At 43.7% G+C, this 288358-nt stretch overlaps 3 protein-coding genes across 4 annotated transcripts; 2 read left to right on the top strand and 1 right to left on the bottom strand.

Moving 5' to 3' along the window:
- Window positions 1–15428: 15428 nt before the first annotated feature.
- Window positions 15429–29125, top strand: TXN (thioredoxin). The gene is made up of 5 exons (XM_047067453.1): window positions 15429–15575; window positions 19923–20027; window positions 20478–20537; window positions 28372–28437; window positions 28910–29125. Exons 1-5 carry the CDS (start codon window positions 15552–15554, stop codon window positions 28970–28972), a joined length of 318 nt encoding a protein of 105 aa, XP_046923409.1. The 5' UTR covers window positions 15429–15551; the 3' UTR covers window positions 28973–29125.
- A 47519-nt stretch (window positions 29126–76644) lies between these two features.
- Window positions 76645–80056, top strand: CUNH9orf152 (chromosome unknown C9orf152 homolog). The gene is made up of 2 exons (XM_047100401.1): window positions 76645–76837; window positions 79530–80056. Exons 1-2 carry the CDS (start codon window positions 76645–76647, stop codon window positions 80054–80056), a joined length of 720 nt encoding a protein of 239 aa, XP_046956357.1.
- An 18332-nt stretch (window positions 80057–98388) lies between these two features.
- LOC124502799 (A-kinase anchor protein 2) lies at window positions 98389–205415 on the bottom strand. Of its 2 annotated transcripts, XM_047067452.1 has the most exons (4): window positions 205328–205415; window positions 131362–133765; window positions 113189–113367; window positions 98389–102373 (listed from the first exon to the last, which is right to left on the bottom strand). In XM_047067452.1, exons 2-4 carry the CDS (start codon window positions 133652–133654, stop codon window positions 102275–102277), a joined length of 2571 nt encoding a protein of 856 aa, XP_046923408.1. In that variant the 5' UTR covers window positions 133655–133765; window positions 205328–205415; the 3' UTR covers window positions 98389–102274. The 2 variants fall into 2 exon arrangements, with proteins under 2 accessions (XP_046923408.1, XP_046923407.1); XM_047067451.1 differs by lacking the exons at window positions 113189–113367; window positions 205328–205415 and having other exon boundaries at window positions 102280–102373; window positions 131362–133746.
- Window positions 205416–288358: the final 82943 nt, after the last annotated feature.

The following is a 288358-nucleotide window of genomic DNA, read 5'->3' as shown; positions in this document are numbered from 1 at the left end:
GATGTGAAGATAGGTGCATTGGCAAATTGTTTGTTCATCACGTTCCGTGTTGCTTTTCTTTGATGCAAAAGCTCATTTCAAATCTACATGCAACCAAACTGAATACAAAGTCTTGGTGAAGGAGCCTGGTGGTCTCCTTTACAAAAACATACGGCCACTGTCCTTTGGTCTTAGCCAAAGCCAGCATCGTCTGCATTGATAGTTCTTGTCACCACATGTGGTATGTAAAGCTCGACAAACCTGGATCTATCCATCAGCAATGTGACCTTTATACCCAGTTTCATCCTCAAGCTCCTGAAAAGCAGCTGCTTCTGGGCTTCCGTCGTCATTGACGACACCTGCCGGGATTTCTAGACATTAGCCTCCCAGTCGGTGGCTGGAACTGCTCCATCAGATACACTCATCACGAAGAGTTAGTGCTTCGCAGCCCTGGAACCACGGCCACACCATCAGCTGATTGTCCTTTCCTGGTTTGTGTTTCACAGAGTCCCAAGTTCTTGCTGTACCAGTAGGATCCATGTGAGTTTTTTTTTTTTAATTTTTAAAGTTTATTTGTTTTTGAGAGAGAGAAAGAGAGAGAGGGAGAGAATGAGCATGGGAGGGGCAGAAAGAGAGGGAGAGAGAGAATTCCTACCAGACCCTGCACTGTCAGCACAGAGCCCAATGTGGGGCTTGAACCCACGAACCTGGTCACGAACCATGATCATGACCTGAGTGGAAACCAAGAGCGGGACGCTTAACTGACTGAACCACCCAGGTGGTGCCATGTGCGTTGTTTTTTTAAGCTTGACCCATTTTCCTTCTGAGATTAACTCCCCTGAAATAAAGGCTGTTGGCTATTTTGAGACGAAGGTGTCCGTTCTTGGTTTTTCATTTTCAAACTAGTTAGTTTTTACCATCTTCAGGCAAGAAGTTCATGTCCAAGGTGTGGGTGAAGGGAAGGGGGTATGCCTTTGGGAACGGCTACAAAAGGAGAAAGGACGAGGCCAAGGCGGCAATCTGAGGGGGTGCGGTGAGTGCTACTGCTTTTGGATGTTAGGTTGAGAACAAGGTGTGTTCGAATATATGAAGGGCACGGTGTATTCATATGAAATTCCAGGCACACAATGACAAATCCTCGTTATCTTCCAGCAGATACCATGGCCTCTGCCAGGCAGTCTGTAGCCACAGTGTCCTTCTCTTGGGCATTTCTGGAAGTAGCAGGCCAGCTAACCCTGCACAGACTCCCAGACTCAGCACAGCCCTCAGGCAACCCCATTCTTCCATTCATGATTGCAATGGAAACGATCCAGAGCCGGGAGAAATTCAGGCTTTTTCAATTTTGTGGCCGTGGAATAGCAACCCCACACAAGAACTATAAGGGCCGTGAAGGCAGCGCCACAAGGGCAAGGATTTTCGTCTGCTCATTCACTGTCTTAATCCCAGGGTCTAGGACAGTGCTTGGCACTTAGCACGTACTCCGTACATTTAGCTGAATGAATAGGCGAATAACTCCATAGATATTTACTAGAGTTAACAATCGTGATATGAGAGAATTCGCACTGGAGGATATGACTCACAGCTGAGTCAAATGTAAAAGAGGCTTAAGTCCTCTGGTCTCCCCTTTTCTATGGCAGCCTTTAAAATATCCCAGTTTATGGGGCAATTTTAATGGAAATAAACTTAATAAGTTGAAGTTATATAATTAATTATATTCCGCTGCCATTATAATTACTTCCTCATCCAAGCCTGCTCGCAGAACACCTGGCAACAGTGAAAGGAAGACAGCAGCAGGTGTTTGGACTTAGTTCATGCTTGCTAACTAATTAGATGAGGATTTTTCCCCTGGAAATCCTAAGGCGTTTTCATTTGGTTCGGAACCCTGAGGCCTCAGCCAACTCTGTTGATCTTTCTTGCTTCTGGACTAGAAGACGTTCCGTCACGAAGTTGCTTTTACACAGAACTAATCTTTTGCCATAGAAGTCAATTTTATAGTTTGTCTCAGGCTTCTGAGGATGCCAGCTCTTACACGGTGCGTAGGAGTCAGCCTGGAGTCAGACTGTCCTGGGTCAAGTTGTAGCTCTACCACTTACTAGCTGTGTGATGTTGAGCATGTTACTTAACCTTTCTCTGCTTTGGTTTCAAAAATCTGTAAGATGAGGATAATGATAGTATTTACGCCCCTAGAGTATAATGAGGATTAAGCAAATAAACAACGCCTTGGACACAGTAAGTGTTATATCAATGTTTTAAAAATAAATCCTTAAAATTAACTTTCATTTCCAAGACTTTAGTTCCCGATAAAATTGTTGTCAATAATTGATTATATGATAATTTAGGCACATGATGGAAAATGTTATAAAAGGGTTTATATATACACCTAGTAAAAATTAAGAATGTAGTTCCTAGGGGCACCTGGGTGGCTCAGTCGGTTAAGCATCTGACTTGATTTCAGCTCAAGTCACGATCTTGCGGTTCGTGGGTTCGAGCCCCGCGTTGGGCTCTGTGCTGACAGTGCAGAGTCTGTTTTGGATGTTCTCTCTTTCTCTCTCTCTCTCTCTCTCTGAAAAGAAATAAACTTAAAAAAAAAAAGAATGTATCTCTAAATATAGGCGTGGTGTGTTCAAGGATTGCTTTGGTGAAGTGTATCAGCTAAGGATTTTGACAGCATGCAAGAGAACTTCACTCTGGCTACCCGATACAAAGCCACTGGGGAGGCCTCTGGAATCGAGCGTCAGAAATCAAGAATCAGGCATTTCCAGGGGTGTCAAGAGCAGAGACCCATGAAGAATCCCTGTAGGGATGACCCCAGTGAGTTTCCCTCTTGCATCACTCCTTAGAAAGCTACGTTCTTTGAAGGAGTTTGGTCTGAAGTCACGTGCTCACCCTCCGGCCTCGTGGTGGGAGCGGGTGTGCCTGGATGGCTGGGCTCGGCGGGACTACTAGAAATGAAGGAGAGAGAGTCTCCCAAGGAAAAGCAGGGTGTTATCGCCCAAAGAACTGGGGAGGGTTGCTAGGCAGGCCAAAGAAGCAGCTGTCCGCCTCATGAAGAAAGAAAGAGGGTGGGAAGTGTTTTCTGAAATATTGTGTATGTTTGTACTGCAGGCCTTTCCAGGAATTTAAATGTTTCTCTCCTCAGAGGGTACTCCCTGAGAGGCTGGCTCATCCGCGGGGCATAAAAGCAAAAAAAGCAAGAATCTGGCAATAATCATAAAGGGCTTCTCTCCCAGGCTTAGCGAGGCTGCTCTCTAGTTGTTTGTGTTGCATTAATTTAAATACTAATCTTGGCCTCACAAGTTCATAACAGCAATCATTTCTAGTTCAATCAAAACATATTATGCTAAACTTTCAGAATCCAACAAATGACAAGCTTACAAAAGTGGCTCACATATTCACAAAGCCTTTTTCCAGTGGGTTGTTCTTGGCTATAAGTACCAGAACACCCAACATGGTGCTGCTTCAGCCAAACAAAAATGTATTGGTGCACAGAACTGAGTGTCCAGATGTAGGACAGGCGTCAGGGGACTTAATCCAGCAGTTCCAGCTCTACTTCTCTGCAATTACCCCGATGTTTTCTGCCTTTGTTTCCTCTCTGTGTTCTTTATCTCAGGCTGGAAGCAAGAGGGAGCAGAATTTTCAGGCGCCACGAGTACCCAACACAACAACTGCAGGAAGATGAACTCATTTATTTTAAATAATTTTTTGAAGTTTATTTATTTTGAGAGAGAGAGAGAGAGAATAAGTGGGGAAGGGGCAGAGAGAGAGGGAGAGAGAGAATCCCAGGCAGGCTCCTCTCTGTCAGCACAGATCCTGACACGAGGCTCAATCTCACGAAACATGAGATCATGACCTGAGCTGAAACCAAGAGTCAGACGCTTAATCCACCGCCCAGGCATTTCACAATCATTTTTCAATGTAAGTCTCCGGAATAAGGTAACTTTCCCTAGAATCTTCGGGTGGACTTCACTCTCATCTTTGGCCCAGATTGGATCACATGTCCAATCCTGCAACAATCCTTGTGGCCAAGAGGATGCCTTATGCTAACTGGCTTAGATCTGGGTTCTTGAACCAGTCACTGGCAAAGAGAATTATTTTCTCATTCCTGGCTCCCAACTCACTGGTCACTACACAATGAGAAAAAGGAGGAATTTATGTCAAAGGAAAATGAGGTAGGCATTGATTTTATTTTCCCCCCAGTATCTGAACCTGACTACTGCTCCAACCCTGTGTCTGAGAAATTTAAGATTTAGTGGAAGACACAGGCCATTTACCACTAACAATGGAGACACCATCAGCTTTCCCAACTTTTCTCGCGTTTGGAAGAGGGGCATGTAACAGAGGCGCCACCAATCAAACATAACTGTTTCAGTGAGGTTCCTTTTGGAACCCATGATGCAAAGAGCCTCCTGAAAGATCCGTTTGAGTGGTTGTGGCAGCTGGTTTCCAGGGACAGCAGTGGCAATAGCAACAATACATCCGGTATAGAGTTGCCAGACTCAGCAAATGAGAGTACGATTAAATCAGAATTTCAGGTAAAAACCTAATGTTTAGTATAATTTTTTCCGTATATCTCAAATATTGGATGGGGCATAGTAATACTTCTGAAATCTCACGCACTGTGTACTTAAAACTCAAATTTAACTAGGCATCCTGTTTTATTTAACTATAATCCAGGGGCATCTGGTTCCCAAGGGTGGCGGAGTATTCGGTGGCAGTGGCAGTTCTCTCCAAACCCCAGACTGGGTCTGTGACTTTTATTTGGTTGTGGTCCACGCAGCTAGCTCCCTCCCTCGCTCCTGCTCAGTTTCCAAGCCCAGTTCTGCATCATTACCAGAAAGTCCGTGAGAAGAAATCCTGCAGCACAAGCTTCCATTGCTTGCTTGCAACTGTAAATTCTTACCACACAAACCTCAACATCCATTACCAAAACTTGAACCCTTCCTTGAGCAGTGATATCAGGATGGGATACAAAGGCAGCAAGGAACATTTTTAAAGCAGAGGCAGTGTGGTACTGCCTTCTGAAGTCTGGGCCCCGGGAGACTAGGGTTTGTTTGAGAGAGATATATATATAGATATATATATATATAGATAGATATAGATAGATATAGATATATATATATGTATGTAAAGTTTCTGCTTTATCAGTGGCTTAAGGAATTTCACACAATGTCTCCCGCTTCAACTGACCTAAGTGTGAAATGGCAACAGTTCTGGAATGTTAGATGAATTCAAAATTAAGGATTACAAAATTCTGGCATGGACCGAATCTTTCCCTTATTAGGACTCTTCCTTTCCTTTAGCCTCTCGTGACTGATAAAAGTAACCTCTTCTCATATAATCACCCTATTATTAAGTTTCATAGTATGAATACATTGAAAACCTGTAACATGAAAAGGATTAGTAATAATTTTTGGCTCCTAAATTATATCGTATTTCTATTAACCTTCTTACTTTCCCAGAATAATATGTTTCCTCTTGGGGAGCAGGGGCTGATGTCAACTTAGTGGTTGTCATTGGGCCAAATAATGAAGCAGTTTAATTAAACTAATGGTTGTAGCCTGGAAACGCTGCCCTTCTTTCTTCTCTAGATATGAAAGAAGCATCTTGGTTCTAGATCATGAAATTTGTATCTTGGACACATACCAGGGGATATTGGGTGTCATGGACTATTGGCTAAGTGATTATAAAGGTTGTTGTACTTGGTGCTTATATGCCGGACACATCCTCTCTGACCCTTTCTAGTTTATTCTTTCTTAGCTGGAGCTGCTGGCATGGCTCTAGAAGCCAAATATGAAGCAAAGATTCTCTTAACAACAGGCAGTTTTGGACATGCACAGGCTACTAAAACATAGAGATGGCGGGGGTGGGGGGGTGGTACCCAGCATCTATCCCTCCTTTCTGCATAGGGAAGTATGGCCCCCTCATGATGTGAACTCTAAGAGGGACAGCAAAGTCAAAGCCTGCCATCCTAAATAAGCTGAGGGGTCCCTGAAGGTTCCTCTACAGGATCCTGTTTCTCATTGCCCCAGCCTAGCCCAAGTGGTAGAGCATGTGACCTTGGCTTGGTCCAATATGTGACCCCAGTGACTGACTGGTCCTCTCAACCACAACCAATGGGACACAATAAAACCTGGACTGTGGCTCCTGAGGAAAATTTTTGTTGTTGTTGTTCTTTTTCACTGGATTCGAAGCGATAGGAATTTAGGTTTGGAACTGCAGCAACCAGGATTGCTACCACAGAGAAGAAGAGAAGGCTTGTCTGAAAACAGGGTGAATCAAAGGTTGTAGAACCAAAAGATGAAATAGAAACTCGGTCCCGGTGATGTCACTTGATTTCTTTCCTCAAGTTTCAAGGCCAGACCTAGCACCAGAATTGCCAAATTCCTTTTTCTGGGTCAATTTTGGTTCCTGTTCCTTGGAACAGACAAGAGTTCTAACTGATACAATGAGGCCCATCCACTCACTGGACAGTGTGAGACTGTCCAGAATGAACAACAGTCACAGCCAGGCCTGCGACCAAGTCCTGGGACTTTCAGGTCCCCATCAGGCAGAGTCCTCTCCAGGATATCCTGCTGTTATGCCATGTAACTTCAGGCAAACCACCTCTCTTGGGTGTCTCTGTCTCCTCCCTATCAAAAGAATATTCCTACCTGCTCTAGAGAGTCACATGGTCATTGTGAGGATAGCAATATGGAAGGAACTGATATGGCAAAGCACTTGCTACAGTGTTGTTCTGTTATGACATAGTGGTATTCCACTTGCTTTCCAAGCAGTCTGCGGAGCTTAACCAAAAGAAGCAACTCTGGGGGTGGCTCAGTCAGTTGAGTGACTCTTGATTTTGGCTCAGGTCATGATCCCAGGGTCAAGGGATCGAGCCCAGCGTCAGGCTCTGTGCTGATCATGGAGCCTGCTTGGGATTTTCTCTCCCTCCCTCTGCTCCTCTCCCCTGTGTGCACGCTCTCTCGCTCTCGCTCTCTCTCTCTCTCAAGAAAGAAATGAGCAACTCTGGAACTACATGTTTGGTTTCTGTTTCTCCTGAAGGGTATGATGTGTTCCAAACCCAGAGAGTTTACCTGATATATTACCTTCTAATTCAACCAGTTCATGTTTTGCTTCACATTTCAGTGTTTAGTGATCAAGCCACATTTTCCACTAAGAGCTCATGGCCTGTGGGAATAGTTAAAAGTTAAAATATCTGTTTGAGGTCTATGAATAATTTTTATAATAATGTGCAAGAAGTACTATTTCATAAAACCCTGCCTGCAACTCAGGATTAAATGAAATTGACCTACTGGTTTGTTCGGTTTGTTTGTTTGGTTTGTTTGGGCAGAGGTGGGACAGTGCTAGGTTACACACTTCAGTTATCAAATTTCTAATAGTTCTCTAAATGTGTTCCTGAGAAAATGACTAAGTGTGAGTAACACTACAATGAATTTCCTGTAAATTATAAAAGTGATAAAGAAGAGAAAAAGCTCAGTGTCTCTCCAGTTGTTTTAAGAACTGTGCTAACATGGTAATGGCACCATAAACATGCCATTTTAGACAAAGTGTTTACTGGTTTCTGCAATTATCAAGAAATAAAACAGGAAGGGCCCTGAAGTAAGTAGAGATGAAACCCCTATACCTCAGCCCTTGTATTTCTACAGGGAAATTTTGGCTCCTAAAGTCTGGTTATAGCTACACATCTGTATTCCAATCCAGCATTTTAATTATTAATTTTTTTATTTTTTTAATGTTCATTTGCTTTTGAGAGAGAAAGAGAGAGAGAAAGCATGCGCAAGTGAGTGGGGAGGGGCAGAGAGAGAGGGAGACACGGAATCTGAAGCAAGACTCACACCCACAAACCATGAGATCATGACCTGGGCCAAAGTCAGATGCTCAACCCACTAAGCCACCCAGGTGCCCCAATCCAGCATTTTTAGGAATAAAGCTGATGTTTTGTGGTTCTGACTCCTGTGTCTTCTTCCATGAGTTAGGAGTTGATCCCAAAGTGGGAACATCTTGAAGAGAGGAAATGAGGGAAGCATCATCTTATTCAGGGAACGATGAAAAGATGATTGGAGGGTTTCAAGCAGAGTGACGTGTTCAGATTTACATATTGTTGTGTGAAGAATGGAGTATAGGGAGGAAGTATGGAAGAAGGGAGATAGGTTCCCAGTGGATGGCCGTGGTCTAGTTAAGAGATGAAGTGGTCTGAACTGGGGCAGTAGCAATGGATGGAGAAATAGAGAAATTCCAAATGCTTTATTAGAGTAAAGATATCCTTTATGAGCAAAATGAAGATCACCTCACATCTGGTATACATTACATACAATGATACATTTTAAAGTTTTGTTGTCTCTTTAATTCACCTTTATTTCTGATAAAGACTCTAATTTAAGGACTTAGCCCTATTGCCCTGGGAAAGAGAGTCATGATAGAACATGCCTCACAAACATGTGCTGAGTTACAATGATGAACAAAAAGTAAAGGCCAATATAACAAAGTAATCTGACTGATAATGTGTTTTATATCTTGGGTTGTGACACCTTGACCATACCCTCAAAGTTGCCACATCAAAATAATCTTGAATGTGCTTGTTGGACCATTTAATTACTTCTTTGTAGTCAAGTGATATCTAAATGGTTCCAGGATTTGATGTCCTGGACAACTATGTATCTCATTTCATTTGAACACTTCTTTTAGGTCTTAAGGATCCAAGCATGTAAAACCCTTTTCTGGGATCAGTTTCCTTCCCTTCAAGTTTAACTGTTTGTAAGAATAATCATTCATAGTTGGGTCATTGATAGAGTACCACTGAATGATTTGGCATACCAGCACCCTCTAGGTAAGGAGTAGATAATAAAAAATATGTGCTTCCTGGTTGATTGATGGTTATAGATCAGCAAGTTGTCCTTCCCACAGGAGTCAAGGTTACCCTTGGCTCTAGACCAGTGGCTAAAGGCATTGGACAAAGATATTCTACTCACATTAACTCACACCTTTTGGAGAGAGAAGGTTTCCAAAGTACAATTACAAGAACTGGATTCATCTGGCTTTAGTTGAAAGGGTTTTCTTTTTTCTTTTTCTTTTCTTTCTTTCTTTTTTTTTTTTTTTAGAATTTGAAGAACATATTTATTGACATGAGATAATTTTGTGAAGGCAGATAGATTATCCTTATCTCAGTTTTGTTTTATAGTTCAGTGGCTTTTAGTATTTTCACAAAGTTGTATAATCATCACCACTATCTAATTCCAGAACATATTTAAGACCTCAAAAAAACACTTCCATATCCATTGGTAGTCTCCATTCCCCTCTTCCCAGAGCTCCTGGAAACCACTCATTTACTGATGCTATGTATTCACCTATTCTGGGCATTTCAGACAAATGGAACCATTCAATATGTGGCCTTTTCTGGCTGGCTTCTTTCATTGAACATGTTTTTAAGGTTCATCTATATTGTGGCATGTATCATAACTTTGTTCCATTTTATGGCCAAATAAATAGTGTAGTGGATATACTACATTTTGTTATCCATTCATCAGTTGATGGATATTTGGGTTGTTTCTACATTTTAGCTCTTAAGAATAATGCTGCTATGAATATTTGTGTGCAAGTTTTTGTGTACACATATATTGTCAACCTTCTTGGGTATACATCTAGGAGTGGAATTGCTAGATCATTTGGTAACTCTGTGTTTAACTTATGAGGAATTGCCAAACTGTTTTTCATAGCAGCTGTGCCATTTTTCATACCCACAAGTGATGGGTGAGCATTCCAATATCTTCACATCCGCACCAACACCTGTAATTGTCTTTTATTTTTATTTTTGTTATTTTTTAGAGAGAGAGTATGTAAGTGTGGGAGAGGGTCAGAGGGAGGGAGAGAGAGAATCTCAAGCAGGCTCAGTGCTCAGCATGCCCAACACAGGGCTCTATCCTATGACTCTGGGATCATGACCTGAGCCGAAATCAAGAGTCTGATGCTCAACTCAGGTGCACTGTTGTCTGTCTTTTATATAGCAATCTTAGTGTGTATAAAGTAGTATCTCATAGTAGTTTTAATTGTGTTTCTCCAATGTTTAATTACGTTGAATGTATCTTCGTGTGTTTATCGGTCATTTGTATATATTCTTTAGAGAAACACTTTGCCAATTTTTTTAATGAGCTGTCTTTTTACTGTTGAGTTGTAAGAATTCTCTATGTATTCTAAAATCAAGTCCCTTTGCAAATACATGATTTACAAATACATTTCTCCCATTCTGTAGGTTGTCTTTTTGCTTTCTTGGACGTCCTTTGAAGCGCAAATTTTTATAGTTTTGAAGTCCAATTTATCTCATTTTTTTGGTTCCTTGTTCTTTGTTATCCTATCTAAGAAATCATTGCTTAATCCAAGGTCACAGAAATTTATACGTATGTTTCCTTCTAATAGCTTTATAGTTTTAGCTCTTACATTTAGATCTTTGATCCATTTTGAGTTAATTTTTATAAATGGTATAAGGTATAAGTCCAACCTTATCCTTATCCTTTCTGCATGTGGGTTGATATTCAACTGTCCCGGCACCACTTATTGAAGATACTATCTTTTCTCCTTTGAATGGTCTTGCACTCATGAACTGAACATAAATTTATTGGTTTATTTCTGGACTTTCAGTTCTATCCTGTTGGTTGATATGAGTATCCTTTTGCCAGTACCACACTGTTTTGAATATTGTAACTTTGTAGTAAGTCTTAAAATTAGAAAGTGTAAGTCTTCCAACTTTGTTCTTTTTCAAGATTCCCTTGGCTATTCTGTGTCCCTTGCATTTCCACTAAATTTTAGGAACAGCTTGTCAATCTCAGCAAAAAAAGCACCTGGGATTTTGACAGGGATTGTATTGAATCCATAGATCAATTGGGGAAGCATTAACACCTTGATAATATTGTCTTCCAACCCATAAACATGGGCTGTCTTTCCATTTACTTAACTCTTTCATTCCTTTTAATGAGATTTTGCAATTTTCACTGTACAAGTCTTATACTTCTTTTATTAAATTTATATACAAGTAATTCATTGTTTTTGAATTTTGTAGATTGAGACAAATCTTACATTCTTGCTAATCTTGCTTATTCTAATAGTTTTTAGGATCTTCAGGATTTTCTATATGCAAGATCATGTCATCTGCAAAGAGAGTTTTGCTTCTTCCTTTCCAATTCAGATGCCTTTTATTTCTTTTTCTTACCTAATTGCTCTGGCTGGGAACCTGAAGTACAATGTTAAAAAGAATCAGTGTGCATTTGATATGACCAGATAAACTTTTTGAACCTTGATTTTCTTCTCTGTACAATGGAAAGAAAAATATCTACTTCCAAGGGCAGTGTTGAGAAGAATGATACAATACAGCCAGCTCTAGGCTTGGCACTTAATGAGATCGTTCCACATGTGTGTTCCTTTTCCTTCAGTCATCTTCTCTACTATGGTATTTTGAGCTCCCAATTTTGATATCATTTATCATGTTCTCAAATCAACTCTTGCTAAACAATCTTCAAGCCCCACCCCCCACACCCCAAGGACTGGTTGTATGTATGCATGTATGTATGTATTTAATTTCAGTATAGTTGACACACAATGTTATATTAGTTTCAGGTGTACAGCATATTGATTCCACAACTCTATACATTATGCTGTGCACACCACAAATGTAGCTACCATCTGTCACCATGCGATGTCATTACAAAATTATTGACTCTATTCCCTATGTGTACCTTTTATCCTCATGACTTATTCATTCCATAACTGGAAGCCTGTATCTGCCATCCCCCTTTACCCATTTTGCCTATCCCCTCCAAACCTCCCCCCCTCCCCCCACCCACCCCCCCCCCCCCCTGCCGCCACGCTACTCTCTGGCAACCAAAGTTTTGTTCTCTGTATGTATAGGTCTGATCCTGCTTTTTGTTTATTCATTTGTTGTGTTTTTTAGATTCCACATAGATAAAGGAAATCATACGGTATGTTCGACAGTCTCTGTCTGATTTATTTCACTTAGCATAATACCCTCTAGGTCCATCTGTGTTATTGCAAATGGCAAGATCTCATCCTTTATTATGGCTGAGTAATATTACATTGTGTGTGTATACATTTTTTTATTAACTCATCTATCCATGGACACTTGGGCTGCTTCCATATCTTGGCTATTAGAAATAATCCTGCAATAAGCATAGAAGGGCATACATCTTTTCAAATTAGTGTTTCCATTTTCTTTGGGTGAATACCTACTGGTGGAATTACGGGATCATATGGTATTTCTATTATTAAAGTTTTGAGGAACCTCCAAATTGTTTTCCATAGTGGATATTTCCAAAGGATATTTCTTTGAAATGCAGATCCCATGGATCTACCTCAAAAAATTGTTATTCCATGCATGTGTCTGGGTGTGGTCCAGTGTCATCAAGTACCCCCAGCTATGCTGAATGAGATGGTCAAGGGCCACACTTAGGGAAATCTATGATCTGAGAAAAAGCTTGCTTTAGAAACCCTAGAGCTGCATTTTCTTCACATTCAGACCTATACAAAGACCACAAACCTAGTTTTCCAGTCCCCCATGGAGCCTCAGGCTGAGCTGACCCAGAAACCTGAAGCAAGTCCATCACCCATGCTACTTGTTCCTGTTCTGCTTGATGACATGGAAGTGCCATTTTTGCCTGTCCCGCATCCATTTCCCTTTTCTCTGCTAACCCTCTGGATTTCCTCACTTCCGGTTAAAATGGTTCAAGCAAGGTGGCTGCCCTCCCTCCCCACCCCCCAACTCAAGTTAATGAAGGTCAGCCTCCAGAACATTTTCTAGAACAAAGGAAAGGAAAGCTTTTCTTTCAGGACTATGGGGCTGGTAGGAACCTAAGCCTAGAGTAGCCGGGGCTAGTCTCACATAAGGTGGAGAGCCTACTGAGAAAGAAACCGTAGAGAAGGCGGCCCTGTGACATCTTTAGACCTCTGGAGCTCTTGGTAATATGAGTTACTAATTCTCTTTTTGGTGTGAGTCAGTTTGAGTTGGAATTTCTTCTGATAGCTGGGAGTTCTAAGACACAGAACTGACCCCTCAAATGGAGGCCTTTACATCACCCTGTCTCTCCTCTTCTTAACCTCTACTTCTCTACCCAAACAAATCCTCACTGGGCTGTCTCAAACAATTCCCCTGCACCTCACTTGCCTCCCAGGATGTCACCTCCTTGCCACAATGGGACACAAGTTTCCCATGTCCCTCCAGGTCGGGGACTTGTTCTTTAGGGGCAGGTTTAGTTCATTTTTCTTCCACTCTTGGGGACAAAAATCCTTTTCCTTTGAGAGGCATGTTATAGAGCTCACTGTTCATTACTGATTCCTGATCACTTAATTCACTTAGGATTCTGACACCTGTTTTATAGTCTCCACTTCCACCTCTGCCATCATTCCAGAGGGATTTCACCATTCCACTTAATAGCCTGTAATCATAGCTCATGTAGCATTTACTGTGTACCAGGCATACTTCTAAGCAGCTTACATATATTTTAGCTCACTCGGCTCTTGTAATAGCATGAAGTATTATTATCCCCATTTTATAGATGAGGAAACTGAGGCACAGAAAGGCTATTTAGACTCTTCTAGAGTTACCCAGCTCCTAAGTGGTAGAGTGGGAATGTGAACACAGAGTCTAAGTGCAGAGTCTGGGCTCTTAACATACATGCTAGCCTCCTAGTTCGTGTTCTCTAAAATTGTAGCATCCCCCATATCCACTCTATATTGGTCCTGTGAAGGTGGCGGGCAGTCAGTACCTCTTCCAACTGAGTCATTGCATATCTGGAAGGTCTTTGGAAAAGAGGAGATATCAGCTGAGGGTGATCTGGATGGTCACAGAAGGTCTGTACCTCCCCCTTTGTACAGCACATGATTTATTGCCATTGCCCATGTAAATGTACCAACTAATGGAAAGGCCCCAAAACTGGGATTTAAGTTGGGCCAAAGACACAGCAACAGAAAAGCAGTTATATATTCTGTCCTGGTACCCCATAAAACGTCTTCTGCCCCACTAGTCCTTATTCTCCTGGGAAAGTTTCTGCAATCAGGCCACTCCTCAGAACGTGTGTCTTGTCTATAGCCTTACTCGTGGCCATGTGCTCCTCAACCCTGTAGAAGGTTTGCAGAATAGGTTCAAAACCTCTGGTTTTCTTCCTTCCTCTGTTTGCAAGAGCAGGGAGAAGGAAGGCAGGGGACCGTTTCACCATCCCAGCCAATCACACCTACATGTAGCTTCATCCAGAGTTGTTCCACCCTGAAAATTCCTGCCCAGACCCCCACCCGACATCATCCCACGTCAATGCCTTCATTCCTCTCTCCAGCTCAGCAAGTTCTCCACCTTCACTTCCCGCTGCTGATGGGCCCTCGGCTTTACAATGCCTGCTAACACAACTCCACTGCTGCCAGACCCAACCTGCAAATACATCCCTGGATCAACACAAACGACCCACTTCTCTCTTCCAGGTTCTACCACGGGTAGAAAAAAACTCAAACGTGTGTACTGGCGCCATTATAAATATAAGATCGCCAAGATCAGCATGCCCCACTCCACGACACCAAGCAAGCCTAATTAGTACTCACAACGGCTTTAATTACAACTATTTATTGAGTGCCTACTCCGTGCCAAGCACTTGTCTTAATCACTTTCCAAGCACTTTATTTAATTCTCAAAACACCACCACTCTGAGTTAGAGATTATTCATGGTTCCCATTTCACATAAAGTAACACTGGGGCTCGGGTAGGTCGGGAGGAGCTCGTGGTCACACCTGCATCCCTCTAGCCGCCAAGAACACCGCCTGCAGCTGTCTGCTCGTCAAGAGCCCGGCCCGTTCCCGGCAGTCTTTACCACCCCAAACTGCAGTGTCACGCTGGAGCAGCGTTTTCAAGGGTGAAAGTAAAAGAACAAGAAGAAAGGAAGAGAAGAAAACCATCGCGATAAGCTCCAGAAAGGAGGGCGCAGAGATACTTCCTGGTCAGCGTTACTCAGCACTTTGTGGGGTTTGCGGGGCCGGAGGGCGGGAGCATAGCGGGCCTTTTCGAGGAATCCACCCCTGCCTAAGCGGCCCCTTCACAAACCCAGGGGCGTTTGGTTAAGACCGGTTGACCCCTTCCCAGGTGGCCCTGTGGCTCTGGGGGTGGCCGTCCGCGTCCCCGCCTGCCCACCCCCTCGTGCACAGTGTGCGCGTCCCGTAAGCCGCTCGGCCGCCCGGACAGATCCCGGGTCCCAGCTGGGACGGGGACTGGCGGGCGGGGCCCCCGGCTTTGAGTCCAGGGCACTCCCTGGGGCCCCGCCCAGCGCCCGCGCCGGCCCCGCCCCCGGGGAGGCCCCGCCCCTAGCGGACGTCCCGACGGTTCCGGGAGGCGGGGCCTGGCCTGGGCGCCTAGGCGGGCGCGGGAGGCCCGAGCGGGCGCGCCCCCGCAACACGCACGCCGCGCGCGCCCGACCGCCCCGCCCCAGTTGCTATAAAGGGAAGGCGGGCTGAGCCCTCTGCGAGCTCTGTCCGGCGTTTACGATCCGCCTTCATCGGTCTGTACAGTCGCTTGTCAGACCCCAGCCGCCAAGATGGTGAAGCAGATCGAGAGCAAGGTACGCGCTTCCCGGGGAAGGCCAGGACGCGACGCGCAGCCTCCGTAGCCAGGGAGGGCGAGGGCGGGAGGTGGGCAGGCGCCCCTCCGCAGCCTGGGGGAAGGGGACGCGACGGTCCGGCCTGAGACTGCGGGAAGCCCGGGCCTGGGCGCGCCCGAGGCGGCCGAGCACGCCCCGGAGGAAGGGAGGAGAGGGGCGAGGTAGCTCTGGATGGCGTGCTCCGGGTGCCCCCCCCGCTGCCTGTGTCCGGTGCGCCAGGCGTCCCCCCACGGCGCCTCCTGCACCCCCGTGGTCAGAAAGCCCCTGTTGGTTGAGGGGATGAAGTCTGCCCTTGGCCCCGGTCCGTCTCTGGATACGGGCCGGGCAAAGAGATGGAGGGCCCCTTGAAGGAGGCGCGGGGTTGCGGGCCGCCACTCCCTCCCCGGTGGGCGGTGTGATCACCCACGTTGGGCGGGCAGCGTGAGCTCCCCTGGGAGCGTATCCGGGCCGAAGACCCCGGGCGCCTCCGTCGCTGCCCGGCCCCAGATTTGGCGAGTGCTGTCTCCACGCCAGGGGGCGGCTCCGGTCTGGAGCCCCCCTCGCAAGTACGAGTCCGGCCTCTAGGCCGGAGGGGCCCAGGTGGCCGCAAGGAAGTGAGGCCGGGGCCGCGCCCTCGGGACTCCTCCTCTTGCGGCGCTGGGCGTGTTTCCGGCAGCCCTGGCTTTGGAATGACTCAGTCCCCAAGACTGGGCCCAGGGGCCTCCTCTGCCCTGCCCATCCGTGATTCACCCACGGTCGGGGGTTTTCGCTGCAGCCAGGAGTGCCCCCGAGGCGGGCGCGCCAGGTGGTGGTTCTACCCTATTAGGAATGTCCAGCAGTGTTCCATCATCGAGAGTTATTGCGAGCCTAATGCCCTGCTGCTCAGGAAACTGAGCCTGAGATAGCGTCTGGTTGGTATGCCGTAGCCACTCAAGAAGTGTTTGTTAAATGCAGTCAAAAAAGTGAGTGGGAGAACATTGATGTTGCTCGAACAGTGGAAAACCCCTCCAAAGCGTTTACCCTGCGGTACCTCCCATCCCAAGCCCTCGCCCGCCTTGAATGTCTGGACCTCAGAGGTGCTGGGGTGGCTTCGAAAATGGAAGTTTCTCTGTAATGGTCCCTTTTTGTTACTTTTATAATCAGGAAACGTATATGGTCCTTGTAGAAATTTTGGCGAGAGACAGATCTCCTGTTTCCTAGAAACACCTGCAAAGTAGTTGAGATTATTTTATGTATCCTGTTTTGTGAGCCTCTCCCTACCCGTCCCCCCCCCCCCAAGTTTAGCCTGAGCCCTTTTCAGGTAGTTAGAAGCTTTTGTAATCATTTGAGTATCTGAACACATTGCTGGACATTCAGGCAGTTTTTAGGGTCTCCAGTGCCGCGATTGGGTCAAGGGACATGAACCTTTTATTTCAGGTTTGTAAATGCCCAAACCACAGAGGACAGTGCTTTTACTCCACCCCCATCAACAGTGACATTTCCCCCCTAACTTTGACCAAATCACTAATAAGAAAAATGGTCTTGTATCTTATTTTAGTGATGCTGAACTTTTCCCTATATATATGTTGATTGATTATAGTTCATTATCTGCTTGTCCTTAATTTTTTTTTCCTAATGGCATCCTTTTTATTATTATTGTGTGAACTTTTAGATTAAAATTAGCAGCCCTCTCATTTGTTGGGAAGGTCATTGAGTTTTGTTCCTCCTATTTTTATTCAGTACCTTACTGAGTGACAAATACAGTTCACCGGTTGTTCTCCAGGGTCTGGCCAGGTCATCAGTATAACCTAAGAGGTGAGAACCCATTGAAAGAGTAGGACTTTGAGTGGCTTATAGTAGTTGTCTCAGAATCCCCATACACTACAAACAAAATCGATTGATTCCTAGAACACACCTTTCAGTCTTTCCCCATTTTAGCTGTCATAGTTATGGCGCCCTCCTCCCCTCATTAATGGAAGATGTGTACAAAGGTGACTGGAGATTGGTTACACAAGAAAGGACTACAGCTTGGGGCCTAAAGACCCTGATAATCAGTTGACCTTCAAAATTATGACCCAGAGGCATTAATCAAAAGTTAAACTCATTTGAATGTTACTAGTAAATATTGAACACACCTTAGATTTCTATCCTGATGGGCTAAAGTTGGTGCCGTTGGCCATCCAAGACCTCTCTTTCTGAAGTGTGATAGTTTAGAGTCACTGGGATCTATTTTAGATATAAGTGGACTGTAAATGTGTGATGAGAAAGAAATCAACCCAGTTGTGTGTTGTTTAAGAATAGCATCGGCCATTTATTGAACGCCTACCTTCTATACATAAGCGTTCATGCTTGTTAATTAACTTCAGAATGGGTATGTTTAGGAAAAGAAATCCTAGAATCTGTTCTTATCTACCCCAAATATATTGTTTTGTTTTCTGAGTATTTACGTCCGTGATGGGGACCTTTATTTATCCTTATAGTTAATTTCTGGGAGTTAGACCTCATGAGATAATCTTGAATCATTTTCCAATTGATGTCTCTTTAAGACCAACTTAAGTATCAGGAGAAGAGAATTTGTTGTGACCTCTACACATACCTGGCTCTGTAACTCTTCAGTTAAGCCAAAAGTTGTTGCATGGCTTTTTTTTTTTTTTTTTTTTTTTTTCAGAATTTTACGTAGTTTTGCTAGAATTTGATTCAGCAAATCAAAAGGTTTGAGGGAACCTTTGAGAGTGTTTGAATAATATTTTGTGTTGAAAGTAATCTCAGGTATTTACTGGGAGCCAACCATGTTCACAAAACAGTGCATTCATCTGATTGGACGTTATCATTCATTGACTTTTTTCCTGTCTAACCTGGTTCTTGCAGTAGAATGGCTAGTTTGACCTTTTAAAAAATCATGTTAGTGAAGGCTTTGCATTAAATTCATCCGGAAAACATGGTGATGGTTTGGAAAAATGATTTCTATAATTCTAACTTGTTCTCTCTCCCCATTCCCTCACACACACCTAATATCTCCCCACACCCTGAAGGTGGGGTGAGAGTTTGTACCTGAATAACTGAAAAGGTTATAGAAGTCATGACATGGGAATGCCACTTGTGAATTGCTTCACCAAAAAACAGGAGTTGGAAATTAGAAATATAGAAAAGTAACTGTCCTGCAGAGGAATTCACTTTAGATTTTTTTTTTTTTTAAATGGTATTTACTTTCCTTTAGTGGATCAGATCTGATATGATTCTTAGCTTTCAAGGGAGGGGAACGTTAGTTTTTCATTAAACCAATGTGACCAGCATTTTTCCCTTGAAGAAAACCTAGACTTCAGATACAGATGTTTATGTTTTGGTTTCTCTTTGTTGCCCCAGTTTCGGTAAGCACTGATTAAATTGTGATTAAAAAGCAGCCCCTTGTTAACTCCAAGGTTAGGTTCCTAGGGTTACAATATCAAAACCATTGGTAAATGACTCAGGGAGATGGGTGGTAAGGGATTTCTTGATCATGTCTCACTGCTGGAATTTTATTTGACATTTCTAATGCAAAAAAAACATTTAAGGAAACTTCTTTGCGTGAAGAACTAAAACTATTATTTGGTCACCAGTAAGAGCAGAGTTTTGAGATAAAGGGCAGACATCAATCATAAGCAGTATGATCTCATCTCTGGAAACTCCACTAAAGGGAGTATAAGGAAATATGCCTAATGTCAACAGTGACTGCCTGAGTGTAAACGTTTGGAGGAGGTTTATTTTCCTTGATATTTTTTCCTTGATTTTTTTTTAAAGCTTTTGACATGTTCCACTATAGACCATTTTAATTAATAAAGTAATAGCTTTTAAGTTGATTTATCTGAGATAGCACGAGTGGGGAAAGGGCAAGAAGAGAGTGAGAGAGAATCCCAAGCACAGAGCCCAATAACTGTGAAATCATGACCTGAGCTGAGATCAAGAGTCAGACACTTAACTGACCGAAGCACCCAGGGGCCCCAATAAAGTATTAGCTTTTAACATTGCAAAATTCTGTGCCTTTGTGACTTATTCGATTGAAATGACCCTCTATGAGTTGATACCCATTTAGTGAATGTTTACCATTTACCTAGATTTGATGTGGAAATGTAATACAAATGTCTTTATTTTAATTTGCTCAGTTGAATATGGATAAACTATATACATCATACTTGTTTCGTCTTATCAACTCTGTAGGATTTTTTTCAGTTTGTTTGGTTCATTTTAGCTTCTTAGATTTTTAAAAAACAGTACCTTTGAATTGTTCTTTGTATCACATTCTATCAAGTTTGATCAGGGCTTTGGGAAATAAAGGAAGCTGTTTAACCTATGCGTTTCTTTTTTTCTCCTTAGTATGCTTTTCAGGAAGCCTTGAACAGTGCAGGGGAAAAACTTGTAGTAGTTGATTTCTCTGCCACGTGGTGTGGACCTTGCAAAATGATCAAGCCCTTCTTTCATGTGAGTATGAAATCAGTTCTGTTTTATAAGAGATTCTGTTTCGAGTGGGTGGTCACAAAGCCAGGAAAGGACAGTGTTTGTTGTTGTTGTTGAACCTTTGGTGTAGAAGCAATAGTGTAACAACTTCAGTAATTGCCTTTGACACATGTGTAGCCCAGTGAAGACAACTGTCAGAACTGTCTTAAATGGTTTTTGCTTTTCTTGGAGTTGAAACCCAGGCCCTGTTTGAAATTCAGGCCTCAGAGCTTGACATGTCAAATTCTTTTATACTAGGAGGAATCTGATTCAGAGAAACTCTATGTCCTTGGTGCTTACCTGGTCTCTAGTCTGAATCTTTAGATCTTTAATTAGTAGTTTCTACTTTTATCATGGTTTCTATTTAAGAAGCTTGAGTATAGTGACTGCCATTACCCAGTTCTGAATCTTTCTCGATTTTTTTAAATTTTCCAGTCCCTCTCTGAGAAGTATTCCAACGTGGTGTTCCTTGAAGTAGATGTGGATGACTGTCAGGTACGTGACTGGAAATTTGGAATACTACTGAGCTTTTCACATTGGCCTTTTCCTTGGAACTGGAAGGGCTTGTTTTCATACATGTCAAATAATACCGGGACTACAGCCCTTGCTAAAAAAAAGTCATCGTGCCAATTATGAGCTTAATCCTAGCTCTCAGGAGCTTTGTACATCATATCATAAAATAAGCATAAAAACAAATGGTTGAGGCTGCTCTACCTTACTGCTCACCTTTCTAAAAGTTGAGACGCTCATTAAATCGAAATTGAATTTGATTATAACTAAATCCATAGACTGGAAAATTGAGAGACTGCTCTTAAGATTCTTTGTGAACTAGTGACATGAGAAAGTGTAGTCACAATCATCTTGCTTGATTTTAATCAATTAGAAAGCCCAAATGTTTGAAAGAACAGACACCAAGGTGCTTGATAGAGAGCCAAGTGTAATTTAGGGGAAATTACAAATACTTGTTTAGCATTCTGTGTTAGCGTTACATTAGCATTACAAATACTTGTTCAGCCCAGGTCTGTTCCAGATGCCTTTCTGCTATCTGTCCCCATTTTACAGATGAGGATAAACACAGAGGAGTGATCCATGGAGTTACAGTTAGTGGCAGAGTCAGGATTTAAGATGCGGTACTGTAGAGGAGGCTCTGGTGTAGGGTGGGTGCAGATCGAGTTCCTGGCACATGACTTGCCTCTTAACCAGCCCACTGAACTAGGAGTGTGCCTGTTCGTGTTCAAGAACAGCACCTGGGAGTTCTTTACAGATACATGCACATTTTTCCCTTAGCCCCAGTGGGGCGGGAGGGTGTAGGGTATGAGACGGCAGTAAGGGTGCTCACGCGGGTTCCAGGCCTGGCTGCAGGACTTCTCCTTTAGGCCAGCCTCTCTTCTCCCTTCAGCTCTGGTTCTTCTCTGTGCCCGGATCTTGACACCTGCCCCATCAACCTCCAAGTGTGGCTTTTTCATTGAGCAAACCTGGAATGTTTAGTAAAGGTCCTGAAAGGTTTATAAAAACAAGTATGTGGCAGTACTTTCCAAACCTGTAAGCATCTGTCGACACCAAATCGCTTTTTCTAAGCACCTTTTCTCATTCTACACTCATACCTTTACTGGTGAGGTCCTCTCTATCTACCTGGCTCATCCTTCCCTTTCATACCTAACAAACTCCTAGTCATATGCTTCACATCTTCTCCAGGAACCTTTCTCCACTTACCCCCTTTTATACCTGGACTAAGTTAGTTCCCTTTCCTCTGTGTCTGCATGATGTCCTCTGCCCCTCCTTTCCCCTCGCGTTTATGGTAGTGGATTGGGGAGGACCCCATATTTAGGTGGCCTGACTTATTTTCCAGCTCCATCCTTTATCAGCTGTGCCTGTTTGAGCCTCTGTAAAATGGCAGTGCTTATCCAACATCATAAAGTAGTAGCTGTCAGGATTCCATGACATAATACGTAGAAGGTGCCGAGAACAGTGCCTGGCACACGTTCGGTGAATCTTAGCTGGTGGTGTATTCTTTTGTCTGTCCTTTACCATTAGTGCCTATAAGTTTCTTGGGATGAGAGACCCTTATTTACTTGGCTGTGGTAAAGCGTAGTGGGTGTAGAATGCATTTATTAAATGATGACGTTACTGTTCTGATGTGTCGCAGAGTTTTAAGAAAATGACAGTAGATAGCATGTGCTTGGGAAAAAAATTCTAGCTCCCGATCTAAACCTAATTTACAGACTGTTTTTTTTTTTTTTATATGATCACTGTAGGCATGTGAAAATGGCACCTGGAAGGGACTAGAGAAATTTCTGACTGGTACTATGGCCCTATCAGATAGCAAACGACTCTCTAAAGTTTTTATGTGAGGGGAAGAACCTGCTAGGTGCTCTGCCCGAGTTAGGTCACTTAATCCTCATGAGAGCTCTGATGACAGTTGCTTGCATAGAGCGGGTGATGGGGCTACAGCACAAGAGGAGGGCTAGGTCAGTTGAAGCAGAGCCTGCCAGGGTGGACTCTTGCACCTTGCTGGACCGAGGACAGGTGCTCTCCCTGTTTGAGTCCAAAACCTCGGGGAAGGAGATGTGCAAAGCAGTCAAGGACTCTATGTGAGAGAACTCCTCCTGTCTGGTTAGAGTACACACCCTGAACGTTTCTAGACCTTGGAGTGACCCTCTCACAAGTTAGGGACTTTTCACTTTGCCTCCATATTCTAAAGATTGAGCACCGTACAGGATTTTTCTTTGACTACTTTTGTGGTACTATTACTGTTACCATCTAAATAGCCTTCTCGATCTGTTAGGGAGTAAGAACCCGTTGGTCACATACACATAATAACTGCTGTCAGCGCCTACTCACCTCGCCATTCTGAATTACCCTCCTTGCCAGTTCTGTCAAAAAGCAGTTCATTAAACAATCAGCCAGTTTTTCCTCGGGGAATTTCCAAGTCACAGAAGTAGATCCTCCAGTTGCTTTGCAGCTCTAGGTAAAAGCATCCCCTCATTTCGATTGTAAAATCGAGACAAGGGATAAAAAGTACATCAGTCACATTTCTCCGTATTAGATTCTATCATTAATGGGTGAAATTATTAATGACTGAACTAGTTTAAATTTTTGTGCAGATAATTCCTGCTGAATTTCAGACTTAGGGTACTTTGTACTGTCTTTGGCATAGGCAACATATAGTTTTAATAGATAGAAGACTCTGTAAGCACTTGGGCAGGAAGAAGTTAGCTTTTAGGTGTAATAGATTCAAACAGACCATCAGGAGGTGTGGACACACCATGTGGCCCTCAAAATCATTTTGAGGGGTACCAGCCCTTTTGAAAATGCTGGAGTCTACTCCCAACTCTGTACAGGGTAGGATACTTATTTTGTAAATTAAAACAAGAAACAAAGTAATTTAGACCCGATGGTTGTGCAGCCTTTTAGAACTGCCGTATGTTGCCGTTTTGATTAGAACAGCCAGGAAGGACTTCGTAGAAATGACAAAAGCAGGTTTGAAGTTACTTTGGCTGTATGGAATTCTAAGCTGAAAACCAGTGAAACTAAATTTAATAAGAGAAAAAGTAGTCTTATTACACTTACTGATAAAGACGTATACAAATCTGAGATTGGGCAAAACCAGAGGGATGGAGAACAGATTGGGGTAGGGGAGGACTTGAGTATCAAGGAGCTGCTGAGGAGATTGTAGGTGAGCAAGGGAACCGGTCTGTATCTTGGTTTTGATGTTACCTGACTATGCATTTGCCAGAACTCCCAGAACTTAAACACCCCGTAAAAACTGAATTTTGCTTTATGTAATTTTTTTTAAATTCCAGATTGTTTACAAAAAATAGGAGTTGAGGGTGTCATCAGGGGGTGGACTAGTTAAGTGAGGAACGTGATAAACTTAGGATCGAGAATGTTTAAGGCTTCAAATGTTACTAAATTTTTAAGTATGAATACCTTTCAAGTCACTATAGGAATAGGCAAATTAGTCCATAGAACAAGTAGTAGAAAGAAATACTAATTTTAGAGAGTAGAGATCAAATGCTAGTTATGAACTAAAACTTGACTGAAGGCCATAAAAGATATTAATAGATGGGCGTACTATGTTCCTGGATAGTGACTCAGTGTTGTTAAAATGGAGTACTCCCAAGTTGGTCTGATTAGATCTCAGTGTGCCATTCTGAAAAAATACAGTCGGGAAAGTGTTTTTAAAAAACAAACACTAATTGGGAGAGAAGTTGTGGGAAATGAGAAAGGAAAAGCCCTGTAAAAATACAGTGTATTAGCTGCCCTTATTAAAACAATGTAGTCTTGTAATGTAGGTAGGTATACGCATGGAACAGAATAGACAGTTCAAAAAAAAAAAATAGGATCAAGTCTATTTAAACATGTATTAATCATTAACAGTTTGGAGTTAAGATGTTGCATTTCTACCTCCATTAAAATTTGTTTTCTAATGTTTATTTTTGAGAGAGTGCAAGTGGGGGAGGGGCAGAGAGAAGGAGACACAGAATCCGAGGCAGGTTCCGGGCTCTGAGTTGTTGGCACAGTTGTCGAATCCATGAACCGTGAGATCATGACCTGAGCTGAAGCCGGATGCCCAACTGACTGAGCCACCCAGGCGCCCCTAACCTAGAAGACATTCAAACAAAAATCCTAGTAAATACTGAACGTATTTCCAGAAATGATGGCGCTGTTAAACACATTGATGGCCCTGGCTTTCATAATCTCAAGAACAGAACTGTTTTTACTCTTGCCACTGAGGAAATGGGCCTGGAAAAATTCAGTCACAGACCTGAAGTCTGTTTAATGCTCAAGCTCGCACTTTTAATGAATGGGGTAGAGGAGGGCTGATGGATTTGATCAAGTGAAGTCAGACTAGGTGGCAAAAATTATGATAAATACTGAAATTGATATGTACTGAAGTACCTCCCAATATGATTGTGTGTCTAGAGCTTTGAAAAGGAGCATGTTTGGGGTGCCGGGTGGCTCAGTTGGTTAAGTGTCCACCTCTTAATCTCAGCTCAGGTCTTGATCTCAGAGTTATGAGTCCAAGCCCCACATTGGCTCTGCGCTGGGCTTGAAGCCTCTTCAAAAGCATGTTCTTTGTCTTAGCAGTTCTACTTCCAGGGGTGGTGATTGACCCAGGATGTAGATAGTTGTATAGGAAGATGCAAGTGTTTACATTAAGCAAAAATCAAAGCCTTTTACTTACTGACCAGTGGACTAGTTCCAGTGATGATACCTCCATACAGCGACTGCTATTAGGCCATAAAAAATGATTGTGTACTTTTTCACGGGGAAAAGTCCACTGTATGTATATATTATACTGAGTATACAGGTGTGTTACCGTGCACGCAGCATAGGTTTTATAAAGAAAAGCGTTTAGGTACACTAGTGAGATGTTTATGGTGGCTTGTACAGATTAGGACTGGTTTCCTTCTTCCAGTTTTTTGCCTTGAATGTAGGTTATACTTCTATAAAATGAAAATGATCTTCCTAGGCCCATCAGTTTCACTTTAAGGTTTTTGCCCTAAGATGTGTCTGAGGATTTATTCACAAGGATGTGCAGAAATTGGAAATAACAAAGCCTCACTTTTGGGAATCAAGGCGACCTAGGATTCCATACCATAAACAAAGCAAAACAAAACCACCTTCACATCTAATGAAAGCAAATTCTAAATGCTTTACGTGGTAAAGTTTTAGTTAAAGATTTGAGTGCAATTTTTAAAATTTAAAAAATACATCTTGTTCATCTTATTTTGAGAGGAGAGAGAATTCCAAGCAGGCTTGAGCTCATAAACCATGAGATGGTGACCTGAGCCCAAATCAAGCGTCAGACATTTAATGGACTGAGCCATGCAGATGCCCCAGGATTTTTTAAATGCTATCACAGAGCCTTGGCGCCACTTCTGAGTATTCGTCTATTTTCCAGTTTGGGGATTTAGTTTTTTATAAGTCCCTTCTTTAATAAGTCTCTTATTGAGAGAGTCCCAAGCAGGCTCTGCACTGTCAGCACAGAGCCCAACTTGGGGCTTGATCCCATCAACCATGAGATCATGACTTGAGCCAGAATCGAGAATGGAAGCTTGGCCTACTGAGCCACTCAGGTGCCCCAGGATTTATTTTATTGTAAATTCAGCAGTTGTACCAACGCAGGAACGTTGGTCTCTGGCTAGTTGAGGCAGAAGACATCAAGAATCCTGAGAACATCGATTAGGCTGTCACATCCATTGAATGAGACGAGACCCTGTATTTTTTGCTGATAAAGCTTTCTCAGCAGAAAGTTATGACGACTGGCCAGCCCTGTTTTACCTGCCTTTGTGTGTGATGCAGCTCACTCCCCCGGTGAGTTTCTAATTAGAAGTGGAGGGGGTGGGGGGGCAGTGCACCTGGATGGCTCAGTAGGTTGAGCATCCAGCTTTGGCTCAGGCCATGATCTCGTGGTTCCTGAGTTTGAGCCCCACATCAGGCTCACTGTTACCAGTGAAGAGCCTGCTTTGGATCCTCGGTCCCCCTCTCTCTGCCTCCACTTGTGCACCACTTGTGCTCTCTCAAAAGGTAAATAAAACATTAAGAAAGGAAAAATAAGTGGGGAAGAGGGTGGCTTATCCTTTCTAGGCTGCTGCCCTTCTACCATGAATATAACACAAACACCCTTTTACTTTGAGCCTTTTGCCAACTGCCTGGATGAAAGGTAGTGTCCAACCGATGGCTTCCGTGTGTGTAAGAGAGGGAAGGGGCTGTACCAAACAGCTGCTCTCCCCAGTGCTGTGAGGGATGAGCCCAGTGTTCCCAGATACTCCAGTGTGGGAAGGATCTGCTAGTGGGCAGCCAATGCAAAGCTTTGTTCTTAAGCTCTTGCATGAGCCAAGCAGTGTATCTGGATCAGATTCAGCCCCTCAGATGACCAGTTTTCAGTCTTTTGCCTAAGTCAGCCCCCCAGCCTAACTTACCATCTTCTGATTTTCTGAGTACTCCTCCAGAACCTTGACATGGGCAGTTCATAGTCTTCCTGTCAACTCTTCACCATGTTTTCAATCTTGGATGCTCTTGCTACAAGGGAATTAGTGGAATTTTATGTGGTGGTCTTATCGCATGTTCTTAGTAGTTTCCCTAGGCGTTCAGAACCTGTTAGCCATTTTTACTCCAGTCATTACTGTCCTTGTGCCTCTGTGTTAGCCAGCATTTAGAGGAAGAGTCAAGGATATCCAAAAGGAACTCCCAAGAGTATTATCCACTACCCTTCCTGCCCAGACTACCAACAATGCAGATTTATAAAGCTGTAAAACCACACTTTTCTTTCCAGTCTCAGAGGAAGAGGTCAAATTAATAAGCTGGCATACTGCCATTTCCAGTGGCTCAGAGAGATCACTCCATTTTTATAGTCCTGTGCCCTCCCAAATTGTATATTAGAAGTCACCATGATGCCTTTCTTTCCTCTGTAAACTGTTTGGTTTCTGAAATCTGGTTCTCAGAGTTCAGCCTCCTTGGTTGCTGTCCTTCACTGCTTTTTGCTCCTTAGCTGCTGTGTGGTTCTACATTTCTTTCCCAAGCCTCTTGAGGACCATGCTGATATTTTCAATCCCTAATGGATCTTTTCACCTGAATGCTTGTCCAAACCCAACCATTTCCTGAGGCATTTCCCTCCAAACCCTGTGTGAAAAAGGTATGGTGGGGGTAGGGGGGGTGTTAGGGGTTCTCATTTCGTGTTCCTGTAACAGAATTAAGGAACGCTTGATACTCCAGGGACCTCTGTTTCTTGATATGCAGCCAAGTTTGAGAATCTACAAGTCAATGTTTAATTAAAAGCAGAAAAAAACCAGTGTGGAACTTTGCCTTTGGGTTATAGGACTTTGTTCTTGAACAATTCTTGGGCAAGTGAATTGTTGTTCTTCTTGCTAACGCTGGGTTTTAGTCTTTATGACCTTCATGTATGGACTCTATTCCCATAATAAAGATTTGGAAAACTAGGAGCAAAGAAGACAAGTGCTAATTCTGAGGAATAGTTAAGATTAAAATCCTGAGTATACATACGTACAGCAGAATTTGTTACTGCTTCTTTATACTTGAACTAGCTGAGATAGAATTGGATTAAACAACTCACTGGGTCACTGTATATATCTGAGGCCAGTAGCATTCTGCTTATTGGTGGCCCTCAAAGAGGGGAGTACATGTTAATTTTCATTGAGACTATAACCAGTTTGGGTTTTGTGCTGCCATTACATTCATTCTGTCGTTCTCATATGCTTAAATGAGGTGTATAATGGGGGGGCAGGGGGGGGGTACATCTGGGATTACTTATGCCAGAGCTTAATACTCAGTCTTGTTTTCATTCTCTCCCCGCCCCACACAGGATGTTGCTTCAGAGTGTGAAGTCAAATGCATGCCAACCTTCCAGTTTTTTAAAAAGGGACAGAAGGTAGGTACATTTGACCTTAAATCCAGCTGGACAATAGGAAAACACGGTGTAAATTAAGACACTGAAGGGACTTATCCCTTCACACTGGGAATCCTGTCCCCATTGTCTACTTTTAAGACTATTTAAATAGGTTATTCTTCAGTGATTTCAGTACATACTGGGACATCTAATTGAAAATTGATCTTTGAAGATCCACCATGATTCGTGCTTCATTATTTATAAAGTACATTTATGTTTGAGAGACATTTGGGTAAGAAATTGTACCTCAGCCTTCAGGGCTTTTATTCCCCCCTCTTAGTTTGTGTTTGTTTAACTTAAAATGCATGTATCTCTGGATAACGACCAGTCTTTCAAGTAAGATGATACTCCCGCTCCCTCTGCTCTCCCCCTCCTTTCCCCATTCTGTGATAGCTTAGTCACAAAACAAGGTTACGGTGCTACATCTAACTGCAATTCAATATTCTCTTAACAGGTGGGTGAATTTTCTGGAGCTAATAAGGAAAAACTTGAAGCTACCATCAATGAATTAATCTAATTATGTTTTCTGAAAACATAACCAGCCATTGGCTCTTGAAAACTTGTAATTTTTTTTATTTACAAAAAAGGAAAGATCAAGTGTGAAGACTATATACCCAACTGCCATCTGATTATAAGTGACAATAAAATATTAATTCTACCCTTTTTAAAACTGTCTGGTGTCTTTGAATAGCTTTCAAGTAGGTGAAATGTGGCCATTAGGTGATAACTTCTTAGTGACCTTGGTGGCCATTGATTTTGTTTTTTAAGGGACAGCAGAAGAGGCACCTGAAGTTTATTTATTTTGAGAGCAAGTGAGCACAGGCGAGGGGCAGAAAGAGAGGGAGACAGAATCCTAAGCAGGCTCCTCGCTGTCGGCATAGAGCCCGACATGGGGCTCAAACCTGGGAACTGTGAGATCATGACCTGAGCCAAAATCAAGAGTTGCACACTTAACTGAGTCACCCAAGATGCCCTAGGCTATTGATTAAGGTTAAAAATCTTGTTGGGGGCAATGCAGGTAATAGAGTACTATGTTAAAATTGACTCCTATGAACAGAGAAAATCGTATTCTCTTTTCTAGCAGGCAAATCCGCTCTGACTGATCCTCGTGACCAAAACTGAGGTCCATCCAGGAAGGAATTTCTCTGGTTTTGAGATTCCTGTCTCGAAAGTTACAGTGAGCTGCTGTTTTGCCAGTGGTAACTGAGTCATGTTCTATCAGCAGAACTTCGTGGTTGCCTCACAAGGGAGTTCTGCAAACATTTCCATGGGAACTTTGATTCCCTCAAAGTATCTTAAGAGACTGGTTTTATAGGCCTGATAGACATACTTACCTAAGTGGTAAAGAGTGTTGAAGTCATTAGTCTTTAATAAAAGGCAAGAACATTAAGGGTTTCATAGATGAGTGCTACAGAATAGAGAGCCTAGTGGTCAGCCTGTGACAAAAGACACAATAGTATACAATGGAGAGAAGATGGTCTCCGATCGATGGTAGTGGGAAAATTGGGCAGCTACATGCCAGAGATGAAACTGGACCACTTTCTTACACCATACACAAACCTAAGTGGACTAAAGACCCGACTGTGAGAAACTCGAAAGTATAAAATGCCCTAGTACTCTGACATCAGCCCTAGCCACATTTTTCTAATGCATCTCCTCAGGCAGGAAAAAGAAACGCAAAAATGAACTTGGGACTACCCCAAACCGAAAAGCTTTTGCACAGAATAGGAAACCATCAACAAAAAGCAATAACCTGAATGGGGGAAGATAACTGCAAATGACCTACCCGATAGGGGGTTGATATAAAGAACTACAACTCAACACCAAAGTAATAATCTGATTTTAAAAATGGGCAGAGAATCTGAAGAGACACTTTTCCAAAGAAGGCATACAGATGGCCCACAGAAATACAAGAAGATGCTCAACATCATTCATCAGGGAAAAGCAAATCAAAACCACAATGAGATATCACTTCACATGGATCAGAATGGCCAGAATCAAAAAGATAGTAACACGTGTTGACAAGGATGTGGAGAAAAAGGGGCCCTGTGCACTGTGGGTGGGAATGTAAATTGGTGCAGCTACCATGGAAAACTGTGGAGTTTCCTCAAAAAATTTAAAGTAGTGTACAATCCAGTAATTCTACTGGGGGTAAAAAAAAAAAAGAAAAAACTAAAAAGATAAACACACTTGTAGGTTTACTGCAGCATTATTTATAATAGCCAAGACAGGGAAACAACCCAAATATTCAGTGATAGGTGACTGGATAAAGATAATAAGCACACACACACATAAACACCATATGTACATGCACACATATATACACATATATGGACTATTATAAAGAATGCGTTCTTGCCATTTACAACATGAATGGAGCTAGAGAGCCGACTGGGAAGATGGCGGCGTAGGAGGACGCTGGGCTCACCGCGCGTCCTGCTGATCACTTAGATTCCACCTACACCTGCCTAAATAACCCAGAAAACCGCCAGAGGATTAGCAGAAAGGAGTCACCGGACCCAAGTGCAGACGAGAGGCCCACGGAAGAGGGTAGGAAGGGCGGCGAGGCGGTGCGCGCTCCACGGACTGGCGGGAGGGAGCCGGGGCGGAGGGGCGGCTCACCGGCCAAGCAGAGCCCCCGAGTCTGGCTGGCAAAAGCGGAGGGGCCAGAGGGACTGTGTTCCGACAGCAAACGCGACTTAGTGTCTGGGAGGTCATAAGTTAACAGCTCTGCTCGGAAAGCGGGAAGGCTGGAGGACAAAGGGAGGGAGAGCTGCTGAGCCCCCGGACGACAGAGCTCAGTTTGGTGGGGAACAAAGGCGCTCGCCAGCGCCATCTCCCTCGCCCATCCCCCAGCCCAAATCCCAAAGGGAACCAGTTCCTGCCAGGGAACTTGCTGGCTCCACGCAAACACCCAGCTCGGTGCTTCTGCGGAGCCAACCCTCCGGCAGCAGATCTGACTCCCTCCACTGCCACAGGGCCCCTCCTGAAGTGGATCACCTAAGGAGAAGCGAGCTAAGCCTGCCCCTCCTGCCCCCGTGCACCTTGCCTACCCACCCCAGCTAATAGGCCAGATCCCCAGCACCACAAGCCTGGCAGTGTGCAAGTAGCCCAGACGGGCCACGCCACCCCACATTGAATCCCGCCCCTAGGAGAGGGGAAGAGAAGGCACACACCAGTCTGACTGTGGCCCCAGCGGTGGGCTGGGGGCAGACATCAGGTCGGACTGCGGCCCCGCCCACCAACTCCAGTTATACACCACAGCACAGGGGAAGTGCCCTGCAGGTCCTCACCATGCCAGGGACTATCCAAAACGACCAAACGGAAGAATTCCCCTCAGAAGAATCTCCAGGAAATAACAAGAGCTAATGAACTGATCAAAAAGGATTTAAGTAATATAACAGAAAGTGAATTTAGAATAATAGTCATAAAATTAATCGCTGGGCTGGAAAACAGTATAGAGGACAGCAGAGAATCTCTTGCTACAGAGATCAAGGGACTAAGGAACAGTCACGAGGAGCTGAAAAACGCTTTAAACGAAATGCAAAACAAAATGGAAACCACGACGTCTCGGATTGAAGAGGCAGAGGAGAGAATAGGTGAACTAGAAGATAAAGTTATGGAAAAAGAGGAAGCTGAGAAAAAGAGAGATAAAAAAATCCAGGAGTATGAGGGGAAAATTAGAGAACTAAGTGATACACTAAAAAGAAATAATATACGCATAATTGGTATCCCAGAGGAGGAAGAGAGAGGGAAAGGTGCTGAAGGGGTACTTGAAGAAATAATAGCTGAGAACTTCCCTGAACTGGGGAAGGAAAAAGGCATTGAAATCCAAGAGGCACAGAGAACTCCCTTCAGACGTCACTTGAATCGATCTTCTGCACGACATATCATAGTGAAACTGGCAAAATACAAGGATAAAGAGAAAATTCTGAAAGCAGCAAGGGGTAAACGTGCCCTCACATATAAAGGGAGACCTATAAGACTCGTGACGGATCTCTCTTTTGAAACGTGGCAGGCCAGAAAGAATTGGCACGAGATTTTCAGTGTGCTAGACAGAAAAAATATGCAGCCGAGAATCCTTTATCCAGCAAGTCTGTCATTTAGAATAGAAGGAGAGATAAAGGTCTTCCCAAACAAACAAAAACTGAAGGAATTCGTCACCACTAAACCAGCCCTACAAGAGATCCTAAGGGGGATCCTGTGAGACAAAGTACCAGAGACATCGCTACAAGCATAAAACATACAGACATCACAATGACTCTAAACCCGTATCTTTCTATAACAACACTGAATGTAAATGGATTAAATGCGCCAACCAAAAGACATAGGGTATCAGAATGGTTAAAAAAACAAGACCCATCTATTTGCTATCTACAAGAAACTCATTTTCGATCTGAGGACACCTTTAGATTGAGAGTGAGGGGATGGAGAACTATTTATCATGCTACTGGAAGCCAAAAGAAAGCTGGAGTAGCCATACTTATATCAGACAAACTAGACTTTAAATTAAAGGCTGTAACAAGAGATGAAGAAGGGCATTATATAATAATTACAGGGTCTATCCACCAGGAAGAGCTAACAATTATAAATGTCTATGCACCGAATACCGGAGCCCCCAAATATATAAAACAATTACTCATAAACATAAGCAACCTTATTGATAAGAATGTGGTAATTGCAGGGGACTTTAACACTCCACTTACAGAAATGGATAGATCATCTAGACACATGGTCAATAAAGAAACAAGGGCCCTGAATGATACATTGGATCAGATGGACTTGACAGATCTATTTAGAACTCTGCATCCCAAAGCAACAGAATATACTTTCTTCTCGAGTGCACATGGAACATTCTCCAAGATAGATCATACACTGGGTCACAAAACACCCCTTCATAAGTTTACAAGAATTGAAATTATACCATGCATACTTTCAGACCACAATGCTATGAAGCTTGAAATCAACCACAGGAAAAAGTCTGGAAAACCTCCAAAAGCATGGAGGTTAAAGAACACCCTACTAAAGAATGAGTGGGTCAACCAGGCAATTAGAGAAGAAATTAAAAAATACATGGAAACAAACAAAAATGAAAATATAACAATCCAGATGCTTTGGGATGCAGTGAAGGCAGTCCTGAGAGGAAAATACATCGCAATCCAGGCCTATCTCAAGAAACAAGAAAAATCCCAAATACAAAATCTAACAGCACACCTAAAGGAACTAGAAGCAGAACAGCAAAGATACCCCAAACCCAGCAGAAGAAGAGAAATGATAAAGATCAGAGCAGAAATAAACAATATAGAATCTAAAAAAACTGTAGAGCAGATCAACGAAACCAAGAGTTGGTTTTTTGAAAAAATAAACAAAATTGACAAACCTCTAGCCAGGCTTCTCAAAAAGAAAAGGGAGATGACCCAAATAGATAAAATCATGAATGAGAATGGAATTATGACAACCAATCCCTCAGAGATACAAACAATTATCAGGGAATACTATGAAAAATTATATGCCAACAAATTGGACAACCTGGAAGAAATGGACAAATTCCTAAACACCCACACTCTTCCAAAACTCAATCAGGAGGAAAGAGAAAGCTTGAACAGACCCATAACCAGCGAAGAAATTGAATCGGTTATCAAAAATCTCCCAACAAATAAGAGTCCAAGACCAGATGGCTTCCCAGGGGAGTTCTACCAGACATTTAAAGCAGAGATAATACCTATCCTTCTCAAGCTATTCCAAGAAATAGGGAAGGAAAACTTCCAGACTCATTCTAGGAAGCCAGTATTACTTTGATTCCTAAACCAGACAGAGACCCAGTAAAAAAAGAGAACTACAGGCCAATATCCCTGATGAATATGGATGCAAAAATTCTCAATAAGATACTAGCAAATAGAATTCAACAGCATATAAAAAGAATTATTCACCATGATCAAGTGGGATTCATTCCTGGGATGCAGGGCTGGTTCAACGTCCGCAAATCAATCAACGTGATACATCACATTAATAAAAAAAAAGAGAAGAACCATATGATCCTGTCAATCGATGCAGAAAAGGCCTTTGACAAAATCCAGCACCCTTTCTTAATAAAAACCCTTGAGAAAGTCGGGATAGAAGGAACATACTTACACATCATAAAAGCCATTTATGAAAAGCCCACAGCTAACATCATCCTCAATGGGGAAAAACTGAGAGCTTTTTCCCTGAGATCAGGAACACGACAGGGATGTCCACTCTCACCACTGTTGTTTAACATAGTGCTGGAAGTTCTAGCATCAGCAATCAGACAACAAAAGGAAATCAAAGGCATCACAACTGGCAAAGATGAAGTCAAGCTCTCGCTTTTTGCAGATGACATGATATTATACATGGAAAATCCGATAGACTCCACCAAAAGTCTGCTAGAACTGATACATGAATTCAGCAAAGTCGCAGGATACAAAATCAATGTACAGAAATCAGTTGCATTCTTATACACTAACAATGAAGCAACAGAAAGACAAACAAAGAAACTGATCCCATTCACAATTGCACCAAGAAGCATAAAATACCTGGGAATAAATCTAACCAAAGGTGTAAAAGATCTGTATGCTGAAAACTATAGAAAGCTTATGAAGGTAGTTGAAGAAGATATAAAGAAATGGAAAGACATTCCCTGCTCATGGACTGGAAGAATAAATATTGTCAAAATGTCCATACTACCCAAAGCTATCTACACATTCAATGCAATCCCAATCAAAATTGCACCAGCATTCTTCTCGAAACTAGAACAAGCAATCCTAAAATTCATATGGAACCAAAAAAGGCCCCGAATAGCCAAAGTAATTTTGAAGAAGAAGACCAAAGCAGGAGGCATCACAATCCCAGACTTTAGCCTCTACTACAAAGCTGTAATCATCAAGACAGCATGGTATTGGCACAAAAACAGACACATAGACCAATGGAATAGAATAGAAACCCCAGAACTAGACCCACAAACGTATGGCCAACTCATCTTTAACAAAGCAGGAAAGAACATCCAATGGAAAAAAGACAGTCTCTTTAACAAATGGTGCTGGGAGAACTGGACAGCAACATGCAGAAGGTTGAAACTAGACCACTTTCTCACACCATTCACAAAAATAAACTCAAAATGGATAAAGGACCTGAATGTGAGACAGGAAACCATCAAAACCCTAGAGGAGAAAGCAGGAAAAGACCTCTCTGACCTCAGCCGTAGCAATCTCTTACTCGACACATCGCCAAAGGCAAGGGAATTAAAAGCAAAAATGAATTACTGGGACCTTATGAAGATAAAAAGCTTCTGCACAGCAAAGGAAACAACCAACAAAACTAAAAGGCAACCAACGAATGGGAAAAGATATTTGCAATGACATATCGGACAAAGGGCTAGTATCCAAAATCTATAAAGAGCTCACCAAACTCCACACCCGAAAAACAAATAACCCAGTGAAGAAATGGGCAGAAAACATGAATAGACACTTCTTTAAAGAAGACATCCGGATGGCCAACAGGCACATGAAAAGATGTTCAACGTCGCTCCTTATCAGGGAAATACAAATCAAAACCACACTCAGGTATCACCTCACGCCAGTCAGAGTGGCCAAAATGAACAAATCAGGAGACTATAGATGCTGGAGAGGATGTGGAGAAACGGGAACCCTCTTGCACTGTTGGTGGGAATGCAAATTGGTGCAGCCGCTCTGGAAAGCAGTGTGGAGGTTCCTCAGAAAATTAAAAATAGACCTACCCTATGACCCAGCAATAGCACTGCTAGGAATTTACCCAAGGGATACAGGAGTACTGATGCATAGGGGCACTTGTACCCCAATGTTTATAGCAGCACTCTCAACAATAGCCAAATTGTGGAAAGAGCCTAAATGTCTGTCAACTGATGAATGGATAAAGAAATTGTGGTTTATATACCCAATGGAATACTACGTGGCAATGAGAATGCCTTTTGTAGCAACGTGGATGGAACTGGAGAGTGTGATGCTAAGTGAAATAAGCCATACAGAGAAAGAGAGATACCATATGGTTTTACTCTTATGTAGATCTTGAGAAACGTAACAGAAACCCATGGGGGAGGGGAAGGAAAAAAAAAAAAAAAGAGGTTAGAGTGGGAGAGAGCCAAAGCATAAGAGACTGTTAAAAACTGAGAACAAACTGAGGGTTGATGGGGGGTGGGAGGGAGGGGGGGGTGGGTGATGGGTATTGAGGAGGGCACCTTTTGGGATGAGCACTGGGTGTTGTATGGAAACCAATTTGACAATAAATTTCATATATTGAAAAAAAAATAAAAATAAAGATTTAAAAATTTAAATAATTATTCTTTTAAAATTATCATATAAAACTAATACCAGTTTTATTTGAAATATCTTGATTTTCTGTTGAAATACATTATCCATATTTTATGCTTACATATAAATATTCTGAAAATTTAATCAGAAAAAAACTAATTATTTTCTGAGATACATTCTGACATGGGTTATGGGTTGCTTGTTTGTTTGTTTTTTATTAGTAGGGGAGTGCATTTATCTCTTTGTATAACATTTTGGCATAGCTTCCCCCTAAAACTGATGAAACTACATGTCTTTAATTCTAAGTGTTTTCATAACTTGACATCTCTGAAATAAAAATATGTTTCACAATCAAAAGAAAAAAAAAACAAAAAACAACATGAATGGAGCTAGAGTATTAGGCAAAATGGAGTAAGACAGACAATGACATGATTTCACTTATATGTGGAATCTTAAAACCCAAACTGAATAAACAATCAGACCTATAAATGCAGAGAACTGATGGTTGCCAGAGGAGGGGGGTGGGGTGGTGGATGGGCAAAATGGGTGAAGGGAAGTGAGAGAAGTTTCCAGTTACGGAATAAGCTACAAGGATAAGAGGTACAGCATAGGGAAGATAATCAGGGGTATTGTAATGGTTTGCATAGTGACCGTAGGTACATTTACAGGTGAGCATACTATGTATAAATTTGTCAAATCACCATGTTGTACATTAGAAATTAATGTCACGTTGTGTGTCAACTAGATTTCAGTTTAAAAAGAGTTTTTTTAAAAATGGGGGAAAAAAACCCCAGTGTTTATGTTCTAGACACAACAAATAGAGGATTAAGACAGTTTTTAAATTTGTATAATGAAAATCAGAATTAACCATATGCCCTGTGCCATCCTTAATTTTTACAACAATCCTAGGAGACAGGTACTGTAATCCCCATTTCCCCCCCATTTTCCCAGGGAGGAGACAGGCAAAGAGGTTAGTTTTTCCAGTGTCATACTAAACGGTAGAAGATCGGAGATTTGAGCCAAGGGAGTCTGGAACCACTAAAATGCCTCCCAGTCAAAAGGCTGAATAACTAGTAAAACAATGAGCCCTTATCTGGGTTTCTTTCCTCATCTAAAATTAGGATGCTGAAGGGTGGCCAACATGGTGGAGAAGTAGAGGGATCCGTACTTCCTGTGTCTCTCAAACAAAGCCTGGCTGAAGCCTAGGACTTTGACCCTGGAGAGTCTGGGTGGAAAAGAGACGGAGTCTAAAAGGGAGACAACGGGACAACCTTGACGGGCTATAGGTGGGCGATTGTGAACTGGGGGAGATAAAATGGGCCGCACAGGCACGGAAGGGAGGGATCCCCTTCGGGGAGAGACAAAGGAAAGAGAAAGAGTGGCTGGGGAAGCATAGGACTGTGTCTGGACAAGAGAAAAAACCTCGGACTGGGATGGAGAGGGATCCCATCTCTAACTGCGGGCCTGTCTTCAGACTGGGGCCGGCTGCCCTGTTTGCACATCTAGGGAGGAGGGGAGCCACCCCGGGGTTCCGTGGTAGGTCAGGGGCGCAGTCGGAGCGGGAGAAAATGATCCCCTCCCTCGAGTGCTGTGGGACAGGACAAAGGCTGGCTGCCTCCGCCACCCCCAGGCTTGGTGGCTAGTCTGCACTAGGAGAAAGCTGTCCCCTCCCTGCAGTGCTGCGGCACAGGACAAAAGCAGCTGGGACCACACATCACCAGCATAGAGAGGCGCTTCCCCAGTGCTGGAGTGCACAGAGCGGGAGTTTAAATCCCAGCCAGGCAGGGGCAAGGGAGTCCCCAGAGAAAGACCGCCCTGACTGCTTCTGCCGCACAGTGAGGCCAACTCCAACGGAGTCCACCAGGTCCATGGAGAAGAAACTGGGGGTTCACCATTTTTCTCCCCACCATCATCAAGGCGAGGCCTCAGGGATTGGTCAGCAGGGCCCACAGTGGAGGCGGGACCGCCTACACCAAACCACACCCCTCCACTCCGGGTAACTGCTTATCTACTGGAGCAGGATAGACTCTGTGGAACTAGACGGACCACTCCTCCAGGTCAGCTCTGCTGCATTGGCTGGATTAATTCTAGAACGATTCTTGTTATTTAGATATATTCTTCCTTCTTTTCTCCTTCTTATCTCTTCCCTCCTCTAGGATGGTTACTCTGGTTGTTGGTTTGTTTAAGCAGACATATTTAATCCATTCCCTTGATACATGTTCTACACCTCCTTCATTTATTTTCCTTTCTCTCTCTCTCTCTGGAATAATCAAGCTGTATAGCTTCTCTGTCTGGGTAACTTTATCTTCGTTTCTCCCCCGCCCCCTCCCCCCCCTTCTTTATTTCCCTTTCTCTCTCTCTGGATTAAGCCCTTTAGTCTCTCTGCCTGGTCAATGTTTATTTTTTCTTTTTCCCCGCCCCTGTCATTTTTCTCTTTGTATGTGCTCTTTCATCACCATCTCCACCCTCTTCTTTACTCGTAGCTGGTGTTTCTGGTTTTTTGCTTTTGGATTTTGTTTGTTCTTTTGTCGCTGTGTTTGCGTGTTTTTGTTTCCTGTTTGTCTGTATATTTGTTTTCCTTTCCTGGGCTACTTCAAGGAACAAATCAAAGCACACTTGGTGGAGGGTCCAAAACATCATTACGAGTAGAGAAATAAAATAACCAAAGTCACAACAACAGAGAGCAAGTAACACTATCCAAAAAACACCTCCTGAAGGGCCAGGCCTTGAATAGTGTATGACCCCACCCCCTTTAATATAGCAGTGCTCACAGGTACAGAGCACATAACAAGATTTTAAAACTCATGAGGGATAGAAAACTAGCCAAAATGATGAAATGGAAGAATTCTCCTCAAAAGAAATTCCAGGAAGAGGTGACAGCTAAAGAATTGATCAAAACAGATATAAGCAATATAACTGAACAAGAATTTAGAATAATAGTCATAAGATTAATCACTGGGCTTAAAAAAGGCATAGAAGACAGCAGAGAATCTATTGCTGTAGAGATCAAGAAACTAAAACATAGTCATGATGAATTAAAAAATGCTACAAATGAGGTGCAAAATAAAATGGAGGTGGCCACAGAGTGAGTTGAAGAGGCAGAGGGGATGCTAGGTGAATTAGAAGATAAAATTATGGAAAAAGAGGAAGCTGAGAAAAAAAGAGAAAAAAATCCAGGATCACGAGGGGACAATTAGAGAACTAAGTGATTCAATCAAACAGAACAATATCCATATCATAGGAATTCCAGAAGAAGAAGAGAGAGACAAAGGGGCTGCAGGTGTACTTGAACAAATCATAGCTGAGAACATCCCCAGTCTGGGTAAGGAAACAGATTGAAATCCAAGAGGCACAGAGAACTCCCTTCAGACGTAACTTGAATCGATTTCCTGCATGACATACCATAGTGAAACTGGCAAAATACAAGGATAAAGAGAGAATCCTGAAAGCAGCTAGGGATAAATGGGCTTTAACATATAAAAGTAGATACATAAGGGTAGTAGCAGACCTATCTACTGAAACTTGGCAGGCCAGAAAGGAGTGGTAGGAAATCTTCAATGTGATGAACAGGAAAAATATGCAGCCAAGAATCCCTTACCCAGCAAGCTTGTCATTCAGAATAAAAGGGAGAGATAAAGGTTTTCCCAAACAAAAACTGAAGGAATTCATAACCACTAAACCAGCCCTACCAGAGATCCTAAGGGGGACACTGTGAGTGAAATGTTGCAAGGACCACAAAGTACCAGAGACATCACTACAACCATGAAACCTACAGAATTCACAATGACTCTAAACCCATATCTTTCAATAACACGAATGTAAATGGACTAAATGCTCCAATCAAAAGATTAGTGTATCAGAATGGATAAAAAAAACCAAACAAGATCCATCTATGTGCTGTCTATAAGAGACCCATATTAGACCTGAGGACACCTTCAGATTGAAAGTGAGGGGATGGAGAATTATCTATCATGCTACTGGAAGTCAAAAGGAAGCTGGAGTAGCCATACTTATTTCAGACAAACTAGACTTTGAATTAAAGGCTGTAACAAGAGATGAAGAAAGGCATTATATCATAATTACAGGGTCTATCCATCAGGAAGAGCTAACAATTATAAATGTCTATGCATCAAATTCAGAAGCACCCAAATATATAAAACAATTAATCACAAACATAAGCAATCTTATTGGTAAGAATGTGGTAATTGCAGGTAATACTCCACTTACAACAATGGATAGATCATCTAGACAGAAAATCAGTGAAGAAACAATGGCCCTGAATGATACACTGGACCAGATGGACTTGACAGATATATTTAGAACTCTACATCCTGAAGCAGCAGAATATACTTTCTTCTCAAGTGCCCATGGCACATTCTCCAAGATAGATCACATACTGGGTCACAAAACAGCCCTCAATAAATATAAAAAGAATTGAGATCATACCATGCACACTTTCAGATCACAATGCTATGAAACTTGAAATCAACCACAGGAAAAAGTATGGAAAACCTCCAAAAGCATGGAGGTTAAACAACATCCTACTAAAAAATGAATGGGTCAACCAGGCAATTAGAGAAGAAATTTAAAAATATATGGAAACAAATGAAAATGAAAACACAACAATCTGAACCCTTTGGGATGCAACAAAGGCAGTCCTAAGAGGAAAATACATGGCAATCCAGGCCTATCTCAAGAAACAAGAAAAATCCCCAATACAAAATCTAACAGCACACCTAAAGGAACTAGAAGCAGAACAGCAAAGATACCCCAAACCCAGAAGAAGAGAAATAATAAAGATCAGAGCAGAAATAAACAATATAGAATCCAAAAAACAGAACATACCAATGAAACTAAGAGATGGTTCTTTGAAAAAATAAACAAAATTGATAAACCTCTAGCCAGGCTTCTCAAAAAGAAAAGAGAGAGGACCCAAATAGATAAAATTATGAATGAAAATGGAATTGTTACAACCAATTCCTCAGAGATACAAGCAATTATCAGGGAATACTATGAAAAATTATATGCCAGCAAACTGGACAACCTGGAAGAAATGGACAAATTCCTAAGCACCCACATACTTCCAAAACTCAAATGGGAAGAAATAGAAAATTTGAACAGACCCATAACTAGTGAAGAAATTGAATCAGTTATCAAAATCTCCCAACAAATAAGAGTCCTGGACCAGATGGCTTCCCTGGGGAATTCTACCAGAAATTTAAAGCAGAGTTAATACGTATCCTTCTCAAGCTGTTCCAAAAAATAGAAATGGAAGAAAAACTTCTGGACTCATTCTATGAAGCCAGCATGACTTTGATTCCCAAACCAGACAGAGACCCAGCAAAAAAAGAGAACTACAGGCCAATATCCCTGATGAATGTGGATGCAGAAATTCTCAACAAGATACTAGCAAATCTAATTCAATAGCATTTAAAAATTCTTCACCATGATCAAGTGGGATTCATTCCTGGGATGCAGGGCTGGTTCAATATTTGCAAATCAATCAATGTGATACATCACATTAATAAAAGAAAGGATAAGAACCATATGATCCTGTCAACAGATGCAGCAAAAGCATTCGACAAAATACAGCATCCTTTCTTAATAAAAATCCTCAAGAAAGTTGGGATAGAAGAAACACACTTAAACATCAAAAAAGCCATTTATGAAAAGCCCACAGCTAATATCATCCTCAATGGGGAAAGACGGAGAGCTTTCCCCGAGATCAGGAACACAACAAGGATGTCCACTCTCATCACTGTTGTGTAACATAGTGTGGAAGTCCTAGCATCAGCAATCAGACAACAAAATGAAATAAAAGATATCAAAATTGGCAAAAAGAAGTCAAACTTTCACTTTTTTCAGATGACATGATAGTCTACGTGGAAAACCCAACAGACTCCACCAAAAGTCTGCTAAAACTGATACATGAATTCAGCAAAATCTCAGGGTACAAAATCAATCTCAGGTACCAAAATAGGTTGCATTTTTATACACCAATAATGAAGCAACAGAAAGAGAAATAAAGAAATGGATCCCATTCACAATTGCACCAAGAACCATTGAATACCTAGGAATAAACCTAACCAAAGACAGAAAAGATCTGTATGCTGAAAACTATAGAAAGCTTATGAAGGAAATGGAAGAAGACACAAAGAAATGGAAAAACATTCCCTGCTCAAGGACTGGAAGAATAAATATTGTTAAAATGTCAATACTACCCAAAGCAATCTACACATTCAATGCAATCCCAATCAAAATTGCACCAGCATTCTTCTCAAAGCTAGAACAATCCTAAAATTTGCATGGAACCACAAAAGACCCCAATTAGCCAAAGTAATTTTGAAGAAGAAAACCAAAGTAGGAGGCATCACAATCCCAGACTTTAGCCTCTACTACAAAGCTGTAATCATTAAGACTGTATGGTATTGGTTAAAAAAAACAAACAAACAAAAAAAAAAAAAAAACAAAAAAACGAGACACAGAGACCAATGGAATAGAATAGAGAACCCAGAATTGGACCCACAAATGTACAGCCAACTAATCTTTGACAAAGCAGGAAAGAATATCCAATGGAAAAAAGAGTCTCTTTAACAAATGGTGCTGGGAGAACTGGACAGTGGCATGCAGAAGAATGAAACTAGACCACTTTCTTACACCATTCACAAAAATAAACTCAAAATGGATGAAAGACCTGAATGTGAGACAGGAGACCATCAAAATCCTAGAGGAGAAAGCAGGAAAAAACCTCTTTAACCTCAGCTGCAGCAATTTCTTACTCGACACATCTCCAAAGGCAAGGGAATTAAGAGCAAAAATGAACTACTGGGACCTCATCAAGATAAAAATCCTCTGCACTGCAAAGGAAACAATCAACAAAACTAAAAGGCAACTGACAGAATGGGAAAAGATATTTGCAAATGACATATTGGATAAAGGGCTAGTATCTAAAATCTATACAAAACTCACCAAACTACACACCAAAAAACAAATAATCCAGTGAAGAAATGGGCAGAAGACATGAACAGACACTTTTCCAAAGAAGACATCAGATGGCCAGCAGACACACAAAATGGTGCTCAACGTCACTCATCATCAGGGAAATACAAATCAAAACCAACTGAGATACCACCTCACACCGGTCAGAGTGGCTAAAATGAACAAATCAGGAGAATATAGATGCTGGTGATGATGTGGAGAAACGGGAACCCTCTTGCACTGTTGGTGGGAATGCAAACTGGTGCAGCTGCTCTGGAAAACAGTGTGGAGTTTCCTCAAAAAATTAAAAGTAGAGCTACCCTATGACCCAGCAATAGCACTGCTAGGAATTTACCCAAGGGATACAGGAGTGCTGATGCATAGGGGCACATGTACCCCAATGTTCATAGCAGCACTTTCAACAATAGCCAAATTATGGAAAGAGCCTACATGTCCATCAACTGATGAATGGATAAAGAAGATGTGGTTTATATATAGAATGGAATACTACTTGGCAATGAGAAAGAATGAAATCATGCCATTTGCAGCAATGTGGATGGAACTGGGAGGTATTATGCTGAGTGAAATAAGTCAGTCTGAGAAAGACAGATGCCATATGTTTTCACTCATATGTGGATCTTGAGAAACTTAATAGAAGACCATGGGGGGAGGGGAAAGGAGAAAAAAAAGGTTACAAACAGAGAGGGAGGGAGGCAAACCGTAAGAGACTCTTGAATACAGAGAACAAACTGAGGGTTGATGGGGGTATGGGGGAGAGGGGAAAGTGGGTGATGGGCATTGAGGAGGACACTTGTTGGGATGAGCACTGGGTGTTGTATGGAAACCAATCTGACAATAAATTATATTTTAAAACATAAAAATAAATAAAATTTAAAAAATTAGGATTCTGAACTTAGATGATGAGCTCTCAAAGTAAGTGAGTATCTATTATGTGGTAGGTAGCACTACAGCTGTGATTAAGACACCCTTCCCATAGAGGTTATATTCTAGAAAGACATGTAAACTAGCGAATAGTAGCTTACTATATCCTAGGAGTCCAAAACAAATGGACACAGTATTTGAGAATAGGGGGACCTGCTTTGGATGGAATGGTTGAAGGGACTAAGCTGAGACCGGATGAGTAAAAAGGACTCCAACATGCATAGAGCCAAGGAACCCATTTTACAGTAGAAAGAATGGCACAAAGTCCCGGAGCCAAAGAGCTTGGCGCTCTTCAACTATCAGAAACATGAAATAAAGCTGGATAGAGTGGCAGGACCCCATCATCTGTGGCCTCCCCTATAGGTGCAAAGGGAAGCCATTGTAGGGTAAGCCAGAGATAATGTGCTCTGATTGAACCTTGTTTTGGCAACTGTATAGAAAAGTGGGTTGCAGAAGGAGACTTAAGAATTGGAAAACCAGGGGCGCCTGGGTGGCTCAGTCGGTTAAGCATCCGACTTCAGCTCAGGTCATGATCTCACAGTTCATGGGTTCAAGCCCCACGTCAGGCTCTGTGCTGACAGCTCAGAGCCTGGAGCCTGCTTTGGATTCTGTGTCTCCCTCTCTCTCTGTCCCTCCCCCACTCTCACTTTGCCTCACTGTCTCAAAAATAAATAAATGTAAAAAAAAAGAGTTGGAAAACCAGTTTTTACATTTACATAAGCTAGAGATAATGATGGTGATTGGAGGGTGGTGAGGAGGTCATAGGGATGGGACAAAGTGTGTATAGATTCAATAACATTTAGGAGAGAGAATCCAAGGACTTGTGGGAGTAGGATTTCAGAGTAAATCCTCAAACTTTTGGTCTGATCAACCAAAATTTAGGGTACCATGTAACACAGGAGGGTTGGCAGAGGTAGTTCAGGTTCTCTCTAGACATGTTAAAGATACTTCACCAGTGTGCATGCAAATGAAGAGGTCCTACAGGCTATTGGGTACTAGTCTAGAACTCAAAAGGACAGGTCTTGACTGGCATAGGAATTTGAAAGACATGGTTATGTTTCAATGACCTGTGTGTCTAGATGGTTCTTAAAAACAGGAATATAGGAGATAACCCAGGAAGACAATCCAGAATAAAGAGGGCTCAAGACAGCCTGAAGAACTCCGAATATTTAGAGACCAAATAGAGCAGGAGCCAACAAGGGAGACTTAAAGGAGGCCAGAGAAGGAGAAAAAAACCAAAACGTTAAGAGGGTTTTATCCCAAAAGCAAAGAGGAGAACAGTTCTAAAAGAAAGCATTTGATAGCTGACATGCCTAAGAAATGCTGACAGACTAAGAATAGCACAGGAAAACAAAATGGGAGTGGTGATTGTGACAAAATAAATTCTATGGAAAGATAGGGATGGAAGCCATATTGGTGAGAATTGAGGAGTGATCAGAAACAACCCAGAAATCATGCTTTTCAGTGTAAAGAAGAATGTCTGAGGATGATTGTTACAGCATTATTTATAGCAGCTCAAAATTGGATCTGTATCAATAGTGGAATGGTTAAATTCAACATGATAAATCCTTTCAAATTAATATACAGTAAGGAGCTATTAACACTGAAATAGGAAAATCTTGCTGTGTAAAAAAAAAAAAAGAAAGAAAACAAGTTGTAGAACAATATTAAACACAGAACAGAAGGATTCCATCTATATAAAACATAACATGCTAGCTATTCTCTGTAGGTAAATCTGCATGTAAATTAACAGGGAAAGATCTCCAAGGAAATATTTCTAACTACTCACAGTAGTGACTTCTGGAGAAGGAGGGGAGGTAGGGATTGATCGTTTTTAGTTTTACCTATAAATGTTTGAATATATCATAACAAGAATGTTTTATGCATTATTTTAAAAAATTAAGTGAATAGAATGTAAAGAGGGGGAAGCAGAATGTGTAGAACTCCTGAGAAGTTTGTCCTAAAGTAGAGCTGAGAGGTAGGGTTAATAAACATTTTGTGTTTAGGACAGCAGGTTTACTTGCATGCAAATGGAAATGCTACAGAGGTAGAGATTGATTTTGTAGGAAAAAGGATACCTGAAAAAGAAAATCCATTGTGTAGTCAAGAAAAAATGGGATTTGGATCACAACAGAAGAAACTAGTCTTAGATAGGAGGAAAGTCATTTCTTCCACCATAACCAGTGGATTAAAGATGAGTTCACGGAGCACCTAAATATGTAAAGCATGTTTTAATAGACCTAATGAGAGAAAGAAAGAGTAATAAAATAGTAGGAGAATTCAATAACCCACTTCACTTACATCAGTGGATAAATCATCCAGACTAAAAACAAAACAAAACAAAACAAAACAAAACAAAACAAAACAAAACAAAACACTGGCCTCAAAGAACACGTTAGACCAGATGAAACATAACATGTTATATAGCACATTTCACTCAAAAACGACAGAATAAATGTTCAAGTGCACATGGAACATTTTCCAGGATCAATCATGTTAGGCTGCAAAATAAGTCTTAAATTTGAGAAGACTGAAATCATATTAAGCATCCTCTTCCAACCACACTGGTATGAAACCAAAAATCAATTACAGGAGAAAATAAGAAAATTCACAAATATGTGGAGATTAGACAGCATGCTACTGAACAACCAATGGGTCAATGAAGTCAGAAGAGAAAGCACGTTGGGACAAATGAAAATGGACTACAAACCAAAATTTACGGGATGAAGCGAAAGCAGTTCTAAGAGGAAAGTTCACAGTGCTAAAATGCTGACACCTCAAGAAACAAGCAAACAAATCTCAAGTTAACTTCACAGCTCAAGGAACTGGAAAAAGGACAAATGAAACCCAATGCCTAGGAATGAACTTAAAACCTGTATTCTGACAACAATAAAACAATTATTAAAGAAACTGAAGATTGTACAAATGGAAAAATTTTTTTTTAAATTTTTTTAATGTTTATTTATTTTTGAGACAGAGAGAGACAGAGCATGAACAGGGGAGGGTCAGAGAGAGAGGGAGACACAGAATCGGAAACAGGCTCCAGGCTCCGAGCTGCCAGCACAGAGCCCGATGTGGGGCTCGAACTCACAGACCGCGAGATCATGACCTGGGCTGAAGTCGGACGCTCAACCCACTGAGCCACCCAGGCGCCCCCAAATGGGAAAATATTCTATGCTCTTATATTGGAAGCATTAGTATTGTTTGAAATGTCCATACTACCCAAAATCAATCTAGATCCAATGCAATCCCTATCAAAACACCAGTAGCATTTTTCACAGAACCAGAACAAATTAATCCTAAAATTTGGATGGAACCACAAAAGACTCTGTATAGTCAAAGCAATCTTAAAAACAAGAAAGCTGATGGTACCACCATCAGAGATTTCAACACATACTACAGACCTATAATAAAAGAGTATGGAACTAGCACAAAAATAGACTCTTAGATCAGTGGAACAGAATACAGAGCCCAGAAATAAACCCACACTTACATGGTCAGTTAATCTACGACAAAGGGGACATAAATATACAATGAGGAAAAGACAGTCTCTTCAAAAAATAGTGCTGGGAAAACTGGACAGCTATATGCAAAAGAGCAAAACTAAATCACTTTTTGCACTATACAAGAAAATAAACTCAAAATGGATTAAAAACCTAAATGTGAGAGCTGAAAGCATAAAACCAGAACACAAGCAGTAAATTTTTTGACATTGGCCATAGCAGCACAACATTTTTTCTAGATAGGTTTCCTCAAGCAAAGGAAACAAAAGCAAAAATAAGCTATTAGGATTACACCAAATTTGGGATTACACAGCAAAGGTAACCAACAAAATGGAAAGGCAACCTACTAAATGGAAGAAGGCATTTGCAAATGATGTATCTGATAAGGGTTTAATATCTAAAATATAAAGAATTTATACAACACCAAAAATATGATTAAAAAATGGGCAGAGAATCTGAATAGATGTCTTTGGAAGGACGTTTGGCAATATACAGATGCCAACAGATACCTGAAAAGATGCTCAACACCACTCATCATCAGGGAAATACAAGCCAAAGCCACAACGAGATATCACCTCACACCTGTCAGAATGACTAGAATCAAAAAGACAAGAAATAACAAATGATGGCGAGGAGATGGAGAAAAATGAACCCTAATGCACTGTTGGTAGGAATGTAAACTGGTATAGCCACTATGGAAAACAGTATGGAAGTTCCTCAAAAGATTAAAAATAGAAATAGCACACAATCCAGTAAATCTACTACTGAATATTTGCCCCCCCCTCCAAAAAAAAAACCAATAATTTGAAAAGATATATGCACCTGTAAGGTTTATTGAAGATTGACAATAGCTGGGGTGCCTGGGTGGCTCAGTCGGTTAAGTGTCTGACTTTGGCTCCAGTCATGATCTCACAGTTCTTTAGTTCAAGTCCCACATCAGGCTCTGTGCTGATGGTGTAGAGCCTGCTTGGGATTCTCTCTCTCTCCTTCTGTCTCTGCCCCTATGCCCCACTCATGCTCTCTCAAAATAAATTTTTTAAAAAGATTTACATTAGCCAAGATGTGGAAACAACCCAAATGTCCATCAATAGATAAATGGATAAAGGATATATATATATATCTGATATAAATAAATATATATCAGATATAAATAAAATATAAATATATATACAATTATATATGATATATATTATATAATTGTATATATTTATATTTTATTTATATAATACATAAATATATTTAATTATAAATACATATACATACATATATATATATATATATATATATATATATATATATAAATCACACAATAGAATATTACCCAGCCATTAAAAAAGGAGATCTTGCCATTTGCAACATGGATGAGCCTAGAGGGTATTATATGCTAAGTGAAATATGTCTGAGAAAGACAAATACTGTATGATTTCACTTATATGTGAAATCTTTAAAAAAAAAAAAAAAACAGAAACAGATCCATAATGAGAGACAACTGGTGGTTGCCAGAAGGGAGAGAGTTGAGGGGATGCACCAAATGGGTAGAGGGAATGGGAGATACAGTCTTCCTGTTATGAAATGAATAAATAATGGGAATTAAACATACACATAGGGAATATGGTCAATGGTATTATAACAACATTGTATGGTGACACATGGTAGCTACACTTGTGGTGAGTTCAGCATAACATATAGAGTTGTTGAACCACTATGTTGTACATTTGAAATTAATGTAACTGTGTGTCATCTATACTTCAATAAACAAATGCTTTGATGAAAGGAGGAAAAATGAAGCCTAAAGTTAGAAGGAATAACAAATATCAGAGCATAAACAAATGAAATGAAGACTACAAAGACAATAGAAAAGATTGACGAAACTAAGAACTAGTTCTTTGGAAATTGACAAACCTTTAGATGAACTCAAGGAAAAAAAAGAGAGAGAGAGAGAGGACTCACAAAAAGAAATGAAAGACGTTACAACTGATACCACAGAAATACAAAAGATCCTAAGTGGCTACTCTGAATAATTATATGCCAACATGTTAGACAATGTAGAAGAAATGGTTAAGTTCCTATAAACATATAACCTTGCTAGACTGAGTCATGAAGAAACAGAAAATCTGGACAGACTTATTGCTAGCAAGGAGTAATCAAAAATCTCCCAATGACAACAGCAACAACAAAAAACTACATGACTAGATGACTTCACCCGTGAATTTTATCAAACATTTGAAGAATACTAATCTTCTAAAACTCTTCCAAAAACATAGAAGATGAAGAAACACTTCCAAACTCATTTTATGAGGCCAGCATTACCTTGATGCCAAAACCAAGACAAGAACAAAAGAAATTACAGGCCAATATCCCTCACGAATATAGTTGTAGAAATCCTTAAAGTATCACCAAAATGAATTCAACAACACAATAAAAGGATCATATACCATAACCAGGTAGAATTTATTCCAGGGATGCAAGGATGGTTCAGCATCCAGAAAAGTCAATCAACATGATATACTACGTTAACAAAATGAAGGAGAAAAATTTTATGATATCAATAGATGCCAGAAAGCATTTTACAAAATACATATTTATGATAAAAACTCTCAGAGTGGGTATAGAAGGAATATACCGCAACATAGTAAAGGCCATATATGACAAGCCTGTGGCTAACATTATATTCAATGATGAAAAGCTCAAAGCTTTTAGTTTAAGATCAGGAATAAGACAAAGATTGCCCACTGTCACCACTTCTATTCAACATGGTACTGAATGTCTCAGTCAAAGCAATTCGGTAAGAAATAGAAATAAAAGGTGCCCACATTTGAAAGGAAGTAAACTTCTTCCTTTCTATCACTACTTACAGATGACATGACATTATATATAGAAAACCTTAAAGATGCCACCAAAAAAATAAGTGTTAGAACAATTCGGTAAAGTTACAGGATATAAAAAATGATATATAGATATCTTTGTTTCTATACAGTAATGAACTATCAGAAAGAGAAATTAAAAAACAACAACAACAAAAAACAGTCCCATTTACAATTGTATCAAAAAGAACAAAATACTAAGGAATAAATTTAACCAAGGAAGTTAAAGACACACATGCTGAAAACTAGAAGACTTTGATGAAAAAAACTCAAGAGGACATAAATAAGTGGAAAGATAACTCTGTGCCCATGGATTGGAAAAATATTGTTAAAATATCTATACCACCCAAAGCAACCTACAGATTCAATGCAATCCTCATCAAAATTCCAGAGTCCTTTTTCACAGAAATAGAACAATCTTAAAATTTTTATGGACCCACAAACTAGCCAAAGCAATCCTGAGAAAGAAAACCAAAGCTGGAGGCATCATGCTTCCTGATCTCCAACTGTATGACAAACTTATAGTAAACAAAACAGTATGGTATTGACATTGAAAAACAGACACATAGACCAATGGAACAGAATAGTGCACTCAGAAGTAAATCCATGAATAAAGACGCATGCAAATGTAGACAGGATTATGGGTTTAGGGATAGGAAGATAGAAAATCAAAACCATCAGATAGCCCTTCCAAGATGAAAGTAGGAGGAGAACCAGCAGGCAACTTTAAAGGACAAAGTATGAAACAGTCATCTTCAAGATGGGAAAGAACAGCATGACTTCTGGGCAGGGTTGAGTGCCCATGAGAAGCTTGTTAGGACTTCAAAACCCTGTTCTATAGTTTTCCAGCCATGTTCACCTCCTGCAGGGCAGGCAACTGGAGTGCAAGCAGGATAGGGTCTTAGGAGGTGAGTCCGATAGAGGGAGGAAGTAAATGAGTAAACAGCATTTTCAGAGGACTGACTACATTGATGCAGTGTTTTTACAAAAAAGGAAATAATTATGGCTGGATGAGGGACAAGCAAAGCCAGGAAGAACCTGGTGGAGATGGAAAAAGTGATGGATTCTGGGGATCAGAGGTGTTGACAAGGTCGAAAGGTGGCAGTGAGAGTGACTGAGCAAGTAAATGGACACATGGGAGATGGTGGGCAGGGCAGGATTTTCGCAGTAATGCAGATTCCAGGGAAAACAAGGACTAAGTGAACATGAGAGGATACAGAGGTAGAAGAAGATGGTTGCAGCTCTTCAGGTCAAGGATCTGAGACAAGGGGATTAAATAGGTCACTGAGAAAGAAAATGAGAACAGGGATAAGAAGAGTAGGAGGTAAACCATCTTCACGGGATGAGGGAGTTGGGAGACAAGAGAGGGCAGCAATAAAGAGGGTAATAAGAAGTTGGTGTAATGATACGAATGAGTTTCAAAGGAGTGGGAGATTTTGCATCAAGCAGTTTATAAAGGACACTGGAGGGCAAGCACAAAATCCAATCACCTCCTGACTCTGGTATGTGGAATATAAAAGTTAGGGAGGAAGAACGCTTACAAAATTTCAGTTAAAGAAGGATAGTTGAGGATACAGAGAGGGCTTCTGATCTAGACCCCAGAAGGTACTTTGAAAGGGATTGAGAGGGAGGGAGCAAGGGTAGGACAAGATTTGGTCAGATTAAGGGCATGGCTCCTAATCCTGGCAGTACATTAGAAGGTTTTAAAAGAGCTATAAGCAACTAGTTATATACAAGGGAAACCCTATAAGGATATCAGCTGATTCTTCAGCAGAAACTTTGCAGGTCAGAAGGGAGTGGGGCATGATATTTTCAAAGTGCTGAAGAAAAAACCTGCAGGCAAAATACCCTATCCAGCAAGGCTATCATTCAGAATAGGAGAGATGAACTTGTTTGGGAAACTCTTTAAGTAATGCATGACCACTAAACCAGCCCTACGAGAAATGTTGAAGGGAATGCTTTGAGTGGAAGAGAGAAGTAGGAGTAAGGAAAGTAAGAAGCACAGAAACAGTAAAAATAATCATACCTACAAAAATCAGTCAAGGGATTCACAAAAGAAAGGGGTGTAAAATATGACACCATATATCTAAGAACGTGGGGGGGAGGAGGAGGAGAATAAGAAATGGGTTCAAACCTAAGTGACCATCAACTTAATACAGACTGCTATATGCATAAGATGTTGTACACAAACCTACTGGTGACCACAAATCAAAAACAAGTAATAGACAAAAAACAGAGAAAGGAATCCAAGCATATCACTAAAGAAAGCCAGCAAACCATGAAAGAGAGCAAGAAAGAAACAGAGAAGAACTACAAAAACCATAAAGTAACAAAATGGTAATAAGTATATACTTATCAATAATTACTTTTAATGTAAATGTAAATTACTTTGAATGTAAATGCTGCAATCAAAAGAGATGGGGTGACGGAATGGATAAAAAAGAAAACCCATCTATAGGCTGCCTACAGGACACCTAAAGACACATGCAGAGTGAAAGTGAAGGGATGAAAAACACTTATGAAAATGGAAGTAAAAAGAAACCCAGGGTAGCAATACGTATAATTGGACAAAACAGACTTTAAAATGGAGAAGGACACTATAATCACAAAGGGAATGATCCAACAAGAAGACAGAACAACTATAAATATTTATGCATCTAACATGGAAGCACTCAAATATATAAAGCAGCTAACAGTAAACATAAAGGAAATAACCAACAGTAATACAGTAATAGGCGACTTTAACAACCCACTTGCATCAATGGATAGGTTAACCACGCAGAAAAAGAAACAGTGGCTCTGAAGGATACATGGGACCAGATGGATCTAACAGATATTCAGAACATTCCATCCCAAAACAGCAGAATACACATTCTTTTCAAGTGCACATGGGATATTCTCCAGAATAGAATACGTATTAGGCCACCAAAGAAGTCTCAACAAATTTTACAAGATCAAAGTCCAACCACAATGCTATGAAACAAATAAGTCAGAAGAAAAAAATCTGGAAAGAGCACAAATACATGGATGTTAAATAGCATGCTACTAAACAATTAATGGACCAACCAAGAAATGAAAGAGGAAATAAATACATGGGGCAAAGAAAATAAAAACACAATGGTCCAAAAAGCTTTGGGATGCAGCAAAAAGTTCTAAGAGAGTAGTTTATAGCAATACAAGCCTATATCAAGGAGCAAGAAAAATCTCAAACAACCTAACATTATATCTAAAAGGAGCTAGAAAAAGAAGAATTAAAAAACCCAAAATGGACAAAAGAAAGGAAATAATAAAGATCAGAACAGAAATAAATAACATAAAAACATAGATCAAGGAAACCAGGGGTTGGTTCTTTGAAAAGTTCAATGAAATTGATAAACCTTTAGCCAGACTCATAAAAAAGAACTCAGACAAAATCAGCAATGATAACACACTACCAACACCACAGAATACAAAGGATGATAAGAGGATATTGTGAAATATTATATGGCAACATTGGACAACATAGGAGAAGTGGATAAATTCCTAGCAACATATAACCTCCCAAAACTGAATCAAGAAGAAATAGAAAATCTGAACAGATCAATTACCATCAATGAAATTGAGTCAGTCATCAAAAAACTTCCAACAAACAAAAGTCCAGGACCAGACAGCTTCACAGGTGAATTCTACATTCAAATAAGCATTAATACCTATTCTCAAACTGTTCCAAAATAATAATAATAATAATAATAAAATAAATAGAAAAAGAAGGAAAATTTCCAAATTTATTCTATGTGGCCAGTATTACCCTGACACCAAAATATATAGATATAGACACTACAAAAAAGAACTGTAGCCAATCTCTGATTAACATAGAAGCAAAAATCCTCAACAAAATATTAGCAAACACAATCCAATAATACATTTGAAAAAAATCACTCAACATGATCAGGTGAAATTTATTCCTGGGATGCAAGGGTGGTTCAATATTAGCAAATTAATCAATGTGATACATCACATCAACAAGAGAAAGGATAAAAATCATGATTCATAGATGCAGAAAAAGCATTGACAAAGCACAATATCCATTCATGATAAAAACTCTCAACAAAGTAGGTTTAGAGGGAACATTCTTCAACATAATAACATCCCTATATGAAAACCCACAGCTAACATCATACTCAAGGGTGAAAAACTGAGAGCTTTCCCCTAGGTCAGGAACAAGACAAAGATGTCAATTTTCACCACTTCTATTCACCATAGTACCAGAAGTCCTAGCCACAGCAATCAGACAAGAAATAAAAGACATCCAAATTGGTAAGGAAGAAGTAAAACCTTCACTATTTGCAGATGACATGATACGACATACAAAAAACCCTGAAGACTCTACCAAAACCTATTAAAACTGATAAATGAATTCAGTAAGGTCACAGGATACAAAAAACAAAAAAACAACATACAGAAATCCATTGCATTTATATACACTAATAATGAAGTAGGAGAAAGAAAGAAAACAATCCCATTTATAATTGCACTAAAAAGAATAAAAAACCCTAGGAATTAACTTAACCAAGGAGGTGATAGATCTGTACTCCGAACATTACAAAACATTGAAGAAACTGAAGACGATAAAAACAAATGGAAAGACATTCCATGCTCAAGAATTGGAAGACTATTGTTAAAATGTCCACCCTACCCAAAGCAATCTATAGATTTAATGTAATCCCTACCAAAATACCAATGGCATTTTTCACAGAACTGGCATAATCCTAAAATTTGTATGGAACCACAAAAAGACCCCAAATAGCCAAAGCAATCTTTGAAAAGAACAAACTGGAAGTATCACAATCCTAGATTTTAAGATATAGTACAATGCTATAGTAACCCAAACAATATGGTAGTAGAACAAAATAGACACATATATCAATGTAACAGAATAGAGTCCAGTAACAAGCCTATGATTATACAGTCAATCTTTGACAAAGGAGGCAAGAATATGCAATGGGGAAAAGGCCATTTCTTCAACGAATTGTGTTGGGAAAACTGGATGGCTACATGCAAAAGAATGAGATCGGACGACTTTCTTGTATCAAACACAAAAACAAACTCAGAATGGATTAAAGACCTAAATGTGAGACCTGAAAGCATAAAACTCCTAGAAGAGAGCACAGGCAGTAATTTCTCTGATATCGGCTCTAACATTTTTCCAGGTAGGCCTCCTGAGGCAACGGAAACAAAAAGCAAAAAGAAGTGACTGGGATTATATCAAAATAGAAAGTATCTGCACAGCAAAGGAAACAACAAGAAGATAACTTAGTGAATGGGAGACGATATTTGCAGATGATATATCCAATAAAGAGCTAGTACCCAAAATATACAAAGAACTGATACAACTGAATACCAAAATAATCCAATTTAAAAGTGGACAGCAGACATGAACAGACATTTCTCCAAAGAGGACATACAGATGGGCCAACACGTGAAAGGATGTTCAACATCACTCATCATTGGGGAAATGTAAATCAAAACCACAATGGGATACTGTCTCACACCTGTCACAATGGCTAAAAATCAAAAACACAAGAAACAACAAACGTTGGTGAGGATGCGAAGAAAAAGGAACCCTTGTGCACAGTTGATGGGAATGAAAACTGGTACATCCACTCTGGAAAACAGTATGGAGTTTCCTCAAAAATTTTAAAATAGAACTATTCCATGATCCAGCAATCACACTATTGGGTATTTACCCAAAGAACACAAAAACACTAGTTTGAAAAAGATATGTGCACCCCTATGTTTATAGCAGTATTATTTACAATAGCCAAAATATAAACTCAACCCAAGTGTCTACTGATAAATGGATAAAGGTGTGTATAAACACACACACACACACACACATATATATGGCATGTGTGTGTATATATATATATATATATATATATATATATATACATGGCATATATATATGTGGTATATTTATGTGTATATATATACACATACACACAATGAAATATTACTTATACATAAAAAAGAATGAAATCTTACCATTTGCAATAACATGGATGGATCTAGAGAGTATAATGCTAAGTGTAATAAGTCAGAGAAAGACAAATACCATATGATTTCACTCACGTGGAATTTAATAAACAAATAATTTCTTTGTTCAAATAAAAAAAAGACTCTTAACTGGAGAACAAACCGATGGTCACCAGAGGGGAGGTTTTGGGGGGGGGGGTGGATAATGGGTAAAGGGGATTAAGAGTACATCTATCATGATGGGCACTGAACACATAAATTTTGAATCACTATATTGTACATCTGAAATTAATCTAACATTGTATGTTAACTACACTGGAATTTTTAAAAATAAAATCAATGCTTCTTTAAAAAGCTCAGGGCACTCACAAAAAGATGTAAACTATAGCAACATATTATAAAACATGGGAGAGAGGGGAGTAAAAATGAAGTTCTTTTAGAATGTATTTGAATTTCAGTGACCATCAACCTAACATAGACTGCCAATTACATAGGATGTTATATGCGAACCTCATGATAACTGCAAACCAAAGACATAGGATTCACAAAAAATAAAGAAAAAGAAAGCCACACCTAACACTAAAGAGAGTCATCAATCACAAGGAAAGAGAGCAAGAAGGAACAGAGAAGAACTATAGAAACAACCATAAAATATATACCTGTCAACGGTTACTTTAATTGTAAATGGTCTAAATGCTTTAATTAAAAGACAGAGTGATAGGATGGTTTCAAAAAAAGACACCTGTATAAGCTGCCTACAAAAGACTCATTTCAGAACTAAAGACACATACAGACTGAAAGGAAGGAAAGGAAAAAGATGTTCCATGCAAATGAAAGGAAAAAAAAATCTGGGGTAGCAATATTTATACCAGACAAAATAGACTTTAAAATAGAAACTGTAACAAGAAACAAAGAAGGGCATTACATAACGATAAAAGGATCAATCAAACAAGAAGGTAACATTTGTAAGTATCTAGGCACTCAACATTGGAACACCTAAATACATAAAGCAAATATTAGCAGACAAAGGGAGAAACTGACAGTAATACAATAGTTGCGGACTTTAACATCCCCCTTGTATCAATGGATAGGTCATCCAGGCAAGGGAAAAAATAGGGAAACCATGTTTGAATGACATATTAGACCAGATGGACTTAACAGATATATACAAGACATTTTGCCCCACAACAATAGAATCATATTTTTTTTTTAAATTTTTTTTTCTTCCAACGTTTATTTATTTTTAAGACAGAGAGAGACAGAGCATGAACGGGGGAGGGGCAGAGAGAGAGGGAGACACAGAATCGGAAACAGGCTCCAGGCTCTGAGCCATCAGCCCAGAGCCTGACGCGGGGCTCGAACTCCCGGACCGCGAGATCGTGACCTGGCTGAAGTCGGACGCTTAACCGACTGCGCCACCCAGGCGCCCCTAGAATCATATTTTTCAAGGGCACATGGAACACTCTCTAGGATAGCTCACATTAGACTACAAAACAAGTCTCAATAAGTTTACCAAGATTGAAATATCATCAAGCATCTTTTCTGACCACAATGGTGTGAAACTAGAAATCAGTTACAAGAAAAAGAAATGGAAAAAACACAAACGTGTGGAGGCTAAACAAAATGCTACTAAGCAATCAGTGGGGCAATGGAGAAATCAAAGAGGAGATTAACAACAACAACAACAACAACAACATATCTTGAGGCAGATGAAAATGAAAAAACAGTCCAAAAATCTTTGAAGGCATGGCGAAAGTTCTAAGAGTGAAATTTACGCTGATACAGGCCTATCTCAGAAATAAGAAAAATCTTCAAGCGATCTAACCTGACAGGTGGAAGAACGAGAATGAAGCCCAAAGTTAGTAGAAGGATATAGAGATCGAGCAAAAATAGATGACATAGAGACGCCCCTCCAAAAAAGAAGAGAGAAACTAAAAAGGTAAACAAAACTAAGAACTTGGTCTTTGAAAAGGTAAAGAAAATTGATAAGCCTTTAGCCAGACTCATCAAGAGAGAACCCAAAATAATATCAGAAATGAAAGAGGAGCAACAACTGACACCATAGAAACACAAAAGGTTTATAACAGAGCATGAACAAGTATATGCCAACAAATTAGACAACCCAGAAAAAAGGGATAAATTCTTCAAAACATAATCTTTCCAAACTGAATCAGGAAGAAATAGAAAATCTGAACAGACCAATTTGCTAGTAACAAAATTGAATTGGTAATCAAAAAACTCTCAACTGATGAAAGTCTAGGGCCAAATGGATTCACTGGTGAATTCTACTGAACATTTACAGAAGGGTTAATACTTATTCTTCCCAGACTATTAAAAAAAAAAACAAAACAAAACCAGAAGATGAAAGAAAACGCCCAGATACATTCTACGATGCCAGCATTACCCTGATTACAAAACCAAAGACCCTACAAAAAAAAGGAAACTATAGGCCAATATCCCTGATGAACATGGATGCAAAAAATCTTCAACAAAATGTTAGCAAGCTACATTCAACAATACATTAAAAGAATCGTTCACTATTATTAAGTGGGATTTATTCCAGAGATTCAAGGATGGCTCAATACCCACAAATTAATGTGATACACAACATCAACAAAATGAAGGATAAAAATCCTATGATCAAGGTCACCTGAGTGGCTCAGTCAGTTGAGCGTTTGATTTTAGTTCAGGTCATGATCTTGCAGTTCGTGAGCTCAATCCCCGCATCAGGCTCCCTGCTGTCAGCACGGAGCTCACCTCAGATCCTTCCTCCCCCTCTGTTTGCCCCTCCCCCACTTGTGCCCTCTTAAAAATAAATATTAAAAAAATTTTTTTACATTTATTTATTTTTGAGAGACACAGAGAGACAGAGCACAAGTGGGGGAGGGGCAGAGAGAGAGGGAGACCCAGAATCCGAAGCAGCCTCTAGGCTCTGAGCTGTCAGCACAGAGCCTCACACAGGGCTCAAACTCACAGATCGTGAGATCATGACCTGAGCCAAAGTTGGACACTGAACTGACTGAGCCACCCAGGCTCCCCAACGTTTTTCTAGATGGGTCTCCTCAGGCAAGGGAAACAAAAATGAAAATAAACTATTAGAACTACATCAAACTAAAAAGCTTTTACACATCAAAGGAAATTATCAACAAAATGAAAAGGCAACATACTGAATGGGAGTAGATATTTGTAAATGATATATTCAAAACGGGAATGATATCCAAAATATATAAAGAATTTACCTAACACCAAAAAAAAAAAAAAACCCAAATAATCTGATTAAATAAGCAGATCATGTGAATAGGCATTTTCCCCCAAGGACATACAGATGGCCAAGGTATACAGTATCATTAATCATCTGGGAAATTCAAATCAAAACCATAGTATCATCTTACACCTCTCAGAATGGCTAGTATCAAGAAGACAAGAAAGACAAACATTGGTGAGGATGTAGAGAAAAGGGAGCCTCATGCACGTTTGGTGGAACGTAAATTGGTGCAGCCACTGTGGAAAACAGTAGGGCGGTTCCTCAAAAAATTAGAAATGCCCCACTCAAAGAAAGAAAGAAAGAGAGAAAGAAAGAGAGAAAGACCTTATGATCCAGTAATTGCACTATGGGGTATTTACCAAAAACAAAAACAAAAACAAAAGACGTTAATTTGAAAAGATACATGCACCCTATGTCTATTGTAACATTATTTACAATAGCCAAGATATGGAAGCAACCCAGTGTCCATCAATAGATGAATCAAGATGTGGTGTATACAATGGATTATTACTCAGCCATAAAAAAAAAAGAATGAGGTCTCGACATTTATGACAACTTGGATGAACCTGGAAGGTATTATGCTAAGTGAAATAAGTCAGACAAATGCTACAGGATTTCACTTATGTGTGGACTTGGGGAAAAAAAATGAGCAAACAAAGCAGAAATAGACGCATAAATACAGAGAACTGATGGTTACTAGAGAGGAGGGTGGTGAAGGGATGCACAAAAGGGTTAAAAGTAAGGTACAGTCTTCCATTATGGGATAAATAAGTCATGGGGATGAAAGGTACAGCATAGGGAATACTGTCAATGTGTTATAATAGCATTGCCTGGTGACAGATGGCAGCTACATTTGTGGTGAGCATAGCATAACATATGGACTTGTTGCATCACCATGTTGTATACCTGAAACTAATGTAACATTGTGTGTCAACCAGATTTCAGTTTAAAAATAGCAGGACTAAAAAAAGAGCTCTAAAAAAAAAGTAATGCTAGAGTTCCATCCCCAATCCAGGATTTAACCAGACTTAGGTGTTGCCCAGATACCAGATTATCAGATGTGCAGCCAAAGTTTAGGGGTTGGCAATATGGCCAGGGAAAAATGGGAGACTGGTTGGAGCTTGGACTTTTGGCAGTGATTATGTCAACAGGGGTTTGAGGCATGACAAATTCATTCTAATCATCTTAGAATGAGATGGACAAAGGTCCAAATTGTTACAGGAGATCATTGTTTCCTCCCCCACACTTCAGAAGAATTTTAGGAGATAGACATTAACATCATGGTATTTCCTCTTCCCATTCATACACCTCTATAGACTTTTCTTGCCCACTTTCAAACATAACTTTAAGCTAAGGTTGGTTGCTTTGTTTCAGACCCAGTATACAGATGCTTCACAGCTTGAAGAATATATTGTTAGCTATGTATTATGTGTTAGAGTTAACCAACCTATATGTAAAGCTAACCTCTTTAATATTAGGCTAGAAACTATTTTATAAAAGTTTCGGTAAGAGTATAATGTCATATAAGATTCTGTTGTTCCCAGAGTGGATTATTAATGAATCTAGGAATAATAATGGTGAGCACTTTTCACTTGTTACCAAATTCATGTCATAAAAAAGATAAATACAGGATTTACAACGCCACAGGATATAGAATGAGGTCATGAAAAGGCAAATATTCTGTTATATGCATATACTATAATATATAATATAGCACACAGCTCTAGAGTTGTTCATAACGTAGCAGAGGAAAAACAGGTCAAAACAACTAAACATATGACTTGAATGGGCCATTAAGGGCTGTGAAAGAGAATAATTATTCTGTCTAGGAAATCAGAAGTTCTTATAGCGGTGATGTTTTATCAAAGCCTAGAGGAAAGAAAGAAGAACATCCAGGGCATTCTAGAAGCAGCATGGTCTTAGTTGGCATGGCAGTGTCCCTGGGAAAGGCAAGGATCTAACAGCTAGAATTTGGAGCAGAGCAACTGGGAGAGATAAAGCTCCACGGGAAGGCTGGGGACCTTGACAGCCTTTGCGACGACATGGTCTCCAGGTCCTTGCTTCACAACGCTTTATGTTAGGTCGTGGTACACAGAGAAAATATTTGAGCAGCTTACTGGGTTAAAGTAGACAGGATCTGGGGACATCTATATGTGCCTTAGCGAAGTGCTTATTTTAAGTCATGTTATACAAAAGCAGTTAGGAAGGGTAATACAGAATTTCTACACAGCTTCCCCCAAAAACATGCTTTCTAATTTTTTAAAGCAAAACTTCAAGCTTGTTTCCATGAACATAACTTTACGTAAAAGATTTAATTGTGGGGCACCTGGCTGGTTCAGTTGGTTGAGCATCTGACTCTTGATTTAGGATCAGGTCATGATCTCACAGTTTGTGGGTTCGAGCCCTGTGTTGGACTCTGCACTCCCTCTCTCTCTGACCCTCCCATCCCCTCTCTCAAAGTAAATAAATGTTAATTTTTTTTAACATTTGTTTATTTTTGAAAGACAGAGAGAGACAGAGCACAAGTGGGGGAGGGGCAGGGAGAGAGAGGGAGACACAGAATCCGAAGCAGGCTCCAGGCTCTGAGCTGCCAGCACAGAGCCCGATGCGGGGCCCGAACCCACAAACTGTGAGATCATGACCTGAGCCTACTGAGCCACCCAGGTACCCCTCAAAATAAATAAACTTTAATATCCAAAACGATTTAATTGTGAAATACAGAGAATGTACAAAGCACATGTGCAAAGATAAGTGGAATCATTCATTGTTCTGCAATCTGCTTCTCACGCTTACCTTCATGTGTGTGAATGTCATTCATGTTAATATACACAGTTGGAATTCATTTGTTCTGACTATATAATCATCATAAGGCTACACTGTACTTTCTTTGTCCATTCCACTGTTAATGGACTAGGATTAGTCTCAGTCTTTGTTTACAGACAATGCTGTCATGGACAAGCCTCTTTAGGGCCTCGGTTTTGAGTTTGTGACTCAGCGATTTATAGAGCAAGGCACCTTAAACATGAACGCGTACCTGAAATCACCTGCAGATCTTGCTAAGATGCCAGTTCTGATTTGGGAGGTCTGCAACTGGGCGGTTGCTTGCAACTGGGCAAGCTCTCTGGGCCAGTGCTGCTGATGCCTGGATCACACATGGAGTCAAGTTTGAATTTGCTTAAGCTTATCAGAGGCCAATTTTACTGGGTCCTTAACTTCACGTACTCACCACCGTAGTATTCCCAAGACCTTTAAATTCAAATTAAATCCAATTTAGTGGATGTGTAATCATTTTGACATTATTGTGCATTTCTGTGATTAATGAAGCATTTTCACCATGCTTACTGGCTACTCAGATCTTCTCTCATGAAGCACCTGTTCAAGTCTTTTCCTCTATTTTTCTATTGATGGTTAATCCTTATTGATTTTTCAACATACTTTGTTCATTCTGGACGCTAGCCTTTTATTGATTTTATGTCGCAAATATTTTTTAGCCTGTGACTCACCTTTTCACCCACTTTTTGGATTTTTTAAATAGCATATCATTTAACGTTTTTTTTTTTTTTATCTCATTTCCAGAATTGAGAATGTCCCACATCCCTCTTGCCTCTTTCTCCCATGACCACCATCATTCCTGACCTCTGGGGCCAAATGCAATGCTACTGAGCTCACTGTGCCCGGAAGCCACTGCCAGTCTTTGCCTCGCACTCAGAAACGGGATGCTTCTGGAATGATCGTCGGCTATGCAACAGCCATCTACGTGGATCAGGCTTAGTGGCCCTTAGTTTCACTTCAAAGGAGCAGGCGCTCTCAAGAAACATTTTCCAGGAAATCTTTCTATATTATTCAGCGAATGGACCAGAAAGCTACCTTTGTGCAGTGTTTGAGTAAACAGAAGTTCATAATTTTGATATTGTTGAAACCTCAAAGTCAGGCAAATGACGGCTTTTAAACACTTGGGAATATTTTTGTTTTGACAGGGTGTGTATGCTACATACAATTCCTAGTCAAGCTTTTATAAGTTTTCTCCTATTATAGCTGGTAACCATCAGTTAAAAAAAAACAAAACAGCAAACCTTGATCACATGAGTAGGTGATAAAAACTTTAAACAACTTACCAACCAGGGGCGCCTGGGTGGCTCAGTCGGTTCAGCGTCCAGCTTCAGCTCAGGTCATGATCTCATGGCATGTGAGTTCGAGCCCCGAGTCGGGCTCTGTGCTGACAGCTCGGAGCCTGGAGCCTGCTTCAGATTCTGTGTCTCCCTCTCTCTCTGCCCCTCCCCTGCTCATGCTCTGTCTCTGTCTCTCTCTCTCTCTCTGTCAAAAATAAATAAACATTAAAAAAAAACTTACCAACCAGCAACTGAAATGATGCTTACAAGAGACAACAGTTCCTCCTTTTCTTTCATGGCCCGGTACAGTTTTAACACTTACAATGATAATGCTGATAGATTTTAAACCCAGTTTCATGTTTGTTATTTTAGAGAGAGAGCATGCATGGGTGGGGGAGGGGGGGGGAGGGGGAGAGGGGGAGAGGGGGAGAGGGAGAGAATCTTAAGCAGGCTCCACACTCAGCACAGAGCCTAACGCAGGGCTTGACCCTACGACACTTGGGTCATGACCTCGGCCGAAATCAAGAGTCGGATGCTTAACCAACTGAGCCGCTCAGGCGCCCCTCATGTTTTTTAAATCAAATCTTTCAAAGTGACAATGCAATTTTCAGAATACATGTGCATTACTGGACAGTAGGACATGTGACTACTGGTCACCCCCTAACTACAGACAGGGCATATCATTGACACTCAGGTGAAAGAATCAAGTACACGTGAAGACAGGGATGGGGGGAGGGGGGGCGGGTGGCTGCTGTTTGCAGCTTGGCCTTCCACTCACCCTGGCTCGTATGACTCCTTCTTCCCCAACCAGCCATTATCTTGGGGTTGGGCCTCCGGGGCACCCGGGCCGTGTTCTCCTTCTGTATCTCGATGGGGACCTCATCTACAGTGGGCAGCAGAGAGCACAGGATCCTGGAGCAAAAAGCAAACGAAACTCAGCTCAAGCTCTCCTCCAAGGAGCTGTAGGAGCCTGTGGGCCCAGGAGCAGCCTGGTTACGGACAGGTCACTGTTTTGTGCCACACCTGTAACTGGTTTGCCTTCTCTGGGATACCGGCTGGGAAGCTTTGCTCTAGGAACAAGGAACCTTAGAATACGAAAGGCAGGGTAAAAGACCCAGGGAGGCAGTGAGTGACCAGAACAATTCTCCACTCTGGCTGCACAGTTTTATCTACTGGGTTTGCTCTAAACTATTCTGGTAGCGGGGGCCCCAGTCCCAGAGGGTCTAATTGCTATGAGCGAGGCACAGGCATCAGGAGATGGTTCTAAAGTTCTCCAGGTGATTGTAATGTGCAGCTAGTAACAGGAAGCACTACATTCACGTGTCCTGGATCAGGAGTATCATTGAGGAGTCCATGCAGGGAGAAACAGGTGTGGGTGATCTGAATTGTTACTGCAGAGTTAAAGAGGGGGTGCTGGTGTAGACCTGTAGATCAGTATCCCTTAGAGTGTGATCTGGAGACTTCTAACAAATGCAGATTCTATATAAAGTAGAATTTCTGGGGTGGGACCCAGGAATCTGCATTTTAAATAAGCTCTCTCTAGGTGATTCTGAGAACACTAAAGTCTGGGAAGTGAGAATTTGGAGGCAGAATCTACAGGATTCTATTACCTACAGGGGTTAATAGATGAAAAAACTGTTAAGATTTCTCTGGAGTGTTAAATGCCCCAAGGAAATCTGTGCACACGGACATTCACCAACAGGCATGCATTTGAATGAGCCTGGCTGAAAAAGCCTATGTGGCCACCTTCAGAGAATTAACACGCTGCTCTCCGCGTAAGCCTCGGTTTTGAGTTTGTGACTCAGCAATCTGTAACTGGTTCAGCAGAGACATTTTGGGGGGTTGTGGGAGACGGAGTGCAGGGAGTAGAAGAAGAAATGGGTAAGAGAAAAGAACATCAATTCTCCATGGTCAATTCTTCTCAGCTTGGAAGCGGTTGATTCTTGCAATATAAAGTATCATTCAGCGGTCCTGCTAGAGACACCTCTGATTGCTTTTCTTTCTGTTTCAAGTCCCCCTTCCTGAGGTTCTCACAAAATACTGCAGTTTGCAACAGTTGCACTGGGCAACCCAGGAACATTTTGCAATATTACAGAATTCATATTACTTTTGAATTTGTATGTAAACATGCAGGCCGGGGATGTAACCTGAAAATGTGACGCTAATTGTATTTCTTTATATTGGCAAGGAGGAGGGCACTGAATACTAGAGTGTGGCTTTATTGTTTATAAAAAAGTATTTAACGCAGTTTTTCACAAATTAAAAATGTTGGTTTTTGGAGTAATTTCTTTATATTTTTGTCCTTTAATTATTGAGGCAATTTTGAATATTTAGAGAAAGTAATTTTTGAAGACCTGAGACTAAGTTTTTTTATTTTCCAACTTTTGATTTACATGTTTAGATTAAAATATGTTAAAAATTTGAGTATTTGAAAACAACTATGTATTATTTTTTAAACCTTTAGGTCACCAAAATGAGTATAAGTCAAGATCATAATAGAAATAATAACAGGAGAAAAACAATTAAAAGGGAAAAATAGAAAATTTTCAAAAAAGATTGCTATAATTTTTTAAAAGTAGCAGCAATAAAAATTAACTGACTTTATTGAGCATAACTCATGTAAAATTCAGAAATAAGGCACTATGTTATTAATGAGTATTCAATTACTCATGAAAATTAATAAGAAAAATTTCTGCTCAAATCCACATCTTGAACTTCACGTCTGATTTAATCCTTGAAACTTCATATTATTTGGTAAATGATTCCTTAGCTACTAATTAAAACACTGAGATGGAAAAGAGAATTCTTCATGTCAAATGCCTAATTTAGAAGCAACAAAATGTAACTCTGGGTTGTATCTTGTAAGTTAAAATTATACCCACAAAACCAGCAAATTGATAAAAAAGGACAAAACTTCTGGAGTGTTACCCTGTTGGATAATGGTACTGGAAAGTGACTCTAACCCTTTTCGTAGCTTGAGATTATTTCTAGCAAAACTAAATGTGCCTCAAGTTAATGGTGATGATTTCCACTGGATAAACATGGTAGGAAACATAGTATTTCGTTTAACAACAAGTCTTTCAAACAGTGATTTAAGCATGTCTTTTTATTCTGCTGTTTCAACATCTGGGACCTTACTGACCTTAATGGGACTGCCTGGCCCGGGGCTAACCAATTCCTAGCTCCAGTAAAGGACTCCTGTGAATGTGACTTTCATATGCAAACCAACCAATCTAGAGCCTGTATACCTCACTGCCTCTCTATCAGGCTCTGGCACTCAGAGCCACAATCCACCTGTTCTCATCACCCCAGAGCCAAAAACAACAAAAAAAAATCATGTTAAAAATCCATAGTGTGTCCATCAATAAATGAATGGATAAAGAGGTGGCACGCGCGCGCGCGCGCACACAGACACACACACACACACACACACACACACACACACACACACACACTGGAAGTATCATTCAGCCATAAAAAAAAGAATGAAATCTTGCCATTGCAACAACATGGATGGAGCTACAGAGTATAATGCTAAGTGAAATAAATCAGAGAAAGACAAATACCACATGTAGAATTTAAGAAACAAAACAAATGAGCAAAGGCAAGAGCGAGAAAACCAAGAAACACACTCTTAACTATAGAGAGCAAACTTATGGTCAGCAGAGGTGAGGTGGGTGGGGGATGGGAGAAATAGGCGATGGGGATTAAGAAGGCCACTTATGGGGCGCCTGGGTGGCTCAGTCGGTTGAGTGTCCGACTTCAGCCAGGTTACGATCTCGCGGTCCGTGAGTTCGAGCCCCGCGTCGGGCTCTGGGCTGATGGCTCAGAGCCTGGAGCCTGCTTCCGATTCTGTGTCTCCCTCTCTCTGCCCCTCCCCCATTCATGCTCTGTCTCTCTCTGTCTCAAAAATAAAATTAAAAAAACGTTAAAAAAGAATTAAAAAAAAAAAAGAAGGCCACTTATCATGATGGGCACTGGGTTATACATGGAATTATTGGATCACTATATTGTATATCTAAAGCTAATATAACACTGTATGTTAACCGCACTGGAATTAAAATTTTTAAAAATTTAAAAAATCCACAGTGTGAATTCCCACCATGTGTCACAAGAATGGAAGACTAAGGTTTGCCTCTGATTTCTCCAACTGTCTTCCACCAGAACAGCATTTTGCTGCTCCTGGCTGAAAACCGAACGGACGTGTATTTCTAAAAGTTGGAATGAGGGGCCCTCACTACCCAGGTGAGCTGAGCCCAGAGCTCAGATTCTGAAAATCCAAGCCCAAGGCCTGCCATCACTAGGTCGTGATGCCAGGTACTAGGCTGCTAGGGACAGTTCCTGTGCCCCTGGGGCCTCTGCAAGTGTTTGAACCAGCCAACTCTAAGCCTGTTTACCCTGCTCCCCCCATTCCTTCCTGTGGAAACCACAATTAGGCACCTGCCCACCTTTTCCCCTCATCCTTTCCGCCTCCTGCCTGACCCTGGTGCTTCCCCACATGGCCCCCGCAGGGAACGGTAGGCCGGCTCCTCCTGAGAACCTTGAGTAACAATTATCTTTCCAATGGCAGACATCTCCTGATCTGTTGGCCTCATCATATCTCAATAATAAAACCTACATTAAAAATTTTTTTTAATCTTTATTTTTGAGAGAGAGAGAGAGAGAGAGAGACAGACCACGAGCAAGGGAGGGGCAGAGAGAGAGGGAGACACAGAACGTGAAGCAGGCTCCAGGCTCTGAGCTGTCAGCACAGGGCCTGACACGGGGCTCGAACTCGTGAACTGCGAGATCATGACCCGAGCCCAAGCTGGAGGCTTAACCGACTGAGCCACCCAGGTGCCCCTAAAACCTACATTTTATTTATTTATTTTTTTAACGTTTTATTTATTTTTGAGACAGAGAGAGACAGAGCATGAACGGGGGAGGGCCAGAGAGACAGGGAGACACAGAATCGGAAACAGGCTCCAGGCTCTGAGCCATCAGCCCAGAGCCCGACGCGGGGCTCGAACTCACGGACCGCGAGATCATGACCTGAGCCGAAGTCGGACGCTTAACCGACTGCGCCACCCAGGCGCCCCTAAAACCTACATTTTAAAACACAGAAGGAAGTTGTAGAAACTGGCTTTCACATTCCCAGTTCAAGGAAAAGTATGTTACTACTTCCATTCCGTGGCTTACAACTAACGTCTGGGATTATCTTTGGCCAACATTGGTATTTACGACTGTAAACTAGATTCTCCACGAAAGCGGTATGAAATGTCGCTTGCACTTGAAAAGAAGCATACACACAACTGCCAGAAGTGAGGGCCGGGGGAGGGGAGGTGTGAACAATTGATGACAGTGAACAGACAAGCCAATGCTGACATAGAGTGCTGGCTCAAACTTCATTTAAGAAACAGTGCACCGGCATTATGCCAAGCATTTTGTGTCCTGTTGGGGCAATCTTTGCTTAGCTGACTACAGAAAACCGTGGGCAATATCTACAGAAAACGGTGGAATTTAGTATAAATGATTTTGAAAAACAATGAGGGATGATTATTCGTTCTCCAGGAAGAAAAATTTTAGATAAAATTTGTAGATAGAAGAAATGATCATAATATGTTCAAAGAAGAAATTTATATTCAGTTCAATTTGATTATGGCAGGGACAGATGTCAACTACCACAAGAAACCAAGAAAGTTGATGTGAATATTTCATTCATTTTATATCTATTATAAAAAGCATAGCTATTGACTTTAGTGACGTCAAGTGTGAGCATCTGTATGCTTCTTGGCCTTATTTGAAGTAGCTGTCTTTTGACTACTTCTGTATTGGCGTCTATCTTTTTCATAGTAGCTTGTTGTTCTTTATATATTCTAGATACGAGTCTATTGACTGGTATTTCTATATCCACTCTGTGTCCTGTATTAAAATTTGTTTAATGTTTATTTATTTATGAGAGAGAGAGCACAAGCAGGGGAGGGGCAAGAGAGGGAGGCACAGAATCCGAAGCAGGCTCCAGGCTCTGAGCTATCAGCACAGAGCCCTACACGGGGCTCGAACCCATGGACTGTGAGATCATGACCTGAGCCCAAGTCGGACGCCTAACTGACTGAGCCACCCAAGCACCCCCGTGTCCTTCATTTTTACTCTTAATAATATCTTCAGTAAGAAACAAGAATTTCCTCATTTTAATGCAGTCCATTTTATCAACAATATGCCCCATTATTAGTGGTTTTTCTGTCTTGTAATCGTTGCCTTCCCCAAGTAAATAAAACTTACTCTACTATTTCTTCTAGAAGACCTACTGTCTTTTTAAATGTGGACCTACAATTCAGTTAGAATTGTGTCTGATGCTTTGTGCATGATGTGAGGCAGAGGCCGAGATCAATCTTTTCCCACAGGGACATCCATCCGCCTGAACACTGTTTGTCGAGCACCGTTTACTGCCTTCCCCACCGCTCTGCAAGGCCACCTTTGTCACAGACATATCAAGCTGTTTCGTTTCAAGGGGTTTTTCTGCTTTCAATAGGTTTATGTGTGGCTTGAAATTTCTTTGATTTAGATTCACTCTCTACTTGGGTCTCTAAGTGAATTCAACTTTGGGGGCATGTAATCCTTGTCAAGAAGCAATCTGAGAGCGTCTTCAGATGGTATATGCTTTGCCTTCAAGCAAAGCACAAGTTGCAGTTTCTGGATGGACCAAAATCTTTCTCCATCTCTGACTCTGTGCCTCTTTGCATCTGCAGACTGCAGGCATGGAGAAGTCAGGACTTTCAAATGCTTGGTTATCTGTCCTCCATGTTCACAAATTGCCTAGAGGCCCACGTTGTTTATATTTGCAATCATCTTTTCATTGCTGCTTTCATTTTCGTTTGACTATCCAAGGAATGTCCACTCTCCCAGGAGGACTGGGCTAAATTTGGGGGCACAGAAGCTAGAGACTAATAAAAGGCTTATTCTTTAGTGATTCACTATTGAGGAAGTGGGGAGGCACCCAGGCCTGCCTCCACCCAGAACTCCTGAGGAGAAAGAACTGAGCAGCCCAGGATGCATGGAAAGAGAACTTCCGGCAAATGTTTAACCTGACTCCGGGTCTCGAAAACTCTTGTGCTCTGGGGCTTAGCGCATCTCCAAATATACCCAAACACAAAAATAGCCCATTAAAAATAAATATCAGAAATAAATAAAATAAAATGAAATACATAAAACATCACAAAAAGTCAAATGAAATGTTGAAACTGATAGTGAGGTTAGGCCAAATTGAGCAACACTCACCTGACCAGTTCACGTGATTTCTATTAAGCCCAGGTGTCATCAGTAAAACCTGCTGGGATCCGAAAGTCATTGTCCAAAAGCCATAGACGTAGTTGAAATCTTTGGTAAAAACAGAAGCAGAGAACCGTAGGACTTTCGGTGAATTTCCTTGGTGTTCAGTGCGCACATCTAGATCTGTGCATAAATTCACACGCTATAGAGGGACCTGCAGTGTAGTCTGCGAACAGCAGAGCAGAGGCGTGGGACTCGGACAACATAGTCTAAGCAGAGGCTCATAGCGTGGGTAACAGGACAGGGCAACATTTATATCCGGATGGTTGTGGGTAAGTCCAGACAGAAAGTCTATGAAATTAGGGTCGCTATTCTTCCCCGAATCTTTGTTAACAGGTTCAGACTTGATAGGTAGCAGTGCAGAGGGTCCAGGCCATACCTGTGTTGAGATCAGGCAGAGAACTCAGAGCAGGGAAATTCCACGTCCCCCGCCCCCTGTGCCCATATAAATGCTTCTCTGCAAACAGACCTGCCAGGCGTGTGAACAGAAAAAAGTTTCTCCAAAGCTAGGTAGCTTGATAAGTAACTATTTATGTGTTATTTATTTGATAAGTAACTATTTTTATTTGGTTTTATAGCAGGCAAGTGTCTTGCACGGCCTAATACCTTGCAACCAGCAAGAGCTCATTAAATAGTAGCTGAAACACCAACCCCCCCCCCCCCCCCCCCCCCCCGCCGGACCTTGCCCAGTTGTTTTGTGACTATGACTCACAGTCCCCACTAGAGGGCAGGAAGCTTCAAGGTAAGATGATGGATTTTTTTTTACAGGTCAATACATTATAATTATTGGAACAGTACATAATCATAAGTAACATATATTACAGCCAGAAACTCTACCAAATGGTATATATGCATCATTTCATTTAAATTATGTATTGTATTTTCACCTAGTGTTTATCAGAACTTGTAATTATACAATTCTTTCCCAGAACTGGACTGGAAATTCCATGAGGATCATGTCTGTTTAACTTACTTTTCGATATGGCTTCGTGAGTCTGGAACACTATTCACTGTACTGAATAAGTACTGTTGAATGAATAAACATTGAATGAATTGAATCATGATTTCATAACTAAATGGTGGAGGCTTTCTTTTTTTTTTTTTTAATTTTTTAAAAGTTTCTATTTATTTTTGAGACAGAGAGAGACAGACCATGAGCAGGGGAGGGGCAGAGAGAGAGGGAGACACAGAATCCGAAGCAGGCTCCAGGCTCTGAGCTATTAGCACAGAGCCTGACGCGGGGCTCAAACCCACGGACTGTGAGATCATGACCTGAACCGAGGTCGGACGCCTAATGGACTGAGCCACCCAGGTGCCCCGAGGCTGTTATTCTTATAGTTACATTGTGCTTTGTCATTAGTAAAATTGCTTTTAGATGTCGTAATATCTCTTTTTAGGTATTTAAAATGAATTATTAAGTAGTCACCCCATAGTGGTCCTTCAATAGTTTTTATATACTTTATTTGGGGGCAGGGGGGCGGGAAACATTCTTTAAAAGAGAGTGATAGGCATTGTCAAAACTAAAATCAGTAAGCTCCTTCAGAAGAACTTGTAATATTAACTTATTATTTTGATTAAAGGTACTGTAATTATCTGGACCAACTTGTGAATTTGCCTTCAACAAACTCTTACAGTGCTGACCTCATGCCAGGCACTGTTCTAAAGACTTTATATCCAGGGGCGCCTGAGTGGCTCAGTCAGTTAAGCGTCCCACGTCAGCTCAGGTCATGCTCTCTCGGTTCATGAGTTCCAGGCCTGCATCGGGCTCTGTGCTGACAGCTCAGAGCCTGGAGCCTGCTTCGGATTCTGTGTCTCCCTCTCGCTCTCTGCCCCTCCCCCGCTCACACTCTGTCTCTCTCTCTCTCTCTGTCTCTCTCTCTCAAAAATAAATAAACATTAAAAAAAATTTAAGACTTTATATCCTTACAAAGATGCTATTATTAGCCCCATTTTACAGGTGGGTAAACTGTAACTATTATTAGCCCATTATACAGATGGAGAAACCAAGGCATGGGGGGATTAAGAAACAGGATTTGACAACTAGTAAGTGGCACGGCCAGGATGAAAACCCAGGTATTCTGGCAGTAGAAGCCAGGATGTCATCACCACGCTGCCTCTACAATTCACTCACTGATATTGTATATTATTGTTCCATAGAGTTGCAATTGCAATTGCACAGGTAAGGATTCTGATATGGGCCACAGCAAATCAAATCTGGGAAACCTTTTGCACATTTGCATACTGAACTTTTAACATATATTTTTTAATGTTTATTTAGTTTTGAGAGAAAGAGTGAGTGCAAGCGGGAGAAGGGCAGAGAAAGAGGGAGACCAAGGACCCAAAGTAGCCTCTGTGCCAAGAGCAGGGAGCCCGATGCGGGGCTCAAACCCGCGAAGGGTGAGATCATGACCTGAGCCAGAGTCGGACGCTTAACCGACGGAGCTATCCCGGTGCCCCTGGACTTTTAATTCATTGGACATAATAGTGTTGGGAAAAGAAGGTCAGAAAGTGTCCTTGCCTCTCAAAATCTTGTTTCTAGACAGGGTATTATTTTGTCGTTACGTGATGAGAAATTATAAATGGTGATCCCCTTTCCAAAAAACCAAACACGCTAACAAACACGCTAACTAACTTGCAAAGGCCAGCTTGCTCTAGGGCAGAGTTCTTGGCATGGCAACAGAGGAGCCGAAGCATACGATGCAAAAAATTGTTTAATATCATCAAAGTGCAATACACTTCCGGCCAAGGAAGTTTTGCAATAAAAACAACATGCAACAACCATATGACTCAGCAATTCTGCTCCTACGAAGAGTAACCAAAAGTATTGGAGACGAGTCCTCAAGGAAAAACCGTCCATGAATATTCATAGCAGCACTATTAGGCTTTTCCAATAACCAACTGTATCATTTTCACAAAGGAGGACATTGGCCTCTCTCTACCAAGATGCGGACTCCCTCCTGATGATCCAAAGACCACAGGCACCTCTATCACAACGTCTAACACAAAACCCTTCTTTCTCCTTTCCCACCTGCCGGTCTGCTCCTCTCCTGTGCCTATCTCTGTGATGAAAGTACCATTCACCTCCCTTATACGGGTTAAATCGTGTCCCTCCAAATTCATAAGTTGAAGTTCTAACCCCAGGACCTAAGAACGTGACTTTATTTGGAAATGGGGTCATTGCAGATATAGCTAGTTGAATGAAGAGGAGGCCATGAGAGGAGCACCTGGGTGACCCAGTCGGTCAAGCGTCCAACTCTCGGTTTCGTCTCAGGTCATGATCTCACGGTTTGTGAGATTGAGCCCAACTCCGTGAGCATAGAGCCTGCTTGGGTTTCTCTCTTGCTCGCTCTCTCTCAAAATAAATAAATAAATATTTTAAAAGATGAGACCATTAGAGTGGACCCTAGTCCAGCATGACTGGTGTCCTTATAAAAAGGGGAAATTTGGACACGGAGACATGCACAATGGGAGATCACTATGTGAATGTAAAGGCAGAGGTCAGGGGATGCTTTTACGTGCCAAGGAACACCACAGACTGCCAGCAAAGCCACCGAAGCCAGGTGAGAAGCCTAAAACTGATTCCCTCATAGTTCCCAGAGAAAAATCCAGGCTTGCTGGCCCTTCTGGCTCCCAGAATTATAAGACGATACATTTCTGCTGTTTAAGCTCACCAATTTGTGGCACTTTGTCACAGCAGCCCTAGAAAATGAACACCCTGCCCAATGAAGACTTGCCCTCCATATCACACCCCCTGGATCCCATCCAGTTCACCTCCAGAATGACTCCTAGAGTTCAGCTGTGACCTTCTTTCTATTGCCTCCCGTAGGTGTGCTGGGAAATTGGGTTCTCCGGAAGCCTCATGTTAGGGCCGGATGGAAAGCGACTTAGTTGACCAAAGGATGCAAAGACAGACCCCCTGATGCAGGGGCAGAGAGTCTAGGATTCAAAGGGGATATAGAGAGGGTGCGGCTGGCAAGCAGGGGTGAGGGCGCACCTCTCGCTGTGGGTAAGATAAACACCAGCTCACTGCTAGGTTGGAGAATGCTTAGACCAAAGAGGCCGGTGGGAATGTCAGAGAGCTGGGGCTCCCCTGCGCTCTGTCCCCAAGGAGGACTTTGGGGTTGGGCTTTCTTCTGGGATGTGCGCGGTGGGTGAGTGGAGACTTGGGGCTCCCTTCCTACTGGGGTTCCCTAGGGCATGGCTGCAGCATGCACCTCCCCGAGGCACCAGCTTTGTCAGTCTGCAGAAGGCATTCTTTTTTCCAGCTGCAAACCAAACGGACAGGTTTGCCCATGAGCCTCCAGGTTTCAGTCCAAGAGGTGGGAGCTGACGAGGCACCCGGCTTTGCCCTGCAGCAGCTCCAGCCCCGCCAGGAAACCCAAGACTTCGCAGGAACTCCAGGAATTGAACTCTAAACATCGGGATTGAGCAGAGAAGGACCCGGAGTACGAGGCCTCCTTGGGCGCCCAGAAGGCTTCTGAGCAGCTGTGCTTGCCTTGTTCTCTCTCCCTGGCTCCTCCCTCCTCCCCTTAGCCCCCTGTCTTACCACCTTCCTCCTCTGTTCCTTCCTTCCCTCTTGGGGATCCCTTTTGACTTCCTCCCCAATCTTCCTCTCCCCCCTGACTCTTCCTTTTCCTCTTACCTTCCCCTCTCCCGCCTTCCCCTCCCCCACATCCCTCTCACCCCGCTTTTCCCCTTGCCTGAGCTTTACTCCTTCCCCACCTTCCACTTGGCCCTGCCTTCCCCTCCACTGCCCCATTTCCCTTACCTTTCCCTCCCTCTCCTCTTCGCCTCCTCCCTTACCTTTCCACCTGCTCTCCTCACTACCCTCCCGCCCTCCGCCTCTCCTTCTCTCCCCTCCCACGCCCCACCCACCACTGTTTGCTTTTCTCCCGGATCTGGATGAAGGGGTTGCCCTGCCCATGCCCTGCCCTGCCCCATTTGTGGTGGCTGGGGTCTTGCTTCATGGCTGAGGGCTCGGGGACTCAGGCCCCGGGGAAAGGGCCCCGGCTCAGCATCCAACTCCTGAGAGCCCAGTACGAAGGCCTGCGTCGGCAGCAGAGGGCCCAGGCCCACCTGGTGGTGCTCCCGAAAGGTAGGGCTGGGCAGGTGCTGGGGCAAACGTGGAGGGAGTGGGCCTGAGGGGTGGCTGGGCTGCAGGCAGGGGAGGCGGGGGCTACGGGAGCCCTCCTGGTGGGGAAGAGCAGGGACGCCAGCGGAGGCAGAGCCAGAGCCGGGAGGCCGGTTCAGGGCGGCTCTGCTTGGCTCAGTTCCCCTGCCAACTGACCCAGCGGCCTCAGCCAGGCATCTGGCCGGCTGCCCGCTGTACCCGGCCTCTGCTCTTATGTTCTCACCCTGTAGGACTGTTCTGCCTGGTGGACGGGTGGGGGGAGGGCGGCCGTTGGTGCCCCTGCTGGGCCAGTGGAGAGACGGTAGCTCTTCCTGGCTGGGTCTCACGTCCTGCAAACCAGAGAAACTGGCTCTGGAGAGAGCAGACGTGGCATTCCCAGGAGGCCGGGCGCGGGCCAGAGGCAGCACAGGGCTTAGGGACTCAGGAGGCACCCTGGCTCATGGAGCTTGCTCATCATAGTCTCAAACAGCAGCCAAGGAAGCAGGAGATACAGAAGCCTCAAGGGGAAAAGTCTCTTCCCTCTGGGAACTCAGATTTTATTCCTGGAGAAAGTTTGCGGCACAAGGCTCAATCCCAGCCCTTCCCTCTAACAGAGGAGTGACTGGGTCAAGGGAGGTGGAAAGGTTAATGCTGTTCCTGGCGGGGGGGGGGGGGATTCACCACCAAGATGAAGGCACCCGTTTCTCCTTTGGGCTATTGCCAGCCAGTGGGTTCTGTCTGAACCGAAATGGCAGAGTCAAATAGCCCTCCATCGCTGCAGGGCATACACCGAAAGGTTCCTAAAGCCCTAGCCCATCCTCAAAGCCCTAGCCCATCCTAAAGCCCTAGCCCATCCTCAATAAATACACTGTATTTATTCATTCAGTCATTCAGCAAACATTCATTAAATTCAACTACTAGCAAATGAAAGTACCATGCTTAACACACCCGTGATTCAGACTCACAACGAATCCCCATAACTGGCGTGTCCCAAAGATAACTTGAACTCGACCTGCCCCATTGAACTCACCGTCCCCTGCCCCAACCCCCCGCTTTGGCTCTTTCTCCTAGGCTCTGTAACTCAGTGCCCTTCTCCCCTAGCGTCATGTGATCACTTAGGACCGGGTAGCTTAACCACAGATGGGCTGGCCAGGCACTGCTTTGTCAGGAAAGACTCCTGATTCCCAGGCCAGGTCAGCCACTCTGTGGGACTGTTTTGCGGTCAGGGTCCAGGTGTACCTCCCACTTTAGTCCTTTTCCTCGGTCTCTGTGGACCACAGGCTGTGATGGACAGCTAAGGAGGCTCCTCTCCGCCACCAAGACCTGCCTGTTCACCTTAACATAGCGGAGAGGACACTAGTTCCTGGCTTCTCCCATCACGTCCCCTCCTCCTCTGTTCTCAAATAGGTACATAACATTTTGACTATTTGTGAAGGTTTTCGTGCTGAGAAAAACCGTGTGGTCCTCAAATGGGAACAGATGTCCGGTCTCACCACTGTTGGCAGAGATGGCCACACCAGTCCTGTTTTCTTAGATTCCCAGAACTGGAGCTCAGGGCTTCCTGCTGCCTTGAGACCTCCGACACCAGCTCCCTGCCCCTGCAGAACACGTGCCCGAACACTCACTTTGTCCTGTACGGGGCCTCGTGCTGCGACACATGCCCGAATACTCAAGAGAGCTTCACGGACAATTCAGAGGGAACCCCGGGCTGGTCACAGACCTGCTGTCCTGGGAACGTGCCTTCCAGTCATCCCCACCACCTTCTCTGCCACCAAGGGTTGACAATAAACTATCACGTGCCGCAAGGTGGTAAAAATACATCCCCAAGAAAGAAGAGGGACATCAGTCTGGATCCTCACCCCTGCAGCCAGTTCAGGGAAGCAGTGGGAGCTGCTGATGTGTTCTCAGAACTGTGTCTGTGGGAGGGGAGAAGGGGAAGGGCCAGTCGTCCAAAAGGAGCATCCTCTACCTTGGGTGGGAAACCTGTTAGTTGAATCCCGGAACAGAAAACCCTGTAAGAGTAACCTTTTCCCCTGGCCGGTGCATGTGAACCTGTACCTACCCTTCTGTCAGCTTGACATGCTAGTTCCCCAGCTCACTGCAGTTAAGTCCTGGAGTCTATAATTAAACCCAGTTCTGCTTGAGATTTTTCTTCATAGCATTGGTTACCACCTGCGATTTTATTATAATATAGTCGCTTGCTAGAATGACTATAGAATATTTTCTGTATAAATTGTTAAATTATATAATATGATATCTGTATAGAATATATATTATAACATATTCTACCCCACTAGAACCCATCCATGAAGATGCGGATTTTGTCTCAATGTTTACTGCCGTATTCTCAGAACCTAGGATAAATAGTCCCTGGCATATAAGGAGTGCGCGATAAATATTTGTGGAATGAATGAATAATTGTGCCTGAGTGTGTGTTAGAGAGCTTGTGTGGGTGTGAATGTGTGGGCATGGGAGGGAATGCACATGTGTGAACATACGTAAGTGGGGTCATGTGGGACCCACGTATGTGTGTGTATCCACATGCAATGTACCGGCCGCCTGGCTTCCTTGACGTTTTGGGATCATATTCCTTCAGCTTGAAAGCTCTGAGACCCCTCAAAGGAGAGCTGCCCATGTACATTCTGGTGGTGACCCTGCTTGTGCCTTGCTTTGTCAGGAGGGTACGCGTCTGCTCCTGCAGAGTCCATGCTCAGTGCTGTTTGGATTAACAAGGAGAGAAGGTGTTCCCTGTCTCTGGAAGAGGCAGATCCTGAAGCAGAGGTGATGCTGGAGGAGGCTGACAGAGGCTGTCTTCAGGTCCCCGAATCTCCATGGCACAAGCACCTAGAGATGCACCGCTGGGTCCAGACCTTCCATCAGGAAACCGGTCTTCAAGTGAAACACAAGGGCAAGCTCATGGGGTCCGAGCAAAGGCTCCCTCAGGAAGGAGACCCGGGCTCGTTGGAAAACAATCAGATGACTCAGCAAGGGACCAGCATTCTGGAAACAGCCCGGCATGAATGTCAGGAGGACAATGTCCAAACAAACGCAGCGGGATCTGGCTTAAATATCGGCATTCAGTGCCCTCCTTCCATAAAGAACCCACACAGGTCTGAAAAACCAGCTCACTATCCATTTCCCCAGAGGAAAACTCCCAGGATCTCTCAAGCTGCCAGGAACCTGGGCTTATATGGCCCAGCCTGAGGCTTTCTACTCAGCCAAATGTCTCAACTTTGAAACTATCGATGACCTCATCAAAGAACACGGGAGGCAGAGCCACAGCTAGGGCCTCTAGCTATGCACAAGAGCTAGACTAACTCAGTTGCAAGGATTCTGAACTTCATGGTGGACACACAGTCTTGCCCTTCAAAAAAGAAGAGATTGCCTAGACCAGATTGCACACAGTCCAGGATGAAAGAGGGTTGTCTAATCGATGCGATGTGGCCTTATTCTGCTTATATACAAAGACCTTGCTATGGAGCCCTAGATGCCCATTCTTTGGGGAGGCCCAGTAAGACACCTCCTCTGTCCCTAGAAAAGGGAATTTGCAAACGTAACACAGGCGCCCTAGCCAATGGAATGCCTTAGCAGTGCCCTGGAGTCAACGGGCGTGGGCAGTCTTGTTTTCAGTATCTTCTGATGATTTCTCACATGATCTGGAGAAGATGAGCACTGAGAATTGCCTTTTTCTGGTTACTGTGCCTGGAGGCCAGCTCACTTAGAAGTCACTGCATTCATTGGGAGTGACCACACCATTTCAGCTAAGACTCCCAAAGTATGGTCACTGTGGGTTAAACAAACAAACAAACAAACCTACTGTTTTGTGTGTTAAGGGTGTTTAGGCCATCTCTCACCTCTCACTGAGACTGTACATTCCAGACCAACCATTGGTTTATTTCCTTGCCTCTCTCCCTCTATTCTTTCCTCCCTCCCTCCCTTTCCTTACCTTTCTTTTCCTCTCTTCCTTCCTTCTATCCTTCCTCCCTTCCTTCCTTTCTTCCCATTTGTCTGTCTTCTCATCCTCCCCCCCCCACTCTCTGTCTCCTAATTAAGTTCTTATTAAACACTGCCAGTGATTGAAGATATATAGTAGTTGGAGCCTGAGCAGGAGACAAAGAAATGCTCCTATTGGAAAATATGTAGTCCCCACAAACTCCTTCCTCTTCAGCCGAATTTGAAGAACTCAGATCCTTCCTGGGATATTTTAAACTCAAGAAAAAGTGAACCAGGTGTTACTTGGGTGATGAGAAGAAAGTCAGTCTTTCTTGGTTAATGTTTAACTTTAGGAATGATATTTAAACACACCAAAGGTGCCTTTCCCTCATATCAGACAATCGCTCTGTAAAGTTTCATTTGTATTTTCCTCTTTTTCCCCAATGGCGATCCTGTCTTGTCCATCTTCATCCAGAGTTGTTAACTAGTTGTGTCATTACCTGTCAAAGATACGTATGTGCCTGCTCATTGGATCACCCAGAAATTCACTGCAGTTTGGGGGTTTGTTGCATTTTTTTGTGAATAATTCTTAAGAGCCACGGTTAATTTTTTTTTTTTTTAGTCTAATGGAAAATAAGGGAATTTTCTGAAAAAACTTTGTCCTCCGCTTTTGTTGTAAAGAGGATTCCCAGGGGCTACTGGGTGGCTCATTCAATTAAGCGTCCAATTCTTGATTTGGGCTCAGGTCATGATCTCACTGCTTATGAGATTGAGCCCTGTGTGGGGCTCCATGCTGGGAGTGGAACTTGCTTAAGCTTCTCTCTCTCCCCCCCTCCCTTTCCCTCTGCCTCTCCCCTGCTTGTGGCTTTCTATAAATGAATGAATGAATGAGGATTCCCATAAGTAACCCCTCTTTCTACAATGTATCAGTCAGACAGGCTATGTTTTGCTGCGGAAACAAACCTTCAAATCTTACAACAGAATTTTTTTTTTCACTCATGAAAAGTCCATGTGGATTTGGGCAAACTTCCCAGGGCAGCTCTCGTGCATATATGGCCGAGAGTTCAGGCTGCTTCAGCATCATGGCACCTACAATATCGATAGTGGGTTCCCTCATCACTGTAGCAGGAGAAGAAAGCCAGGTACACAGTCATGTACTGGCTTTCAAGTCACTTTTGCTTACGTTTCATTGTCCAAAGCAAGTGTCATAGTCCTATCTTCACTTCAAGGGTATGCAGTCATCCCAGGTGCCTGGAAGGAGAGAAGAAATGGAAAGCATGGATGAACAGCACTAATGGCTAACACAGGTAGATAGGGGCCAATTATAGCACATTATTAGATTTCATTCTGCATACAATAAGTAGTCATTAAGAGATGTACGTATGAGACTAAAATGATTTAATCTGCAGTTTAACCAGATTACTTGGGTTGTTCTACGGAGAATGAGTTGAGGGTCACATTAAAAGGCAATGGCCGGAAACGGCCAGGACAAGTTCGGTGGGAGAGATGCTATCAGCTCAAGCAAGAGTGGGAGCTGAAGAGACGGGGAAGAAGTGAATACATCTGATGTATATTTTGGAGATAAAGTCATTAGGATTTACTGAAGGAAGATTACAACAAGGGGTCCTGAGTTGGGGATGTTCGTGAGGCACACAAATGAAGATATCAAATAGGCCGGTGGATAATTGAGACCAAAGTTCTGGACTGGACATGAATTTAAGGGACACTAGTATGTGGAGGCACTGAAAAAATGAGCAAAGGTGAGCTCACCTATGCAGAGTGTCGAGAGAAGACAGGGTCCAGAATAAAGTCCTGAAAATGCACAGTTTACTTGGTTGAAAAATCTCTAAGGATTTTGCCAATCCTTCCTTAGAAGAGGTGGGGCAGAGGGAGGAGGGGGCAGTTGAAGGACACCGCAGAGCAGGATCCTGACTGGGGACAGAAGGAGAGCCAGGGTGGTGGGGAGTCACAGACCTTCAGAGGCTGGACGTGGCACAGGTCACCCTCCTGACTGCAAACCTTCCACAAATCCCCATTTTCTAGATCCACATTCCTCAGTCTGGAGTTGCTTTTCCTTGAGCATGGGTTAGAAGGCCAGAGTCCAAGAGGCGATGCCTGCGTGGGAAACCTTTTCAGCCAAGAACAGGCCAGGTCAGTGTCCACAAGTTCAGGTCTGAGCCGACTGCCCACCGCCAAGGCTGATCGGACAGAGCACCCTTGTCCCCGAGGCCTGGCCTTCCCTGGGCCCGAGTTGTTCTCGTGCTGAGGATCTAGTGTTCCCCTGGAAGAGCTTGAAGGAAGAGAGGGAAAGGGCAGGGCCGGTTTGGGATCCTTCCTCCTCCCACAAGGCCGCTTCTGCCAAGAGCATTAGACCAGAACCATCCCTCTGTTGCTCGGTCACACTCACACTTCCACCAGCCCATGGGCTGGCACACCTGCTCGGCTAGTCCGGGCCGTCATACCAGCCACAACCGATTTTCTCTCTCCCGTGCTGGGCAGGACTGGAGCTAACCTCTTCCCCCACTCTCCACAGTGCTAGCAGAGGAAGGCTCTCATGAACTAGGGACCACCCAGCTCACAACAGACGGCCCTGCATCAGGCCTCCCAGCCTTCCCACCACAGTGAGGACCCCTCCCCTCCCCAGCCCAACCTGCCACCACGTGGCTGCTGGTGATGGCCTTCAGTCCTCGGGCTCCAGTCTCAGCACTGCCATTAGGAGACATGACCTTGGCTGGGTTCCCGAACTCTCTGAGCCACACGAGTCCCAGTTACAACATGAGGCCACAATAGCCCCTGTGGGCAAGAGCAGGGACAGGAAGAGGCCTTGGCATTAGCTGGCAATTCCGCCATCCCCACTAGGGGCAGCCTCCCTGCATGCCACCTCAGCCAGGATTCCCTAACTTTCCATCCCAGTTCTTGCCTCTGGCTCAAGTCAGATCCCACAGACCTCCCTCCCCACCCCAGCACAGCCTGGAAGCAAATACCTTTAAGGCCAGCGGATCAGGGTGGGGGGTGGGGGAGGAGGAGCATGGTCCCCTTGTCACACAGCCCTCCCCCATTCAGAGGGTACAGCCTTTTGGCACCAGGGTGGAAGGCAGAGAGAGAGCACAGGTGGCTCTTTATGTGAAAGGTTGTGGTGTCTTTTGAGTCTCTCTTCCCTTGGTTGTCTACACTGACCTAGCTCATGGTCTGTGGGCTTCATGTGGACAGGTGGTGGCCCCCACAGGCTCGTGCAGACAAGGAGCTCCATCCCCTAGCTCCAGCCCTCCCACCCGCTATGCATCAGAGGTCTACCTCTCTTGACTGGGCGCCTGGGTCTCATCTACTCTCTGCTGGCCCAGCTGGGGCCTGTGCACACAAACAGGAGCCATTTCTGCACCTGCTTGTTGCCATCACCTTTGCTAGAGAAGGTGGTCTAACTTAAGCAAACCAACTCCAAGCCTGTAACGCCTCTAGGTTACAAAATTGAAACCTAAGGACAACCAGTCGCAAACAGCCAACTAGGCGTTGGGCTATAGCCAATCAATCATTCCTTACTCTAGTTCCCTGGCTGCTGTATCCAAATCTCTCCCTGAGCTTCTGCTGGTGGAGCACCCCTCACCACTTTCAATTGGGGGCTGCCTCAGCGGAATAGATTTTTGCTCAAATAAACTCTTTGAGTGTTTACCATGCCTCAGTTTATCTTTTAACACTATGTGAAACTGCTCCTGTCTGATCCCTTCCCTTCGTTTATTTCTACATCATCATAGCTAGGAAATCCTCTTGAAACATTTTTGTCTTGAAACTACTGGTGGCGAGATTGGTGCTCCTGTCTGGAGGCCAGAGAGAACCCTATGACTTTCTAAATACTGCTTCTTAAAACCTAACCCTTCCCCAGCCGCTGATGCACTGGGTATCCCTACTTTGCACTAATATTCCTTTAGGTCACTTCCTTGCTGTTTAGAAAGACCCACCTGACCCACCGTCAACATTTTCTGTCTGCACATAAATTCCTGAAGTTTTTTTTTTTTTTAATTCCTGCTGCAATTATGTTTCGTCCACAGCTAATGAACGATTCGCTTCCTGGAAAGTATTCAAGTGACTAAACTTTTCATTTTCATTTTATTTCTTGGCTCTGGGCTCGTGGCAGTTCCATGAAGTTTTCCCCCTTCACTGCCACCCAGAAAGAATACAACCACAATTACGAACCCTTTTATCTCCCCTCCTGTTGTCTGTTCATTGATGAATCTACCACCTGGCTGAGGTTTTTGTTGTTGTTGTTTTCTTTTTGGTTTATTTTGTTTTGCTTTGCTTTGTTTTTATTTTTCCAGCTACTTTAATTATAAAAGTCTTTTATGTTCTCCAAAAAGAAAAAGAAAAAAAACCCCAGAAGGTAGCAGTCTAGTACAAAGATATACAATTGGAAGACGTTACCACCAACTAGATCTGACAATAACTCATACTGAAGACGCTGAAAATAAAAGCAAATTAAAACAAAGTACTAAGCCAGGGGTCTTATTTAATCAGGGATGTTCACCACCTAGAACTCTTCCAAATAATACAGTGCTTGGTTACTCTAAAAAACAGAACCAATGAGCCTGGAATCAGGCTGTGCATATTTTGAAAAACTTCTATGATCAACACCATTCCTGATAAAGAAGCACTGTATTAATATGAACCATGTTAGCTCTAAACCAGGACTTCTCATCCAGATATACCTAACCCTTCCCCAGCCTGGCTGTTTTTATCCATCCCCGAATTCCCCAAGCTCAGGATCACAACCAAGGCTTGGCAGCATGCCAACCTCTCAGCCTTGGCCAAGAAATGGAAGAAGGAGGGGAACGGTGGTGGTAAACACCTCGTCCTCTGCCAACCCACACTCCCCACGTGTTATTAAGGAAAGCCTGATCTGGCCCTCAGGATCAGTAGGAGATCTAGGTCAGCGAATAACCTCCCGATGCAGGAGCAGCTCTGCTCACAAGAAATGCAGAGCTCTCCTGGTGGGAGGGACTGGAGACAGCTTGTCCAGACTCCTGCCCCAGCCATGAGTCTCCACCCCCTGCCAGTCTCAGATTCCACTTGCCAGATTCTCCCCCAACACCAGACACTCGCTTTCCTTTTAAGGTTCTGCCCATGGCACTTGTGGCTACATTCACAACCTGAGGACTAGGAGCGATGGTCTCCCAAAACCCAAGCTCCTCTCTGCTGAGCTCTACCACGTGCTGACAAAATCAATGGGAAGACCCCTGACCAGCCACGGACCACCGCCAGTCTCCAAAGGGTGTGTGTGTGTGCAAAGGAGACTCAGAACAAGCGCTCGCTGTGGCCAGACCCTGGTGATGTGGCCCAAACATGAGCTGTGGGCCCCCCGTTGCCCCTCGAGCCTTAGGCACGCAGCTGGGTCGGCCCTGCCAAAGGCATTGGCCTAAGACAGTGCTTCCCAACCCTGACTGCACAAGAGAATCATCATGGAACTTGGACAATATCTAACTAAATTACAATCTCTGGACTAGGGCCAGAGCACTGATATTCTATATTTTTCTTTTTGATCAAGGCATAAAACAGGTCAGGTGTGGCAAGTGTGTGTGTGTGTGTGTGTGTGTGTGTGTGTGTATTTTTTTAAGTAGGCTTCATGTGCAGTACAGAACCCAGCGCGGGGCCTGAACTCATGACCCTGAGATCAAGACCTGAGCTGAGATTAAAAGTTGGATGCTTAACCAACTGAGCCACTGAGCCACTCAGGCACCCCTCTTCAGAGTATATCTTAAAGACTTATTTATGTGTGTGTGTGTATACATATATATATATATATATATATATATATACTTATTTTCATAGATACACCCACACACACACAGCATAGATCAAGATAAAAATTGCCAACATTCTAGGAAGTTCCCTTCAGCCTCTTCCCAGTAACCGGCCACAGTTTCCCAATGTCCTATTTTCATTTTTTGCATCGTGAATAAAGCTAGTATTGCTCTTTGGACGTGTCCTTTGGTGGCATTTGCTTTCATTTCTCTTTGTTAAATTCTCACCGCCCTCTTTTTTTTTTTGTTTACAGATGCCTGTCTAGGCCACCTGGGTTTGAGCAGGGGCAATTTTTGGTAGCTCCCCTCAGATATTCTAACGTTTTCAGCATCCAGACCCACTACCTTAGGACCACGTGGATTGCAAGCTGGAGGCTCAAACAAAATTACTCAAGGGACAGAGGCTTCCCTCTCTTCTTCATGTCCCCTCTCCTTTGGGTCCTATGCTTCTTCTGCTTGACTTTCTAAAGAGGGGGAGCAGGGATGGGGACCCACCCTGCGGGGGAGACAGCCCATGCACATTGTATCACACCAGCTTTGGGGATGGGAAAATCTCACCCCCGGGTCTGGGGCTCTCTAAAAAAGAGAGTCCACCAGAAGGGTCATTGATCCTCCTGCCAACATGCAGGCCAACTGTATTCCTTCTGGGGTAGAGTTAGGTGGAGACAAAGCCTTGGACTTCCTCTAGGGCCCACCTGTGTGCCCTTCACCCCCCGTGGAAGCCCAGGCACATGGGTCACTTCTTGCTGGAGGGTTCTGTAATTTCAGGATTCTTGTTGAGATGAACTGGAAGCCATACACAGACGACGGTGAACTCGATGATTTCAGTGAGCAACACTTCAGGGCAAGGGCCCAGAGCAGTCTGGGTAAGAAGCTCCCGAACACAGTCTCTGTGGTATTTATCCAGCGGACGAGGAGGGTGGGCAAAGAGTTATTTTCAGAGTGTTATAGAGACACTTTAGAAATTTCAGAGTGATTGACTTTGTAGCGATTGGGGTCACCAGTGGTACCCCGGCCGATCACCTAGCTCCGTGGTTCTGCAGACCAGCAGCAATTTCTTCGCTGGGTACAGGTCAGAAATGAGAATTATGTGGCCCCATCCAGACCTGCTGACTCAGAAACTCTGGGGGTGAGGCCCAGGAGGGTGGTTTAGCACGTCCTTCGGGTGACTCTGAGGCAGGCTCACGTGTCACGATACAGGCTGTTCCCCGCCTTCGCGTGTGATCGGTACGCACGGGTCACATTTGGCGGATTTCCTCTTATAGATTTCTTTAAGCAAAAAAAGATCCCTGTAGTGTTCCGAGCACTTGCACAGAAACGAGGAGCATTGCTTCCTGGCTTTGGAGAGACCACTGTGACAAGTTCGCTTACTGACTTTCGGCCCCGGTTTCCTACTCTGGTCTAAAGAAGGGCAGTCCTGGTAGCCTCTGCTGGAGAGAGAAAGGAGGTGACAGGGAAGAAAAGTCACCCCTGCAAGCCCTGTAGGAAGGGCACAGAGCCCCCGGCCCTTTGTCCCAATAAGCCCCTTGCTCGCCCGTGGCGTGGAGAGAAGAAGCCCAGTGTGCTTGCTTGCTGAGCTCAGGCTCCCGGGTTGTGACTGGCAAGTGAACAGTCTAGTTGCAGAGAGAGAACAAATCTCTTCCGGGTACTGAGCTGTTCCCGCGTACCAGACTCTGGGCTGCGACAAGAGAGGTGGATGCACAGGAATGTCACATGCTCTGTTCTTCAGGACGTAAGCAAAGCTTCTGCACATAGAACAGGCATGACACATATGGCAGATAATCCTAAACCCAAATCCTAAACCACAAGTGGTAATACACTAAGAAGTCGAGTCGGAGGAAGGGGAAGGCTAAGTAAGAAATTCACTTAAAAGATTTTTTTTTTCTTTAGGTTTATTTATTTTTGAGAGAGAGAGAGAGAAACAGAGCATGAGCAGGGGAGGGGAAGAGAGAGAGGGAGACACAGAATCTGAAGCGGGCCCCAGGCTCTGAGCTGTCAGCACAGAGCCTGATGTGGGGCTCGAACTCGTGAACCACGAGATCATGACCTGAGCCGAAGTCGGAGGCTTAACTGACTGAGCCACCCAGGCGCACCAGAAATTCACTTTTTAAGCAACATTCTATTCAGTGGATCTCAAGAACTTTGGCCATCCCAATTTTTTTTTTAATGTTTATTTTTGAGAGTGAGAGCGAGAGAGTGAGGGACCATGAGCAGGGGAAGGGCAGAGAGCCAGGGGGACAGAGGATCTGAAGCAGGCTCTGCCGATAGCACAGAGTCCGACACGGTGCTCGAACTCACGGACTGCGAGATCAGACCTGAGCCAAAGTCAGACGCTTAACTGACTGAGCCACCCAGGCGCCCCCATCCCAATTCTACCCCAGCGAACTTATATTATGGTTAGCAATGACCAGAAGCCCAAAGAATTAAAATGCCAACAGCAAATCTTACCTGACAGCTCTGGTCTATACTGCATTTTATTATGTTATTTTGTTTTATTAAAAACAAAATCCATGGTCATGGATGAAATTCATGGCTGGGCCAGTCACTTTTTTGACCACTCACAGAATCGGGAAGTGCTCTGGCCACAAAGTCGCAAAACACAGTTTCAGTACAGAACTTAAGGCATCCTATCAGTGTCATTTTTAACAAGTAAAAGATCTCTGATTTCATTGAAAGGTAAAACTTCTTCCCCACAGCTCGGGGTTAGAGGTCCGCAGTGGAAGGGTGGGAAGCCTGGTTAGTGCTCACCTACCCGGAGTTTCTAGTTCTCGTCCTAAACGACGTAGAGAGGTTCCTATCCTCTCCAGGGCTGGGAGTCGGTAGTGGCTGGGAGGGAGGGAGGTGAGGTAAGACCTTACTTGATTGATACCACCATGAAAGGGCAGGGAAAGAATTAAAGCCAATACTGTGCGCGGGAGTGAAGCCCAGCTTCCGTCTGCTGTTGTTCCTGCCCTTCTCTGGGCAGCCCGGTGTGCAGGATCTAAGGACACCTCACGCCTCTTGAACGAGAGGCCCATCTCTGCTCCGGTGGACACCCACACCATGCTTTGTGCCCGCAAATTCTAGAGAGGAGGCCTAATGTGCACAGCCAGCTCTCTTGGCTATGTTGTTACGAAGCCGGCAGCTACCTCCTTCCCAATCCCCAGAGAGCATATAACAAGCTTCTTGATGGCTCCTTAATACCTTCTCTCTCGGCTAGAGGCCAGGCAGCCACTCCAGCCCCCTCTGTGTGGATGGGACTCTGAGCTCACTGAACTTTCTCTCCAGCAACCCTCTGCTAATCCCCAACTCCTAACAGGTGCAATGGAAAGTTATGTGTGGAGTTAAACAGCATTACCAAATGATTCCACAATCCCACTCGTAGGTATGTGCCCCCAAAGAACTGAAAGTGTATGTGTGTGTTCACGGCAGCGTTACTCACAATAGCCAAAAGGTGGAAACAGCTCAAATGGTTATCAATGTGTGGATGGATAGATAGATGTAGTCTATCCAGGGCACCTGGGTGGCTCAGTCGGTTGAGGGACCAACTCTTGATTTCAGCTCAGGTCATGATCCCAGGGCTGTGGGATCGAACCCCGTGTTGGGCTTCACGCTGAGTGTGGAATCTAAGATTCTCTCTCTCTCTCTCTCAAAAAAAAAAAAAAAAAAAAGAAAGGAAAAAAAGAATGTAGTGTATCCACACAATGGAAATACTACTTAACCTTAAAAAGGAAAGATCTGACACATGCTGTAAATTGGATGAGCCTTGAAACCATTATGCGAAGTGCAAGAAGCCAGATGCGAAAGGTCATTTATTGTGTGATTCCATCTATATGAAGTTTCCGGAACAGGCAAATCCATAGAGACAAAAGGCAATTTGTGGGTGCCAAGGGTGGGGGAGGGGTAACGAGGAACGGCTGCTTGATTGTGGGGTGTCTGTTGGGGATGACGAACGTGGTTTGGAACTAGAGAGTTCACAGCATTGTGAATGTACCAATGTACTGACTTGTTCACTTTAAACATGATTAAGTTACGTGAATTTCACCTCAATACATTAGGATTTTTTAAAAGTTATGTATGCTTACCCAGCAAACCCTGTGGCTCCCTCTTCACATCTCTGAGTACATCCCTCTGTCTCGTCCACAGGGCTCCGTCCTGGTGCTCGTCTCTGTTCCCAGCTGCCTTCCTCCTGGGAAAGCTCCTCTGTGGTGCTCCCGCTGCCCTCCCTGCAGGTGACAGACTCCCTGTGGGAGAAGCTCTGTGCCCCTCCTCCACCTTACATGCTGTTCGAGCAAATCACCTGAGTTCTCTTTGGTCGTGTTTACGGAGGCCAGAGAGTTACAGCCTAGAGCCCTCATTATTCCCCTTGTAACGAGGCTTTCTTTACCTTTCCGGGTCACCAGACTGATTGCCAAGGACCAAGTGCACTTAGCAAGCAGATGGTTTAGGTGACATTAAGAACAGACTATGAAGGTGCATCGAAAAGATAATGTGTGTTACTTGCACACTAATTACCTTAAATGCTCTGCTGCTGACAGGGCTCACGGCATTCAAACGTGCTACGCTCAGCCTTGTCACAGGCAATGGGTGTAATTCAGGAGAGAGACATATCAGAAGGGGTCTGGCACTCTCGGGAACAGTCTTCTTTGTCCTCCCATTGCTGAGTCACACAGGTCCCACATCCTCAGTGGTGTACACGCAAAGACCCTGAGCAGTAGGAACCCAAGGTCTCCCTGTGGTGGGAGTCTCTTGTAGGGAGCTGGTCCTCCAGGCACATTGAAGCTACGCGGCCAGCCTTCAATGGTCAAAACCCCACAGCCTCCACCAAAACCAGGTGCATATCATTATCACCACTAAGCTTTGCTGGCAGATTGATACAACCCTCCCCCAAACAACTCATGAACCCGTGGTCATAGAACGTCATTTATCTTTCGTTAATACATTCTATAGCATTAGCAAAGTGTCACTGCCATGCTCCAGCAGCTCTGGAGGCAAGCGGGAGGTCCTTTCTGACCGGCTGATGTTAACTCGGACCGAAAAATACGGCAAACGTATTCAGCAGCCACCAGCATCTTCTCAGGGTCAATCTGCATGGCTTGCAACTCTGAGAAGGTAGCTCAAGTGCAAGCAGCTGCATGACACAGACACGTTCCATAAAGTCCTGCTCCACCGCACTGGGTGAGACACAGGTGGCATGACTGAGGGGCAGCCGAGCACAGTCAGCTTATTTTTATCGGTGACTGTCCCTGAGGCTCCCCAGCCCAGGCGAAACTTTCGCACGAGTCCCCATTAAGCATGCCAACACTGCTTCCGGGATACATGGGATTTGTGGGACGTGGGTGTTTGAGTGGTATCTGTGATGCACAAGGAGGCATGCGGTATCCCTTGTGTTAAAAGGCATGGGATATCCTGATGAGTGCAGAGGACTTTCTAGCTCTGTGTTCCTCTCACCTGTCCTTGTAACTATTTCTCTTCCCATAGGTTGTGCCGTTATAACCCCGGGAAAGGATAAACTTGATGGGGACTATGTACCAAGAGAGGATGTGCGACTTAGATCACGTTTTTAACAGCTTATTCCCTCAGGCTTCCTTTGGATTGTTCCCTTGCCAGCTTCTGTGGTAGCAATAGAAATTCTAGAAATAGTTTCCTAATCTCTAAAAGCCAGTCTAGCTCTGGAAAACAGTGGGGAGGTTCCTCAAAAAATTAAAAATAGTATCTACCCTATGACCCAGCAATAGCACTGCTAGGAATTTACCCAAGGGATACAGGAGTGCTGATGCATAGGGGCACTTGTACCCCAATGTTTATAGCAGCACTTTCAACAATAGCCAAATTATGGAAAGAGCCTAAATGTCCATCAGCTGATGAATGGATAAAGAAATTGTGCTTTATATACACAATGGAATATTACTTGGCAATGAGAAAGAATGAAATATGACCTTTTGTAGCAACGTGGATGGAACTGGAGAATGTTATGCTAAGTGAAATAAGTCATAGAGAAAGACAGATACCATATGTTTTCACTCTTATGTGGATCTTGAGAAACTTAACAGAAGACCATGGGGGGAGGGGAAGGGGGAAGAAAAAGTTGGAGGGAGGTAAACCATAAGAGACTCTTAACTGAGAATAAACTGAGAGTTGATGGGGGGAGGGGAAGAGGGGAAAGTGGGTGCTGGGCATTAAGGAGGGCACCTGTTGTGATGAGCACTGGGTGCTGTATGGAAACCAATTTGACAATAAATTTCATGTTAAAAAAATTAATAAATAAATAAAATAAAAGCCAGTCTACTGTCTTAATGCAGGGGAGCCACGGCCACTGAGGGTCCAGGGAATGGGCACACCCACATTTTCAGTAAATGGTTTCACTGCATCTTACCATTTCCTAAAGCCGAACCATGCCCATGACAACAGGTCCTGGAGGGGATGGAGGGACAGGATGACAAAGACACTAACTTAAATCTGCCCTCAGAGCTTGAATACTCCCCTTGGACTGTAATGTGAGACAGAAATAAAATGTCTTCCTTCAGACACTGAATTAATTATTGGGTCTCTTTGTTGGCAGCCTAGCTTTACCCTACTCAGTACAGAAGTGGACATCTAGAGCTGGAGTGATTCTGTAAAATGTGTGTGTGTGTGTGTGTGTGTGTGTACATGGGAACAGCAGGAGCCGATGAAAATGTGCCTGGGCTAGAGAGCCGGAGATCATTTCTAGGGCCACCAAATGTCTTCATTTGCATGACTCAGTAGCATTTGTGATAATGTAGAGGGCAGCCCACATGCCCAGCCGGAAGGAACCAGAATTTTAGCATGTGTTGGCTCTTAGTGACATTGGCAGCTTTTAACGGACTATCGATGCCCCACCCACAACCCCACTTCGATGTACACACCCAGTTTCCAGCTGTCAGCAGCTGTCCTGTCCTGAAGGCATGTTCTCCCAGGCTGAGAGAAAGCAGAACTGGCCCAGGACCAAGATGGAAATTTTGCTATTGAATCAAGTCGATGAGAAGGAAAGTTGGGGAGGTAAGCTGCCCGGATTTGCATCCTCCTTCCACCCCTGGTCATGTCATGGGCACACCAACTTATTCAAACTCCCCGAGTGGGAGTTTCCTCCTTTGTAAAATGAAGATACTACTAGTATGTAGTTCAAAGGAGTGTTGTTAAGAACTGAGTGAAATAATCTACCTAGAGCGCTCAGCACAGTGCCCGGTACAGAGCTGGCCCTTGGGAAGCAGAGCCATTGCTGGTGGAAGCTCGCAAATAGATATCTGCTGCCACCTGGTGGCAACGGCCAATTTTCCACTGAAACGTAAGTGTAAGTAAAGGGCCGCATTTGACCTCCATGTAGGATTGCACATGTGGTGGTTTCCATTTTGGTGTTTTCGGTGTGGCTACATGTAAGATCTCAATGGAGCCCTGTCTTGTGTTAAGAGTGGGAAATGTCCAGGGCCCCCCGGAGAGGCTCTTGGCTGGGAAAGCCGCTTTCACCTTGGAGAGCACTGCCACCTAGTGGCCATACTTCATACTTGCCGTCAAGGGGGAACACTGACCACAGGGAGAAACTCCACCCTTCCGATGATCCAGGGTGGTGATCACGCAGCCCTCTTGTTCATCTAAGGGAGTTCCTTCCTAAATGTCCCCTTGCAAGTTCCTAGCACCTTTCGATCCTCCATTGATGAATTCTGGGACATTTCTGGCTTCTACGAAACATCTTTTCACTTGGATCTCTTTCTCTCTCTTGCCCAGAAGAATATGGGTCCTATGCCACCAGGAATAATTAAAAGCATGCTAAGACAGTGCAGGTTATCACAGGATGGCCCTATTTAACAAGCAGCTGTGGAAACATTGCCTGACTTTGAAGCAGCTCTGTCCCCACATTCCCAACGCTAACAGCCCCTCCAATTCCAGTCGAAAGCATCTGAACGAGCCTCATTTTCATTTGTCCTCATATGCACAGAGGTGGACACATAGTAGGCACTCAGTAAGCATTTGCTGACTGAATGCAGGGCTTTCAAGGAAGTAAACTCTGAGCACATCCGTACCAACCATTTATATTCATTCCCCACAGCAATTCCAGAAGTCAGAAATCCAATCTAAAGTAAATGGTCAAAGGTTCCACTGAAGAAGTGGTGAGCCTCAAATCTGAGGTCCCTGTCTGATCCCAAAGGTTTGTCAGAGGGACACTGACAGTGACAATGGAAATACCCATACGAGCAGGGACATCGTCTGCAGCACGGGCTCTTTGGGTTCACATACGTGGTCTTCTCGGCATTCCTTCCTCTCCTCTCCTCCACCACAGACCCCAGCAACAGGAGTGTGCACATGACCTAGGCTGGCTGTTTTTGCCACCTGGGACTCATCATGATCATCACACGAGATGGTCAGAATCCCGAGTCCCTGATTGCTACCTGCTGGGACTGGTTCAGCAGAGCCACTTCAGGCCAATGAAAGCTCTGTTAGTGAGAGCTCTAGCTCCAGACCTCTAGGATAGCCTGCGTTTTCTAATCACAATAGTTTTTTTTCTCCGCCAATTGTGAAATTTCAGGGATCCTGGGAACCAGTCGTTAAACTGTTGGCATCTTGAAGTCAGCCATTGCAGGAATATTTATACCACAGAAATCTGCAAATGCTTATGAAGAAAACGGAAAGAATGACCTTGGCTTCATCTCCCAGAAATAGTCCGGTGACATTTTTGGTCTTTGTCCGTTTGGGCTTTTTTCTCAGTGTGCAGCTATTAGAGGCTAGAACATGCCTCCCTTGTAGCTTTTTCATTCTTCAGTTTACCCAAGTGTTAACCACTTGCCTGCTGTCAGCTGGAGGGGTGGAGGGAGCAGAGCCGTGAGTATCAGAGAAGGAGTAACAAAGCCCCTTTGCAGAGTCCCTCCCTCAGTCACCAACACTGCCCTCTGTCTCCTGGGACCCGTGAGAGGGGCCAGTTCAGCTCCTCAAGGCCTTTTATTCATTTCATTTTGATGTTGCCCCAAGAACTTTCTGTAGAGGGTCAGATAGTGAGGCAAACACATTTCTCCACTAGACGAGCGATTCTCAACCTTGGCTGCATGTTAGCTTCTCAACCTTGGCAGCTACTGAAACCTGCCCACGTTCATAGCCATGTCCAATTAAGACGAAATGAATCAGAAGATCTTGGGGTGAAGCCCAAGGGCCAGTCTCTCTAAAAAACACCTGATGATCCTACGTGCGGTGCAGCCACGGTTAGGGGCCACAGAACTGGACAGTGAGGCACAAGCCTGGTGCATATGAGTCTTTCCTGAGATGCTTTTAATTTGTATTAATGTCTGGGCTCCAGCCATTAATGAATCCAAACTTTAAAGCTTTTTCCGGGTGATTCAGATGGAGTCCGAATTGAGAAGTGCTGCTCTAGACCAAATGAGAATGGCCTTTTATTTTGCATCTTATCTCAAACCGTGCAACCATGTTAGTAAAACTAAACGAAACAAAGCAAAACAACACTTATGGAGTCCTGATGTTGCTATCACCCAGACAATAAAAACATCTTCCAAAGATCAAACGAATCCCTTGATCTTACCCTGGATCAAAGTCTGGATAGATAGATAGATAGATAGATGATAGATATTATCTTCTCTTTACATTTTCTTCTTAATTTGCTCAGCCTTTTTGCTGGGGGTGGGGAGGTCGTCTTTTCTCGACAGTCTGAATGGAATCAAAGCTCTGCCTCACCAAGACCCACAAAGCATTGAGTTATATGCTGGGCAAATGCACAAAAGCCCCCGACAAATATTCAAAACAACCCAGAACGATGTGTGGCTGTATCTGCAGCTTACAAATCATGCATCAATCCCCCCATTTTCAAATGGAAGTGGTATGCCCAGACCTCATTCATTACTTACTCCAGATCAGTGATTCTCAAAGTGAGGTTCCTGGACCATCACCACCAGCAGCATCTCCAGGGAACTAGTTAGAAAATTCTTGGGCTGCATACCCTAGACGTACTGAATCAGAAGGCTGAATCTGTGTTTAATGAGCCCTCCAGGTGACACAGACTATTGCTGGGGCAGGAGAGCCAGTGCTCCCCTGAGGCACATCAGTATAAACAGCCGAAGACCCCTGCAGAGACAGAATGTGGCCTCAGTGGGTGGGCAGAGAAAAACGAAGCAAAGGAGAGGTTTGTGACTTTACCTTGCCAGGTGCCAGCACGTCCATTCCAATTGTTCGGAGCCCACCACCTGTGAACTGAGAACAAAGCATCTGGATAATTCTCCCGTCAAGGTTAACTGACACTGAGATGACTAGGTCATGGCAGAATTAAAACAAAAAAAAAATTTTTTTTTATTATGCAAACATTCTTCTTTCTCGGAAAGAAAACATCTGAATGCTTGGGCAACATTTAGAAATTGCCAGTGTGGGGGCGCGCCTGGGTGGCTCGGGCGGTTGAACATCCGACTCTTGATTTCAGCTCAGGTCATGATCCCAGGGTCATGGGATTGAGCCCTGCGTCAGCCCTGAGCATGGAGCCTCTTAGGAGCCCCTCTCTCCTGCTCATGTTCTTTCTCTCTCTAAAAGAAAAAAATAGAAAACTTAAAAAAAAAAAAGAAATTGCAGGTATGCCATCTGCAACTATTTCCTGAGGCCCCGTTCTTTGCCTTGGTATCATCTTTAAAGCCTGTGAAAGTCTCCCTTTCGATTCCCCACTTGTTTTCTGTGCTCCCGGCAGCCCCATTCTGAATTTTGTGTGGGTTCTGTGCAGGGAGATACATAGTCACCACACTCTTATGGCATAGGAATCCCATAATTAAAATGAGCAATGCTCCAAAGTGACTCCATGGCCTCATGTGTCCCACAACGGTTGTCTGACACCAATATATACAGGGAGGGATGAACCCGGAGTAGTGACCATAGGTCTAGGTCACAGCAAAAAGCCCACATATCCGCCCTTTACCCATTAGTAGTAATGCCTCGCATTAGTTTTGCCCTAAGAGCTTCCTCCATGAGAATCCCTGAAGAACCCTTCCACCCTGACATACCAGACTCTGCAACCCGTTCCGAGTACCCAGCCCTGTGCACGTGACTTCCCTGGCATGGCCCAGCACCCCCAGATGATAGTAGTGATGGGTGCAAAAATGACCAGGACGCGGAATCCCTAGCTGATCACAACGCGCTGCCCCAGAATGTTGGAAGGAGTCCCATAGATGGGAGAGATGGAGGAAGAGACCCCAAGGAGAGTGGCGGTGGTGGGGAAGAGCTGGAGACAGAAGGTCTGCGCTACAGGTAAGTGTGAGGGGCCAGAGGGTGAACGGGGCAGCTGGACCCTGAAGTGGCTGTGAGGGAGTAGACGGGAGGGCATGAGGAAATTTGGGGAAGAAGCTTCCTCATTAATCTGTGGTCTTCATATGCTCTTTAAAGTCTGAAATTCTCCATTCTTCAGAGGGGAGCTGAATACAGGTGCTGAGAATGTGATAGTAAGAATTAGAACCCAGGAGCCACATGCAAAGCTTGAGTTTTAACCATTTGTCCTACTGTTTGCCCAGCCATCTCTGACCTTGGAGTACACCTACCTCATCCAGAGGCACCCGAATCATTTCCGGGGTCCCGTCAGAGGTTTCTAGGCTCTAGCCAGGGCAGTTGGAGACAGCATGGCAAAAAGGGGCATTGGGACAGCCTGTCACAGGCGGGGGACCACTGCCCCACCAGCTGGTATAGCCTTTGTGGTTCAAGTATGCAAGAGGCAGATGCCGACACACAGAAGTCAAGGCCAAGGGCGCCTGCGTGTCACCGTTTGGCGGGTCCGTCTTCCGACCTCCCTCCACCCCCAGTCAAACAAGTAGCCATGGTTTATAAAAAAACACAGCACACACCGGGTTTTAATGAGAAAATAATTGTATACTTGCATCGAATGCCTCACAATCACTATAAAACTGAAGCAGGATAATAACATTTAAGTGGTTAACATACACAGGAGAGCCAGATACAGAGTATAATTTTCAAACACAGTATTGCTGCTGTTTCCCCCCCCACCCCTCCTCCAAAAAAAAAAAAAAGTCATTTGGGTAAAGGGCAACACAAAATCAAAGCTGGCAGTTCACTCACTGAATGCTTAAAATTCAGGAAATTGGTTCTGTCACTAAAACTGGATATATTCACCATCTCTAAACACTTAGGCTATTTTTTTTTCAATACATAGTTTAATTACATCCATTCTTGAGTTGGAAAAATGTTTGTCTTCAGAGACAAGAGTCAACACTGTCTTAGTGTTTCTTGTTACACCTTATATGTGTGTGTTGTGTTGTGTTGTGTATGTACGTGGACACCGATCTATATACTGCTTATACGTCATTGTCTAAGGTGGGCAGCATGCAGAGGTGTAAAGAGGCAAGGAAATTGCATTGTGTCACCCGAGTAGACTACAGCCCAGCCTCCTACCACTGACAGACCCTGTTTCCATAATTTCTGGATGAGAGAGCCAAGGCATGTCAGTAGTTAATCAGCTCCCGAGGAAAGTGAACATCTATAAACACTGTGGAAGGGAACGCTTTCAGGAAAGCTTTTAACATCTACAGAATCTAAACATTTGTTCTAGTTGAGATTAACAAGCTTGCGTGCTATTTGGGGGCAGGGACGAGCATCAGAGGCCAATTTCTTTGACAGGCCTCTTCCTCTTGATGGATTAGGCAGTAGTGACTCTCCTCCAGGGGTCTGTTGCATGTTCAGAAGGTTAAAGGGGTTCCTTTGGGATCCCAGGGCCTGGCACGGTGCTGTGTACAAAGCCCGATGTTTTCTGAACGGGTAAAAAACTCAAGAGCACAGAGAAAACCTGGCTCTTCCAAGGGAACTGCAATTTACATTTTAATAGGATTCTAAGTGAGTGGACCAAGGAAATCGACAGCAGTCCTCAGAAGGCAGCAGAGGGAACAAGCGAATGTTGCAGATGTAGGGGCCACAGTTAAGCAGCGCTGTGACTGTGGGAGGCTCACAGAAACTCTGCATTTGTTGCCTTATCCACACGTGGAGCGAGGACCAAAGGATCCCTGCTAGAACTCTAGGCAATGCTTCTGGTTCAGTCAACTGTAGTCAAAGGCCAATTTGTCTGCCTCCAAAAGATTCCACGAACTGGGTGGCCTCCTAAGCTTCCCATTCAGCTGCAAATTCTCTTCTCAAATGTAGGTTTAAGATGGGTGGGGACCCGGCTTCCTTCAAAACACAACAATGTCAGGTGGGTCCTGAGGGCTGTTTCCTCTTGGGAAAGACAGTGTTTGTCTATATCAAGTCTGTGTTCTCTACCAGATTCAGAGTTAGTCCAGAAAACACGAAGCATGTTTCTTTTTTTGTGCATCTCATAAAACCATCTGCTCTCCAGCCATCCTAGCTGCCACTGTGCCCCTGAGCCACAGGAAGCTCTTGTCCCATCTTTTAGTCACATGCCTGCCATGGGAACGCTGAAAATCCTCCGGCAAGGCAGCCTTCCTGGGGGCTCCCATTTCACCCGTCAGGACTTATAGTCTAACACAGACCTCATTTTCCTGGGAATGTCTGTCTCCATGCCAGCCTCCCCCACTTGAAAATGAATTCCTTGCAGCAGGGATCTTACTTGTTTTATGTCCCCAATGGCTAGCACATTTTGTTGAATATTCCTTCACGATATTCAGGAGAATAAACCACATAAAGATGGTGCCAGCCACCGATCTCTAGAATTTGGCTTCAAATTGCAGGTTCCTTTGGCAGTTTTAAAGGATCCTTGTAAGTTATCAGATGGTTGCCTTTCCACTTTATGCCTACCGCTTGCCTGTGAATAAACTTTCCCCCTAAAGTCAACACTACACTATTAAAAGAAGCAAAGGTAATGTGCCTAACATCTACGTACACACTGTTGTGGAGTTGTTATTTGTCAGAATAACATATTAGAGCTTATGACATAACAGTATAAAAACAAAAAGGAATTTTAGTGAGGTCTGGCTTCATTATTGCTCTTTTAAAAACCATAGTTTTAAAACAAATAGAAAAAAGAAAGGCTGGTCAGTTTTTTTTCTCATGGCCAGAATTAAAAACTTTTCTCATCCAGAAATTCAGGGTACCCAATTATTGAATACCCATTTCATATTGCTTTAAATGACAGTAAGATAGAGCTGGCATCCTTTACAGTATACTAAGCTATGAATACAAAGCATGAGAATAAATACGGTACTTCTCTAAATGTCAAATTACAAAACTGCTCAAAACTTTGCAATTGTGACTCATGCAAATACCATGTTAGGTCAATTTAATATTACAAATACTGCATCAGGTCGGTGCCTCTATATCCCTTTTCATAAAAAAGAAATTCTCACTCACTCCTGACGCTGGCAAACAGCTTTGGAGGAAATAACTGTACACCCTTGTCCCATGAGCATTCTGGAATTTTAATCCTTGCACACACACTTTACCCAAACACACAAAGGGACGTGCATGAGCACGCACGGGCACGCACGCGCACACGCACACGCATGCACACAAACACGCACACACACGCACGCACACACACACACCATCTTTAGGATTTGTAGCTGATTCCAAGCCTGCACTTAGATTTCTATTCTATATTTTTCTCTTTATCATTCTGAAAAACGCTGGTTGCTCAGCAAAAATAGTATCTGTTACTTCCTTAATTTCCCACGTTCTCCCTCCCTGTTTCTCTGTCTACCTTCATGTCCTTTCTTTAATGATTCCTTTCTGATTGATCCAAAATAATCTGTCATTCTTCCTACTAAGGTCCACTTTATAATATAAAATATAGTTATAAACACCTTTTTATTTCCTGTCATCTGCCTCTCGAAGGCAGAGTTTGCCCTTTTTTCAATTATTGCCACTCTAAAAATACCCCCACCATCTTGAGCCAAGCTGTTGGATGTGTACAGATTTTATACATGGATATACTCCCCCCATCCCATCATAAAAATAGTTGTTGCCCACTAAATATAGTTTTCATATGAAGAAACATAATTGTGAAAATGTGTTCTCATAAACGGCAAATTAGTCAATACTACAAGCAGACGAGATCCTAAAGCTAAAATAATCCATTTGGTTTGGCTTTCTCCCTCTTTCTCAACCCCCTCATGTAGAATAGATTGTGTATGCAACATGAAGAAACATTGTCTTAAGAAGGTGGATTTTATATATTGCGATCATTAATTGCTCCCAATTAAAAACAATTAGATGTAAGAGAAATGGAATCCTAATTGCCTCTCCTGGCAGATATAGAGAAACTTGCATTTCATTTTACGGCTGCTGGAGTAAACGGAGTTATTCCCACACCTCTGATGGCTGTGAGCGACGGTAGGGAACCGGTGCAGGGAGTCTCCAACACCCTGTAGATTGCACCGGCCTGGGCTCTGCAGCTCTAAATGGCCCTGTCACCAATGTTTGTCATCACCCAGCGAGGCTGGTCTCAATTCCGCCTGGAGCAACCATGTTGATTTGCTTGTTACTGCTTTGTCTTTTTGGATCAATTGTGGATTGGTCCAAATCCAGGTGATTCTTTTGAGTCTCAAAAAATCCTTTGTCTTTTGACTCCTGGGTGTTTATAGAGTTTGATGGGTAGGCTTCTTTTGACTTTATTTTTCATCGTTGGTCATTGCAGCTTCTGGTCTACATAAGGATTGTGGAGTTTGTTTGCACTTTAATAAATATTCCATTAAAATGCTTCGATGTGTTGATTGCTTGGTTTCTTGGTAACCCAAGCACCTAAGAAGCTTCCTGGGTGGAAGGAAGTTTGTTACTCATCGTCCTCTTCCTCCTGGTTGGCATAGATCCCTGCCTCCCAGCGCAAGGCCAGTGCGCTCTTTCTTCGATTAACCCGTGTGGCCTCAAGGACCTGAAGAGAGAGGGAAAAAAATTAACCAGAGTTCATGGATGTTCACTATGTACACAAATCAACTTCTCCATGTCTTTCCTCCTTCCTTCTCAATAGCATATAATAAAGGGAACGTAAGACGGTCTGATACTGCTGGGAGGTAGGAGAGACATGGTCAGTAAAGCAGGCTGGTTGGTTCTGGATATGCACTCATTTCCAAGCCAGATTTCATTTGCTCTTTGACCCATAGTTTTCAATATAGAAAGATTTAATTACCCTGAAATGTTCTGCACCTCTTTTTGAACTACACTTGACTCTGCACTAAGTGTGTTGATAACACAGATCTCTACATGTTATCCGGTCAGTGCTGTCTGACAGACATTACTATCTGTGTTATCAATATGGTAGCCACTAAGCTACATGGCTATGGGGCACAAGGAATAAGGCTAGTGTGGTTGAGAAACTAAACATTCAAGTTTAATTAATTTTAATTTTAATATCCTCAGGGACCCTGTGACTACCATATTGGACAGCACAGCTATCGACCGTCTTAGTCTCTTTGTGAACAAGTAAACTGGAAAATAATTCCAAACAACTGGACCAGTGTGGATTCAATCTCTCAAGCTCTGTGGATTTACATAAGCTATGATCACATTTATATCATAAAAGTCTACTTTGGTATAACCAAACTGCCAAGAGAAACTAAGTGGAAAGAAAAATAGTTTCCCAGGCCAATAAAAAGCAATCCGAGCATGCCAACACAATGTCAGGGCCACAGATGCTAATAAATAAAATGCGAGGTGACAACATCAAGGACAGATAGGCTCACCACCATCAGGGTAAGGCCTCCCTCCCTTCAGTTCACTAGAATAGTCTGTGGACTCCTGAGGGAAAACTTCAGCCAGGCTGCTCCAGCTTTAGTCTGATCAAGATGGATGACATTCAGGTTGCCAACATATGAGAAATGGCTCAGTTTCATGGCACTGCCCCACAAGGGAGCCCATGCATGCCAACCAATTAAATTACTGTGGCATTCGCTTAGGACATGCAGTTTCTGATATTAAAGAAAAGTCTAGCAGAGCCAACACTGGTTGATGATCCAAAATGCAATGAAGGCTTTGCTTATTCTAAGAATAATCATTTTGGCAAGGGACAGAGTTGCTGGCAACTCTAGAGAAGCAAGGAGATGCAGGTGACAGGCAGTGGTGGGAACCGAGGCACAAGCAAATCCTGGGTAGAGTAACGGTCTGGGGGTCCATCTCAACCTGCTTCTTTGCACATCTGACAAATGGATGCACTTCCCAGAGCTTCAGTGTGCTTTCCTCAGGGAAGCTGTCCCCAGTGCCCCCAGCAGGGACAGCTGGACTTAACATGTAGGATGCACTAGCCATGTCTCCTAAATGAATGGTCATTGTTAAGCACATAAGCCATGTCACAAAGTGTCTTGTGTAAGCATACCATGGTCACTTATTCCATATCTAAGAATAAGAAACCAGTAGGAGGAGCAAAGAATGCTTCCAAATCTGGTGTAGGTAAATAGAGGATTCTTCTAGAAGGTCAGTGCGTGGTAACATGGTACTGAGAAACAGCACTGGACTGGAACTGGAAGTCCTTTCTTTCCAGTCCTGTCTGGAACACGTTGGTGTCGTTCATGGCATCTCTTTATCTGCAAGATAGAAACAGCACCTGCCGCCTTTCCCAGGCTTTCTCCGGAGGCAGTGCTGACTCTGGAGTCCAAGCAAGTCTAGATTTAAACCCTAGTGACCTTAGAAAAGTCACTTACCTTGTGCCTCAGTTCTCTGATGTGTGAAATGGGAATTATAAAAACTACAGTTCAGAGTTGGCCTGAGGAATAAATGGGGCAATGTATGCACAGCACTTAGTGTAGATCCTGGTGCATAGTTTTCAAACAATCATTAGTTCTGTCATTATGTGAAGGGGCTTTGTAAGCTATGAAGTGGCGTTCCAACACAAGGCATTTTTATAATTTATAATTTAAATTTTATAAAATTTTATCATTTTATAAGGAACTCTACATTGTGTAAGATGCTCATCTGTTCACTTGGCTGGTTGTAGATACAAACTGAAAAGCTTCCAGAAAAGCTAAAAATCAATCATGGCTCTGAAAAGAATGGTCCCTTGTCTTGTTATTTATGCTCTATTTTAATTCTCAATGATCTTAAATAAATTCAGTCTCCTTTGTTCTTCAGGAACCCATGTTACAATCTGTCTCTCCATCCATCTTACAGATACTTACTGGCTTCCTACCAAGTGTCAGGTGCAGTGCTTTATGTTGAGGATAGAATGGCCTCTGCCCTCACGGAGCTTAGCCACCAGAAAGCATTATGGGCAGGGAAATCTTTCAATTATGGAAATATTCAGCACAGCTTGGATTTGAATATCTGCTTGCTGCAGCCCAAAGAATTCACTTACGCCAATAACGAAGGCTCTTTTCTTAATTCATTCCCCTAATTTGTATGCTGCTTAACACGATACTGAATTTCTGAGGACATCTAGAGCCTCTCATAATGGCAAAGACAGGAAAATAAACGGGTCATGATAAAAACAGCCAGCAACCTTACGATCAAATTGTCTTCAGGTGCACAAGGTTTCTGATCCAGGACTGGCTCAGGGGCCACTCTACGATGGCCTTTTGAAGGTTCAAAGGCCAAGCCCTTTAGGGTTAGGCCATAGCTCATCTAAATGAGCATTTGTTCCATAATTAATTCAGAGTACAGTACTGTAGTCTGTGTGTGTGTGTGTGTGTGTGTGTGTGTGCGCGCGCGTTTCTCTAGAGCAAATCTAGAGCTCTGACACTTGAGTTATTGCATATGAACTTTATTTCCTAAAGCCCATTCCTTTCTTTTCTGGCAGAAAAAAAAAAAAAAGCACTTGCCTCAGGGCTCTAGTAACACATCACATGTCCTTGTGCACCACTTACTGTTTTGATCTTGACTGTCCTACGGGATTCACACTATTACTATTATTACTATTGTTAATCGCACTTCACATAGGAAGAAACTGAAGCAAAGGGAGGTTAAGTTGACCAATGTTAAGGTGGAGGAGAAGCTCAGATGGGCACCCAGAATCCTGGGTGTGGAGCTGATGCCCTAGGCCACCACGCTGCCCCGCGGCTCAGTGCCTATGCGCGTAGTAGGTCCTCAGTAGATTGTTAACTGAGTGAATGAGTGAGTGACTCTCCCTACAGTTCTGTAGACTTGAAATAATTCTTTTCAAAATAGTAAAATAGTTTGTTGGAAGAAGCAACAGAAAGAGCAATTATACTCTGGAGGAATGGAGAGGGGAAAACAAAAAAAGTTTAAAAATAATAATAGAAAAACCTGATTTAAGGCTTTATTGATTTTGCAAATTCAGATTTAGACCTGTTGGGAGGGAAAAAAATCAGTTGTCTTTGAACCACCCTCTAATATGAATTTTCCCTCTCTAGTGCTTGCGGGGATTCCAGAAAATTGCTGAACTTTGCCTAGACATCAACAGAGACAATTGTATTTGGGGGGGGATGTAACAAAAGGCAGAGGGGTTAAGTAATGTCAATCACCCTATTTACGTGAACATTTTGTCTTCCTAAATTTCTCTTCAGCTGAAGATAGACTGGCACCAGTTTTACCTTCCTTGAATATATTCGATTGGATTTTTGTTATTCTTAATGGTGCTAACTCAGAGGGGATAGGGGCCTAGGGCCGAATTCTTCCACTGCCATTGCCAAGATGAGAAGCATAATGATATTCTCAATATTCATTTTATATCTTATGAAAGAAAATTACTGATCATCATCAGCTCCCATCTCTGGTTCTAAAGATTTTGCAAAATAGGGAGGTTTTAAAAATATATTGTGCTATAAGTTAGCACAGCCATTCTGAAGAATAATTTGCAATATGTAATGAGTGTGAGGATGTGTTGTCCTTATATGACTAGTTCTTCCGCTCCTAGACGTATAGATAGAAACTCTTCTGTAAGTTGTGCAAAGCGACATGTACAATAACATTCACTGAAGCGTTGTTTGTAATGGCAAAAAAAAAGAAAAAAAAAAAAAAGAAAAAAAGTGAACCAATCAAGAGAGAGAGAGAACCAACCAACATTTCCATAGGAAATAGGAGGATGAATAAATAGTGCTACAGTCATTCAAAGGGATCCTATACAGCAATTATAATGAATAAAGTAGAGCCCCCAGTAACAACGTGGACACATCTAAAAACAAGGTAGACAGGGGCGCCTGGGTCGCTCAGTCAGCTAAGCATGTGACTCTTGATTTTGGCTCAGGTCATGATTCTCACAGTTCATGAGACTGAGCCCCGCATCAGGCTCTGTGCTGACAGCATGGAGCCTGCTTGGGATTCTCTCTCTCTCTCTCTCTCTCTCTCTCCCTCTCTCTCTCTCTCTGTCCCTCTCCACTCATGCTCTGTCTCTCTCTCTCACTCTCTCTCTCAAAATAAATAAATAAACCTATTAAAAAAAACAATGTAGACAGAATAAAGGAGTGGAGGATGCTATAGTATGTCATTTTTAGAAAGTTTTAAGGCATGCAAAACCATAGGATGTTATTCATGTATAGAAACATATGAAATATAAATGTAAAAACATGCATAGAAATGATGAACCCCAACTCAAGAGAAGTTACCCCACAGGAGAGAGAGAAGTGGGGACTGGGAGAAGTAACAAGAGGGCCTGAATGGTATTTGCCATATTAGTTTATTTTTAAAATATTAAGCAAATACTACGAAATGATAAGAATGATCAAAGCTGGAAAGGTGGACTTTATCGTTTTATTATCTGTTCTTAATGGAACACTTGAATGCCAACTCCGTGACATCAGGGACTTGGTTTTGTCGACTGTTCTGTTTTTGGAACCTAGAAAAGTGCCTGGTGCCTGCTAGGTCCTCACTAGATTGTTAATCGAGCCAATGAGTGAATGAGTCTCCCCACAGTGCTGTAGATTTAAAATAATTCTTTTAAAAATAGTCAAATGCTAAAGAAAAAAAATAGGAAAACACAGTGTTTTCCCATTAAAAAAGGAAAAATATTTACAAATAGATGAAAAGGAAACACTGTGACTTTTCACAGCACAGGTATTTGTGAAATCTGTGTAAAAGGAAACTGTACAGAAAGGAGGAGGTTCAGGGAAATTCAATACTGACAGGAGCTTCTAAAACAAACAAAAACAGGTTTCAAGATCGGGGCAGGGAGGGAAGTGGACACTGGGATAGTTCGGTGTTGGAGTAACTTGTCCTGAGGCTATGGAGCCGAACTCTCTGGATTTGTGCGATGGCAACCAAAGGACTGGTCAGAATCAACAGCTCGGTCCGCTTGAGCGGCCTTGTTTTCTAACCAGACCCGAGTATATTTGCTATCAGTGCCTGGAGAAACTAACGTCCGTGCCCTCGAGTGCAAACACCCTCCAGATCCGTGAGCATGGCGAGGTCTTCTCCAGCCCCACCCCTCACAGCACAGCAAACCACAGCAGCGGGTAGCACTGTTGCATACACCCCAACATTTCCAGGCAGTCCCCAGTTCCACAAAGGCTGGAAGAAAGAAATATGGAGACGAGCTGCTTTCTTGCCCTTCTCCTTTAACATGTCAGGAAATGGCCAACCACAAGAGCATGCACTTGGGTCAGGCATGCAGGAACACCAAGACAAACAAGTGGAAAAGTACCTCGGAAGTCACCTTGCAAGACAGTAACTTAGAGGTGTACTGGCAGAGAGGGAAAAGAGCAGGGTTAGTACACAGCAGAGACACGCTCACACAACACCCCCCAGCTGGGAATCAGCACCACGCTGGGGGCAGACGAGCAGGGAAGTGACACCGGGAGGCCATTATACACCCACGCCAGACTCGCTTCATCTGATATTAGTTTATTGAAAAATCTGTATCTTTTGGAGCGAGGAGATACCCTGTTATTCATTAATAAAAATATCAGATAAGCCATACTTTGTTAATTCAAGATTTGTCGCTTCTGTTTTCTGTGCTTTGAATTAACAAGATTCTTCCCCGCCCCAGTATGCAACCAGCTGCCCACCAACAAGGTCTTTGATGACCGTTTTGGATTTGCTGGAATCCGTAGCCAAATAGCCTTTTCTCTTCCCGTAGTTCCTTTGAGCCCCACAGCGGTCCTGTAGCCCATTGTCCCCCACAAAAAAGACACTAACCACAGGCAGGAGTTGATTTGGATCCAAGGTTCGTAGAGGCAGAATCTCTGTAGGTGAGTTGTGAACGGCACTGCCTGGAGAAGGCCCACAGCCCCCCTCATCACTATCCTGGGGGTCTGGATAAGTTCCTGAGAGTGGGGTGATCATGTAGCAACTGAAGTGACCCTTTAGTACCCGTAGGAGACTAAAAGCCTCCACAAGAAAAGCTCAGAAAAAAAATGGGCCAGCTATGGGAGATCACATAGAAGAACCAGCTTTGGCCAGCCTCTGCTGGAATTGAGGTGATGACCTCACATTTACACAGCTTAGGACACTGGAGGCATTTCCTGGGCTTTGGCGTTGGCAACCATAGGATGGCTAGGTGGGATCATATGTCTGTGATCACTAGCTGCTTGAAAATTACACGTCTGTACTGATTGGGCTGATGACTGGGGGCTGATGATCTTGGAGCTTTCCTCCTCTTTTTGTACCTCCTCTTTCGTGAGCAGCTAGGAGAAATCTGGGCAGCACGAAACACTCTTGACTGTAATCTGGGCTTCCTGTGGACCTGGGGTGTGGGGCCCTGAGTGCGCTTCCCTCATCCACTCAGTGAGAGTGGGCCATGGGGTGTCTTGGGTCGGTGGGAAACGTGTGCGAGGAATTCTCAGGAAAGCAGTAACTGCTTAGCCCCCAGCTTTGACTTACCCCAGGAGAATAAGTGAGGTCTTTTCTTATTTCAAGACAGGCAGGGATGGCTGAAATACTTCTCAGTATCTATTTTTGGTGTAAGAGAGACAGTAGAAAACCGACCAAGAGTAGATCCTATGCTAGAAGTGGGGCTGGGGCTGAATGCCCCAGGAGACTGTGATTGGGATGCAGACCAGCATTAACTGAGAAAGAGAAAGCAAACCCACCAACCTGTTCAAGAGCATCACTGACTCAAGAACCCATGGTTTTCTGAGGCTCAGCTCAGGTCAGGTTGGGAGAATAGCTGGCCAGAAAAACAGTTTTGCCTACATATCTTTCCTTTGCAAGGCATCAAGGAACCCTCTAGGAAACTATGATTCATCAGTCCATCATGTGTTACATGACTGACCAGAGATGGCATCGGGCCCAGATAAGGGCACATTTCCATATAAGAAAACACTTCCAGATAAGAGAAACCCACAGTAAGAACAGGACTGCTGCATCTGGATGTGCAGTGCGCACACTGCACAAAAGCACCAGGCTGAGGGGGTGGGGGGCGGGGTTGAAGTTCAGTGCCCCCACTCCCCTCACAGCATGGCAGGTGCATCCTGGCAGATGAAAAATGGCGCCATTCTAAACATTCTTACAAAGGCCCTGTAAAGGCTGGTAAACAGCCAGGGGTAGGGGGTAGGGGTGGGGTAGCAACCTCCTTACCCCCAAATTAGGTGAGGGGTCCATTTGTCAGTGGGGCCTGGCTGAAGCCTTCAGCACAGAGACATTCATTAGTGACCACGTCACACAGAACAAGGACACTGGCGGGTTGGCACCTGCTCAAGGTCTGAGTTAGTGATGGCCATTCGGGGAGAACTTTTCAAGAAAAGGGGCTTTCTCCCGTTCCTTTGTTATCGACTTTTTCACCAACTGTGAAATGAGCAGAACATCCACAGATGACTTAATATTCCTGATGCAGTGACGTGTGGGTAGATATTCCAAGAGTCATGATTTAATTTCCCATCTTCTATCGTTCTTTGACCGTCACCTTGTTTCCAGCAGAAGAGGGGGACAGCTCAGGGACATGAAAAAGGCTACTGGATGTTACAGCTTCCTTCCCTCACACCATCCCCATGGCAGGGGGTCCACGAGCCAGAGGTTTCCTTCTTGGCCTGCATACGATTTTTTATAAAGTGGGAAAACTTCAGCTGGCAATGACCTGGGGACAGGACTCCAGCAACCACTGCTGCTCCCGGGGTGGTGGGACTGAATCTGTTTTGATGGCCATGATGTTTTTCTCGGGGGTTGGCAAAAACTACTCATGAAACTACAGGCATGGCTTCCCTTGGCTTCTCTGTCTTCTCTTTCTTCTGTCCTTCACACTCAATAATAGCATTGTGCCTAATGTATCACTATACTTACATCACGATTGCCCCATTTGCTTTTTAGGTCTTCCTTCTCCTTAGCAAGCGAGTCAAATTGTTTTCATGCCAACCAGAAAGAACTCACTGCCTCCTATGGGCAAACACATGGTTTGGTCCTGATCATGTGTGAGGGACTCATAGTGTTGCCAAGTGACTTACTGGAAGGAATCCTGGCAGATGGATGTGTCAGGTGACACTGGACTCAGGTGAGCTGGGTGAGGCTCCTAGAGGGTGGACAATCTAAGAAGCCATGTTTCCCCCTCAGAATAATGTGGGTGAATGGAACCAGGAAAACAGAACTACCAGCTTCTGGGACAGGGAAGCCAGTTACACAGTCATACATCACGCAATCCATTTGCTCTCTGTTATTAGCCTTCCAGTAGAAGAGACAGTTAAAGAAGGGGCCAGAGATCGGCTAGGAAAACAAATGGTTTGTTCATTCCTGCAGGTAAACTTCAACACATTCTCCAGTGACTTGAGTAGATACAGTAGAAAAGGTCTACGAGGTGAGGTCAGATGTGGCTCTAAAATGAAGTTTGGCTGATGATCATCTATTTGCTTTAGAAGCAATCTGAATATGTTCTTGAAGTTTCAGGTCTCTTAAAAGAGGATATAGTGCATTGGATAGGTTTTGTTCTGTTCCTAAGAATTTTTTACAACAACGGACTTGGTTCTCTTGTAATATCAAGAACGGTGCAAGACACTTGGCTTTGACTTCAAGATCTGAGGATGTTAACAGCCTGATCAGTTAGTAGGTTTTCTTCCTTATTTGGAATGTTTATTTACTTGAGAAAAATAGAGACAGGAGGCTGCCACTTTATTGCGTAAGCGAAGGGTAATCAGTATATTAAAATGCTGATTCCAAGTAGCTTCCTCCATGCAAAGGGGAAAGCCAATCTGGTTGCCTCCTGAGTTTGCATGAAGGCGGCTGCCAGCCTCTGCCTGTGGAATGAGTAGGAGTGGGCTCTTCACTTCTTTGGGTAGTATTTTCCTCTAATGTCTGCCCTCCAACACAGAAGGCGCACACAAGAGATATGCAGAATGTGCTCAGAAAACACTTGCATGGGTCACATGCAAAGTGTTTCCATTTGTTCTTCCCCTTCCATGCCAGAATGCAAGGGGTCCACTCAGCTAACTTCTGCCAGAGCTGCTGACGTATGGTGTGGACTCACTGGGAGAAAAGAAGCCACTTACACCACTAAGCGTCAAAAGCACAGGCTCCAGAAAATACCTGAAGGTAAACTCCACATTTTAAGTAGGGCTGCAAAGAAGGACTGGTTAAGGTGGTTTGATGGGCTGAAGCCCTATGGGCTTGGGGAAGGACCCCAAGCAACAAAAGTGTCTGTAGCACCCACTGAGGGCCAGGCTCCATCCCACTGTGCAAATGAGGAATGGCTCCCAAATGCTCCAGCCTAACAAGAGTACCTGAATCAGAATTCCAGGCAGCTTAGGTACAAACCCAAGGGAGAGCCTGGGGACGCAGTGAGCCATCAGGCTGCTCTACATGTGTTTGCTTTCTTTGCCACTAAATATCTTAAAAGCATCATTCAGTATCTGGCTTCAACTTCAGAAATCTTTTAAGTTAGTCAACCAGGATATGAAAGGCAGTAGGTCAGCATGGAAATCCTGCTACGAGTCTGTAGCATTCGAGGTTAGGGTGACCCAATCATTTATCATCCAAACTGGGGCACTTTTAAAGGTGAAAGGGGATGCTGTTAAAAATTACACCAGGACCACAGGCACAAACCAGGACTGTCCAGGTAAACTGGGTAGTGCATTCAACTGAGTCAAGCTACTTACGACCTAAGTGAAACTGGGTGGGGATGGGAATGTGGAGAGACTAAGGCCACCAGACTCCCAGGAGGGGGGCATGGGCCCCTGAGGCTGGTCCCGGGGCTCCTGGCTGGGGGGGGCTGCGGGGAGCAGCAGCCCTCACATCTCTTACTGGAGAAAGAAACCACGGAGCAGATGATTTCCTTCAGGGTTCGTGTGAGTGTCACGTGCAACCGTCTTGAGGGTTGAGGATAGCAGGGTAGCCCTGTGGTTTCTAACTGTCATTTAAAATATCTCTTTCCTACCAAACTGTACGCACAGGCTTGGTAATAGCCCAAAACACAGTCAGCCTTTCCAACGCAGTGTAACGTTTATGGGGATCGCTCGGAGCAGACACGGAAGGAAGGGCACAGCCCCAGTTCTCCAGGCAGATAAAATCTCTACGGGGCAGGCCAGCGATGGCAGCAATCAGCTCCCTGGTGCCTGGGGATGATTTCAGGATGCTCGTGTCCTTCCCCCCGTGTTGTCCTTACGTGTTTGTTTGTTTGTTTTCCCTACGCACCAAGCATCCCGTCCACCAGCGTGCCCGTGAGCTCCAGCTCCGGTTCCCTTTGCGTGATCAACATTTTTTGAGAAACAAGGCAAAAAACCCAAACCCGACTCCAGTCACGTTAAACCACACATTTGAAAACTGGTTTTGGAACCAGGATACTGGCCAGACCAGTGCACACACGCCCGTGCCTGACCTGGAACACCGAACGCCACGCTGCCGTTCGCCCTCAGACGAGTGAAGGAGGAAAGGAGGAAAAACTTACACTACTATCATCCATTCTCTCACGCCTTTTAGATTTGTGTGTCTCATAGTCTTCCATGAGGGTCTGCATCAGATTCTTGGGCCGCTGGGATCCGGCAGCCTCTTCGGGGGCTAAGTCAGGCTGCGAGCTGGGGCCTTCAGGTGAGGGGGATGGAGGAGGTTTGACTTTCTCTATTTTCCCTGAAACAACACGAAGAGAACACCCTTTCTAAGCTCGTCTGCTCATGACGGCTTCTAGAAAGAAGAGAACACTGGCAAAAAGCAACCTCTGACAGAGTGGTCCCGGAACGGTGCTGGTCACCTGAGCACAGGGACTGAAAACTAATAAAGATAATGTCACAAGCCCATCCAACAAAGGCCTCGAGGACGCCAGTGCTGAAAGTCAGTCAGACCAAGGAGGCCCACAGGCACTTTGCAAATACGTGTCAGACACTGGCTCCGGTTGTTTTGGGGACATGTGCTCCATCACGGATTCCTGAATCCGACCGTCAGAGAGGGCAGTGCCTTCAAGCCTCAGAAACCCACTTTTTGCAGTTGAGGAAAACAGGCTCTTCCAAAGGGACGCCGTGCTGAGGTCCCAGGGTGCTGGCGAAGGTACCAGATGAGGCAAAAGAACCTCACCAGGTTCTTCCCCTGCACCAGAAGCTGCCGATGGGGCAGCTGACCTGCTGAGCCTTTCTGCATGGACAAAACAGCGCTGTAAAACCTTTGAGTGAGAACTAGGCTTGTTCTTTCCAGGTCACCCCGGTCTTACACTGGGCAGCTTCATTTTTTAAAAAAATGTTTAAGTTTTATTTATTTATTTTGAGAGAGACAGAGACAGCATGAGCAGGGGAGGGGTAGAGAGACAGAGAGAGAGAGAGACAGAGAGATTCTCAAGCAGGCTCTACACTATCAGTGCAGAGCCCGACATGGGGCTTGAACCCACGAAGCTGTGAAATCATGACCTGAGCCGAAACTGAGAGTTGGACACTTAACCAACTGAGCCACCCAGGTACCCCTGGCCAACTTCATTCTTTACCTTACCTGCTGGGGTCCTGGAAAGCATGTGGTTTGAGACCTCTAGACCTTAAGGAAGGAATGCCACCGACAAAGGCAGGTTCAGTGTTGTAGAAAGGTGTGCACCAGACATGGGAAAGGTGAGATTTTACCTTTTGAAGTGCCCTATAAGACTTCTCAGGATAAGGAGATCAGGTCAACTGGGATGGTGTGGTGGTGGTGACTCCAGATACTTTTATTAAGACCGTCTGCATCCTTCCCTCTTGGGAAATGGCTGGCCCTCGCTTCTGGCCCATCACAGGGGGATTTCATTGCCACAGAGCCCCAACTACACCACTGAGAAGCATCTTCAGGTGCAACAGCCATGATTTTTCCATGCCCCTTGTGGGAGACACAGCTGGTGCGTGTGAACAGGGGATGTGGAGGAAACACACAAAACCTAAAAGTTTGGATCTAAAAGTTTGGAAACCACCAGGGGAGGATGAAGATCCATTTGACCCCTTCCATTCCCAAGCAGAAGGTGGCTCGTCTTTCTTCACCTTCCTCCCCAGACTTCTAACTTGGCAACTGCCTGCCGGAGCTGCAGTCACAGGTGAAGCCTGGAGACCATGTCTCCACGTGGGCTGCCACAGACCTTTTCTGGGCACGGCTCGTCTTGATGGGAGTTGGACACCCTCCCCACCCCCTAGAGTTCAAGAAACCCAGGTTTTAATTCTCGCACTGCCGTTAACTAGCTATGTGTTCACTGTACGCAGACATTTAATGTTCCCACTCTTATCTTGGGCTGATCATGTAAGTTCTCCAAGCTTCAACTTTCCCAGCTATAAAATGAGAATTTTGGAAGAAGATGTCTTTGAGGTTCCTTCTCACTCAGACATTTTGCTATTCTATCAAATACTTTTGGCAGGAAAATCGATCCTTATTGGTTAAAACAGAAGGCATATGGCCATGACGTTTGGCAAATTAGGTGCCAAGTAGTTTTCAATACACAGGGCACTCCATCGGCATCAATAACTTAGTGAAACTCATTACCTTGACCTAAATTACCCAGATTGTTAATAAAAAGTCTTTTGATGTTGACAGTAAGACAATAAATATTTCAAAATCCTCAAATTCACTAGCAATGGATTATATTTGTTATTATGGAAACAGGCAATGCTATAATGACGCCCAGAGATCTATCAACTATATTAAATCATAGCAAGATTTTTTTTTTTTAAACGGGAGAGGGGGTGAGAGAGAGGGAGAGAGAGAATCCCAAGCAGGCTCTGTGCTGATAGCATGGAGCTTGAACTCATGAACTGTGAGATCATGCCTGAGCTGAAATCAAGAGTTGGATACTTAACGGACCAAGCCACCCAGGCACCCCAAATAATTAGCCCCATGGCTTCTCCATCCATCCCTCCTTCCTTTCTTTCATACTGAAATATTTTGAAACAATCCTAGACCTCAGGCAGTTACTACCCTGAATGTTTTGTGTGTGTCTCTCAAAGTTCCCATGGACTCTGAGATGAAGTCTTGAGAAATGATACAGCACAGTGGTGAGCATGCAGCTCTGGAGCCAGCTGCTTGGGGGTGAATCCACCACTGTTTGCAGCCAAATAACCTTGGGCAGGTTACTTACTGTTTCTCTACCTCAGGGTCTCTACCAGCATATGGGTATGATGCTAGAGGTACCTACCTCATGCAGTTGGTATAAGGACTAAGTTAATATTTATAGTGCATAAAGTTAATATTTAAAACCGGGAGCATCCAGTGAATCTGGTTACTTCTTATTTGGAATCTCAAAGCACAATATGTCTACCAAGTAAGAACGAGCAATTTCAAGGGCATGTTCTGCATACAATTTTGGCAACCCTTCCAGAACCAGGAACAGACACCAAATTGCCAGGTTGATCATTTTCCAGGTGACCTCATGGGTCTCCAAATAATTTCCCAGAAGTCACCCCTCCAGCATTAATCTTCCAGAAGGCAGAGTCCATACTCACTGCTCTAACTTCACTCTTTCACAGGGCCACAGTGGGATCCCTGCCTCAAGGCACTTTGTTTATATTTCTATGAAAGCCTTTTCACATATCAGCTTGTATCATACCTGCGTTTTTCAGCTTCTCTTCTCAGTTAAACTATATTTCAACCAAGGATAGGGGCAATTTCAGCCATTATGAATCCTTTAACTCAGCTCAGTGTAAACTCTGTTAGAACAGGACTTTGTCTTTCCTGGTCATTGCTGGACCCCAGTACCCACTGGGGTATTTGGCATAAGGTAGGAGCTCATGTTTGTTGAATGAACCAGTAAGTACATTATGACATCTACATAGCAGCCACTTGTTACATGATTGTGGATTGGGACAAAATTCCCAACAAAGGATTTGATGGAAGAGTTTAAATGTCTTCACCAACTCCATGAAAGAAAACAACTGTGGTCTACAGAATCACAGACTCAATGGCTTTGCAGTAATAGCAAGCACATTTATCTGGAATTTTATTTATTTAGATAGGCTTCATGTCATTTGATCCTTACAGAACCCTGTGATGTAGTCAGGGTCGATGCCATGACAGCTGTGAGTGGTTTAGACCACAAAGACTCAGATGTTAATGCCAGCCCAAGTTACGTTAGCTAAAGTAACAATCAGAATTGGGTCTTGTCCGGAAACCAAATCGTGTTGATTATGGCTAACTTATATGGTGGTATGTACGCTGAAAGAGAATCGTGAAGAGGGCGAAGGGTTAATATAGAAAGTAATCAAGTATTGCACATTAAAAGATACTTTCCTGTGAGTATTCCCACAAAACCACCCATCTTTGGAGCAAGTTTTACCGGTTATGGCCACTAGAGGTCACATGTGTAACAGGTAGGAACCTCTGGACTTCTGGAATCAGTTTAGTTGGTCTTAGGGGAAATCAGCTTTGCTGGGCTTCTCTGCTGGGCACTGTGATTTCCAACCCTCCCACCCCCAGTATGGTTCAAACCATGCACAGAACCCCTGGAATCACACAGATTGCCAAATAGGGAGAAATGGATCTGCTCCATACTCAACATCTTCTTCAGAAGGCCCAAGTTTGCAGCCAAGAGTCTTCTCAATGAGGATGGTGAAGAGATTTCTAATACTCTTCCCCCAGTAGTGGCCATTGCAGACAATACCATCGTTTGGGTCTTGGGATCATTACATGAATGTGATACAAAATGGTCTCTGCCACAGGCCTGGGAAGTCTATGTCACCCTTGCCCATGGCCCTGTAAGGCCCCTTGAAATTCTTTGGCCCAGAGGACGTACCCCATTACAATTCCAGAACAGTGATGGTTATCTTTGGTGCTCACTGGTGCGCATCTCGCACAGCACTTCCCAGCACCTCCGGGTTCCATCCCGGCTTACTCCGCCAAAGCTTGCTCTCGTATGTCTATCCATTCAGTGAATGACTGAATAGAGCTAATGACAGCTAAAAGGGGCCTCTGTTTTCAATGACAAATATCCTGCTGTCTAGCTCCTCATCTGGACTGCATACTCTACAAAATAGCTCTCTTGAAGGATACCAGTCACTGTCCCTGTGAAACAACATTAACAGAAAGTGTCATGCAGACCTCAGGGCACATCTGTGTCCGTCTTGGCCAAAGGCTGGTACCTGATATTTACAGAGCAGCGAGCATACAAGTTCTATGACATTTGATGTAAAACTAGGCAGGGATTCTCAGTGGAGGTTTCCTTCGTAAACAGGATTTTGTTCAAATTATTTCATCTAGAGTAACTTTATTTATCTTTAGTTACTATTTTTTTAATTTATTTTTAAAAATTCCAGTGTAGTTAGCATACAGTGTTATATTAGTTCCAGGCATACAATATAGTGATTCAATAATTCCATATACTACTCAGTGCTCATCATGAGAAGTGTGCTCTTAATCCCCTTCACCTGTTTCACTCATCCCTCACCCACTTCCCTTTTGGTAACTATTAGTTTGGTCCCTATACTTAAATTTTTAAAAAATGTTTATTCATTTTTGAGAGAGACAGAGACAGAGAGTATGAGTGGGTAAGGGGTGGAGAGAGAGGGAGACACAGAATCCAAAGCAGGCTACAGGCTCTGAGCTGTCAGCACAGAGCCCAATGTGGGGCTCAAACCCACGAACCGTGAAATCGTGACCTGAGCTGAAGTTGGACGCTTAACCGACTGAGCCACCCAGGCGCCCCAAGTTTTTCTCTATATTTAAAAGTTTTTTTTTTTAATTTGTATTTTTTTGTTAAATTCCACATATGAATGAGATCATATGGTATTTGTCTTTCTCGGACTTATTTCACTTAGCATTATACCATCTAGATCCATCCATGTTGGTGCAAATGGCAAGATTTCATTCTTTTTTGTGGCTGAGTAATATTCCATTGTGTATATATATAATATATTTTATATACAATACATATATCCATATATGCATGCCACATCTTCTGTATCCATTCATCTGTCGATGGACACTTGGATTGCTTCCATAATTTGGCTATTGTAAATAATGGTGCAATAAACATAGGGGTGCATATATCTTTTTGAACTAGGTTTTCATATTCATTGGGTACTCATCTAGAGTAATTTGAGACTTGACAAGCTCTTAAAGGTGCTTGAAGGTAAGCAACTTCACTTGGGGAGGGGGGGAATGATTCCAAAGCTGTTTCTAAAAGTGTGCCTTATTGGCTTTGCTTTGTGAGACAGTATTTGCTGCTAACAAAGTCATTGATAAACACTAGGTTAAAGAAAGCTTTAAAAATAAAATGAGATGGATTTCTTTACCAGGGGACTTCTCTAAGGTTTTAGTGCTATTGTGATTGTGAATCACTTATTCAAGGGTAAGTATGAAACATTTCTCAAATTTATTTAACCAGAGAACCTCATTTCATAGAATCCCTATTGATGTCTCAAGGAAAACAATTGGTGAAATGCTGTTCTCTAGCGTATATTAGTTAACTTAAGCAGCTCCCACAAGTTCAGTTAATAATTAAGTACAGGCACAAAGCTTACATATAAGAATTTCTACCGTTGTATTCTTTTTTTAAGAACTATACATGTGGAAGAAACCAAGATATCTGACTATAGGAAAATGGTTAAATTAGTTTTGGCTCATTCAGATAATGGAGTATTATTTAGTTATGACAAATCATGTTTTAGTCTCTCCAACTTAAAGGAATAATTAAGGTCATGGGAAAATACTCAAAATGTTTTAAGAAAAAAAAGAAAAGAGAGAGATTACAGGGGTTTAAGAATACAGATTCTGCAGCCAGACTGCTGGGGTTCAAATCCTGGTTCACCAGTTATTAGCTGTGTGAAAGAAAACACAAGTGCATGCACGACATCTGGTAAAACCTCAGTCCATATAAGATGAACAGTCCTGTGGCAGGAAGAAGAATAGCCTCCGCTAGGATGCTTAACATCCTAATCCCTAAAACCTGCAAAGACGCTGCTTTCATGGCAAAAGGACATTGCAGACATGATGCAGTTAAAAGCTTTGAGTGGGGAAGACTATCGTGAATTATCCAGTTGGGCTTGGTGTAACCATGTAGGTCCAGGTGGGTCAGAGAAACGGAGACTTGAAGGTGCCACACTGCCAGCAGTGAAGAGGGCGGAAGGGGCCGTGAGCCAAGAAACGCAGGCAGCCTCTAGGGAAAGGGATGGAGCCCTAGAGTCTCTGGAAAGAACACAGCCCTACTGACACCTTGATTTTGGCCCAGGCAGACACTATCTTAGTCTGCTTGAGCAGCCATAACAAAATGCCATGGATTGGGTGGCTTACCCAACAGAAATGTATTTTCTCACAGTTCTGGAGGCTGGAAGTCTGAGCTCTGGGTGCCAGCATGGTTGGGTTGTGGTGAGAACCGTCTCCCTATTTTGCAGATGGCCACCTCTCACTGGGTCCTCACATGGCAGAGACAGGGAGAGATCTAGATCTCGGGTGTCTTTTCTTAGAAGGGCACTAATTCTATCACAAGGGCCCCACCCTTATGACCTCACCTAACCCTAATTACCTCTCACAAAGTGCCCATCTCCATTGGGGGTTAGGGCTCAACATATGAATTTCTTTTAACCTAGATTTATTTTTTTCTATTTCTATTTTAAATTTTATTAAATTCAAGTTAGTTAACATATAGTGTGATAATAGTTTCAGGAGCAGAATCTAGTGATTCATCACTTACATATAACACCCAGTGCTCATCCCAACAAGTGCCCTGCTTAGTACTATCACCTAGTTAGCCCATCCCCTGCCTACCTCCCTTCCAGCAACCCTCAGTTTGTTCTCTGTATTTAAGAGTCTCTTACGGTTTGCCTCCGTATTTGTCTTATTTTTTCCTTCCGTTCCCCATGTTCATGTGTTTTGTTTCTATTCCATATATGAGTGAAATCATGATATCTGTCTTTCTCTGACTGTATTTCACTTAGCATAATACATTCTAATTCCATCCACGTTGCCAGCATATGAATTTAGAGGGGACACAATTCAATCCATAGCTGACACACTGCAAACTTCTGACCTCTAGAGCTGTAAGATAATAAATTTGTGTTGTTTTAAGCCCCTTTATTTGTGGCGATTTGTTACAGCAGTGATAGGAAACGAATACAAATATAAGCCCAATATTATCTCCTATGCACGTATGTGCATGGAGAAACCTAGGCAGGTAGCAGTTAGGATTAGGAATTACTTTTATTTTTATCTTTATTCCTTGTTTTACAATTTTTTTCTAGAATAAGCATGAATTAATTAAAAAATATAAAACAAACCAGAAAAAATTCTTTTAAACGTTATTAGTCATGCCGAGAAAAGTAGATAAAGCTGCTTCATGGGCTAGGCAATCCACAAGCCTTTGTATCTCGCCAGACAGCACACACCCAGAGGAGCTGACACCTGCCCCCAACCTGGGCCTCTGGTGAGCCCTGCTCATGTCTGTGACAGTGGCATTCTAGGCTGTGGGTCTGCAAGGTGGACTAAGGAGCAGAGGCGGGCAGCTAAATTTCACTCCAAATTAGTAAATGCTGTCAGCCCCCCCCCCCCCCAATCATGAATGGAAAACTAGAAGACACAAATTTGTGTTTCCTGCTTATTTAATCATAAATAATTAAACCCCGTTCCGGTCCACAGAGAGAAAGCCAGGCCTTGGCTACACTTCTGAATTTTCCAGGCAAGAAGGATTTCCCCTGGGCATCTGTGACAGGCTGTGCTGCCCAGGGGAGGGGGCGGCAGAGAAAAGAACCACGGTTGCTCCCTGACAAGGAACCCGAGCGAAGGTGGCACAGGCTGGAAGCACAGCCGTTACCATCCCAGACAGCCGGACCCTTCTTCCGTAGGAACAAGGCTAACTTCTAGCAAGCCAAGGATGTGGCTTCCAAAAGTTTAGAAAATTATTTTGGCCAAACACTGTGATTTTGGTGACCATTACACTCCACATATATGGTGTCTGAGTTCTTAAATCAAAGATCCTTTGTTTCTACATTTCTCAAAAGAAAAGAAAAAGCCATCACCCACTCTTACTTAAAAACCAAACTGAACCGAACAAAGACGCCCACCAGATGCCATGCCTTGGCCAGGCCTCCTTCAATGACCTCCTTTCTTCACACAGCATGGCGATAAGATTGCAAACATCTAAGACGACTCACAAGTCGCCAGAAAGAAATGAGCTCAGACTTGTATTTTCAACTTCATTTCCTCCCAGTAAAAGGGAATATCCTTCCTGTCAGATCCGGGGAGCAGGTGATTGTGGGGTTCCAGCTGTGACCTACACACCAAAAGCTGGTCCCTGGTCCTTTTATCTCTTTTCCTGAAGGTTGCAGGGTTTTGAAAATGCAATGACATGAATCTTCAGATCGTAAGCCTAGCTTGGACATGAGAAATACCCCTGGCCCGGTGAAACAAGTCTGAGAAATTTCCAAATATCATTCCTTAAAGATTGGGGTGTTGGATGAGCTGCTGATATTGGGTCATCCTCAATGAACAGGACTGGAAGGTGAAACCTCTAGAAGGAAAGAGCTCTGCTTTTCTAGGTGAAGCATAGTTTCAAGACCAAAAAAGAAAAAGAAAATTAAAACAGAAAGAATGAAAATCACGGCAAATAGCAGTTCCCCCACCAAGCTCTTTTTGTTAAACGCATTTCTACCAACATGGTGGGTCTGTGTGATGATTTCTACCCCCCCAAAGGGAAAGAGAAAGGAAACATTTTTATGGACTCGCAATTTCACTGTGCCCCAGTACGCTTTGTTTTTTGAAATCACAGCTGACTATTGAAAACGAATTCCTGAACTCAGGTTTTGTAAGTGAGATTTTAAATTTTAATGAAGTAAATACGAAAATACACCAACTAGGAACAGAAAGCGATTTTATAATGCAGGTTTTGACATTTATTTCAGCAGCTGTAGAAGAACAACTCCTACATATTTCTGTAAGGTTTTCTAGCTCTTGTCTTAAGACATAACAGTAACTGTAGTAACAACAAAAGAGTAACTCTTCTTGGGTACTGGGCACTAAGGTCAGTATGATCTTATTCCCATCTTACTGGTGAGGAGACTGAGGCTTACACAGGTGAAGTAAGCCAGTCACACAGTTAGCAAGCAGGGGAGTCGGGATCTGAACTTCAAATATAAATCCAGAGAAGTGACTGTGACATTTAGGCACCTAAGTTTCCTTGACCAGTTTTTTTTACATAAGGTATGAATTTCTATTTGAGAAATATAGACAGACTGGGAAGACCTGTGAGGTTGGATGCACACAGGTTTTGGGAAACCTTTGACAGTTACATTGAACGTCATGAGAAATAAAATACCATTACATGAAATCTAATATGCACTCTTTGGTACACTCCCCATCCACCGCCCCTAGCTCTCCACCCCGTAAGTAGTAGCTTATTCACAAAGATCAGATGGATGTGAAATGCCAGTCTCCTGAGGGAATAGCAGCATGGCTGGTTAAGAGACACAGTCATATCCTGACTGGACTCCTGCAGTCACAGGGGACATCCTGCTCCCACGCCTGGCTTTGATTAGCTCACATTTCTTACGAGGGGTAGAGCAGGGATTTTTACAAGAATTAGGTCCTTTGATTCATCTTTTCTTTCTTAGCTCAAGATTACATCTTTTTTAGCACGTGGTGGAGTCTGATTTTTTTTGGAAGCTGCTCTCCTAACTTGGAGCACGGAGTAGCCACACACAGGGGTAAAGGGTAGGCGACACGGATGCCATGTGGTGTCCCCAACAAGGCATGAGCACCACTGAGGGCCAGCCGTGACACTGTGCATTCATCAGAAGACCCAGCACAATGAGCAGTGGTGGCAGAACTTGCTTAGAGCGGGGAATTAAACCGGTAGAGATGTAGTGCCTTTTCTCAAGTTCTACTTCCCAGAAGCCAGAGCCGCGGGTTCTTCATGGGAGAAAGACTGGAGTCCCTACCTTCTTGGGAGCGGGGCTGATAGGCTTAGCCTCAGCAGTTGCCCCTTCCAAACCTTGGGGGGCAATGCCCAAAGAGAAGTTTGAATTCTGGGATTTGAGAAGTCCTGATTTCACCACATACATTCACCCTTTGCCAAACACTTCTTCGGTCTAAACTTTTCTTGACAATTCCTTCCCAAATGGCATGTGTTTTTTAAAAATGAGCATATCTGCTGGGTAAATAAATAAATCAGTTTGAAGACAAATAAAACACAAGGAATTTCTGGTCCCAGGTAGAAGGATCAATCATGAGCAAAGAGAAGAGCAGAAAGCAGTCTCGGTGTTCAATGACCACCAGTAAACTAATGTATTTGGCTTTGGCCCCAACCCACCAAACATGTTCAGCTAATGGAGTGAACACTTATTCCTGCATGTTCTCAAACCAAGAGATTGAGTCTTCATTTAAGTACCCAATTTGTCCAAAGATTTCAGGGAATAGACCTGTGTCTGGAATGAATGAGCTTCTTTCTGGTAAACCAACTTCCAGAAAGAACTCACAGGAGCCATCAGGCTAGATAGCTCACCCGGACCATGCTGGTCCCCTCCGCCATCTGCTCAGCTCTTTTGGACAGCACCAGCAGTTTTGCCTATTGTAATTTGGAGCACTGGGGTTAAGTTCTGAAAGCACAAAGGACCCATTCTGGGTCACTAGGGTAGCACTGTCTCGTGGCCTCTGGGAGCAAACTTATTCGCCCAGACCGTGATGAGCAGGGCATTTCAGAGGTAGAGTGGGTCCAAAGAGCAGGGGGTAGGAAGGACCCAAGACAATGCAGGGGTCAGACCAGAGACTGGGAGAGGGTCGGGGGGAGACTGAGCTCAATCACTGTAGGCTGGAGAAGGGAGATGTTACTACATACCTTGTAGACCTCCAGGGCAGAGGGGCAGGTTCAGGGGTGGCTAAGAAAGGGTATAGAAAGAATAAGGACTTCGGAATCAGATGAGCCAGGGTTTGAACCTGGTTCTGCCACTACCTGGCTGAGTGACCTCGGCAGGTTACTTAATCTCTCTGGACTCTGGTATTAATTCTTTGAAAGGGGAATAATAGCATAGGCCCATGACCTCTTATGTCCCATTTGAAAATCCAAACCAGCTCTAAAAAACCAGCTTTGTCATAACTTACTTGGCAGCAAACCTCACGAGACCAGGCATGAAGTCCTTCTTGATGTAACGATCCCACTTGATGAAACTAACTCCTCTTCAGTTTTATAGCAGAAATCTAATGCGGTGATAGGGGGTAGCTCGGGACCCTGTCTGGGGCGGGGTGGGGCGGGGCGGGGCGTGGTGGTTACATAATAGCATATGCATTGCAATGCTTTTATAAATAATAGTATATACACATTATGGCTTTTCTTAAATCAGAAAAATTCTGAATAGATCTGGCCTCAAGGGTTTGGATAATTTGTGTTACATCTTAGAAGACTGTTGGGAGGAATAAATGAGAAAATGAAAAATGAGAAAATGTGTGTGAAGTCACTAGTATGGTACACAGCTTTAAGGTAACTTGTAGCTACCACGATTAGGCTTCTGTCACCAGAGAATGTTCAGGAAATATGGTAGTAGAGATAATGCTCTGCAAGGTGCTCCAAGTTAAGCTTTAGTACTGTCACACAGCCAGCTGGACCCCTACAGGTTATATAACCTGTGCCTGCCGTGTGAAAGGGAAACACTGTATACTCCTGAAGGAGAGCCCTCTGTCACCTGGGCCTGTGACAGAATTTTTCTACCAGTTGCCAACACATGGTCTTCTACTATGGAGCAAAGAGGGCATCTCCAGTGAAGACTACTTTAGCATGGAATAAGCCACCAAGCTCTCTTTCATGAATATTATGCTGACATCATTTTTTTTTTCTGTCTAGGACTTTTTTTTCATGATATTTGAAGATAATAGAGGAGAGAGAAGAAAAGACCCAGCCAATAATCTTTATAATAATGTAACGATCACCTCCTGTGCAACCTTAATTCAAACTGACAATTGAAGCTGAAACTCGTTGGAAATTTTATCTTTATAAGATATGTAACTATCACATCTTTCCACATATTAAAAACATGAGCAGACGCTCCAAGTTATGGAACTCAATATCCACACCTTCTCCTTTACCACTCCCCATAATGTCCCACTGGGCAACTTATCTGACTTGGTAGATCAGTTCAACATCTGGCATGAAAATGGATATTATTTTGAAAAACCAAAGTAATCATCACCTAACTAACTGGGTTTCTCTGTCATGCCTAGAATTTGGAAGTGAAACCAGGATATCCAATAATAGACACCAGGCACTAAAGTGAGAACTGTTGACAGCCTTAATATGAAAAGACATTTGGAAAGATCCGGATTTTAACGTCAATAAAATGTTTGGGTTTTCCTCCCAAACTTGATCCTCAGGGGTGTGTTAGGCTAGTGCACCTGCTGGAATACTTCCTTTCTTCTCTACTTCTGAGTGCCATCAACAGAAGGCACACATGTGTTCACTCTTGGGAATATGGCTTCCCACACAACACACAGCCTTTGTCAACATGCATGGCAACATGCCTTCAGAAGTTCTTATGCTGAGGAAGAGCTCAACAGAAGCTGGTGGAATGGACTCATTAAAGTGGAAAGACTTTTCTTCCATCAATTCATGGATGAAGGCAGCTCTTTGTTGTCTGGCTTCAAACCAACTCTTTCATTTTGTTTTAAATCTCTTCCTTTAATCCACCCTAACCTTATTTAAGTACCTCAAACATACCAAGTTTCTGTTTCCTTTTGGGCCTTCCTTGGTGCCCTTCCTTCTCACTGGAACGATTGCCCCTACCCCCTGAGCCCAACTTTACCCCTTCAGTTCAAAGCTTGGATAGTAGTTTCCTAAGAAAGGAAGACTTCTCTTATACCCCCAGTGAGGTGATCTTCCTTGATCTGTGCTCTTACGGATTTTCATGCTTCTCTGCCATGAAATCGCCATGTTCGTCTGAAGTAAGTTTCTCTTACTGAGCTGTAAGTTCCCTAAGGGCAGGAACTGCATCTGCCTTGCTCACCTCTGTATGAGCAAAAGTCACACAGATCCTATTTAAGTGGAACTTCTTCCTTTAAAATCTCCTAAAAGCCAACAAGATACAATTTCCAAAATAATTTTCCTAACAACTGTTTTTTGAAAATGACAGTATCATTTTAAAAATATCTTTCTCCATCTTTGAAAGGCAGGGAAACTAAAAGCAAAAACAAGTTTATCTTTTCAACACCTGGGGAATGGTTGGAGAGAATTAGTAGATTTCTCTTTCCCTATTGCATCTTCGCTCTCAGTGGATTCTCCTTGCCTTAGGTTTTAGGAATCCAGCATGTCATCAACATGATTTCCACCGGAGGAGAAGTTAAAAATTATATTTTTCATCACCTGATATCAAATCATCATGCTGGGTCATGCAACAGACCAGCTGAGTCACCTCTACTGGTGGGACATGTGGAGTAGCACAATAGGAACTTAGCAACATCTCCATTCACCAAACCAAAGTTGGAGCCAACGGTTCTAACCCTGGCCATGTATCGTCCAATTTGGCTGCTCAGAGCGATGTGTCAGCCTCCTCCTTGATTACGAACTTAGAGGCTGGCTAGCCAAGCAACACTCCAAACATTACCAGGCATGGAGAGAAAGAAAATCACATTTTTCATTCGGTTCCTTTCAATCCATGTCATAATTCTGGGAAGCCCTGCCACCTACTTTAAATGTTCTAGAGATAAACATGAAGGAATGAGGTGCACATGCATCATTTTCATGACTGTGTTCAGTACAATAATTAGACAGCTGCAGTATGCAGACTTGCACGGATGGATTACCATCTTACCAAAGTGGCAGAATCAATCCTATGGAATGGGATATAGGGGAGGACATTGGAGGGAAGTGCTGGGAAAAGTAGTCCTGGGCTGCTGGGATGCTGAGGGAAAACATTGGAACCCTGTCTTATTTTAAGCCTGGTGGGGAAGATCAAAAGACTGCAGCAGGTCAGGGAACAGAGGAAAGTGTTGAAATGTTTTTAATCTTGTTCACATGGGAGAAATAAAGGAAGGGAACAATATGGTGGGAGGCTCAATTAAGAAGAGGAGTAAAGGGCATCTGGGTGCCTCAGTCAGTTAAGCATCTGACTCTTGATCTCAGCTCAGGTCTTGATCTCAGGGTCATGAGTTGAAGCCCTGCATTGGGCTCCACACTGGGTGTGGAGCCTACTTAAAAACAAAACAAAACAAAAAAAGTGGAGTGAAGAAAAATGAAAATACCCACTGAGCACACACACTTGCAGGAAGGTTCTATAATAAATAACATAAAGGGAGGGTTAGGTAGGTAGAGCCAGCTATAACTGACAGGAGAGCCATGGTATCTACCTCCTATGTGAGCAGAAGTTGATGAGATGCCTGCAGAACCTTCCTCTGCCAGACTTTGGGCTCTTGTGCAGGCCCTTTACAGTCACTTACACGTGAAGTAGGCTCCTCAGATTGGGCTGAATTCAAGTGGTATAAAACCTTTTTCTAGGATACCATGCAGAATGCCCATTGGCATCTCTGTGCCAAGCTAGCCCACAAGAATTTGAAATGAACTTGACAACTAAGGATCTTTGGGAAAAGTCAACTGGTCACTATTAAGCACACACACAAAAAATCCTCCCTTGCAAGTTTTCTTTGCCTCACTTAGCTGGCCACTGTCCTGTGACCTGTAGGAATTAAAAACCATATCAAGAAAGTCACCAGGCTTTTCCTCTTTCTCCTCTCTTTCTTTCCTTCATGAACAATTTAGTCCAAAAGCCACTGGGGAGGAGCTCTACAAGATGGTGTCTGCAGTTGAGGGTAGGATACCACAGTGGCCCAGAGTGCTGTGCTGGAGCCACAGCAGGTGGGTGGGGGACAGAGGTGACCTAGCACAGGGTATTGGAACCCAAGTTGGGTAAGGAAAATAGGAGACTGGTTACATTAGGCAAGGAGAGGATTGCTCAAACAATAAATACATCAAGGGTATTTGAACCGGGTATCTTGTCAACAAGGAGGTTACAAATATGGGGAGAATATGAGCCCTGTGGTATTAGATTAGAGTTAAAGGGGGCGCCTGGGTGGCGCAGTCGGTTAAGCGTCCGACTTCAGCCAGGTCACGATCTCGCGGTCCGTGAGTTCGAGCCCCGCGTCAGGCTCTGGGCTGATGGCTCGGAGCCTGGAGCCTGCTTCCGATTCTGTGTCTCCCTCTCTCTCTGCCCCTCCCCCGTTCATGCTCTGTCTCTCTCTGTCCCCAAAATAAATAAACGTTGAAAAAAAAAAATTTAGATTAGAGTTAAAGGTATCAGGGTGAGCTCATGGTTTTCAAGATAGATAGGTAGGTAGGTAGGTGGATAGACAGACAGTCAGGCAGACAGACAGAATGTGTATATATTCTCTAATTCTGTTCTTTGAGAGTGCCTGGGAACAGGGACAAACAATCTAATAACAATGAGCACACTAATCACCCAGATTTTGATTTCTAAATTCCATTCTCCACTAACAGGAATTAGTGCTATTTGAAGAAATGGCTGATTTCAGGGTTAGGAAAGTATCAGATGAGACTGGAACATATTGTGGTGTCAGAAAGTGAGGACATGTCCATAGGATAATAAGACCATTTCAAAAGGACATGAAGTTAACTTGAAAGGGCTCCCATAAGCTATATCTACACAAATTAAGAATAAAACTAACAGAAATGGATTATAACCCACTGAATATAATAGGAACCCACAAGACCATACTTACATAAATAGATACATGAATAGATTTAAAGTTTGATGAGAAGTAGGATAAAGATTACACAGTACCAAACTAACTGTACAGAATATTTATTAATGTTTATTTATTATTTTAAAAAATCTTAATGTTTATTTATTCTTGAGAGAGAGAGAGAGAGAAAGCACGAAGCAGGGAGGGGCAGAGAGAGAGGGAGACACAGAATCCAAAGCAGGCTCCGGGATCTGAGCTGTCAGCACAGAGCCCAATACAGGGCTTGAACCCACAAACCAAGACATCATGACCTGAGCCAAAGTCGGACACTTAACCGACTGAGCCACCCAGGCGTCCCATGTTTGTTTGTTTGTTTGTTTGTTTATTGAGAGAGAGACAGAGGACAAGCAGGGGAGGGGCAGAGAGAGAAGGAGACATAGAATCTGAAGCAGGCTTCAGGCTCCGAGCCGTCAGCACAGAGCCCAACACGGGGCTTGAACTCATGAACCATGAGATCATGACCTGAGCTGAAGTCGAACACTCAACTGACTGAGTCACCCAGAGGCCCCAGAATATTTATTAATTACAAAGGACAAACTAATTTTACTCTAGAACCTTATAAGACACTCCCTCAATCAAGTGATCCAAGTTAATATTATATGAAAAAAAAGTCAACATCTGTCCCTGATTGGACACAGTGAGAAGAAATAACAGCATTTTTGTGGTAGTCCTACCAAAGATGCATAACCTACATGTACTCATGTGAAAGCATAGACAAATCCAAAATGAGGCATATTCTATAAAATTGGGGATGACGGAGATCATGTTGGCAATTTATTCTCAAATGGTTCATAATAAGAGATATTTGTACTGTACTTGGGAACTTAAGGTTGAGACTGTTTCAAAATTTAAAAATTAATAATCAAAAGAGTTACCTTGAGTCACTGTAGATTTGACGGAAGCCAAGTGTCAAGATGGGAATAAGATCTGGATAAACCAAGTCAAACGCCAACAATTATATGTTAGGGTAATGCTTTTTAGATAGTCTCCAGTGAAAGAAGTTACCCCTCAGTCCATTATGAACCAATACTTTAAAAAAAGCACAAAACTCCACACTTGGATTTGAGGACAATACCAAATTGCGACAAGAATTTTCAAATGCTTGCTCTCAAATGTCTGTACTTATTCTCGGCATGGACCGGTAACGAACAGTCCGTGGACTAGCCCAGATCACATTTTGAGTAGCACTTCTCTGCAGCAGGACGTGCAGATCTCTGATTGCCATCATATCCAAATGGGAAACAAAAACTACTGGTCACGCTGTTGTCTATAATGGTAGCAACATTACCACCATACTTAACACCAGCCATTTACACAAAGTATACAAAGGGACTGCCCAGGCAATGGGAGGGGACTAAAGACCTGCCTTTACAAAGAGTCAATTTCTCCAAATGTGTCATAGGATAAGAATGAATGAGACCACCCCTGATTCCAAAGAAATGGCACCGTGATGACTAAAAGGAAGACCAATCCAATCGTACAGAAGAGGGACAAAAACATCTATGGTCGATCCGCCACCCTGGGTCATGACTGCCATTGCTAGGAAAGAACCTGGCACTCAGACGGCGTTAGTAGAGCACGTCCTCCAAATCAGATGGGTTCGATTTAACTACAGATGCTAAGGGTCAAGCTACTGACTCCAACACAGTCCACACATGGGCTCACTCTGACACACTGCCCCTCCCTCAGCCAGAGGCAGCCCTTTCAAACAAAAGAGAACAATTCTCTACTAAACCAAACCCGGAACAGAACGATGGGAAAGGAGCCACTGCATCCTCTGGGAAATGGCACACCGTCCAGGCCCAGGGTTCTTCTGACTCCAGTTGCATGTCCCTGGATACAAAAACCCTTCTGTCAGTGCCCCCGACACTAATTCTAGCCACACCCAGAGGAGGCTCCACAAAGAAACACATAAGCTGGAATCAACCGATTCCCATGGCGTCTGTCTCTGGTGCGCACTTCACTTACCTGGAGCGGTTTTGTAGCATGACGTTCGGGAGGGCAGCGATTGGGCGTTCTTTGCCCTGGGGCTCTGGGTATTCTGCAAGACTTGCCTCTGCCTCTTCAGTTCCTCTTCCCTTTCTTGAGCTGCTCGGATCTCTTCTTCGATCATGGACAAAGTCCGCTGCTTCCTTGACCTCAGCTTGAAGGGCCCAACCATCACATCGGACTCTTGAGTGGCCAGGAGCGAGGCTGTGCTCCTCAGCTCAGCTGCCTCTGAGTACTTGCTGAAATAGCTCCCTTCCGGTCTGGTCTCCTCCATGTTTATTGGGCCACTGGGCTGTACGGCTGGCAGTGGCTGGGAGGGCCCCCTTTCCCTGAGTGCCCGGTCTTCAGCAGGCAGAATCTTTGGTAATACCTCCCTCTTCTCTTGAACAGGAGAAGACACCTGAGGCGGCTCAAACATGCTCTGAGGCTTCTCTGAACTGGGAGCCCCAGTGCCAGCTTCCTCTAGAGTTGTTCCAGGTCCCTGTTGTTCTGTCCCACCCTTGCTGGTTTCGGACACAGCTCTATCCACTTGCTCGGCTATGGCTTGTTGAATGGCATTCTGCACCAGGAGACCAGCCTGATACTCCAAGGGATCATCAACCGATGGAGAGTCTCCCAGTGTGGATGAAGGGGAATAGAAACCGTGATCACTAAAGGACTTGGAGACGCCTTCTCCTCGGCCCTCTGAAGGGTTGTCAGTTTGTGGAGTCTGGGGCAGAGAAAAATCAGCCAGTGAATTCTCCTGGAGGGCATTGGTTGTCTCATTGGAGGCCCCGCTGTCACTGATGTTGTCCATGCTAAAATCGTTGGACAGGGTCTCCAGGACAGTGGTATCCTGGGACCTCACTGACAATTCATCCAAACCAGAGTCAAGCTCCTCTTGGGTCAAAGAGACATTGACTGACCTTGAAAACTGATCCAAGATCCCAGGGTCATCATCCTTGACCACAGTGAGGACGGCCCGGGCACTGGTAAACTCCCCATCCTCTGCCCACAGTTTGGATAAGGGCCCACGTTTGGAAGGCTCACTGTAGGGCCCTTCCCTCCCCTGAGGAGCTGTGCTGCCCTGGCTTCCCCCCGCAGGCTGACTCTCCAGGGCACAGCTGGCTTTCTGCTGCCCCTTGGCTGCTGATGCACCACTGTCTTCTGGAAGGCCCCCGACGGAAGCTGGTCTCGAGATGGGCAGTGGCTTGTCTGAGTTGATTGACCCCAGAGGCCTATAAAAGGGTTTGATAGAGAAGAGCCTAGGTGTACTCTGGCCCTTGGCCACTGTTTGCCTGGAACTCTCCATGAGCTGGAACTGTTTGCGAGCAGCAGAAAAGTCTATCTGCTCGGTGACGATGTCCTCCTTTACGTTTTCTGCCGCGCTGGCCTGGTCACGGGAGGCCACAGGGGCCGCGCAGAGCTGGGCTGGGGGCGGCTGCTGCTGTTGCATGAGCAGCTGTTCCTGCTGCGCCCTCCTCTCCTTGCGCTCCTTGTACTTTTTGTGCGACTCCAGATGTTCCTCGTCCAGCTGCTCCTCGATGGTTTTTTCCTGGGGAGGATTCCACCATTTTGCCGCGATGCCAGGATTCTTTTTCACGGCCTGGCTCCGGATGAGTTCTCTCCTTTCCTTTTCCAGCTCCAGCATCTCTTCCGAAGGCCTCACTTTTCTGACACAGAATTGCTCCTTCTCATTCTCGTCGTCCTCAAAGAGCTTGGAGGGCTTCTTGTCCTCATGGAAGGCACGCAGCTCAAACTTGGCCTCCTTCTTCAGTGTGGTGAGCGTGAGCTCCCCATCACGGCCCGAGCACCGCGAGCTGGTGGAGGAGCTGGGGCTCGCGGGTGCCTGGAGGCCGTCCCCCAGCAGATCTTGGGGCTGGTCAGGCGAGTGGCCGTTGGCTTTTCCACCCTCTGCCATGGCGTCAGAGTTGCTTGTGCTGAACTTGACGTGAGGAGGGGCCTGTCTGCCCACTGCCCTCTCCGTGAGTTCTGGCTGGATGGCTGTGTGGGCAGGTGGGCTTCGACTGCTCGCCACGACGACTGCTCCAGGCTCTGGGGACGATGTGCCGTTGTAAGTTCCGTCCACAGCAGAATCGCAGCAGCTGGCCTCCAGCACCTCGTCTAGATAGCGGATCTCTCTGGCCACATCATTATCCAGAGATTCTTGGTGATCAGCGAGGAGGCCATTGTGGGGGGGTGAGTAGAAAGGGGAGGGGTGGTCCATGGAAGGCGGGGTAGAGGTGATTCCAGGAACACTTTTACATTCTGCAACAGAGACTTCAATTTCCATGTTTTTGTGATCTGGGGGAAGGGAGCTGGTTGCAGGCTCCAGGGGGCTGACGCTGCAATTGTCTCTCTCGTTTTTTAGCCGGACATCATCCTCAGAAAGCTGGGGAGGCTTCTGAAATAAACAGACAACAAAGGTCAGGGTTAGCTATTAAATCTCTTATGGAGGCGAACCCTGAGAAATTAACTGGTAACTCACTGGAAGAAAAACTGAAGCAATGACAAGTTCTTTGGAACAGAGATTTCTCTTCTAACAATTCTTCGCATATTCATTTCGCTGTGGTAATTCATTCATAAACCTCTCGATGTTACAGATTCTGCTTTGTTTACTGGGGGTCCAGAGAACGTTCAATAAATGCCAGTCCCATTCTTAAATTTAAAAGTAAATTAAGATTCAGATCATTTGAAGACATTGCTCAAATATCTTCTAAAGTAGAAAAGATTATACAGGAATTGTACCAGAATTTAATAAAACATCTTAATAGCAAACAACTGCAGAAATGTAATAGGACTATTTGTGTGTCCCCAAATAGAGCAAGAAGGTCCTTTGGCATCAGCGATTTTTATTGAAATCCTCTGCCATATGTAATGCAATATTTCTGGAGACAAGAAACTTCCTGGAAAAATTTTCTAAGAGAAAATACTGGAAAACAGTAGATTCCTTCAATGGCTCCTTAACAGCTACAGGGCCCCAGTGCAATGGCTCTTAATCGATCATGTACATTATAAACACCGTAACCAAAGCCACTGACTGTATAGTTCTGTTCTCTGGGACTATATCAAAACAACACTCCTTAGTTAAGGAGTGAGGGCTGCTTTGAAAAGTTAGTAGCCAGCAGCAATTCTCCAGTTCCTAAAATGCACTATATGTGATAGCCCCAATCTTATTGTTCAATAAGAAAAACCACATCTTTTTAATGTTTTGAAATAAATCCTATATTTTCACCAATCCCATGTGATTTCTTTTTTGGCATTAGTAAAATTAATTTTCAAATTCTAGGAGGATTTTTTTTTCATACCCAAGGATTCTGGTTTATCTCAGAAAATTCAGTGGTAAATTGTAAGCCTAATTTGAGTGTCCCTCAAGAATTTCACTGACACCTTGGTCAGGCTTGTCTTCCTCTCTTGAGTCTAGAGTATGCCTCGTATTACTGACATAGTACAATGCAAAAACTGCAAGATGGTACCATTTTCATTTGCATCGGTTGTGAACAATTTTAAACTCTTAGAACATAATATTAAAACACCACCTCAGGATGCTTCTCAGGAGATTCATTTCAAAACACTTCCAAGGAAGGTTCATAATTATGGATTTGTTCATGAGACTTAAACAGCATGGGAGTTTACCCTACATGCTCTGCACTTCTGTCAGAATGCTGAAAACTCTCATGGTCATCCATGACCTAGAAGGTCATCCATGAGCTGGAAGGTCACCCATGAACAGGTGGTTTCTTTCACTCTTCATTTTTTACATTCTCCTTTAGACTTAAATCAATCAAGTAATATATGTTCCTTCTTTAGGAATAGGTAACAATGATTCTTTTGTCAATACCTTCTGGTCTTGGATGAACTTCCAGTCTAGTTCTGGTCTTTGTCCAAATCTGGTCCTTTAATACCATTAATATTTATAATACTAATATCTTTATTTTATTTTATTTTTTTACCATTATTAGCTAATGGTTCTTTTATCTTTAGAATGACATCAAGAGTCATGTCAAAGACATTTTTACTGCCTTTTAAAAACATTAACTAGACTTTCTTTTGGCAAGGCAATCGCCAGTAATATCTATGTCATTAAGAATTACAGAAAAAATATTAAGTTTTATTTATTTATTGAGAGAGAGAAAGAAAGAATGAGTGGGGGAAGGGCAGGGAAAGAGAGTCCCAAGCAGGCTCTGTGCTCTGCACCAAGCCTGACTCGGGGCTTGATCTCATGACCAGGAGATCATGGCCTGAGCTGAAATCAAGAGGGGTATGCTTAACCGACTGAGCCACCTAGGCACCCTAAGAATTACAGAAAATTTGAATGCCTGCCACTTACTGGCTGCCATTCAATTTCAAATAAACCTACGTCAAAATTAGCCCACTCCATGGAAAGCTATTACTGGAATAAAGAGACCAACAAAAAGAGACACAAGGCACTGCTACAGTGAGAGACAGATTATCTGTGAGTCTCCCACCCCAGCTTCATTTAGTCAATGATTTACTGCTAACAGTCTTTATGGGAATAAGGAGAGCTTTTCCTGTATCCTTTTTGGCTTCTGGGGGTGGAGGAGGGAAGATAGGAAAATGGTAGGAAGTTGCTGGAACTGAAAAATGGTTGAAAATCACTGCCCTATTGAACATAAAGTATTTTAGAGTAGTTGGCATAAGAAGAAAGAGGGTGGCATAGCATTAAAGGAATTTAAAAGGCAAATAATTCATTCTATAGCTCATTTGGTCATTAATCCATTCATTAAACATGCAGGAAGCTTATTTTGTGGGGTCATAATGAGATTAGCAGCAACAATAAGCTCCAGGAGACACTTTTTTTCTTAACAAAAATTGGACTTCCTAGGAAGCCCTAAGTCTCTTTTGGAGTTTATTTCGTCTTGTCAGGAGGAGTGAAAAACTTGCCTATAGTTCTCTCCTGTTGCTAATCACAGGGATAGAAGGTCCTGAACCCCCTCCACAGCATTGCCCAAGAGCACGCTGTCTCTTTCTCCTGGGTACGTCCATTCAAGCGTCGGACAATGAGCTAGGAGATGCTCTGCCAGCATTTTTTTCTCTCTCAGAACTTAAAAAGTATACCAACCTTTTTCAAGGCATACTTTCTGAAGTAGCAAGTGTTCCAATTCAAAACTTTAAAAGTCTGAGAACAGCTTCTGACGATACATTTTTGCAATGTCAAAAAGACTACCATTAGCTTTTCGTCAGAAATGATGAGTCTCATTCCTTGAATATCTTCTATGATGGGTCAAACTGAGATTTTACAAATGCTGATTACTGCTGAAAAGTCAGAGTTTGGAGTCCCAATGTACTGAGACATGATTCCGTTCCAATACACTTGTGTAAAAAATCTAGGCACTGGAGGGTGTAAACAGGAAAGCGGCTCTCTCTCCTTCCCATTACAAGGGGGCTCCTCCCGCTTCTTTCCATAAATTCAGAACATTTTTCTTGACAACTCTGTTCCACGTACTTCAGAGAGTAGCAGCTTTACACCCTAATCAAGGTAGAAGTAATTAAAGAGATAACCCTGACTTACTGATTCACAACCATGCCTCAGAGATCCTGAGTTTTTGGAAAGTTAGGCAACAGTTATAACAAAGGAGCAAATTCCTGAGTTCTGTTCTCAACTGGAGGAATTTACCTTCATGCAAGATGGCCTGATACAATCAAAGCCACCTGTAAACTACACCAGGTAAACAGAAGTGGCAGGAATCTGGGCTTGGTGTCATTAAATGATGTCTTGCTCAAACCAACAAATGCTCAGCGCTCCCTTCGAAGATTAAAAAGACTAGACTTTTCCCTATGCTTCAGATAAGGTGAACCTGATTCCGGATTCAGATAAAGTACACATTCATCAAGGGGACTGGGAAGTCTTTCTGAAATCAACTGTGCCTCAGTGCAAAACAGAACAAAAACAAAAACAAAACCGAGCAAACTGGATTTTCAAAGGGTGCTAAGGGGCACCCTCTTTGGACTGCCCCTGCTAACCCTCCAGGTGGAGGCCTTGTAGAGCACGACACATAATACCTGCCAGCCTACTGGCTTCCCCAAATAGCTAATAGCTAGTCAGGACGTCTACTATTTACTTTAGAAGATGTGGGCAGAGACAATATAATACAGCTGTATGTGTGTGTTTGAAATTAGTTTAAATTACATTCAGAAGCAGATAGCCAACCTAACTGGGAATATACACTCTAGGAGTGGTCAACCAGGATCTAATCAGAAATTCCAGGCTCCACAGATGGCTTCCTTCCTGGGTAGTTTGGCTCTCTTTAACTCCCATGGCCCCCTGAGGCATTGCCAACTGGCATCATTAAGGTGAGAAATGGGTTTTCATCAGTGAAATTAGTGGCTTGTCAATTAGCATGATAAAAACTGGAAATCTGGTGAAGTTGGTGGTGTTCAAATTTGCGGATTAGAGATGTTCTCTGTCCTTTCCCGAAATAGATTTACAGACGGAGTGAGCAGGGCAGGGGAAGGGGGCTCGTACACCCTGAGGGATGGTGCTTTGAGCCTAAAAGCGAAATGGCTCTTTCTCTGCCTTTAGGTTCAGAGGACTTTAATGGTTTATTAACCCCTATAGGGTAAGGGAATCCTGCCTTGTAAAACCTGTCTTCATGCAAGGTGGGGCTGGAGCATGTAGAATCTTCAGGAGCTGGGATTTCTTTGAGGTTACAGATAGTAGGTTTTATGCCTACTTTTACAAATGGTTGCTTAATAAACGTCTGTATGGGTGCCAGAACTCAGTGCAAGACGTGCTTTTATTATAACCCGGTAGCCAGGTTGTGTCTCAAGCTGCCGCTATTTACCAAAACGTGTTTAATAGTTATGCAAAACGAGTTAGTATGGGTTAGTTTACAATACGGGTGGTGCCCGGGATCGCCTATGAAAGTTCTGCCAGACCCTATGCAAGACAATCATGGGACTCTCCTTGGCAGACTGTAACTCCTTTGGAAGCAGGACTTGTAACAAGATCTCTCAAATCTGTTTCGGGAATTAGAGTAGATAATGTGTTTAAAAGTACTATGTATACCGCGAAGTGTTTAATGCAAATGTTCCTTATTATTAAGCAATTTTACACGGAAGTGTAAATGACCATTATTAAATTCTCTCTGGGAGCTGGTTGACTTTTTGTGGGGAGGAGCAGGGCGTGATGGGGAAGTTTTCATTTTGAGAAGAAATCCACATGAGGCAATTACAGGGGAAAGGCCGAGGCAAGGCTAGAAGTCAGACCTAAGGCATCTCTAACCTCCCTAATCTTTTCCAGTCACATCGGAAGCAGAGGAGGGGTCACACATTGGCCTGAACAGAACCTGGACCATTGCCAATACACTACTAGCTGCACAGATGTACAAGTGAATGAGGCAGCACAATGAGCCTGTTTGGTGGGCACACTGTGAGTGTCACATCCCCATTTTTTTAAAGTTTATTTATTTGGAGACACAGAGAGAATGGGGGAGGGGCAGAGAGAGAGAGAGAGGGAGAGAGAGAATCCCAAGCAGGCTTCAGCACGAAGCCCAGTGCGAATTTCGAACCCACAAACTGTGAGATCGTGACCTGAGCTGAGATCAGGAGTCGGACGCTCAACCGACTGAGCCACCCAGGTGCCCTGTCACATCTCCATTTTACTGAGGACACACTCTGTTCATAGTACACAAACATACACGATCTGGGCTGATACTTGCAACAAGGCCCTTTTGTATGCAAAACTTTAGTTTTAGAACTTTAGAATATGAGGTTTAGAGAAATTGAAAGATTTTTCCCAAGATCACCTGGCTAGGAAGTGGCAAAGACAGGATTTGAAGGCCAGTTCTTCCAAATTCTCTCCTAATACTTCAAAAAGTGTTCTCAGTGACAGCAGGCTTCCAAAATGATTAGGGCTATGTTAAGAAGGGTGGATAGATTTAAAGAGTATTCACTTGGCTTTCTGGTTGACCGTTTGCACACCTGTATCTCTAGAAGTGATGGGAGACACGCAATTTGGCTTCAGAAGTCAGAGACCCCTCCCCACCATTTATTCAGAAAGGAACTGAGACAGACTTCCTGGAGACTTAGTTTCAGCTTCCTTTCTTTTGCTCTCCCTGTAGGCCCCCTAGTTAGAAATGAGGGTGCTGACTTCCTGCACGGTCTGGGAATTTTACCTTTCCAGCCAGCCTCTGAGGAGAGTCCTCTGCTTCCTCCACGACAACCCAGGGGCAAAATATTAATACCCCACATCCCAGACATTGCAATAGACACCATGCATAAAGGCTGTGACTCCTTCCCAACACCACAGAGTCAACAGCACAGGCGAGATTCTAGAAGACTGTGTAATTTGCCCAGAAAACACATCAGGGTCCTGACAGCTGCCCAGCTGGGGTGATGGACGCCAGTGTGCTCTCTCTTCCTTGCGTCTGCTGCTGGGCGTATCATGAGCTGAGAGAACTTGAAGGAGGTACATTTTCCTTAGCAGATATGGCTGGGACCAGGGGGTTACCAAAAAGGTGTCCTTTGCTACAAGGACAAGCAGGAAGCTGTAACTTCTACTCAAATGTATTCACAGCTTCCCCACCCACCTCCCCACCACCCTCAGGCTGTTACCTCTTGACCCAGCCTGTTACCAGCTGTGACCTCCCAGGCTCCTAGCCTAAATGCCTGGTGTGACCCAAATCACTCAAACATCAGCGGCAGGCTGCACAACCAGCTTCCTACTCTGAATAACCCAGATTACTTCCTACTAAGGCCATGCTATTTAAATTAGAAAGACTTTTCCCCAGGTAATAGGTGACCTGATCCTTTAATCCAGTTATTTTTAAGTTCCACCAAAAATACAAACTCATTCTTGGCCAGGGAACAGAGGCGTGGCTATAAAATAAAACTTCCGCATAGCTGTGAAACCAGAGAGCATCTCCGTTTTCCCTTCTTACCCTTTCTCTCTTTTCCCAAGTCGAGTTTTGAGTACACAGGGCGCAATTGCTCTCACAGCAGAGAACTGGTTCTGTGGTCCATGTGGTGGAACCATCTAAAATACTTCTTACAGGATTCAACTTCCTGGCTGTTATTTCTATCACGAAGGTAAACGGAAGGAAGGGATGCCACCCGGCTCATGGAGGCTCCAAAGATGTCCACATTACTCTCCTGAACTTTATCAGAGTTGGAGGGACCAGACTGGAGCTAAGGTCTGGAGATCTGGGGCAGAGGGACTCCCTAAGCTGAGGGAACTTCAGGAGTGTGGGAGGGGAGCCCAGAGGCTGAAGAGGTCAAAGTGCATTCCTATGAGGATAAGCATGCCCTGGGAACCTGCTGAGTGGTAAGCTTTGGGCGGGGCCCTGGTGGGGTGGGGTCCCCTGAGCTCTGAGGTGGTCCCTACTCTGCAGCAAGGAGCGTACAGCCTTGGAGGCAGAGATTTCCAAGGAAATCTCCAAAGAGAGAAAAAAGTACGAGGCAAAGAAAGTGCTAAGTCGGAAGAAAATCCCAGCCCTGTACAACAGCACACACCGGGCTGGCTAGAAAGAGTTTATGAAGAAAACCGGGAGTGCCCAAATTCCTCAGCAGCTGGCCTGCAGCTCCTCAGACCCTCCCTGCTGAAGATGGCAAGCTGGGGGCAGGCCGGAGAAAGTGCGGGGGGCCTCTGAGTAGTCCCCTTCCACCCAGCCCTGTGAGGGAGCAGAGAATGGGAATGTCTGAGAATGTCTTGCTTCCTTCCTTGGTTTGGCTGCAGGCTTCGGCCAGGAGGAGGAGGGGAGAGGTGATAGCCTGGGCCACATTCCAGTCCAAAGGCCTTTCCTCTTCTGCCCCCTCGCAGCGATTCTTCCGGCCTAGAGGACCAGGGGCCTGGGTTGACGGTGGGAAGCCAGAAGCCTCATCACTCCCCGAGAAGGACCCCTTCCAGGTTGATGGGAACATGCCAGACTTAAAGACCCTGAGCACTCCTGGGCAGTTGCAGGCTAAAGTCAGACCAGGCGGGCTCAGGGTTAAACGCTCTGACCCCTGATCCAGGGAGCTAACACTAACAATGGCTCTTGGACCTCCTGCCGTGAAGCATTACAGCTAAATATGACTGGGACAGTTCTAAAAAGATGTTCCTGCTCTCACAGGCCCAGCCTTTCTTGCTGAAAGCTTCTATGGCATCATCATCCTGCTATCTCTCTGGCTTAGAGTACAGATACAGCCTTAGAGTATAGATACGGGCTTGAAGATGGGACGAAAATACTTCTAGAACCTTCCTTCACTGGAAACAAACTACGTCTTGGCTCACACTTCTGTTGAAGGAAAGCGGGCAATTTATAACGTCATGGAGTCTCCCCGAGACCACAGCCTGCCCTATTAATAGTATCCCCTTAACCCAGCTCCAAAGTCACCGGCTCAGATGTCAGGCTGCACATCTGGAATATGTCAAGGTGTCGTTTGATTAACACATTTACAGCTTGGGCTTTCAGTGAAAGCAACTGAAGATGGGGGTGGGGAGCCAGGGGGGTTGGAGGGAGGAAGGAAGCTGTTTCCTTTTCTATAGCAACTGGTGAAAGGTTTGTTTCTTTCAGCTGCCTGGAGATCCACTCCCCACAGGAGTGCCTGGGAACGGCTGGGAGGCTTTAGGGTTGCCCCAACTGAGGAAAGATGCTTCGTTTCTGCTCCAAGAAGGTCAAGCTTCACTTCCTCCTCAATGCAACAAACTCCGAGCTCTGTCAAGGAGTCCTCAGATGCTCTTCTCCCCAGAGGCCCTTTTCTCCATGAGACGATTTTACAGGGCAGTCCCCACCTCCAGAATAAACCAACGTCAAGGCCTCAGAGGGAACTCTGGCTCCTGCAGCCAGAAATTTCTAGGGTAACTAATTCTGCCGAAAGCAAAAGCAAGTCCGGCTTTAGTTCTTTATAACTCAGCTGTGTCCCTCTTGGTTTTAAAATAGTTCAGGATCTTGGGTTCTTGCCTGGCCAACCACTAATGGCAGAGAGCAAAAGCTGAGCACCACTGTGGACCCAGCACCAATCCACTATGTTGAGGCAGAGAGCCAAGAGAAAAGAGGAAACGGTGCCAGAAGCCTCTGAGCTTAACCCTTTGTCCACAGATGACACTGTGCACATGAACGGAGCTGATGAGGTTCTCTTCCCACTCCCTGGGCTCCTACAGGACACAGGCACACACACTCCCCAGAAAGCCCCGAGTCACTCCGTGAACGTGGCGGGTCCCACAGCTCGGCCTCGTTACAGACCAAATAAATACAAGGCGTTAACTACCAAACCAGTCACCAGAGTCACTGGGTCGCTTGCTTCTGTTCCGGACAAGGACAGGCACACAGGTTCTCTTTCGCAGACACCCTCACGCACCATCGTCCCGGCCTCGTGTGCCACATGTGTGCATCTTCGCACGCACTGGACGCGTGGTGCCGCGCTTCCTCTCTGCCGTTTAACTTGCAAACTGGGGGGGTTGACGAGATTTCCAAGAGAAGCAAGTCGCCAGTCGGAGCTCAGCTGCCCGCTCTGCCTCTAGAGGGAAAGGACTCCGCAGCACAGCCCTACAGTCCCGACTCTGAGTCCCCCTCCACCAGGACGGGCCCCGGGAAGGAACCCGTTCCTTCCAGATTAGAAAAGAAAAGGACAGTAAGATAGGTCAGCAGACTCGGCTTACCCTGCCCACAGTGCGTGTCTCAAACGTCCCCAGTCGGAACTGCCTCTTTTTCCAGACGGATTCCTGCGCACTGGCTCAAGCAGGACAAATTCCTTCCGAGCCTCCTGACTGAAGCCTGTGATGTCACAGCCGCCCCTCCCTCTGCTCCCTAAAAGGCCATTCACACAAAGAAGGGCTTTAACCTCCTTCAGAGAACCTTGGCCCCTCCCTAGAGGCCGAGCCTGGAGGGCAGGCACCGGCCAGAGGCAACCCCAGCCTTCTCCCCAGGTGCTCAGAGGGCCCCAGGAGCTCCACCCTGAACATCGGAACCAGTTACCACTGTCTTCTTAGAAAGTCAGAGACCGGCCTCGGGCAAGCAGGGAATTAATATCCTGGCGATGCTGAGGTAGCAAAAAATCTGAAAGATCCCGAAGATCCAGTAAAATTATATATACTATAAATACAATACATATATAATATTATATAGAATATACATAACACTGTAAATAGATTTAGAGTAGATATATGTGCCTGTGTGTCTGTAAAGTAACAAACGCTCCCTGTAGAAAATTTGGAAAATACAAATTATTCATCTTCCTTCCACGCAGAGGAAAACAGTTAATATTTTATTGCGTCCCAGTTAGTCTTCTTTTTAGAAATATGTATTTAATATAGTGGAGACCAGACACTACATGCAATTTTGGGGCCAACACTTTTTAACTTCAGAAGTTTATCTCACAAGTACTTTTTATGTCCTTCAATGGTCTTTGGAAGATAGATTTTAAAGGGTTACACGGTCTCTCACGCTGAAGCAGGACAGAGGAATTTGAAGTCTGGGATGAATGTTGTTACTTCAAGATGTGTCCGGGGGAAGTGGCTCCATTTTCTCAGAGGTAACCAGTATCTTCTGCCACCAAACAAGGACAGCCAAAAAACCAGATCCCTACGTACCTCGGGTGGACACAAGTGTCACCAACACCCCCCGCTCTGTACCACAGAATCAGACTCCCAGCATTACACACTAAAGCTAATGAGTGATGATGTAAGTCCCCCTGCCCAGGTATTCAGACTGGCCCCCAACACTGCCCCCACAGGTTCTATCCACCTGGTCCCCAAACTTAGGTTGACCTAGAAGAACAATTGGCATAACTCAGGGGCTGGCTGAGAAAGTCAGTCAGAATGCAGGTCCCTGCGCGGCTGTGAAGGATTCATTTTGGAGAAGACAGAGAGAATGGATATTTACAGGGAGAGGACAGCAAACGCCAAGCATGGTCTTGCACAGCCAGCAAGTTCAGGAGCAGTTTGGGAGCCGTTTCTCCTGGTAAATCAGGCGGGCAGCCCCGAGTTGGTGGCCAGACTCCCCAATGGTCTGCGGTTGGCCAGCAAAGCAGACCTCCCTGGACCTTCTCGAGAATATAAGTCAAGGAAAGAATAATCAGAGTGGATGGAGCTCAGGCAGAGTCTTTTGGAAGAAAAGCTAAACGTATATACTATACAACTATTTACAACATCTAAACAACACCTATAATATGCAGAAATTTATTTAGAAATATCCAGGAGTTTCTCAAGGGCTAACTCGGTGATACCAAGTCATCAGGGAATAGTGTGGAAACTCTGAATTTATGTACCCTTTGGAATAATTGGAATGTTCTTTGGTACAGTCAGAGGTATTTCAAGATGCTACTTGACAGTCTAAAGTAAAAATGAGGTGGGGAAATTACACACCAAGGGTGGCATTGCTCTGCTAGAGAGTGACAAAGCAGACGAGGGTCTTCCACGAAGACACGTTTTCAAGCCATGAGGCAAGAGTGGTACCTAGGACCTTCGACATAATCACATCTGCCCCCTCTGCTTCCATGAGGAGGTTTATAAAAAATAGTTGTTTTAAATCTTCCCTGTTCACAAAAGAGAGAATGATATGTGCTCTTAAAGTACTATGATCTAAGGGTACCTGGCTGGCTCTGTTGGTCGAGCATGTGACTCTTGAGCTTGAGGTTGTGAGTTTGAGCCCCATCTTGGGTGTAGAGATTATTAAAAACAAATAAATAGATAAACTTTAAAAAATAAAATAAACTAAAAAAGAAAAAATAATAATAAAGTATTATTATCTAATTTGTAGCCATGCTTCTCTCTCTCTCTCTCTCTCTCTCTCTTTTTTTTTTAAGATTTTGAATAATCTCTATACCCAACACAGGGCTTGAACTTATAACCCTGAGATCAAGAGTCACATGCTCTACCAACTGGGCCAGCTAGGTGCCCCATAAATAGCAGGCATGCTTCTGACTGGAGTCTGAGATGCTATGTTTCACTACACACACACACACACACACACACACACACACTCACTCACTGTTATGGGTTGGAACCCAACTTCCCGGGTATAAGTCCTAACACACAGTACCTCAAAATGTGACCTTCTTTGGAGACAGGGTCTTACAGAAGTAATCAAGTCACATGATCATTAGGGTGGGCTCTAATCTAATATACTAGTACCCTTATAAAAAGAGACTTAGACAGAGACATACCTAGAAGAGAGACCACGTGAAGATACAAGAGACAAGGCAGCCACCCATAAGCCAAGGAGAGGGGCTTGGAATAACCCTTCCCTACAGTCCTCAAAAGGAACCATGCTGCCACCTTTCGCACTTCCCGTGTCCAGGACTACGAGACAGTAAATTCCTGTTGCTTAAGCCACACAGTTTGTGGTCCTTTGTGATGGCAGCTCCAGGAAGTGAATACACATGCACACATTCAGTCACACACGTGCACACATGAATGCACACGCAGGCACTCACACTTGTGCACACGCATATGTACACTTACGCGCACACACACCCCTCCTTCTGGTTGCAAAAATCGGATGGAGTTTAGGAAGACTGTGTGGCAAAGCCACAGTTGGGTGCTCCAGAAAAGCGCTTTACACTCCGAGGCAGAGGGAAAAATTTTCAGTCTCCAAGGGTGTCTGGCTCTGGGGGGAACGAAGCCATTTTGAAACTTGGTCCTGGTTGGCTGGGGAACAGAGTGCAGTTTGTGAGGGCCCAGGGCCTGGTGTCTGTAGGAGATCGATGCTGCTAAGCCATCATTCAGCAAATATCTGTTGCACCCCTACTGGGTGCCAGTCATATCTTCTCGCCACCAACGGCAAGGTGAGGCTTCTCATCCAGTCCAAAGAGGGGCACACCCCAGCCCATGCAGCCAAGCCCTCCCTAGGGTCACACAGCTGGTCAAGAACAGAGCTCTGGCTGGAAGTCATGAATCCCACCCGGAGAGCAGAGCTCTGCCCTGGGAGGCACAGTGGGCAGTTCAGGGGGGAACCCGGGAAGTGTGACAGCAAACGGGAGGCAGAAACCGGTGGTCTTTGAAACCATGCACCTGCTGCTACGTGACTTTTGCAAGGCCGGGTTTCTTTTCTGGGTCTCACTTTTCTGGGCTGAGAAATGAGACACCCAAACCAGGCAAACCCTCAAAATTCACTTCCTTTCTGCTCCTAATCCTTGTGGTTCTGTGACGTCGGCGTGAACCCTGGGCAAAGGTGAGGTGCTGGGCTGTTCTGAGTCTGGTAACCGTGAGGGCAGAGCCGAGAGGAAGCAAGCCAGCAAATGGGAGCAGCAGCAGCAGTAGCCTCAGGCTTTGAAACTGCTTGAAACGTGTGCCAAGAGAGATTTCAAGGATTCCCAGCTGGAACTCGGCTGCCTTAGACGTTCCCCTTGTCAGAACTATAACTCTTTCGCCGAAGGAGTTTATTCTGCTAAGTGTGGCCAGCCCATGTATATACCTTCGTGTGACAGAATGTTCCAAAGCAGATCTGCTGAGATCGGGAGGAACTAGATGGAAGTAGGCATTGTGGAGAGAGGCTGGCTTCAAAAATGGTGAGACCCAGCCTGCTGCATGGAATTACAAACCGGGGAGGAGGGGAGAGGTCGGGGCTGGGAAAGCTCCCTCCACATGCTTCCCAGAACAGAGGGGAGCTGGGGGTTTGCAGCTTTTCAAACTGCTCCAAGGTCCAACGCAAGGCACACACCAAAGGAAGCCAGTGTCTCAGCACCTCTAAATGTCCCTTCTAAGTGGTCATGGCTGCCTTCTCCCCTACCGTTCAGGTAGGTCCACCTCAAGTCCCACCTCCACATGACTCCACACAGCAGCAAGGAGGCCAGTATTTAAAGCAAGTTACACTTAGATGTGAACGTGATGGGAATATTCATAATTAAAAATAGCCTGTTTACCCAAAGGGATCTCTAACTGGGGTAAAGTGTGGGAAACTAAGACTCGCCCAGTCCTTAATTTATTGAGGGAAAATTGATGAGAAGGGAAGAGCATAGCAACTTTGCTTAGAAAGACTTTAGGAAATTCAGTCAGCTGTACCTCCCTGGTGCTCAGGGCACTAAAAGCCACAAAGCAGGGAGCTGGCAAGAATCCACACGTGGATGTATGGACTACCAAGCTATGTCATGTGCCATGATCTTATTTATTCCCACAAAAAAAACATTATTCTACAGAGAGAGAAATAGTTCAACAACTTCCAAGCCCTTACCCTTCACATTATACCCTGCAACCACTCAGTGTACCCTCTGACTGCCTCCAGTACTGCTCAAAAGGTTGGCTTTAGGAGGGAGGAAAATCCAGAACCCTTATGGTCCGTGTTATGCTTCCTTCCAGAACCAGAATCTGGCTTCCTTCCAGAATGTGAAGATGAGTAACGACCCTCTAAGGGAAAGGGGCTGAAAAAACCTAGCAGACCAGTGCAGTGCCACAACGCCTGACATTCACTACATTTCTGCCCTGAGTCTTTAGGAACTCCCTCCACCAAGAAGCGTCCCTCTGCTTCCTGTCTCAGACACTATTACTCTTATTTTCTGCAGGAATGTTGGTGACATCATAGCGTATCGTGGAGGGTAAAGCTTTAGAAGAAATGCACTGCCATCTTGTAACAATAAGAACCTTCAGGTAATCCAGCAATTGTATTATTAGGTATTTACCAAAAGATTAAAAAAATACAGATTGAAAGGGGTACATGCACCCCAATGTTAATAGCAGCAACAACAGCCCAATTATGGAGAGAGCCCAGATGTCCATTGACGGATGAATGGATAAAGAAGATGTGGTATGTATGTATGTTACACATTTGAACTGTAAATACATTTAGACTTAGGGACGCCTGGGTGGCTCAGTTGGTTAACTGTCCGACTTCAGCTCAGGTCATGATCTCACGGTTCATGGGTTTGGGCCCCATGTTGGGCTCTGTGCTGACAGCTCGGAGCCTGGAGCCTGCTTCGCATCCTGTGTCTCCCTCTCTCTCTGCCCCCCCCTCAAAAAATAAATAAACGTTAAAAAATTTTTAAATACATTTAGACTTAAAATAGACCAAGGCTTGGCTACTTGTTAGGTATTGCAGTGCCTCTTAATCTCCATTTTCTCTCTGCACAATGAATACTAAAGCCTTCACTCAGTCATGATGACGAATGTGTATCCACATGTAGCCTGCCCTCAAGGAAGCTGTGCTTTCTTGCTGTGGTAACATTATACTTTTAGCAGCAGGCTCTCACTATTGCAACTTAGGGCAATATAATCTTCCTTTTTCATCAAAGATAAGTAATTGACTCCACTGTCATGTATGAATATTTTCCTTCCACAAGCTTCCTCTTCCCAGAAAAGTTGTGAACCACTATGTGAGTAACCAATTCCTCTTGGGAAGCCAAATGTCATAGAATTTCATAAACTATGTCACAGTCAAGATATGTCATAGGAAAACACCTGTGAAAAATTTCCAAAGTCCTGAGCAGTCAAGGAGAAAACAAAAATTGGAGGCTGACTTTATGTATTATTCTAAACAACAGTCTTTTTTTTTTCTACGTTCAACTTAAATGTGCAGATGAGTCTGTCTAGTAAACCTTCCCATCCACCTACAAGACAGACAGACAGGTAGACACAAACACACACACACACACACACACACACACACACACACACAGTGACTTTAAATCAATTTGTTGTTCTAGTAAAGTACTGTAAAGCTTTGAGTAAGGTTTTAAAAATAGTATTTGGAAAAAAATACCGTGGGTTTGCCAAACCTAGTATGCTGTAAGCAAAACCACCTCGTCTGTTATTAATGTATGAAGTAAATGCTGAGCAGCTTAGAGACGGATGGTAACTGCACTGGGGCAATCCTGAACCCTTGGCCGTGGACCCAAGTGCCAATTCTGCCTTGGGATCCCTTCCCATCTGTGCCCCCAGTTCCCAGCCCTCAGGCAGCAAGGAGTCGAGTTCCATAGTAGACTCACCCACCAAGCTCTTCCCCACTCAAAGGCAGGAGGTATTGCAGAGTATGCCTTCATCTCCCCAAGCCTACGCTTACAATTCTGGAGACAGAAGGAAAACACAACAATCAAGAGGTACTTTTAAAATGAAATAACTGGCGAGCTGCAAGAAAACTCAACAAAAGGATCCACCAGTTACCAACAGGAAAAAGGTTTGGTCCTACTGAATCAGTTACCAATGGATTGCAAGGGAACTGCTGGAAGGTTCTGGAAGGTTTAGACACCCCCCTCCCCCCCACAGAACAGGTGGGTCACTATGTGTCACTATGAACTGCCACTCACTTTTCTTAGGTTTCTTCAGAAGCACAAAGCCATATGTGAAGGCAGACTGTGTAGTAAATAGACCTCTGCTCCAACTAACTCCAGTGCTCTCTGGCAGGAAGACAGAACTCCAGGAAAGTCCAGATGGTCAATCTCAGAATCCTGCTCTGCCAGGACTAAGTGGCAATTCTGGATCAGGATAGGTGCTGGGGACACTGGTCTGCTGAAGAAGAGGAAGGTGCAAAGGGCAGCCAAGAGGCAAGGAAGGCTTCAGCCAGGCCCGTCCAAATTTTCTGACTCCCACCTCATGCAGCAAAACGATACCCTTGACTACACAGGATTCTGAGCCTGGTACCAGAATTGCATTTGTGATTGAAACCAAGGGAAGCTTGCCCCTAACATTGAGGACCTAACCCTGGTTCCGTCATGTGTTTTAACCAGGGGTGAGCACATTCCCCTTGTGCCCCCAGCACTGTGCTCTCCCAATCCTGCACCGGGCCAGCCCTGCTGGACCACACTCTGGGAAAAGTTTGGGCAGCTGAGCTCTGGAGGCAGCTGAGGGCCAGTCACCTGCTTCCGTCCACTGCCTTTGTGGCTCTGAATGCCAGGAAGGAACCTCTGCAGGAGAAGGAAAGCGTGGAAATTCTCTATACCCCTAGGGGAGGCATGATAAGCATAAATGAGCCGTAAGATGGGGTGCAAGAGAGCTGTGGGAGAGCACTTGGCTTCACACTAAGAAACGCGCTCTTGCCCTTTGCTCAATGTCAATGGAACCCGACAACTACCTCATGTCTCATTTATGAGGAATCTCTCTGCCCAGCCATGGAATCCCAGGAGCAGAGCGCCCATGGTTGAGAGCCAACAAGTTATGCTGATTATGGAAACAGGATAAAGTCTGAGAACCAGCAACAAGAAAGCGGGATGCCATTTGCTTGCACAGACTCTGCTTCATCCTGTTCACCCCCTAGAGGCCCCCTTTGATCTGGTAGCTGACTGTTGCTAAACATTTTGCTGCCATGATTTCTGGACCCTTTTTTTATTCTCTATTTATTTATGTGTGGTCAGGTGATTCAACGGGAAGAACATGAATATTAGGGAAAAGAAGGTCAGGGTTTGAATCATCTGGTGTCACAAACGGATTGCATGATGCTTATACAAAGAATGTGCTCCTCTCTGAAGCTAGGGTTCCTCATCTGTTAAATGGGTATAATTACTGTAGTGGGCTGAATCGTGTCCCCTCCAAAATCCAAGTCTATTTGGGACCTCAGAATGTGACCTTATTTGGAAATAGGGTCTTTGCAGATGTAGTTAGTGAAGATGCTGTCATAGGGGAATAGAGTGGGCCCTCAACCCAATGACTGGCGTCCTTATAAGAAGAAAAAACACACAAAGGATAAACCAAGAAGAAAAACCCCATCTGAAGACAGGGGTGGAAACTGGAGTGATTCATCCACAAGCCAAGGAGTGCCGAGGATTGCTGTCAACCACCAGAAGCTAGGAGAGAGGGATGAAACACATTCTCCCTCATAGCTTCCAAAGAGAAATAACCCTCCTATCGCTCATTTCAGACTTCCAGCCTCCTGAACTGTGAGAGAATACGTATCTATTGTTTTAATCCACTAATTTTGTGGTAATCTGTTACAGCAGCAACAAGAAACCAACACACCCACCTTCTAAGGCTGTTATGAAGATTACAAAAGAGACAGCATGTGAAAGCAGCTGGCCTCATGACAGGGACGAGGTAAGCCATCAACACAAGGCAGTTTACGCTGGCTTTCTATGTTGGCGGCAGGCCAACGAAAGAATTTTTCAAGCCTTGTCAGAGGTGAGTGGCCCCAGGGCATCTGAACTTTTTAAAATTTGTGGACCAAACAGGAAGAGCAAAGGGATACCTGTGGTGTAAGGGCATAACTCAGGCAGTAATGGTGCAGGCTTACCAACTGCCTATCTGGAACGGAAGGGTGCGTAGGTACGATGGTCCACAGAAGCCAGCTTGCAAGGACTGAAGCTTCAGTCTTGGAGCCGGCAATGGGTATGCACCTTGTGAAACTAGAGAAGGAACACAGGGGCCCACAGATCTTGAAGGTATTGGTTGAGTTGATGAGCAAGTGGTCAAAAACTTATAATGAGCATTATGACATGCAAGCCATTGCCATTAAATGATTTTAATGCACAGTGACGTTTATTCCTCAAAACCAGCCTGTGAGGCCAGGACTCTTGACCTCTCTAATCACACAGCCAAGGAAACAGATCCAGAGTTTTAAGTGACTTTCCTCAAGACACTGAGCAGTAAATAGTGAAGCTGGGATTGGCCTGAGGCTGCCTGTCTCTCGGGGCAGTTAACTGTAACCTTGCCTCCTGTAGATTAGGCATTAGAAGTTGGAACAACCTAGACTAGAGGCTTATCAAACAAGGACGATTAGCTCTGAGCGTGTCTACCACAGACACCAAACGGATCCTAGAACTCTTCTTCCGTGTCCTTTCTGGCTTAGCTGTGTGCCACTTTCCTTTACAGGAAATATGAATGATAGGAATGACAATGGTCACAATCATTAATTGAACGTGACAACGTGTAGGCAACTTGCCAGGCCATTTCCATACGTTATCTCAACAAATCCACACACGAATACCTTGAAGTAGGGCACAATGTCTATGTCGCAGGTGAAGACAGCAAGCCCCAACTTTAAGTATTTTACCCACAGACACAAAGCCAGTAAGTGACAGAGTTGAGACCTAAGCCCTGGCTTGCCCAGCTCTTCAAAGTCCACAACAAGGAAGCAAATGCTGACACCCGTTTTGCTTTCCCAAGACACATGCTGTGCCATGGGTCTCTGAATATAAAATTCACTTTGAGGCCTTAGCTGTATCCCAGATGGTAGTCTTAGAAGGCTGTGTCTGCCATCTGCCCCTACTTGAGATGCCTGGAGTTCTCCTCCAAATGCTCTAGGCGAGTGACTTTCTCTTCAGCTGAATGGTTGGAATTCTCTAGATAATGTCTGGCCACTCCCAAGAATGTCTGTTTGGCTTGTACACGGTCCGGACCACAATAGCAGGGAGCCCAGAGAAGCCAGTCCATTCCGGATGTGGACCCTTCCCCAAACGAGAGGGCAGAAGGTGGAGATCCAAGAACAGGAAACAACAGGGGTTGGGCCTGCAGGTGGGGGCTTCAATGGCTCAGGAACACAATCAACAAACATCTCAAGCTGTGAGATGATGGAACCAAAAGGTTGGCTTGAGCCAAGATGTCGCTTTGTTGTATTCTAAAATGCTGAATCTCCCATTTTTTCCCCCTAGTTTTTCTGAGCACCTCTAATGCAAAGTGAAGAAATAAACCCCAAGCCATGCTCCCTGTATCGGTGATTACACGCTGAAACTCAGAATTGGCCCAGATGGTTAAAACTCAGGTATATCTCATTTTGGCAAGGTGTTTGGCCATTAGGGGAATGGGAAGGGGGGGAGGCAAGACTGTTCCCATAAAGACAGCAGTGCTAACAAGGGTTTGTCAGTTCCCCGCTAAGTCAGCCTCCCTCAATGTCACTGTGCAATGCCAAAATGTGTAAGTTGGCACATTTTCTTTTCAGTAACATGGTTGAACTTGTTATGAAAAGCATTCTTTAAAACCACGTCTTGATTCCACTAATTCATATTTAACAATATATTGGGCCAGTTAATTTCAAAGTGGGGATATGAACGCTAAATAATAACCTGAGAGAATCTGAGGTGTTTAAGACCTTCATCCCAATTAGAGTCATATACCTAGCTTGCCTTTGTTTCTGCAAGCCTAGACCCATCTTTGCAATATTTAAGAATGTATAAACATAAATGCACCCCGTCTACCACATCTGGGACCAGATGTCCCAGGAGCAAAGGAAATCAGGTGTGTGGTCCAGGAAGATGCACCCAGTCTGTGATCTGAACCCCAGCCACCCCAGTGGATGCTTGAGATCATGCTTGAGATCAGAGACAGAGAGAGGAGAGAGAGAGAGAGAGAGAGAGGGTTTGCTCTGGGTCTTGTTCCCCCCACCATAGTGCAGCACAGATATTTCCTGAGGGTCTGTAACTCCCTAAGCTCTGACTAGGGTGCAGTACAAGGAACCGAAAGAAGCAAGCGATGGTGCTTCATGAGGCCCTCGATGTCACTTGGACTTCTTATTCTCTATTTTTGTTAAATGTTTATTTACTTATTTTGAGAGAAAGAACGTGCGCAAGCAGGGGATAGGCAGAGAAAGAGGGAGAGAGAGAATCCCAAGCAGGCTCTGTGCTGTCAGCGCAGAGTCCAATGGAGGGCTCGATCTCCCAAACAGATCATGACCTGAGCTGAAATCAAGAGTTGGACACAACCAAATGAGCCACCCAGGTGCCCGTGGACTAATATTTTAAAAGACACTCCTGGGGGCACCTGGGTGGCTCAGTCAGTTAAGCACCTGACTCTTGATCTCAGCTCGGCTCAAGTCATGACCTCACCATTTGGAAGACTGAGCTCCATGCTGGGTTCTGCCTGCTTGGGATTCTCTCCCTCTCTCTCTGCCCCTCCCCTGCTTGCACACTCGCTTTCTCTCAAAATAAATACATAAACTTAAAAAAAAGAAACTCCAGAGTCTGGAATTAAGGGCCCACCACCCTTTCCAAATCTGATCTACTTTCCTCATTGGTACCCTCTCTCTCACTCAGCTTTTCTGCAAGGCATCAGGTCAAACTGGCTCCCCTGTGAAGTCTCCTTGTACAAAAACACCCCAGCAGAATGAATTGCTCTGTCACACCTTGACAACCTTCTAGAGGACTTACCCAGTTAATGTTGGAGCTCCCTGAGGGCAGGGTTTGGCCTCACTCGTGTTGGTGAACTGGAAGTTTAGTTGGAAAAGTTATCCATCAGTCATTACCAGTCAAGGGCAATCATCCATCATGGCTGCCCTTCTTCCCAGGGGTCGAGGACATCACCAGGGGTCTGTTGTATTCCTAGAGGGGCTTTAATTACCTCTGCCTGAAATACGACATCTCCAAGGTTTCTGAAGGTTTAATAACATGCCACTCCACTGCTAAAAATTTTCCTCTTAAACCATAGGCTTATTACAAAGCCCAAATCCAGTATTAAAAAGTTTTGGATTTTGAATCTTGCGGAAAATGCACTCCACACTAAAATTTTCTCCTAACATTATAAACTCTGAAATCTGTCAGTGCTCTACGTCTCAAAAAAGAAAAAAGAGACAACAACGTGGAGGCATAGTTTTTATATACTTTTTTTTCAATGTGGTGTTAAAAAGAAAACCAGAGGCCCCCACATGGCACCACTTGGGCCAGGCCAAGTCACCAAACCAGGGCTTAATACCTAACATAACTGCAGCTTCAATCTCCCCCTGAAATCTTAACCTGCTAATCCAGAAATTTCTGATAAGCACCAATGAGGTCATATGTCACATGGGCTCTCTCCATCCCCCAAAAGAAGATGAAGTAATCTACCTAATATGATCCCCAGCCCTTCTAAGGGGAAAGTGACCTTGCCTGGAATAATCCTTTCTTTCCTTTTGCTAAAAACTTTTTTGCCCATCCTCCTTCCTATAAAAACCTTCCATTTTATTTTATCTTATTTTTAATTTTTTTTTAATATTTATTTATTTTTGAGAGACAGAGACAGAGCATGAGCAGGGTTGGGGCAGACAGAGAGGAACACACAGAATCTGAAGCAGGCTCCAGGCTCCGAGCTGTCAGCACAGAGCCCGACGTGGGTCTCGAACTCACGAGCTGTGAGATCATGACCTGAGCCGAAGTCGGATGCCCAACCGACTGAGCTACCCAGGGGCCCCCAAAACCTTCCATTTTATACAACTTTTTGGAGTTCCCTCTTCTTGCTAGATGGGATGCTGCCCATTTCAGAACTTGTTTAATAAGGCCACTATTCAAGTTTACTCAGTTGAACTTTGTTTTTTACCAGTGGGAAAAAATATATATATAACATAAAAGTTGTATTTTTTAAAAATCATCTTAAGTATACAGTGTGGCGGAGTTAAGTACATTCACAATGTAGTGCAATCATTACCACTATTTCTAAAATTTTTCCTCACCCTCGGGGCGCTTGGGTGGCTCAGTTGGTTGAGCATCCGACTTCAGTCTCAGCTCATGATCTCATGGTTCGTGAGTTGGAGCCCCACATCAGGCTCTGTGCTGACAGCTCAGAGCCTGGAGCCTGCTTTGGATTCTGTGTCTCCCTTTCTCTCTCTGCCCCTCCCTGCTCACGCTCTGTCTCTCTCTCTCAAAAATAAATAAACAAAATAAAATTTTTCTTCACCCCAAATAGAAATTCTGTGTCCATTAAGGAACATGGGCATAATTTCTGAAACACTCAATGAGGTTAATGAAATAGGAAACAGAATCTAGGTAGATGGATTACATTTTGTAGCAAACATAGGGGAAAAAGACTAGAAGAAAATAAATTATTGATTGTATTAGGGTGGTGGAATAACTACCCTCTTTTACTCCCTGAATTTTTGGCAGTAAATATTTTAATAGCCCCTGTTTTTGGTTTCCTAAACATACTAGAAAACAAAAGGCAAACCTAAAAAAGGAACAGTGAAATAGCTTCATTTATGAAATTTATATTTTCCTGAAAAGCTTTATGTAAATTAGCACTGGTTCGTCAATAATTTAAAGTGATTGAAAGTCAAAACGAACAAAGCTTATTTTGACCTGCAAATCTCAAGCACACAAATTACAGATCTGTTTCATCTGCATTGTGCTTAAATTCACAATATTGTTAATGCTATTATATAAAGATAGATGGTTCTGTTTACTTTTTGTAAAAACAACAACAAGAAAACCCTAGCAATTTAATAGTATTAGGACCAATTCTTGAAGGAATTAAAATGGTAACTTGTTTGGAAAGGAAACTATGGTCATCTCCACCCCAGGCTCAAGTGACCTAGATCCAATTTCTAAAGTGACTTTCAAAACAAACCAAATAACTGGAATACTTCTGCACCCCCCTTACCCTCTGCCTAGGTGGAGATTTAAGTCTTTCTATAAGAATATATCCCAGATAGGTAATGTCAATCAGTGGTTAACTCAGATAATCCCTTCCTTGAAAAGTCTGTTTCCAGCTTAACCTTCTGGTTGGGTTAATTGATGACTTATCTTCCATTAGGAGAGATTTGCACATCAAAGCATTGTTTGGGAAAGGAGAGCAAAGCAGACTGGAGGGAGGAGACTCTTTAACCCTAGGGGCCAACTGCAGGATTGAATATTTCCTAAAGGAGATAGCAGTTTTCAGTTTCATAAACAAGCCATTTGTTTGAGAACTGAACGGCAATCCAATTTCTCAACTGTTGATGGATGTCTACAAGCACACACAAAGCAACACAAGCCTTTGTCTACCAACCCTCTCTGATCCACTCCTGGCTGGTATTCTCTCACTTCCGTGGTCTCCGATTTTGTTGTGCACCCGGGAAAAGCACGGGGGTCCCTGGTGCACCTGGAATCATGGAGCCATTTGGGGACAGAAAAGCACTGGGCACTCATCACCTGTCAGTGACACTGCTCCAGTGCACACCCACCAAGGCCTTCTCTTCTCCCCACCTAAAGAAGGCTGCAGCCTCACCCCTGCCAAGGCCAGTTCCTCACTTATAGGGTGTGAAGAATCTTCTTCCTGCCAAGTAGCTGTGCACCCAGCGCTCTGGACTTCTGGTCTCCTTTGTGGTCAACCCAGATGTTGGTCACAAGATCTCATCGTCTAGGCACTGGAGTTATGACCCTGCTAAGACCACGTGTGGTTCCACCTGGGTCTCCACCTCACAAAAAATAGAACCTGATGGACCCCAGGTTTTCCTCTTCGAGAAAATGAAACCATGTTTGGCAAAGAAGGGCTCTCCTTTGCAAAGTTATGCAGATATAGCCACTTGATATTTTCCAAACTCCCTACGGATGCTGGTGACACATAATAATTTGTGTATTTATATTGTGAAAAGCAAGAGTAGGGAGTTTGGCTCTAACAGAAAGAATCTTAAGGGGAAAATAAGAGCATTACACTAGAGAGGGTACAATACATATATAACAACCTGGACTGATTTGCTGTTTCAAGTAGAGGCTGCTTACCAAGTTACACAAAGAGTTTTGGAACGAAAACCACATAGACTATTGTGTGAAATTAACCAACTAGCTGAGGTAGTGCGCAAGTCGAAAAGGATACTTGTAATAAAGTTAGTTCCTCATGGATTTGCCTGCTGATAAATTTTATGTCCACCCACATGCAAAAAGAAGTGTGACCAAGTCCAGTAAGGAGCAGTGAAACCCAGCAGTTCTTAGGTATTTCATTAGCTCTGCTGATCAGCACCAATTAACGGCGGGGTATGATGAATAGGGTCAAATATCAGGGATCTGAAAACATACTAGTCTGTAGTTACCAGATGGACATTATTAAAAATTAACTCCTAATTATTTCTTTAATGACATATATACAGTATGTGCATACACACGGAGACATAACCAGAGTCCTTCAAAACAACTACCACCACCTAGGGCACCTGGCTGGCTCAGTTGGTAGAGCATGGGACTCTTGATCTTGGGGTCACGAGTTCAAGCCCCAAGATGGGGATATAGTTTACTCAACCTCCCCAAAACTGTAGGAAAAAAGTGGCTTCCATCAAGTGCACTGAAAATCGGTTCCCAAGTAGGATCTACAAAGCAAGCAAATTTCAAGCAGCAATGACATTCACACTTAGGTGCTCCCATGGAAGCCCCAGCAGAGACTATTGCTAATGCATGGGAACTACAATGATATCATTTACGTGACAAATTCCTTCTGTTCTCCCTTTTCTGGTATCATTAATCCAAAGGCTTTACTACAACCCAGTCTCAAAAGATAACACTGGAGACATGCATACTGAAGCTTTTGAACAAGCTAACTCTTCAGAAGACTAACCATTAAAAGGCATACAGAGTCCTGCCTCAATTGACAGTCAAGAAGAGGTTCTAGCCTTGATTCTCTGCCATCTTTTTTTTTTTTAATTTTTTTTCAACGTTTTATTTATTTTGGGGACAGAGAGAGACAGAGCATGAACGGGGGAGGGGCAGAGAGACAGGGAGACACAGAATCGGAAACAGGCTCCAGGCTCTGAGCCATCAGCCCAGAGCCCGACGCGGGGCTCGAACTCACGGACCTCGAGATCGTGACCTGGCTGAAGTCGGACGCTTAACCGACTGCGCCACCCAGGCGCCCGTCTGCCATCTTTATCTCTCTTCCTATAAAATATGGGTGCTGTGTAGGATGACACAGTATAGTCCACAAGATAATATTACTAACCTGAGCAAGTTTATCAGTCTGTCAACTAATATCTCAATTTGGGGATTGAGTTCTAGAGAGAAAGGGCCAAGATAGTCTCCAGACAAGGTAACACACCAGCTACCATTTTGCATTTTTGCAGGACAAGGAAGGTGGAATCAACTCTGAAGATTTCAACACAGCCTTGTGAGATGGCTTGGAATCACCATCATTATGTTTCACAAATCAACGCACAAAGCATAAATAATTCCACATTTGAAAGATTCTAACCAGCTCTAAAAATCTCAAGTGAGTCCAGGTTTTAAGCACATTACAACCGAGCAGAAGAATCAGGTTTAGAAATTGGTTTCATTCCACATCTGTGAGCTTTGGCAGCTCTCTATCTTAATTGTGCCTTCTTGGAATTCCTAGGCTGGGCCCATTCTGCTCATCCCAAATATCCACATCTAAGGAGTTTCCAGGCCATTGGATCTGATAAACCGAGGCTCTACATTAGCTATGAAGACCATCCTTCACCCTCAGACCTTGATAAGAAGAGGCCTCAGAAGTGGTGATGCTTATTTTCTCAGTCACTGGAGCACAAGCAGATTAATCGTTAACTGTTTTTTACCATGAGTGTTTACAAGGAATGCAGAGATTCAAGATTCAAGAACTGTACTTAGGGTAGCTTCAAGTAAGGGACGGTTTGTGCTCTGGGAGGAATCTCAAACATTACCAAATCTGGAATTGTTTCAACTTACATCTCAATTTGTTTGGGGCTAAACATCTGAAACCCAAACAAAAGTCTGGACAGAATCCAGTCTGAGGCTGAAATGAACTCAAGATATGACACCTTGCCCTTTAAAAAAAAAAAAAAGCAAAACTCCTAAAATGTCCTCAGCTGCATTTAGATTATAGACAAAGAGGCGAGAATGGAACTGAGTGTCCAAATGACAAACAAAAAATAATATGGGAGTTTCCTGGGGGAAACTCAATAGGCCCCACTGTTCTGGGATAGTAGACTCCTGAACAGTTCCTATAAGATGTGACTGGCGCCCCTTTAGATGTTCAAGGGATCACAACATAGACCAGAAAGGAGAGGGAAGCCGATGGATCCAACTTCGTGAGGCCAAGAGAAATCTTAGCAAGAAAGTAATAAAAACTTTAAAAATGGGTCTTTTGGCAATAGGGTAAGTCATTTGTCTCTACGCGAAGGAGCTCTGGAAAACATGGGCCCAGCTCTACCTAAGCCTGGTGCTGGCCTCTACTGAAAGCAGAGCAAATCTCAAAAAACAAATAAACCCGTGAGGACAACTATATATGCCACACGGATTCATAAGGGCCATTTCCCCTCTAGATACACTTTTAAGAAAAAGTAGAAAAAAATCAACCAAAGGAAAAATTGCAAAGAAGATGCTAACAGCAGCCATACTCCAGTTTCTAATTCCTTAGCAGAACCACATGAAGTGAAAGGACAAAGCTTTATCAAAAGCTGAACCTTTGGAATTCCCTCGTTCTCCCCTCCAGGAGCCCTCCATTGGCTATTTAAACCAGGAATAATCTAGAAGTCTGGAAACTCGCAATGAGAAGCAACAAGTTCTCCATTTAAATTTAACACCACAGCTAAGAAATGTGATCTGTTCACCTGCTTAGTATTTCCCTTGCTGTGACTTAGCACAGACTCTACAGTTGCTGTGAGCAGATCTGAATGCCTCGCTGGGCTTCACTTCATTCATTCATTCATTCATTCATTCACGCATGCGTGCATGCATGCATTCATTCACTCTTGCAAGTGAATACCTGCTGTGTATCAGGCATGATGGGGAGAACCAGGCATGGAGCTGCCCTCTGGAAATTTATTGTAGTGGGAAAACAAGACACTTTCCAATTTCAAATACATGCAAGTAAAGTTGCATCTGCGAGAAGTGTTTGAAAAGAAAGTACTTGGACAGCTGCTAACAGGGGAATGTGAGCTAGTCAGGGGGGTCAGGGGAGGCTTCTGGGAAGAAATGACAAATGAGCTGTTATCTGAAAGAGAAGGAGTTCACTAGGCCATGAAGGGGACAGAAGTCTGTTCCAGGCTGCTGGGAAAGGCCCTGAGTTAGGAGTGAGAGAAATAAGGACAAAAATGGCAGATGGCATTGGTGGCTGGTGAAGAGGACCAGAATATGCCACCCCAAAGGATGCCACTTGGCATAGAATTATTTTGAGGTGAATGCAATCAAGATGCAGCAGGTACAAGAAAAGCTCTCTGTAGGGTCCCTGGCTGGCTCAGGTGGTGCCGCCTGTGACCCCTGATCTCAGGGTTGTGAGTTCAAGCTTCTTGGTAGGTACAGAGATTACTTAAAAATAAAATCTTAAAAAGAAAAGAAAATCTCGGGGCGCCTGGGTGGCTCAGTTGGTTCAGCGTCTGACTTTGGCTCAGGTCATGATCTCATGGTTCATGGGTTCGAGTCCCACATCAGGCTTGTGCTGACAGCTCAAAGCCTGGAGCCTGCTGCGGATTCTATGTCTCCCTCTCTCTCTGCCCCTCTCCCTCTCTCTCTCAAAAATAAATAAACAAAAAAAAAAAAGAAAGAAAAAAGAAAATCTCTCTGCTCTCCCCCTATTTGCCTAAAAGCAGGGCATGAATTTTTAAAGGTATCCCCTTTCCTCTCTCCACCAGGAAGCACAGAAGTTAATCACTAGAGACCCCTCTAGACCCTCATCAGCCAGAGTTGGCACCAGAAGAATGTACCTGACACAACTTGCTTCTCTCCCATTCATTTCCCCATACGTTTGCCTTCCCACAATGTGCCACTCTAGAAACCCAAAGTCCTTTTCCTTTATGTTGTTACCTCTCTAAAATTATCATTCTTTGCTAAGATGCTATAAAAGCTCCAGTTCTGACCACCCCTTTGAGCTACTCATCATCTCCGAGTACTCACATGGGTGTGCACATGGTACATACAACACATGCATTAATAAACTCCTGTTTGTGGTCCTCTCGTTACTCTCTCTTGTCAGTCTAACTGATAGACCCTAGACAAGAAACCTAACATGGATAGAGGAAAAGCTTTTTTTCCTCTCCCCCGCACTGGGATGGGATGAGGTGCTCATGAAGGAAAAGCTGTCTGGAGAGGTGGATGGGACGGGACCGTGCAGGATTTGGGTCTTAATTTTGAGACCATTTGAGACCAATGGACCAATGAAAGCATTAAAGTGTGGAGGGCAGGGGCAGGGAATGACCTACCATTTGCTTAGCTGGCTTGGGTTTTCTGTCCTGACAGTGACCTGCTGTTCCAGCTATCCCTTCACAACACCCGGAGTCGGGTCAGGGAGTGAAATCCTGGCAGTGCCCATGCTGCCCCGGGCCCCCTAGAGGCAGTGGTCCAAGGACTTGGGGATCTCAATTCCTTAAGCAGTGAATCTGAAGCCAAGCCTGAGATAGTTTATTGACTCTTGCTCGTCTTTTGTTCTTATGTTAATCTTTCTAAATGCAGCCCTGGAGATAACACAAACAAAAAATATGGGATGCCAGTAACAGTGGCTGGAAAATATATTCACTGCTTGATAAAACTTACACTCTAATACACAGTAATAACCCCCTGTATTATTTCCAAACATATTGTGCCTTTCCAGCGGCTCAGTAAATCCTGTCTAGAATACAGAGGTAAGCCTGATTTCCTTTGGGCGTTCTCCTGCTAGTGAGAATAGTCTGCTTTTGGATGGTGTTTGATTAGCAGTTGGGCCATTTTTAGTGCTGATGTGAAGCCAAACGCACCGCAGAGGTAGGAAGAGTGTTGAATCCAGCATCAAACAGAACTGGTCTTGGATCCCGGTTCTCCCACCGGTTCGCTTATGGGACGAGCTGCTGGATCTCTCTCAGCCTCAGTGTCCTTATCTGAAACTGGGATGGGCGTACAGTCCTTGGAGTATCGCTGTGCCACACGAGGCCACGTGTGTAACGTGCCCCACAGGAGACGGGCGCGCAGGGACACGCAGTGGCAGGAGGGCAGCGGTGGTAGGAGGAGGGTGGAGAAGACCCCCCTCCCCCCCCCCAGATCCCTGGGGGTCAGCGATCTGCCGGTCTGCCTGGCAAGAGGGTCGTATGTTGCATCCGAAAGGAAAGGGAACCATGAAAAGGAAACCATCTCCTACAGAGGATTTCCCAGATTAACCTCGGCCGACACCGCTTTATCCTCATCCTAAAAACATGCACGCCCCTGCAGACGATTTCAGGCAGGCCCAGAAGTCAGCTGTGCGTCTCCCTCTGGGGAGCTGAGCGGAGCTGAGCGGAGCCACGGCCACAGCCGCCCCGGGATTTCAGGCGGAGAAAGGCAGCAGCGGTTCCCATCCCAAAGTGCCCGCGGGACAGTGTGAGGCCGCCTCCCTCCGCCTCCCCCCCCCACCCCGGTCCGGCCCTTGAGAGGTACTGCTCCATCTTCCTACCCTCTGTTTGTCTTTCGGGCACAAGCAGAGAGAGGATTAGCTCCCAGCACATGCTCCAGACACGGTGAGAGGAGAAGACCCAACTTCCGAACGCACAGCCTTGGCCCTCAGCGCACTCAGGGAATGGAACGGGCCGGACCCTGAACCCGCTGCCCAAACTCCCAAGGTCACCCCTGCATCCTGCGTGCCTTGTTTTTTGTTTCTAAGATTTTTGTTCTGAGAGCACCTGGGTAGCTCACTTGGCTAAGCATCCAACTCTCGATCTCGGCTCAGGTCATGATCTCACGGTTCATGGGTTTGAGCCCCGCGACAGGCTCTGCGCTGACAGCGAGGAGTCTGCTTGGGATTCTCTCTCCCCCCCCCCCCCCCGCCCTCTCTCCCCCACCCCAACACGTGTGTGTGCACTCTCTCTCTCAAAATAAATAAATAAACTTAAAAAAACAAAAACACCAAGATTTCTGTTCTGACAAGGTTTGATCCCTAATTTCATTGAGCTCAGGAGGGGCCAGTATCCCCTAGAAAGCCACATAGTCACATTATGGACCTCAGCTGCACGATGGAGGTTTGTTAGGGTCAAGAGCTTCAACTCAGGGGAAATATTCTCCATGATCCCTATTCACATTTCTCCTAATCTAGATTTCTGAGAAAAGTCTGATGGAACATCATGTGGACATGAGGTGGCATCATGACTTTGCTTCTGGGGACATCCTCCAGGCTCTCACCTCTCAGAAGCCACCGTTGGCTCACTTAGAGGCCCTCAGGCTCCCAGTAAGTCCTCAGACCAGAGGACCAGCCCAGACAGACCATCTTTAAGTTAGCTGGTCTTCTTCTTCACTTCTTCCTAGGCTGAGGAGGGGCTGGGGCAGCCTTGCATGTTTTTGTGCAGCAGGAGACCATCAAAGGGATTCTTATAGATATTCAGAAGGATTTGTGAAGAGGTTCCTTGACACAAATCCTAAAAGCAATTCCCCTTTTTGCAAGACTGACTTGCTGGCCTTCAAGGGGCCAGGGAGCAAAGTGGGGTGTCTGCATATCGGGAGCCCAATGACACAGTCTTCTGCCTTTCTTTAGCACCAGGAGCCTCATATCTGGGACACAGTAGAAGACTGAAAAATTAAGCCATCCATTCTGATGTCCTTTCTCAGGGTCCCCACCCCAGCCCATGTAAACAGGGGTCTTTGGGGGAAATCACCTCATTACTTGAACCAAAACCTGAACCCATTTTTTATTAAATGACTCTGCAGGGTCTTAACGATAAACTGTCTCAGCTTCTCCTACATGACTGAGAGGACACTAGGTCCGTGGACAAACACTGGAATAAGTGGACAATGGTGAGCTTCCTCCCAGATGGGCAGGGGCCTGCTGCATCATCCCCTCCGCCAAGGTCTCCCTGTCCCAGAATGACAACAGGGAACTCTCCCTCTCTCTGTGGGCCCAATGCTACCCAGCCTGCTCTTTCAAACCTCAGCTTGGGTTGAGGTCAAACGTCTAACCCTCAATAAGTCAGATTTATAAAAGGCCTAAGATTGTTTGATGAAGGGACTCTATTAACCAGTTCTTAGCACCTTTCTTGATAAAATGCTCAAGTAAAAAAAAAAAAGTGTGTTTTGTGTGTGTAATTCAAATGATCCTCTTCTTACCATTCCTTCCCCCTCCCCACTTTCCTCTGGCTATTTGCTTTCAGAGCTAAATTATATGCCCCAGATGCTACAGTCCTAGACAAAAAGAGAGGAGGGAGGGGGAGTGGCAAAAGGTGTAGACAACTGGTTTTGTGCCCGCTCACAAGAAATGGAATTCAATTAAGAACCCTCCCCCCATCACAAAAGTGCAAAATTACTATGATTATCACCTGCCAAGTCAGAGCAGTTTGAGGGGAAATGGGATTTACGTGGGGAGCTGTAAGTTACAGTCCTATTTTACCATTTTTCATATTTGGTTTCCTCGGGGCTCCTGAACTGATTCATGCAAAGCAAATGAGATTTCATAATAGACTCTGCGACAATTCCACCCCCCCCCAAACCCCCCACCCCCCGGGGGCAAACCTATTCATTACGTGTGGGTGAGGTAATGCCATCTGCTCGGAAAAGCCAGTGCTGTCTGGGCCACCGAAGCAAAACGTACTTCAAGTTCATCTTGGGGAAATGGATGAGCTGAAAGCTTGTACCTTCTTATGTTTCTTTCCACGAGATAGTTGCTCAGGACACTAAGAAAAACATCTCATTCCTAGATGCCTGGAAACATGAGCCATTTTTTCCTGATAGCAATTTCACCAGTTCAGGGGAAGTCGTTTTCCCTTTTCCTGAATACCAGATGTCAGGAGAAGGAAGAAACCCCAGAACAAAGCATATGGCAGAGAAAAAGCACGTGGCTAATGGGAGCCCAAGGCTGCAGGCAACTCTGGATGTAAAATGGGTTCTCAGACTACATAAATGGATCAAGTGGGGAGAAACAATGTCATTTTATTTTTAAAACACGTCTGTCTTCTTAGCTATTCTAGATCTTTAGACTTTGCTAGGAAATCTCAAGAGTGATTTTCTTCACCATGAGGACAAAATTTGTATTATTAGTTTTGGTAGTGGTGGTGCGTGGGGGGATTTTTAAATATTATCCCTGTCTTGCAATAGGAAACTATACTTTTTTCTTCCTTTCTTCCTCCTTTCCTTTCCCTTCCCTTCTTCTTCCCTCCCTCCCTCCCTTCCTTTCTTCCTCCTTCCTCCCTCCCTCTCTCCCTCCTTCCCTCCCTCTTCCTTCCTTCCTTCCTTCCTTCCTTCCTCCATTTCCTCCTTCCTTTCTTTTTTTCTAGGAAGTTCTAATTCCTAAATGTCAAAGCTGGGGGATTGAAAGCAACAGCTCCACTGAAAAACCTCACTAAAAAATATCTATTCTACACCTAGAGCTGGGATGGGGAGTGTTGTCATATTTTCCACAGCGTATTTATGTAAGTATTTATAATATATTTGTCTGAAGCCTTGGAAAACACAGAAGTGTGTAGCAGGCAAGCAGTGCTGAAAACAGTTGGTAAAGGCAGAAAGCTAAGGTTCTTGGGTCAGACCTAAAGTCTGCCTAAGAAACTGGCCTCAGCTTCCAATCAGAATTCCAATCTTCGTTTTATTCTGACAGTTTGCAAAGAGCTTCGCTTGTATCCCAGGGGACTTGAGCTCTAGAACCATTTCTGTAGTCATTCACCTTGAGCAAGTCACTTATCTGTCAGTTTTAAAAAGGCAGTGCCTGACACATAATAGGTACCCAGTTAATTTTCTTTTTATAACAGCTACATTGAGATATAATTCACACACCAGAAAATTCACTCTTTTAAAGTGTGTAATTCAGTGGTTTGTAGAATATTTACAGACTTATGCAACCATATCCAGTACTCAGTTTTTGAAAAATGAATGAACCGGTATTTGAAAGGGAACCTGGCTTTCAGTGCCAGGCTGTATTCTCAATACTTTTTTTGCGAATTAATTCACATAACCCCCCTTACGAATGTATGAAATGAAGACTGTTTTACAGAAAAGTCAATTGAGATTTGGACCCAGGCGGTCCAGATACAGAGCCAGCATTCTCAATCAGTTTGAAAATTCTGTGATTCTATTAAGATCCTGACATAGTGACGTTCCTTATTTATTCCATCATTCATGCTATGAATAAAAAATAAAATAGCAACAGACTTCCTTTTCACGTTTATGACAATTTTGCTGTCCTGGACCAAAATGTTTCTTTCCCAGGAAGTAGCAGAAAGACCGCTAGCTGAACACCCCTTGATGCAGGGATGCATCTGATTCAATTTTGGGGTCCCCGGCACCTGACCCATAGCAGAATCTCAATAAATGACTGGCTAGTCAGTTAGGAAAGAGCATTATACATCAACCACCTGAAAGCCTCCATTTAGGCTAGCCAAAAGCAAGAGCCAGGTACCTGGGAGTGGGGGCAGGGGAGGTATTAATGAGATCCAATCAGCCATCCCCAACCAGTGCTAGGGGCCCTTGGACCTGAAACTGGCACGAATCTTGCAGTTTTGTTTTGGGAGCAGCAAGAATGAATCTGTTCAGATAAGGCCAGAAGAAACACATCACCCTCCATACACAGAAGTAGCACGGAACTGACCAGCCTACTCTACTCTTATTGGAATTTAGATTCAAACATGTGCTCTCAGATGTCACAGGCTTCCTGACTTAGGGGTTTGGCTGACAGTGTTATACATTTAAGTGGGTGGGGGTGGGAGGTGAGGGGAAGGGGTACAGATGTGCTACTTCAACCCCCTGCCCAGCCTCACCCCCAACAGAGGACAAGTGGCCTGCCCAGGCGATCCTAATCCAGGAGCTCAAGACTCTTAACGGCCATCACTGTTTTACTGTTAGGGCCAAATGTTGTGATTCAGCTGAGAAAAAAGTAAAGTGAGGAGGGGTAATGTAAGAATTACAGTAATGTATTTTCATGCTAAAAAAAAAGGTTTCTTCCCCCTCTCCCACTTGCTTTGTGCAGTTCCCCAAGAACAAAAAGGCTATTCTCATGCTTGACAGCAGGCCATATGTGATCTGCTTTCATAGCTCAGGGTCCACATGAAATCCGGGGTAAAAAGGAAACTCAGGCGGAAGCCTGGGGTGGCTAAAGGGAGGGCTGGCTCCTTTCTAAGGCAAGCCACCAACCCAAACATAAGTGGCTGGAGTTAAAAACAGGCCTCCCCCTGCAATCTCCCCCACAGAACTCACAGCTAGCAAGATCTTGCAAAGTAAGACTGCCAGTGTGCTCTTGGTCTGCAGGATTTAATAACTAAATAGGTTTTCACCCTGCTATATCTAGGATGACTCATTTAGATGGTGTCACCCATTTACATAGTTTTCAGAGAGATCTCCATGAGGAGAGGATTTTCTGAGGATTCCTAGAAGCCCTTTGACCCAGGGTAAGAGGGAGCCACTGCCTTTCACTGATGCTTGACACAGGAAGAAAGAAGCCCAGCAGGCAGAATACTCAAGGTTCATTATTTCTGGTCTCAGAATTGTTACTTCCTGACTTTTCTTTCCCATGAAATGTCACCAGTCCCCACGTACACATGACAGGGAGAAGCATGAAGGGAAACAACAGCATAAATCTTTGCCAGAAGCAGCTGAAGGATGTGACCAGGCCACCCAGTTCACCAGGCAAGATGGAAAATTGGACGGGACAGTAGCCTAGGAACATATTGAAAAGAATTGAAAGCAAGGACCCAAACAGGTCCATGTACATTAGTGTTCATAGTAGCACTATTCACAACAGCTAAAACCCAAGAGTCCATCAATGGATGAACGGATAGACAGAATGTGGTACACACACACACATACACACACACACACACACGCACACAGGAATATTATTCATTCATGAAAAGAAATGAAATTCTGATACAAGCTATAATATAGAGAAATTTCTAAAACAATATGCTACACGAAAGAAGCCAGACAGGACAAATATTACATGACTCTATTTGGGATGATGAAAAAGTTCTGGAAGTAGACAGTGGTGATGGTTGTGTGGATGTACTTAACACTACTGAATTTTGTACTTAAAAACTGTTGAAATGGGAAAATTTTATACTATGTATATATTTTATCACAATTAAGAAAACAAACAGGCTGAAATCCTGTCTTAGCCACCTTTGTGTCTCCAGCACCCAATACGCTCCAGCTCAGAGGGGTGATTTCATGTCTGCCAAACTGACCACTTCTGCAGTAGAATGGTGTAAAGTTAATGCTTCTATCAGTTTACAATGCACCACCCCCCCCCAACCAGGATTATCTGATGCCCCAGGACCCAAACCATATGAGAGCTATCATTCCAAGAATTCATAAAATGATCTCATCTGCAGAAGTAACAATGTATCCCGCTATAATTCTCCAAAAGCTTTATGTCTATGAATCCTAAAAAAAAGTTTCATGTAGATTTTATTTCTCTTGCTACAGGGGCTGAGCATTGGCTTTATAATCTAGGTCATTAACATTAACCATGAAAATGGCCCCCAATGCACATCTATTTGAAAGAAGACAGGGATAGTTCTGGATGAGCCTTCAAAGTCACTATTATTTTACAGAAAATGCACAGATTTGGAAGGGGTCTTTGGAGTGATTTTCTCCAAGACCCTCAATGAAAGCATAAGGGTTAAATGTCTTCAACAAATATTTATCAAGCATCTAAACTATGCTGGTGCCCACCATTCGGGGATGAGGCGTTGATAGACAAAGTACAAGGGAGCGATGTGGGGAAGCAAGGCTGGAGAGTTAGGCTGGGCTAGGTCACAAATGCCTTGTTTTGGAATCTGGACTTTATGCTGGAAGCAGTCACACTTCATATGATTAGGCAAACTACGCCCGTCTTTAACCTTCATGAATTCTCATCAAATGTCCCTAATCACATTTCTATCCAAGACACTGTCTCTACTATTTCTGCTTTTCAGCAATGCTAATTTGTGCTCAGTTTTCTGCCAATTGCCAACCTTTTTTCCCCCTGACTTTTCCCTCAGATGCTAGGTTTCCTGCTCATTGATAGGCATAGGACAAGTTTTCCTCATGTCCCATCAGTCTAACTTAGCACGGTCCCATAGTTACGCAATTTCCAGTATTCTTTTCCAAAATTATTACATCTCACATCCAGTGAAAGCTTATCATCTTACAAGTCCTCGCTCAAAAACAAAAAAATTAATCAATCCTTAAAACTTTTGCCAGTTTGGAAGATCAACCTAGAGTAAATGTTTATAAAGATGATATATATATGTATACAATTGACTATGTGGCCTGAAAGTCTCTGTAGAGGACTTGGTCCTCTGACCTTGTCTGGGTCTGACATACATGTCCCTACATTTTCTTAAAGAACTATCCCTTACAGGGGTGCCTGGGTGGCTCAGTTAAACATCAGACTTGGTTTCAGCTCAGGTCATGATCTCAGGATTTGTGAGTTCGAGCCTCCCACTCCTCCGCCCACATCAGGCTCCACGCTGATAGCTTGGAGCCTGCTTGGGATCCTCTCTTTCCCTCTCTCTCTGCCCCTGTCTTGGTCTCTCTCTCAAAATAAACTTTAAAAATTTTAAATAAAAAATAAAAAAGAACTATCCCTTCTGCCACTACATCCTCCTGCCCTAACGTCTAAGGAAGCCCACGCCCCCTGTCGAGCATGTGACCCAAGGCCGGCCAATCAGAGCACTGCACCTCACCCCTCCCGTCCCTCAGGGCTACAAAGGGCAAGAGAACCGAGCAGAGCCAATGAGATTCCATTGCAAGGCTTTAGTTGGGAATGTAAGGAATTAAGAAAATGGGATAAAAGCCTGGAGCTGCTGTCAGTCTGTCATACTGATATCATAAGAAGAGCCTGCCAAGAATGGAGCCAACACAGAGGAAAACACGGCTGAACCAGGGAAAGGGACATTGATGGCATTTGAACCCCTGGATTCTGCTGCTGCCTGAAGCTTACCCCTCTTACCTTTCTGTGATCTGAGCCACTAAATTCCCCTTCATAAGCTAGTTTGAGTTATGCAGTCATTGCTTCTAACAGCAGTTCAATTTCCTTAAAACCTCAAAGCTAAATTTACATAAAAATATACACCTAAACTCCTCCCCAAACTAACATTTCCTCATTGTCAGTACATTACTTTTACTAATTGCAGTATTTATTACAAATTTCTTCAGCTATTTTCTAATATATTGTACAACACATTATGCCACTCTAACTCACTGTCATAATATGGAGAAATAACTGATCAGATCGTGCAATTTTGCCATTTATGACTCTTTGTGAAAAGAAGCAGCAAATCAGACGTTGCTTCTAACGTCTCACTCAACCTTCTGGGTGGAAGGTGTCAGACGCTGCTGTGTTATCTGTTACAAAATAGTCTGGCTTCCCCTTCAGAAGTGAGAGTAAACTGGCCACCCAAAAATGGCAACAGAAATTCCAAACGGGGCGCCCGGGTGGCTCAGTCGGCTGAGTGTCCGACTCTTGATTTAAGCTCAGGTCATGATCTCCTGGTTTGTGAGTTCGAGCCCTACCTAGGCCTTTGCGCTGATAGCGTGGAGCCTGCTTGGGATTCTCTCTCTCCCTCTCTCTGCCCCTCCCCCCTCACAAAATAAATAAATAAAACTAAAAAAAAAAAGAAATTAAAACAAAACAGGTTTGTGGGATAACTGAACTATTCTGTATCCTGACTGTGGCAACAAATCTGTAACTGCACGCATGGATGCAAACCCCATGGGATACCGTACAGCAAAAAGGTAAAGAGTAAGTCTTAAACAATGATTAAAATCTACATATATATCTCAACCACACAAAACCATCTGGGATCAAGAAAGCAGCCAAGATCTCACACATTTCTTTATAAATCAGCACATGCAAGTCTGAAAGAGTCCTGAAAACGAAGTCATCTCTCTTGAATGATGAGGATTTTTCTTAACAGCCTTATTGACCTTGGACAAAACCTGATCATTGTGACTTGCAAAAGTTCAAGTGTGCAGCTTCATGCTTCCTTTCTCTACTTCGCTACCACTAAGCAACCCGGAGACCTACTGTGAAGAACCCTAACCCTAACCCTGATATAGGCAGGGCTGCACGTATCTCCCCATACTCCTTGATTTGGGCTAGGGAAGCACAGAAATACAAAAACTGTCCCCAAACCCCTGCAGGGTACAGAACACCTGGCCACAAGTGGGTCTGAAAGGAAGTTCACATAAGAGTTTCAAACACTAAGAAGGATATTCTTTAGCTTTACCCCCAAGCCTACTTACCTTGCCGACATGTTCAAGGTCAGTGGCAAATAATCCGACCAGATTTTAAAGCATAGCATGTATACCTTTCGTGTATTCCACAGCTTTGAGCTGTGGGCCTGGTTTCCTAGCAAGGCATCTAATATCATTACTAACTGGTTTAGAAATAATTGTAGCGTTAAATCATCAGGTAAAAATCCCAGAGAACATTTCGACTTATGCTTTGCCTCCCTGAGAAGAAAAATGCTATACAAATTGAAGGCGCCAAGATATTACAGTAATTACTGGGGAAAGAAATAATTTACAACAAAATTGGAACTTGAGGAATAGCATTTTTAAGGGCGCCTGGGTGGCTCAGTCGGTTAAGCGTCCAGCTGGGGCTCAGTTCATGACCTCAAGGTTCGTGAGTTGGAGCCCCCCCATCGGGCTCTGTGTTGCCAGCTCGGAGCCTGGAGCCTGCTTCAGATTCTGTGTCTCCCTTTCTCTCTGCCCCTCCCCCGCTTGCACTCTGTCTCTCAAAAATAAATAAACGTTAAAAAAAAATTAAAAAAGAACAGCATTTTTACAGCCTTAGCACTATTCTGCCTTAGTTTTCTTAACGAGAACTTGGCCATGGAAGCACACCATTAGCTATTTGGAACTTCCAGTGCCGGAAATGTCAGGGATGCGCTTTCTCTGGGCAACTCCAGTGCCCAGAGTCCAGAGAGGTAATTTCCCTGAAGAATAATGGGAAATGTGCCCTCCGGAGTCTGAGGCATTGAGGGTGCAAGCTCCCTCAGCGGCGCACAGCAGAACTCCACAATAGAAGTAAGTAACCCGGAGACCTACCGTGAAGAAAGAGAACAGCATCCAGGTGGCAATCATGACCTAAGTGTCCCTCAGTTACAACCTGATCTTGAGAACCAGCTGTTCCTACAGCTTCAACCGGGTTTCCCTTTTCCTCGGCTGAAAATCCGATGCAAGGACACAGCCCTCTGCCAGGTCACAGCACTTCAGGTGAAAGTGGGGCCGGGCTGGCATCCCGTGTGTGCACGTACCTGGTGGACGCTGCCCCAGGAAGCACGCAGCCTGCAATGTGAACCCGCCCCAACTTCTCCAATTCAAAGGTACAGTTTGGAACCACCACGGTAGAGCCCTCAAGGGCAAATGAAACAGGAGTCGAGTGTATTTATTTTTACAAGGCTACTAATTATCAGATTACATTCTATCAGATCAATTATGATTCAACAAACGCTAGCTGTTAGTGGAACTCCGTTGTAATGGGCTAATAAGCCCCGAGGAGGCAGTGGGCGGTTCATTTTTGTTTTGTTTTTTTTAAAGTCATGACGACTTATTTTATAATGCGAACATCAGAAAGTGACCTTCAAGACTTTTTTCCTCCTGTGAAGCTGCTGGCTCTCCACAATAAAGAGAGTCACTGGACACTGTGTTTACAGTAAAGGCAAGTAACTCGATTGGTTTAAACAAAGGCACCTTTACAAAGAGAGGAAGAAAACCTGTTTAGCAAAGAGAGAGGCGCGAAAAGGGGACAGCATTTCTCGAAAAGTGATACGAAGTGAAGTCAAGGCACAGATGCTCCTATTTATAAAACAAGAATAGAATTCTAGCCTCTTACGACACAAAAGTCACAATCCTACTTTTACTAAGAACCGTATTAAGAAGGATTTTAAAAGACATTGTCCTGTTTTTAAGATTTCTGGGGAAAAGGCAGGGAAATTATGTTCTTGACTGGCTCCCTCCTTCTAAGGCTGAGGGGCAGCCCTGTGACCTCCTGTGACCTCCGCCCTGGGCACTGGAGTCGACAGGTATTTCTCTCTGAGTCAGGACATGCTGTATCCGTGCCGTCTGCTTCAATAGAAGTCTTTTCTCCATCCATGGGTTTTTACATGCTTCATACTATCTCTAGAGATTTTCATCCTCCTTTTCAAAGTTGTATCAGACACATCTAATCTTGACTTCACGCCCAGTTTCAACAAGTGAAAGGAAGGGAGGCAGTGCTTTGAAAAGCATACAGGTGCTCTCTGTAAGGAGTCTAATTTCCCTTTCTCCCCTGCCTCCTCCATCAGCCTCACCAAAGCCCTCTCTCCCCTCTGCTCGCTGTGCTCTCCCTAGGACTGTCTTCCAGTCCCTCCAGCACCGACCCCATCCTGCACACACACCCGTGGGGTCATGAGCCCAATGCCCTCGGGACAACAGTGATAATCAGCCACAGCAAGAAACGCTATCATGGAAGGTCAGGAAAGACTGCCAAGTCGTTCTCTGCAGCTTCTCAAGGAACAGTCGTAGTCGTAGTCTGGTCAAACATGCTTGCTTTAGATTCCAATCCAGCAAACATTTATTTGGCACCTACTGTGTGCTAGGCACTCTCACAAACGTTATCTCCCTCAATAATCACAACAAACACCTCTCTTAAAAAGATTAAAGATCCTTTATATTGTCCACACAGCTGCATATAGGTTGTTTTCCTATTTGAATTATTTTATATGTTCATTATTTTAATATATACATAGCATGTTCATAGTTTTTAAAAGTAAAATGGAGGGGGCGCCTGGGTGGCTCAGTCGGTTGAGCATCCGACTCTTGATTTGGGGTCAGATGATGATCCCAGGGTCGTGGGATTGGGCCCCGAGTTGGGCTCTGTGCTGAGTGTGGAGCCTGCTTAGGATTTTCTCTCTCCCTCTGCCCCTCTCTCCCCCCCCTTTCATGCACGCTCTCTCTCTCTCTCACAAAGAATTAAAATTTTTTTAAACTTAAAAAAAAGGGGGGGGTTCGGTTAGTGGTGAAGGGCTTTAATTATCACATGAAATACATGGAGGAACTATAACCTGGTGAAGAAGGCTGGGTGGCTTGGGGGTAAGGTGGGAGCAGGAAGACATTCCTTCGGATCTCTCATAGTTGAAGGACTATCAGAGGAAAGAGGAATTGCACAGATCCCGTGAAAACCCCAGAAGGAACGAAGAGCAAGAAGGGAAGTCAGGGTGAAAGATTCCAGTGCAGGAGAAGGGAGGCTTTTCTGTCACTTGGACACCACCCAGACATAGCCTGAGCTGCCACTGGAAAATGAGGCCCTAGCGGTTGGCAGAAAGACCACTTGGGAAAAGGGTGCTGGAGCCTGGACCAGCTGGCCTCTTTTTACGAGGCCTTTCAGTCCTGGGATTGTCTGGGAAAAGGTTCCTGTTCACAAAACATTAGCCTAAGCAGTAAACAAAATGCTGGCCCCTGCCAAGCCTGAGAATACATGTTTGTGCTCTATTTTCAGAACATAATCCGCCGAGAAAAACAGGCTCTTAAAAAAAAAAAAAATCATGATTATAGACAACATGCGAGCCACAGCTCTTGGCCCACCCCTCCCTGCCCTTCCAAAATTTCTCTTTTTGACAAGGTGACTTCCAAAACGCAAGCAACAAGAACTCTCAATGAAATGCTCTGGCGTGAGTTGTGATATTTTTCCCCCTAAGAAAACGACCTTCGGCTTCATCACTTTGCATCAAGAGGAAAACCTTCCATTTGAACTACCTTGATTGATTTTCCAAACTGCACTTTTTTCTAGAAGAAGGTTTTAGAAAACTAAACAAATAGAGTATCAGAAGAATCACCTTCTCTCATTTGTTAAAAGGTGCATGCATAGTCTTCCCAAAGTAGTAACTGCATGGTACGGGGGTCAAGCAATACCTCTTTCTATTCGTTGCATTCACTTTAATTAGGCATTTTTCATTCAATCTCTGGAAAGATATAAAATATTATCACACAAAGCACAGATTCTTGAACTTCTGTTCCTTGGCTTCTTGAGAAGCTCAAAACACTTAGAATATTTGGCTTATCCGGCTCATTCTGAATGACGAGTGGGTCCTGCTTTTATAGACAGAGGGATCAAAACAATCCCTAGGGATGATATCACTAGGAATGACTAGGGCTCCCCATATCTAATCATAACCACAGTGGGTGCCATGCACAAGCACAACGTTCTACATTGTGCTTCCCACCTCTCAGCCTGTCTGGCATCACTTCTCTATGGTTCCGATGCTCTAAAATTACCTACCTTACTGGCAACCTCTTTTGAATCTTCTCCTAACGGCATCAACCGCAGAGATGAAAACTGATAGAATGTATGGTTTTGTTTCTCCTCACAGTTTTTTTTTTTCTCTTAGAAAAACAGAAGACACTGGAGACCTTGTCTATGAATTTCCATGGCTATCACTGGTCTCCCTTCTAGGATGCAGCCTTCAAATTACCAGCAGGATAATGGTGGTGATGGGTTACACGTTTATACCCCCAGGGCTACCTAGCACGCTGCCTTGCATGTAGTAGCTGTCAAATGCATGTTCACAAAACTTGACACAGACAGAGAGAACAAAGATACTCTGAGACAGGGAACCACAAACTTCAAAGTCTATACCCTCTCCTAGTAAGCAATAAGTACAGAGAGAGATAGACTGCAATGCTGTGCATTCTCTAGAGATGACGGTGCTGCTCTGTTCCTTGGCTGAATCACAGTGATTTTTTTCCCCAGTCCTTTCCATACTATTCCATGTGGAAAAGTCCAGGGAGACTAAAAATTAACCTAACATCTCAGTTTGAAGATGAAACTAAGCTGCGTGTCCTCCCTCCTCGCTATCCACCAGAGAGGTATATTTGCTTCCTTTCAGATGAAATGTTGACCATTGCCAGGAGATTCTGAGACACTCCATCAAATTCTATAAATGGGGGGGATAATGTTTCTTGGCAGGCTAATATAGAACAACTGCTGAGGGCAACAAAGTACTGACTTTAAGAGAAAACATCTTTATTTAGCCAAGGTTGAACTACCCAGGGCAATATTTCAAATTAACGACACAGTTTCCTAAGATTAGTTGTCATATGGGTTTGCTATTATTGGACACCCTCATGGACAAAGCACAGCTAGTCATGTACATGATACATTACGTATTTCGGCCTGAGGGTCAGGAGGACACCAATGCCATTTCCCGCATCACGAGAAATATTCTTGGAGCAAACATGCCATGGGTATCCACAGGCTGGTTCTTTTCTAGATTACAAAGGGTAGTTGTTTACTTTTGAAAGAACAAATGTGTACTCAGCCATTATTTTCTTAATTATTTAAGTCAACAGTAGCATAAGAGAGCAAGGGAGATATCTTTCTAATTAAAACAAAAACTGTCTAACCCCCCAAAGAGAGTTGTTATTGAAAATTACCCTCAGTGCAAGAGAATAAAAATAAAATAATAAACTGATGTATGATAAACACTAAGAATATCTGAAAATATTTTTTTAATCTACATTTGGGAATAAAAGCTCCATTCCCAATTCTTTGAAATATCATTTCAGAATGACGTGGAACAAAAACAAAACAATATTAAAAATTCATAGGTGCTAATGAATAATAAACCATGATCATTTTTTTAAAATATAGGAATATATAGGGGCACCTGGGTGGCTCAGTTGACCATCCAAATCTTGATTTCAGCTCAGGTCATAATCCCATAATCCCATAATCCCAGGGTCATGGGATTGAGCCCTGTGTCAGGCTCTGTGCTGAATGTGGAACCTACTTGGGATTCTCTCTCTCTTCCTCACCCCCATATATATATATGAAAGTTATTTATATATATATAAAAGTTATATATATATATAAAAGTTTTATATATATATATATATATATATATAACTTCTAGGAAAACACAGAAGTATATATAACTTCATATATATATAACTGCTTATATATATATGTGTGTGTATATATATATATACACACACACACATAACTTCTAGGAAAACACAGAAGGATAGAAGAAGCTCTCACATATTTAGCAAGCGGTGACCAAAGACCTACTATGTGCCAGGTCTAAGCTACTACAGCATTCTTCACTATGTCTAAAAACTCAAAAGAAGGTCCCTGCGTGGCCAATATAATGAAATGCATGTCCCCCTAGCAGAAATGCACTGATTGCCTAAATCATGGGTTAATAAAGACAGACTATACATGAGCCAAATCTGGTGGCCACTGGTTCTCATAAATATGGTTTCATTGGAACACAGCCATGTCCACTGGTTTAACATACTGGCTATTTTCCCATTCCAACAGTAGAGTTGAGTAATTGCAACAGATGTGATATGCCTGAAAAGCCTAAAATATTAACTGTTTTCTCTTTACAAGAAACATTTGCTGATGCCTGGTCTGTATCAAGACATATCTGGAAGAGAATCCTGGGGTTTATCCAACATTTGCCCAAATAGCTTTGGATTTCCGGGTACAGAGTTATGAAACAGGCAGTAGATCACAAGAAGAGAGCCATGACCTATGAGTCAGAGAACTGAGATGAAATGTCCCGCCTTGCTGTGTGCTGGCTATACAAACTGGGCAGCTCACGAACCTGAGTGTGGGCTTTCTCATCTGTCAAATGAAGAACTAACACCCAGCTTGCCTACCTCACAAGATGTGAGAGTGATTTTGGCCACGGCTAAGCACAGCCTTGGAGTGAATGGACTGTTACAATTATGAAACCTAACACCGAATTTGTGCTAAGTGCTTTCTGTGTACTATCTCATCTAGTCCTTACAGCCACCCTATTGGATGGGTACCATTATCATTCTCCTTTCACAGATAAAGGAACCAAGGTTCAGAAAGGTTAAGGGATTTGCCCATTGTCACAGATCAAGTAAGCAGTGAAGCTGAGACTTTAATCCAAGAGTGTCAGACTACAGAGCTTATGCTATTAAATACTAAGGGCACCGATTCCCTGAACTATGACCCATGATGTGGTACGTACCAAATCTATCCACTTCGTTAACCAAAGGCTTACTGGAATTGTTTCTGAGACAAGTGCCATACAACAGTCTAGTACTGGGGTGGTACAGTCTATGTGAGAACTTTACTCATCTACTAGAGGGTAAGCATTGCCCATAAGATAAACATTAAAGCTTTATGCGGGAGGTGAAAGAAAGCCCCCAAACAATGATACAGTCCATAATCTTACCTTGATGGGTTCCAGGGTCAAGTTCAAATTGATAGGTAACCCACTAGAATTGCCTTGCCTACATGACTCAGCGGGACTATCTCATGTCTCATGTGCTTTTAAAAAAATTTTTTTCAATGTTCATTTATTTTTCAGAGACAGAGAGAGAGCATGAGCAGGGGAGGGGCAGAGAAAGAGAGGGAGACACAGAATCTGAAGCAGGCTCCAGGCTCTGAGCTGTCAGCACAGAGCCTGGTGAGGTGCTTGAACTCACAAGCCATGAGATCATGACCTGAGCCCAAGTCAGATGCTTAACTGCCTGAGCCACCCAGGTGCCCCTCCCATATGCTTCTAAATACTATGTATGCCTAAGTTGAGACCCTGCATCTCTGCTTAACAAGGCACATCTAAGAAAACAATTAGAGAAAACTTAACAATTAGTAACAACACAATATATTCCATAGCTCTTCATTTTCTATTCCTGGATTTCAAAAATGGAGCTTAATTTGGCAGCTTGTGTGATTTTTATTGTTGCCAGTTTTATACCCTTCTGTAAAGCAATTTGGAAATATGTCTCAGGAGCCTTCATACCCATGCCAATTTCCCTATTATTTTCATTTTCAGGATTCTGTTAGATCAGGAATGTTTACAAAAATATAAATTAAGGGTGTTCACTGCAATATTCTTATTTATAGAGGCAAACATCTGGAAGCTACCAACCGCCCAACACAAACCATTATCTAAGTAAATTTCAGTAGAATATTTTGTAGCTATTAATAACCATGTGTAGGAAACAGACTAATCTCCATGGAGGGACACTGCCTGTACTCCTCACAAATGTCAATGTCAGGAAAGGGCAGAGGAACTTTTCCATATTAAAGGAGACAAAGGAGACACAAAATCTAAAGGATCCTGGATTGGATCCTAGTTTGGGGTTTAAAAAAAAAAAAAATTGTGAGAAAGGGCATTTTGAAGAAAATTGGCAAAATCTGAAAATGCAGTTTATACTAGACATTATAGTAGACATTAGTTGACATTAGACCATATGTCAAATTTCCTGAATTTAAAAATTTTCTCGGGGCGCCTGGGTGGCTCGGTCGGTTAAGCGTCCGACTTCGGCTAGGGTCATGATCTCACAGTCTGTGAGTTCAAGCCCCGCGTCGGGCTCTGTGCTGACAGCTCAGAGCCTGGAGCCTGTTTCGGATTCTGTGTCTCTCTCTCTCTCTGCCCCTCCCCTGTTCACGCTCTGTCTCTCTCTGTCTCAAAAATAAATAAACGTTAAAAAAATTAAAAAAAAATTTTTCTCATGACTATACAAAATAATCTGAAGGGCCATAATATCTGCGACTTGTTTTTAAATGGTTCAGGAAAAAATTGTATTAAAAATGATGTATAATATGGAATTTGTATAATATACATGTATTTATAAATTCACCAATATAGATGAATATGAAGAGGGAAAGCAACCATGGAAAATGCTAACAACTGGCTAAGGGAACACAAAAATTGTACTATTCCTGCAATTCTTTTCTAAGTTTAAAAGTATGTTAAAATGAAGAGCTATAAAGTACTGAAATTTTGTGACCTGGGAAAAAAGCTTTGCTAGAATTTGTAAAAACATTAGGATGCAAAATGATATATTCAGCTTGATTTCTCAAGAATGGGGCCGTTTAGAGGCACGTGGGTGGCTCAGTCAAGCGTCCAACTCTTGATTTTGGCTCAGGTCACAACCTCGTGGTTTGTGAGACGGAACCCCATGTCAGGGTCTGCGCTGACAGCATGCAGCCTGCTTGGGATTCTCTCTCCTTTCTCTCTGCCCCTCCCCGCCCCTGAATAAATAAATAAACATTTTTTTATTTTTATTTATTTAAAAAAAAATTTTTTTTAATGTTTATTTTTGACAGAGAGAGAGAGACAGAGCATGAGTGGGGGAGGGGCAGAGAGAGAGAGACACAGAATTTGAAGCAGGCTCCAGGCTCCGAGCTGTCAGCACAGAGCCCTACTCGGGGCTTGAACTCACAGACCACGAGATCATGAACCGAGCCGAAGTCGGACACTCAACTGACTGAGCCACCCAGGCGCCCCAGTAAATAAACATTTTTTTAAAATGGAGTTTTTAAAAAGTATATTAGAAAGAAAAAAGTCTGAATGTTACCAGTGGCATGTCATTTTTGAGTGGTGAGATTCCGTTTGAACTTTATTTTCTCTGTATTATTTTGATGCTTCTTATGTATCTATAGTTTTACAGCAAGTATATACCATTTTATAACCAGGAAAAAATTAAATATTATAGGAAAGCTACACACTTTTATGAATCACATAAACATGCAATTCAGTCTTCAAAAACTTGTTTGTTTGTTTGTTTGTTTTTGCTGTAATCAAGGCCACTCTTTTTTTTTTTTTTACACTTTTTAAAATTTTTTCTATTTTTTATTTTTTATTTTTGAGAACAAACTGAGGGTTGATGGGGGGGCGGGAGGGTGGGGAGGGTGGGTGATGGGTATTGAGGAGGGCACCTGTTGGGATGAGCACTGGGTGTTGTATGGAAACCAATTTGACAATAAGCTTCATATATTGAAAAAAATAAAAAATAATAAAAAAAATAAAAAACAGTCTTCAAAAACTTCTATTGTACTAGCTTAATACTACGTATCAGAGGAACTTGAAAATAAGGCTTCTAAGCTCTAAACAGATTAAATCCTGTTTGCAGCAGTAATATCATACTGCTAAATTTCACAACATATTTGAAATTACTTTCCCTTCAAACCTCAGAAGAGCAGGGGCAGATTATAGGATTGCTGGGTGAAAAAGTCGGCACTCCATGCTTCAACTAGAATTTTCTCAAGATTGTCCAACTGACCACAGTAAACAATTGGGCCTGTTTTAAAGAACATTAAAAAAACGCTCTAATGCTTCTAAGGCATCTCTCATAATAATGTCTTTTACCTATTTCCACTCTTAAAAATTAAAATACTACATGGTGTGTATGTATAATTTTTTTCTAAATCATTGGAGTCAGTTACAGATACAATGCCCCATTCCTAATACTTCAGTGTACATTTCCTAAAAATAAGGCTGTTTTTCTGCCTAACCACAGTAGAGTCTCAAAGTCGTGCAACTAACATTGATAGAGTCCTACCATCTAAACTACAGACTCCATTCAAATGTCAACAGTTATCCCAGTGACATTCTCACCAACAAAATCGTTCAATCTAGGGTTTCATGCAGCATTTAGTGCTCATGTCTCTTTAGTCTTCTTTCAGTTTGGGGCACTTTGTTAGTTTTCCATGACCTTGACACTTTTAACGATTATGTTGTTGGCTGTTTTTCAATTTGGGGTTGTCTGATATTTCCTATGGTTAGATCCAAGTTGTGCATTTTTGGAGGGAGATCACAGAAGTGACGCTGGGTTTTTCTCGCGTTCATCCTATCAAATGGTGCCCAGTGTCAATTTGTCCCATTACTGATGATGTTAACTTTGAATATTTGATTAGAGTGGTATCTGCCATGTTCCTCCACTGTAAAGTTACTATGTTCCCTCTGCAATAAATATGTATTTTGTGGAGAGATATACTAAACTATATAAATATCCTGATGGGACAATATATCAGTTAAAAAGCATTATCCCAAATTGAAATAGCAACCAATTCAGCCTTGAGGAGAAAAACTAACACATCTTCATAACATATTTGCTATAGTTATATTTAGGAAATATAGTACCCCTAAAAAGATATCTCACAACCTGCACAGAGAAAAGACTTTGGGGGGGGGAGGAATTTCCCTTAATATAGACACTGTAGTTTCAAGAGCAAATCTACTTTTATCTGCACAAGTCACAGACGTGATGACATTTGAGTGTGCAACATGTAATCCCTGGGGAAACAGTGAAAATTTTACATTATTTGCCTTCTAGTTATATCCTTGGAGCTGGCATTGAAAATACAAGCTTGACTCATCTGCACTTTGTTTGTTCTTTTAACAAAAGTCTGTTAACTGAGATAAAACAACGAGCTAGTCTACCCGTGGCTGAGTCTGTGGGTCATGCACAAAGTGGGTCCTTGTAGAACATCCAATAAAAGCTGTGTCAGCCAGGGCAATTCTCAGCCCAGGTCAGGAGGCTCACTTCAAGTGTCCTGGTTTAGAGGGTTTCCAGGAACTCCCATGAAAGAGCAACCTGTAGTCTTTTCACTCAAGCATTTTCTCCCAGAAGCTTTGTGTTTATCTGGAAAACACAAGACCAGCGATGACGCACTCTTGCTCAGAACACAGAATCTGGCATTAAGATGGACTTGATGATACAGGCTTCAGGCCTCTGCAATAGCGACTCATTCTGTGCTCTAGAATTGACGATGAGGTTATTACAAGAGCCAGCAGAATCAACTGTAACTTTCCTTCCTTGTACCTGGCAAGCACAATGCAGAAACCTTTCCTAAGGCAATACTTAACCGTTTGGGTTTGTTGTGTGAATTCCTAGGCCTGGGTCAAGGCTCTAAAAATAAACAGTGAGGCATTTCTACTTTTTCTCATTGCCTCAGATTTCCATTGTCTAATAAAATGTTCTCTTTAGAGACTGAAAATGGGGTTGACGTGCAAAGTTAAACAAGAAAGGAGAGGGGAAAGCCAGCTAGGTGAGCCAGAGAAGAAGGGTCATTTGGGATGTCAGATCAAGGTGGGCCTGGGGCAGAACTCGGGACACAGGGGAAGTGACCTGAATGGCCTGAGAGGTGAGGGCTGGGCACAGGGAGGAGAGTCAATGCATTAGTCTATGAGCTGGCTTCTCCCCAGGGTGGGTTATCTAGGCAGACTGGCTACAATGGATGGATTATGCCTCTTGGGAGTTCATAGACCTCTAGAGGGTTTATACCATATAAACCCCGCTCCCCCAAATCAGACATTACTCCTGCACCCATCAATGACTGTGTCCAAACTTCCAATCTCTCTCAAACCTATGTCTTTTCCATCCTCATCCTCCTCCCTTTCTTCAAACCCTCAGGGCCATTCCCAGACACGGGAGGATGCAGGACAAGTCATTTCTCGAAGTCTACCTTTGGTTTTACCTCCTTTTCCACCAATGACAGCGCAGGCGAATTCTACCCTCTGCATGATTCTAGAAAGACACAAGCTTAGCAGTGGCAGTTTTTCGAGACCTCCGATAGATCACGGGTGGTCCTGCTCTGCTTGGCCATCTGCCAGGTGAGCCATGGAGCTGGGCCAGAGTGAGTCCACCCTCCGGAGCCCCGGTGGGCAGCATGGCTGCAGCGTATTTGGTGGGTGACTTCTGCCCCCCTGGCCTGTGCTCCACGCTCCTCCATCCTTCACGCACTGCGGGGAGCTCTGTGCTGCAATGAAGCCTGCTTCAGCGCCAGCCCCCAGGGCCACAGCTGGACACCCTCCCTGTCTCTGTGAGGTGCCACCCTGGTTGATGAGTTACTGTTTTCAAGAAGCAAGAATTCACTTGGTACATTCCCAGAACATAAGGTAAGTCTCAGATCTTGAAGGCAGCTGTGGAATCCTGCCCTCGCAGAGGAGAGAAAGACAAAGGGAGGAAGGGCGGGAAGGGAGCCAAGGGAGAGGTCACGTGAAAGGTTAGGGAAGAATAAACATGCCTCTTCCTTGTCCCCGGTGCCATGGCCATAAGGGCCCTGGGCAACTGCAACCACCTCCATTGCTAGCCTCCTGAGGTCACCTGGGAAATCTAACTAAATGATAAAACTTGTTTAAAAAATGGTTGTTGTTTTTTTTAAATGTTTTTAACGTTTATTTTTAGACACAGAGACAGAGTATGAGTGGTGTAGGGGCAGAGAAAGAGGGAGGCACAGAATCGGAAGCAGGCTCCAGACTCTGAGCTGTCAGCACAGAGCCCTACATGGGGATCGAACTCATGGAGTGTGAGATAATGACCTGAGCGAAGTCGGACACTCAACCGACTGAGCCACCCAGGTGCCCCCCCCGCCCAATTTTTTTAAAAAATTATTTATTTATTTTGAGAGGGAACGCAAGTGCATGAGCTGGGGAGGAGGAGAGAGAGAGGGAGAGAGAGAATCCCGAGCCGACTCCACACTGTCAGCACAGAGCCTGATGTGGGACTGGAACCCATGAACCATGAGATCCTGGCCTGAGCCCAAACCAAGAGTTGGACCATCTCGGTGTCCTTAAAACAATGTTTTAAACTTACTTAGATCTGGTTTCTTAAAAGGGTATCTAAAGGCACAATAGCTGACCCTTTTCACATTATAGTTTTACTGACGGTCACTTCTGCACCTCATGGAGGCAGTGGAATTTATTCTTCCCATTTTCCTATTTCTTCTATTTCCCGTTTTCTTCTAGATCGCAAGTCTACTAAGATGCCTAGTACTAAAGCTATGCAGACAAATAAAACAGATGACACCTATCTGCAGTTTTAATGAAACAAGATAAATCTTGGAAATGTATGCAGAGAGACATATATTACTACCAGGCATAAGGCAATGTTGAATGAGTTAAGTTTTATATAAATGTCAGCTTCCTTTTTCTTAATCATTGAAAAGATCAAACAGAAAGGATTAGCCTATTGCTTTGGGGGGTAGAAAACTGAACTCAATCCTATGGAAAATGATGAAGATTTAGGATTTTCTCATTTTGTCTCCCAATTCTTTCTCCCCCCACCCAATCCCAACCCCATCTGCTCATGTCAACAGTTTGCTTTTAATGAAATGTGGTTAAGTTTGTACATTTTACCGACCGGCTTAAGCAACATATTTCTCTGCGTGTAGTGTTATGTTGGTTCAGAGACAATTTTTGATAAGAAAGGCTAGAAAAATCCAATAAAATGAATTAAAAATATGAACTAATGATAACTCACCCTTGGCTGTTTCCCTACCATTTGTTCACTGTCTGCATTATCTATAATGGTGAAAAAATTGCGAATAACCAAATTTTCTACTTACAATCTTATAGATCTTGTGTATTTATAAATGACTCATATGAAGCCTAAGGTTAAGGAAGCATTTAGTTAATAGCACTGTGAGCTCCAGAACACAGGTGTTTCAAGCAAACCGTAGAGATATACTTTTCACCAAAACTTACCAGCAAGAAACTATGACAGTGCTACAAATCTTGAAAATATACCCATTTTCTATGCATCGGTGAGGCAGGGCAGTTATTACACAGAAGAGTTTCTAACCTAAAAAATAATGGATCTTCAGTGAAAGAAAATGGGAAGAAGGAAGGGCTACAGAGGACCCATGTGTGTCCAACTGAGTAGTAACAGAAAAGGAGAAAGTGAACCTAACCATGAACTGTCACCATCAAAGGGTGGAACACATCCTGAAGGACCATAAGGGGAGGGGAAGCTCAAGGAAGTAGAATGTTTTCAAGGTCAGAGAGCAGCTGTAATATTTAAGACAGTGTAAAGCCATAAGTGTGTTCCTCATTTCCTTGAGAAAAGAAAACAGTTATTTGGGATCTAACTATAATATCTGTAAGAATTATACTTTTATCCCCTATTACAGGTAGAGTAGTTTATTTACTCAGTGCCTATCAGACTCTAAATTTTAGGTTAAGCCATATGAAATTCCCAGTATTTGATTTTAATGTATAAAAGTGGCCATTTCAGATGGATTATACCTAATTCATTATCTCTAATGTCTAACCTTGCCAGACGGGTATTATTATTCCCAGTTACAGATGGAGAAATAGATGTAAAGAGGAAAAGTAATGTGTCCCGAGGTACCAACAGGCACCATGTTTCAACCCCGGGTCTCACAGACCCCAGAGCCAATGGTCAGGAGCTTTCCTTTCCACAGCACAGCCTGGAGTCTTCTGGGTTAGTTCAGGTAGCTGAACATGTACTTAAGGAAATACAGAGCTTAAGTCATCACATTTAGTCTATTAAGTTTTGAAACATATCTTACACCATTAGCCAGCTTATCACGTTGACCAAATTGCTCTACTACACTTATCTCAGTCTTCTGATCTGTAAAAATGAGAGGTTTGGACTAAAAGGTTGATGAGGTCCTTTTTCATTTTTCTTAAGTTTGAATAATAATTACAAATATAATAAATGGAATTTTTAGTTTCTTAAAAAAATGATTACTTCAAAAATTATCATTGTTCTTTGAAAACTATCCAACCAACACAGAAAAGTTTAAACTAGAAGGAGAAAATCCTTCTAGACCCTCCCTTCTCCTCTAATTTTGGTAGCCTGTCTCCATCTGGAATTTTGCCAGATCCAAATGTGTGATATTCACTTAGCTTCTCTGAGGCTCAGTTTCTTCGTGTGCAAAATGAGTGGGTGACGTCAGCTGAGCCTCCTCCCAGAGGAAGATTAATGTGTTCAAGTAGATTAAAGTGTCTCCACAATAGGTTTGTGTGCAAGGTTTTCTATCGCTTTGCCTGGAGTTGTGATCACACGCTTCCTTCTCTGGAATTTGCCAGGTTGGTCATCAGGTGGGAAAGCCTGCCAACCCACTTCCTCCCCAGGGTCTCACTGGTAATTAGTGAGTTACCTCCTTCAGTGAGTCAGGACCATAAATGTTGGGCATCTTTGAGCTAATCAAATGATATTTAAAAAATGGAAACAGCCAACAGATGATGATTCAACCAAAATAAAAATTCTTATAAAACCATCTCTGACTCATGTTCACATCACTCTTGATAAATCGGACCAGGCGGAAGCCGGGCAGTGTGAGTGGACAGCTGGGGGTCACTTCATTGCAGCTCTACCTTGGCCTCATTTGTCCCCTCCAGGGACACAGCGTCAGTGAGGTTAATGGACTGTTTGGAAGTTGTCATTTCCTCAGCGCCCCCCTCCGCCATCATCTCAAGGCTTTAGAGTTAAGTCAATAAGTAAATGCATACATCATTTCATTTTGGAGTTGACAGGGGCCCAGAAGATCATCTGGTAACTTACAACCCAAGAGCATAGTTGAAAACACAAGGTTCTGCACCAAAAGAATATGGAAGGGTTTAAATTAACGACGTTAATAAGCCACATACTAAAAATGCACCTGTCTCATGATCAAAGCATATTTCTCTTCTTTTCCTGGGACAAACAAATGTTTTAAAGTCAACTAAGAGGCAATCACAAATAATATCTGTAGCTTTCAAAACACTTTACATGTCAACTCATTTGACCTGGAATGCTTGGGGGAGGGGAATTTACATTTATTTAAAACTACATAATTGAAAGTATGAAAAGAAAAACTTAAAAAAGAGAGAAAGAAAATCTGCCAGCACCTTGGATTTGTTACTGCACATAATCCTTAATAGCAACAGCTAATCATAGGTATTATTAAACTCATTTTGCAGCTTACAAAGCTACGGCTTTGGGAGGCAGACTAGCTTGATCAAGTCATTGTGAGTTGCCCACCTTGGCAGGGCTCTTTCCCTACAACCTAGTCCTCTTAAAGACTGTAAACTTTGATTTCGATGAGTCTGTGGGTTACTCTACGGCTTTAGCCAATAAAACATTTTTCAAATCAAGTCCGGCTGACATTGAAAAACGTCAGCTTCCTTCTTATACAATGTTGTCACTTCCGCAGTGTAGGATCCCTCCTTGGTGGGCAGTCCTACACTCTGCCAACCATGGGCTAATTATTTCAGGTACCTTGCTTACCCAGAAGTGAGAGCTAGCTGCTCTCTTGTAAGAGAGCTCCAATCTTGTCCTCACTGGAGCCTGATATGCTACCAAGCCCGTTATAATACCTCTTAGTAAGTGCACCACTACCCATCTCCCTTATTTTCATGCAGTTCAGCTGACCCCTTAACAGGGGTAGGACAGAAATCTAATCAAGGAAAAAGGAAAAGAACAAAAGAGCAAAATAAGCCAAGTCAAATCTCTGGAGACTTTGTCCTATTTAACCAACCCATCACGAAAGCTTATTTGAGTAAAACGTACAACCCAAAAGGATTATACATTCCATGAAATTCTATCTGCCCCAAGTTCTGCTGATACTCAAAATTATGGCCTTACCAAAAAAAAAAAAAAAAAAAAAAAAAAAAAGTTTGGGACGTAAACAAATACAAATCTCAACCCAACCTAGGGAAATGCTCACTTGCTAAATCCTCCCTGCTAACAGCCAGAGAAGTATTTCAACCACTGCTGGCTTGTCACTCTCAAGAGATTTTGGCAAAAAGAAAAGCATCCAAATTTGAATAGAGAAAATAAATCTCCAAGTTTTGTTTTCATTTCTGAGGACAAATATCAAAATACATTCAAAGGCAGCCCAGAATATCTTTCTTCCTCCACCCCGGCAGATCCGGCATACAAGAAATCCCTGACAAGAAGGGCTAACAGGAAGACGGCCTCCAGGAGGCATCTAGGAAGCCTAGGCACCTTGAGTTAAGCTAAGCAAACCTTCCAGGTCTGCAGTCAAGTGCAAACCACTCAGCTTTAACCAGGACTGTTGGGGAGGAGTGGGGGAAGGGGGTAGGTGGCGGCCGGGGGGGGTGGGTAGAGTCTTCATTATTACTAGTAAACAACAATACAAAACAATATGCCAAGGAAAGTTGAGACCTTGATATTTTTTTCTCTCTCACAATATTAACTTACAGTTTAGCAACAGTTAGGGTGGAGGAGGAAATCCCTATGTTCACACCCACCCCCCTCAAATGTCTTTTTTTTCCCCTTCAGAGGGCTGTGTACAATGCATTTAAAAAAATCCATTGTTGGGGCCAGAGAGACTGAGATGTTTTTTCTCCCGGCTAATAATGGATTCAATTGCCTTGAAGTGAATGAACTCCTGGGTAGGAAATACCAAGCAGACAAACAGGAATAGAGTAAGTAATGCACCATCCAGATGATACGTGTTAGATCTACATTTGAGAACACTTAAAGGGCACCCTCTAATAGAAAAAGACTTCATTCAGCAAAACTATTTAGTTTTATTTTAATTTTAAAAAGTTTTCTCAGTTATTACTAGAAAAATGAGGGTGTTTCAATACTTCAGATTAAAGTAATCTATGAAATCTTTGACAGAACCGCCATGATAGCACTATCTACACGGGCAATGTCGTGGAGACCTACAGTTACCACTGGAACCTGGCTTCCTACTCTCTCTAATCTGAGAAAGAGAATTCTCTTGTCAGTTAGATGAAGGTTATCTACTAACAGTCATTCTCCTTCCTCATTCTATATCTTCCCGCTGATAAGAAAGCCAGGCCATATTGACTTTTACGATCAACTATCTGATAAAAACAAATGAAGAGCTTTTTCTCTATTTGATGATGCGGGTCTCCAAAATCCATCACTGTATAGCTAAAACTACAATGCTAACCATGTTCCGGGCTCTCCGTTAAGCTCCCTACCTACATTTTCTTATTCAATCCCCTCAAGAACTCTAGGAAGAAAGTACTCTTATCCCCATTTTACGTATGAGGAAACTGCTGCTTACAAAGATCCAAAAATTCATCCAAGGCAACACAGATAACAAGTGAAAAAGCCAGGATTTGAGCTTGGGCTACCTACCTCCTCTGGAATCCGTGCTGTAAAGTATACTCTCTCCTACCCATCAGTTTTGCAAATCCACACCCATGTTCTTGTGACACATCTTGAACAGATATCTCATATTCTACACTTTTTGCACTGTGATTTACTCTTTCCTGTCTGTGCTTTGACACTTGCTAGAGATAGTGAACCCCCTCAATGTAGGGATTGGGGAGTTTCTTTGACCCCAGGACCTCACAGATGGGTCATATCTCTCAAAAACAATGGTGAGACAAAACATGGAAGCATCCCGGTGCCCACCGAGGGGTAAATGGATAAACAAAACATGGCAGATACATGCAAAGGAGTATCACTTATGAATATTAATAAAGGAAAAAAGTTCGGGGCACCTGGGTGGCTCAGTTGGTTAAGCATCCGACTCTTGGTTTCAGCTCAAGTCATGATCTCACGGTTTGTGGGTTCGACCCACACGTCAGGATCTGCGCCGTCAGCCTGGGATTCTCTCTCTGCCTCTCTCTCTCTGCCCCTCCCCTGCTCGCTCTCTCTCTCTCTCTCTCAAAATAAATAAATAAATAAACTTAAAACAAAAAGGAAAGAAGTTCTGAGACATGTTACAATAATGGATGAACCTTGAAGACATGATACTAAGTGAAACAGCTAGTCAAAAAAAAGACAAATACCGAACGATTCCACTTACATGCGGTATCTAGAATAGTCAAACTAATAGAGCCAAAATGTTGAACAGTGGTTGCCAAGTGCTGGAAAGGGAGAAAAAATGGAGAGTTAGTGTTTAATGAGCAAAGAGTTTCAATTTTGCAAGACGAAAATGTTCCGTGGGTGGTGATATCACCACAATGTGAATGTACTCATTGCCACTAAATTGCACATTTAAAAAATGGTTAAGAGGATAAATTTTATGTTATATGCATTTTACCACAGTTAACATTAAAAACAAACAAACCGGGGCAAGAAGAAGGAGTGTCCAGCACAGAACTGCCTCGACATGTTTGTTGGGGCTGGAAGTCAGCTGCCGTCTCTGCATCAGGGAGCTGTCCCTCCACCAGGAAGTCATCCTGCTGGCATGGCCCTGAAGTCCACTGACAAGGGTGAGCCGTTCAGGGCTGCCACCACTGTTTTCCACAGCCTTGCAACCACAGGTCACTCTCAGAACATGCCCTTTCTTTCTTTCTTTTTTTTAATTTTTGTTAACGTTTATTCATTTTTGAGAGACAGAGAAAGACAGAGGGTGAGTAGGGGAGGGGCAGAGAGAGGCGGAGACACAGAATTCGAAGCAGGCTCCAGGCTCTGAGCTGTCAGCACAGAGCCCAATGCGGGGCTTGAACCCACAAACTGGGAGATCGTGACCTGAGCCGAATGCTTAACCGACTGAGCCACCCAGGCACCCAGAACATGGCGCCTTTCTGACAATCATCAAACTCTAAGAAGGAGTGTCTCTGAGACCTTGCTAGGTACCTCTTCCTGTCTCAGAGGCTGGGCCTCTGTAGGGCCCAGATATCTGGAGCTCTGAATGCCAGAGGCAAGTCTGGGCATCTGTCATCTCCCTTGTCATGGAGCCACTGTGGTAAAAATAAAAAGGGGAGAGGTAGTTTCCACCTTGGAAATATGACAAGCCAGACTTACTTTGCAAAGGAAACAACACTGAGACACGTGACAGCTCGGGATTCCTATGATGACAGAGGTGTGGCACTTAAGGAGCTGCCCTCATCCCAGGGACGGAGAGCTGTCTGGACACAGCTCAGCTCGTGTCCTTCTCTTCAAATCGCAGTTCGCCACCCAGGCTTGTCTCACTGGGTGCTTTTTGAGGGAATGGACCACTTAGACCCATAAACACTCTCTGAGCCAGTTCACTATTGGGTGTTTAGGGCCTCTGTGTTCAAGACCTAGGCTGGTCTCAGAGGTCAGACAAGACCCGGAACTTCCCCCAAGGAAAGTGAACACATCCACTGCTGGACGATTCAGCTTTACTTTTCTCCTCTGGCATTCAAAAATAGTTTCTCATGAACTTTTTATGAAGGGTGACAAATCCATTTTTTATTTCCGTCATTTGGATTTGTCTTTTTACTATTTTTTAATTAGGCTTTTATTTAATTCCAGTATGTTAACATCCAGTGTTAATATTAGTTTCAGGGGTGCCTGGGTGGCTAAGTTGGTTCAGTGTCCAACTTCAGCTCAGGTCATGATCTCACAGTTGGTGGGTTCGAGCCCTTCGTCGGGCTCCGTGCTGACAGCTCAGAGCCTGGAGCCTGCTTTGGATTCTGTGTCTCCCTCTCTCTCTCTGCCTCTCTCCTGCTCCTGCTTTCTCTCTCTCTCACACAAAAATAAACATTGAATATTTTTTTTTAGTATTAGTTTCAGGTGCACAATAGAGTGATTCAACACTTCCATACATCACCCAATGCTCATCCCAAGTGCTCTCCTTAATCCCCATCGCCTATTTCACCCATCCCCCCACCCACCTCCACTCTGGTGACCATCGGTTTGTTCTCTAGAGTTCTTTTTGCAATTTTCTAACGAGCCGAAGTTTATACAAAGGAAATAAAACTTCTGCATTGATGATGGTGGTAAAATATATATAACATAAAATGTACCATCTTAACTACTTCACATCACTTTCTTGTGCAGCCATCTCCGCCATCCATCCACAGAACCCTCCTCCTCTTGCAAAACTGAAACTCTACCTATTAAACACTAACTCCTCATTCTTCCTTCCCGCCAGCGCCTGGCAACCACCATTCTACTCCACGAACATTTTTGAGACCTTAATAAATGTCTTCTCTTTTTACTTCCTCCCCTCCTTAGGCAGGCAGCCAGACTTTTCACGTAAATGCTTACTTTGGGGATCTGATGTGAAGGAGTCAAAGTTCTTCCTGGCTTTTGTAAAAAGTAAGCCATCAACAAGATTATGCAAGGCATTTTGGAAAGGGAAGGGTCCTCTCTCCCTCCACCTCTGGGTGTTTTCCTCGGCTCCCTGGGATTTCTTAGGGGAACTGGCAAGGTTTCAGAGAGCAGACTCCAGGCTCCAGGTACACAGACTGGTCAAGGATTCCTGTGGGCCCTCCGCACCTGCCCAGACTAGCAGAGAGCCTCAGACTTGGCCATGTGGACAGAAACAGTCGAAAGCAATGTAGACACGTCCCTGGAAATCACAGCTGAAACCAGTGTGGGCAGGTGTTGGGATGGCCTCCTTCCCACAACCTAGCACCTTCTAAAGCCTTAAACCTTGGAAACAATCACAAGGTGGGCATGTCCCCCAAGTAACTGAGGTTATATTTTCTGTTAGCTGGACAGGTTGAGGACTTGGAGACAAAATTAAGTTAATTTATGTAAATTTTAAAATGCTGGGTTTTTTTTTTTTTTGCAAGCCTTTATTTATAGACTGAGATTCAGAACTTTAACCGCAGTAAAAGGAGAGGGCTGGCTGAGCTTGTATTAAGCACTAAGAGGGCAGAATAAAGAGGGTAATGATTAAGAGACTGTCTATAAACGCCAGACCATAGGGATTCAAATCTAGCTTTGCCACCAGTGATGCGCTCTTGTTCTGTGTCTCCGTTTCTTCATCTGTAACAAAGCAAAATAATAACGGTGCCTTCCCCAACAGGATGTTATGAGGGTCAAAGATGACAACACATACGTGGCACTTGAAAGAGGGCCCGACTTTCAACAAATATTCATTATCAGAAGCAACTGAAATCTACTTTGCGCTCAGAGTATCTGCTCTTACAGGAGACCCAACTCACTGAAGAAAAACAAAAATTTGAACTCTTTCAAAGTTATGCTCTTCAAAAAGAAGCTTGATCATAACTTGCGGGTGAAAACAGACCCGTGTTAAAGGTTCAAGGTTTTATTCAACTGTACGTATACTGTATTACGTGTTCCTCCGATCGTAGAAAGTCTGTCCTTGGTTTGGATCCATTCTTCATAAAGCCCCAGCAATTGTTACTTTGTATTTGCCCGAGTATTTGCAGTAGTCAACTGTGTGATGATTTTTGCTAGCATTTTTCCAGGCCAATTTGGAAAGGTATCGTTTGTGGCAGAAAGAGTTCAGTGGAACTTGCGAGAGATGGCACATATGATCAAGCCCAAGAGGACCCTTGAGGAGTTGGGGAGATGTGATGAGGGTGAGAACATCTAGAGGGTGTAAGTTGGAGGGCAACGTGGTGCCTCAGGGGACAGAGGCCTCTAAGGTTTCCTTCCTCTCATTTATATACCTTTAAGAGTGAGGTTAAAGACAAAAATTAGTCCTCTTACGATTTCCCAATTATTTTCTCAAAACAATGACTAGGAATCAATTACCAGGTGTCAAATCCCCCCTTTTTGTGACAAAACTGATAATCCTCCATAGGAACTGCTCTCATGTTCTGACTCCCACTATTTCCTGGAACCCCCACCTTCCAGTTTAAAGCCCTCTGGAGCAGATCAGCTGGTCTGCTGGAAAAACACAGCCCTGGGAAGATACACTCCACGCTGGCCAGAGGCCCGGCACTCTGGCTTCTGCCCTGGCCTCTGGGTCTCAGTGCTGGGGCTGGAAGTTCTGCCTGGTCCACCAGCCACTCCCCACAGCCTCCTCCACTTTTACGGCCCCACCTTTTGTTTGCAAGGAATAATAAAGGTTATGCAAAGAGGGTACCCAGAAGTCGCAAAGAGGTCTTCTTCTCCTTGGAATGCCTTCATTACAAATCCAGTTTGGTTCTAAAGCTTATCTAGAACAATCTACTTCGTGGATAATGTGCCTGGGTGGCTCAGTCGGTTAAGCATCTGATTCTTGGTTTAGGCTCAGTTCATGATCTCAAGGTTCGTGAGTTTGAGCCCCACGTGGGGCTCTGCGCTGTCAGCGGGGAGCCTGCTTGGGATCCCGTCTCTCCCCCTCTCTCTCCGCCCCTCCCCTGCTCACTCCCTCTCTCTCAAAATAAATAAGCTAAGAAAAGAAAGTACTGGAAAATGAATTTTACAATACCAACAACGAAAGAAAGCTGGAAAACACAATAGAACCTACAAAGAACTCTGTCTTCAAATTCTAGAGCTCAAGAAAAAGTAAGTTGAATCAGAACAAAACAAGAAAGTAGGTGGAGACGTTTGTCGCAATCCTCTCAAGAGCAATCCTCTTCAAACTGAGGATGAATGACAGGGATTCTTTCCTGGATATAATTTCACTTCAAAACTTTCTTCCCCCGTAATATACATTGGGCGTGCTGGTTTCACTTCCCAGTTGCGATTCTGGTGGATTCTCAGCTTACAGAAGGAAGGAAGACAGAGAGGAAAGGCAGGAGGGAGACAGAGTGGCTGGAGGGGAGAGAGTTCCAGAGGTTCTGGGCCAGAATCTAAAGGGAGAGAGAAGGGAGAAGGGGCAGAGGATAGATATTTAGCAGCGGAAGTGCCTGCAGCGTGCTGGAGCCGAAGGAGCTGAGCCAGAAAAGAGGCAGAGCCACAGATCCCAGGAGGCAGAGAGGAAAGGCCTAGGGAGTGAGTCCTTCATTTTCCCCCTTTCCTCCCCCAGCCTCCAGGTGGCATAGCTGACCCAACACAGTTTGCTTGGGAGCTGAAAAATAGGGCAGAGGCCCGGGCAAGTGACACTAAAACACAAAAGGCACTGTTGCCAGGCAGGATGGCAAGGGGGTGGGGGGCCAGGGACCCAGTGGGGGGCAATCAGTACAGGGCTCTCGGATGTATTTCCACTGCTTCCTGGGTACCTTAGCCAGACGCTCTCAAAACTCTAATGGAAATCTTTTCATGTTGCAATCTAAACTCTTTGTCACTTTTCAAGTCCCAATATAAAGAATCACATCTGCATAGCACACTGCAATTTGTATCCTCTCATTTAAGATATGCTTGCTAAAGAGCTACGTGCATCTGAAGCTACGGAAACACATCTACAGGGTGTGAATTCTAGACAGACAACGAGATCCGGGGTACCTCAACATCAGCACTCTGGATATTCTGGGGAGGGTAATTCTTCATGGTGGGCAGCTGTCCTGTGCATTGTAGGGTGTTTATCCCACTAGATTCTAGGAGCATCCTTCCCTCTCGCGGACCAAACTCTCAGGTTGAATCTGCTGATTCCAGTCTGGAAGCTTGGCTACTTTGCATAGGGTTGACTGCCAAACCTTCCTCCGCCAAATGGGGTAAGAGAGCTTCTCACACTATAACGTGCATACAGATTCTCGGGGATTTTGTTAAAATGCAGAATCTGATTCAGTAGGTCTGGGACGGGGCTCAGGATTCTCTCGTTTCAACAAGCTCCTGAGTACTGGCAATGCCACAGGTCCCCAGACCACACTTTGAACAGCACTGGTTTAGTAACAGGAGGGAGCTGAGTGGGAGAAACAGGAGGACGTCACGCAGCTGTGGGGCCCTTGGCTGGTTCCATAACTGCCAAGTGCATCAGTATCCTCGCTTGAAAAATGGTGGCGATTGTAAGGAACAAGTAAGATGGTGGAGATAAAGCAACCTGTTTAGCATCTGACACTCAAAAAATGTTAATTCCCTTCCCCTTCCCTCTCAGCTCCTCCCAGCACCCCCAGCCTAGAAACCTCAAGATCGAGGTGTCCCTGGGGATTACAGGGACTTCCCTAGAAAACTAAATCCCATTCTCATTGATGCTCCCAGAGGGAGGGGCTTCTTCCCTTTTCATTCTTCTATTTTATACCCTCCATGCTGGTTATACTATAACATCTGTCATCCTTGGGAGGCTGTGAATTGTTTTGGTAATGAAGCATATGATGAAAAGAATATTTTAAAACAATGTACACATTGTGATTTCATGCAAAAGCAATGCCTCCCACACTTGGGGCCCATCTCTGTGCTGCATTTTAACACTGATTTGAACTTTTTTCTAAAGGAAAAATCATCCCCAAACAGGGATAATGACAAGCACCTTGGATATGATCTAAGTTGCCTATACGCTTTGATGGCTTTCCTCCCCAAATGAATGGATTCTGTTCATCTGGGATTGTGTCAGAGGAGAATGCCTGCTATCCTTTGCAAAGATAAAATGTTCGAATGCAAAATACTAATTTGCCAGGCTAAATACAGCCTTGGAATCACACAGCACATGGCACATGGACCTTGATTTTAATACACATACAGAGAGAGCTTTTGAATTCAGAGTTGTGAAGTACTTGAATTTTCTAGAAAATTAAGATTTATTCCTTTGGGAAAATCACTCCCCCGGCCCCTTTCGTAAAGAGGGCTCAACAATGGGTTTCTTTCTCTGTTTGTAGGGTGTATCACAAAACTTACATCAGGCACTGCTCCAAAGTGTTTCTGCTGAGCAAATGATGTCATGATAATGTAAGCCAATCCGGTCAGGGAGAGGGACTGAAAGCAGTCAGTTAACCGCCTACAGGAAAGTGTGGTTTGGCCTTTCTAGAACCTTCTGCACACACTTCACCCAGGTGTGGGGCTTGGGTAGGCCCCCAGAGATCTGCATTTGAGGCAGTTAACTGGGTGGAAGGAAAGGCAGGTCAGTGTCCCTTCCTCTCCCCTGCCCAGGGCTGGGCTTTCCCCGGATCTGCAGGGCTGGTTTCTGCTACAGGACAGTGGCTCGGTCCTGGCCTCACCGTTCACTATAGACACGCTGTGAAGATCATGGCCTACAGACAGGATGGCCACCTAGGGAACCCTTCTCTTCACAGTGCTCGGTGTGATGTCAGTTGTAGCCCCCCACCCCACTCCCCTCTGACAAAAGACTATAAACCTGGAAGGCCTGGGAAATGTCTCCTCGAAACTTGACAAACCCCCGGGGCACGCTAAGCACCAGGCAGAAACCTCCAGAGGGTTGGCCTCTTCTGACAACCCAGGAAAAACTGCTCCGACATCACAGTTTATCCTTGCCCTGCACAGTAATAACCCCCCTCAAGGCCTCCTCACTAACGCATGTGCGAAGCAATAACATACAACCTTTTGTAGTTCAAAGAGAGGTTAATGCTTCTGGACTGGCATTTTTTTAATCTTTATATATGGACTCGATTTCTCGTCCATCCTATAAAGGAGATCAGGGGTTTAGGGGCCCTACAGGGCAGAAAGCTCAAGCAGAAGCCACAGACCTTTTTGAAGCAGTTCTAGGATCGCCTCTGGGTTGGAGCAGTGAAATCAGTCAAGACCTGAGGCAGGCAGGTCAGTGCATCTGCTTATTTAAGAATTTCACTGGGGGTGCGCCTGGGTGGCTCAGTTGGTTAAGCATCTGACTTCGGCTCAGGTCATGATCTCGCGGTTCATGAGTTCGAACCCGGTGCTGGGCTCTGTGCTGACAGCTCAGAGCCTGGAGCCTGCTTCGGATTCTCTCTCCCTCTCTCTCTCTCTGCCCCCCCCCCACTCATGCTCTGTCTGTCTGTCTCTCAAAGATAAACATTAAAAAATATTAAAAAAAAAAAAAAAAAGAACTTCACTGGGGACCTGGGCCAGGGCACATTCCCCTCTCTCCTAAGTTACTACTCTTGTGGGGTGCTGGGGAGGTATCTGTATCCTCTGCAGGCTTGTGTCCCAATGCAATCAATTCTCAGGCTTTATTTGGCATCCAGAAGCGTTGGTTTAAAAGGCAGCATCCAGAAAAAAATAAACAAAAGGCTGTATCCAGGCCCCTCTTAAGTGGGTGATCCTGTCTGTGCCAGAGCCCAGGAATCCCTACCTAGACACTAGTATGACTAGACTGCACGTCCAGATATGCTGCCCAAGTGAACAGGGCAGATTCCCAGGAAATTGGGTCTTCAGTGTAGGACTAGATACACCAGCGGGTCAGTGGACATGAGTTGCATGGTCCCCCTTTTGTGGGACATTTTAAGAGGGGGATTTCCCTCCCGCAATGACTAAAAAGAAAACTTCACGGAGGCATTGCAAACAGGGTCAGGAGCTACAATGTTCCGCTTTTTAAATCATATTGCTTGTGAATCCCCAGCTACTTTTTATAACCGCCTCGCTTCCTTAAAGGCACAGGCTCGTGCTAGTCCAGACCCCAGTCCTCGCTGGCACAGAGGATTGATTCGGTGGCAAGCTTTGGGCCGAGGCTGGAGGCTGGTGTGTATAAAAGAATGATTTGTAACACTTAAGAATTTATTCAAAGTAATGTGCTACTTAATAATTCATCCAGCCTGCAAAATCTACGGCAAATCTGTGAAATTAAATGGTAAAACATAAAAGGATTGGATTAACGAGGCTTCTCAGGCTCTTCTGAAAACCGTTTTCATTTTAATCCTGGCTGCACATCTTTACTTAATATATTAATCCCTGTTCCCATCTTAGTGACAGAGTAAACTCATTAGAGCCGGCAAAGAATCTTGCACGAGTTTCGGAAGGGAGGTCCCACTGACATCCATCACACTACGGGTCACTGAGTGAGCTTAAAGCCCAGGATTAGGGTCCTGAAAATTTGGGTCCGTTTGTCCGATGAGGAACAATTTCTGACTCACTCAAAGCATAAAGAAGAAGCAAGTAAAGAAAAATGGAAGAAGCCGTGATAGTGTAAGTGCTGTGGGGGCAATGGGAGAAGAAGGATGTCAGCCAGACTCCCCCAAGTCAAAAGGGGGCTGGCCAGTGAAGGTGACGTTAGGTTTGCAGAATCTCTGTGCTCAACCCTTTTCCATCTTATCAGTGTGAAGGATGAACAATTGACCTGCCGCAAATTGCTGGAATTTTAAAAATTAAGTTTAAAAACCATTTATTTGCATCTACCATAAACATGAAAAGAGAGTTTAGGGTACCTGGCTGACTCAGTCAGCAGAGCATGAGATTCTTGATCTCAGGGTTGTGAGTTCAAGCTCCATGTTGGGTGTAGAGATTACTTAAAAAAAATTTTTTTTAATGTTTATGTTTATTTTTATGTTTATAAACATAAAATATAACAAAAATATAAACATATAAAAAAATGTTCATTTTTGAGAGAGAGAGAGAGACAGAGAATGAGCAAGGGAGGGTCAGAGAGGGAAGGAGACACAGAATCCGAAACAGGCTCCAGGCTCTGAGCTGTCAGCAGAGAACCCGACGCGGGGCTCGAACTCACGAACCCTGAGATCATGACCTGAGCTGAAGTCGGACGCTTAACCGACTGAGCCACCCAGGTGCCCAGGGTGTAGAGATTACTTAAATAAATAAATATATCCTAAGAAAAAAAGATGAGAAGAGATTTTAACTTAAGAAATACAATACATGCAAGGTGCTTCCATATATCTCATTGAACACAAGTTTTCAAATAGGCAGGTTTTGGTATTCCCATTTTTGTAGGTGAGGGAACTGAGATTCCATTTAAGTGGCATGCCCAAGATCTTACAGAGAACTCGGCCCAGGCGTTACTGTGTTTTGGCCCCGCCATGGTTCTGGATAACTTGGGCATCACACCATCTGCAGACCTCTGCTCACTCAGGCTGCTCCACTCAAGCAGCAAAACCCACCAGAAAAGTCCTGCCCACCCCTAAGGAAGCAAAAGGTCAAAGGACAACGACATTCTTCACAGTGTCCTGCAGCTCCCCCCACTTCCCTGGCATTCACCCCACGACCCCCTCAACCAGGACACATATCTCCAAGACTTAAAGGATGAAACAAAAACACCCAACTCCTCAAACCCACTTGAGGGAAGCTCCTTCATCTCACCTCCCATCCCTGGGGAAAATGAGCAGCATTCCGCCTCCACAGGCCACCTTCTCCGGCTGCGTGGCACATTTGGTCACCCTGAGACCCCAACCAAGAGGGGAGCAATGTCAGTTACACTTGCTTCCACTTGACTGTACCCCCCAAGGCCTGGGAGAACTGGTGCGCCTGGATTTCAGAGACAGATACCAAAGGGGAAAGAGGTAGACGGGCCCAAGGATACCCTCAGGCCCTTCCCCCATGCTGTCTGTCCTCTCTTGCACCTCCCCAATCTCAGAATTCACTTCAACAGGTAAAGAGAACCCTGGGCCGAACCCTGGTGAAAGTGCATCTTGCTGTACGGTAGGCGATGGAAAAGTCATGATTAATTCATTTCTCTGGCGCTCAACCTTCCAGAGAGTGGGGCAAAGAACAGAAATGATATTTGTACTGGGATCTGTTTTCTCAAAAGCCGGTCTCCAGAGACCGTCCTGGAGTGGATTCCACAATTACACTTGTGCGCTCCTACACATCTTAATTTTTATCTGTGTTGACATCACGCAGAGACTACAAAGTCCTAAATTGTCAATGGACAGACAACAATATAGTCACCACAGTAAACTCACCAAGGCAAAGCCAAGCAAGGTAGCCATTCATTTTACCCCTTAGATACACACTTGTATCACCAACAGTTGAAATGCATTTTTAAAACTCAGGTTTAAACTTATATTACTTAATGTAATTCATTTCTTAAGTATTCTAGTTAATCAAGTGCTAGTGACAATCACATACCCAAACTCTATAATTTTCTCTTTGAGAAAAATAGTGGATTTCATATTGAAATAGAGATGATTTTGACTCTCCTGTAATAATACATTCCTGACAAACATGTTTGAAGGGTAAAGGTCCAAAACTTGAATGGTGGTCTTTTTTTTTTTTTTCCAATTTTTAATTAATTTTTTTGAGGGAGAGCTCAAGCGGGGTAGGGGCAGAGAGAGAGGGGACAGAGGATCCGAAGTAAGCTCTGCACTGATGGCCGAGAGTCCCATGTGGGGCTCCAACTCACAGACGGCGAAATCATGACCTGAGTTGAAGTCGGAGCTCAACCGATGGGGTCACCCAGGTACGCCTCCTTTTTTTTTCTTTTTTTTTTTCAAGTAACAGTGGACTTATATGTTCTTAGAAGCGGATTACCTTACAAAGAGCATGGATCTCATCATGGATCATGGAGGCACTGCCACCCTCATGCCCAAACCACTCAACATGCTAATGGGTAAGGTGGGTGCCAGTGAGGAGACCCCCAAACTTCACCTTTTTTAGCTTCATAGAAAATCTATCCATGGGTGTAGAGTTTACACAGTATAAAGAAAATGATGACGTTTTCCAGCAAAACTTACTAAAATTGTTGAACTTAAAGTTGTTTCGTTTTTCAGTAAAATTTACTAAAATTATTGATAAGTACATTAATTAATTTGTTCAAATTTCCAATAGGTAGTACAGAATCCCTGATCAATCATCTAAGCAAATGATGACTCAAGATCATTTCTCAAGATCAAAGAACAGCCATTTTAGAGGCTAAGTCAAGATTGATCATCAATTCTACCAGCTTCAAGAAATGTATAAAATTAAAGAATAGAACTAAACATCACCCTTTTGGTCTTTAGAAGTAAATTTCAACATGCCCCTGTTTCACCTGTTTCAATTATTAAAACTCCTCAACACAACTTCCATGCAAACTCAATTTCATTTTTATTTGAAACATGTCTCACTATCTTAATAAATAGAGACTTGTAGGGGCGCCTGGGTGGCTCAGTCGGTTGAGAGCCAACTTCGGCTCAGGTCATGATCTCGCAGTTCATGAGTTTGAGCCCGGTGCTGGGCTCTGTGTTGACAGCTCAGAGCCTGCAGCCTACTTTCTGATTCTGTCTCCTTCTTTCTCTGCCCCTCCTCTGCTGGTACTCTTTCTCTCTCAAAAATAAAATAAAATAAAAACCATTAAAAAAAAAAAAACCCAGAGACTTGTAATAGCATCCGTGATAGAAATCTGAGACATGGATGCTTTAGGAGTCCATTAAATCTATAAAGAGGGTATCTAGACAATAATTCTAATAATTAACTAGAAAATCTAGGGTGATCACATTTTTAAAAGTAATATGTAATAGTGCTATACTAAAATATTGATAAGTTTTAGTCGTAAAACAACCAATGGCTCATACTACCCTCCCCGCTTACTTGATAAGAAGTTAAGACAACCTGCTTCATCTCATGAGTCTGAAATCCTGAGGTTCCTGAGTGAGAACGAGCCACTTATGGAAGTGAAATAATCTGACTACACTACCGTGAACTGTGCAGGCAGGAAGCCTTGCCAACCGTCATGCCAGAACTATGAGATAATGGGTATTTCAAAATGTCTGTCCCATCTCAGAACCCAGTCACCCGCTCCCACCGGCACCTCAGCATCTCCGAAAGAAACTGAAGTGAACTTTGGTGCCAGAGAAACATCTCAACACCTAACTTGCAGTCCACTAGGGAAGATGCTGGGAGACCCGAGGAGGGTTACTTTCATTTTTCTTGGCTCCTGACTAATGGTATTGGTGTAGCCCCAAATAATTGCAGGACCTACCTGACCCATGTTGTGCCCACTCAAAGGAGAAAGCGCCCTCTGAGCAAAGAGCCAGTGTCAAAACTGGGCAGGAGAAAGCTGGCAGTGGACAGCCGTTTAGAAGATGTGTTAGGGCAAGTTTTAATTCTTAAAGGGCTTTACGTTTAAACAGACAAAGTAAACTCCTTACTCTGAAATTTTATTGATCAGGCTTGGGGATGGTGCCAGGTGGGAGAAAAGAGACAATATTTAATGAAATTAGGACCATTTCCAGGAAGAAAAGTGTGATGCTTAAGCGAAACTCTCTTGAATTAGAACAAAACCAAGAAAAACCAACGTCCTGGGATCACAGTGGTGCCTGGTGGCCTCCAGATGCCTGGCAACATGGGAAGACGGAAGGCTGCTTCCCCTGTGAACTTGTTAGCAGATTCAGAGATGCACCATGTAGAGATGTATAGGTAAGTGTGTGTATGTGTGAGATCTCTTTTCAAAGAGAAATACATTGGGGGGGGGGCGGGGGAAAGAAGCTTGCCTACATTAATGGCTCTGCACTTAAAACTGCTACAGAGAAGGGTAAAGATTTGTCAAAGTCTGACCACACAGCCTATCACAGCCAAATCAATACTGCCCCACGCAACTGGCTTGAACGGGTCTGGAGGGACAACCCACGGCCTCTCAAAATGAGTCATCGCCCTTCGCGACGCCCCCTTTTTGCGGATTAGGGAAAGGTCCCCAAGGCTGGCTGGCGAGCGTCTGCCATGAGGGCCGGGAGCTCAGTAACCCGCTGCCTGTTCTGCTCCCTGCCTGGCTCCCCACTGCGCGCAGCCGCCCCTTAGCCGGCAGTGCTCAAGGCCACCCGCGCCGCCGCTCCCAGGCCCGCCCGCCTTCCTCCGCCAGGTCCCGGGCTCCCAGCTCTCACGGACTTCGATTCAGTCCCTCGTCCTCCAGTACGCTTCTCCAGAATTTCTCAGGGCCGCCAGGATCTCCTCGCTCCCATCCCTGAGCTCACGCTGCCTCCACCCAGATTACAGGCACAGTTTGCCCAGCGAGCACCATCGCGACCAGCCCCTTCCACTCCCCAAACTGTCTCCACGAAGGGCCCAAAGACAGGTACCCTCCGCTTTATCCAGGATAAAACACCGGGTCCTAACAGCTGGGGTCTCAGCCACAGGCCAAACTTCCAGGCTCAGCGCGTACTCCGGGCGCCCCTGCACAGAAAGGCTGCATGGTCTCCGGAGTGTGCAGCTCCCAGACCCAGACCCTCGCCGGGGACCCGGCCCTCCCCGGCCTGCGCTCCCCCAACGCCCCAGCGCTGCCATCTAAGGACCCGCGTCTTACTCGGGAGCTGGAACCAGTGGTTCCATCCTCTGCTGCTCCGGATCTGGAGGGGTGGCCACGGCCGTTAGATATTCCCCGCTTTTCCTGTACAGCCCGCCTGTGTGTGTGTGTGTGTGTGTGTGTGTGTGTGTGTGTGTGTGTGTGTGTTGGAGGGCAGAAGAAAGGGTCCTAAGTTTATTTTTCTAAAGCATATATAACTAAGTATTGAATAAAGCAGCCAAAGGCTCGGCCCTCCCCCAAACCTAGGAATTCAAAGCCACATGGCCACAGCCCTTTCCAGCCAGGCCACCTCCGCGCACACGCTCCGCTAGGCAAGGCCATAAAAGCCCTTTAAAGTCCGCGATCCTTCGGAGGACACCCCAGATCTGCAGCCCCTCCCGGGCCACCCTTTCCCCACGCCTGGAGCCCCAACACTCGGAGGGCGCCCCGGGGACGACGCCTGAGGCCGCAACACTAGGAGGGCGTCCCGGGGACGCGGAGTCGGGGGCCGCCGCGCCCCCAGCCTGGGCCACCCACCTCTGGGCGCGGGATCCTGGGGGGCGCAGTCCTCGAGCTCTGCTCCGGCGCGGGGCGTCTAGAGAAGCTCCGGGGAAGGCGTGCGGCAGCCCCGGGGCCGGGGCGAGCGCGTCTGCCGGGCGCAGCGGCCGCTGGGCGCGCCGGAGGGCCAGGAGCGCCGCCCGTGGGCTGCCGGAGCCCGCCCCTTCCCCGCCCCTCTCAGCGCCCGGCGACCGCGGGCCGCCCCTCCGCTTCCATGTGCCCTCCCCATCCACCCACGCGTCTCTGGCTTTGGTGGAATCCAAAGCACAAACCGAGAAACCACGAAATGAATGAATGGGTACATTGGAGGGGTGGAGGGATGGAGAGATGGATGGATAGAGGCAAGTGAAGCCCAGTATTTCCTAACTGGGGAGAGGGCTCTGTGTCTGGGGATGTGGACCTGTTGTCAGTGCACGGGTGGGCGTGTCGGCGTGTGCACAGGCGGGTGTGTGTTGGGGTACACGTACGTGTATGTAAGTAGGTGGAAGCGTGTGGGTGTATGTGCGCGCTCGCAACGCCAGGGGCTGCTGAGCTCCTGCCCGAGGTGGGAGCAATCCTTCATTTCGACACCGCACGACTGTCCCCGGGTAAGTACAACGGCCGGCAGCGGTTAGGAAGTGCGTCTTTGTGTTTTGGGGCTCTCCCCGATGTGGCCTAGAGGCCAAGGTGTGGACGGGGATGCTTCCGGCTCACCGGCTCTCCAGAGCCGTCGCGCTGCCCTCCTCGTTGTGGCAGCCGGTGGCCTGGTGTCAAAGCGCGTGTGTTAACAAAGCCATCGGTGGGGAAGGAGGCAGCTGATACACAAGGTGGGGCCGCATTAGGATAGTAGCCAACCGTCCCTCACTCTGGAGCGGTCTGAAATTTCAGTCTGTGGTCCCCTCCCCCAGCATGAATATTTAAATAATGTTAATGACCCTTTAGGGACTGTCTGGAAATCCTGAGAGGACACACGCTGAAACACCCTACACAGAAAACAGCATTTTTAAAAAGCAAGCAGTTATCTTACTCTGCACGCTCTCTGCAGAGGAAAATAATATAAAGCCAGGTTTCTTGAATTCAGCCTTCCACTAGGAATGATGGGGGTTTTTCATTTTCCTATTTATTCTCTCTCCAGCTTTGTAAGTCAGAGCGCCTTACTCTCTTTGGAGTTTCCATTTCTAGGTGGGCCTGCTTCTTTCTGAACCCCTGGCCAAGGTCCTGGGGTCCTCTTCTGAGACTCAGTGCTGCCTGCCAAACACAGCAGGAAAGAGAGCTGCCGGGGTCTGGTTCTTCTTTCCTAATCCACAAAGGTCCTTGATCTCCAGTACAAAGAAATGATATCATTGGGAACTGCCCAGAAAGCCTGTCCACACTATTGACACATTAACAACAGCACCCTCTGCAGAAAAGACTCCTTTCCTGTCTTGAGCTGTATTCACACCTTTCTGGGAGGAGGGGGATAAAGTCTACAATGGAGAAGTCAGCTGATCTCTTCAGGGTTCCTGAATGTCAATAGGCTTCTTTTTCTTGCCTTTTAGGAATGGTTTCACCAGCCTCCTTGTAGGTCTCTACTCTTGAATTTCAATAGAATTTACTGACCGGTGGTCAGAGATTATAGAGCATTATCCTCAATCAATTCCTGTTCCTTCCCTTTCTTCCTTCCTTCCTTCCTCCTTCCATCCTTTCTTCTTTCCTCCTTCTGTCACTTCCTTCCCCCTCCCTTCCTACCTTCTTTCTTTCCCTCTTTCCTTCCTTGTAGCTCCTCCTGTCACTGACGTAAGGAGTTAAATATCTGAGTGCCCTACATCATGGTCTATTTTTAACATTTTACTAACATGTGAAAAACTCACATTGAAATGAGCATGTTTGGGTACAGTTATTTATTTATGTGGACCACAGACTCTCCAAGGAGAGATTCTAAAATTACAGCAGAGGTGAGGTTTTAGAAACAGTATTATGGCAGGTGCATCATGACTTTCTTCCTATGTTTCTAAATTAAAATAAATGTAAAGTTTATAAATCAAATTTGTTTCATCACTAGAGAGTACAGCAATTCACACCAGCTGAATTACATCCTCCCTAAAGCAATGCCAATTTTAATATTCATTTTAATTTAATATTACTTTTCATATTGGTTAATTAATATTAATTTTTTAATATTAATTTTAAAGCTCTGGTATATCCTACAGAAAACTATTGGGAATATTAATTTAGGAAAAATGCATATTCAACAGATATTAACTTACAAGAACATTTCCTTTTCTTCCATCTTATGTTAAAGAAGTAACCATGATTATATTAAACATTTTTAATATAAAATGCTTGGTGCATATCAGGTGCTCAGAAATATTCGTTTAATTTGTTCAATGAAATCAATGCGAGGGTATGACCATCTATGTATGAAAGTAAAAACTGTTTTTAATTAGCATTTTCTCATTTATTTCCCCCTCAGTCAGTGGTTCTCAGTTGAGGGTGATTTGACTCCCCAGGGGACATGTTGGCAATGTCTGGAGGCATTCCTGATTGTTATAATGGGGGGAGGGTGCTACTGACATCTAAGGGATAAGGTCCCAGATGTTGCTAACCAGCACCCCAGCAACAAAGGATTACCATGTTCCAAATGTCAATGGTGCTGAGGTTGAGACATCTGGCCTTGGACTCAAAGCCAATACCAAGGACCACAGACATCAGAACCACCTCTGCGCTCACTAAGAATGCAGATTTCTCGGCCCCACCTTTACCTACAAAGTCAGAATCCCTGGGGGCAGGGCTAGGAAAAGTGTTCTAACAGCTTCCACGTGATCTTAAGAACATGAGAATATGAGAAATGCTGGAGATGGGGAAAGCTGGCTTTATCACCCAGCACATTCTTATGGGTACATCACATCATTTGTCTCTTAACATGATAATGGTTATTGGAGCTGAGAATATTTTATGAAAGAAGCACATTTAGTCTCCTAGATGCACTACAGAAGCCCATTTGAAGCAAAGAAGGGGCTACTAATTTTGTGGGGGGAAAAAAAAACATAGTTGAGATGTGAAAATTTTAATACTCCCAAAGGCCCTACAGCATCTAGGACACAAAACCTATGGAAATTTTGCTTAGCCGGGAAAGAACTCAGGACTTCTTTCACTATGGCCTAATGTACATTTCTGCCCATTTTGCATCTGCTATGCTGCTGGAGTGACATAAACTGTGCCTGAGGGACAGTGACCTCCAAGGGACCCAAGAAATACAATGTACCTGCTGAAGAAACACCAAAAGTAAAGGCTTTTTGGGAAAGAGGTCAGCCTAGATACAGATTGACAAAGCTCTTCTCTCTCTCTTCCCAAACAATGAACCAAGTCCAGCAAATACTGGTCTTTCAGTAGCCACATGTCCCTAAACTTAGAGAATAGTAGAAACTGAAAAAAAGACTCAGTGAGTCCCTCAGAGAGATCATTTGCAAACCAAAAGGCGGGGGGGGGGGGTGGTTAAGGGAGGCCCATCATAAAAGAGAACTTGCCACTTCCTCCTTCTAGCAAGGAGCAACATCAAAAAACATCAGCTGGGTGTAATCTTCATATGTTAAATGTGTCCCACTGAAAATAAAGATTTACTAGGAAGAAGGAAGAGGAAGAGGAATAAGGGGTGAGGAGGAGGAAGAGGAGGAGGGGATTAAGGAAAAAGACCAACACCAAAAAGGCTGGCCTCCATGAAACCAATAGCCTTAGATCTGTGGGGCTTTCCCCACAAGCAACAGGTGAGGTCACTGGAAAGTTAGGAACAATCCCAATCCCAAGGGCATCATGGGACCAGATGCACCACTGAAAATGTATGGGAAGAAACAAACTGGGGAAAATATTTGCAACATACATAACGATGAATTACTATCTCTACTATGTGAAGAGTTCTTACAAATCAATAAGAAAATTGAAGAAAATCACCAAATACCTAATAGGAAAAAGAAAACAGTCGTTTATAGATAAATAATGCTCAAACTTCATAATTAAAGAAATGTAAGTGACAATATGATATTGGCCTATGATATTGGTAAATACATAAAATACAAATTTTATTTCTTGTTGGTGAGGGAATGATGAAAATTAAGTGATTGTACTCTGTGGATGGGAATATACATTGATATTAATACATTGCTAAATTCAGAAGACAATTTGGTGATATCTCTTGAGATAAAAAATATTTATACACTGTTCAAGTGCAATTCACTTTGGGAATCTATGGAGATTGGGGGTGGGGTGGGGAGAAGTCAGAGAATGAGAAATTCCTGATCACCGAAAAGGCCAAAAGCAAAAGAGTATTTATTTAATATACACTTTTAAAGTTGTTTGCTGTGCTCTCTTGTGATGTAAGTACTTCTGGTAACCTCCTAAAACAGCATTTGTTTGGAGAACCAAAGGCAAAGGGCTTGTATGAGGCTTGGTAGAGGGTGGATATCAGGCAAGATAATGTGAGATGATGAAGTCAAACTAAATAAGAAATCAGAACAACAAGTGAGTAGGAGAACTCACCCCACCCCACTTGAGTTAACCCCTTGAGTTAAAAGCCCATAAAAATAGTGGGGTGGGCACTGGACATCTTCTACTCTGTCAGTAGGGGTTCAAATATTTTACTTTAGATATAAAAGGAAAAATTTATCCCCGCTGGCTGCAGGACTTGGGACAGCCAATTAAGTCCTAGGAGCCGTACGGATCATTTGCTTGCTTTCTAAATCAAATAGTGGTTTTACCTTGTTCATGTGGATGTTTTGTATGTCTATGGATTTGCCACTTAACACGGTTCTCCACTGATCCCTGATTTTTACTGAAAGGCAAAACGGGCATCTCCAGATAACGTGGCGTTTTCATAAAAGGGATGACCCATCATGGAGTGTTTCAACTGTCAACGTTTGGAGTGTACCACACATAAGACAGACACAGGTCAGCCAATGGACTGTTTGTTTGGACTTGCAGTTATGTTTTATCAAATTAAAAACACCCTTCTCAAAGCCAACTCTTCTCTAAGGTCAGACCTGGTTGCTAAGTGGCAGTCAGATCGAAAGCCTGCAAAACAGTGTTTGTCAAGCTAGCTCACGTCAAGAGTAGCCAGAAAAAAAGAAAACAACAGATTTTTTCCCCCTAGATCTGAGCCCCAGGAATCTGTATCTGTTTAAGCTTTCCACATGATTCTGTTGCCCAGCCTGGTTTAGGGAGCACTTGGGGTGGACACAGTCCTGAGGCAGAAGGGGAGATCATGGACACAGAAATAGGGACAGTGTCATATGAGAATATTTGGCTCTAGGACTGTGTTTCCTCCCATTCTTGGCCTCATTTGTGATGCCTGCCTTTCCTTCCTTTCCTCTCCAGGGTCTGTGGCTTCCTGTGCCCCAGTACGTTCCTTTCCTGCCTGTTCCACATTTATTTCCTTTTCCTGCATCCTCACACTTGGCCTCTCCTTTGCCAAACCTTCTAACACAAGGAAAGGGTGACCTCATGACATTCACCCCTGCCGTTTGAGACTCTTTTTTCAAAAGACCTTTAAAAACACTCCAAATGAAACATTCCAAAACCCAAACAACTTTTGTCCATCTAATTGTCTTTATTTTGTCCCACACTGCAGCTGGCCTGTGCCTTCTCTACCTTGGCAAAGTGACATCGCATCATCCAGACTGCCCATTGTAATAAAGCTTTAAACGGTAGCATAATAAACAGAGAGTCATACAGTATTCCAAACTAAAATCTTCAATGAAAAGCAGCAACATGGGGAAGCCCTGTGTTGGGAAGGGTGGAGGAAAAATGCTATTTGCAGAGGGGAAGGGCAGGGTGGGGAAGGAAGAGGGCACAGAGGACAGAGTACCCCAGTGAGGGAAGAAGAAGTCACCCATGGCTACATGAGATGATTGTAGCCCACATCCTTAGCTCCAGAGGCCTCAGAGCTCATGCGCTAACGACAAGAACATACTCACGTATTACTTGGTAATTAGGGGCAACAAAGCCCTATGATGCACAAGTTCTTTGTTTCTTGGCTAAGGATTTTATCTCATTTAACGACTGAAGCATTTTAAAGATCTGCTGGGAGAGCTCGGGAGGCTCAGTGGGTTGAGTGTCTGACTCTTGATTTCGGCTCAGGTCATGATCTCACAGTTCGTGGGATCGAGCCCCACGTCAGGCTCTGCCCTGACAGTGTGGAGCCTGCTTGGGATTCTCTCTCTCTCTCCCTCTCTCACTGCCCCTTGCCCCCCCCCAATAAATATATAAATATGAAAAAAATAAATATATGAAAAATCTACTAGAGGCACCTGGCTGGCTCAGTTGGCAGAGCATCCGTGGTCTTGAGGTGGTGAGTTCGAGCCCCACGTTAGGTGCAGAGATTACTTAAAAAAAAAAAAGTACTAAAAATTCCAGAGTTCATTCCCTAATGGAGACAAAGCCTAAAATGAGGTACTTTTTAAAGCATGACATTGAAAACATAAAATATGGCCAATATACTTGGACTGTACAAAGCATGTTCACGGGGTGCTGGGAAACAGTGTCTGCCATGGCCAGGATAGTCCTTGCTGAGTAAACTCGGTGGGTTTGCTTCTCATGAACGATCTGGGTTTTAAATGCAAAACCACCTTTCTTTCTGGTGGTGTTTAACCCCTTTTCGATTTTAGGTGAAGATGGAGAATTGTTTTTTTAGTTCTTAAAAAATGGGACTGTAATATTTTCCCAGTAATTCCCAAGTTTCCCTCAGAACTTGGGAGTACAGGCTGTTTGTTCATTTATGGAAAGAACCATAAAGACTTTCAGTAATATCAGGGGTGGAGAAAGACTAAATCTTGACATTGTCAATAACACGGATGGTCGCAGAGGTACTTTTCACAGTAGTTTCTGACTTACTCATCAAATGTTTTGATATGGAGACCTACCCAGGGAGAAAGCAGGCTTTTTCCTTCTACAACACTGTGTTCACATTACTTTACTTATCCTAGTGTTAAGTAGGATGATGAGCTATATTGTGAGGGCATTTTAAGTTTACATGCATGGAGTAAATTAATTATTTCCCTAAATAGCCACCAAGATTATAAAGTGTTACGATCATTTAAATATGGAGAATGCTAATCGCTGCTTCTACAGTATGTTTAAAGCCTCTGTTGGGATGGGACCATGGCCAATAGAAAATCACCCGAGAAGGCACCATAGCTCATGATAAAGTCCACTAAAGCACACAGAGCCACATGATCCGTGCAGACTCTGTACCTCCTCAGGTCAACGCTTTCTCCAAGGCACCCTCTTCTTCTCCTCTCCTCCTTACTTTCCGTCCTTCCTCCCTTTTTCCCTCCCTGGTTCCTTTTCTTTTTAGACCAGTGCCTGGTTAATTTTAGGAGCAGGCACTGCAAACTCAAATACCTTAAGAAGTCTGACAGATAACAGAAATGGGTAAAGCTGCCAGGTATCTGAAACAGTTTGTGTCTCCCATGAAGGGCTCAGGCACTGAGGAGCCTAGGTGCCGGACTGCTAAGTAATTTATAGACTGGTCGAGATAAGATAGGCAGGCACAGAGACGAGGACAGCGTGTTTAGACAGACAGCTGCTGCTGCTGCTGCTCCCGTTTTTTATTTTATGCATTTTTTTTTCTTTTTGCACTCAATCGGGATGGGGGAAGGCATATCGAGATGCCAGAGACAAGAGAATAAGACCTAGGGAGAAAAAAAACTACTCGTCACCCAAGACACGTTCCTCATTTTACGGTATAACCAAGTGTCCATGAATTATAGAGTCTCTGGAGCAAGAGGCCTGGGATCGAATCCTGATCTGTCCCTTATTAGCTGTGTGAACTTGGGAAAGCCGTCCCTCTGAATCCTCACCTGTAAAAAAGGCAGATCAGAATTTCTACCATATATGGTTGCTGTGAGTGTAATGAGATCATCCACGTAAAGCTGTAAGCTCAGAGCCGGCGGCAAGGTCAGAACTCAGGGTCAGTTGTCAGTAGCGAAGCGAATGGATCCTAGATGGATCCTACAGCATTTGAGTAGAACCGCCCAGCAAGACTGGGTTAAAGTCAGGACTCAGATGCGGGCCTGCTCACTCCCAGCCCGGTGAGAAGTTCTTTGCTGTAAGCTTGCTTCCTTTGGCATTTTTATTACTTTGAAAGCGAACACCAAGCAACAAGAATTACACGGGACGGTGAGGGGAAGCCCGGGTATTAAGACCAGGCTCAGATCTGTGGCCCATCTCTGGGGGTCTGGCAGTAAGGCCAGACAAGATGCAGAAGCAGGGGTAGCGTCGTATTGGCAGCCCGGGCACGCAGGGCGGGCTGTGCTGTCAGTGGGGTTTTGCTTTGGGTTCTCTTAAAGCCTCCAGCCCATTCTCAATATTCTGTGATAGTTGACAGGCAGAGGACGCTGCCATGGACCTGAACCCGACGGAGGGGGCTGGGGATGAGGGCTCCCCACTGACACTCAGGTGTGCTGTGCTTCGTGCCCACTCTCGGAAAGGGATGCCTTCCGGGCACTGTATCCAGAGGGCCCAGTTCCCACAGGAGTAGGCATCATCTTATCCCGGGGCAGGGACCCTGCCATGCTGAAATGAGCAGAGTCAGTGTCCCCAGCGTCTGCCCCCCGCCCCCTCTTCTTCCGGCCTTGGCATCACCTACCGCTCTTGTTTTGTGTGCCTTGGGATCACTCAGTCTGCCCTGGATCCACCAGCTCTGGAAGCCATTCTCCCTCACACTCCTCTCTCCACCTACAAAGTCCTTCTCACCAGTCCTGGCCTGTCCAACTCCTCCCCTTCCAAGGCCTCTTCCTCAGCCTGCCCCAAAGGCTGCTCTTCCCCAGCCACAATCTTCTTCCCCCCATTCCCATTATCTTGACATTCCCCTGGGTAGAGACATTCTACTGAGTGCACCCTAGAATCCTACCTGAGGCCCAGCATCTTCCCGTGCGTATCCATCCAACCCACATATTCCAGCCAAACTCCATACGTGCCTCCCCGCCACTCATCTTCCCTGCATTTCCTGACTTAGGGTCTTGTGGTCCCCATGGTCACCTCTGCCTTCTTCTTCACTGAGGTCCAGCCACTGTGGTTTCTCTTACTGTCCCCACTGTTTCTGCATAGTCCAGTCCTTCCTCCTTTCTGACCTGGACCGTCACCGGCCTCTTGACAGGCATCTCTGCCTTTGGCCTCTCCCCGATCTTGTCCATCTTTCACAGGGCACCCGAGTTCACCTCCTAAACCAATCTCCAATGGTTCCTCTTGCCAAAATTAAAACTCCTTCTCATTCAATCATCTATCCATTTCACAGATATTTATTAAGATCCTGTCATGTATGACATACCCTGACATGTGTTGGGGAGGTGGCAGTGAACAGTCATATGCTTGCTCTCTCTCTGGAGGGGGCGATGAGTGTTCTTGCTGTTTCTTCCAGACTACTGTCCTCCTTTCTCAGTAAGTCGCCCTCCCTCACCACTTGAAGATTTCAGCAGCTGTCACTCTGTCCACCAACACTCTGATAATAAATCATTATAATAAAATGCTCTTTTCAACTAGTCCCCATTTGAGTAGGTTTCTAGGAAATGTCTTCACAAGTTTATTTATTTTGAGAGGTGGGGGAGGGGCAGAAAGAGAGAGAGAGACTGAGAGAGAGAGAGAGACAGAGAATCCCAAGCAGGCTCCGCACTGTCAGCACAAAGCCCAACGTGGGACTCAAACCCACGAACCATGAATGAGATCATGACCTGAGCCAAAATCCAGAGGTGGATGCTTAACCAACTGAGCCACCCAGGCACCCCTGGAAATGTCTTTTTAAAAGCAAAGCACCAACTCACAAAAATAGCCTTTTGAAACACATTGAATAAAATAGTTCTTAAGCTTTTAGGTTAAAAAAATATATGCACTTTTAAAACACCAAATAAACTAGACTTTCCTGTAAGGCAAATGCCAAGGAGAATTTGGTACTTTGTATGAAAGGACCTCACGACCCTTACATTTCTAAAATTTACCATGGGTGAATTTGGTTGGCCTTTCCTTTTCCTCTCCTATTTTCTGTGCCATTCTTCTCTCTTGAACTCGTTAATGACAAACCCAGCTCTTCTCAGACATGTCACTGGCACAAAAAACGTGTGGCTTGAAAGTTACGGAGTCCCTCCACAAGGAAAACATACTGTATAGTCTTTGCTCTGGATCTGAACTCCAAGTGAAAGGGTGCTTGTGACATTAACAGGTTCAACATTTCCCCAAGATAAGAAGAGCACTTGTGGACCACAGAGAGGAGGTGGGTTCCAGGCGGGACCTTCCACAGGTTACCTTACCCACCTGTGCCTCAGTTTCCCAATCTTTAAAATAGGGACGATTACATAGTATCTATATCATGAGCCTGTGGTGAGCACTGGGTGAGGTAATGCTAACAAAGTCCATAGAACCTACCTTTTCGATTCTCAGTAAATGTTAGCTACTGGTTATAATTTTTCTGTGCCAGTCTGTTGCTCTGTAATTTCCCTATGTTCAGTCCCAAAAGCCAGAGTGGTCTTAGATCAGATCAGTTCTTGACTCATTCCTTCTCCTAGGGGATCATAACTATTTTCCTGTTGTTACATTTTAATTAAGACATTTTCCCAATTTTAAAAGAAATTCATCCTCATTGTATAGAAAGCAATAAATTGTGGGCTCTGGAATATTACAGACTTCAGACTGAATCCTGACTCCACTCTTACAGCTTTTATGACCTTGGGAAATTGTTACGTTCTCAGAGCATCGATTTCTTCATCTGTCGTACCAATGGGACAAGGAGGGTACATACCTCACAGTGTAGCTGTAAGTGTTAAATGAAACAATGCAGGTAGAGTAACATAGTGCCTAGCCCTTGGTGAATGCTGGGAAAGCAGGGGGGACAAATCAGGAAGGGAAGAAAGAAGGAAAGAAGGAAGGGAGAGAGGAAAGGAGAGAAGGAGGAAGGAAGGAGAGAGGGAGGAAAGGAGAAAGGGTGAGAGGAGAAAAAAACAGGAAGGTGGGTCAAGACTATTACAGGATAAGAAAAGTTTGATGAAGTCCACATGGAAGAAAAAGGTTCATTTTAATAAACTGTCAAATATGATGAAAAATGCTTAGAAACAGGATGCATTTTTTTTATTTGAAAAAGAAGATTCTCTGCCTCTTTTTGCAATGCCATTTCTCTTAAGAGGGATTTTCCTATGTCACTCATGGGATAAACTTAATATAAACTTGGAAATTTTTTTCATATTTGGGTTTTGTTCATATTTTCTTTGCAAGAACCAACATATTTAAAACACATTAAGAATAATAAAAATAGTGACTCTTACTGGATAAATGTTTGTCTATTTCTCAACCTTAAATAAGCTTTTATTTTCAAAATTCCCAAAGGATTTAGTGACATTAATTTGAAAAACCACCCTTAAAATCTGAATCTGTTTAAATATATGGTACGTCTCATAGAAAAAAAAAAACATGCAACACAACATTCAATAAACTGATTTTTTTACTTAAAAGTTAATAAATGCTATAAAAATGCAGGTATCTTAGGAACAACTGAATTAAGAAACTGCCCTAAGCTCAGGCCTGGTGGGTACAGGGGTCTCCTAATAAATATTGCAGGATATCTGTATGCTGAATTTCTCCAGATTTATTGAAAGGTATATTTATTCACCAAGGGCCCAGCTTTCCTTATTTACTGAAGACGCAGTTCTGTTTTATCATATTCATGAATCACAGCAGTAGAATGATGACGAAAATGTAATCAGAATGTTGTCAGGATGAGGGCCCAAGGGCAAGTCTGAAAAGCAACCAAATCTTGGGGATGCAAATCGAATCTTATCCCACCAGGTAAACTCCAGCTTTGTATTGAAGAACAAATGCAAACAAAACTACATAAAAGCTCCCTTATTGATCAGGGACTGTGAGACCTACTTTATATATTTGCATATAAGCACTGTCATTTTGTTCTACCAGGCAAAGCCATATGAGACAGTCATTAGGAGCAAAGGCAGCCTGGTTAGATCAGGGCTCTGAGACTCCTTAGCTGTGTCCTTGGACAAGTTACTTAGTCTCTCTGTACCTTTTCTTCTTCTGTAAATTACTCATAGTATCTATCTCATAGGGTTGCGTAATAATCCAATAATATAATACCCTATGCATCCAGGGCAATTCCTGACAGACACATGGAAAGTTCTCAATAAGTTAGAATAAATAAATATCATTTAATGAATATCACTATCGATATACTAAATATTATTCTCATTATTTTTTTTTTTTTTGTAAATGGAACTAGACTAGAAATTCATCATGTTACAGATGAAAACTCACCAGTCTAAGAGCATATGGAGAGCGTGATGGCGGATTCAGTACCCTACCCACTAGCCCCGTTCCCTTTGGGAAAGGAAGTGGGGACTGCAGCAGCTGGGATCTTTTCTTTTTCAGAAATAGACATAAGAGTGCTGAGCTAAAATAAATGTCATATCTCCACGGGCTCATTTCTGAGGAAGCAATAACAATAGGCTCAAGTTACATCGAAACAACCTAGCTCTTGGTGTGTAAGCCTGTTCGTGTTTTGCAGTCTCTTCTAGCCAGTCAATCACCTAGTCTGAGCATGTTTTCTCTCTTTACACACAACCTACACATATGTCATGATTTTCACCGTGCTAACTACAACTTTTTACTCCAACAGAAAAAAAGCAAGGAGGGAGGCCATTGGGGGATGGGTAGAAGAAAGAGATGGAAGAGGAAGGCATTTGATCATTTACTGAGAGGAACACTAGATGCTCACTTAACACAGTCTTAAATACTTGTATAATGAAGCAAGATGTTTCTGCCTATGCATCCAACAGGTATTCCTGAGAATTACACTCAAGATTTATGAGGCCTCTGTGATGCCCAACTTGTTTCGGAAGGACAAAGTCTATGAATAATTTTTTTTCAGGAATAACCTGTGACCATTCTAAACCCTCCCAGACATTCATAATTTGTTAAATGAACTAGATCTAGGCAAACCCCTGCTTAAGTGGGAACCAGACTGGCAGCTTAGACCAATGGCTTCTGCCAATGGCATTCGCATTTGGTTTGCTTAACTTAGTTCTCTGGGAAGTCATAGACTCTGGTACTTGCCAATGAACCACTCATAAGACGACAGGCTTATCTGCAAATGGGCTCTGACCTACACGAACAGAGACTATTTCTAGAGCTTTATCATCATTAGTTGCTCCCACTGCTGGAATGCTAGAAATGTACATAAGAGGAAATGCACTGGTGTATTCAGGAAATATTTGTGAATGTATCAGAACTTAGACTTGGAATATCCAGGCCACTGTCATCTATTTTAGGAGGTGACCACTCAGAGAGAGGGGAATTTTACCAAGTATAAGCGCAAGACATTTTAAAAACTGGGATGATGAAGTTATCTGCAGAAAATGAAATCAGGCCAACACCAATAGCCCAGCTAAAATTAAAATTCTAGAATGGGCTTCAGAAAAATCATAACATGCCCAGATTAAGGGGAAAAAAGCTTCATTCAAGAGAAACAAACAAAATGGGGACAGAATTTCCTATAGTTTCACTTCATAGAGAAAACCAATGAGGTACAGATCTTGACATGGATCAGGTTTGGAAGCCTTTATTTCCAGAAAAAAAAAGAAGTCAGGAGAAGTCTGTTGATAGGCTATCAGTATATTTTGTGAACTGAAATGGTGTATCTGTCTGATTTAAAGCCTAATATAACCTATTGTTATTCCTGATTGAATAAAGTCATAATAAAAAAATCCAAAACCACAAATAATTCCAAACCATAATAATCAAATGTATTAAGCAATTATCTTCATCTCCTTTGCAACATCCCTTCTGATTAGGGCTGCCAAACTTAGCAAATTAAAATATAGGACACCTGGTTAAATTTAAATTTTAGGTAACCAATAAACCATTTCTTGGTATGTCCCATGTAATATTTGGGACACACTGATGCTAAAAATATATTCATCACTAATCTAAAATTCAATTTAATTGAGTATCTCATGTTTTATCTGGCAAAGCTACTTCTGCCCCATCCTTAGAGCTCCTCTGATTTAGCTAATAGTAAAGCTAACTTGCATTTATTAATACTCAAATAGAGAGGTTAAACATTGTCTTTCTGCCAGGTTCAAATGCTCACTTTGAGATCTTTGATAAGTTGCTTCACTTGACTGTGTCACAGTGGCCACATCTGTAAAATGGGATTAATAAGAGTCCCTCCCTCCCTCTCAGGGTCAGTTTGGAGATTATAGAAGATGGTACATGGAACGGCCTAGCACAGAACTGAGTGCATAGCAAATGCTCAGTCAATATTAGCTATTGGTGTTGGCAAGGGAACATGATGAAAGATAAAATGACAAAGAAGTACCTGAGATCTATCCTTTGCCAGGAATAATCCTTATCTATACGTAGACAATGGAGAGCTGTCAATGGCTATGACTTCATTTATTTGACTTTCATTTTATTTGACGAATAGGGAGTAACACTTAGGAATAATAATTACCAATACTGATGCAGCCTATTACAGTTTACAGCACAGCCTTTCACATTTATTACCTGGTAATAATGCCACATGCGTATTTCAAAAAAAAAAATTCAAGACAGTAATTCTCAGAGGGAGTATTGTGAAAACGTAGCTGTATGGTCTTGGTATGACTCTCACCCCCTTCTGAGACCCATCACTCTAGACAGTTTCGAGGATTAAAAAAAAATCTACAAGAAAATACTTCCTTTGGCAAGGAAGCAGGTTTAGAGCAGTCCTTTTGTATGTACACAACATAGAAATGACTTCTGGTCCCAAACATGTCTTTCTGTCCCGAACCCTCACACAAAATAATCCTCAGTGTCGTCATCATCAAATACAAAGGGCAACTGCCTCGACACAGCTGGCCAACAAAAGACCCTCAGCAGAATGGCTTTTTAAAAGCCAAGTCCAAAGAAAGCTGCAACCTGTGGCCTCTATTCATCACCGGAAGATTCTAAATGCTTTCCCCCTTTTGTAACTGGAGAACATCTGGCTTCCAGAACAATCTCTCTCCCAGCGGTAAGTTTTACATATAGAGAAGCAACATCCTTGTTTTTAACGTTGCTTTCTCACGTCCTTGATTAGGAAACATGCCCCTTTCAAAGTAGTTTTACAGCCAGAATCCCAACCCGCCTAAATGGTACCCATCTTGTTTCTTGCCTAAGCAAGAAATATTGTATATGTTGTTAAATTAATTAAACAAAGAAGCCATTAGACCGATATAGCTTCATTGCTATTGCCGCCTATGTAAGCAAACCAAAATCTAAGCCTGTAAATACCTCAAGGTTATAAAATCAAAACGTTAAGGACAACCAATCACAAGAGCCAACTAGGCTTTAAGCTATAGGCAATCAATAATTCCCTTTCTTTGCTTCTGCCTGTTCTCTATAAAAATCTCTCCCTGAGTTCCCATCTTTGGAGCCTTGCAAACCACTTCTGATTCAGCACTGCCCAATTCAAATTGATTTTTGCTCAAATAATCTCTTAAAAATTCTAATATGTCTCAGTTTATCTTTTAATAATGTAAGTAAGTACAAGGCTTATTTCTGAAGAAAAATTCTGGTGTGCTAGGATTTTCTGTGTTCTTTTTGCAATACTTAAGTTTTCAGCATCTTGGTATAGAACAAGAGGGCAAGGTACAGATGGCATTTGGGATTTAGTTGGTGTACATATTTGATTAAAATGGCAGACAAATCACATCATTTCTACTCAGAAGATATTTCTTTAACATAGATTGATAGAGTTTCAACATGACTGATGTAGTTTTGAATAGTGATCAAATCAACAAAATTCAAGAAAACAATGCATAGCCCAGTGGGTGCAACTTCTGGCTCCTAAGAATATGCACCCAGCTGAATAAAGCCAAGACGCTTCCAGGGCGGGCATTGGCGCTGGGCAGTTTACTCCCCAGAAGAAAGGAAGCCCTGGGACCAGCAAATTCATTTAAAATCTAGCATTAAGTACCTTCCTAGTCCTTTATTTGCAACACTACTCTCAAACATATGTAAAGCAATTCCCTTTCTAACTTGCCTTGCCCACCAGATATTAAAATGCGAGGTTGGGGTTTAGGCATTTTATGGGGTTTTTTAGGATTAACAGGATGCATTTAAATTCCCTTTGAGAAGACACCTAGATATTATCATATGTAAAAGGTAACACTGAGGAGGTTGCCAAGAGCTGGAGGGAGGAGGGAATGGGAAGTAAGTCTTTAATGGATACAGAGGTTTAATTGGAGATGAATAATGAAATGAATGAAAAGGTTCTGGAGACAGAGGGTGGCTATGGTCACAGAAGAACATGAAGGGCATGATGCTACAGAACTGCACACTTAAAAATGGCTAAAGGAGTAAATTTTGTTGTGTATGTTTTACCACAATAAAAAAACCTGATACGCTAATAAAGGTGATTAAAAACATTTTTAAAGGGGAGAGGTAAAGGAAAAATAACCAGACAGAAAGTGGGAGAGAAAGAAATGGAAAGAAAAGAGACAGATGAACCTGCACCCCCACCCAGGGCAGTGGTGGGCTGGTGGAAGTGATACTAAAGAGGAAAAGTAAGTTGAGCCCCCTCCACCACCCCTGAGTCAGGAAGAGGATACCTCACTCAGAAAACATGGACTGAGTGCTTGAGAGAGGGTGCTGTGTGGTGGACAATTTGTCAACAGAGCCCACCCCTCAGCAAATAAAGGCAATCAAGCCATTAAAAAATTCACTGCATACAAATGGCCAACAAACACATGAAAATGTACTGAGCATCATTACCCATCAGGGAAATGCAAACCAATACCACTCAACACCCACTAGGATGGTTACAATAAAAGCACAGACAATAGCAAGTGTTGACTAGGATACGGAAAAAGCAAACCTCCTATCTGTTGATGGTGGGAGTGTAAAATGGTGCAACCACTTTGGAAAACAATCTAACAGTTCTCCACAAAGTTAAAAATACATTTGCCATATGGCCCAGCAGTTCCACTCCTGGGTCCATAGCCATGACACATGAAAACATAGGTCCATGCAAACAAAGACTTGCACATTCACAGAAGCACTATTCATAATAGGCAAAAAGTGGAAACAACTGAAAAGTCTACCAACTTGTGAAAGGATCAAGAATCAAAGCAAAACACTGGAATACCCATTAAATGAAATACCATTCAGCACTGAAGGAAATGAGATATTGGTTGAGGACACAACATGGATGAATCTTAAAAACATCAGGCTAAGTGAAAAAAACAGACACAAAAGACTACATGTTATATGATTCCATGTATATGAAATGTCCAGAACAGGCAAACCTATAGAGACAGAAAATATGTGTTTGCTTGGGATTGTGATGGGAAAGGAGATTATCCATCACTGGGCATGAGGGATCTTATGGAAATTATGAAATCTTATGAATTTGGATTACAGTGATGGTTGGTAAATTTAAAAATTGTTAAATTATAGACTTCAATGTGTGAACTTTATGGTATATAAACTATACACCTCAATTAAGTTGTGTTTTAAAAATAAAGGAACGGTATGGGGTGCCTGGGTGGCTCAGTAGGTTAAGCGTCTGACTCTTGGTTTCGGCTCAGGTCATGATCTCATGGTTCATGAAACTGAGCCCTGTGTCAGGCTTTGTGCTGACAGTGCAGAGTCTACTTGGGATTCTCTCTCTCCTTCTCTTGTCTGCCTCTCTCCTGCTCAGGCTCTCTCTTTCTCAAAACAGGTAAATATTTTTTCAAAAATTTTTAAAAAGGAATGGTAAAAAATGAATTGGATTGTAATTTAGAGACTCTAACGCATGCAAAACAAACAAAAACACTGAGGAAAGTAACATATGAGGGGAAAGCAGCAAGGGAGCCTCAAGAGAAAGACCCTGAGGTGAGCACATCAGGACCAAGTTTGGGGAAGGCCAACAGTCCAACCTAATCAGTCTAGATAAAGATTGGTCTTCATTTGTTCATTCATAGATTTATTCATTCAGCAAATACTAACAGTTGTACATGATGCGCTAGACACTCAGCCAGGTGCTGGGGACACATGCCTTATGGCAATTACATTCCAGCAGGGGAGACCAGATATTCTGCATTGACCTCTGTGGTTATTTATGTGAGACTGGCTAGGGAGGAGTACTAGGTTCAGTGAAAGCATGTAACAAACAAGACTTGTCAGAAAGTGCTGTTCAAGGAAATAATATTTGGGCCAAAGACTGGAATATAAAGAGAAGTTAATTGGGAGGGAGAGGGAGAGAGAGGAGGAAAACCAAGGGAGCAGTCAATAAAAGAATGGGGTTCTAAAAAGCAGGGCACCTGCCAGAGTTTGGTTAAGGTGCTCAGGGCAATGGAAAGGCCAGCAGGCTTGAGAAGAGGGATGTTATCAGGTTGGTCTTTAGAAAAGATCACTTTGGCTACAAATAGTGCAGGTGGAGATGGCAAGTTTGGGTACAGAGACACACTGGAAGACAAGGCTAGAAATGAAATTACAGTTAGAGTAAGGAAATCTTCAATGCCAGGAGGAGATGTCTAAGCCTTGGTCAGTGTTCAAAAGGAATGAAATCAAAGGGTTTGGAACAGGAAAGTCCTTTCTCAGGCTCATTGGGAACTGGAGAGCCAGAAGCATTGATAGGGCTCATGTGGCCACACCTGACACTGCCTTGGTTGAATGCTGAGACAATGTTTTCCCAAACTGACCACAAAAGTCACCTGGGGTGCTCATTAAAAATGCTAATTCTCAAACTCAGATCTCCTGAATGTGAATTTTGAAAGGAGAAACCTGGGAAGCTGTATTTTTACTATTGTTTTCTACACTGCTGCAGGAGATTCTCATAGTCATGCAAGTTTTAGAAAATACTGATCCATACCTTTTAAAAAAATCAATGTCTAGGCAAGCAAAAAACAGAATAGGATATAATATAGAAGCTATCCTGGAATATGAGTTCCCTTTTCTTCTAGTTAACAATGGTAAGTGTCCATGGATAGATCTCACACACATACACACACACACACACACACACACACACACACACACAGGAATATTACTTAGCCATAAAAAAGGATGGGATCTTGCCATTTGTGACAACATGGATGGACCTAGAGGGTACTATGCTAAGTGAAATAAGTCAAACAGAGAAAGACAAACCCCATATGATTTCACTTACGTGTGGAATCTAAAAAACAAAACAAATGAAAAAACAAAAAGCAGAAATAGACCCACAGATACAGAGAACAAAATGATAGTTGCCAGAGGGGAGCAGATGTGGGAGATGGGCAAAATGGGTGAAGGGGACTAGGAAATATAGCCTTCCAGTTATGGAATGAGTAAGTCACAGGGATAATTTATAATGAACTTATCCATTCATCTGTTGATGGATACTTGGATATATTATGATCACTTTTTTATTAGTTTATTTATTTAAGTAATCTCTATATTCAGTGTTGGGCCTGAACTCATGACCCCAAAATCAGGAGTCACATGTTCCACTGACTGAGCCAGCCAGGCATCCCTACTATGTTCACTTTTTAAAAGTTGTTTTTACCTGTTCTTGTTTCAAGAGAACCACTAACCTATTTCAGCCTGTGTCTGTTCACAAGAACACAAAGATAGTTATACTTTAGGATAGCTCCTATATTATATCTTATTCTGTTTTGCTGCTTGCCTAGACATTGATTGAAAAAAAAAAAAGCATGGATCAGTATTTTCTACAACTTCCATGACCGTAAGAATCACCTGCAGCAGTGTAAAAAAACAAAAGTAAAAACAGCATAAGGAATATAGTCAGTGGTATTGTCATAGTGTTATATGATGACAGATGGTAGCTAGACTTGTGAGCATAACATAACATTTAGACTTGTCAAATCACTATATTGTGTCCCCAAAACGAATGTAACATTGTGTTAACTTACGCTTGAATTAAAAAAAAAAAAAAAACGTGAACATGGTATAATAAGAAAATAGTAATGGGTGTGTCTAATATTGGTTTTTGGCATCTATGGCATTGGCACTGAAGAAAAGTAGGTACAATTCTAGGTAGATCTGAGAACATCTGTTTCCCAGGGCTGCCATAATAAGTTACCACAAAATTGGTGGCTTAAAACAACGGAAATTTATTCTGTCACAATTTTGGAGGCCAGAACTTTAAAATCAAGGTATTGGCAGAGCTGTGCTCCTTCTGAAGGTTCTAGGGGAGCATCTTTCCCTGCCTCTTCCAGCTTGTCTGGTGGCTCCATGTGTTCTTTGGTTTGGGCCTTCACATACTCCAATCTCTGCCTCTGTCTGTTCACATGGCCTTCTTCTCCAGGTGTGTTTCCTCTCTTTCTGTTTCTTTCAACGTTTATTTATTTTTGGGACAGAGAGAGACAGAGCATGAAGGGGGGAGGGGCAGAGAGAGAGGGAGACACAGAATCGGAAACAGGCTCCAGGCTCCGAGCCATCAGCCCAGAGCCTGACGCGGGGCTCGAACTCACGGACCGCGAGATCGTGACCTGGCTGAAGTCGGACGCTTAACCGACTGCGCCACCCAGGCGCCCCTCTTTCTGTTTCTTATAAGGACACATATCATTGGACTTAGGATCTACTGGTTTAATCCAGGATGACCTCATCTAGAGATTCTTAATTGAATTGCAAAGACTCATTTTCCAAATAAGGTCATATTTACAAGTACCAGAGTTTAGGTCTTGGACATCCCTTTTTGGGGGGAAGAATGGGTTCACAATTCAACCTACTAAGCTGAGTGATTTAAAATTGTTGAGCAGGCCCATATGATGTTCCTACTCACATCAGTGTATTTAGAGGGTGTTTTTAATATAAATGCTCCTAGCTCAATGTTCCTCAGAATGACAGAAGTTTATTTACGAATGAATTCACTCTTCTGAGTCATATTCATTTTTAGTAGCACGACTTTGTCATTTCAAACTAAGATATAGTATTAAAACGTTACCTGTAGTAGACAAAAATCACATTCAGACAATTATGACATTGCAAACAATTTTGTACCATTTTAAGAAAGAAAATTTCTAAGCGTGAAGATAGGTACATCTATTATAAAAAGAGCAATATGGAGGAAACCAAACTATTACAGTGATTTCTCCTGATATTCCCCTTGGCAAATGTCAATGAATCAAGTTTTATTGTAGTTAGAGTTTTAACAGAATAGTTTGTTTTCCCAGGGCAGAAGACAGGGATAGCTGATATTGCAAGGATATGTAAAGTAGTTATTAGAAACAGTAATAGTGGTACATATATAGATATATGATGAGGAGTCTGTAGTTAGTTAATGAACATCAGGCACTTACAGACACAGGAAAAAAATAGTACTTTGGATGGGTACAAAGACAGGATGGATACATAAAGCAGTGTAGGGTAGGAACCACAGTAATAACTAAAGGAAAAAATTGATGATTGCTGCATAATTGGGAAACTCAAAGCAGAAGATCTAAACAGAAGTATTTCCCTAAGTTATATCCACCAGAAGTTTCACAAATTCTTTAGGGAGAATAGACTGACATTAATAGAGGAGCTTAATAATATTTTTAGAAATTTATTGGTGTATTTATATATATTTCTATTTTGCTTATCTTTTTAAAGTGTATGGTATCCATTCTTCAGGGTGGGTTCAGTTCTTGAGAACTAAAAATCCTCTGTTCTTATTAAACATTCCCAGCTATTTATTAAAGAAGAGGAGAGATCAAGAATGACATCTCAACTGGCCAGACCCAAATACAACTTCAGTCAAGATCCTGGTTGCAAGGATCAGTGGACTGATTAAATAGCAACCTTAGAAAATGAGACCTGGGGGCACCTGGGTGGCTCAGTCGGTTAAGTGCCTGACTCTTGGTTTCAGCTCAAGTCATGATCTTGTGGTTTGTGAGATTGAGCCCTGCATCAGGCTCTGTGCTGACAGAACAGAGCCTGCTTGGGATTCTCTCTCTCCCTCTCTGCCCCTCCCCTGCTCCCACCCTCTGTCTCTCTCAACATAAATAAATTAACTAAACAAATGGGACTTGGACAAGACTTGCTTCTATCAGAACATGCCATTTGCTTTTATAACACAAACTCTAGTCTCTCTGATCATTTAAATGTCTGCACTACATCTGCAGCTACACTAGTAACACATTTCAGAAATGAATTCTTAAAATGATGACAGATTCCAAAATAGCAAATAAAAATCTATCAAGCTCATCCACCCATCCCTCTCTGTCTGATGCAGTCATAGATACAAACTTCTGTCTTTGCAATAACAGCCAGTGAAACGCAAATACACCATTGAATCTATATTATTGTCTTGCTAATTCTGCTAAACATAATAACATAATTATAAGAAAATGAACTTTTAGTACTGGATAGTTAAATTGTTCAGATTAGTTGACTCTTTTGACCAAGCAGGTGATTACCCCATCTTTCATTTAATTTCACTGTGGCATTTTTGTTTGCTTTCTCTAACATTTTTAACACAGATAATTTAAGTCCAGCCTTCACATTACAAAGGAAAGCTTGAATAAATTCATCCTGTATGTTCTTTTGCACAATCTCTACTGATAAATCCAGGAGTGAAATATCTCTAGGGATATCTCAATATAAAAAGGGACACCACTTGGGGTACCTGGCTGGCTCAATTCATGGAGGAGGTGACATTCAGTCTTGGGGGGTTGTGAGTTCAAGCCCCATATTGGGCTTAGAGCTTACTTTAAAAAGGTGGGGGTGGGGTGGGGTAGATAGTACTTTTTGTTTTTCAAAGAAAAATTCACATGTGGCATATACTTAAATTCTAGTCATTCAAGCAAAAATGTTAGAAAGCCTCCTACTCCCAGCCTCTGTTAACTGAAATATAAACAGAATTTTAAGAAGGAGGAACCATTCTTTTGTGTCTAATCTAGTAATAGAGGGCAAGTGGTTGAGTCTGATACACTTTGCTGTGGATTCTTCAATCTAGGCAATGATTATAAATTTATGCATTTAATTTGAACAGTGATAATTAGGTTGATTGCCAGATGACTCATTTTGTAAACTTTTGGCCATTAGTGTTCCAGCTGGAGTGGGCCATGTGCTGCCTTCCCGCTGACATCACTGGAAATCTTGACTCAAGATCAAAGCTACTTTATGCCTCTCTGACCTTTCTTCACCATGCACAGTGGGGCCCGGGTTCTCAGCTCCGAATGTTCAGACTTGTTCCACTGTGCCCATGGGGTTACCACTTGCAGACAACCTACATGTACATATTCAGTAGAGACCCTGAAACAAGCCTACTGGAATTCACGTGTTGGATTCTAGCTTTCAGGTGGCTTCCTAATCCAGATGCCAAATTTCAGAAAATCTTATGTCTGGCTGACTCACTGAGGCTCCAGTGAATAGAGAGACAATCCCAGCAGCATTGAGAGGCAGTGCTCATTTTGCCCCTAGAAGTCTTCCATAGGCTCATTTTCCTCTGGAGACGCCCTTTGAGAACCCAACTAGAGAAAGCATCTCTTACCTTGATAGTCATGTCTGCACTGGATGTTTCTGTGGCATCTGAGGCTGCCTCGTCTCCCTTTAGCAGCACACTTTCCCACCCGACCCCTGAAAACAAAACAAAACAAAACAAATGCCATTTGAGTCACGCGCATTCAGCTGGCATGGATAGACACCTAACTGACATTTCGCACATTCCTATCCTGTGTGTGTTATAAAGCAAACTGATGTCGCACCACACAGTTAACCTGCTGGGCAGTTACTGGGAAAGTGTACTTTCCAAAGGGGCCAATCAGTAGCTCCTTTCTGTTTATCTGATCTCCAACTTTGGAGTCCACTGTTCAAATTCTGTATCTTATAGACAGTTCTACCCTCAGTCCAGAGTGAGAAGAAGTTGGAATGAACTCTTCCAGAATCCAGACCTCATACTGAGGTCTTACTGGGGGCTTAACGTGAATCCCAGGACACAGAAACACACACATCTGAATCTAATTCAACACCCAATAGAACTGACTCCAGATTATTCACTGCCCTAGATTCCATACACATACTGGAAATGACTGAAAGTTTATATTCACTTTTATTTTATTTTTTAATTTAAATTCAAGTAAGTTCACATACAGTGTATTATTGGTTTTCAGGAGTAGAACCCAGTGATTCATCACTTACATATAACACCCAGTGCTCATCCCAACAAATACCCTCCTTAACGCCCATCACCCATTTAGCCCATCCCCCATCCACCTCCCCTCTTTTAAAATCTATATGTTTTCTCCCCAAGTCTTGATAAATGTTAGTGTTCCTTTTTCCTTAAGCTGCCAGATGATCTCCAAGCGTAGACACATGACAAGATACAAGGTTTTGCTCTCTTCACTTCAAAAAGGAGATCAGGGGTTGGTATTTAGAAATACCGATGAACGCAATATAGCCTAACTACACCAATTCAGATGCAATTATGTGTGTGAATCAGGTGGGATGGTCTATATTAGGGAAAAGTTTGAAGTAATTTGGGGCGCCTGGGTGGCGCAGTCGGTTAAGCGTCCGACTTCAGCCAGGTCACGATCTCGCCAGCCAGAGCCTGGAGCCTGTTTCTGATTCTGTGTCTCCCTCTCTCTCTGCCCCTCCCCCGTTCATGCTCTGTCTCTCTCTGTCCCAAAAATAAATAAACATTGAAAAAAAATTAAAAAAAAAATGAAGTAATGACAAGTGTATTTTTAAAAACAGATTTATTGCAGATAAAGTTATCTTTTTTTAAAAGTCTTTCATTTTTTATTATTTTTAAGTTGATTTATTTATTTTGGGGGTTGGGGAGGCACAAAAAGAAGGAGGGAGAGAATCCCAAGCAGGCTCCATGCTGTCAGCACAGAGCCTGACATAGGCCTCAATCCCATCAACCGTGAGATCATGACCTGAGCCTAGATCAAGAGTCGGTCACTTAATAGACTGAGCCACCCAGGCACTCCAAGAGTCATCTTCCTAAAAGCTAAAAAGTAATGCTTAGTAAAGTTTTTAAGGGTCTACTTTAACGAGTAGATACAAATTTTATAATTGGTATAATAACTGCCTGCTGGAATATGAATGCTCACAGCCTAAAGTATTAAAAAGATTGTTTTCTTAAACAGGTTAAAATTGGCTGCATAATATTTGCTTATGTTGTCGATTTCCTTAAGAAGTAATTTTGCCTAAGGGTAACTCAAGGACAATATTCATTCCAAACCTTTGTGAATAGCCCAAATTCCAAAATTTCAATTATCTAGCATTATGTTAAATCAGGACTGGCAAACATTTTTTGTGCCACATAGTAAACATTTTAGGCTTTGTGGTCTTGCCATTTCTGTTGCAACTTCTCAAGCTGCCACTACAGAGCAAAATGGACAACACATAAACAGCCAACTGACATCAGTCAACAGCCAACATATAAACAAATGGGCATGGCTGAGTTCCAATAAAACTTTATTTACAAAAACAGGCACTGGGCCAGATTTGGCCCATAAGATGTATTTTACCAGATGGATAGTGATGATGGTTGTACCACTTTGTGAATGTATTTAACGCACAGAACCATATACTTAGAAATGGTTACAATGTGTTATATACATTTTAGCACAATAAAAAAACATTTTGCTAGGCAATATTCAAATTTCCAGTTTAACCGGTTCTATAATTACCCACTGAGTTGGTATACCATTAATTCCATAGCTATTTCTAAAATGTTGTATATTTAGGTCATTTCTAATTTCTCATCAGTATAGATAATGTTAAAATGAATACTTTGTGTAAATGCTTTTCTTCTTATGAATAATATCCTTCAAAAGGACTCCTATGCAAAATGTATGCATACTGTTAAGGCTAATGGCACATGTTCCCATATTGCCTTGTAAAACAGTGATATCAATTTTATGATACCACCAACAATGTATAATGTAGTAATTGTGCCATCACCATAATTTTCTCAATAGTGTTATTATTAAACAAATTGTGTGGTTGTGGGGAATGATTTCTTAAGCAAGGTGGGGTTACATAAAATATTCATTATAGGAGTCCATATATTTTTATGTATAGTATTATAATGATTTTTGTGTCAATTTATATTAATGCAATAAAAATGATATAATTTTTTAATAAATTTTTTTAAATATTTATTTTTAAGAGAGAGAGAGAAAGAGGAGTGTGAGTGAGGGAGGGGCATAGCTCTCCCTGGGAGAGACAGGAAGGGAGACAGAGGATCCGAAGTGGGCTCTGCACTGACAGCAGAGAACCTGATGCGGTGCTCGAACTCATGAACTGCAAGATCATGACCTAAGCCAGTGTCGGACACTCAACTGACTGAGCCACCCAGGCACCCAATATAATAATTCTTTAAGAAGATATACTTTGCCAGCTTCTGTGCTCAATCAAGAAACCAAAGACATGTACAAGAAAGACTGTTATACTTTAGCATTTTTGTAAAGACCAACCAATTGGACAAATGGGAACAGGAATGATTTTTTCATGACACTTTTAAGAAACTAATATGTGATTAATTAAATTTTAATATATTAGCATCAATTGCATTATTTTATATTCTGGATCCTTGAGAGCCTCATTTTACAGGACATATGCACAATGGATTACTCAAGATCCATGCACTCAATTTATTGCAAGGTGCAAATAGTTGTTTCTGACTAGGATGTAGAAATTGGGTCAGTTTGGTGAGCTGCCCTACAGTTTCCTCTAGAGAAACTGCTACAAAGAGGTTGCTAGCTTTTTCTTAAATGCATGTTTCTGGGAGAGCAATCTTTGCTCCCACATGAGTGGATTATTTTCCTGACACCCCTCGCATTCAACAGACTAATAGCCCCTCTTGGTTTAAGCCACTGTTGGCACCTGTTGGATCTGGCTGGCAGAGAGACACAGATGTTGGGCATGATGGACAATTATATGATATTTACTTCACAGAATATTTTGAATTATCATTTCAGCAAATATTCATTCCCCTCCTTTCCCACTGTGGGAGAAATTTTCTTCCCTGTCCCACTGATGTTTACTCTGGCCAGTGGGATGCTAGTGCACATAATGAAAGCAAAGGTTTGAAATACGCTTGATGGTGATGCTTTCCCTCTTGCATTTCTGCTATAGCAAGAGAAGGACATGCCCCAGTTGACCTGCAAGGGACTGAGAGTCATGAGGAGCAGAATTGGACCCTATCTACACTTGGAGCTAAGCTAAGCCAAGTCTTAATCAGCCAACACCTAGCCCAGCTACACATGCATGACAATAAAAGCTATTGACTTTGAGGCTGATTTGTCAAGCAGCATTATTGTAATAGTAGCTAATAGATACAATATATAACCAAAGTTATAAATGAAATTCATTTTGTATAGAGCACTTTCATCTTTATGCAAAAGTAATTCCTTTGTTGTATAGAAAGTTCATTTACAAGTATTGATTTCTGTATTTCTGTATCGAGAGAGAGAGAGAGAGAAAGCTGTATATCCAATGTGAGGCTTGAACTCACAACCCTGAGATCAAGAGTTGTATGCTTTACTACCTGAGCCAGCCAGGCACCTCCAATTCCCATATCTTTCCCATGTGGGGAAGAATCTTTTCTCTGCTATAATCCTTTTGTAGGCAAAACAATTTTTATTAAAGGATATATGGCCATAGGAAAGAGACATGAAACTTAAATATATATGTATTCTCAAAATTTTAGCCTCCAATAAAGAAAACATCCATTTTTCTCCCTAAAGTAAGCTCTACACCCAATGTGGGGCTTGAACTTGCTACCCTGAGATTAAGAGTCACATGCTCTACCAACTAAGCCAGCCAAACACTCCAAGAAAACAGTTAAAATTAGATAACCTATCATTTCACGGCAAGAGTAAGAGAAAATAGACCTAACATTTTAATTAAAAGTGTTATTAATCCTAACAATAAGTTGTGAAAACAGGAAAATGCTAATTTAAAAGCTAGAGGCAAAATTCCTTCCAGGGAGAAAACTGAGTCTTGGAGAAAAGGAAATTTTATGGATCATTTGGGTATGATGGATCCCACATCATGGAAGTAGGAGTAAAAGGAAGATATCCGTTTAGAAGAAGGAGAGAACTTGAAAGAAGCTGGGACAAGAATTGACAGTAAGAAATTTCCAAGGGTGATAAAAAGGACTTTGGGGAACCATGATGTTTAAACATCAATTTTAAATTACTTATCATGCTGTGGCATGACATAAGTCCCCTCAGTCTCATACCTTGAGTGGAGAGCTGTTCTACACAATTGTCTTGTGTTGGTGTTGTTTGGTGGAAATAGAATGAGGACTTCAGGGTGGAGGGAAGAGAGTGGCCATGTGCACCTGGGAGCTCCCTGCAAAAGTGAAATCTGAGGAGGATATGATGATAAGAATCTGGGACAGGGTATTAGACCTGCATATACAAGACAGAATTCAAATTTTATTTGAACACCAAAGGGCAGCAGACCTTCTCTACCTGAGGACTTGGAGATGCAAAGTGACCAACACTTCTTTACAGGAGGATGCTTATACATGTGAAAATGCCACTTCTATTTCCACAGTGGTGATTTCCATACCACCAACGTGTAAATGCGTTGCACCACAAATAGGCAGGGGGATAGCCTAGAATGCTTGTTTGAGATCCTTCCACTCTACGATTTTATCAATGACTGTCAACATATGCTTTCCTGCCCAAGTTCCTGAGACGAATTTCCACTCAACTAAGGCCAATGTTTATAACAATAGCACAAACATTTAAAAGGTCAGATGTATAACTGCAACAGACAAGACATTCCAGACTGATGTATTTCTATTATTAGTCAGTTTTGTAAGCACAATCACCTCTGATTTTAGGAGAAGAACCTCTACAAAGAATTTGACCTAAGAATTTTGATAATTAATAAATATATATACGCACACATATATACTATTTTACATATTACATTTCTATACAGTCTGCTTTCTTTTTTAAAATAGAGAGAGAGAGAGAGGAGAGAGCAAGCAGAGAAGAAGGGCAGAGGAAGAGAGAGAGATAATCTTAAGCAGGCTCCATGCTCAGCACAGAGACTGACATGGGGTTCAATCCCATGATGCTGGGATCATGACCCGAGCTTAAATTGAGAGTTCGATGCTTAAACATCTGAGATACCCAGGTGTCCCAGGGACAGTTTTATAAAGATCTTTCAGGAATAAGTAAAATTCAGACAACTAGTTGTTGCTTTTTACACATCTTGTCACCTAGCTGCACAGTCATATGAAGAAATCCATTAGCCCAAGCATCCAGTTTCCTAAAGCCCACATCTCTGATCTCAATTCATAGGATGCACTCCACTAACTGCACAGCCCCTCTTTGATTTCTGTTGGGAACAGCACATGTGCAGTTGACAGGGCAGTGCAAGCAGAAGGAAGGAGGCTGAGCTCAGGGTCTGGATGGAGAAGCCAAGGCCACACATGAGGATCTGCAAGCTGAGAGATTTGGGCTGGTAGCAGGGTAGCCATGAGGGCTTGAGTATAGTAACCTGTAGACAACATGGCTTTTGTGTTTGAACAAAAGGAGATAAGACTAGACGAAACAAAGAAGAGGACAAGCAGCTAAGAAGGCTTGTTGGGGAAGCAGCCAATGGCACAGGTGAGAACCCTGAGTGACTTCCTTATTTCTGATTCTGGTTAGTACTAAAAAATAAATAAAAGTAAAAATAAAAGATAAGAGACCAAGAGGGAGAGGGTAGCACTGTATGGGAGGGCGCTGGCCATACCTAGACCCCCTGGAACCACTGTGTGTTGCTAGGTGAAAGCAGGGTAAGAAAGAAAGACAAGTCAATATGGACCCAAACATGCACGAGAATGGAACTTTGCTCCAGCTCATCTATCCACATAGATTTTAGATAGATCTTGGACAAAGTGGGTCATCGGTGCTGCTCACCAAATATTTCCAGTTCTTTCCTCTTGTGGACACGTAACAGAACTTCACTTCCTGGCCTCCTCAGAGCTGGTGGTCATGTGACTAGTTCCAGCTGATGAGTGTGGTGGGCAGCAGCACATCTCCCACTTCTAGGCTGAGGTGTGTAATCGCTGATGCGGGACTCTCCTCCAGCATGGTGAATGGTAATGTTTGAGGTAGTACAATTCTGTTAGCCCAAGTCCCAGAGTGAGGATAACACAAAGCAGAAATACAGCCAATCCACAACAGCCATGTAGGATGAATGAGAACTAAACTTATACTGTTTTAAGCCATGGGATTGGGGGCCGTTTATTATAGTAGCATAACCTAGCCCAGCCTTAGGAGAGGAAGGAGCACTTCCAGACTTGCCTTCCCCATCAACTTCCAGTTCCCATCATAGTTCTTTAGATAAATATGTGTTCCATTCTCTAAATCAATTCTGTCATTTAAATTTTGTCTCCACGACTAGGCTATAATGATCATACTTTCTAGTTTTTCGGAGCCACCCTGTTTCCATTATGCCCAGTGCTTATTTCACAGGTTAGTTGCATCTCATTGAAGGATTTATGTTCTGAAGACAAAAGACCTCATCTTTCACAGTCAAACTGCTCTTGAAAATTCCTTAAATCTCCCATACTGTCCAAAATAGCACCATACTTAGAAAACAGAGCCACTTTTTGTGCCAGCTTTGGAACAATCCATTTCCTTTGTTAACTACCAGATGAGGCCATTGACTTGTGCTAAGGATCATGTTGTACAAAAAAATACAGATCTGGAAACTGTAGAGTTTCTCAGGGTTTGGAGATGCACAGCCTGATGGATAGAAGGAGAAACTATCTGTGGGACAGCAGATTAACAACTGCCTTGTCATCCTCACACTGGGGTTGTTTTTGGCTACAGGTAAACAAAAAGCCTATTTAATACATGCCTAAAGAATAGAGGATTGAGTGACTCATGGATAAAGAAGTCTCAAGGTAGTGTGGCACCAGAGGTGGTTGGTTGATTAAATGGCTCCATGGCCTCATGGTCTCATGGCCCCAGTGTGACCTCTCTGCAATTCTCTTGACTTTTTTCCATGGTCCCAAGATGGACACAGCAGTTCCATGTGTCATGAAAACATCCAGAGGCAGGAAAAGGGAGGAGTAAATATACTTCCATAAAAGCACCCTCCCCACACACCCAAAGTCTCACTGGTCAAAAATGTAGCATTAGTCTATTTCTAAACCAATTGTGGAAAAAGTAAATGGAATCATCAAAATTGGCCTGGAGCTAATTAATCAAGATTTACCCCGGGTCAGGCCTCCCCTGGGTCAGCCTTCTCTGAGTACACAGCCATTTGGAGGATGAACAAAGGAACAAAACAGGATCTTGGCCAGCAAGAAAGAAGGGGACAAGTTGATGGCTGTCCCACAAGCAACCCATAGGGTCTGATGGACTGGAACATAGACTGGAATAGCAGGCAGAATCCCTGACACTTTTTAAATGTCTATTTTTCTCTCACTATTTTAGATAGAAATATACACTTGAATTCATGTAGATTAAATACACAGCTGATGTCAGGACTCAGCCTTGACTTCTAGTGCCAGCTCCTTGATGAGGTATCCAAAGTGATTATCACCACCTCCTCCCTCTACCATGAACTCACAGGCCTGATCAGGGGCACTCACGGGGGCCTGAGTAGGGAAAGCCCTTAAGTGTGTCTTCCTAACAGTATTGATCGGCTCATCAATGATGTCTGAGAGAGCCCTTATCAACCAGCTTGTAAACACTTGTGGGCAGGGACTGGGCCTCATACCCAGTTAGCCTCTGCTGGGGTCTGTGAAGTGAGAAGTGTGGGTTTTGGGCCACCAGGCTGGAGGGATCAGAGCTTCAGAGTGGGGTATGGGGGAGAGCAGAGAGTGCTCAAAGGAGGACAGGGGGGCGCTGAGGGAAAGGGTGTGGAGGGCATGGGAAACAGCACCATTGCTGCGATAATTCATTCTAGATGCTAAAGAAACAAACAGGTTGTATTGGTCCCTTCCTCGCAAGCCAAGCAAGACCTGGTGGACCTAGTCACTTGCTCGCAAACCCAGAGATAGGGAGCATGTGGAGGTGTAGTCACTGGAAATAAAACATCTGGATGGTAAGACTGTGAGCATTTTGAGAATCTCTACCCCCAAGGTGGGGCTCGAACTTACAACCCAGAGGTCAAGAGTCACATTCTCTACTGACTGAGACAGCTAGGCACCCTAAGGACTCTGAGCACTTTGAAGACAGAGCTGTCCATTCACAAGCCCCACCCAGGCCCACCTCACCCTCAGCATAGTGAGGGCTGGCATGTAGGTGAGGGCTCATTAAATGTTTCCCAAATTGAACTGGAGTTGGAAGGGGCCTAGGACTGACCATCAGGATAGAAAGGATAGAAAGCTCCTCCACAACGCCACTTGATGGGTGCTCCTCAGCCCCTAACTGACCTTTTCCTGGGAACCTTCCTTGCCACCACCCACGGTCATGCTGATTGGATGGCTGGAATGGGCTGTCTTAAATATTTTTTTTTTAATGTTCATTCATTTTCGAGAGACAGAGAGGGACAAAGCATGAGCAAGGAAGGGGCAGAGAGAGGGAGACATAGAATCTGAAGCAGGCTCCAGGCTCTGAGCTGTCAGCACAGAGCCTGACGCAGGGCTCAAACTCACGAACTGTAAGATCATGACCTGAGCTGAAGTCGGACGCTCAACCGACTGAGCCACCCAGGCGCCCCTGGAATGGGCTGTCTTAAGAAGAGCTGAGCCACAGACAGATTAGGTAAAATAGGCCCCAGATGATGACCTATGTTGCCTGGCTTAAGGAGAGAACAGAGGACATAGTAGAGTCCCTGATGACTGCTAGGAGAGTGTCTATTTTGTTTGTGGGGACTTTGGTGAGGCCTGATCTGATGTGGCCAACCTTCCTATCCACTCTGGCTATTCTCCTCCTCATCACACACCTCTGTCTCAGCCCTCATCAGCCCACTAACCCCCACACAGTCCCGGAACTGCGAGGAAGTCTAGTTCCCAGCCTTGTGTGTTTCACAGAGAGAACCGAGACCTCAGATAGAAAAGAGTGGGATATGGTCTGATGAGCTAAGAATGGAAGAGACAAAATTGCCTGATTTCCTAGACCAGGGTTCTTTCTGGGGACCAGACTGTGTCAACCTCATCTTACAGGCATAAGATCAGGCCACTATGAAAGCATTTTGCCAGTTCACAATGAAAAGAATGGGGCTAGGGCTTGGGTCCCATCTACCTTTTCTTCACCCAAGACTGTACCGAGAGTGTCTCAAATTGAGACTCACTCAGATATTTCTTTTAATTGCCTTTGGATATCCTTGGGTTTTAAAAATCTCACTTAGTTCTTGGAGGAGTTCTCAGAAGGGTGGTCATTAAAACTTAGCGGAACTTTAGAACAATGATTTGCCTTTAAACACTTGGCTTTGGGAAACCCCACCCAAGGATAAGCTAATGAGGCCCTCTTCCTCTGGAGGGAAAGTCTTGCTGGGGGCTGGAGGAGCAAAGCAGGATGTGGCCCCAGCCCAGCCCAGCCCAGCCAGCTCCAGGTAGAAGCTCATCCTCGAGCCTGAGCCCCAGATTTCTCTTCCATGGGACAAATAGAAGGGCCAGGCCCTAGGACCTCCAGAAGCAATGACAGCAAGGGCACTTTCCCCTCTTGGTTCCTTTCCCTGAGAAGATCCCATTGGGAAAGAAAAGGTTCACCTCTCAGATGACGAGTTATTTTCCTCAAACTCGTGAAGAGGTCAGTGAACCCCTTTCCCCGCCTGTACGTTCCTGGGTAAAGGAAGCCACTTTGGGTGCCTCAGGGGTAGATGTTCAGGTTGCTCAAAGATGAACAAAGGAAAGCCTCAGAGTCTTGCCAAGAGTGCCCCCCATGGCTTCTTGACCCCATTGCTGTCCTGCCAACATGAACACGGTAAAACCAGCCATGACAGCTATACTGTCCTGGGGACATACTGTGGGTTGAAAACTGTCTTTCTGTGTATCATCGCATTCAATCCTCATACCATACAGGTACATGAGGCAAGTACAATACTATCCCCACTTTACAGATGAGAAAACAGGCTTAGAAGACTTAAAACTGAACTACTAATTGATGGAAACAATACATAATCCAAGAAATACTTAATCCAAGTTGACCTCAGAGGCTACTTTCTTAATCAGTACACCTTCTTACCACGCCCCCCCCAAATATTATTTCTTTTGTTTTCAGAGATAGAAGAACTGGAATCTTGAGAACATATTGAAAAAAAAAATCAAGATTCACAGAGGGGAAATTGTCCTTCCTGAGGTTCCAGTTCAAGCTGGCCTCTGAGCTCACAATGCACACATCAAATAAAGGTTTTATGGTAGGGCACTGTGTAAAATATACAGCCATGGCTGGCACCAAACCCAATCCAGTGCAATTCAGCAAACAGTTAGTAAGGGTTTACAATGCTTCTCTGAGGCAGCTAGCATGGGTAGTTCTCCTTTATGCAGGAACAGCTCCAAGACATGGTCCTATGGAATCCCATACAATCAGGTTCTGCAGAGAGTGACCTGAGCAGCAGAACTTTTGAGAAATGGGAAAAGATTGAGACAATGAAAGCACCTAGTGCCTCTGAGCATTACTTTGGGTTTTGACACCCCACAAAAAACCCCAGGGGAAAAACTTTGGGTGGTCAAGGAAGAAATCATGCATAGGAGAAGAAGTGGAAATGTTGAGTATCCTAAGCTAGAAAACAGTTTGCTGATTCCACCTGACTCTCTCCCTACAAGCATGGGGTAAGAAGGACTAACAACAACAATAATAGCAGTTACCAGCTCTTGAGTGCTTATTATGTGCTCTTCATTGTGCTATATTTAACATATATTATCTCACTAATAGTCAAAAGCTCCAAATGAAGTAGGCACTATTTTTATCCTCATTTTCCAGATAGCAAGAAGGAGTCTTGGAGAGGTAAAATAATTTGCCCAAGGACACAAAGTAAGAAGCAGTCCTGGGATTAGGAGAATGCTTTCTAAGTTCAGTGCTCATGCTCCAATAGTCAGTTGCTAATCACCTGTGCTAATCAAGGTGCCCTTGGTGAGAAGGACAAGAAGGAACACCCCTCTTGAGACCAAGAAGGTATGCACACACATGCATATGCTCTATGTATGCACATGTGTGCAAACACATGCAGACCCACATATGCACTCATGCAAAATCCATGCACAAACCCATGTATTCATGTACACACGTGCATTTCTGGGCATGAAGCTGCAACAGCTTTTCAGCCACCACCATACATTGAGGGGTCTTGGACCTCCCTTTAAGGAGAAAAGAGCCTTTTTCTGTCACAGCATCCAAGAGTTGGTAAACTGGGTGTTTCATCTCCTGCTCTACTCTCAAAGGTGCATTTTAAGCATCCTTCTGTATGTGAAGGGGATAGCAGACTCCAACTGGATGAAAATGAGAGCAAAAAAGGATCATGGTGAAGTGCTTAAAATGAGTTTTGTGAGACTCTGAGGCCCAAACCAATTTTGAAAATGGTTTGTTTTGGCTGGCCAGAACTGGTCCTCAGAAATTAAATACTTTTTAGGCAAACATGCTACTTGCAGCAAACTCAGGGGATCTACTCAAAGGTTAGAGAACTAATAGCTTAAAACCTGGTTTACTCTCAAAATAACCTGCAGATATTACCATTCAGAGGGGCTTCTCCCCAAGTTCAATAAAAGATTCTGTCATAGTCTCCATAACATCCTAAATATTAGCTTTTCTAGCCTAATTTTACTAGTCTGGAAAGATATTTTATATTTAGCCCCAAAACAATGTGATATAAAATTAAATAAAAACCCAAACCACCATCTTGGATTTAGCTTTCATTCAGAGGAGATGCATATTAATAACTGAAACAGTAAGTGATGACAAGGGCATATTCAAGGTCCTTGGGCTCTTTGTAGGGTCAACCCCTCAGCTTGTGTGCTGTGACTTTCTCTCTCTTGTCTGTGAAAAGAGTATCATTGGATTGAAGGTGTGGTGGAGCATGGCCCTTGGAGGTATGAAGAAGCCGGCCTCTGCTATGCCTTTTCTGCCTGATTCTGCCCCTCCAGCCCCACTGTACGTGCCCCAGTTCAGGCCCCTGAGTTCCCCCAAAACAGATATGTCTTTCATATCATCACCATTGTTATTTTTCAGAAATGTAACAGTCACATTACTCCCCACCCCAACCTCATTCTTTGCATTTCTGCTGTTTGCCAGGCACTGTACTTGGGCTAGGAAGACATAAATGGGAAGACACAGTCTGGGTGCTCAGGTTGCTGGCCATCTGGGTGGAGGAGGTTTTCTCTTTGGACCATCTGATTGCCAGCACTGCTCCTTCCCTCACTGAACAGGGGCCTTCCCTGGCAGGTGGCCAGGATGTTCTATTTCCTCCCTGAGTTCTGGGTGTCCTGCCAGCAGAGCTTCCTCTCCTCCCCTTGGGGGGTTGTGGTGGTGTCAGGTGACCTGTGGGAATTCACCTACCCATTCAAAAAACCCACTTGGATCTAGTAGAAGTGTACAGGAGAGAATTTTTGTAAAAGAGCCCCCTGGAAAGTTCAGAATGGTTCTTATGGCACTCATCAGCCCATAAGGTAGGAATGGTGACCCTTCAGACTGGTAGGCATGCTTTGTTTCATCTGCAAGGCACTGTTGTTTTAAATGACTTAGTTGTCAATATTTAAATTCATGAGAATTTACAAGAACATCCAAACATCTAGTTTTTCTTTTATTTTTTTAAAGATTTTATTTTTAAATAATGTCTACACCCAGAGTGGGGCTCGAACTTATAACTCCAAAATCAAGAGTTGCATGTTCCACCGACCAAGCCAGCCAGATGCCCCCAAACATCTTGTTTTTCTTGAAAAAAGTTAGAAGACTGGCAAAACCAAGCCCAGTGTCTATAGCTTTATATGGCAGCAATTACCAAGAGCTGAGTGACCACTATTACCTTTTTACAAGAGATATATCTTCTTTGACAGGCCTCAGTCTCCATCACATTCTTGTTTTACTTGTGGGTTGATGTCACTCACTAATGTTAAGGGTCTGGCCCCTGATGGCATCTGGGTTTACAATCCCAATGTCATTTAATTCCCGCAATGTCCCTTAGTAGAAGCCTCACAAATTCTTTTTGGAAGACTTTAGTAGATCAAAATTAAACCATCAATTTAAAAAACTGACTTGGCCACAGCTGGTTAGTATAGTGCATTGTGAGTACCGGCAGGAGAACCATGGGACCAGGGCAAGTTACTTTGCCACTCAAAGCCTTAGTTTTCCTTACCTGTAAAATGAGGACTGTAATGGAAACCACTTAGGAATTTGCTGTGGATTAAATGAGATAATACATGTAACTCCACAGCTCAGTGCCAGGAACATAGCAAGTATTCGATAAAAGTTAGTCACTATCACTATCTGTATCATTTGATACCATAGTGTCTTCACTTTTAGACTACTAGGAATATGCAGCAATGGAAATTGTGGTTAAGAAAAATGTTCCCAGGAGAGCTAACATATATCCAGATCTAAATAGAAGCTACTAGAATCTTTTGGGGGCTGGGATCATAATTAGCCCCTCTATTGGATTGTTCGGCTAACAACTTTTTCCAGAAATAGTGGTGATGATTTGGTCCCTTCTTTGCCCCCAAATGATCATAGTTCCTAATTAGTCTTAAGCAGAAATTGCTTTAGCCACATGGGAATGTCTGACTCCTAACTTTTAGCAGATTTGGGGATCTGCAGTGGGAAGTCAGCTTGTCTGGTGTTATGAGCTGAATTGTGTGCCCCCCAAAATTCATTGTATTGAAGGTCTAATCCTTCTATCCTCAGAATGCGATTGTATTTGGAGAGAGTCTTTAAAGAAGTGATTAAGTTAAAATGAGGTCTTGACAGTGAACCCTAATCCAGTCTGACTGGTGTCCTAACAAGCATAGGGTATTTAGACCCACAGAAAGACACCAAGGGCACTGCACACAGAGGGAAGACCAGAAAGAAGGTAGCCATCTGCAAGCCAAGGAGAGAGGTCTCAGAACTAACCAAACCTGCTTACACCTTGATCTTGGACTTCTGGCCTCTAGAACTATGAGAAAATAAATGCCTGTTATTTAAGCAGCACTAGCAAATGAATCTGCCTGGGTACCACAGGGTCAGGCCGTAAAACAGGACACATCCCCTGACTGATGGATGTGGGCAATCCCAAGAACCTCGTCCATAGCAGGGTTTGGGATCAGAACCTCCTCTCAGAGACAGAGAGTGAGAAAGAGCAAGACAAGTGTTGCAGGAAAAGAAACAGGAGGTGGTCTGGATGGATTCTAGAGATAGGGCCATGGTCCTTGACTGGGATTTTAAATGTTCTTAGCAGGCTGCTTGTATGTGTGTGGGAGGTGGGGTTGGTTTATATAAAGAGTTTGAGTGTGAACTGTCACAGGGCTGAATGTGTTGACAGCAGAAGGATAGGTGATTTCAATTAATTTTTATATTGTTTGATGACCCATTGTTGTTTTCAATTCAAGAGTGCTTGTGTGATTGGAAACAAACAAGCCTGATGTTTCTCAAGTTTAAAAACCCAGTTGGGAGTTTGGCTTGACCTACTACAGCATCTTGGAAGCTAAAATACAGACACTGTTTGACTAGACTTTTGGGATGCATCCATAATTCCACATCAGAGTATTTATATCCCAAAGTCTTCTTTTACCATCATGTGCAAATTTATCTACTTCTTTCCTGGACACAGATGCAAATTTTTAAAGCACCCACAACTCAAAATGACATAAGAACACTCTGGTGATTTGATAGATGATGGGGAAAAAATTATTAATGTGAATTCCTCCCTTCCTCCCTCCCCTCAGCTGCCAAAGGAATCTGGTTTTGGCTGGCCCCATTTTTCTTCCTCCTTGCCCTTAAAGGAGAGATCAATATTTGCCAGCCCAGTAGGTAGGCATTTACAATTCAGGCTTTGGGAAATAAGCAGAAAGAGACAAGCTGGAAAGGCAAGAGGAAAATGCAAGAGAAAATCAAAAGAATACATTCAGCTGCCTAGATTTTAGATAGATAAGTGGATGGATGGATGGATGGATGGATGGATGGATGGATGGACAGAAAGAAATAGAAGTCTATCTACCCTCTCTAACCATTCACCTATCCACCTACCTACATATCCATATCAATCTATCCATCCATCCATCCATCCATCCATCCATCCATCCATCCACCTATCTACCTATCTATATCAATCAATCTAACAAACACCACCAGTGGTTTGAAGCAAGGAATCAAAGAATCATAATACACAGTTATTGCTATGCCCTTTCCAAACACTGATTCCCATTTATTATGCTAATAGCACCTCAATTTCCCTTTGGGAATGCTGTCCTCCATTCCTAGTCTGTGTGATTTAGATAGGGCTATCTCCATTCTTCACCTTCCTTCCTCAAAAGGAGAGTAGAGTCCCAATGATGAGTTTAGGATAAGTATATGACAAATGCAAAGTGACAAACTTGGCCCACTGAGAGCCAGCCCTGGGACTTAGAATGCTGGAAAAGGAGAACCTTCCCAGTGAGTTTGCTAAGATTTAAGCCTGGGGGGCACTGGTGGCCACCATATGGGAAAAGCTTTCCTGAGAACAAAGCAAGCAGAGAGGAAGACAAAGCTGAGACATGGAATCCAAGGCAAAATAAAAACTCCTGAATTTCACAACTTTGTGAAAAAACTAGGATCTTTTTTGAACACTACTTTGAGTTAGAATTCTGTCATTCCAAAGAGTACTGACTAAAACAGAGGGACTCCAAGAGAAGCAGCTGCAGGAGACAGAGAAGGAAGCTCTCTTGAGGTTCGTCAAGAATTAAAAGCAAAGATGGGAATTCCTTCTAGTGATTTTTAGAAGCTGGACTGTGTTTCTGTGCATATGGCATTTCACCAAGACTGGACCAAGTGTGGTCCCAGAATTCTGTAGAGCCCTTTACAACAGGACCCCCCCCCCAAAATGAGCAAATGCCATCATTAGAAGAGATCCTAGAAGACATCTGGTCCTATTCTCTACTTGATGCTTACATCCCTTTAAGAATCTTGATAAACAACTCACTCTGATTCTATTTGCACACTTCAGGGGATAAGGAAATCACTCCCATAGAGGCAGCTTGTTATGGGTTGAATTGTGTTTCCAAAAAAGATATGTTGAAGTCCTAACCGCCGGCTCCTCAGAATATGACCCTATACACAAAATAGGGTCTTTGCAGATGTAACCAAGTATGAGGGTAGGCCAAATCCAGTATGGCTGGTGTCCTTGCAAGAAAGAGAAGGTCACATGAAGACAGAGACAGAGATGAGAGGTATGTTACCAGAAGCTGGGAGACACCAGGAAGGATCTGCCCCTAGAGACTTCAGAGAGACCATAGCCCTGACAACACCTTGATTTGGGACTTCTGAAGAATACATATCAACCCGGGGGGGGGGGAAAGAAGGTTGTTTTAAGCCACCCAGTTTGTGGTACTTTGTTACTGTAGCCCTGGGAGACGAATACACAGCCCATTCCATTTTTAGCAAGTTCTGTGTCAGAATGTACTCCCTGATACCGAGCTAAAACTTAACTCTGCACAACTACTGGTCCTAGCTCAGCCTTCTGGGGTCAAACACATGTTTATTGCAACGTCTGTGAAGCAGCCTTTAAGTATTCCAGGCTGTGACTCTATCCCAGTGGGATGTCTCTTTGTTGATGCTCCTAGACCACTCACATCCTGGTGCCCCCAAAGCCTAGTTATGGGAAGCCATGGAGCCTTTTCCTACTTCTTCAGTGGCCACTGCAGCTACATTTTCAAAGCATCCTCAGTACCTTCTTCTTCAAGATGTGAGCTAAGAAGGCTTTGGGATGGACTGCAGCCCGGTATTCAGGGCGGCACTTGCTATCTCTGAGAATCCTCCAGAAGTGACGCACTTTTTCATTATAGTGTTAAGAATATTTCCTTAAAGAAAGAAATATGGTGATGGTTAAGACATGATGAAAAGCTGTTGAAGGAAGAAGCAAAACCATGAGACACGGAGAGAAGGTTGTCAAAAGGCAGCATTTAAAAAATATCCTGGCTCCCTTCCCAACTGGGGACACAGGAGTGTTTCTCTCTCAGACTTGGTCCCACCCCAAGCCATGCTTCCAGGCCTCCTCATCCCCAACAGGCAGAACCAGAGGGAAGGGGGAATCTCTCTCAGGGAGCCCATATCCCTGGGCCTTAACTTAGAGGAAGTCCCCATGAACCAAAGATGAAGTCCTACATTCGTGGAAAACAAATCACTCAGTGCTGATGGGAAATTTGGAAAACAAAGAGAAAGCCTTTCAACATCGTCTTATTTTTTTTTTCTCCAAGAGTAAAAATATTACCACGCACTTACAGGATTCTGGGCACAGGCTGATCTCACAACGAACAAAAGGCAAGGTGTTCTGACAAATGTGCCAGTTTCTGGCAATGTCACTGACTCCGATTTATACTCCCACATTCAAATGACTTGTAGCTTTGGTCTGATGCCTACTGGGGTAAAGAGAAGCTGTCTTTGTCCTAGTTAGCCAGGGCTCTCCACTTTGGCTTTGATGGAGAGTTAAACTTTCGAGCCATTTTAAAAGTAGCTCTTGCAGCTTGGACTAAGACCCTGAAGGGCTGGTTCTGGATTATACTCTGGGGCGCATCAGCTGGGGTCAGTTCAAGGTCACTTATGGAAAGTGCTTCGACGACACCCTATGGAAATATGTGCTTGCACTGCACCACCCACCTGTGCCCACATGCTGAAGGGCAGCCCGCTGCTTCTTCACGACGACGACTTGTATTAGCCAAACCATAAGGAGACAACAGGTTAAACAGCAATGAACACAAGGGTTTGTTTTTCCCCTAAATTCTTTCCATCCTGGAATAAGAAGAATTTAGAGGGAAAAAGTGTATTTTCCCCCTTCCACAGATGTTTTTGAGAGACAATTCCTAACGGACGTGGCAGCTTAGCATTTAGATTAGGATGGGGATCTCTGGAGAAAGACTGAATTATGATCTATGTTACCACACAGCCCGCGGGGAAGGAGGTAGCCACCTCCATCAACTTGCAACTTGGATGGGACATGAAAGGACGGACCAGGTTTGAATGCCAATAGAAGCAGTTTGCAGAATTTCTCTGGGTGGACGTCCACACAGGGAGCTAAGAGTGGGGCACGACAGAGCCCTGTGTCTCCTCACTCTTGTTCACCCCAATAGAAGTAAGCACCCTTGCTAAGGGTCTCTAACCAGAAAAATGTATTTAAAATAACTTATTTGGGGTGGCAAATACTAGAGAAGAAGCTGTTTGCTGTTGGTGTTTTAGCTAGGGTCTTCCACTCTGAAGAATGTGAGTGTTCAAGGCAAATGGAACCGAGGATGTACACAATAATAAGGGAGTAACAGTGAAACAGTAGTCACCTACCAGCTTGACTACAAAGGAGAAGGTCTTCTGAGTAGCAGTGAGGCAACCAGAGAGGACAGTGAGAAGCTGGCTGGAGCATCCTCCAGGGTTGGAGAAGATTTATGACAAGCTCCAGGTGGAAGGACCCAGCTGCCTGCCTTTCCAGGTGCCGTGGGGCAGGATGATAGGATGGCAGACCTGATGCTTGGAAGCAGGGAGGGGCCATCAGGAGACGGCCACTCGCCATTTGCCAAAAGGGTGTCCTTCTTGCTCCAGGCTCAATTTGCCCTTCAATCTGAAAGTACCTGGAATGCCTTGGCAGTGAATATCTCCCAACACACTCCTTAACCTTTTTGTTTCCTTGCTTGCTTTTTCCTATCTATACACGTTGACCTCTTACAAGGAAGATTTTGCAATATAGGATTACTTAGTAGATATGGCCTCTGACTCAAAAATTGTGTAGGGATACATAGGGGTTTTTAAATTTAGTGGATGTGAAACACTAAAGAAACTGCAAATAGACTAACTCATCTTAAAAGGACTGCATATACCTTGGCTATCATTAAAGAAACACACATTAAAATAATACCTTCATTATGTATAACTAACTTTGAAATTTATGATGATAAGTAAAAACGAGAAAGACTCAACTTTGTCAGGGGAACAAGCACACTTAGACGTTACAGATTGGTACTATAGAGTGATTTTGTCTCTTGGGATAATGATCTAGAATACATGGAAAGGAAGTGTAGCAGAAATTATTCTTCCTCTGTAGAACAGAACTCGTCCGGTCCAGGTAAGCTGCTCTCCTTCATGTGGCCCTGTGTTTCACTAAATCAACCATAGAAATCCTATGCTCCTTGCCAGTGACTAGTGTAGGAAAGGCACTGGCCAGGGGCACCTGGGTGGCTCAGTAGGTTGAGCATCCAACTTCGGCTCAGGTCACGATCTCACCGTTCCCGAGTTCTAGCCCCACGTTGGGCTCTGTGCAGACAGCTCAGAGCCTGGAGCCCTGTTTCAGATTCTGTGTCTCCTTCTCTTGTCTCTGCCCCTTCCCCTACTCGTGCTCTGTCTCTCTCTCTCAAAAATAAATAAACATTAAAAAAAGAAAAGGCACTGGCCAATGAAATGAAACACTGAATGAACAATGAAAGAGAAGCCAGATAGGGCCCTTTGGGAAATATTTCCTTGCTCTTTAAAAAATACATGCATAGGGGCACCTGGGTGGCTCAGTTAAGCGGCCGACTTCGGCTCAGGTCATGATCTCGCGGTCTGTGAGTTTGAGCCCCGCATCGGGCTCTGTGCTGACAGCTCAGAGCCTGAAGCCTGTTTCAGATTCTGTGTCTCCCTCTATCTGACCTTCCCCCGTTCATGCTCTGTCTCTCTATGTCTCAAAAATAAATAAACGTTAAAAAAAAATTAAAAAAATACATGTATGAAGAAATATCCCTCTCATCATCCACTGAACATTGCCATATCTATGGGGGCTGGTGATGCCTGGAATGTGGCAGCCATTTTGTGACCATGAGAACAGCTGCTCAGTGACACAGATGACCCCTTCAGGATGGCAGAACAGAAGCATGGAAGCAAGCTGGGCCCTGGAGGATGCTCCCATGTTATGAAATTAAACAACTCCACTGCCAGAAATAAATAAAAGTTAAGAAAAAAATTTTAAGGTGGCGAGGCGGCGCCTGGGTGGCTCAGTTGGTTAAGTGTCCAACTTTGGCTCAGATCACAATCTCACGGTCATGGGTTCGAGTCCCGTGTCAGGCTCTGTGCTGACCACTCAGAGCCTGGAGCCTGCTTTGGATTCTGTGTCTCTCTCCCTCCCCCCAAAATAAATAAACATTAAAAAAAATTTTTAAACAACTCCAGAGCAGCCCCACTGTAGGAGTTCTTACTGTGGGTGATTATATCACTTCTTTATTGTTTATGCCAGTTGAGATACAATTTTCTCTTACCTGTAGCAAAAGCACTCCAGGAAACTGTAAAATTGTTTGTATTCTTTGACATAATAATTCACTTTGGAGAAAATATATCAAAGTAATGGCCAAAAGATTAAAATTTTTTATCCCAAGCTAAAAAATTCAGAGACATGTGTATATGAAAATCACATTATGAAAAAGAAAAGCAGACTATAAAAGGGTAGGCATACAATCCTAACAATGTAAATATTCACACGGCTTCTACCAAAGACTGTAAGCAAATCCAGCTTCATAGTGATAGCCTATCATTGAATGTATATTAGATTCTGTTTCTATAAATTATTACTCAAGTCAAAATATTTATTTTAAAGTTCATGAGAAAGGAAACAGCATCAGACCCCAAATATGAACTTTTGCACAAAATAAATGGCAGAGAAATATCTATTGGAAAGGGATGACGTGTGTTTTAGGAAATGCTTCTAGAACTTGTCATTCCATGTCAGTGATTTGGAGCTTTCTCCTTTGATGTAATTACCCATTACAATAACCCAAATGTATGAAACCTCTTTTCAAAGAATGTCACACACACAGACTTCAAAGAAGAGAAAGGGTAGGATTCTAGAGAAATGAGGAAAGAAGACCAAGGGAAAACAGTGCAGGAAACTGTCAACATCTATTACACAATGAATTTCCGAAAATATGTCGTAATCACAGCCTGGGGCTTGGCTTAATTGGCATAAACACAAGGGAAATAGAAAATCTAAGTCAGAGGGGCTGTCACACAGAAAAATTGTCTACATGTGCCTGAACATCAGAGAAAATGTTGAGCAGGGGAAGTCCAGACATAAAGGAGCCCTATCAAATTCACATCTGATGGAAAGGCTCTAGGAATATTTTTGTAGTAGGCAATTATGACCTTTTATTTTCGGAATTCCTCTTTTAAGAGCCACCAATGAAAGTGCATTCTGTTATTCATAGTATTGACGGGTAAATTAAGATAGATCAAAAATCAAGGCCAAGAAAATTACTGTAATATTGGGAGGTTCACTATGAACTGCATCAAAATAATTCAAGAAAACACATTTAATTATATTTAACCAAATTCCCTTTCTCCCCTATGTTTTCACACAGCTTTCTGTCATTCAATTCCTCAAACATTGACTCAAATAACGCATTAAATCAAGGCTTTATTAGCTTTCTTTTATCGTTTCTTCTTCCTTTTTTTTTTTTTTTTTTTTTTTTTTTTTGCCACAGCTTAAGGTTAACTGTTTTCAGATCTGGATTTTGGTGGGGGTCAAATTTCTTCTGAATTTGATGAAGTTTTACCAATTGAAGCCAGCTTAATGAGGTGAAAGAGATGACAGGTTACTAAAAGGTGCATAGTAGAGTAAAAACAAAACAAAACAAAACTTCAGGGTTTTAAAGGACAATTAAGCATATTACACATAGGGAATTTGTCTTGTGATAGATAGCAAATGTTTAGGGTAGGAACAGTCTACAGATGTGCTCTGTGTTCTAAAAAGTTAATATACTAAATATCTAAAGTTGCAAAGCATAAATTCTTTAGTTCTAAAAGGAGCCGCCTTGTATTGTCTTTAAAAGGTCAGTTCTCTATGGAAATAGCCGTTTGATTTGCAATAATTACACACGCAAGGAGATTTTGCGAAATATATTTGTTACTTAAAGATCCGTTTAAGAGACTAGAGATATATTTCACTATACTAGTTTATTTTAGCCATTCTAATCGTTAAAAATAGAGATGATTAAGGATCTCAAAGTCAATGGAGAAGTTAGCTCCAAAAAATGGTCATGACCAAAAGGGGAGATGAAGTCATAGACACCTGTGGTGAATTTGTAGTATCTCATCAGGATTATTTCTTTTTTAAAAAAAGGTTTTTGCTTTTTTTTTTTAATTTTCTTTATTTTTGTGGAAGATACAAAGAGCGAGTGGGGGAGGGGCAGAGAGAAGAAGACAGAATCCCAAGCAGGCTCCACACTGTTAGTTCAGAGCCCAAATAGGGCTTGAACTCCTGAACCGTGAGATCATGACCTGAGCCAAAATAAAATCGGATGTTTAACCGACTGAGCCACCCAGGTGCCCCTCATCAGGATTCTTGCTTCTTTCTTTCTTCCTCTCTCTCTCTCTCTCTCTCTTTCTTTCTTTCTCTTTCTTTCTTTCTAGGATTATTTCTTTTTTTTAATTTTTTTTTTCAACGTTTATTTATTTTTGGGACAGAGGGAGACAGAGCATGAACGGGGGAGGGGCAGAGAGAGAGGGAGACACAGAATCAGAAACAGGCTCCAGGCTCTGAGCCATCAGCCCAGAGCCCGACGCGGGGCTCGAACCCACGGACCGTGAGATCGTGACCTGGCTGAAGTCGGACACTTAACCGACTGCGCCACCCAGGCGCCCCTTTCTAGGATTATTTCTTAAGTGATATTTCACTTCTTGATGTTGAAGAAAAGGACATTACTTACAGTGATGTATGCAATAAATTCATATCTCAATACTTGTTTTCTGTATAAATGATCTCCTTGATGCTACCAGGTGCCCTGACTCACAGTTTTAAACCGGAATATCCCCTGGTGGACAGTGATGTCCAGAGAGACTGGCCTCAGACAGAACGCCACGTCTCCTAGCAATAGGGGTGTCTCCGGGTCTCCAGGCTCTGACTGCCGCACCACAGGCTTCTGATTGGTCCCTACGCTCTAGTGCACAGCTGAGAGTCACCGGAAGATCAATAAAATGGGCAGAGCTTGCAAGAGGGAATGAAGTACATGCACACAATGGAATATTATGCAGCTCTGTGTGTGTGTATGTGTGTGTGTGTGTGTGTGTGTGTGTAAATATGTTCATATGTACTGACATGGAAAACTCTACAGAATATGTCATTAAATAAAATAAAAACAATAGTGAAACTGCAAAATTCTGCAGGTAGTATTACACCTTTTGTATTAGAAGGGAAGAGAACAAGAATACATTTTTGATTTTGATTATATTTGCATACATTGGTAAAAAAAATCAACGCAAAGTGGTTATCTTTTTGGGGGGTGGCAGAAGGGGCAGCAGTGGACGTGCTTTCCAAATAAGATATCTCAATGTGTGCCTTTTTATAACATTTTCATTTTGAATCATGTGAATATTTCACATAGTAAAAAAACAATTCATCAAACAAGAATAAACTCAGCAGTGTTCTTCCCACATCACAGTCTGTGGTGATAAATCATTCAAATGTCCAAAACCTGATCTTCTTAGATTTAAAACTATTTTGGATGTTGTTTTACATACAGGTCACTTTGAGGGCCACTAAATGCAGGCTCAGGAATCTGTTCCCAGAGTCAAAATGGCCATTCCCGCCTCACACTGGCCTCCGCCATTCTAGCAGCCATGTTTACATGCCTATTCTAACACGCTCTTAGACTGAACTGACTTTTCCCCGCCCAGGAATTAAGCCCAAAGGGCCTCACTGATGCAAGGCAGTACAACTGTGAATATCTACCGCTGAGCTTAAAATTCTCACCACGCAGCCCTGGAAGCAGATTCTAAGTCAGGTTCTATATCGTTTGAGACTTTTATGTTTTATTTATATTTTCCTACATTCATTTCTATTTCTGCAAAGTCATCCTCGATGGCTGTGGGATACTGGGGTAAGAACATGAGAACAGGTAGATGGAGCAGGAAGGGGGAGAGGAGAGAGAGAAAAGGAGAGAGAATGTGGATGGACAGGGGCGCCTGGTTGGCTCAGTCGGTTAAGCGGCCGACCCGGTTAAGCAGCTCGGGTCATGATCTCGAGGTCCGTGAGTTTGAGCCCTGCGTCAGGCTCTGTGCTGACAGCTCAGAGCCTGGAGCCTGTTTCAGATTCTGTGTCTCCCTCTCTCTGACCCTCCCCCATTCATGCTCTGTCTCTCTCTGTCTCAAAAATAAACGTTAAAAAAATTAAAAAAAAAAAGAATGTGAATGGACAGAACAGAGAGAGGACATATGGCATGGGAAAAGAAAAAGGGAAGAGTGGGTGGAAGAGACGGAGAGAGGGAAACAGTTTCTATCCGCTATTACATATTAACAAAAACCAACTCGTTAGCCAGGTGTTGGAAACCACAAGCACATTTTGTTGAAGGAATAAATTTCGGTTTTTAGGCGAGCCCACAAAAGCCTGTTCAGCTTGTCAAGAGGACCATTTTCTCACCCATTCATGCATGCTTGGAGGTGCTGAGGGAAAATTTTCTAAGTAGATGAGGACACTTCTGGTGCCCATCTTCCTGTCTTGCCATCCCCTCTTCAGGACTAAGGGAGTCTGGTTTTGATGTAGCTTGGAAACCCTCAGTGGGCTGACAGCTGGCTGGCTCTTCCTGGTTAAGAACCAAACCAAATGAAACAATTCCCTCTCTGATCACCACCCTTGTCTCAGGGAGGCATTAGGGAGAAGTTTGCTCAGGTATATGTAGGTGTTAATGACTTCATAACCTGCTCAGAGGCATTTTCCTGCTCTGAACATCCTTAAGATAGCTCCGGGGCTGGTGAGGGTCAAGGGAGCAACTCAGACTTGTACAGGGCCTCACAGTAAATGGCCAGACCGCTACCCAAACTCAGATTTTCTGGCTCCCCTTCCAGACTTTCATGGACTTCATAGAATTTAAAGCGGCAGGAGTGCCTGGGACCCAGGCAGCCGACAAGCACTTATTGAATGTTCACTGGTGTATGCAGGGTGCAGGTGGACATTATTAGCCACAGCTTAACCTGCCTCCAAGCCGCCGGGATGAGCCCGAAGGCTCGAGAGAGCAGAGACGTGGCAAGAAAGCAGCTCAAGATGGCAGGGGCTGGTCTAGGGGAGATGGGATCAGGGGCAGAGGCCTTGGGCAAGGTGTTTACCTCTCCGAGCCTCCGTGTTCACAAGGAACATGCAGAACCCTTTACAAATTGTATAAATCCTCCTGCTTGATCCCCAAATCACCTTGAGAAAGAATTTTCCTCACATAAGAATTTGAGTAGTTTAGTAACTGAGGTCATCTTAGCCCAGGGACAGACAAGGTTGATGACACCTCATTTTATAACTGAGGAAAGGGAGGCTCACGGGGACTGAACGACTTTGTCCAAGGACACCAGGAAGGGGTGGACTCGTGGCCCAAAGCCTGGTTCTTTCCTCCATACCAGGGGAGTATCCATTGTTTCCAGAGCCCCAGCACCTCAGAGCCAAGAAGAGTAAGGGTGGAGAGGCCTAGACGGGCACGGAGCACAGGTGAGGGTCAGATTTCACAGAGCAGGCCTCCACTCAAGAGAAGGTGTGACAGGGAACTGAGCCTGTGTGGTATGGCCTTGCCACTCTTTCAGGAGCATTCCAAGGACACTTGTTTGTCTTTTGCAGCCTGCTCTTGGGGGAGGCCTGTGGTCACCCAGATCTGTCTGAGACTGGGTAGGAGGGTTTAATGCAGGTGAGGGATGTATTCAGCACGCAGATCTAAACCACATTTTCTAATCAGCTTTACACAAAAAAGTCATCGTGTCTTGTTTTTCAATGCATTCTGAATTGGAAGGGGACGGAGGAGGTGTTCTGAATAACCTTTCCCTAAACCCAGCAGCAGGGTGGGCAACTGGCAGGATGGATACTGCTCTGACTCCACCCCTTTGTTTTACATGAAGAGTTGAGCTGGTTCCCTCGTTAGTTCCATTTGTGGGGATAGTTCATCTCCTGGACACCTGTTGTGGCCAAGTATGAGGAATAAGGGTAATAAAGACAGGGGCCAAAAAGAAGCTCTTGGAAAGGCAGGCAGAGAGAAAGGTAATGTCAATATGGAAAGTACAGAGGTGATGGCAGACAACTTTAAACCTGGTGAACTGCATTTCTGTAAAGGTTGGTGTGGTGTGTGTGAGGAGGGAGTGTACTGGCATTCCCATTGTCATTGCCAGTGGAACGGGACAGATGGGTGACAAAGATCCCATACTGCTGCACAGAGTTCCTAAAGCCATCCTGTCCCTCAAATTCCTCCTCTGCCCTCCTGGTAGACTTAAAATGGGAGACCTGGAGCAGAGAGAGCCATGTGGAAAAGACAAAAAGGGGATCAATGGGATGACATGGGCCTCCTGTCCTCAGTGCCACCACACATCAGCTCACCACTCAACTAGAGAAATGGAGACAAGTGTGTCCACAGTGGCTCAGAAGGATTTGCAATAATGGCCAAATGGCTCAGGAGGATTTGTGATGATTGTTCCATTTCTTTAAAAAGCTCTAGAAGTCACATCTTGGGATAGCAAGGAGTCCCAGGGAGAATGTCAAGGAAGCCAATGGTCATGAGATAAATGGATGGGAAAAGGGTTTCTGCTCAGAGTAAGCAAACAGAAGGCACAGGACAGACTAATAATCCTCCATGAAATTACTCTGGAAGGGCTAGGAGAGCCTGAGTTGGTACAGGTATGTGGCCATGTGAGCAGGGTGGGGACAGCACCAGCCATGATGCACATGATCCTTCCCAAGGAGCTGTACAAACAGCTTTGTGAGTGCCTGGCTAACTGGGGACAAGGCTGAATGCCACCCAAAGGCATGTCACTTCACCAAGTTCGTTGAGTGCAGGCAGGTTATCTAACACCTGGTGGGTGCTCCCAAGTTGGCTGGTGGGTATGTAAGTGAGCCTGGCAAGAAGAACCCGGGTTTTCTCAAAGCCTTTGTGATACTTCTGCTCTACCTCCTGCTGTGACCACAAACATTCCTACCTACCTTCGCAGACATCTCTGCATGTCTTAGCCTGCTTAGCCCCGGGAGACCGGGCTTTCTGTGTTTACCTCTCTTCATCTACCACAGCTGCCAGCTCAGTCCTGATTCTGAGAAGACATGCATCCTTCCATTCCCTTACCCACTCACCTGTGGGTTTTCTCTTCCTGCCCAGCATCTCCTCCAGAATTTCCTGGAAAATGCTCCTTCATTCATTCCAACATTGTGGTTGGAGGGAGATGGCACATCCTTTAAAAACCTGTCTGACCTTATCCCAGATTGGACATGAGTAGACATCCAAAATGGCCAAGGGCTCTGGTCCAGGGGTGGACAACAACCCAAGCTGGGCCACTCAGAGCTCTTCCCAGAATCCAGGAACCCTGTCTCCTTGCTCCTATTTCAAGGTGGGGCTGAAAATGGAGGGCTTGACAGTCAATGGCAGGCATGTCTCTAGCTGTGAGGAGACAGCCTGCCCAAAAGGATGATGCTGACACTCAGAAAGAGGCAGAGGCAGGGGTTGAAGAGCAGAGGCCAGTGGCATTTGAAGCCCTGGTCAGTCACACTTGCATCCCAGCTGTCACCCTGCCCTTCCTGTGACCAGGCTCTGTGAGTCAGTAAGTGCCCTATTTTCCCAGTCCAGTTCAAATCTTGGTAATCTCAAGACTCCTGACGAATACACGGAATGAATTACTAGTTGGTATAATTAAATTCTTGTGGAGCCTCAAGAACCACCAGGAAACACATGACCATCGTGCTCCTCCTCCCTCACACTCTAGATGCTTGGAGTCCACGTCAATCCAGGAAGCACATCAGGCTTGGAACAGACGTGGTGGAACATGAGGTTGCCTAATTCTGCAGAAGCACCAGTATGTGGGGAAATCACTAAAGTCCACATGAGCAGAAAGCAATATTAAAAGCCTGGATAATCAAGAAGCTCAATGCAAGTATCAGAGAAAAGAAAGCCACTGGAATAAACAGGAAGGTCGAAAACTCAGCAGTGGGTTGATTCTGATCTATATACTAAGTAGGAAGCATTTTCTTTCCATTACTCCTGTGCTCGTGTTTCCTGGTGCAGCTAAGGAGAGCAGCGCCGTGCTGTTGCTGTATCGTATAGAGTCAATACAGGTTCTCAGTCTGGTTCTTGGACCAGCAGCATCAGCATCACCCGGGAATTTGTTTGAAATGCAGATTCTTAGCTCAGCTCCAGATCTCCTGAATCAGAATCTCTAGGGGTGGGATCCAGCAATCTGTTTTAATAAACCCTCCAGGGGATACTGATGCATGATGGAGTTTGAGAACATCTGGCGCAGTGTTTTGGCTCAGTTTGCAGCTCTGGTGCAAGGTTCTTGGGTTTTTGTCCGGACTGCAACGTGAACAGTGCCCACTGGGTGTGCATGCCGGCTCAGCCACTTACTATCTGTGCAACCGTGAGCAAGTTACTTAACCTCTTTGAGCTTTAGACTCTTCCTCTGTAAAACAGAATTAAGAGTAGCCATTCATTGTTGATTTGAGGATTTAATGAAATATTACAGATAAAGTATTTAGTTGAATACCCAGCATACAGGGTAAGCAGTCAATAAATGCTGGTTATTTTGCTCTTGTTCTGATGCCATAGGAGGACCTGGGCCTGGAGAAGCCAGGAAGGACCTCTCCTGAGGGACTTGCTCCTCTAAAACACTCACTGCGGCCTGTCCTTATTTTTTATGTCTAGCAAACTTCTACTTATCCTTCAACACCTTATGTCCTCTATGATGGCTTCCCAGAGCTGAGTCATCCTTCCTCCTGCTAACCATCCACCATTCTAAGCCCTCAGACTGCCTGGATATAAACCCCGGCCCTGCCTCTTCCTAGCTGTTTGATCTTGGGAAAGCTTCGTCACCTTTCAATGCTTCAGTTTCCTCATCTGTAAAATGGGATGAATAACTGTACTTACCTATGGGATTTTGGGAGAGGATTAAATGAGCCAATAAGTGTAAAGGCTTACATAAGGGGCTGGCACATAACAAATGCTCAATAACTGTTAGTTCTAACTCCTGGAGCCTACCACTCTGTAGGGATAGGACAGACGAGGGAATGAGTGAATGGATTTGGGGCAGGGTTAGGTCTGCAGGGAGGTGAGTTCGAGCTTGCCTTGGGCATAAAACTTAGGGGTGCAATGAACTTAGTTTCAATAAGACACAGAATCACTCCGATTAAAAAGGGGTTTCAATAATACTTTATACACATAGGCAGTTGGCTCATGGCCATAGTTTGCTAATTTGATTGTTTAAAATATTGCATTTAAGTATTACTTGTCTTGATTACTGAGGCATGGGGCATGGGACATGATTGCTTAATCTTCTCTTCCCCCTCTGGCTGACCCTGCAAACCCAGGCCCCATGGTTCCCCGGCAATGGAGAGTTCTTCCTTGCTCCCCTAGGGGTCTCACACTCAGCCAAGAGGTCCTGACCATGGCCTGGGGCTGAGTCTGTCAGCTCAGAACAGGCTCCTTTCTAAACTCTAAGACTGAATTTTTAAAGGGAGTATAAATTCAAAGCACATTGATGTGTCCACCTGCAATTTTCAGATAAAATCAAAGAAGCGTGTGCGTATTCATAGATAGATAGATAGATAGATAGATTCATACATATATACATACATACATGTGTATAGATATATTTAGCTTTGTGGTATTTCTGAAATTTTCAAGGATGTGTGTGTCCATAACTGAACTGAAAATAGAGTCCCCTCAGTGGTGCCTGGGTGGCTCAGTTGGTTAAGCATCTGACTCTTGATTTCGGCTCAGGTCATAATCTCATGGTTCGTGAGATCGAGTCCCCAGTTGGACTTGGATTCTCTCTCTCCCTCTCTCCCTGCCCTTCCCCGGCTCATGTTCACACACTCTCTGTCTCTCTCTCCCCCTCTCTCAAAATAGATAAATAAATATGAAAAACCCCAAAGAATAGAGTCCCCTCTTTCCAAAACATTTCCCTGGAGAGGTGATGTGCAGCCAGAATGTTCTGCTGCAGAACAGATGTGCTCACATTTCAGATGGCTTCCTCATCCCCAGAGGGACAGTCCGCGGCTGTGCCAGCTTTTTGCTGGGGTTCTGCCTCATTACAAGGCGGCCTGGTTTGCAGGACACATGCCATCTTTGTTTGAGGGGCAATTGCTCACGACATAATCAGTTGTGCTTGCAGAGACAAGCCACGTGCTGGGTCCCCTGCTCTAAGACACAGGCAGCTGCGATAAGAAAAAGGGTTTTCTTACAGTACATTTTGCAAACCATGGAAGGGGATTTCTTTCCTTCTTCTTTTTAATTACCATGGCTTTAAAATGGAAACCATTCGGGGAAGTGAGAGTGGGGCGCTCTGGCAAGTCAGCAACACGTGTCGCCGTGCTGACTCAAAGTCAGATCAAACCTAGGTTTCCCTTTCTCTCTCAGGGTTAAACTGAAGTCTCCGGACCTTTGTTCTCTGTGGCATGTGAGGCTGTTCCCTGTGTCCACTGTGGATGAAGCCCCAGGAGAGGCTGATAAGGACTGTGGATCAGACATGATCATAGGACCCTGCCATACAACTGCTGCCTCAGCAAGGCTCACGAGCAACCAGCTGGCCACGTGCCCATCTGCACTGAGCTCCCGTGAGTGCCCGTTAGACTTCTGAACCCCAAACTGCTCTTGGCACTCACGCTACCAGGTACATGGGAGCCACATGCCTTGTCTGCAGCTCTCAGCTTGCAAACCGTCATCAAGAGGTGCTCCCATCATGGCTCCCACTGCACCTGATCTCCCTGGGGAAGCACCACTCATATGTACAAGCTTCTTGTTTGCCTTCCTCCCCCACGGGACTCTAGGCTCCATGAGGGTAGGGCCAGCGCCTGTCTTGCACATCACCCTGTTCCCAGTGCTAGCACAGTGCCAGGCACATGGCAGGTACTTAGTAAATGTTTCCTGAAAGACAACACTCGTATGAAAATGAATCTTCAAGAAGCGGCTGCCTGGGCCAGGGCTGGCCACACACCACTGGAACCAGCTTCAAGTCAGGCAACCTTGTTAATTACTGGCTACATCCTGGATATAGCAGGATATAGCACCAACCCTTAATTTTGTACTCCATAAAATGGGGATAATAATACCTACTTCATAGGGTTATCAAGAGACTAAAATTAGATAGCACTCATGAAAACATGTGGCAGACTATATTATTATTGCCAATTATTTTCTGCCATCCCTATAAGAGGATTATACATCCCCACCCACTGCCAAGAGCCTTGCACGGCTGCCCCATGGGTTTGCTTCCCAACTCCACTGACATGAGGCTTGGCCATATGATTCGCTTTGGTTAATGGAATACAAACTACATGTGCCACATCCGAACATGAACTTCTAGAGCCATTAATGATTCTAGGTGCTTTCCCTGTGGCAGGAAGATGCCATGAGAATGGTACGTCCCACAGAGAGGCTGCTCCTTCTCCCTGGGTCCTGGAATGAACACACTGAAAGCAGAGTGGCCACCACACTGCATCTAATATCAAATATGAGTGAGAAGGAAACCTTTGCTGGGGCTACTTGTTAAGCAGCCTAATTTAGAGAGAAAGCTGACTGATACACACTGCCTGTCCCATAGTAGGGGTTAGTAGATCTCTATCGAATGCTTTTGGTTTGTTTGGTTGTGACATTTAATCACTAGAATAACTAAATTCAAGGTGGCATTTTGTGGCATAAAAATGAAGTGGATTTTTTTTTTAATGGGATGCAAGGCTGACAGTAGAGCAGGGCCTAGCCTAGAAACTTCATCCATAGTTTCTTCACGGATTAGTCATTCTAACTAATAGTATTTTGTATTTACTGAGTCTTTTTGCTTATGCTTATCCAGCTATCATTGGAGAGCAGTGTGCTAAGCCCCCTATACATGTTATCTTGTTGAACCCTCATGATTGTGCTGTGAAATACAGTGACACAGTACGGGCACATGGGGCCTGGAGTGATGCGAGCCTCCTCTCCCCACCACACCATGTCAGAACCTGCAAAGATTAGCATCTTTGTGGTACTTCCTGTAGACCACCAGTGGGGTTCTAACATTAGCCACATTATACAGATGAGGAAACGGAAGCTTTCAGAAAAAAAAAAACAAAAACAAAAACATGGCCAAGGGCATCCAGCCAGTCAGCAGCAGGGCCTGGATTGGAAGCCAGACGCTTCACTTCAGAGCCCTAAGCCCTCTGTCTCTTAAGTTCACCCACAAACCATGGTCCCTTCTGCCTCTGGCTTCAGACTGAGGAATACTCACCCTAACCAGCACAGCCCTTCAGACTGGAGCCACTGTTCAGCCTATGCCATCAGACTGTCCAGAAAATACCCCAGACTAAGGAGAAAAGTGGTATTGGGGCAGTTGGCATGGGGCTTTTGTTTCCTTCTGATCGACGCCTGTATGTGGCTGAAGAGAAGCCTGTTGACCTTACACCTGCATGTAGGAACCCACCAAAAACGTGGATGCTGTGAACTTTTATTTATAAGCCAGTCTCTGAGTTAACAACCAATGCTCTTCACAGGGGTTCAAGACGTGGCCCCTGGTCCTTAAGGAGTTCCACCTTAGTAAAGAGACAAATGTGCAAATAATTAATTAGATGACAGAGCCCTCTAAAGAGGGAGAGTAGAAGGGGGGATGAGTACATGTGGGGGAGAGAGATGCACTCTGGTCGAACACTGGGGCCAGCTCCAGGGAGCAGGTGGCATTAACACCTGGCTTGGTAGAATGAGTCATCTCTCACCCTGGGGGAGCCGAGAAGGACCTCTTGGAGGAAGAGCATGCCCAGAGCAGGGCACGGGATCCCTACCGGAGCAGTGTACCACGAGGCGGGTCAGAATGCCTAGAAACACAGGTTGGAACCAGATTTTGATGATTCTAAATCCCAGCCTAAGAAGATCTATTACACTCTGTGAAAACAGATCTTGACTCCAGCCCTAAACACCTTGCCCGGGAAGGGCTCAGACCTGAGAGGCAATCCAAGTCTTTCTTGAACGTGTGGGGCTTTGGAGACAAAAGCCTCCAGTGGCCTGAGGCTTAGAAAACACACACGGGACATCAAGTGGGATATCAGCACAGAGGGCAAACAGACCTCCCCTTCTCCAACACAACGAAGAATAGGATAAACATGGCTGTCTGAAGCTCAGCCTGGGTTACAAGATTGACTCATTCACTGAACAGATACTTATTGGGCACCTACTGTGTGCCAGGCATGGTTCCAGTCATTTGGGAAACATCAGGGAATAAAAATCCCTGCCCTCCTGAAGCTTTCATTCTAAGAAAACTTTTTAATAATAGCAAGCACCACTCTGTGTGATCATCCACTTACTAACGCATCTGGTCTTGACAACAACCCTATGAGATAATGCTACTATCTTAATCGTGCAGGTAGGTAAGCTCAGAATTGTTAACTCATCCTGAGTCAAGGCAGTGAGTGGCAGGGCCAGCAAGCACTGCCAGGCAGTGTGCTCCAGAGGCGGGCTCCAGCCCCGGCCCGTCCTGCCTCTCTCTGCACTGTAAGGAGTTGTAAAGGAGGCTGAATTTTCGTTTCTCAGCTCACCGGGCAAGGCTGTCCCTGCTTCTGCCTTCTACCTCAACCTCTTGAAGAGTCTATACTTCACTAATCTCCCCATTTAAATTTCTTTTAAGTTTATTTATTTATTTTGAGAGAAAGAGCACAAGCAGGGGAGGGGCAGAGAGAAGGAGAGACAGAATCCCAAGCAGGCTCTGTGGCATCACACAGCCAAATGCAGGGTTGGAACTCACAAACCGCGGGATCACGGCCTGAGCAGAGATCAAGGGGTCAGACGCTTAACCGACTGCACCACCCAGGCACCCGTAAGCTCTTCCTTTTTAGAGGTGAGGAGACACTGTCTTCCTGAGTGCTCTAAAAGCAGCGTTCCTCAAAGTGTGAGGCCCATACCCGGCAGTGATGAGGTGAGTCTACAAATGGATTTAAATACTTAGAAACTTATATAGCAATTTATTGAACCTAATAATAATAATAAAAACAAAACGGTACCTGCATTCTGTGGGGCTTTTGTTTGTTTCTCTAAAAAATTTCTTTCATTGTACTTTACAAAATTATCATTCTGGGATGAATTGGAAAACTTAAAAAGAAGAAAATAAAATCTGATTCTTCACCACAGATAGTTAGAGAAGCATTGTTCTTGGGGAGTTCAAGTTCAGGGGCTGGGTGGATTGCATCCCTGAGAACAGAGAGACCCTAATGGCAAGGTCCAGGAAACATCTGTGTGGGTGCTTCCTATGTGTCACCCTCCTTTCCATTTCTAGCAGGTGGGTGGGTTTTGTGCTCTCTTGCTTGGGTGGAGGAGGGATCGTGCCAGAAGCTGCTTTCGGTCAGTGGGCTTTCAGGTCTTTTGCAAGAGCCAAAGTTCATTAAGGAAATCAAGCTGGGCCTCCTGGAGGACGGGTGGGCAGAGAGCAGGGGCTACGGAGGGGAGCTGCAGAGGCTGCCTCTGGGCTGAGGGTGGAGGAGAGCTGTCCGGGGCAATAATGTGGTTTGTGTAGGGAAGCCAGCTGCCAGCCTCTGCCAAGGTGCTCATCCCCCAGCATGGCTCAGAAGCCATACAGACTTCCTAAAGGGGCTGTGAGGGCTGGAACACAGGCGTCCCAGGACAAATCGCTGGGGGTGGTGATGGTGGGCCCTCCCCTAGGTGAGCACGGCATCTCTGCACAAGCCTGCATCGCAGGGGGTCCCAGGAAAGACTGAGACTGAATTGCCAGCCAGGCCAGCAGCCCTGGAGCTCGGCGTCCAATAGAATCTGATTTAAAGACAATAAAGAGTTGCTTCTTGCACGTGGGTTCGTGGGTCAATATTTATACCCACTAACTCTGTGAGTGAATTTACAGTGAAAGGAGTGAATGGAGTTACAGTGAATGAGAAAGGCGCTGGAAGGTTAGGACAGAGTGGGAGGGACTTTTCAGAGAGAACAGTCCTGGAGGTGAGAAAGCCCTGGAGAAAGCCCCCGGCATGTGGAGGGAGCCCCACACACCGTCCTCTTTGACGACAGCTGGGGAGCTGCGGAGCCTTTGCAATCGCCCTGTGCCTGGATGCTCTTGGCACCTGCTCTGATTTTTCAGGGTGTCAGCTGAAATGTCCCATCTTCACAGATCCTTTCTGGGAGGGATGCGTGTGTGTTGCATGCTGTGTACATGCACATGTATGTGTGTGTATGTGTGTTTGTGCATGTTTGTGTTCACCCATGCTATACATGTATGCATACATGTGTGGTGTACGTAGTGGGCGTAAATGTGTGGCATGTGCCCATGTATATGCATGTGTCGTGTACGTGTGCAGCATATACACGCGTGTGCATGTGTGGGCAAGTGTCTCCATGTGCTGTGTGTGTACATGCATGTGGTGTGCATGTGTTACATGTGTGTGAGGGGGAGGGGCAGGGAAGAACTGTGGATCAGAGGGCCTTGCGGTTTGCAACCCTGCAGCTGCTCATTTGCTTTCCGATCGTGTTTTCTCTTAGCCCCTAACTCCCCATGTGTCCCCCTGTCTGTGGCAAGCTCCACAGTTTTGTAGCCAGGACAGGACTTGAGTCTACGGTCACTCCCCCAAAATCCGGGGACCCTGTTCTATTGCTGGAGGAGATCCTCAGATTATTTGCACGAAGACCAAAGGCCTGCCACGGACCGCCTTTCCTGCCGGGTGTTCCCAAAGTGACACACAGCTGCCCGGGCAGCCCTGAACGTCACTCTGCTCTCCTCGGGGGCCTCCCTCCCCAGGTCCCTCTCTCTGCCTTCACAGGAGGTCCCCAGGACTTGGGCACTGGGAACTGGCACGCGTGGGAGATGAAGGCCAGCCACAGACCGGAGGCTCGTTCAGAAACCCCACTTCCCACCCCCACCCGAGGCATGATCAAAACTGCCAGGCCGGCCAGAAGAGTCCTGGCGGCTTCCTGTTCCTGATCTGGCTCGAGGTCCCCGGAGAAAGCCTTCCGCTCAGAGATTTGGTCACTTTTGCTCTTGGTGGAGGCAATAAACAGGAAATAGGGTGAGCTGCTTAGAAATGAGATAGCATCATAATCAAAAGAGCCACTGTTGATTTTTATTTTCTCCTGAAATTCCAGTTTCAGTTTCCATTTAGTGGAAGTCAAGAGGGAGGTTTCCCAGCCCATGGTTGTGCAGGGGGTGGGGAGTGGGGGGGAAGCCCGAAGCTGCTGCTCAGATCAGACCTCTGGGCCCCCCATGGCCTCAGAGAGAACAAAGGAGTCCCTTTCTATGGGAGCGATGCCAGAGAGGCCAATGCTGGGAGTGGTTTCCAGAATTTCTGAGCCTCCACCCTAGCCCCTCCCCCATTCACTCCCTCACCCCTTCATTTATCCAACAACTATTTACAGGGTCCTTTTTGAGCACCGAGCACTGTGTGGGACTATCATGCTGGGATTACTGGGGAGAAAAGGGCCCAGTCCCTGCTTTCATGAAGTCAGTCTAGTGGTGGAAATAGACTCCCAGCTACTCACACGCCCTCCTGCCTGCTGGAGAAAGAACCCCACTTGGCCCACCGCAACCTCAAGCCCACAAATCTGAACACAACCAAGTCAGCTGTCCCTGGTGCACTTGTTCTCAGCTTTCTGTTCTTGCTAGATGTCCTGAAGCAAGCCCCTGGTCGATTTAAGACATGTCTGCAAACTTTTTGACACTTCCCCCTTGAAGACAGAGTCTAACTGCCCTCCCCTTGCACATTGCCTGGCCTTAGTGAAGCACTCCTTTTTGTTTGTTTGTTTTTTAATCCTTGTTATCTATCACACTTTAATGTACGGATACATAGTTACTTGGCCTAATCACTCAAAATAGTTCCCGGTCTCCTGCATCAGTTTAGCTATCAGTGATGACCTACACACTCCTCTATCTGACATGAAAATATGCCAACCTCTTCTCCGTAGCTCTTATTCAGCAACAAGCGACAATTACTGAGCAGCGGGCACTTTGCTGGGCTCATTCAAGTACGTGGCCTCGTCAAAGTTTCAGATGTCCAAAGAAGAAAACAGTTTGACAAGATGTGGAAGCTGAGGTTCAAAGTCAAATGATACGCATGGGCATTCCTTGGCCCGGAAGTGACAGAGCTGGGATGGCAACACGGGTGTTGGAAATCTAAGGCTCGTGCAGCCGCCAGCGACACCGTTTCTTTTCATTCAAAGGTACCTACTGGTCATGTCTTCCTTTTCATTTCTTTGTTTGTGGTGAGGACATTTAAGATCTAGTCTTCTTAACAACTTCCAAGTATTTATTGCAGTATTGTTAAGTATAATCACAACGCTATGCATTCAATCTCGACTCGCTTCTAATGCAGAATGTGGCAGAAGGGATGTTGTGTGACTCTGGCGGTGAGGCTACAAAGCGGGACACAGCTTCTGCCTGGATCTCTCTCTGGGGACACTTGTTCTTGGAATCCAGCTGTTGGGCTCTGAAGAGTCCCTTGCCTCATGGAGAGGCCATGGGTAGGTGTCCTGGCTGACAGCCTCAGCTGAGGTCCCAGCAGACAGCAGCAGTGCCTTCCAACACGGGAGTGAGGAAGTCTTTGAGGCGATCCCAGCCCCAGCCACCCTCTGACGACCACCCCATGAGAGATCTTGAGCAAGAACTGCACACCCGAACTGCGAGAGATGATAATATAACAATGACGATGATAAACGTTTTTGGTTTAAGCTACTAGGTTTAGGGGATCTGTAATGCAGCAAAAGATAATCAGGACAGTCCCCTCTTCTAGAAACATTGGTGGGCCTTCGTTCCTCTACAGCCTTGCTACTCACAGAGCAGCCAGCAGACCAGCAGCATCGGACCGCCCAAGAGCTTGTTAGAAATGCAGAGTCCTGGGCCCCACCTCAGACCCGCTTAACGCAAACCTGCACTTTCACAAGACGCCAAATGTGTCAAACATGAGCTTTAAGAAGCATGGCTCACAGTATCTTTTTTAAAGCACGCTATTTTAATGCGATGCCTAAAAAGATCCAAATACAAAAAATAATGTAACAGACCCCAACATACCTTTACCACCCAGATGTAATAGATAATCACAGCAAGTATATATTCTGTAGCAGACCCTGTTTTAGTTACTTGACCAATGCCACCTCACTTCACTTCGTGACAGCCTTGTGAGAGAGCCACCACTATAGCCTTCACCCCTGCGTTAGAGACAAGGACAGAAAGATAAAGCAATCTACTCAAGGTCACACAGCTCCTAAGAAACAGAGCTGGTATCTGAATGCAGGAGGCCTGGCTCTGGGGCTAAACTATTCTTGTTCTGGCCGCTTAATACTCTGCCACCTCTTCCCCTTCCCCCTGAATCGTGTTTATCAAGTCTCCCTTGAAATCGGCCTCCAGTCCCTCCCTTCCTCTCTGCCCCATGGCCCGCCACCATCCCAGGGCCCCAAGGCAGCACTTAACTGACTTGCACCTCTCTGGCGCACCAGCCCATCTGTCTGATGCAGCACCCATGTGAATCTGCCTGCAAACAGCATGCCCTCCGTCTTCCCTGCCCAAACATCCTCGGCGCCTTTGCTCTGCCTGGTGTCCGGCCTGGTTGACCTGGACTCCAGGTCTCTAGCAACCTGGTCTTGCCTCCAGTCTTCAACAGGAAACAGAACAGAGCACACATCACTGGGCAGCCTCCATCACTGCATACTTCCGGTTTGCTGAGGCACTTCCTGCTCCTTCTGCTCCTTCCTGCTCCTAGGAAGGATTTGCCTCCTTCCTAGCCTGGTCTCCTCCTCCTACCAAACCCCATCTCAAATCCTGCTCCTTGGCTACCAGTAGTTCAGAGTATGGACTCCCATCCCTGAACACTTAGTAGCATCTTAATTCTTTTAGCTCTTTTTTCTTCTTCTTCAATGGCCAGGTACTACAGGAGGCATTTACTTTTTATTGGGCTACTATATACGTAACATAAAAATTACCATTTTAACTATTTTAAGTGTACAGTTTTAGGGACATTAAGCACATTTGCAATGGTGTACAACCATCACCACTCTCCATTTCCAGAACTTTTTTATCATCCCAAACTGAAGCTCTGTGCCCATTAAACAATCGCTCCCTATTCCTCCCTTGCCCTCAGCCCCTGGTAACCTCTATTCCACTTTCTGTCTCTATGAATTTAACTACTCTCAGTGCCTCATCTAGTGGAATCATACAATTTTTGTCCTTCTCTGTCTGCCTTGTATAACTGAGCCTAATTTTTCAAAGTCCATCTATGTTGTAGCATGTATCAGAATTTCATTCCCTTTTGAGGCTGAATAACACTCCATTATATAGATAGACCACATTTTGTTTATCCATTCATCTGTTGACGGACACATCTGGTTATTGGGAATAATGCTACGGAGAACACTGATGTATTGATCAATTCCCTGCTTCCAATTATTTTAGGCATGAAGCATTTAAAAAAATATTCTCAGGGTGCCTGAGTGGCTCAGTTGGTTGAGCACCTGGCTCTTGATTTCGGCTCAGGCCATGATCTCATGGTTCATGAGATTGAGCCCTGTGTTGGGCTCTGTGCTGACAGCACAGAATCTGCTTGGGATTCTCTCTCTTTTTCTCTTTGTCCTTCCCCACTCACACTCTCTCTCTCACTCAAACATTTTAATACTTCTTTTTTTAATTATTATTATTATAGAGGGAGAGAGCACACAAGTGGAGGAGAGGGACACGGGGAGAGAGAGAATCCTAAGCAGGCCCCACTCTTAGTGAAGGCATTGCATTATTAAAAAATAAAAATTATTTATTTTTTTAATGTTTATTTAATTTTGAGAGAGAGAGAGAGAGAAAGCAGAGGGGCATTGAGAGAGGGAAAGAGGGAATCCCAAGCAGGCTTCACGCTGTCAGCATAGACCCTGGCACGGGGCCCAAACTCAGGAACCAGGAGATCATGACCTCAGCTAAAAACAAGGGTCAGATGCTCAACTAACTGAGCCACCCAGGTGCCCTAAGTGGATATACATTTAAACATAGATAAGAATCTGTTCTCAAAAAAAAAATCTATTCTCAAAGAAAATCTGTGGTAGGGGTTGTTGGTTCTACTTGAAAGATGAAGAAAATTAAGGTTTAGAGAAGTTAAGTCACTTGTCCAAGGCCACATGTGTGGGACTTATATATTGTTTTCCTGAGGATTCTAATTTTACCAATAAATGCTGGTTCTAGAACAGATGAGAATCTAATTTAACAAGGATTCCATAATTCAAGGTGCTATGTGTGATCTCTGTTAATTCTGAGGGTAATGACAAAGGCCAGAAACAGGTGGGAAAATGACATCATGTGTCCAGCAAATGTGGAAACACCTTCTCTTCCAGCATGAATCTGGAATCTAACCCTTTTGATAAGCCAATTAGGTCCTGAACACACCCTTGTCAAGAGAACTGAGCCTGTAGCACCTGGGGGAAACCTCTGTGGTCTTAGTTATTTTCCCTAGTCTGAAGGAGTTTTTGATTTAGGGTTGAGAAACGGAAATAGTTGGACAGTTTCCTTCCAGAAGCAAAGTTGTACTCAGGTCCAGTGTCCCTGGTTCTGATCCAGCTGACATACAGTAAGACCTTAATATGATGGGGCCTGATGTGTGCATGGTAGATGAGGGGCCAACCTTCCCAGTGTCAGCAGGACTGAGGGGTTTCCTGGGATGCGAGCTTTCGGAAATAAAACCAAGAAAGTCCCAAGCAAACCAGGATAAGTTGGCCACCTTAACCTAAAGATCATTGTGCAAGAAAAAAAAAAGTTTACCCTTGTATCTGTCCTTTCCTTTCTTATTCCTACTTGTTTAGACCTGTGACCACTCCCACTCCCTCAACTGGCCCTCCTGTGTCATTCTCTGTCTACAGAAGTCCCTCTGGCACACTGTGCCATTATTAAAAGCCTTCAATCTTCTATACTAATTGCTCACAGCAAGGGCCACACTCCTATGCCTTTAAGGACCAGACAGTTTATGTCGATGAGGGACACAGCCCCAGTGTAAAGTAATAGGAACTGATGGGGACTGGAGCCAGTTCATACTTCAAACTACCAGTAGTCAAGGAGCAGGATTTGAGATGGGGTTTGAGGCTTAGAGCAAGTGCACAAATGGAAGCCACATATAGGTCTCAATATTTCAAAGTTGGAAATCAAGCTCTAAATTATTAAATAAACTATATTATCTCCTCCTGATTTGGCAAATCTACTTCATACTGACTCAGAAGAAGGCCAAGTTCAAATTGTATTCCTGCATTCCTAGGAGTCCCAGGTTGCGAAATGTTGATACAGAGCAAGGTCCTCTGGCCTGTTACCCACATTCCTTCTCTTCTTGCTTCCAGCTCTCTGCTGCATCTCCAGAGGCCTTGCAGCCCATAGTGGACACTCTAGCCTGCACTTCAGAGCTCCATCGGCACGTCCCCTACCCCCATCATAATCTGTTTCCCCTTGGTACATCCTTCAGTGTGTCCCACTCTTGGAAAGACAGACCTAGGAAGACACCCATATAATCCCTCGAAGTGAGCTTGGGCCATTCAGGCAGACAATTCTGGGTCCTGGCATCTGAAGCACATTTGGAGCAGGAGAGGTGTGCAGGCTCTGAGAGGTCAAGTCCCCTTGGCCCAAAGACTCCTCATCCTATGGAAAAGGGTGTGAGCTAGGCCTTACTAAAGCCCAGGGCCCAGGAGAGGGGCTCCTCTTGCTTGGGTCTAAAGATGATACTGATGAGGCCCATGGGAAAGTAGGTGTCCCATCTAAAGGAAGCAGCTGAACTCAATGGCAGCTAGTGTCTGCTTCCTGGAAATGTGGGTCCAAATGTGACTAACTATTTTGCTTTTTCAAGAGAAGATAAAATTCTGGAATATTTTATAAATCCAAATTAAAACCAAACCAAACCAAATTCCCCATGTGAGTCAATACAGTAAATGCCAGAGTATATTCATCAGCCTGTCCTTGAACTTTCAGTTTGCAACTTCTTCCTTAAGGAACACCCTGTACATCCTGGCCTCAAGCCACTTCTTGTACTTCATGACCTCACTGCCTTCAGTTTCCTCCTGTTCTATAAATCAGATGAGCAGACACAGCCTGAGCTTCCCAATTCAGGCCCTTTGATCAATGAACTCCTTCTGTCTGGAATGCCCTCGCCCCAGGTCTCATCCTTGCTTACTGACAACCACACTCATGCTTCAAGAGCAAGTGCAAACCCACCTTCTTCAAGATGCCTGCTCTCATCACTCCTGAAATTTTGGACCTAGGGTCAGGAGACCAGAGTTATTAATATTGTCTCTACAATTTTACACAAGTCATAAGGGCTCTGAACCTCAAAGGTAAAATGGGATGATATTTCCATTGACCTTGAGGAGCTACTTCTTGTGAACATTAAATAAGATAATATTTGTTAATACATCTGGTATAGGTCGGGGCATTTAATCATTACTCAGTAAATTCTAGTATAATGGGAAAGTGAATTTGTGTTTCTGGCTTATGCTAGCAAACTTTTTTTGTAAAGTATCAGACAATACATATTTGAGGCTTCGTGTGCCATGTTGTTTCTTTCCTGACTACTCAACAGAGCATCTGTAGACTATATGTAAACAAGCAGACACAACTGTGTCCCAATAAAACTTTATTTACAAAAACAGGCAGACAGCCAGATTTGGTCCAAGAATGATAGCTATTGACTCCAGCTTCATACCGTCCTTAGAGCTTGTTCTGTGGCTCTCAAAGCTGCTGTTACTACTCCTACTAATAACTAATACTTTAATTCTGTCCATATTCACCTGGCAGTGTCCAAAACACTTTCCAAGAGAGTTAGCCCTCATCACCACTTCATACATGAAGAAACTGAGGCACAAAGTGGCCATTAGACTCAAGAATCAGAACTCTGAGCCATTGTGCACATGAGTTCAGGCCTTGGGCAGCACATGTACAGTGTTGTGGGTATTTCTTGGTTGTTGTTGGATGAATGTGAATTTGTAAAGGACTCTGTCACCCTCCACCCTCCCTCCGATGTATTGGTGGCAATTATAACTACTGAGTACCCACATCAATGAATCTCCTCTGTCAACAACTGTGGACAGCAGGCGAATGACACAGGCCAAGAGCCATGTCCTCTGCTGAGTTTCTATCTGGATAGTAAGTACTGAGTTTGATAGTGTTCTGCTTCCTTTCTTTAACTCTTCCTCTTCATCACATGTCCATAGGAATATGAAACCAATCATAAATGGCAAAGAAAAAAGAAATGATTTCATGTGATAGCTGACTGTCCCATGGCACTCTGTCTGATCCTTCATAATGGTCAGCTTGGGTAAAGAGCCCTTGCTGTGCCCTGAGCCCTGCTCTGTGTCATGGGGATCTGCAAAGGATCATTAAAAGGAAAGGCTGTTCTCATGTATGGGGATGGCTGACAAAGTAGAGACGACCATCTGTATGCTGAAAGTAGTGTGACCATGCCCTCTATCATCCAAACTGGAACACTGTTGAGAGTTAGGCTGGGAAAACATGGGCAAACCAAGACATACAGTCACCCGGGTCAGAGAAACCTTACTAACAGCCACTGGGGAGCCTCGCATGTCTGGGCAATACTGCTCTGCCTTAGAGAGAAGAGCAACTGTCCCTTTTCATTCCGGTGCATGATCCCAGCTAAACACCATGCTACATTCATCCTATACCATGTGTTTAGTACCATGCTAGACTTCACTGGAGACAATCAAGGAAGAATAGGTCTGATCCTTGGGAGTATGCCTTGGTTACTGGTTCTGAGGAGTTACAGTCGATAGTCATTAGAGTTAAAACTGGCTCTTGCAAACTGACATACTATGGCAAGTTTAATATAGGTGTACTGCTATGTTTCTAATGCAAGTTTCTGGTTGATTTTTAGCTACATGTTTCAAAGAACTTACATACTGCCTCGGCATGTACATGCCTCTAGGATTTCATAGTGTGCAACCTGAACAATAATACATGCATGGTAGCCTTGCTAGGAAACTCCAGTCCCATTCCCTACCAGCCAGAACTGGTATACTTCAGCGGTCTAATCCTTAAATAGCTGGTCACCCTCAGTCTGTTGTCTGCTTGCTTACTCACTTCCAAAAAGTAGTAAGCACCCACCCACCCATACCCTTGTCCTATGAGGCACAGAAAAAATGATTTTGTCTGTGCTCTGCTGTTAAACTTTCCTGGAACCTGATGGCAGAATTCAGTCTCTCCTCTGGCCTGATAAGGGAAGAGTCATGGCTGTTAGCACTACACCAATCCCTTCTTTTCTGACATGGAGGGAGAAACTAAAACCATAATTCCTTTTTAAGGTGGGGGGGGGTGGACAAGGACTCTTGTCCCACTCTTCCCACTGAGTCTTGGGAGCCAAAAGGTGGCATTAAATCTTCATTATGGTTTTTGACCCATAGTCTGTAAGTCTGTGTCTCTGGGTGAAGTCAACTAATTTAGAGAGAAAAGATGCTGCTTCTGACCCATTTCTGGAACTAGAAAATGAGTCTTTCATCATAGGAACACAGAGAGCCCACATAAAGTCTCAGCCACGAATGAGGGGACCAGGAGGACAGAGGACAGAGGCTATGAATAATGGAGCTGAAGGCACTTGAGCTTGGCCAAGCCTGGTGACGACAACTTCACAAAATGTAGACAGGAAAGGGGCTATGTTAGATGTGTACAGGACAGCATAGGGTGTATGTGGCCAGTGAGGGGCGGGGCTGGGCTCCTTCATTGAAAAGGAAAGTTTACATTAGGAACCAGTGGGAACTCATGTGGAGAAAAGGGGAGATAGAGGAGAAGGTATTACATTTTAGCAAATTCTGACTGTCAGAAGAGTCTCATCTCAGTTCTGGAAGGAACGAATAAAGCAGCAATTCTCTGTCTTTATGAAATGGGGCAGTGCCATGGCGATGAGTTGATGGATTCTTCTGCACTTTGCAGCGAAGGGTTTGGTACCCTGCCATGGCCTCGGGAAATGACCTGAGAATTCCCACTTCTCCTCCCAACATTCAGCAAGGGGAATTTTCTCCTGAGAGATGAAAGGACCTGAAACCAAACTAGCCCCAGCTGAACTTCGGCCAACTAACCCCATCCAACTGGGAACTTCTGTGACTGGCTTTTTATCTACTGCTTCTAAAGCTCTTTGCATCAATACAAACACACTTACGCTTCGTAAACTCTCTGTGGTGTACTGCAGAGCATATAGACTAAGTGGCCCAAAGACACAAAGCTACGAAGGAGCAGAACTGAAGTTTTGATTTCAGATCCAGGTGCACTGGACATTAAGCTATGGGACACATGAGATGGGGCCTGTGTCTTACCCAGAACATCCATTGTCTAGGGGAGAGAAGCACTGTCATTATGCGGCTCAAATATTTAAAGTTCTTTTGGAGAAACATTTAGAATAAATGAGTACTGGTGTGTGCCTGCTGCACTCACCTCCCATGAGCCTCTAGGTGGGTATTTACCCACTCTCCAAGATTCTCAGGTTCAGGAGAGAGTGGAGCACAAAGATGTTAGGCTTTAGCTCCTAAAAGGCCAGTTGGTTTAGATTTTATTTATTTATTTATTTATTTATTTATTTATTTATTTATTTAAATGTTTATTTATTTTTGAGAGAGAGAGAAAGCACGAGTGGGGGAGGAGCAGAGAGAGAGAGGGAGACACAGAATCTGAGGCAGGCTCCAGGCTCTGAGCTGTCAGCACAGAGCCCCATGCAGGGCTCAAACTCACGGACTGTGAGATCACGACCTGAGCCGAAATCAGATGCTTAAAACGACTGAGCCACCCAGACATCCTGGTTTATATTTTAAAAAGGGAATCCAAACTCCTATTTTCAACCATGGAGGACCAGGTGTTTTGGTAAATCAGGTGTTGCCCCACTAAATTTTATACACAGGAAAATGGGCACCAGTTTTCCATTGGGCTCGGAAAAACCCTGGGTTGGTAAGACCCAGAAGGAAGGTAGTGATAAGGGATTTGCCCAGGGGCTCCTCAGAGTCAGGCCAGAGCCACAGCAGATTACCTATGTGCTGGCTTTGAAAGGCTAGAGATTTCTGGACCTTTTAGGAAACCCCTCCCTCAGCTTAATGTACTTTTTTTTTCTTTTTTTTTTTTTTCTTTTGCCTTCCTTCCTCCCTCCCTCCCTCCTTCCCTTCAGTCTTTCCTTCTTTCTTAATTATAGAGAAAGACTCTTGATATTAATATCCACCTAGAATGTCACACAGAACTGCCTTAAGAATGATCTAGTAAAATTACTCATTTTATAGACGAGAAGGTTGGGGCCAAGAGAGTAAAAAGTCACACAATCAATGGCAGATCTAGGACAAAGTCCAGGCTATGGACCCCTTCACACTCAAAAATGCTGATTCTATAATTTGATGTTTTCTTTGTTTTCAAAACAGACACAAGAACTTAGAATTCAGTGGTTTATTTAATAAAAAAGTATCACGTCCCACATTTTACAAACTGAATTGCTCAAACAAAAGAGAGAGAAACACACACTCAGAAATCTATGCTAGATTGAGTCCTCTAGTTTTGTCTTATTTTTCTCTTGACCTGATTTCCCTCTATATTCATATCTGCTGTGCCTTTTTCTATAAACTGCCTCAAACACTTTCCTTTTGGAAGGGGAAAGATAGGAGAAAGGCGAAGCAGAAAGAAAAGTCTTTAGGATATTTCTAATAGAAAGTTTACAAAGTAGTATTCTCATTTTACAGAAGAGGAAACTGAGGTGTGGTGAATTGAAATCAATTGCCCAGATTAGCCAGCTGGCCAATGACAGACCCAGGATTCCAGCCTGGATCTATCTCTCTTCTGGACCACTCTTGCCCACCCCGGGCTCCCCTGTGCCATTGTTTCCAACCCAGTCGCCCACTGGAATCACTTGCAGCCATTTAATGAATGCCCCAGGCCTCACCTACACCAATTAAATCAGGATCTCTGAGGTGGGGCACTAGTATAATTCTATTTTTTAAGGAAATGTCCCAGATTCTAAGCAAGCAGGAAAGGAGAACCAGAGAGCTACAGCATGGCGCTCCATGGGAGAACTCACGGCTCTTTGAGAAGTCCAACTCACCCTACAGGTGGGACTGACTGCATCTCACATGGACTATAGGCTCACACAATAGAAAAGAAGAGAAGAGGGAGGAAAAGAAGGAAAGAGTGAAGAGAGAAGAAAAAGGAAGAGAAGAGAAAAGGAGAAGTTGAGATGTCCCTGAGTGGTTCTTCTTCCATTAAGGTCTGCTTAATCTCTAGTACTGAGAGTTTTACAGCTTGCATGGACTAAATCCCTGACTTAGGGATCCCAATCAGATCTGGTCTCCATCAGTGAAAAAACTGCTTACACCGGGAACAGCTCCAGATGGAACGGATGTTACTTTTGTTTAAATGATGGAGAGCTTTATGGAGACTTTAAGTTTGTCGTGGATGTATTCAATTCATTCCTTATGCAAGGCGCAGTGTGACTGACACCTGGTGTGACAGAGAGTTTGAAGTCCCCTCCCAACCGCCCCCCCCCCCCCCCGGGCTTGAATACCAGCTCCGTGTCTCTGCTTTTCCTTCCTGTTGCTTTGGTGAGTCACTTTGTATTTCTCATTCTAATTTTCAAAGTGAGGGACTGGGATTTTTAAGAGAATCCAATGTGGGAAGACAGTGTTTCCACCATTTCAGGGATAAATGAACATGGTACTAAATAGCACTGAACCACATAGAGAGAGTTATTATCATTTGATTCTCTTTCATTCTACCTGGTAATATGAAAGGGCTGGAGATGTATTTTTGAGAGTTCTCCAACCTGGCTATTCCCTCCTTTGACAATGAGAGCTGGTCACAGGTAACTGTACAATTAGGCAACAGTATGCAGCTGGGAATTAATGATGTTGATTTGCCTTTATTTTGACAGTTACTTTTTTTCAAAGTTTGTTTACTTGTTTGTTTATTTATGTAAGTAATTTCTACACCCAACGTGGGGCTTGAACTCACAACCCCAAGATCAAGAGTCCCATGCTCGTCTGATTGAGCCAGCCAGGTGCCCCTTGAGAGTTACCTTTTTTATGACACGTAGGTAGGGCTACAAAACTATCTTTTAAGTAAATTTAAGTCAAAGAAGTGGCTAAAAAACCACATAATGGTCCACAGGTGATATTCACACAGGATAGAAAAAATTAAACTGGTGCCCAAAAGTCAAAGTTTAGGAGAAACCAAGTTAAGGTATATGACAGGATCTCACACTGAGTCTCTGAGTATACTTAGGGTTTGGTTGGAATTCAGGGACAGAAGAAATGACTGAACCCGTTTGTGAACTCTGGTTTGAAACCTCTCTTTACAAAATGGAATTTGAGGCTGCATAAACTAATAGTGTGGACAGGACAATTCACACGGACCCCAGACTTTATCGTGCCTTCAAGTTGCCCTTGGGCTGACCTAAGAACCCTTACCTGAAAAGAACCCTTACCTAGGTCCACTGCTCATATTTTTAATTCTCATGACTTAGAAATGGAAAGAAAGTGGGGAAAATACAATTAGCATCTTAAGTTTCATTAGCCTGTAGTTAAAAGTTACAAGAAAACACTAGATCACACTGGTGTTTGAGGACAAGCCATGGGAGGAAAGAGTCCTGTTTCATTTGCTCTCTGAATTGTCAAACTTCTGGCTGATTGCTTTTCTTAATAAGATAAGGGAGTAAACCTTAGAGAACATTTCTATTCTGTGACAATATAGCCTCAGGAGCACAACAAAAGACCAAGAATTAGGAGAGGAGACAAGACCACATTTAAATTTAAGTACATGGGGGATCTACCTCATATTTTCTCTAAAAAGAGCTATGAAGCCCCCAGAAGTATTCAACTGTCGACCACAAGGTTTTTGTTTATCTTTCCAGGAATGAACCTTTTTACCAAAAAGCATACGATACCACAAAGCTCTTAAAACATTTCATTTTCATTTAACCAAATGTAGACAGAGTAGCATATATATATGATTTACAATTTATATACCTATATAGTGTACATATATATATATATATATACACTTTATATACCTATATAGTATAATACATATACACACACACACTCTATATGTATACTTTACATACATATGTATACTTTACATGCACTATACATTGTAGGGAAAGGAATTTTTTTCTCTTGAGTTGTAAATGAGCTCACCAGCTTTGTGATAATCTATCACCATACAAGTAGGTGGGTTTTCCCATCAAAAAGCAAAAGCACCAGATTCTGAGACTGGTTTTCTGCCCATAGCCTGTTCAAAATTTTAAATGCTTCTATCAGATCCAAATCCAAACATAGTATGAAGCCTCATGCTCCCAAAAGAGTTCAGGAGACTTAATCTCTAGCTCTGTCTCAGCTATTGTCTTGCTATGGGTAAGTCTCATCTCCACCTGGGACTCATCTGACCCAGCCATAAAATGGGTGGATTATGGTAGATTAGGGGTAATGCACTCAGATGTCAGAAGGGGCAAGGCAGGTGACATGAACAAAGGAAGTTGGCCGAGAGTAAGATTATAGGATGTGGTGGTGGTGATGGTGAGGGAAAGTGTGGATCCTCTAAAGGAGACAGCTGCTATCAGCTCCAGGCAATGGTTAGCTAGAAAAACAATTGAAGGATAGCACAAGCCCCTTATCCCTGGTGCCTCTCACACCTTTAATTTATTCCCTTAAAACTTTTTAAGTTGATTTGTTTATTGAGAGAGAGAGAGAGAGAGAGAGAGAGAGCCCACACACATAGGAGTGGGGCAAAGAGAATGGGAGAGAGAGAATCCCAAGCAGGCTCTGCACTGTCAGCACAGAGCTGAATGCGGGGCTCAACCTCATAAACTGTGAGATCACAAACTATGAGATCATGACCTGAGCTGAAGTCAAGAGTCAGATGCGTAACTGACTGAGCCACCCAGGTGCCCCTAATTTATTCCCTCTTAACATGCTTTTTCTTCCGGATCTCCCTGCCACTCCCTACCCCCAACCTTCTCAGAGTCTCCTGGACTTAAGCCCTCTGGACCAAGTTTCTCAGGGATGCCCATGCCACCCTCGGCTCCTCTTGGCATCGGTCTTCAGTCCTAGCCTGGGAGCTGGAGCTTGAGTATTCTGGGACATCTTGCCTCAGTTGTGTGATTCTTTCCTGGTTTGAGTTTGCTCTATGTAGTTGGATACAACTTTGTGCTCTCCTGGAGAGTAAAGCTGTTCACCCCAACACATGGGGTTCTGTGTGTGAAGCTCTTTGCACACCCACACAGGTTGGATCCTGATGCCTTCCAGTGCCCCCAGGAGGAGGCATCAGAGAAAGACACCCAGAATGTAAATGGCCTGACACCCTTCTCCAGGAAAGACTTGTGAGTCTGAGCCAAATGGCTGATGTATACTTGTTTACTGTGTAAGCAAGAGGAGAACATCTAATGTACGGTGGAAACTTGTACAGAATAAATAATAGCTTTGAGACATTAAAAAAAAAAGACAGAGCCTCTAAAATATCTAGAGAAACTGGAAATCCGTATTTTTAAAGTGAGAATTCTCTTATTATTTTTAGCAATGAATTAAAAACTATCTGAAAGCACTATGCAGGCAAAATTTACAATGTAGGCTAGATTCAGCCTGTGGATAGCCATCTTGTGATTCTGTACTTGACGATCTCTTTGAGATCTGGTAGCCTGAAGTCTGAAAGGAGCATTTAACTCCTTTTGTGCATTGTCCATGAAGTGGAGGATTTGACAGTGTATGAGACAAGCAGGAGAGGAGTGGGGCTGCTGGTGAGGCAGTGGTGCTGCAGAAGGGTGACACAGCCTAGGTCAAAAGGCAGGGCCTCATTGCCAGCACTGTTCCTCTTAGCTGTTGTGACAATAGCAATACTACTGTCAACAACAACAACAACAAAATCACCCTAGCTCATTCAGAGATGGACATGCCACTCCTAGAGTTTACAGAGTTGTTTGGGCAATTTTGTTAATTCTTTTTCTACATGGGGAAGGAAAAACTATCAAGCAGCAATGAAAAGAGAACAGGGGGTGATTTTACCCTCTGCTTCTCTTTTGGGATGGAAGTCTGCAGAGACACCTCCTGTCCTCCAGAGGGCGCTAATATTACAGAGAGTTTGCTTGAGTACATAAAGGTTCAAAATAAGAACTGGTGCCATTTTGGGGGTTGTTGTTGTTGTTGTTGTTGTCTGTTTTTGCATAGATGGCTCTGTTATCCAGATCTGTGTCCAGCCTCAGCTGCAACCTCACACCACGTTCATGACACACAGCCTTCTGTGTGGAAGGAAGTTATGACTGGGCTTGAAACCTGTCCCCCCACGGCCACCCCACCCCCACTTATAGCTCTGCCATATTGGGTGAGGTGCTTACTCTCTTAGTAACTCAGTTTCCTCACGTATAAAGGAAAACAATAGCAATGTCTCCCTCACAGGGTCGATGTTAAGATTATAGGAAATCCTACACACCCTAGGGAAATGCCTAGTTCTGCGTTGGTGGTACTGAACTGTGTTCCCTTTCAAAGTTCTTATTTTTGTATCTAAGTTTGTCCTGCTATATTTGGAGTTCATCTGGTCATCTTTTGCCCTCTATGATGGAAAATGATCCCTAGAATAGAATTACTCGTTTTGAACTATATGAAACTGTTGACATTCAACACTATCGCTCTCCAAAATTTCATATGGTTCAATGTAATACAAAAGCAGTCACAAACCCAGAGAAGGGAAAAGCAGCTTCCATTTTTATGCTGGTTTTAGAACACACCTGAATAGCCTATAATCTTTACATTTGGGAAAGGTAAACCCTTTGGTAGAGGGACAGACACTTTCTCGTCACATGTAAACTACCATTTGGTATCCACTTCCCATTCACAAACTGCTTTGCAAAAATATAATTTCCTTTAACTCCACAACAACAATGGCGGTGGGTGTAAACACACAGCTTTTCACATGCTCCTGATGTATCATTGTTAGTATGCCCGAGGTGATGGGGTGTGTCATGTGCCACTGTGCTTCTGGCCCCCATGTCCACACACTGGAGAGTACTTCAATCAACAGAGAGAATGATATAAGGAAAGCCCTGCCGCTCACTGTGAAGGATGGATCAGACAAAACGTAGTTCCACAGACATTTGGGTCAAATGCTTAGATGCCTAGGGGCCACCCGGTTCCAATATCGCGAGCAGTTCTGACAAGGACAAGATGTCCTTACACTTTTTCATCTAGGGGTTGAAACTCTTGTGAGTTTCAGCTTAGTGGTTTGAGCTGTCTACAAGACACCATTCATACTGTCATCTTTCCAGTTAACTTTCATACATGAAGACATAAAAAACAAAATCCACCACGGAACCCAACAGATGAGAACGCCCCACTGATTTCTTTTACCCATATCCTCAAAGAAAACAAATTTCTCTGACAGTTCTACAGATGGTATCACATCTGCCCTTTGTTCATCCTTTCATACAATAACTTTTAAACTTTTTATTGAGCGCCTACTATGTGCCAGGCCCCACATGAGGCCAGGGGTTAGGAAACTACAAGCCAGAGGGCCAAATCCAGTCTACTGTCTGGTTTTGTAAATAAGGTTTATTGGAACACAGTCACACTCATTCATGTATGTGAATTGCATGGCTGAATTCTGGCAAAGTTGCATAGTTGTGACAGAAATCATCTGGCCCACGAGCCAAAATACTTACTATCTGGCCATTCACAGAAAAAAGTTTGATAAGCCTACTCTAGATAAAGAGCATACAGTGGTAAAGAACAAAAACAAAGTCCCCGTGGGTCTTCAGATGTTCCTGTTTCTGGGACTGCAGTGGATGACTGCTTACTGCCTAAAGGGGCTGACCAAGTTCGACCCACAGGATCATAGTCAATGCCACTTCTAGGGGCGTGCAAGAATGAGAATAAGGACGACAGGTATGGACAGATGTGCAAGAGCAGGTGCGAGAGAGGAAGTGTTGGGAAAGTGGATTAGTTAGTGTGGAAACCAGCTGGAACAGGCAGGCCACAGGGATTCCCCCAGAGGGACACCCAAACCCACGGATGGGCCAGGGACCACATGTATCAGAATCACCTGGAGACATGATTAAAAATGCAGGTTAGCAGGCCCCACCCAGGAACCTGGATCTGAGTTCCAGAGGTGTGTCTGAGCTTCCACATTCTTAGCTGGCACCCCCACGTGATTCTGAAGCGCGCTCAAGTTTGAAAGGCACTGGATTAGTGTTTAGTTTTCGTGAGCGGTCGAAGGCGCTCCCAACGCGGTCTGGCCTGAAATCCACTCGTGGCAGGTGAGAAGGGGAAAGAATCGGGGCACAGACACACAGAGGTAGATGCAGTGAAAAGGCAGTTTATTGTCTATTAATACTGTACAGAGAAACAGAGAGAAGCTACAAGTACAGCATTGGCTGTCGCTGGCAGTGTTATTTCTGAAGTCAGTTTTTGTGTTGTTTTTCATCTGAAGGAAATAGAACAGTCAAAGTACACTTCAGGTTACAAAGTACAGCAGCTAGCCCAGCAAGTCTAATTCAGAGTCAGCACGACAGGCTCCCACCCCACCCCCCAACCAACCACAAAAATGGAAATATTTACAGAGAGGTCACTCGCCCCGAGTGAGCTACTAAAGCTGAAAATTCCATCAACAACCTACATTCACTGAAAAGCTGCATCAGACACAACATTTTCTGGAACCCCTGTATGATTTTAACTCTGCTAAGTCAGGAGCTTGAGAGGAAGAAAGAGTGTTCCAGAACCCTGCAAAGATTAGAACTCCTTCTGCTTGCCGGAATTGGATTACCACAGAATTGGGGTTGGAGCTGCACACAGAACAGTTCAGATCAGGCCTTGCCTAGTGGCCTCCCTACATGTAAACACTAGTTGCAAAACCAAGGAGCTGGAGGTCTCCCTGCCACCCCATCTCAACACTGTGAGGCTCCTGGGTGATAAGAGATGAGAGCATATCGGCTCTCCCTTCACACCTTCGGGCAGTTGTATAGCTCTTTCATTTTTGCAGCTGTCTCTATGACGCTGAGTTTGAATTGGGCCAGTTGGAGGGATTCTAGGGATAAAGGAATTGATCTGCATGGGAACCAGAGGGGTTATTTTTCTTCAGTGTTTGTGACCTTGCCTTGTTGGAAAAGGATTTGGTCTTTTAAGGCCATAGAAAAAAGGCCCCTTTTGGGGCAAGGACGCTGCCTGGGAAGAGAGTCTAACAGGGGTGGCGAGCAGACTCTGAGACTTAAGCTGCTCTGTCTCTCAGACAGAGGAACAGGTGTGGATGAAGGTCTTTACAAAACTGAGTTTGATTGTAATGGAAACTTGGGAGCTTGGGGGAAAACTGGGCGGGGGGGGGGGGGGGGGGGGAGGGAGCGGAAATCCAACAACTCTAAAAATTCAGAATCTCATTAATGGATAAAGACAATTCTTTTTTGTCTCTACTTAACTTGGAAAATATGGTGTGGCCCCACTGATATTTACAAGGACAATAATAACTCCTAATTTGATACTGTTTGGTTTATACATTTTATACGCTTATGTATAAACTGTAGATGGCCAGAGGCTTCTGACTACCCATCTCATTCAAATGTACCATAGTGAGTGGTCCCTTCCCCTCGAATGTAGTAATTAGTCCTTAAATATGTGAAACAGTTGAACTTCGATCATTGCTGTCGTGAGCTTACATTTAAAATAAAACTGAGAACAAACTGAGGGTTGATGGGGGGTGGGAGGGAGGGGAGGTTGGGTGATGGGTATTGAGGAGGGCATCTATTGGGATGAGCACTGGGTGTTGTATGGAAACCAACTTGACAATAAATTTCATATTTAAAAATAAATAAATAAATAAAATAAAACAAAGTAAAATAAAATAAAATAAAATAAAATAAAATAAAATAAAATAAAATAAAATAAAATAAAATGGCTATCCCCTTCCAAAAGATCATTATACGTTATTAAAGTCATAGCCCAGAGAGCTATCTGGCCATATAAGATGGTTTATCTGATGATAGGTATAGAAAGCTTGATCTTACAACCTAGATCTGTTTGGAAACACTGGATTTCACGCAGTGGGGGCAAAAGGGCAGGTCACGGGACCTCTGATCACGACCCCCAAGGTCTGGGTTCATGCTATAGAACTCACCAGAAAGTTACCTTTGTGGAATGGAGAAATAATTCAATCAAGGGTGTTTTCAAACTCAAGCTTCATAATGCATATAGATCTCATTATAAAAATAGCTTTCCTTAAAAAAATACACAAATGTAAAATATTCAATTTCTATAGCCACTCCTTACTCCCGCCCAGAGGGTAATCATCTTAGACCATAACAAATGGGCACACCATTCAGTTATGGCTCAGTCACACCAGTTGAGTCCATGTCTCTTCCCTTTTCAAGCTATGCCACTTGTGCTTAAAAATATGCTCCCAGACCCAGAGAGGAGGCCCACAAGTTCACCCTCTCACTGTGGGAAGGACTGCAGAAGGTCACATGCTCCATGTGGCCTGCCCAGGAATGTCAGGGTGTGATAATCAGACTCAGGTGAGAACACAGGGACACGCTTGGCTGACAGACGGGCATAGACAATGTCCAAGCTATGTCCACTTGATTCCCCCTGCGCCTGACCTGCAAGGTTCTGCCTCAAGGCTCCTGTGACGAAATTTACAGCCCTGAAGAGGGCTGGGCAGGGGCGGGGAAGAGAATGTTGTGTTAATACAGCTTTGGAATACAACCTGCATTTTTTGTTTGTTTGTTTGTTTGTTTTAAAGGACAGAAAAGAAGAACATGAACAGCAATGCTAAGGCAAACTTTCAAATGGCACATCAGAACTCTGTTTTTGTCATTTGTTTTGTTCACAAGGCAGATACATTCTGTAAACATACATACCATACAGTACATTAACCATAGGAAAATAAAAAGAAAGCCACCCTGTAATTCTTTTCTTTCTGTATTTCTGTTCTTTTACTCCAGAAGGACTGCCTGAAGTCTAGGGAGAATTTGACGGTTCATGAAATATGCGTTTCTTTTGATAAAAATGCAGTGACTTGCGAAGAAGAGCCCCAGTTGACTAGGAAGAGGCATTATGGGGAGAAGATGACCACTCACCCCCCAACTTGTAGAAACTTAGAAAACAGTCACAAAATATAAAAAAGTCATTAATTTTCAGGAAACATTTTGGTTTCCTGCTTAGTAAAAGAGAGCATTGAAAAATTGTTTTTTGTTTTTTATTTTTACAAAAGTTAAGGCTGTCCAGATCTTTGATGCAGAACGTTTAAGGTCCCCCAAATCACATCTTCTATTTTCCAGTTGAAAGCAGGGGTTCGTGCTAGGGTTCTGATAGAGTGGGGAGGAGAAGCAGAGGCCTAGTTAAGTCATATAAAAATTAAGGGGGGTGGGCAAGGTGGTCTAAGAATCCCCAGGGAAATTGCCCTTTGAAACTTTCAGGATGTAATCTTTGTCTTAATTTTTTTCTACATTCAAATAATACGTATTTTGGGTTTTGTTAAAATGGGAATTTTATCATGGAGTTTGCTGAAGCTATGGAAAGACAGACACAAAACCACACTGTGCTCCTCAAATGAGACTGACTTCTTTTTCCCTAGAGAATGTAGGCAAGTTTTCCTGGTAAGACCAGAAGAAGGCTATACGATGAGTAAGTTGGCAGCAAGGATCAAAGATCTCATCTGGCTCATTTCCTGGAGCTGCTTGTGATAGATACCATAGCTGTGTTTACCTGCCGGGTTGTACTATCCAATAGGACAAAGGAAACTCTCGGGTTCTATCCTAATTAGTGGAATTCCGTATGCCTTGACACATAGTAAATTGAGGAGCTGCTAAAAGGTTGCATATTCACAGCGTTTCAAAACTTACTTGTGGTTTGAATAACTGGATGTGCGTGTTGCAAAAATAGAACTTAAAACTGCTTGCCTTGGAATGGTTTTTGTTGTAAACAAATCACATTTTGGGAGATGAGACTATTCCCACCAGGAATGGGCCCTTCGGTGAGTTAAACCTCAGTGACAAGAGAGATGGCTGAACAACAGAAAGTCCCCCGTGAGAATTTTGTCCCTGTTTATCTGTGTTTTAAATTGACAGGGTTAATGCCTTTAAAAAGGAGGAACTTGTTTAGTGGTTCAATCTTGCCTCTGTCACCATATTCCCTTCCTCCTCTTTTGCTAAGGATTAGTTACCAGCATTAAATGGTCATTTCAAAGGTGTTGCATGCTCCCTTGAAATGAAATTCTGCAAGAAGCAAAGAGAAATAAACTGTTTTCATGCTTGGCCTCCACATTTTGCTCCGGAGATGATACTGCATCTCTGTGTTTTCCCCTTTTATGAAAACTTGACCCTAACAGTAAGACATTCTACTTGTGTGTAGGAAAAATACCTTTACCACCAGGAAGTAAAATGGAGTTGGTGGGAATTTAAAGCAGATACCTGTGTAGTAACAGTTCAAAAAGGAGTCAAATCAAATGAACTCTAGAATTTGTTTGAGTTTCCTGAAAGGCTTTGAATATTTTTAGGTTGCTCAGAAGGCTTAAGGAAACCATGCTTTGGATTTGGCCAGACAGGAATCCCCTCATCCTTTCTCCTCCCAGTACCAAGTTATATCACTGGACACTGGCCAATCACTGTTAGAGGCAATTAATTTTGTTTATGGAAAGAATTAATAGAATTATGGGTAAAAGAGGTACAAGGTAAAAAAAAAAATTCCCCTTAGTTTGTCCTATTGTACATCAAAGAAAACGGAGTCAAGGATATATGTCATCAAGATTTTTTGGGATATGTAAGGTTAAACTTTACCATTTTAACCATTAAAAGATCTTGAATTCAATGCATTGAAAATCTATTTATAACAAATGAAATACCCCTCCTTCCCCACTTTCTCCTCTTTCCATTTCAAGGGGAACCGATTATAAAATTTTAGAAGAAAATCCAACTAACCATTAGCTCAAAAAGATCATAGTTTGGCAGCTTCATTACTGATTCTCTAATTAGTCTTGCTATGTAAGTCAACACTTACATATTTTTGGAGGGTGTGATGCCATACATAATAAAGTTTTTACAGAGAATGATAGCAAGGAAGACAAAATGTTCTCAATCACAACACTGAGGATATTTTCATTACGAAGGGTAGTTACTTGTTACTGTAGGTGAGATTATAGGTCTCATCCCATAAAAGCACTGGCTGAGCCTGAGTCCTCCGTTTTTATAGGAAAATGATACAAAATATGCAAACATATGCCATATTCAAACAAACCATTTACTATGGCCACATATCATTTTAATGAAAGTGACATGTCTTACTTTAAACGATTAAATGATAGGCTTTAATAGTAAAAGTATAGACAGACCTCTAATTCATATAATTTGCTACTCCCTATAATAATAATTGATGAATGAAAGTGCAGATTATCATTGGTCTTTTAGATCTCATGTGTAGGGTTGTGGTGAGAGGGGCAGATCATTTTCTTCACCAGGAACTAGCTCACTATGGAAGGACGGGTAGGTCATTTCTGGGAATTCTCTGTCCTCGAAGAAGGACTGTTTCTCAAACAGCAAGCTCACGGGTTCTAAATTCTACCATTGTACTCACTAACTGTGCTTTTAAAAACTTCTATAGAATAGTTTTAATCCCTAAGTGAGTAAAAAAAGATAAGCTATGGTCAACTTTTAGGTTGTTTCTTTATTAAATAAATTATTAAAATAATAGATTGTCCAAACATTCAGACTGTTTTCTTTTTCTATGTCAATAGGTTTATCTGGCAGGTCATGTTCTTTAACATCTAAATAACGTGTACGTGACCACTGACTGAGGAGCGTGAAGCTGAGTGGGGAGATTTCTAGGCAGTAAAACCAGATGTATTCCTAGGTAAGACAGCAGCTTTATACCACTGCAGCTGCTTCAGTGAACCTGAGATTATTTAGAGGGAACCCCCTCAACTATTCCAAAGCAAGCCATTGATGGAATCATCTTAGAAAGCAGAATTTAGCTCCTTCAGTTGTCCCTTCTTGAACTCTTTTGTTTGCTTGTTTACATAGTGGTGATAAAGTGACTCACTTTGTGCTAATTAAAATATAACTATTTGATAAAAATTAACTTTTAACTAAAGTGTCATTTTTCCCCCTGTCCATTGGAATAAATAGAATGTTAAGCCCAGAAATTTAAAATAATAATAGAGTTAG

The sequence above is a fragment of the Lynx rufus genome, unplaced genomic scaffold, assembly GCF_022079265.1.
Source record: "Lynx rufus isolate CCGP_SWC_20201006 ecotype Redwood Valley unplaced genomic scaffold, mLynRuf1.p SCAF_10, whole genome shotgun sequence".
NCBI lineage: Eukaryota > Metazoa > Chordata > Mammalia > Carnivora > Felidae > Lynx > Lynx rufus.
This window is presented reverse-complemented; position numbering and strand designations above follow the sequence as displayed.

Coding starts and splice junctions, on each gene's coding strand:
- LOC124502799 (XM_047067452.1), bottom strand. CDS start 133,654: ATGGAAATTGAAGTCTCTGTTGCAGAATGTAAAAGTGTTCCTGGAATC. Junction 113,368..131,361: donor ATGCTACAAAACCGCTCCAG/GTAAGTGAAGTG, acceptor GTGTTGTTTCAG/GGAAAATAGAGAAAGTCAAA. Junction 102,374..113,188: donor AGAGAATGGATGATAGTAGT/GTAAGTTTTTCC, acceptor CTCTCTCTTCAG/GTCCTTGAGGCCACACGGGT.
- CUNH9orf152 (XM_047100401.1), top strand. CDS start 76,645: ATGAAGGGGTTGCCCTGCCCATGCCCTGCCCTGCCCCATTTGTGGTGG. Junction 76,838..79,529: donor CCTGGTGGTGCTCCCGAAAG/GTAGGGCTGGGC, acceptor TTGCTTTGTCAG/GAGGGTACGCGTCTGCTCCT.
- TXN (XM_047067453.1), top strand. CDS start 15,552: ATGGTGAAGCAGATCGAGAGCAAG. Junction 20,538..28,371: donor TAGATGTGGATGACTGTCAG/GTACGTGACTGG, acceptor CGCCCCACACAG/GATGTTGCTTCAGAGTGTGA. Junction 28,438..28,909: donor TTTTTAAAAAGGGACAGAAG/GTAGGTACATTT, acceptor TTCTCTTAACAG/GTGGGTGAATTTTCTGGAGC.